This window comes from Callospermophilus lateralis, chromosome 5, assembly GCF_048772815.1.
Source record: "Callospermophilus lateralis isolate mCalLat2 chromosome 5, mCalLat2.hap1, whole genome shotgun sequence".
NCBI classification, from domain to species: Eukaryota; Metazoa; Chordata; class Mammalia; order Rodentia; family Sciuridae; genus Callospermophilus; species Callospermophilus lateralis.
The window spans coordinates 57,320,457-57,608,814 of NC_135309.1; the positions used below are offsets into that span (position 1 = coordinate 57,320,457).

General features: G+C 38.7%; 1 protein-coding gene across 3 annotated transcripts; it reads right to left on the reverse strand.

Moving 5' to 3' along the window:
• Window positions 1-107,036: 107,036 nt before the first annotated feature.
• Window positions 107,037-214,457, reverse strand: Znf608 (zinc finger protein 608). Of its 3 annotated transcripts, none has more exons than XM_076855899.1 (9): window positions 214,394-214,457; window positions 171,358-171,613; window positions 119,699-119,786; window positions 116,759-119,213; window positions 114,486-114,903; window positions 113,747-113,919; window positions 111,331-111,484; window positions 108,616-108,700; window positions 107,037-108,023 (listed from the first exon to the last, which is right to left on the reverse strand). In XM_076855899.1, exons 1-9 carry the CDS (start codon window positions 214,433-214,435, stop codon window positions 108,017-108,019), a joined length of 3,678 nt encoding a protein of 1,225 aa, XP_076712014.1. In that variant the 5' UTR covers window positions 214,436-214,457; the 3' UTR covers window positions 107,037-108,016. The 3 variants fall into 3 exon arrangements, with proteins under 3 accessions (XP_076712014.1, XP_076712013.1, XP_076712012.1); XM_076855898.1 differs by lacking the exon at window positions 214,394-214,457 and adding an exon at window positions 209,944-210,115; XM_076855897.1 differs by lacking the exons at window positions 107,037-108,023; window positions 214,394-214,457 and adding an exon at window positions 209,944-210,957 and having other exon boundaries at window positions 108,612-108,697.
• Window positions 214,458-288,358: the final 73,901 nt, after the last annotated feature.

A 288,358-nucleotide genomic window follows, 5' to 3' on the forward strand; every position in this document is an offset into this window, starting at 1 on the left:
AAGATTCCTTTTAAGTCCCTTGAAATGTGTATGGAATACCCAGGATTGCAAATGAGAAGAAGGGGTAATGTCATGACAATGAAGAAAAGAAGCTGCACTTAGACATTTTGTTCCTGGTCTAGATTCGGGTTATTTGGCTTCTCCTCTGACTTAGCTACTCCTCAAGAATAAAACCATCTCATCACTGTTAGACGCAGAGCTTGCTGGTTATTTGACTTTTATTTTCCCATCCACTTGTTCCCATTTTCCTGCGATAAACAAGATTTAGGTAACAAATGAAAAGCTTTTCCCAAATGGAACTTGAAGGGCTATTTGTTTGCTTGCTTGTTTTAATTCCATCGGCACAGATACAAAGCCCCACATTAATTCTCATGAAAATTCATAACAACTCTGGATATTGTTATCTCTAAAGAAAGAGGCACATATGACCCTGAGTGATTGCATTGGCCTTTCCAATACAGTTGACCCTCTGCTAATCATGCTTGTTAGTCATTAAACCAAAGTTACCACAAAGTAATGTGTTTGTTAATTGGAAATTAGAATCCTAACCTAAAGCTGACTACATCTTTAAAATCAGGAGGATCCGGATATAAATCAAGCCTCCCCTGGAAGCTGCTGTGGGTAACCATGAAATTCAAAATGACATCAACATCCTAGAAAAATCTTTGACCTACTTTTCATTAAGAATGATCAGAAGAGAGCTTACTTCCCATTGGAAAGGGTGAGTCCTCCTGTTCACACAAAGATTGCCAGAATATAGCCACAATTTGGAAATGTGGAAAATCTGTTGCACCTTGTGATAATCTCTTCCTGGAGTTTGGTCCGTCTTAAAAACTTCAAGGAACGTAGGCCAAATCGCTGGTATAGTTGGGTCCTCAAAGTCTGGTTCAGGCACATTTGTGTTGTTTCTCTCGATGTGACTGCTTCATTTAGAAAAAGTACCAAGACACTAACATGAGCTGAGAACAAAGCACATCAGGCCTCAGAAGCTAAATGCCACTGCTACTTTTCCTGCTGGGTCCAGTACACACATTTTCTCTGTTATAAGAATTATAATTCACACTGAATTAAAGCATCACAAGAATAACGGGATGATTCCCTTCTTTACCACCAGAAACCCTCTGAGTTTCCCTTATGCCCCAAATGCCTCCTTCTACAGGAAGTAAAGATGGAGCAGGCTGGCTCTGCCCTAATTGAGCAGAGAAAACATGTGGCTGAGGCCACTGTGGCTTCCTTCTCAAATCCTCTCCTTTGTGTTTTTAGTGTGCATCAGTGTTGCCTTCTCTGTCTTGCCTCTTCCATTCCTGTGGATCTCCTCTCTACTGACCACCTGCTAGGCTTTGTGGCCACCTGCATTATTTTCTTTGACATCTACTAGCTCCTAATACCAAACTGCTAGATTCTTTCCAGAAACCTCTCTTCTGAGCCCTGCTGTCAATTTATGCTCATTTGTTCAGCTGTTTCCAAGCCCTCCAGTTTTACTTTGATGATCAGACTTCTGCCTTCTCTTTCCAACCTGCACCTGAGTGTTCTACCACCATGCCAACCCTCCAACTCTGCCGGACAGCACACCCCAGCCTCGGCCTCTCAACGTGAATTTTTAGAATCCTTGCTGGCCTTCAGTATTTCTCCAAATAACTTCTCTTACAGCTTAATACCTACATTTTCCACTGATTTTAAAATGTAATCATACTTAAAAAGAGCTTACACTACTCTGCACTGAACACCTGGTGATGAATATACGTAAAATCAAATACAGCTTGGAGCTGGATGCTCACCACATCCACACTCGCTGTTAGCTTTTGATAGGTAGGATGCAGCTCTAAGACGGCAGTGCTTGAAGGGTTTAATGATTCAAGGAACTGACATAACTTCAGGTGGCTTTTCCTTGTTTATACTACTACCAGTAAATAAATAAATAAAAATATTCAAAGTCTAGGCTTGAGACTAGAAACAACTGCATCCTCCTTTTATGTCATCTGGCCCATTCAACCACAAGAGCAGCTGGGAAATGTAATGTATCTGGGCAGCCACCACACAGCTCTTACTGTAAAGGAAATATTAATGTGGGGGACAGCTAGCAGTCTTCTCTGCAACTTGCTTATGGGTTGGTACCAAACGTGTCAGGAATTCTAACTTCCCTGTATGCCTTTCGCAGGGTTTCAAGTCAGAATGACCCTCATATGAAATCACCTTATTCTGTGCACAATTGATGAGATTTTAAAATCTTTGTATGTGGCTCCTTTTTTTTTCCATCTTCTCTCACTGCATTGCTAATGGAATTTGAAGAGTCAATATGGCTCCATATTTTCTACTCCATTGAAAGCTGGCTTTTGAAACCAGTGTAACTTCACCGTGACCGACAGGCAGTAAAGATTTTTTTTTTTTAAAGACTTTCATTCTATTTTTACACATTAGAAGGCAACTTACAAAATGGCAACTCGGATTAATTGAAAGGAGTGGTGATTCCATTCAGCATCCAAAGCTCTGCCAAGTCGCAGCAGCATTCTAGATTTCGAAGTTCACCGTCCATACAAGGACATTAGCCTGTTTTATCCTTGAGCCTAAAAATAAAGCTTTTGGAAAGAAAATTTGGGCACTTGAGAGTCCTTTTTTGTCTGTCTCCAACTATCCCCAGTGTTTTATAGCACCTCATGTGCTAACTCAGCCGTACAACTATTGGAACATGCTAAGGATTAAGAAATCAGGTTGGCGGCAATCCGTAGCACCACACAGTACTTACTGCCAGGCAGCTTATATCAAATGTGCCAGTGAAAAAAGAGCCAGCACATCTATCATAACAAACAACTCCTGGAAGAGAGATGGGCGGGCGGGCAGGGCAGAACCTGAGACATTGCCAGTATTTTAAATATCTCTGTATGGCACATGGTGCTCTTGTACCAATACCAAAAGAATAATATTCCTGGTTATGTAGAAGCAGCAGCAGTGTTCAGAATGTATGAAGAAGATGAGTTCTCAAGCAAAGTGGTCTCATCATTCTTCAGTAAAGACCCCAGGCACCTGTTATAGAGGGTCTAATCATTCAGTAGAGAATGCCCACAGCCATCCCTAGAGCATCTCAGTGAAATCTGTTCCTAAATCCCCTAGAAACTCATCCTGAGGTTAGATAGGTACATCTCCCATTTTGAAGATGTATCACATTCTTCCCCCCAGAAAGTTTCAGGAGCAATGCTATAAAGTCAAGAATATTTGATTTGTTGTTCCAAGGATGTGAGAAACTCATCTGTGATCAGAACAACCATACCAAATAAGCTGTTCACTTCAAATAAGCTGGAACTTTCCCATGGCTCTTGAACCAGGCTCTTGAAGCCAAAGTAAAAGATAGAATTAAATTTTCTGCTGGCCCAATGGGATAAGAGTTCAGAGACAGATTTTATAAATTTAGGAAAGCAAGATACCATGATATTTCTTGAATGTTTATGTTTACAAATCAGATTCATGTCTACTGTGAGAGAAACCAAATGGAACATTGCTGATATCTTTATGAGATCCTTTTGCTTTGTGCTTACATAATACTTTTACCTCTTCAAAATGATCAAAGCAATTTATCCATCTGACAATGGGCAAGAAAAGTTGCCTTAATACAATGAGCCAAACAAGGAAAAAACTGTGGCTGGCCAGACAATGTACCATTCTCTAAGGAAAGAAAAGTCAGTCTTTAAAACCCACACTCAAACCAATAGCATCACCAAGAAAATCACTAGTTCCCGATTGAAATGTATGTCTTCTAAGCTATAGAACATCATGCCCAGCTCCACTCTCTCCTCAGTAGTTTTCTATGTCCCCTGAGTAGCCTGGGCACTCCTCAACTTTTCCTGGAGAGGGTCCTACTAGGCTTGACTGTCTGATCCTTGCCATCAAGGCTACCAGAGTCACAACTCTGCTTTTCTAAGTTGGGCTCTGAATACAGCTTGTGATTAGTGTGTTCTCATTTAGAGAAGAATTCTTCTGATGAAACTGGAATGTGAACTATGTTTAAAGACTTTTATCCTTCCCCCACCAGCCAAAAAAAAAAAAAAAAAACCCATTAAAGTTTCTTCCACTCATCTCTGGTGCCCCTTAGCATGATAAATCAAGCCAGTAGACAATCATTTCTGGTCTGCCAAGCAAGTGTGTTCACACTAAATGGTGTCAACACATTCAACTTAACTTGTTTCATTTTTACTTGCCTTTATATTCAGATTTCCATTCTAGTTTCATCCAAATGTCAAACAGTAATAAGGATTTCATCTACAATGAAATATTGTTTATTTGAAATTCTGTAAGATGCTTTGACAGCAGGAGAGTGGAGCTTTTACCAATTTAGTGAGAATCTAATGTGTTATATACATTTATCTCTAGTGTGTACATGAGCTTTGAAAGAAGGAGAATCTCTTCTGCTTGTTGAACAAAGACTAGGGAAAATAAATTTAAATGCTGATTTTTATCATTCTTATTTAATAAGCAAGAATAAGTGATTGGAAATATCTAAGATGATTTCTACATTAAATAGAAGTTAAATGTTCTATCTGTTGTAGCCACACTGAATTCTACTTTCAAATTGTCATTTAACAAGTTTGCTAAAATACAGATTCCTTTAAGTCTGGTGTTTTTTTCAGCCAATGATGTCAGGCGATTCTGCAAGGTCTCTTCCATGCACAAAGTGGAGAAGAGAGTTCTTTAGAAGTTCGGGTCACAGAAGGCTGAGCTTAAACATTGTCTCAAAAAAAAAAAAAGAAAGAAAGAAAGAAAGCAAAGAAAAAAGAAAGAACAGAATGCAAAATGAAAAGTAAGTTAGTAGTTATTTAAACTCTCAAACAACCTGAGACCCTAAACACTGTTCCAGAAAACCACAGCTTCTTCCCAGACACATTGTTCTTCAGTGCCATGGGAGTCTGCCATCCCAGTGTGCAGACTTTCTTGGAGTCCTCTAGGAATTATATGGCTCCAACACTGCTTTCCTGTATGTCCTTTGGCCTGATAAATGCTTCCATCAGACCTCTAATTTCTTAAGCTACAAAACAGCATGACTTATGCTTCACCATCTCCCACCATCACCCCTCCATTCAATTATTTACCATATGCTGTTCTGTTCTTCTGTCTAAAGCCCCTCAAGTTCTTTTACACCCCACCTTTCTCACTCCCAGACCACTGCCCTTCTTGAGGCTTTTGTCATACATTAAATGGGCCATTGGGTCAGCTCCCAATTAGCCTTCCTACTCCTCATCTCCACTCCCTGCCAAACATGCTCCATACACACCATTATGTGATATTTCTCAATCCCATATCCAATTAGGCCTCTGAGTATAACCCTTCCCTGTCTTCTTATTGCCTTCAAGATAAAGTGAACAGTGTTTAACACTACACACAATGTTGTCTGATCCTTGCCTGCCTTTCTCTCTCTCTGATGTCTGTTTCCTATCTCAGCTCCATGATGATACTTCACTTTTCATCTTTGGGCAGCTCACTCCTCATCCATGGGGAAGAACTCTGCTTTGTCCTCTTTTCAGGCTTTTACTTAATCCCAAAGATCCATTTCAAATGCCATTTTCCCTATGAAATCTTTTTATATCCTACCATATACCTCCTTCTGAACTCTTGTCCCAATACAATGGAAATGTTAGTTGATGTGTCTGCCTTCTCAAGACTTCCCGATTCCCTCCAAGCCAGGATCTACAATGTCATCATTACATACTATCTAGTTTCTGTCATAAAATGATACACCAATAAATGGGTATTAATGGCTGATGTGTTAATGGCTTAATTCTCTGTAGACATTTTCACTAGACTTAGAGAAAAGAGTCCAGACTCCCTTACTGTGGGATAACATTCATTCAACTCAACCTTGTAAAGGCTCAGGATGTTCAAGAATAAAGTTGTGAGAATAAATGGTTAGTTAGGATCTTAGTTTTTTGCAGCTTCATAATAAAATTCTACAATTTTATGACCTTCAGGATTGTGATGATGGCCATTTCTGTCTTCAAGGAGAACACTTAATGTTGTAAACACTGGAGCACAATTCTGCTAGTACCACCTGTGACCTCTGTGTTCTTTATGCATCCAATTACCTAAGCCATTCCATGTGAATAAAGATGGAATCAGTCAATGAATGAATGGTTGAATGAATGAATACCATCACTTTGCTTTTTATATCCTCTACTTTGGTTAATAAATTTGAATCTCATCCTTGTGTCCCTGTTTTTAAATGCTTTCTTTTAATTAAAGTAGACCAATTTAATGGGGAAAGTTATTATAAATTATACATGCATATACCTATTCATAAAAACAAAGCAGCACTTATATAGCAAACCTGGAATTAGTCCATATAAGTTTGATTTTGACAATGGGAACGACTATGTTTCAAAAGACTAAAAAAAAAGGCAATGACACCTTAATTTTACAGTTTCCATTTAACCAATATGAGAAAAACATGCCATTGGTATCATGTTCTTGATGCTGAGTCTTGCACAACAGGAGGCACAGGGAAGCTAAAGGAGATCTCAGATGACTCAGATAGTCCATGTCCAGTTGGAGACTAGCATCATAGCAAAGGAACATTTAACATTAATTAGGCAGTTCTGGAGGAAGTAACTTGAAGTATAATGAAATACATACAAGCCTCAAACTTTTTAGTGATAGCTTTAAAATATGCACCCACACATTTCCAACTGGTTGTTTTTACCACAGAGAAAAAGGAGAGCATGACAGTAATGAAGTTGTAGAGGCACTTGATACACTTTTCTCCCAGGCAGACCAATTAGTAACTGTAGCCTTGAAAAGGATCATTTTGTACCTTTCTGTCAAGAGAAATACTGCCAAACTGAGCAAGAGGGGAAAAAAAAGATAGTATTTGATTTGCCTCTGCTGTGACAGTCTTCCTTTTCTCTGAAAAAGATGCTGGCCTTCCTCACTCTATGGCCCTAAAAGCTCAGTTTGATATTCTTCTCTTTAATGCATAATCCTGAGCGTGATGATGTCCAGCATAGTTGCCACTGAAGAAATCCACTGCAGGTCCCACCAGCTAACAGAAATGAATAGATCATTGATGCATCAATCAACACCCTTTTTAGTCCTAAAAGAAATAAATGTCACCTCACACTAGCTTAAGGCTAAAGGTGATCCATTGTTTCAAAGACATCGGGAACCTGCCTGCCCATCTCTCCATCTCTTTTACATCCACTTCAATCTCCAACAGGATCTCTTAAATCATGGCACAGATGCCTGCCTGCAGCTCCAGGTTTATAAACTTTCAGCTAAACAACCTTCCACAACATAGACCTCCTCCATTATGTTAATGCAGACAAAGGTCCCAGGCAGGGCTCTCATTGTCCTTTCCTAGGTCATAAGTTTGTCTCTACCCCTAGAACCCACCTAGGGGTAGAGACACCTCAAGCTGTATTTGTCCACAGCTGACCTTACCATATTTCAACCTGAACCTACAATTTCTCCTGGAATTACCATTTCACAGTTGTCACCATCACCATTACCAAACCTTCTGGTGATCTCGACATACCAACCCCTGGCTTCTTTCTCTCACCATCTCTCATCTTCAATACCACCTATCCCATATCACCATGTCCTGGTACTTCTTTCTCCTAAATATAATGTTCCACAAGAAAGTTCATTCTGCTCTACTCCGTGATCAGAGCTCTCCTCATCTCCCACTTGGAGACCCAGTGACTCCAAGAGATTCTCTGGTCTTGTGTTTGCTTCCCTCCTGAGTAGCTGCTAGGGAGAAATATCACTATCCTTCCTCCAACCTTGCACTGGTTCTCCATCATCTACCCCTCTGGTTGTCTAGGGAAGCCCAAGGTATCTGTTTCCAAGGGCTTCCATAGCAAGTCATCACAAACTTGGTGGCAGAGAACAGAAAGTTATTCTCTCAGAGATTTAGAGGCCAGAGTACCAAGTCAAAGTGTTAGCAGGGTCATCAGGCTGAGGAAGGATTGGTCCCATGCCACTTCTTCCCACTTCACCATGTTTTCTGCCTCCATCTTCATCTTACATTTTCCCCTACGCTTCTCCTCAGGGTCCATAAGTCTCAAATCTCCCTCTCCTTTATCTTATAAGGAACCTAGTCATTGAAATGGGATCTAGTTAATCCCCCTAGTTAATCTAAGACAATCTCATTTTTATATCTTTCACTTAAATACATTTGCAAAGACCTTGTCTCCAAATAGGTCAAATCTACAGGTATCAGGTCATAAGATTTGGCACAAATTTGGGGGGAACACAATTCCACCAAAAATGCCCATTATACGCAATACTGATGACAAGGTAAAACCCAAGGCCTTAAAATCTTGACTCCCTGACCTTCATGGATTTCCATAATTTCCATGACTTAGGCCCCATCCACCCTCAATCCTATGCTCAACTGGCTGCCTCTACTGCCACTGGCTCCCAGTACTGGTCCTTACACCTGGGTGCTTTTCCTCCATGCTGCCATATCACCTGATTATGGCCAGTCCAAGACTAGACACCAAGGCAAAGGTCTCTCACTGGTAGTCACAAGTAAAATGTAACAGCATGGCCTTATTTGGCATTTGGATGTTTAAAGAAAAATTTAACAAGTTGGCAATTTTTTTAAATGAGGATATTCCCATATAAAAAGTCTACTCCTTGGCACCTTGGACCTGCTTTCGGGTGTAGCACCATGAGGCCGGAGCTGAGCAGTGGCATGGCCTCCCACCTCAGTCCTTCACATGGTCTCCATTTCACTCCCAACTCATCCTGGGCCTGTGACACTTCTATTAACACTGGGCCTTCCACGCCTTGAGTTTATTCCCTGATTGGTTCCTACCCTGAGTTATCTTCTGCTTATGGGAAGCTCACTCTTCCTCCCTTTTGTTCTGGTCCTGCCCTATCATCTGCCCTAAGAAGGCCTTAAAGACTCACTTCTTGCATGCACACTATCTCTCTCTCTCTCTCTCTCTCTCTCTCTCTCTCTCTCTCTCTCACACACACACACACACACACACATATACGCGCGCGCGCGCGCGCACACACACACACACACCAGAGGTGGTATTCTCTCTCTCCACTTCTCTTTTGTACAATGCATTATAATTCCTATGAACACACTTAATCCTTCAACCATAACTTAAGCACAACCAAGCTTAAAGCACAGCACTGTGACCCACACCAAATGCCTATTACCCTGCCATCCTTAAACTGCTATCTTTTGCTTATTTTTACATTTCAATGCTATTTTAACTATTCTTTTTGACCTGGTGTTACTAATACTAAAATGGCATAGAGTTCAGGGAAAAAAAAAAAAAGAAAAAAAAACAGTAGGATACGTCCTAATAACAGTGCAAAAAAGCGATTCTTTGTAGACAAAGTTGATTTTTTATTTTTTGGATCCACTGACCTAGGGTGGGTACACATGGCATATCTACAATATTTTATGCCTCTATGACCTAAAATATCAACTTACAGAATTTGGAGAGTTAAAGTGAAGAACTACTGCAAAATAAGGACTGACAACAGCACTTGGAGAAGCCCAACTTTCCCCAGGACGATTCCCAGAGTTTCCTTACCTTGAGAGCACTAAAAGCACACTCTGTGGATGTGTGTGCTCAGGAAAGTGACTTTACTACCTTTGTGGTCCCTTTAGTTCTACCTCACATTATCACAAGACCCAAATAGTTAATACATGTAATGTAGTTAAAGCAAGACTGGCACCAATAAATATTAGGGTTTGGGGTGTTTTTTTTTTTTTCCTCCCCTAGGAAAGGAGACAGAGTCTTAAGGATAAGGCTCTCAAATTCAGGTGTTCCAGGGGCCATGCAAGGAACAGGAGAAAACATTTCATCTTAAGGGGCAGCTGTTATTAAGTTTCAGCTGCAATGAAAGCCCATGTGGCCCAATCTTCTAGTGGTCCAAAATAATCAGAAAATGGAGATTTGTAGGTGAAATGCTTGGTATTCCAGGTTGCCAATTAATTTATCTTGTATTTCATCATAGGGTGCAATCAAAGCACCATATTGGACCATCCATGAGTGTCTTCTGTCCAAAGCTGGAAAAGGACAAGACCTCTTGCTAATGATTTCCCCAGATTAATTCTACCCATCAGCTATTCTAGGACCCTGCCTATTAACTCCCCTATTAACTGCCATTGAACTGACTTAATTCATCTAAAAATTCACCCATTCTTCACTTTCTCCCCAAATTACTGAAAAAGGTAGAAACTAGCAGTCAGCCACCCTAGCAAAATTTAATTCAAAGGGTAAATTGCTGCAATTACTCCTTTGCCTTCCTCACAAACCTGCTTTCTGGAAAAACACTGAACACTCACGCTAAAGGAAGCCCACCCACACTCACGACACTTCCAGATTTGTCCTTTGCTTAGAAACAGACAAGTCAGACCTCACATAGCAACATTAAAATGCCACCATGGGACCATTTGTCTTTCTCAGCTTCCAAGCTTGCCATCTCATAGGCAGGATGTTAGATCTCTAAAAACACTGTCCATTTTTCCAGAAACGAGCCTCGCACATTCACAGAACCACTTACACTTCCTGTTCCAACCAAGGTGGTCCTTGTTGCCAAGCAGACCCAGGGAGTTGTCAGGATAGATTCTCATGCTCCAATTCCACATCAGCAGAGTGCCTTGTGACCGAGAGGGCGTTGTGATTTAACTGCATGAAGGTTCCTCCTTAAAACAATGGTGCCCAGAAAACAACTCTAATCACATTAGTTTATTACTTCACTGTTGTGCTTCTATTTCTTAAATGACTACATTGTGCTTTTTGCACCTATATTGTACTGTATTGTACCCTGAAGGTGTCACTTCAGTTGTATCTTTATTTTCATTTTAGGGCATATGGTTTTCAGTTTTGCAACTGTTGAAACAAGTTGGAGTTGTAATAAAGTAATTTGAGGAAAGGCTAGTCTTTGAAGTTTGTATTTTTAAGGGGTTTGAATTAGGGAATAAAAACATTTGTTTTACTTATTTACTGTGGTTAAAAGGGCCATTACATTTGCTTATAAATCAGTCATAACTTGAGAAAGGATAGTTTTTTTAGAGCCTCAGAAAAATGGTCCACTTGCTACCAACATATTTTCCATTTGGACTCAGTAATAAAATAGTATTCCGTAAATGAAAGACATGGGAATTTGTTTGGATTTCTTTTTTGAACTTTTTATATAAAACATTTCTGTTCCATTAGTATAATCCTATTTGACTTGCTTCTTTTCGTCAAAGAAAAGGAAAAAAACTATTATGAGAGACCAGGAACAAAGGATTTCCCACCCCTGGTCGGGTGTTTGATCCTCACATGGTCATAACAGGCCTCTTGCAGTATCCAATAACTTCCGGCTTCAAAGGAAGGGAAACAGACTTAAAATGAATCTGCCTCCCAATGATGCCCTGAGGTTTGTGGCTGGTGCATTGCTCTCCTGACCCCTGTGTACAATTGCTTGCTGCCCTCTGTGATGGATACAATTACCATTTTACCTACAGAAAAACCCCTACTACTATTTGATGGCCAGTGAATTTGCCTGCTCGTGTCTAATTCAGTCCTGGTGTTGAACTCCACCATCTCCCACTATGCTTGTATTAAGATAATCAAGGAATGTGAGGCACTGAGAACCTTTTGTTCTCTGTAAAAACATCAAAGGGGAAACCAATAGATTTTTAAACAATTTACCATAGCAAGACCTTTTAATGAGTCTTGCTGTTATAGCAGTTACTTGACACAGAAAAAAAAAGTAAATATAAATTTGATACTGTCCTGGATCTTCACCAATAAGAAAAAATATTCATAATTTTAGGAATTTTCTAGTTCAGCAACTCTATCAACTTTCCATTAACCTCAGAAGCCAGGCCGTTACTGCTACCAGATTGGCCTGGAAACTTGCCAGGACCCTTTAGTTCTTTATACCAGACTTCTTTCATTTTTTATTTATCTCTTATATTTTCTCTCTTCCACACCCTGTTCTCTCGTCTGCCTCCTCTGCTTTCTTTTCTTTTGATGTCTTTCTCCATCTACCACAACTCAGGAGTTAAGGTGGGCAGATGTCTCTGCCACCACTTGGCATTAGCAGGGACTCAGAGCTTGACTGGGAAGTCCAAGAGCTGCGATTCCCCCTAAATAGGTAAAGGCATATCCACTCTTAGCCACTGACACTCCTTCTTTTCCACATCATCTTCACTATTTCCTTTCATGAGTTTTGAGTCTCGCTTTCCACCTGTCTCTGCTGCCTTCCTTCCAAATCTTTTGCTCAGCCCACTCTCTCTTCAAAGAATACCTTCCCTGAGTCTCTTAACTCTGCATTTCAAAATACAGCTTAATTTTTTTCATTTTTTCTAAGCATTCTATAATCAAAAGAGCAGGCCATGATCTTTCCTGCCTTGAATTCATGTAGCACTCTCTGTCCAGAGCAAGAATTTATTCATGCAACAGACCTCATTTGAGTGCTTACTATAACCTTTATATAATGCTAAACTCTGCCCTGTAGGATATTTTTTAAATGAATAAAATTTACTCTAGCAAGGAAGAAAAGATGACACATGACACAAATATCTCTATGACAATGCAGAATGTAATGAGTGTCATGAAAGATATATAAACTAATTTTATAATCCAAAGGAAAGAGACAGATGACTTATCTCCAGGGAAAATGCTTCAAGGATTTGTTTGTTGTGCCAGCCTCAAAGGAATGCCAGTCTCCAACCCATTAATACCTGTGGCTATCTTGCCATTTGCCCCTTGCTGACTTGCATTGTTCATTGCATTTGTTGATTATTCTGTCTTGCCACTCTGACTATCTCCTAACTCAAAATGGGCATGAATCTTGTCTTATAATTTTATGCATTTCCTTTGCTGTCTCTTAAATAATAGTTGTGAAGTAAAGACTTAGTTTTTACCTAACAAATTTTTATTTAACCCATACCAGTTTCCAGACTCTATGCTTCAGGCAGAATGTTTATTAAAAAAATGAATAGAATCATAAAAGTCAGTACCTGCCTAAGTGAAGTAAGTGGTCTAGTATTTGAGACATTTCCACAATGTGATGTGAAGCAGGCCCCTCAGACACCTTGAAAGTCAAAAGAATGCCAGTCAACTTCTATAGACAGGGACCTGGCCAGAAGCCTTCCACCATGCAGGGGAAGCATAAGTTGAGTTCCATAGGCAAGTGGTGGTTCACTTGATGGACAGTGAGAAAGGTATTCCTGATGTAAGAAGAAAATGCACAAAGGCTTGAAACCCCCAAAGAAGTAGGAAGCAGAATTTGAAGCTAAAAATGTCCTTTTTTACAACACTGATGTCTAACCCTGATATCTCATGAATGCACACATAATGCAAAGTTAAATTAATGACTATTCATATTTTCATACTAAATATTATACTTCTAACATAGTATTGTGAATTGTAAGATGAAACAAAAAATATGTTTTCAGGTTTTGGTTTTCTCTTACCTTCAGTCTCATAGGATCTCCTGAATTTATTTACACGTTAAATAAACAACTTAATTAGTTACCTATCCTAGGATCACTACATCTCCAGATTGTAGAAGAGGAATTAATTTTAATACTGGTAATTTCTCATCAAATACAATAAAGTACCTTTTTGAAGAACCATTCCAACATGATTCCTTCAAAGCACCTGTGTAAATTATCATTGGAATTTGAAATTATGGGTGGGTCAAGAACACTTCTTGATAAGAGTTCTAAGAAATGGCAACTTCTGTGTGGTTTCTCTGAGATTTACCAGAATTCTCATCAAGAAGCAAGTCCCTGAGACATTTGGTCTGAGAGATTTATTTAAAGTAGTAATGAACAAGTTTCATAATCTCTAAAATAAACAACTTGATTCTGCCCTTCATGCTACCTATTCTCCAATAAAGGAGTTCTCTTCTCTTTTCTTTTCTCTTCCTAAGTTCTCTGCCAGGCTTGGAGCCACATGACATAATAGGCTAACATAGCTCAGACTATGTTAAAAATGCAAAATCTGACTCTTTCTTATGCTACCATGTGTCTTTAAAGGTGATCAGTGTGTCACTAAGACCCACAAATGTCCCCAGTGTTCATTGCTTCTGCTATTATTCCCTGAGCAGCCCTCCACTCCTCCCACTCCACTCCCAGCCCTTTTATGCCTCACACCAACCTGACACTCTTCCTGACAACTAAGTATGGCACAGCTTCCTTCTCCTTCCTCATTCTACCTTCCTCCCCCCACTTTGCTTCCCTGAGTTACTGTCTTACATTGACAATCTTTGTCACCAACTGTACAGAGAAAGAACTAAGTAGGAGTCAACATATTCCAAGGTCTACTAGAAGACAAGATGAGATTAACACTTCTGTCCTTTGAGAGAATAAGGACACTGTCATAGGGAGATAAAAAAAGCAAAGGGAGAACAAGACCAATCTAGGGCTCAATAGGATGCTTTTCTAGAATTCCCAACAAAGTGTTATTAACCCTTCAAAGTCAGAGAACAGCTTAAAATGAGAAAATCTTTGCTTATTCCATCAACAGAAATGAGAAGAGTGGGACCAGATTTACCAATGTTCGGTCAATAGAATGAGTTCTTCACAGATTTGATCTCAAAGATATAGCTATGGTATTAGCGGCTTAGCAGCACTCAGAACTGGATAATGGTGTCTTCAGGGGAGTGACCTGGGCTACCACATTGGAAACAATAGAATGGCCCCTAAGTTGTTTCCACTGGGAATTTTGCAAGTTCCTGAATCACTGAAGCATAAAGGAAGAAACTTCTTTGCTCCCATGATTCACCATATTAATTGGGGAAGAGGTCTCTCTTTAGAGTCTTTTGGCTCCACTGCCTCTGAATCTGAGTGAGAAGCTATATTCAAGAGAATGTCTAAAGTTTTAAGATTGTAACTGACCATGTCCCTCAATGACTCCTGATCTTGTTCCTCACAACACAGTAAATACCATCACCAACATCCCTCTTGCTTAATCCTGTAAATTCAAACCACCCTTAACTCTTTGTCTCCATATATAGTATCTCCTATTCAATCCATCACAAAATTCTATCAAATTTTGCCTCTATAAATATTGCTTCTCTCCTTGTCTGCATCTCAGGCTTAATGTAGGTTAATGTCATGTCTGGTTCCTTCTCCACAAGTTCAAAGAGATAGACTTTGAAACTTTAGGTAGAATCTTGTTACCTGCTCCCTGGTTAAAATCCATTGCCTTCTCAGTGATTCCAATTGGATCTTGTCTAAATCTCAAACTCTAGCAAGCAAGACTCTTCATGGGCCAGATCCTACCAGTCTTTCCAACTTCATCTGTTTATATTTTGTATCTCATCCCTCCCCACCTCAGCTCACCTCTCCCCCTCCACATACACACATACCACACCGACATATGCACACTCTGATTCAGCCATAGTGAAAACCTCAACTTTTTGATAAACCATACTCTCTCCCCTTACCTGGCTATTTCCTGCCCCTAGAATATTCTTCCTTCTTCTTATTTCTCAATATTTACCTTACTAAATCAGTTTCTCTGGGAAGTTTTGTCTGAGCAATCAAGTTTGGTAGCGACTAATACCCAAAGACTCCTCCCTTCAGCAGTTACCCATTGAGTTGTGTGAAGACCCACTTCTAACAGATATGGGACCAGGACAAGATTACACGTGGAACCACGTGGACAAGGGTTTGTTCTCCCCTGTCCTTCCATTTCAGTTTCACCAGGCACTGAGAGGAGCTGCTCAGGTGGACATCACAATCCCATGTGCAAGTCCTGCCATAACCCCCCTTTTTTTTGGAGGGGGGTGAAGAGAGTACTAGGAATTGAACCCACAGGCCCTCTACTACTGAGCTACACTCCCAGCCCTTTTCATTGATTGATTGATTGAATGAGTGATGGGTAGTGTAGATTAAACCCAGGGTGCTTAACCTCTGACCCACATCTCCAGCCCTTTTTATATTTTTATTTTGAGACAGGGTCATACTAAATTACTTAGGGCCTCACTAAGTTGCTGAGGCTGGCCTTGAATTTGCAATCCTCCTGCCTCTTCAGCTGCCTGAGTCTCTGGGATGATAAGTGTGTGCCACCATGCCCAGCCACAACCCCTTTTTTAGCCACTGTCCTCAGTCAATCCATGGGCCTGACAGAGCTGGTAGGAAACCATTGTTGGTTCTAGAAATCTCTTGTCTAGGAAGAAGCCAACTGATGCCTGGGAAACTCATGGAAGAATTGAAATAGGAATTTCTATCCTGAACACCTGGGGAAGAGGTAGGAGCAGTATGTTTTAGATAGGAATTGTCCCATTGCCCTCAGGGCTTCTCGCTCACGGGTAGAGTAGGGCCTCCTATAGCAAAACGTCTCTAGCTGGGGATATAGTTTTCCTGAACCCAGGGAAGGTACTGCCTGCCTGCCTCCCTCTGCATGAAGTTTAGCTCCAAAGCATGTGCCATGTCTAGCCCAATCGTCATGTTACACAGTCCTTGACACAACATGTAGTCACTGTTCAATAAATATTGGCTAAAAAATTAAATATATCACAGAATTTGAGGGAGACAAAGCAGGGATTCTATAAAGACTAGTAAAAATGTGTTCAGTTCTGCAAATATTTATTGATCCCTTATGGGTGAGGCACTGTAGGGGATTCAAAGATGAACAGTTATGGCCCCATAATTATAGTTGCAGACAATTGGCTATGTAAGCTCATGGTGAAGGATAATAGTAGGCTTTCTTTCTTTCTTTTTTCTTCTTTCTTTCTTTTTCTTCCTCCCTCCCTTCCTCCCTTCCTCCTTTCTCCTTCCTTCCTTTTTTTTGGAGAGAAAGAGAGAGAGAGATGAGATTTTTTTTTTTTTTTGTAGATGGACACAATACAATGCCTTTATTTTTATGTGGTGCTGAGAACCAAAGCTGGGTCCTGCCCGTCCTAGGCGAGTGCTCTACCGCTGAGCCACAATTCCAGCCCCTCTTTCTTTCTTTCTGTAGTGCCAGAGATAGAACCTAGGGCCTGGCACATGTTAAGCAAATGCTTTACCACTGAACTACACCCCCAACCCGATATTTGTTTCTTTAAGAAAATATTTAAATAAAGATGCTGATCAATAGAAATTTAATGTATCTTTATGGTTGTTAGAGAAGTTTGGTGAAAATTTAATTGTGATGACTGATTGAACCCCAAATATGCTGCAGTCCGGCTGCAGCAAACTAACGGGGGGGGGGTGACGAGGAACTTGTGTACATTGATACAGCAGGAGTGGGAGCCGTTTATTGTAGGACAGGAGGGGTATATAAACATTCCACACAGCTTATCTTAATTAACATAAACTAGATACAGCAGTCAACCAATAAGGAATCTCCACACTTAATGGCTCACTGGCGTTAGTTCACAAACCACTCCCTCTGGCAAAATGCCAAGCGCCATCTTGACTTGTTTACAGACCCTAACACAAATAAGACTTTCTATACTTTTAGACATTTTCATTTGAATGTCACTTCCTATCTCTTTGAAAGTTTATCCGGTAACTATGAAATGCAAAAAAACAAACAAAACAAAAATCTTTTGTTCCTCATCTTTTTTGTACTTGGATAGAAACCTCCTTAAATACCTCTGCCTTCCTGGGCAATGCAGTATCCCATAAACCATTATTGTGCAAACTGAGTCACTTTGCAGGGAGAAGGTGGCATCTGATTGTGTATTGTGTTCTGACACAATGCTTATTACTATTCTTTGTACAAAACATTTAATTGACTCAAATTGCAGAACAGAAAAGATGTGTATTTGCTGGCGACTATTTACAAAAGCAATACATTTACTACTAGATGATCATAATTGCACTTCTGAAAAACTAGATTTCACCATCACATATTTTTGTTATTTTTAAGAGCCTCTTTGGTAAACATGGCCCCTGGCCTTGAGGTCCTCCCTAGCTAGCTCCATTTGATTACAATTGTTCGTCTTCATTAGGAACTTCACCTATAATTGAGTATATTCAAGAGAAAGCTTGGAGGGTGTTTTAGCACAACATACAGTTGCTTTCATGCTTCAAATCAGAGAGTCTATCCTCTTGATTTTGCTCATTTCTAAGTTGTTTCTTGGATTTGGCTACTTAAATAAATTGTTAGACTTGGATCTCTCCTGAATGAAAACCCAGTATCCAAGGTATTACTTGATTAGTATCTGAAGGCTTTCATGGTCTCCGTTTACCTACCTCGATTTTAGTTTTATGGGTTCTATTTAACAGACTTCAAAGGACTTCCAAGTAACTTAGATGTAGCATAACTTATCATATTATCAGAAATAGATGACCTGCTCCCTGAAGTTTGGAAATGTCTTACTCTGTAGAGACTCAAAGAATGCTTACTGGACTCTCAGGATGCTCAAAATAGACATGCTCAGGCTCCTTCCAAATGGACTCCAGATTTGTTGTCCATGTTTACTAACCAGAATTCCTTTTATTCTTTCTTCATTGTGATGTAGGCTCCCCTTCCACTCTCACTTCCCTGTCTCTTCCTTCATTCAAGTACTTAGGCTCATGGTGCTCACTACCTCAAGGGAAGGTTGTTGCAGCAAAATGCAAAAAATAAAAAGGAGTCTGACTTGGTAGAGTGTCAACATTTTTTTAACCTGAGAATAAGAGTCCAGATTCAGAATACATTAAAAAGGAAGAGGAATAAGAGAGATCATCACTTCCTCCAAATATAAACCAAGGTGACCTTGGGCTTTCCAAAGCTAGGGAATGAGAAAGGTTGAGGGAAAGAAATTAGAAATAAAAGAAGGAGACATGTGAAAACATGCAATGAGTACAGCTTAAAGCAAACTTGAGGCTGTGGTGACATCAAGGTCCCTGGGCTGCCTGACCTCTCCTCCTTCAACATCCTCTGTATCAGTCAGTTTTGCATTACTATAACAAAACACATGACACAGATGATGTATGCATTAAAGAAAGGATTATTGGACTGGGATTGTGGCTCAGTGGTAGAGCGGTCACCTAGCACCAGCGGGACCCACGTTCGATTCTCAGCACCACATAAAAATAAAGGCATTGTGTTGTGTCCATCTACACCTAAAAAATAAAAAAAATAAAAATAAATTTAAAAAAATAAAAAAGAAAGGATTATTTTAGTTCACAGTTCTGGATCTGACTCAAATCCCAGACCCAGTGGCCCCATTAGTTTGGGCCTCTGGTGAGGGCAGTCCATTGTGGCAGGAGTGAGAGTCAGAGCAAGCACATTTCAAGTCAAGAATAGAGAGATAAATTGTCTGAGATCCCATAGTTCTCTTCAAGGATACATCCCAAGGACCTTTTACTAGGCCGCCACCTCTTAAAGGCCCACAGCACATCCCATTATAACTACCCTGGGAACCAAATCTTTACATATGAACCTTTTGGGGGACATTATCAGAATTATATCATCTTCTTCCAGTAGCACCCTGTAGCCCCTGGGAATTGGACACCTTCTGAAGATATCCAAGTCTAACAATTTATTTAAGTAGCCAAATCCAAGAAAACAACTTAGTTCTCACTTCTGAGGTTGCTCTAAATAGCAGTGTAATCTACCTTCCCATCACTCCCTAAAAAGGCAGCACATCCTTGAGGGGGGGTCTGGGGGAGGACATCTCTGGGAGGAAAAAAAGGCCAATATGATACCAGATTTTGTCAGTTGCAGTAATTTAACTCCTGCCTCAATAACCTTGAAAACCCATGAACTTTCAAAGAAGGACAGGAACTTGGTTGTCACACAGGGAGCAGGTAATTTGAAAAGAGAAGTCATGGCATGTGTGCCTGGATACAATGGGGCTCATATTTCCCTCCTAAGATCCTGAGTTACACAATAATAAACCACAGGAAATCCAGGAATATAAGAAATCAACCCAATTCAACCTAGCCAAGATATCACAGAACTCAAAATATCATTCAAGATACAATGCCATCATCAAAAGTGATTATCAAGCCATTTTGTCCCCTTGACAGCTGACTTCTGCAGCTCCCCACACTGGTGCTCCCCAGGAGTGGGCAACTCTCCCCATAACTGGGTCTTTGTTTCATCTTTTCCTGCTGTTGCTAACTAACGCTGAGTGTCTGAAGTTTAAGCCACTCTTGTGACAGAACTGATTGTTCAGCTCATACAGAGTGGCTTGGCTGAGCATTCAACCCACACTCCCTTTAGATCCTAGGTCAGCCTATGAGGTGGCTTCCATTATAGAGTCCAGCAGTTACTAGAAGGTCCAGTGATGCCAAACTGGACAGAAGAGAACTGTGGGTATCTTGGTTATTCTGAACTTTAAAATAAGGGGCAGAAACTAGCAGATGCTTCACAGAAAGGGGAAAGATAACTGTCAGAATAGACTAGTAGGAAAGAATGTGGAGGTTGAAAAACTGCCTTGTTTTCAATTTGGGGGAAACTAACCCCAGAGATGAAGTGATTTAGCTAAGGTCACACAACTCTTTATAAAGCAAGTTAATTAGAACATTGTTCTCCTTGTATTATTATAGAATTTAAAATATGCAAAACAAAAATAAGTTGAGAAGCACACAAAACACTTTCCACATTTGCCACAACTCTAACATCAGCTCTTCCAATGTGTCCAAACATAAAATTGGCAGCATTGATCATATAATACCCACAACACCTGAAAGAGAGATTACTTGGATCTCAAAATACAGCAGAGAACAAAATGAGAAATGACTAACTCTCCCAACCAGAAGGCTTCAAGTCACCTTCAGCTCGGCCAATAGCATCCCTCTTCCACAGGACAGGAAGGATAGTACAGAAGCCACTGCTGGTCAATGAGAAAAAAAAAAAAATCATTAGTGGATGTGCCTGTGTGCTTTTATGGAATATGCAGAATGTTAGAGGTCCTTGGATTTTGCAAATCTCCTCTTGTGCCTTCTAGGCAGTGCTTTTTGTTGTTGTTGATGTTCTTTTTAGATATTCATGACAATAGAGTGTATTTTGACATATTAAAAACACACGTAGTATAACTTATTCTAATTAGGGTCGGTCCCGTTCTTGTGATTGTACGTGATGAGAAGTTTCACTGGTCGTGTATTCATATACGGACAGAGGAAAGGTATGTCCAACTCATTCTCCTGTCTTTCCTATTTCCTTCACCGCTCCCTTCCCTTCATTCTCCTTTGTCTAGTCACTTAACTCCCATTCTTCGTCCCCGACCTTATCATCTGTTAGCATCCACATATCAGAGAGAACATTTGGCCTTTGGTTTTTTTTTTTTTTTTTTGGGGGGGGGGGTTGGCTTATTTCACTTAGCATGATAGTCTCCAGATCCATCCATTTATCAGCATTTATTTTTTATGGCTGAGTAAATACACCATTGTGTATGGGTACCACATTTTCTTTATCCATTCATCTGTTGAAGGGCATTTGGTTGGTTCCATAGCTTAGCTATTGTGAATTTATGTGACTGCATCACTGTAGTATGCTGATTTTAAGTCCTTTGGGTATATACTGAGGAATAGGATAACTGCATCAAATGGTGGTTCCATTCTTAGTTTTCTGAGTAATCTCCATACTTACACAGCGCTACCTTGAGTTTCCTTTTCTGTGTTGGTGAAAGACTGATAATCTCTATAACTAAGGACATGAACCTGAATTATTCAAGATGTTGCACAGGCATTTCTTCCCTAAGTCCTTGTAAATATACCCCAAAGCCTTGCATACTATACAGCTGTATACTAAAAAATAATAGGACTTTCAGAGAAATTAGTGTTAGGGAATTGAGAAAAAAAATAATAGAAATTTGTCACTAAAACCCTAGTAAAAACAACAACTCTCACAAATATATGACCACAATTAACGTTCCATGGGCATTAGCTTCTAGCGCCACAATCAGTCAATCTTTTGCAGTCTTAAACTTGAAGCCCCACTTTCTCTTCAATGATGTAAGTCCTTGAAGGCATGTACTTCTAACAGAGACCATTTTCATCAAAACTGAAATCAGATCCTTTGTTTGAATACAGGATAAAATGTCTTTTAACATCTTTATTTGCAGTCTCAACCTCCCAAAAAAGCTTAACACAAGGAAAACTAGTGGTTTGCAAAGTCACAGAAGCAGCCACTACCAGCTCTAAAGGAAGCCACTTCCACAGGATTTCCAGCCTTTCTCTTGAGGTCTTTATATACGACCAGAGGTTTCTTTTTAAATATGAGGAAACTTATTTCTAACTACTTCAGAACATTCATGTGCCAGGGAAAATTCCATACAAGTCAACCTGACTTCTGCATCATATTGATATTATTCCCCATTTATGAATTGTGTTTTAGTGACTTCACATTAAATAACCCTGCACTGTAACAGAAGAGGCTGTTATTCTTTCATCGCACAACATTGTCATTGCTTCTAGGACATAGAAACCTATTAGTACAGCATCATTTTCACTGACATGTTGAATTTCTGTTATCATTTGAAAATAGGATTATACATTTTAGGTATAACAAACAATAGCTAAAAGTTTATAAGAAAATCAAAGTGAACCCAAACTTTCTATGAGCTGATTTTGGTATTACTGAGCTGACTTATTCAACTGAAGCAAATACCAATAGAACAAGACAGTAGAATGGATTCACCCTTCTGTGCTTTCTATCAGGATATGCAGTAAGTCTCTCAAATAAAAACTAGAGCTGAAATTTTCCAAAGCTAGCAATTAGACACACAGTTAAAATCCATATCTAAAATATATATATATCTATTTAAATATTTTATCTCATTAAAATGATAAAAGAAAAAAAAAACAAGGAGGAGGGAAACAGGGGAGATGGGACCATCTGGGTTCTAAAAGTCACCTGAATACTGATGGTGAAATGAGGATTGAAGTAAGGATAATATTCTCACCATGAATTCAAACTCATTGAGTTCTGTTCCTTGTCCTTGTAAAATCATCTTCTATACCTCCGTGGTACAGAACCTACAGTGGGAATTACTGTTCTAGGGCAACCCATGAGGCACATTTAGGTCAGCCCCAGGTGAGGAACATGCCTGTGGTGCTCTCTCAGCACCAAGGAGAGCTCCAAGTCTATGGCAAGACTAGTGCTTTTCAGTGCTTTTCCTTTGGGGCAACTGGGGGAAATTTGGTCCCTCGAATCCAATCAGCTTTTGGTGTGTGTAAACTCCAGGTGGGTTTCAATTACATACTTCAATAAGCTATGTTTGTTTTTTTTTTTCCTTTTGCAGATTAGACAGGTCCTTCCTCAGTTCATTAGAATCCTGCTCCCAAATTTGTTCTGGAATGGAACTAGGGTACAAACATGTAAAAATTACATTTAGGGGAATGATAGAAGGAATGCTCTAACAGGAATGAGAACAATGGAGATGCCCTAAGTGTGACTCACTGGGTGTGCATGTGTATATGTGTGTGACATCAATCCTCCACTCACAAAAGCCATTTTATGGGGATAAAACTATTGCCCCTTTGTGCAACAATTTTTAAATTGAGATATTAGATATACTAATGGGTTTTTTCCTCAGTTGAAAACCTGAGAATTTGAAATCATGACACAAACACACCCCCATTATCCTCCCATCTTACTTGTATTGCCTCCTATCTCGTTCTCCATGTGGCTTGGTTTTTCCTTCTCCCATCCCAGCCCCAAGAAAAGAGAACTTGAAATAACAAGAGCATAAGAGAAAATGAGCTATGATTTAGGTTGCCCTCCTCGCCACCCCCCCTTTTTTTTTTTCTTCTTTTATTTCAAAAGAATAATCTGGAACAAGGAATGCGTTTGTGAGGTAAAACAGATGATCCTGTAAGAGGACTGCACAATGTGTGAGTGTTATTGATTTTTCTTCCTAAGTCATTTCAGCGATACAATCTTGAGCCGAGTGACCATCGATAGTAAATGATTTCCAGCCAGACTCTCCATCGTCAGACCTGCTTCTCTCAAAGGCTTAGCACTTCTGGTAAAAATACATACAGGGATTTGGAAGCAGTAGCAGTGTGTGATAGAAGATGTAAACTGCAGAGGATTCTTACTTCTTATAATAAGCCCTATAACTGGAATTACAAAGAAGAGCCTGAAAAGGGAGACACAGTTCCTGCTAGTATTCTATGTTTTTATTCGAGGCTTGAGAAATTACATTAAGTAAGTAGATCTATTGCTTTCTAAGCTTTAAAGACTACAGTGCCAATATGAAATCACCTAGGATTCAGATTCCTCATATCAAAGAACACAGAATGAGTCAGATATCTATGGTTTAAGTAGCAGCATTGCCACCCTGAAAGGTCTGTGATGTGATTTTGCTTGGACTGTGAAGTCAGGGGAACATTTTCTCCAATTCCTGTTGACCCTCTCCCTGTGACTCTGGCCTAAACCACATTCAAGGCAAAGTCCTTGAAAAATTCAATGGTGAGGGAAGCCATCCATGAAATACCTGAGGACCTTCTCTCAGCATGGAAGCCAGGGAGAGATAGGCTTGGCATTAGGAACTTTCCATGGCTCTCATAGCAATAGATCACCCAATGCATGACCTTTTCCTCCACTCTATTAGTATGGTTCCTTATAGTAGCTCCGGAGATGGGAATAACCCACTAGGAATTGAACAGCCCATCTTTAACCTTTTCTGGAGAAGAACATTCTATGGAAGGCCTTTGATGTCTCCCAATATAAATAAAGCAAGCGTGGGCACCATTTTTCCATCTCATCAGCTTGCCTGTCCTGCCCCTGCTATAGAAACACTTTCTGTGTTCTGTGGGGTTTTTGCCATTTTATGTCTCTTAGCTTTTATTTCTCAATCAGTCCATTTCACCTAGGGGAGTCCCCGTTTCCACGGCCCACACTGGATATGGGTGGGACAATGGGTCTCTTGATTTCTATAAAATGCCAAGAGTTTTTAACCACAATTTTCAAGCTCTTATTCAAGCTCTTAAGACATCCCAAACTTTCATTCATGTAGAATTCATAATTTCTCAACCATACACCTTTCTCTTTAAGTTTCTGTCCCCCACCCCCCCACACACACCCACACATCCCTGCATTACCTCCATCCTTAGGGTGAAGATGATTCTGATGAGGCTTATATAATTTCTTGGGAAATCAGAGTTCCTGGGAAGTATGGCCAGACCTATCAAATCAAAGGGAACACTCAACTGAGATAAAAATGGGGACCCTGTAAGAATGCAATTTGAGGTTCCAGTGGGCTCTCCCAAGATCTTCCATGGAAGGGGTAGCATTTAAATGCTTTATAAATGTAGCAGAAACTTTGTAGGAGGAGGGAAGAACTCAGCAGGATGTTCTTCCAATGTTTTTCTCCCTGAAAAACCTATAGTGCTACGCCTTGTCTCCTACATAAATAGCATTTCCACGGGTTCATGGGCTCCTACATTTGGCCAGCCAGGTGGCTAGGTTTTATTTTTGTTTGCTGAAAGGCAAGTCTGCCCACCAAGTAGATATGTTATTAGATTTGCCAATTCCAAACAACTCATCAACTGATATCCAGGTGATCAATTTAAATTACCACTAACTTCATTAAAGTTGTGTCTCTAATTATAATGATGCTGACAGACTGAAAATTGTCTTGGCTTTTTCAGTATCTACTATAACTCTAACCCTCCCAGTCCCAATGAGGGAAATCTGTCTCCCAAAAATGGCCTATGGAAAAAAAGACGGGGGCGGAATGTAGAAACAATGAAATAAGGTTAACGTTTTAAACCCAAGGATTGGTTTTGTTTGGAAAATCTGTTTCATTCTTATCTGAACAATGGAAGAACCAAAACAAGGTGGGCCAATTCCTTGTATTCCAAATATAGTTCCAGGATTGAAGGAAGAACTTGCTGGTCATAACAGACAACATGGGGGGTGCTCAGGAATGCAACCAGCAGATCACCTTCTGTTCCCCCATGCAGTAATTGTCAAGTAAGAGCTTGTTTAAGTCTTTTGCCAGCCTCAATTGCAAACTGGCTTCTCACCTTTGAACTATAATCCCCTAGTTTTAATTGTAAACAATAAATTTCCTTTCAAATGCTTTCACTTTTCTTTGCCTCCCACCTCTCAAAATTGAATCTGCCTCAGCTTGACATCTAGTAGAAAATGTAAGAGTGAGAGGAAGAGAAGCTGGTGCAGGCTATGGGAATCAACTTTAAGCTAAACTTCAAGGAATGGGAAATATGGGGTAGGAGGACCTAGAAAAAGGTCTCACCGGACATAGCTAGTTCACCTACCCCTAGTGGCCAGCTTCACACTAACCTAACTCTGTCTCCACCCTCCTCTCCCCTTCCATAAGATCTGGGGGAAGGCAGGATTAGCCATTTAAACAGCAAGATTCCCAGAGATTGTGCCAAACAATTCTTCTTAATTGCCTAAGGGGCCTTAAGAAATAAATGTTTTATCACTGAGGTCCTTCAACTTGTTCTAATGTGAATCAAGAGCAGATCTCTCAATCTGCTGGGTAACATTCCTATTTATTCCTTTGTATATCATTCGGAGTCATTAATCAGTCTAGCAGCCGCTCCTTCTCATAGGAGATGTGGGGAAATGATAATGTTTTATGTGAGTAATTAATCCTGTGGCAGATGTGGAGTTTCCAAGACTACTACCATTAGCACATTGACAGGCTTCTGAACACACACCCCAGCACTGGTTAGTAATGATTTTAATATGCTAATACTATGTTACCCATAAACAAGAAACATTCAGGCCTTAAGTTTTATATAAGCGCTATTATTTGCAAGGGCTTTTCAGAGAAGACTAGTGATGAGGTTTTTATATTCTTAATGTTGCTGTTGAATAAACAGTGTCCGATTAACATACCAGCTGGAAATACACCACCCCTTAGTTCTGTTTCTTCCTGTAATATTCAACATTTGTAAAGTGAATAAAACAACTCAGAGTGAAACGAATGGCCATTTAGAGAGGAGAAAACAAGAGCTCTGTGCTGAATTATTTTTCTAGCAACATGGCTTTTGGCCTTCAAAATCACAAGAATGACAAATAGGGCTACAGAAGAAGATACAGGAAAAAGTACTGACTGTACTTAATAATTTAAAGATTTCCCCCAAAATGCAGAATTGGTGTATGCAGCACACTGGCTTTGCCTGGCAGTTGCTATTGTTACTTCATCACAGACAGGCTCATGTGCTTAAATGAACTGTTTATCCAGAGCTCACCCAGTGTGCAGTCTGAAACTTGCTTTTTTTTATTTCTCCTTAGTTTAGGGTGAGGTGATAATTCCCAGCTAGTCACCAGACCTTCTGTCGAGCTTTCTTCTTGCCACATTTTTCTCCTTAAACACGTTTTAGTATAATAATAAATTGCTGTCCCTGGTAAACGTGCTCCATCATAATTTCGCTCCATGCTGAATTTGTAAAATGGCCACAGTCATTGACAGGCAGTCTGTAAAACCAACAGCAGCAGCAGTGTTGCCACAGGAACTAACTCAAGGTCAAACCCTTAGCTTTAGGAAGCATAAAACACTGCCTCTTGGAAAATATTGTTTCTTATTACTTAGTGTTTAGCTTGGTAACAGAAAAAGACTTCAGCTACAAGAAACAGTTATCGCAACAAAGAGTAGTTTTTAAAAAAAAAATTACAAATATTGTCATAAAACAAATTGGGCAACCCTTTGCCTGTAAATGGAGACAGAATGCCAAAAATAGAAGCATATATTGGGGGAAGGGGGGTGCATCAAGTAACTAAAATGAATGGATTTTTGCAAAGGTAGCAGTCTTTGCACAATACCAGCACTTGCAAACAGGAGTTTTATTAGAAAGCTCTTGGCCAGCCAATGGACCCCACCAATGAGAGGGCTTTGTTTGTTTTGTTCAGGCAATCATGTTATGCTCCATGAAATTTCTTCCCAAAATATCATGCAGGCCCTTTATTTAGACTGATTGCACTACAATGCCTCAGCACTATACAAATAATATAGTCCTAACACCTCTCAGGGAAGCAGGAAATAGTGTCACTTAGAAGAAGGTATTTCTTTCTGCAGTTCCCCTAGAAGGTCCTCCTTCCACTTGCCCTTGTTTCCTTTGTCTTTTGATCCAAGGAAATGGCCCTAACCATTGAAGAGTGTCTATGAGTACCACGTTCTGAGAATGCTCTATCCTGATTTAATCCTGAGAACAAACTTATGAGACCAGAGTAATTCTCCAATACAGATGAGCCACAGTACAGATAATTAACTTATTCCAGGCCCAGAGATTCAAATCCAGTTTTGTCTGGCTCCAAATTCTGCTTTTATTATTTCCTTTTCTCATCTTCCCAGTACCAACCATATTCCCTGGAAATTACTACTGAGACTATAGTATGATAAGATTATCCCTGCTTGGACCAAGCTAAAAATGAGCTAACAGTTTAGAAGTTTATTTTTCATGTTATCAGGAAACATTTTCATCTTTCAGAGTATTTGCTAAAGAAGCCATTTACATTGAAACTTTTACTGGAATCATAAAAATTTCAAAATTATAGCTGACATATGTTTTTGCTTCATTTTTTAAATAATTTTCATGAAGAAAGTCAGATGACAGTTCAATGAGACAATAGTAAGCCTTCCCCATAAATAAATATAAATCTTCTAATCAAATTCTTCAGTTTCAGTCACTTAACTATAAATGTTCCTCAAAGCCTGACCTATTGTTCCATGTTATATACCTAAAAGGAAATAAAGCACACAACTAAAGGTGAATCACAACTACATCTGACTCTATACACAGGTGTGCATGCCTAATAGACTTTTTTCATTTTATCCATCTCATGTGAGTTCTATGGAGTATGTGAGATCTCTAGTCCTTTGCTTTTATTAGTTTATAAAAACAAGCTTCTTCACCTTATAGTGCCATGTACTTTGGAAAATGTATAATTATGACCCCAACATGAAGTTTGAAAATTTTTTCAATCATTCTCTCCATAGCAAACTCACATTTCCTTAATATGTCACTTTAATAATTCAACAAATCATTATTTCACACTTACAATATACTAGGCATTGTGCCAAGAAATAGTGATAAACAAGGTACTTATCCTTGTAGAGTTCATGTTTTTTATCAGCAGGTTTATTTCCTATTAAAGTCAAGATAGTAAATATTTTAGGCTTTGTCAGTCATATAGTCTCCAATGCAACTATATACTCAATTTTAACATTGTAGGTCAAAAGTAGTCATAGAAAATAGATAAATTAATGAGTACAGTTGTATTATAATAGAAGGTTGTTTACAAACATAGGTAGTGAACCAGACTTGATCTATAGGCCATAGTTTACTAACCCTTGTTCTATTAGATGAATAAGGATTAGTAAACTATTAGATTCTATTCTGTTGTTACATTTTTTTTCTTTTTATTATATGTATTTTTCAAATAAACCTATTATATTTAATTAAGCTATTTACACTGATTGATACAATTAGTCACTCATGTAAAGTTTTAAGAAATAATACAAAGAAATTCTGTGTACTTCCTCCGTGATAATATCTACAAAATTTATAGAATTATATCATAAGCAAAATATTGACACAGTCAAGACTAAAATATTGATACAGTCAAGACTAAAATATTTCTATTGCCACAAGAATCCTTCATGATGTATTACATTACCACACCCACTTTCATCCTCCTCCCACCACCTCCTCAGACCCTAGCAATCATTAATCTGCTCTTCATTTTTGTAATTTCTCCTTACCTCTATAACTTTAAAGAGTAAGAACAAAATTTTCTTGCATTATAACTGCCATTAACATAGCCAGAGTTAGTCACATCTTACTCCACAGTTAGACTCCACAGCTAGTAAATATGGTAAAAATTAATTGCCTATAATCAACTTCATCCTTAACACTTCTTAGAAAGTCACCACTTTGTAGATACCCACACCATCTCACTATAAATATAATAGAGCAGCACTTCCTTCTGTGATAAACCAGATGGCTTTGTCTCTGCTTGGTCACTTATAGAAGTCATTTATTCAAATCCATATTAAGTATCTTTGATCACTACAATAATATTAAACTCTTCTAGAGAAGAATCAAGTAAAAACTGAGGCTAAGCTACCAAAAAAAGGAGTTTCAGCTTCCCATTCCAAGAGCTTTATGCTATATGTGATTGTCCATTGAGTGAAATATCCTTTTCTGTGTCCCTCAGTGTCACCATTTTGTTCCTTATTATAGGGTATGTATTGTTTTAGTATTTTTTTTTTTTTTTTTTTGTGGTGCTGGGGATTGAACCCAGGGCCTTGTGCATGCAAGGTAAGCACTCTACCAACTGAGCTATGTCCCCAGCCCCTTGTTTTAGTATTTCTGTTGGTCAGTTTTCCATCACTGCAACAAAATATCTAAGATAAACAACTTAAAGAAGGAAAGATTTATTTTGGCTTATGGTTTCAGTCCATGATCACTTGGCTTCACTGTTTTTGGTGAGGCATGAAGTACAGAAGAAAGGAGGCTTCCCACCGCATGACAGTCAGAAAGCAGAGAGAGAGAGAGAGAGAGAGAGAGAGAGAGAGAGAGAGAGAGAGAGAAAGGAGCTGATGTCCCGATGAACCCTCCAAGGACATTCCCCCAATAACCTAACTTCTTTCCACTAGGCCCCACCTCCCAAAAGTTCCACCACCTCCCAACCGCACCACAAGATAGGGACCAAGCCTCCACACATGACCTTTAGGGAACATTTAGGATCTAAACTATAATAATACTGCACCTTCTGACTTCTCTGATCATCACTAGAGTTTTGACAATACAGTACAGTTCAATGTTTTAGTAGAGCTCATCTAACCCAGTAGAAAGAACAAACTGCTTTCTGCTTCTGTGCTAGCTGCATCTATTGGGTTATATTTTAGCCAGCTGGCTTCTTACAACTGCATCTGTTATTCAAAAAATAAAAACACTCTCTCCTTTAGCAGACATTATATGGCATTGGTATTATAATTTTTGGCATGAAGACACTTATCTAAAATGGATTTTTTTAATATTAAGTAGACAAATAGGTTTGTTTGATATTCTCTCTCTCTCTCTCTCTCTCTCTCTCTCTCTCTCTCTCTGTCTCCCCTTTGTGCAGTACAGAATACAAACATCTATTGAAAAAAATCAATTATTCCCAATACTAAGAGCTTTATTGTCTTCTGACTTTCAAAGACCTTGGCTGATGCAAAATATATCTGTTTTGGTTTTGTTTTTTTTGTTTTGTTTTGTTTTTTTTTTTTTTTTTTTTTTTTTTTGGTTTTTTGGTTTTTGTTTTGTTTAAAAAAAAAAAAAAGAAAGAAAAAAGAAAAGAAAACATTCAAAGGCGGTGCTCTGGTATGCCAAGTTTCACCCAGAGAGATTTTTGCAGTCAAGTTATAGCTCTCTTAAAATATAGGTATAATAGAAAACACCAGCAGACAAAGAGTGGTGACTTTAGAAATTCCTTTTATTAGCAGGAACAGCATTAGCTATTTCTTCCTGGGAAACACCTGAACTACCTCAACGTGTTCCACCTTTTCTCTGCCATGCACCTTCTAAATAATTTCCTAGTACAAGTGGAGAGCAGCATGGGCTGTCTGGAATGTTCCCTCAGATTTCTGCAGTAAGCTGTGCCCTTCACATCAGTCACTCTTAACATGAAAGAGACTTGATTTAACTTCTGCCCAGCTGTATACCCTTGGACTGTTATGAAATGGAAGCTTATATTCAATGCATGAGCTTGATCCTCAGAGTCTCAGCTTTACTCAGGAGGAGGGAAGCCCTCCCTCCTTTCCCCCCTTACCTTCACCATGCATCATGGTTGGCTTCATTTTAGCGAACATATCAGGCTGCCTTCTAGGAGAATTTCTGGTGAACATGTCCTTTTTTCCCACCAGATTCCAAGCTCTCGAAAAAAAAGACCATTTCCCTATAGCATCTGGGACAGAGCTTGGCACCTGGTAAGTGCTCAAAAAATATGTGTGAGAATAAAGACCTAGAGAAAGATGTGTTTATGGCTGTAACAAAAAGGAATCTGAGATATCAGCTTTTGGCAATACATAGGACCAGGGTATCACCAGCACTGATCCTTTGTAAACCATGACGATGACTTTCAAATGCAGTATGAGAAACATGAGAAAGCCAGTCTTAAAAGGGAGAGAAAAATCAGTAGAAAGGGAATACGAAGTTGAAATTAAAGCCATAGGAGTGATCAACAAGAATATAACATCTGGGGTTAACATGGGATGGGGTAAGAGATGGTGTAGCCAAGTGGCACAGTATCAGCATAGCATGTGCATGGCCCAGGGTTCAATCCTAATACTCCCCAAAACACCCTGTGGGAAAATTCTAATACCGGTACAGGGCTTGGGTTGCTAGATCTTCTAACAGTTGCAAGTTGGGGGATGGAATCTAAGAAATGCGCATGGCCATGGATCTTCCAAAGAAACTGAAGAGGTCTCAGGACAGGAGCACTATACTCCCAGTTCGACAGAGAAGAAAATCCACATCCTGGCTGAAAGAAAGGATTACCAGTTAAAATTTGTATCTGTTAATGGGATTACATGATGTTTCAATACATGTATATAATGTATAAAGTTTAAATTAAGTTAAACATATCTATCTTCTCATTTATCATTTTTATGGATAAAAAAAATTTCAAAATCCTTTCTCTTAGATTTTTGAAATTCACAATATGTTATTGTTATCTATTGTCTCTCTACTGTGCAATAGTATACCTGAACTTCTTGCTTCTGTCTAACTACAACTTGGCACCCATTAACTCTTCCCTACACAACCATCCCTCAAAATATTCGGTTTTTAAAAAAACAATCAAGCCATATAAGTCTTTTCAAAATTATCAGGCCCATGATCTCTAGAATCTTTTATTTACTTCTGAGAATGGGTCTTATTATTCTTTTTTTACCCCCAAATGCCTCCAGAAACCCATTGGGTTTTCTAGTTGCATACTCTCCATGTGATCTAATCCGTCTGAGAAGTGCTTTGCCTACAGTGTGCACATGTAAAACATTGTCTTCATCTCCATAAATTTCTGCAATGCACACGTTTGTTTGACAATAAGAATGTCCAGGTAGAGGATTTTGCACAACAGTGGCTTTTTCTGTCAATATTAGAACTTTACCTTAAATATATGGAAATGAAAATAGACTTTGTAAAATGTAGTCTACATTATCATATTCCTTTCAAGACCACATATATTTTAAGCACCAGGCAAAATATGTTCAAATTGATTCATATTACTCAATTGTATAGTAATCATCTGAGCAGTCCGTAAGCACCAAACCTTTTACCTCTTTCTCTTGTCAAAGCATTTTAAATTCCATCTGAAGAGATACAGCCTTTCTTGAAGAGAGTTCTGTTTTCAAGAGTTCCCAGATGCAGTGCAGATGCCCCTCACAAAGCTATCACACCAAGTCAGTAATTTAGCATGATGAACTCCCAACCCAACTCATGTTCATGGTCTGCAGGAATTTGATGTACCAAAGGCCAACGGTGGGGAGAGGGGAGGGAGACAGGTAGGAGCAGGATGACCCTAAATGCAGAAGAAAGGCATACCTTTATCTAGGGGAGAGAATCAAGGAAGACACTGTGGAAGAGGAAGGAGATTGAGAAAAACTATACTTCTTCCATTTCACAATATTCTGGAAGCAATTCCCTTATTTGCTTATAGTGGCAGCAGAACAAGACAGTTTTGTAGCAGGACACACAGAAACATCAAGTCATAGGTCACTAATTCAGCTAGCTTCTGCACCGTGGTTTTGGAGCTCTCATAAAAAGTGTGTTACAGCAGAACAAAAGGCTTATTGTCCTATGTTATTGTTCACAGTGTTTCTAGCATAATAGATGAGATTCTTCTGTGAGCTTGGAGAGGGAGCCATATGGAGGACAAAGATTCCCCACTGATCCTTGAGACATGTCTAGACTCCCTGAAGCAATTTAATGTACATCCTGAGAATCAAGCTGGGAGATGTTTTAATATTTATCTTTCCTAATTATAAAAGTAATACATTTTCATTGTGAAAAATTGAAAACAGCAATAAAATACCATTCTTATTCACTGGATAGGCAACAATCAAAAAACTGAACAATATCAAAAGTTGTTCATGATGCAGAAAAATATGAACCTATATACACTTGCCACAAAGAGTTTATTTTGAAACAACACCTTTGGTAAGACACAGTAAAATCAAAGATATATTTACCTTGGAACAGCATATTCTCCATTAGCTATTTACCCTAGAAGAACTCACACACTTTGACACCACAAAACATGCACAAAGATGTTTACGTAGTACTTTTTGTAATAATATAAGAGTGAAAACAATCCAATTCTCAGCAGGAATAGGCATAAATTGTGGAATAGTACACAGCAGTCAAAATTAATAAATTATATCTGCAGATATCACCATGGATAAACATCAAAAATGCGAAATTAGAAGCCATCATGCTAAGCGAAATAAACAAACTCAGAAGATAAAGGGTGGTATATCCTCTCTCATATGCTGAAGCTAGAGAAAAGAAGGAAAAGAAAGGTGGAGGCAGATCTCATGAAAATCAAAGGTAGATCAATAGAGTAGAAGAAAGAGACTCGGGGTTGGGAGGCAAGGAGTGAGGGGCAAAGGGCTGAAGAGTAATATTGGCCAAATTATATTATTGTATTATACATATGTACAAATCTCTTCATTATGTAAAACTATAATACACCAATTTAAAAATGTGAAAAAGGTCCTGTATTTTTTAAATAAAAAGTTCCCCAAAGATATGTGTAGTATAATACCACTTAGTTATAACATTAACATACAATATAGATTTTGTTTAGGATAAATACATACATGGTAAAAATACAAGATATACACAAGAATTATGCATGGTATATTCAATGAATTAACTTAACCTGCTATCGACAATGTTATGGTTTGGATGTGAGGTGTCCCCCAAAAGCTCACGTGTGAGACAATGCAAGAAGGTTCAGAGAAGAAATGATTGGGTTGTAAGAGTCTTAACACAATCAGTGAATTAATCCCCTGATAGGAATTAACTGAGCGGTAACTGAAGTGGTAGGGTGGGGCTGGAGGGGGTGGGCATTGGGGACCTGGCTTTGGGGTATATATTTTGTAGCTGGCAAGTGGATTCACTCTTCTTGCTTTCTGATTATCATGTGAGCTGCTTCCCTCTGCCACACTCTGCCTCCATGATGTCCTGCCTCATTCTGAGCCCCTAGGAATGGAGCCTGATTGGGTCATTTTTGTCACAGCAGAAAAAAAAAAAAAAAAAACTGATTAAAACTGACAAGAAATCTAAAATGATAGTGGCTTAAATACATTACTTATTTGCTTGTCAAAAGAAGTACAGATAAGTTACACAGTTTTAGTATAGCAACACTATAAGCAATAAAAACAATAAAAACAGGATTCTTCTAGGTATTTTACCACATGGTTGTCAGCACCACATAGTCGTGGCACCCTGATTTTTTTTTTCCTGTCCAAAAATTGGTTTATAACTTTTCATTGCATAAACAACACATGATAAGCCAGGCACAGTGGTGCATGCCTATAATCCCAGCAACTCTAGAGGCTGAGGCAGGAGGATCCTGAGTTCAAAGCCAACCTCAGCAAATTAGCAAGGCCCTAAGCAACTCATCGAGACCCTATCTCAAAATAAAAACATAAAAAGGGATGGGAATGTGGCTCAACGGTGAAGTGTCCCTGGGTTGAATCCTTAGTACCAGAAAAGAAAAAAAAAAAAAAATCTCATGACATAATTCTGTTCATCAAGCCGCTTAAATAATAAGATCAGCAATGTATTCTCCAGCAACATGTGAATGCACAAGTCGTATATTCCCAAAAGCCCACTGGCCAGGTTTGTTTAGAGGGACACAAAACTAACCATAAACTCAATTTGCATGGATAGTGTGTCTGGATAGCACATCAGAAGAAGAAACCAATGGTAGCAACACAGAATCTCCGACACAGAAGACTGAATTTTGTCAAGTCTATATTTTGTAACACTGTAGTAAATTTTCTCAAGTATAATATTTTTAAGATAATTGCATAAATCAATAACAACTAATGTGTTAAACTTTTTTTTCCTTTTTTTTTTTTTTTTCCAGTTACTGGGGATTGGAACCTGGACACTCTATCACTCACTGAGCCACATGCCCAGTCCTATTTATTTATTATTTATTTATTGAGTATCTTGCTTAATTGCTGAGACTGGCCTCAAATTTGACCTCTAGAGTTTCTGGGATTATAGTCATGTGCCGCTGTGCCTGGCTTACTCTTTTCTTTTTCTTCCAGAAAGTAAAAATATTCCCTCAACCAAAATGAAGAAATGATATGCTTCCATTCAGACTATTCAATTTTCATGGGCATCCATGAGTATTCCATGCATCTTGCACAGTTTAGTAATAGATCATTTTTAGGTAATATGATCACAATTTAAAAAAAAAAAGCTTCACGTAAGGGTCATAATCTCTCCCCCCCAAAAAAAATTTGCCATAAAATCTGCAACAATTATGCAGTGAAATACAGTACAGCCCCACCATCCTACACACAGAGCTCCTGCCTGCTGGCCCCTGATAGCTCCTGCCATGAGATTCCCCCTGTAGGTAGCATGAAGGAGAAAAGGAAGGAGAGGGCAGCAATGCTTTCCCCTGCTTTGAGGAATCCTCCATGATGTTATGCATACAACTTCTGCTTTCATACCCCAGGCCAGAATTTAATCACATGGCAATGTGATGTTTATTTCAAGCAAATATATGCTAAACGAAAAATCATGGATTGCTTATGCAATGGAGGGAGCAGGAAGAACTGGGGGTGGGACAAAAGCTTTATTGCCTGTAGTGTTAAATATCAGGGGTTTTTATTGTTGTTGTTTGTTTATTTGTTCTTTTTTTATTTGTTCTAATTAGTTATTCATGACAGTAGAACGCTCTTTGAGACATCATACATAAATGGAGTATAATTTGTCATTCTTCTGGTTGTACAAGATGTAGAATCACACCAGTCATGTAGTCATATATGTACACAGGATAACAATGTCTGATTGATTCTACTCTCCTTTCTACCCCCATACCCCTCTCCTCCCTTCACTCCCCTCTACCTAATCCAAAGTCACTCTCTTCTTCCCTACTCTCCTCCCCCTTATTTGGAGTTAGCATCCACATATCAGAGAAAACATTTGGCCTTTGGTTTTTTGAGATTGGCTTATTTTGTTTTGCTTTGGCACTGGGGATTGAACCCCAGCTTTACCACTGAACTACATTCCCATTCCCAGTCCCCATCCCACGCCACCCCTTTTGTGTGTGTGTGTGTGTGTGTGTGTGTGTGTGTGTGTGAGAGAGAGAGAGAGAGAGAGAGAGAGAGAGACAGAGAGAGAGAGAAAGAGAGAGAGAGAGAGTGTGTGTGTGTGTGTGTGTGTGTGTGTGTGTGTGAGAGAGAGAGAGAGAGAGAGAGAGAGACAGAGAGAAAGAGAGAGAGAGAGAGTGTGTGTGTGTGTGTGTGTGTGTGTGTGTGTGTGTGTGAGCATCTCACTAAATTGCTTGCAGTGCCTCCCTAATTTGCTGAGGCTGGTCTGGAACTTGCAATCCTCCTGACTCAACTTCCCCAGTTGCTGGGATTACAGGCATGTGCCACTGCACTCAGGAATTTCTAGTATGTTTATAAAGAGCAAATTTGTCATTTTGTTAATAACTGTTTAATTTTTGTGATAGGTACATAAATATCAACTCCATGGTTTCCTAAATATTTGAATGTCTTTAAGATTTTCACCATTTAGTTAAAAAAAAAAAAAACATGGAAGGAAGAAGAGCATTTGGATGCAATTAATGCATGCTGTTCTCATGTGTAGAAATATCACACTAAGTCCTTTTAATGTGTGCAATTAATATATATTAATAAAAATGAGGGATACAGGAAAACAGAAGTGAAAAAAGCATTGGCCAAAGTTCCCCTAACACACTACATATATGTGCATATGAAAATGCACATTAGCATTCTTATGAATGAGATTTCAATCTTTCTTCTGCATATGATTTTTTTACAATTGTGTCTTTAATAGTTATATGTAATTATAACTTGTTTTTTAACTTATTGTGTCATATGTACTGCCATAGCTTTTAAAATTCTTTTAAAACATAATATTTCAGGGCTGTCAGATGATCTATCACTGAAGTTGTGTCATAATTTAATTAACCCTCTATTGTTAAACATAACAATTTTAAGAATTTTAAATGAATTTTATATTTATGTATTTATATTGTACCTTTTTTATCTTCTGTTGCTTGGTCTCCAGAGATTATTAATTTCACCACAAATTACTATTGGTGCTAGGGATGTAGCTTAGTGCTAGAGCACATGCCTAGCACATATATGGTCTTGAGTTCCATCCTCAGTCCTACAAAAATTAAAAATAATAATCATTATTGGTCTTCCCATTCATATAATTATAATTCACTACTTGTTCTGCCACATGATTCTCATTTTCTTGTTTCAGGTACTATTTGTCCCAGACTGTCGTGGCACCAAATTTCTGAGTATCAACTAAAATCCCCTGGGAGCAGAAGTTCTTCCTACACATTTTCCTGACTCAGGGAGCTTTCATTGATTTCATGTCAGTCTCACATATCAATAGGAGCCCACAACATCAGAGAGAGGAACATCAAGGGACTCTGGCCCTTGGATGTAGTAAGGTACTGCAGCACTCTGTGTGCCCATCTCTGCAAGGCCTGAGCTTCTATATTGGGGTGACCTACTCCCATGATACCAATGCCTCTTCTGGGGAGTGTGAAAGCAATATCTGGTACACTTGGTGAATGTGGCCAAGGTGTTCATTCTTTTCAAATGCTAAGTTCAGTTGTATGTGTGAGAAGAATTTTCTTTCTCAAGTTCTTACCCATCATGCATTTTTAGTAAACTTCCATTTAGAAAATTTGTGAAAGATGGCTTCCTTAGCTCCTCTCATGGGTCAAATTCTCTCACCATGCATCTAAATATATTAAAATCCTGTCTAGATACTATCACTGTGAACCAGGATTTAGTGACACATTATCAATCTGATTTAAAAGGATATCATTACTACAACTTCTGGTTTTTGTTTCTTGGGGTTTGGGGGTTTTTTAATTTGTTTTGGGGGTTGTTTATTTCTCTGTTTAGTTTTGGGGTTTTTTGTGGGTTTTTTTGGGGGGAGGTACCAGGGATTAAGCCCACGGGCACTTAACCACTGAGCCACATCCCCAACTGTATTTATTTAGAGACAGGATCTCACTAAGTTGCTGAGGGCCTTGCTAAAGTTGCTGAGTCTGGCTGTGAACTCATTATCCTCCTGCATCAGCATCTGGAACCACTGGGATTATAAGCAATAGGCATGCACCACCATACCCTGCTCATTACTACAACTTCTGAAAAAAAAAAAAAAAAAAAAAAAAAAAAACCTTCCAAGTAACTGCAAACTGATTAATTCACTCATTCAATACATATTTATTAAGCACCCCCATGGACTCTATTTTTGGTGCTCCAGAAATGCAAAGGCTAAGGGTGGGTGGTGTCACTAAACACTTAAGGCAATGTAGTGCAGCAATAAGGTAAGTGCAAGGTACTGTGGCAGTTTAGTTTGCACAGGTGTGAATGTTTGTGTAAGACAAAGACCTGCATCTTTCCTCTAATACACATGTAATTAGTCAGGTCCACTAAGCAAGACCCACACTCACAGGTTCGGCCCAGGAGCTAGTACCCTTTTCAGAGCCTTCCTTCTTCTAGATCCTTTCCCAGATATTCATTACTGAGCAGTAATGAATCCTCATTATCAGCTTAGCTCTGCATGGATTCTAACCATATATGCCTTACTTCCTTCTGGGAGGATTCATCTTTGAGGAAAACTGTGAGACATGTGGAAATTTGGATTTCCTCTTTCCTACCACCTTGAAAGCCCCAGTAAAGTGGCTTCTAGAGAGGTTTTACGGTGAGAAGTACATAGAACAAATGGGATAAACTCAGATCATGCTTGAATTATCTTTACCCGGGTTTTCAAAAATGGACATGGTAAATGAGGCTGATGGTTAAGACTCAATAAATATTTGTTGAGTGAAAGAAAGAATAAATCAATTATGGTGCTTCTAGTTTCCCCTAGCAGAGTGCTGAGAACATAACTTTCAATAAATTGATTTCCTTCCATGGTACAAAATTATGAATGTATCAACAGAATTTTTAAAAACTGGTTGTTCTTTTTTTAATGATTGAGCTTGATGAATTTTACTAAGTATATTTACAAACAGGAAATGTTTCCAGCACCTTTTCCAAACTGATAGTTCCAACTCCCAATTTTGAGATAATACATGTAAAATATTATCATAAAGAATCTCTATCCCACTCCAAGGATCCCAGGAAGCTCAAACTGGGCAAGACTCACCCACAACTGGCACCCAGTATATTAGAAGAATGCAAAAAAAGTCCCTGAGCTTGTCATCTGATGATCCTTTGTCTTAGGCACAAGGTGCAGTTCATTACAAGGTACCCAGAAGATAATATTTCTCAAATTGCATCCATATAAAAAAAATAAGATATTTTTCTTTTCCTTTCCTTTTAGGCTGAATTATTAGTCTCCAAAAATTCATATGTTGAGTTCCTAGCCCCAGTATCTCAGAATGTAACTATTTGAAGAGACATTCTTTAAAGAGATAATTACATTAAAATGGGGTCTCTAGGGTAACTTCTAATGCAGTATGACTAATGCCTTTATAATAAAAGAAAATTTGTATACAAACATGTGCACACACATACACAGGGAAACCGTGTAAAAACTAGCAAAGAAGAGAGGCCCCACCAGAAACCAACCCTGCTACCACCTTGATAGCAGACTACCCAGCCTCCAGAACTTGAGACAATAAATATCTATTGTTTATACCACCCAGTCTGTGGTATTTTCGTTATGGCAGCTCTGGCAAACTAATATATCTCCTATGGAAACTCTCCACATCAACTTTATGCAACTGCCTCATTGTTAGTATTATAATGATGAGCTGATAGTGACCTGCTAGCAGGGCTTAAAAAGGGAATGTTAATGCTAGTGACCTGGATATGGATGTATCTGCCCCAATATGCTGAATTATCCCTTCTTTACAGCACATCATTGGACATCAGCTATTTCTCCTACCCTGCCCTTCATCTCTATCATACTGTGTCACCATTTTTTTTTTTGGTAGTAGCATAAATTGTAATCTGTAATGATCTTGCTTATTTCCTGTCTACCCTAATAAGAATGTAAGCCCTGTCTAACTTGTCCATGGCTATATTCCAATGCCTAGCACAATGCTGGGTACAGAGTAATAGGTGTTTGCTGAATCAGTCTATTTTTGTTTTTCTGAGTTCCCTCATTGGAGGAAAGCTCTATTTTTGACACAATAAAAACAAAAATGGGTTACTGTTTCTTGATTTGCAATCTATTAAAGTTTTGGAATACTCAGGAAGAAATCTGGATCTGCTTCTTTAAAAAAAAAAAAAAAAAGGCTGACGTGAAAGCAGCTATCCTGGCTTGGATGTGCACTAGACCGCCTGACAGCAGTACTTCACAGTCTTTTAAATGATGGAGGCTGGGAAGGGAGGTGATCAGGAGAGGAGACTCGTCAAAAGAATGATATAGCATGCAAAGGAGTGTTAAAAATGAAGCACGTGTTATAAATAATAAAACATACCCAACTGTGCATATTAACTTGTAATTCGATCTCTGGCTTCTTCTGACATTGATAAACCACTCAAAGCCTTCCTCTCTTGGTTCTGAGGCCACGAGTGACTAAGCCCTCTCAATGGAATTTCTACTTTATTATCATTATTATATAGAACCAGTTCTACATTTCCTTGCATGTGTGAAAAACAGGCAGTAAAAGCCACAGTGAATGAACTGGACAGCCCCAGATTTTGCTTAAAGCTCCTCTTAGTCTCTTATGAAGAGAGAAAGGTGTGCTTTGTAAAAGCAGCACAAAGAGGCTGTTGGAGCAGGGAAAGTTTCTAGGTTCTACCTTATGCTTACAAATCCAGTCAAATTGAAAGAGAAGTACAAAGCCAGATGTGTACAGCAAGTAGTGGGTGCTATTGTTTCCGCTTTCTCCTAGCAGTATTGATCTAGATAAACTCCAATTCTGAAGGAGAAACCCCATTCTCTAGGTGAGCAGGGGATGACCCGGCCAGGTGTTGGTGATGCTGTTCAGGGGGGTCCAGGCAAGCCCAGGGGGCTGCTCTGAATTCCACTCGACCCCTTTCTAATCTTCTATATAATCTTTCATAAAATGGCCCCAATGGCAGAAGTATCTGACCAAGAGGATTCGTTCAGCTGGGTGCAGTGGCACATGCCTATAATCCCAGTGACTAAGGCAGGAGGCTAAGGCAGGAGGATGGCAAATTCAAAGCCAGCCTCACAACTTAGTGAGACTCTGTCTCAAAATCAATCAATCAATCAATCAATCAATCAAGGACTGGGGTGTGGCTCAATGGTTAAGTAGCCCTAGGTTCCATCCCTGGTGCTGTGGGGGCAGGGGGCAGAATTTAATTCTATTTTGAAAGTTACTCTTGCTGCTCCTTATTCCCTCACTACTCAGGATGTTTCAGCTCCAAGCCCACAGTGAGCACCAGGCCTGAATGTTTAGCTCCAGCATCTCCAGGGACTCGAGGGATGGACATGAGTTCACTCTTCCACCCACTCATCAGATTCCATCATGGCTCCTGGCCTCCTTCCTGCTTGGGTCTGGTGTATTCCCCTTTGTGCAACAGAACATCTGCTGAAGCTTCTGAATATGCTGGTAGGTTCTGCCCCAAGCACTTAGCTCACTGGGGAAAGCAGTCCCAGTGGCCTAAAGATAGCAAGGAATATTATTCCGTGTGTTTCATTTTTTCTCCTCTCTCTCTCCTTACCATTCCTTTTCCTCCACACCAGTCACTTTCCCTGCAGAATGTCTTCCACTGAAATCGAGATGAAAGATAGTTAAGAAGAAGAGGAAGACCAGGAACTAGAGCAGGAAAGGAAGAGAGCAGAGAAAGAAAGAGACTAAGGACACACCCTGCAGCCAAAACCCTAGACAGATCCAAGCATATTCCCTTTGCCAGGGTCAGCTGAGGACTGCTGATCAGCCCGCAGTGGCTCCCGATACACAGAGCTGGCCTTTCAAACATGCCACACAGCCCAGGTGAGCCAGAGCATTTGAAGTGGACATCCTCATGTAATCAAGGTTGATCTGTGTGCTTCATGCAACAGCATCAGGAAAATGGGACTCAGGTTTGTGAGTTTTTTACTTTTCAATGCAGTTAAGAAAAGCATTTAGGACACAAACAAGACAGCCACAGGAATAGCTCATCTCTGTGTGATGAGGTGAGGGATGGAAAGGAAACTTGGACTTTTTTACTTTGTATCTTTTTGTAAAAAGTTATAGAATAACAAGTGGGTTTGACTTCTTTATGTGCTTTTCAAATTTTCCATAAGAAATGACTTGCTTTTAATTAAAAAATAAATAAATAAATAAATAAATAAATATTTTTTTAAAGTTGTTCCCTCCACCCCATTTCCCAATATGATGTCATTTCATCTTCTCCATTGCCCACTGAGGTAAGCTGGGTGGCTATAGCTCAGGATGCAGGGTCACCCCAACTTGGGGCTGATCCCATTTTTCAAATCTACCAAATCTCATTTAGTGATTTTATCTACACCACATACATGATAATAGTACCCACCCTGTCAGATTCTCAGAAGAATTACATTAAATACATCACATAACCCTTGTAACAAATGCTTGGCACACAAGGAACACTCGGTAATTAGAAGTTATCATTATTGTTATTACTATTATCACAATTACTAGTACTATGATTATTATGTGAGAACGTACAAGATAAGTCTAGAGTTGCGCATTTAGCTCCTGCCCAGGCCAAAACCAGAACTAATCTGTTTTGCAGTCACCATATAGCATAACATGACCTGTATCAACCACCATTGAGTTCAAGATTTTTTAAATATATCCATTTGGGCTTGGAACAGTCTACAAAGGGGATGCACACTGATCCAGCCTGACACCAGACAGGAGACCCAGGCACAACATCAAAGTTAGTGTGGGACCAATCGGTGTCCATGGCTTGGGAGCAAATACCATGTTCCTGGCAGTCAGGCATGACTCCTGATCTCTGTATGGTGTTGGACAATTTCAAAATACCTTCTTGTACATGATTCCACACTATCCTCACCACAATGCAATAAATTTTTAAAAAAGACAATATTAGTGCCATTTTTCAACTGATTTTTTCAAGGCCATAAGGCTAGCACAGAAAGACATGGCTTGGACTCCACATCTGGCACCCTTTCTACTACACCTCAAATGTATTTTACATTTCTAATTCCAAAAAGAAGAGTTTTCCATTTCAGCTCCCCACACCCCTGTACCACCAACACATACACTCCCACTGCCCCCTCCAAGACTGGGAAAGTTCAAGTAACAACAAGCAGCAGCGAAATCGCCCGATGCTCCTTGGAGTCCTGACAACGTTGACAAAGTCCTTGGCAGGCCCTTCTGTTTTCGTGATCAATGGTACTGAAGCCAGGAACAAGCCTTTCTGGCTCTGAGCTGATCTCTACCGTGAAAATGCATGCAAGTGTACACATTCGTTGATATTCTGAGCACAGAGGATGAAATAATTCTGCATCGTGTCCATTTTTGTGCTGTTAAGGCATACGGTTGCTTTGCAAGCAAAACAGTAGATCTTTCATTTGTCGGTGACATTCCACAAAGTGCTTATAATTCAGTGTTAGCTTATCAGCCGTCCAATCTCCCACTCTAGGGAATGTGTCAACCATCAAAAGGAGCGGAGGAGGTGTGCTGCATCTTAATGGCTTTCATTTCATCAGACTTACTTTCTTAAGGGCATTTAATCAATGAGGACAAGTAGTAGGCAGATTTTTAAATAAATGTGTCACTTTAGGTTAATCCACAGCACAGTGGAATGTATTTGTTTATGCGACTCCCAAATATGTCTCTCTGTTGCTCAGCAGAATTGATAATCTGTAAATCAAAACATGTTACAAGTAGTTTTAAACTATCCCCCAAGGAATGGCTTTATTTGACCTGCTTGAATGGGAGACATCCAGGAGTTTCAGGGACAAGGGTGTTGAATGTCAAAGCTGCTCAGAATGCTTGAGTGAAATGCCAGTTCCATTTACAACAAAGCTTTCTATTCATTCTTTCTTCCGTTCTTTCATTAAACCAGGTGAATAATGTGCTAAAAAGATGTGTTTGAGATGACAAAGAGGCTTGCAAAAGCTGGCAAGCTGGGAATCAAGGAGGACTGCAGGACTTTACATTTTTTTTTACACTTTGGGCTACTATTAAACGTAGAAGCAAAGAAAAATTAAAAGTAGATTGGTGGATAATGATGGGGTTTGTATCATTTTGCATTGATTATTCCGAGATTCCGGCTTCTGTTTGTTCTCTCTGCTTTTTGCATCTTTAATGTGGCCCAGACAAACAGAAGTGCTGTAATTGTGTAAACTCAGGTCCCATGTCAAATAGAAATTTCTTTTGCCATCCGTTATCAGCTATCTGAACTGTCAAAATATGATTGTCACATCTGCTGGCTGTGTATTGGCCAGGTTGGGATGTGAATGTGGTGTTGTTACTTTAAATTGATTTTCTTAATGCTGGCCATAAGCGTGCCCATGTGCACACTCGCAGGTCTTTTCAGTCCTTTTAACAAAGCTTGAACTGTGTTGACATTTGTCCCTAGGCAGCAGTGTCCATTCAGAGTAGGACCTCTGCTGAGGCTTTTGTTGGAAACACTTAAATAATCTCTTTTTTCTTTATTTCTTTCTTTTTCTTTCTTTTTTTTTTAACAGAGTGTTTACCAAATAAGATTGAGACTGTATGATCCTTTTGACACTGCAGCTAACGAAAGTTATTAATATTCTGTGGGCTGCAGAGCAAGAATCTATTTAATGGTTTCAAGAATCATTCAAATCCCAGGCACAGCCTTCACTGCAGCTTTTTATAGATAGAAAAGGATATCCAGCTCTGTGTGTGTGTGTGTGTGTGTGTGTGTGTGTGTGTGACATTGCAGAGGACGCTGGGGGTAGATAAAAGCTCACTGTATTATGTCTCTTTCTTCATTTCTTCACAGACAGCTAAAGGAGAAGCTGGCTCTCTTGGACTCAGAAAGTCATTAAACTGCCAGTGCTTGTGAATGAACATCAGAAGGAAAGATGATGCTCTCCATTTTTATTTTATTTTGCTGAAAATGGTGACATTTAAATAATGATACATAATCTCTTTTTAGGCTCAGTAAGGACCCTGCAGGTTTTCAGAATGTTGCCTGTGCCTCCTTAGGGTGCCAGGACCTCAGAGTTTCCAAGACATTTAGGGAGAAAACCCGGGCTCTAAGTGCACCTATAAACATACATAATAGCCAATTTACAAGAGAGACGAGTCAGAATGGATATTCATGTGCCAGCTTGTAGTACAATTCAGCTTTCAATTCTGAGACAAATTAAATTCATTCTTGTGCATCCTAGTGGTAATGTACAATTAGCTTTCAGAAACTGTAATATATTTTCCTATCATATAGGAGCCTGTGGAAATTTCAAGGGTAACCTCTCCAGTCCCCTTAACAGTAATCTTAAGTGTATATCTCCAAAGTTACATAAATCAAACCATTTGGTAAACCGTGCTGTAACCTTTTTAAATATATCTCCCTGTTAGTTTAACATCATTATATCCCATTGTGATGAAAATGGACTTTCTGTATCCAGCGATAATGAAAATAGCCACTTTATGCAGTTGCTGCATGCAATTATCCCAGCTTTTCTCAGACTCTAGAGAAATCTAAGCTAATTGCTTTGGGACTTTTCTTACATTTCCATAAATTCTTTGTTAATTTTTCATGAGTAACTGTTATTGCAGTCGCCCTTAAAGTTCCCATTGTATTCAATAATGTAAAGAAGTCATTTTGGAAACAGAAGCAATTTGCTGGTGTCCCTGCCAGAGCTGGACTACTTTTGATCCCTATGTATTCTCAGGTGAGGTGGATTTTCACTCTCTTTTTCTCTCTCTTTTTGATACAAGCTGTTCTTCATCCGAGTTTACTCAAAGCCAATCTAAAAGCAGTCCTGTGTGGTGCACGACCTTGTCATTATAGGACATGAATTGAGTTTGCTTTATCTGACAGTTTGCTCTGGAATTGCTTTTATACCCACTCATCAACCCCAAAGACAAAGAACTGTGTTTTAAGTGATAGAGGAGCAACTGAATGAGCTAGGTTTCCCAGGGAATACTCTGAAATTACCTTAGATGTTACATTTGATTTATTGATTGTTTCAAACCCAGAGCCACAATTTCTGTAGCTTCCAATAAGTGCGACCCAAGAACACCTCAAACACATTGCAGAAATTTTCGGAGATTTTTCAGCCTAATTCTCTTCCTTGAGGCCCCTCCAGTATGAGAGCATGCCCTCTGGATCCACTAAAGGAACACAATCTTTCCTCACTTGTTCTTAGGCAGGGCTGCAGTCCGCATAGACAAACCTAGTGCTTAAGACACTGCAAGTGCACACATGACGAGAGAAAAGTTTAGTTTTGATTAACTTATCCAAATTAGTGATCAGAAAAATCTAGAAAGACACTCTCTTTCACAATACACACAAGGCTCGTGTTGTCCAGTTTTTCTATTCAAGATTTATTTCAAGTCTCATGGGAGACGAGAATCAATTCATCAATCCTTTCCCAAGATTTGTGCAGATTGCTGTATGGATGTGATATACATCGATAAAAAAAAAAAAAAAAAAAAAAAACGGCATGGAGAGAGGGCAAAAAGGAGTCACCTGCATCTTGTCATTACTTTGGGCTTCTACAGTATTTGGTCTTTGTGAGAAGCAGCTAGCTTTGGGGAAGTTACTCTGCCACTTTCAGCCCACCATGAACTCTTGGTTGGCAGCTTTGAATGACTGACTTCTAAGAAGAGCACCTGCATTCCCTGTAGTTTATAATCTCTTCTCCAACATTATGAGAAGGAACTTGGCTATATTTAGAGCAAATCACAGAGTGGCTAGACGACACCATACATTTGGGCACAGGAGTGGTCAGCGTAGCAGTTCTTCCCACATTTGACCTCAGAGCTGACCTTCCATGGTGGGAAGTTAATGAGCTTTCCTTGATGCGGGTTTTTGTGTTATCCACAGGTAGCTTTGGCAGCCTTGGTGGGAAAACTGCCCATTTGCAAACAGGCTCATGTATCAGCAAATGACCAAGGAGACCAAACCCAATGGGAGTTATTCACATTGTCTAAATCCATTCATGCTCTCTTAGGGGAAACAGAATAAACAAACATTTTGGCAAGCAAGAATGAAACCTGCTACTTCCCAAGGTCATAAAAGCAAAGTTCTTGAAGACCAGTATCTTTTAGGAGTTTTCCCAAGGGGTAATTGTTAACTCAGCAGGCAGTTCAGGAAACATGTTTTAAGTTAAAAGGAAACTAAGAGAGTGACAACATTTAAGATAGACAGAACATTTAGTTTAGTATTGAGAAATCCTAAATAGTTCTCAATCTTTGGTGAAGACTAGCCAGTCACTGCTGGTACTGCAGGTGTTCTAGCTTCTCACAGGTGCCCAGGTTCATGGAAGCCTCAATTACACTTTCTCCAAATCACAACCCAGGAGAGAATGGTCTCTCTTATCTTCCAAATGGCATTAAAGCATTCCTTCTTCAGCAGTTTTGCAAACAGTAATATCCTTGGCTATGGAAATGTGTATCAGCTACACTGTATGACAACAACTGTTATGTCATTTAAGGACATTATCAGGAAGGGGCTCTGAAGTCCCTGATATTACCAATTTGTCATTGAAAACTCAAAATTGGATGAGTTTGGAAGTACTCTAACTCAGAAATAAGAAAAGCTGGTTATTGAACAGGATTTTTTCTTAACAATGAAATTTGCATAAAACAGTTCCTTACACGTTTGCAGTCCCTCTTGTTATTCTCCTAACCATGTCCTAATCCCCATTTTATAGGTGAAGAAACTGATGCTCAGGCAGATCAACTCAATTATCCAAGATAACATACTAAACAACAGAGGAAGAATTCTGGCCCTCCTATCACCAACACTGTTTCCTCCACACCACATTCAAGTGTCACCTCTTCTGTGCCCTTTTGACCTTTAGCCTTGACCCATCCTCACAGAATTGTTTACATGGCTCTTGGTCTCCCACAGTATTATGTGTGAACTTCCTCCATGGTAACTATAATCCTTCATTGCAGTTTTTGTTTGTGTGTTGGGTAGACTCTGGGTTCCTGGTGACAAATGTCCTCCCCTATTCAAGTTTGTATTCTCAACACTCCCCAACCTGCAATAGCTATCCTAGGCACATATTGACTGTAAGATGATATTGATGCAAAATAAACATAAAAAGTTATCAAAGTACTCACATAGATACGTGAAAATTAAACCAACAATGAGATCTGACTGTTTAACTACCATGTCAGTGGAAGGCTTTCTATCACAGAGTGTTTTCTAGGATGGGTGCAGGGGACAGGACTCTAATTTGTTCCTTTGCATCAAAATTAGAACAATTTAAAGTAGTTTTTCATCAATACCTACCAAAATTGTTAAATTCCTGCTCTAGACATTTGGCCTTCAAATATACCTGCAAAAGGGTACAAAGGCATGCAGAATATTTGACAAAGTATTATTTATAGTGGGAAACAAAATGAAAATGTCCTCAATGGCTGCTATACTATGGATCTGGAATGTCCTCCAAAACCCAGGTGCTAAAGGCTTGTTTTTCAGCTGGTTGCTATTGGAAGGTGGTGGAAATCTTTAAAAAGTATGGCCTATTGAGAGATTTTATACCCATTTATGATTTCATACCCATTCCTCCACTATGCACTCCTGCCATGATATCCTGCCTTACACAGTCCCAATAACAGTGATCCAAGTGAGACCAAATAAACCTTTATTCCTTATAAGTAAATTGCCTCAGATATTTTGTTCTGGCAACAGAAAGCTGACTAACACAATGTCCTTAAGAGAAAGTGTTGAAATTGTATGATACATTTTACTGTCAAAATATCATCATCTGAATAAGACATTGCTCAAAAAAAAAAAAAAAAAGAGACATGGAAAGATATTTATATTATGTAGAAATATCTAAAAGACAAAAATTAATAGTCATGGCTGCCTCTAGGGAGTGGGGAGGTTATGGGGGACTGAGTAGGAAAACTCTTTCCACTTTATAGTCATTGGTATATTAATGATTTTGTAACAACCATATTAATTAGATCACAACATGCAAACTGATGTGAAATTAATGAATGACATTTTATAAAAGTCTGTATAGTGTCTGTTTCAATGAATGCCTCCTTACCCAATGGCCTATAACTTTTTAAGAGACAATATGATATTCAAACAAACACCAAGAGATTCAGGATCAGAGAAATCAAGAGTGTTTTTCAGATTCACTACCTATATAAACTTATGAAAATTATACCTAACTTATCAGCTCTTTGTTTCATAATGTGTAAAACACAAAATATCACTCACGTCATAGGAGTAGCATGGGGGTCAGTGAATTAATAATCATGAAACAAGTAACTCAGCAACTGGCAATACCAAGAATTAGGGAGGGGTCCCTAATAATTGATTGATGCCTCATTCTCTTTGACTGCCAAAGGCAGTGACTTTATTTATCAGCCTTCTCCCAGAAAGCAAATCTAACTAGTTGATTCTGCTACACTTAGCGAACTACAGAAAAAAAAAATCTGGACATCAATAAAGGAGGACTAAGAAACAGCAGGGGATAAAGAGGGTCTTGGGTTGGCAGTGAACTTCACTTTTACCCCAATGGACAAAGACTCTTGTTCACTTCCTAGCTGAGAAAGTTAAGAGAAGCAAATCATTACAAACTAGGGTGACCAACTCATCCGGGTTTGAGCACTGACAGTCTGGCATCTGGGGATCCCCCTCAATTCCAGACAAAGAGAGACAACTATATAGTGAACTACAGAAAAGATCTGGAAATCAATAACTTCACCCTATAGCTTCCGTGACTGGCCGAATTAGCCCCACCCCCTCCCTGCCCCAAAGGCCAGCTTCACCTGGGCTAATCCTGGCCCTTCCTCCGGAGGAGTTTCCTAGACTGAGAGAGCACCAGGAGAGCCGGAAGGGGCCCAGTTAGACTCTTCCCAGTCGGGCAGCTTTCCCAGCAGGACCCGCACGGCTTTTCTGAAGCCAAGCAGGGTGCCCAGGGCCTCATTTGCATGTGAATGCCCTTTCAGTGAGCTATGATTTGGTGGCTGCTAGGCTCCCAGCTCTGGGAACCGACGGAAAGGTTTGTGTTTGCTTGCGAATGCCTGCCATTCTCTTTGCTTTGCTATCTGTCACCTCGAATGGTGAGGGTTAGACAAACAGTTCCTTGATCTGTTTAAAGGAAAACTACCCCTGCCCAAACAAGGCCGACTCGGATTTTCTCATCCCAGGGATAATGATAAAGAGATTGCACTTTGGCCTGTGAATCCAAATCCAGGGGCCTATTGAGGGATTGAAAGAGAATTCACTTTTCCTTAAAAGTGGTCACCAAATTAAATGGAGAAAAGGCTTTGTTTAGGTTTGGGTTTGTTTTCCAGCTCCTCAGGAGCCTGAGCTTTCCTGTGCTCTGACTGCCCAGGTCAGCATCCAGAAAGCGCCTCCCTCACAGCTGGGCCTCCATACTGCTTTCCTGGCTGAGTGTAGGCCCAGGCATTATGCTGTCTCCAACACCAGTCAACTAGAAAGCAGGCATTCCTGTGTTCCTGTGAGGAGAGGGGAGAGGGAAGGAGAACAAGCCAACTTTTAGGCTATGACAGCGTCCCTCCCTGTAAACAGCTCCAGCTTGCTCTGAGAGCTACTGCACATCTACAACTTCCCTGGTCCTAAACTCCAAGCCCAGGCTGCGAAATGAAATGCCGTGTGCATCCGTGTGTGTGTGTGTGTGTGTGTGTGTGTGTGTGTTCTCAGAGCCACCATTATTTTCTGTGACTAGGAATCTTCAGTGCCGCCACGCAAGAATGGCGCTTTATTTAAAGATACTGCGTTATGTTAAGCAGACAGTCTGTCATTATTTAGCAGCCACACTATACTGTGGATGCAGTCCTGTTGTTTTTATTAAAGGGGTTGTCAGGATCTATAATTCACACATCATTAAGCGCTTCATTAAGAAGACAGCAGCCCTGTGGGCCCTAAACTTGTAGCAGTTTGAAGACAAAGCAAGTAAACACTCTTCCTTATCTGAGCCAAGGAGACACCACCCCTCCCCCTTCATCCGTGGGAGTGTCTCAAAAAAAAAAAAAAGTGCTGTTTTCTAGGAAAAAGCTTTTTCAAACTCTGGAGCATAAATGTGTAAAACATATTCACTTAAAACTGATTTGATTTAAGTTAAAAGCATTACTTTGCAATGAGCTGCGCAATCCCACATCATCCATCAAAACCAAGCCATCACAGGCGGCAATGTGCAGTTCCTTAAGCATTTTCATATGCCCTCGCCTTTTTGTGGAATAAAAAGCAAGACCATGAAATACACAGAAGGGAAAACATCAAAAAATTTGTACATGGTGCATGACATGGTATTCCTCTGACATGGGTTTTACTAAGCATCATTTATATAAACAATGGAACCAAATCCTGTTTTCTTTCATGATGCATGTTTTCTCAGCGGTAGGATGGCAGATCTTGAAATGCAATATGGGGGCTCTAGTTTCCTAGTGAAATCATATGGTTGGTCTGTTTCCTCAAAATAAATGTGCCATATGGAACCAGCCCCAGGCCAACCCTAGATCAATCTGAGAAATAGCTCAGCTTGTGGATTCAGCACTTCGCTGAACCAACCAACACAGCCAATATAGAGGACAGTGTTTTTCAAATGTAGCCCTGATTATTTCTTCAGACCCTTTCTACTGGGATCTATATGTTAGATGGCTCTGAAGTGTTTTTTTTTTTGTTGTTGTTGTTGTTTGTTTGTTTGTTTGTTTGTTTCGAAGACTGGATTCCTGACTAAAATAATGTGGAAATGATTATGATTGGACTATCTTGACTTTTTTTTTTTTTTTTTTTTTTAGCCCAATCAAAACTTCCCTGTTGCTGTAGTTTGAATGTATCCTGCAAAAAAGTTCAGGTGTTAAGCTAGACACAGTGGTGTACATCGGTAATCCCAGCTATGCAGGAGGCTGAGGGAGGAGGATCCTAAGTTTCAGGCCAATCATAACAACTTAGTGAGACCCTGTTTCAAAATAAAATAAAAAGGGCTAGGGATGTACCTCAGTGGTAGAGCACTTGCCTCTCATGTGTGAGGCCCTGGGTTTAATCCCCAGTACAGCAAAAAAAAAAAAAAAAAAGGAGGGGGTGTGGATTATGGGTGGGTTGAAAACTTAATCCACAAATTCATATGTTAATAGTTTGGCCATGGCATCTTTCCAGGTAATTAAGATTAGATGAATTTATGAAGAGGGGACCCCCTAGGATGACATTATTGACTTCATGAGAGAAACAGAGCTAACCCTGCTCTTTCTTGCCATGTGATGTATCTCCACCATGCTATGATGCAGCAAGAATGCCCCCACTAGATGTGCTGCCATTCCCATGCTCTTGGAATTTCCAGCCTCCAGAACTGTGAACATTTAAAAAAAATAAAACAAAACCCTTTGTTCTTTTTAAATTAGCAAACCCTGGTGTTCGATTATAGCAACAAAAAGCTGATCAAGGCACCTGTCCTTATTGCCTTTTTTCTTAGAGCTGTACTATAGATACTTATCTGAGACAAGGAGACACTACTGTTCCCCCTTCACCCATAAGAGTGTCTCAAGAAAGTGCTGTTTTCTAGGAAAAGGCTTTTCAAACTCATTTTTTGAAGCTGTACCGTTACTGGCTAAGTGAACTATACCATAATAGAGTTAATATGTAAGTATACCATTCGCATTTATGCTTCAACATAAAGAAAATTTGCATAGGGATGGAGTACCAAAGAGGCTGCTGAGTGCTTGAAATCATACCACCTCAACAATTGTTGAAACAGTGATTTTCCACGTGTGATGCCCAGAGCAGATCAGCTGCATCATCACCTGAGAATTTGTTAGAAATGCATTTTCTCAGAACCTACCTCAGACCTATTATATCAGAAAGTCTGAGATTATGGCCCAGAGATCTGTGTTTTAATCAGCCCCCCCACCATCATTTTGATGTACATAAAAGTTTGAGACTGGGCTCAATGGTGCACACTGTAATCCCAGCAACTCAGGAGGTGGAGGCAGGAGGATTGCAAGTTCAAGGCCAGCCTCAGCAACTTAGTAAAACCCTGTCTCAAAATAAAATATAGAAAGGACTGAACATATAGCTCAGTGACTTAGTGGTAGAGTGCCACTGGGTTCAATCCTCAGTCCAAAAAAATTAATTAGAGCACCACTGATGAAGGCCAGTATTTTAACTTGCCTGGAAAGCAAATTCTGAGATGGGGATTCTCTTAAGAAAGTGTTCTGTTAAGAATGTGTTCTCGGGCAGGAGTTGTGGCTCAGCGGTGGAGCACTTGTGAGGCCCTGGATTCTATCCTCAGCACCACATATAAATAAATAAATAAAATAAACGTATTGTGTCCAACTACAACTAGAAAATGAATATTAAAAAAAAAAGAAAAAGGGGGAAAAAAAAAGACTGTGTTCTCCATAGAACTCCCTGTAAAGAGGGAGTGGATCAAGATGAAGAAGGGGCAGGAGCCCAACAAACATGTAAAATCTCAATAAAAGTCAAGCTTTGGCCTAATACACAGGAACACAAACCACAGAGCAGAGCTGCCTCCTCTAGAGATGAGAAGCCAACTTTATCAATATAAGCCCTTCTTAGACACAGACTGAGGAAGAGGGATATCTCCCATCAGCCAAGGGCAGCTCTCTGGAGAAGGAAAAGTTCATTGTCATTAGCAGCCAACACAGTCACAGTAGCTTAGGGCTGGGGTGGTGCTTTGATTTGAATGTGTCCCCCAAAAGGTCTGGAACAGAAACTTGATCTCCTGTGCAATTATGTTGGGAGGTGGAGCCTAATGGGAGGTGTTTGGTTCACAAGGGCTCCACCTTATGAATGAGTCCATGCTGATTATAAAAGGGCTTGAGGCTGTGAGTTTGACCTTTTTTCTCCCCCTCACCTCTGTCCCTCTTTCATCCTCTCACCTTCCACTGTGGGATGATACAACAAAAAAAAATCCCTCACTAGATGTTGGCACCTTACTATTGGATTTCCCAAACTCCAGAACTGTGAGAAATAAATTTCTTTTCTCTGTAAAGTACAAAGTCTGTGGTATTCTCTTATAGCAGCATTAAACAAAAGAAGACAGGGGTCTAGGTGAGCACTGCTACCATCAATACATAAGATCAGCTTCAGAAATGTACATGTTCCACTGCCTTTACTCTGAAACACCTGGAGAAGAGCTCACCTTCCTTCCACTCTCAGTACACCTGACGACATCCAGCATGGGAATATGAAGCAGGAGAGAGCTTCAACTCCAGTCTGTCCCTGAATAGTCACCAGAAACTTAATCGACTTCAGTCATCTTTCAGTAATATTCACATTGTAATAGACTTAGTTTTAGGACATGAAGTCACAAGCCTCTAGAGAAAGTCTGAGAAACTCCTTGGACTCGCTGCTTTCATATCACCTGGATTTTGAAAGCCCCATATCTATTTCTCCATTTGTAAATGAAGGCATCTGCCTTTTTTCTGGGGTACTTACCCACTTCTCACTGCATGCTGGCCTTGCTGAAGCTGCAAATCACTGGCTTGCACTACTCATGTCTTGCACTACATGAGGGATTGGGATATGACCCATTCTGGAGTTGACGGATCGCTTTTCTTAAAATTAAAATCCTTCACAGATGTGACTGAGTCTTGAAGAAACCCTTTATCGGTTCTGTCACCCAAGCCCCCAGAAGATGATTGTTAATTCCTGTACAACCTTCCAGCCTCATACTCTGCCAACAAATTTCATTTTGCTTAAGTTAGGTTGTTTCTTGTTGCTTTCAAACAAAGAATGCTGACTGACACAGGTTCACAGATTTCTTGAGTTTATTCACTTTAATTTTTAAAATTCTGTTACAAAATTCTATTCACATTATTATTACTACATAACATAGGATACCAATACCCGGTGATATAAAAGAGCCATTTTAATATTCTCATAAATTCAGTGAGTCAGGACACAGCTAGGCTGGTTTATCTCTGCTCCCAATTGTCTAAGACATCATCTTGGAAGACTCAAGTGCCTGGAGTGAAGGGAGGGACTGGAATCATATGGAGATATTTTCTGTGACATTGGAAGCCAGAATATGGATAATTCAGAGGCTTAGTGTGGCTGATCTTTGGACCATAATACCTCCCTATGGCCTTCCTATGTGACCTATGCTTCTTTATAGAATGGCTATAACTTTTTCAGTTATGGCTCAAGACTCCAAAGCAAGCAATCAGCTAACAAAACAGAAGCTGATTTCCTTTTATAACTTGGCCTCAGAAATCACATGGCTTCATTTTCTATGCATTCTGTTGTGTACAAGTGAGCTGTAAGTCTACCCCAGAATTAAGGTCAGGTGATAGTTTTCACCTCTTGATGGGACAGGGTAAGTAAATTTGTTGACAAGTTTTTAAACAGTCATAATAAAGCACATAGAGCAAGTACTTATTCATTGTAAGTATACAGCTAAATAAAGTTTAAATATGTACCCATTCAAAATATCTATCAAAATGCAGAACTCCAATACCCTTAAAGTTTCCCTCATGTCCCTTCCAGTCAATACCCACAATCCTTTCCAAGAGTGACCATTGTTCTGATTTCTATGGCCATCAATTAGTTTTACCTATTTTTAACACCATTTAAACTGAATCATGTTCTTTCATGTTTCTTTCCCCACTCCCAGCCATGTTTTGAGTTAACATTTTGATTGTGAGATTCATCCACATTGTTGTGTGTGTTAGTAGTTTGTTCTTTGTTATTCCTGTGCAATTTTCCATTATATGACCTGATTCTTTTTATCCATTCTCCTCTTGAGGAAATTGAATTATTTTCAGTTTGGAGAAGTTATAGATAACTTAGAAATCTAAAGAGCCATTTTTAACATTAAAAAAAAAAGTGTTAATGAACCCCTTTGTGTTCTACTACCTATTGATTTAAAAGGTACATAATGCTAATAAAAACCAGTTTTATGACCCCTATCATATTTTTAATTTCTTCTAATAGCATATGCATACTTAATATAGACATATATCTACATTATTCTTCACATGGATAACACTTAAGAATAGCATGGATTCGGCTAGGCACAATGGCACATGCCTGTAATCCCAGAGGCTCAGGAGGCAGAGGCAGGAGGATCGTGAGTTCGAAGCCAGCCTCAGCAATTTATCAAGGTGCTAAGCAATTCAGTGAGAGCTTGACTCTAATAAAATACAAAATAGGGCTAGGGATGTGGCTCAGTGGTCAAGTGCCCCTGAGTTCAATCACCGGTACCCGATCCCTCCCAAAATAAAAGAATATCATGGATTCATGGACAACTTTGCAATAATCTGTGCTTCCCACTCGTACCCTGAGGGTATGTGGCTATAAGAGAAAGAATAGCAGCTATTGGGAATTCACCCTTGAAATCTTTTACATAAAAAAAAATAGATGTTCTTTTTCCATTCCTCTAGAGTCATAAACTATAATAATCATACCATCCGTTTGTTATGCTTCCTTCCAACTCTCTGAATTAAAAGTTTTTATCCTGCTGGTACAGGTAAGCCCAGGGTTGTTTAATACTAAATAGAGTTATATATAGCAAGAGTGGCTACTTCTGTAATTTCAAAAATAGGATCAATTTCATTTTGAATGAAATTTGCATTTAGTGCATTCAAACTAAGGTAACACAAATAAGAGACGAATAAGAATCTATTTGGGAATTATAGTAATTCCTCCTTACCTGCTCTTTTGTTTTCCATGCTATAGGAGTTCTAAATAATGTAGACATATGTCTATATTAAGTATGCATATGCTATTAGAAGAAATAAAAAATGTGATAGGGGTCATAAAACTGGTTTTTATTAGCATTATGTACCTTTTAAATCAATAGCTAGTTTTAAATTACACACCACTTCTAATAGCACAGTGAAATTTCTTACCATTGCTCCATGCTGCCTGGATATGGGTCACCCCTTTGTCCAATGTCTCCACTTTATATGCTATTCACTTGTTAATCACCCAGTGTCCCTCTTGATTATCAGATCACAGTGCTTGTGTTCAAGGAACCTTTATTTTGCTTAATAATGGCCCCAAAGAGAAACCATCAGGTGCTTCATATCATCTCACATCATAACAAAAAGGTGGATGAGTACAGTACAAGAAATTTTGAAAGAGAAACCTGTATTCCCTTTTATTACAGAATAGATTATTATAATTATTCTATTTTATTATTGGTTGTTTTTAATCTCTTACTATGCCTAATTTATAAATTAAACTTTATCAGAGATATGTACATATATAAGAAAACTCACAGCATAAGGGTTCAATACTGTGGGCCAGGACTTGGAATGTATCCCTGATGGGTAAATGGAAACCACTCTATTTTTTTTGAGAATGACCTTCCAGTATTTGGAACTGTTTTTAGAGGCACCCCCACCACATTTTTCTCTGCTCATTATATTGAGGTTGACTCTGACTGAATCACTGAAGTGAGTTTTCTGGGATGTTTATTCCCTCCCTCTGACATTTTCTCACCTTTGTATCTCACTACTTTTCAGGCTCTTTATCTTTGAATTTGGTTGTTTTAGAGACCTTTAACCCCAAGACAAAGAAAGCTGTAGGAACAACCCTTGGTCACATCTCTTCAGCTTTTGCTTTACCACTGTTAGAGTTACTCTAGAAGGGAAAGAATAAGAAAAACTGTAGAGGATGTTTTATGGAACTGCACACAAAGAATGCTAAATAAAATGGATGATGTTATATTGTATACTTTGATATGAACCTAAGAATGCCAGGGAGAACTTAATTGATTGATGATATGCCAAAGATCCATTTGAATTGTGCTAAGCTCATTCATTTTAGTTTTGCTGACAATCTGAACAGCATATTTGTTAGCACAAAGTCAGTCTCTGGGTAAATGTACTGTCAGCAGTGATATTGTACAGTCTTTTGAGGTGAGATGTGAAAACTTCTGTGAACATTTTTTAATGTAAATAAATCTAAATTTAAAAATTTTTAAAGTCTTCTCCCTCATCCCCTATTGACATGTGTGGGCAACTGATAAGCTATCTCTTTCTCTTTAATCATTTTGTGACTAGTTAATGTTAAATGTTACCATAGTCTCCAGGGGAACTACTATGGGGAAATATCTATATTATATACAAGTGTGTATGGAGATATATACACACACACACACACACACACACACACACATATATATATATGAAGTATTATATATATATATATATATATATATATATATATATATATATATATATATATATATAAAGTATAGTGATATAAGGAACACTAATATGGGCAAACTCTTTTGCTGACAATAAAATACAGACAAGTACTTCACTTTGACTCTTACATACGGGTCACAAATCATGATACAGCCTTGGTTTAATTCATCAAAATACGCTTGCTACAAAATTGCAACTAGTGCAAGTATATCATTAGCCTTCATTTACAAACAATGGCTGTGTTTTCTTCTCCCTGAATCACCTCAAGATTCTATTCTATTTTCGTGAATTGGCCCTTAATCTTCCACTGATATGTTTATGTTATGCAAGGTCTGACAAGAAGAGATTACTGAAATCTCCTTATTTTTCTTCTAAAGAGCCTCATGTATGATTACTGCATTTGCTCATCAGAAAATAATGTATGAGATTGTTCTAATATTTCCCATTAAAAGGGATGCATAAAAGGAGATTGGGCTGTTCCCCAACTTCTCAGCTGCGTCCCGACAATCAACATACACATACACACACACAAAATCTTGCCTCTGGCCTCAGTCTTAGCTCAGAAGTATAATTTCTGGGAGAGTTTAAGCCTAATGACATTAGTTATGTTGCCCTTCACCAGGAGGAGTAGCCAGGGAACATGTTTGTTGTGTTTCCTGATATAACATTGATTTGCCCATTTTTATGTGGTAAACCCATGCCTGGACAATTTCTCATACTGTGGAAAATGTGACTTGATATCCCTAAATATCAGCTAGCAGCTCTGGGCTTAATTACTGCAGCTTTGATGCTTGTACCAAATTTATAGTTATGTTGATTTTGAAGTGTTTTCAAGATGCTCAGCAATTGCACAAAGATACTTGATTATAAAAATCAAGGAAGCTATTCCAGCACCATAAATAATAATAAAATGTAGCATTTTTGCTTTGTACCAACAAGGTAGAAACTACCTGAGGCACGTTTGCACATTTCAAAGATTTATAGATCTTAATACTTCAAAGGTTTATTCTTTCAATAGGATGTTTTTAAATACTTAATGTAATAAACTTTACTAGCCTTGGCGGGGGACTGTATGAAACATATTAAGCAGAAAATAGGAATGCCTCTGTGTTTTCCTATGTGTTTTAGTTTTACCCCTTAACTAGAGAGTGCCTTGGCATCTTGGAGATTAAATACATATATATTCAAATATCTATATACACATATATATACATATATGTGTATATGTAATATATACATACATATATACGTGTGTATATAATGCATATATAATGTGTATGTATATATCTATATCTATATATCTATATCTATATCTATATCTATATCTATATATATATATATATATATATGATGCCATACAAACTGTTTATTCCAATATTATATTCAAAACAGGCTCCCTATATGAAGATCTTGATTGGGTGAACATTGGTTCTTACATTTCTGAGACCAGATGGCATATTCAATCTTTCCAGATTCTTTGCTTTCCTTGTTTCCTTGTTATTTTCCTCTTTAAATTCTTGAAAACTCAGCAGATACATCTATGGTAGAATAGGTCCTGGGGAGATTTTCAAAAGACACGTACAAAACAATATTAATGACTTGGGGAAATGACAATTTAATAATGTTGAACAATGATGTCACGATGTAAAATTGTTTCTTTCCTGGATAAGGCTGTCTATTTACAAGACATGCACAGTTTCCCATCCCATTGTTTGAGCCTTCCTCAAAACCCAAAGAAATTGCTCAGGGTTTGTCTTGTTTGGGAATCATCAATAATTGAACTAAGTTTGGAATCTGGCCTAAAAGATGTCAATTATATTCTCTCTTTCACTAGAAATCTTTTTATACTGTCTTTTATATATTTTTTATTGTTAAATTTACATATGGTAAAATTATCCTTTTAAATGCACAATTCTATGAGTTTTGGCAAATGCATAGACCCATGTCACTATTACAATGAAGTTGCAGAACATTTGCATCATCTCCCTAAAAAAATTCCCTTATACTACTCCTCTGTAGACAATGTTTTCACCCCTAACTGCTGGTAACCACTGATCTGTTCTTCACTCCTATAGTTTTTCCTTTTTGAGAATGCCATGTAAATGAAATCATGTAGTATGTCATCTTTGAAACTGGCTTACTTTACTCGTTTTAGCATAGTGTATTTGAGATTAATTCATTTTGTTACATGTGTCAATAGTTAATTCCTTTTTATTACTAAGTAGTATTTCATTGTACTAGATTACCACAATTTGTTTATCCATTCCCAGTTAAGGGACATTTGGGATTTTTCCAGTTTAAGGAAATTATGAACAAAGCTGCTATAAACATTTGCTATAAACAGAGGTTTTATTAGTCATTCCATTGGGAAGAAGTAAAATTTCAGCTTCATATGGGAAGTGTGTATTAAACTTTGTAAGAAATCAACAAACTGCTTTCCAAAGTAGCCATGCCATTTTGTATCCTCACCAGCAATGTATAAAAGTTTTAATTGTCAGGCACCTTTGCCAGTTTTTGGTTTGTTTTTTAAAAGTCATTCTGATAGGAGTGTAATGCTAACTTTTCATGGTTTTTGTTTAATATTTCCCTAATAACTAAAGGTATTAAGTTTCTTTCCATGTGTTTATTTGCCATCCACATATATTATTTGGTATTTTCAAATTTTTGTCCACATTTTAATTAGGTTTTTCAATTATTATAATATAGTCTTTTGAATTTTTTTTTTTTTTCAGTGCTGGGGATTGAACCTAGGGCCTCACACATGCTAGGGAAGTGCTCTATCATAAGCCACATTCTCAGCCCTTAGAGTCTTGAGAATAGTTTTACATATTCTGGACACAAGTTTTTATTGGTATTCATTTTGCAGATATTTTCCCCCAGTGTGTGGCTTGGCATTTCATTCTCTTATGTGTTTTTAGAGGAAAATAATTAATAATTAATATTTCATTTAAATAAGAAGTTCCAATTTATCAGTTGTTTTTAGAGATTGTGCTTCTGGGGTCGTATCTAAGAATGGTTTGCCTAACCCAAGATCTAAAAAATTTTATTCCATGGTTTCTTCTAAAAGTTTATAGTTTTATATTTCATCTTTAGATCTATGATACATTTCTAGTTAATTCATGTAAAAAGTATCTCGAGGGAATTTGAACTAGAAGATCCAGAGGGAAGTTTGTCAACTGATAAAGGACTTCTAAATGTATGGTCTATTTTTAAAAAATATTTTTTTTAGTTGGAGATGGACACAATATCTCTATTTTATTTATTTATTTACTTTTATATGGTGCTAAGGATCGAACCCAGTGCCTCACACATACTCTACCACTGAGCCACAACCACAGCCCTAAATATATAACTTTAATGAAGATTTGGATGTGGTACCATGTTGTACAAGCTTAATAAGTAAAAAGAACCAGAAATGACAAAGACCATGTGACATGAGAAGTGATAAGTGTCAATTTGGGTCTTTAAATTTCTAATTCTACTTCATCTTGGCCTGTCTCTCCTTTTCCTCTTGTTTTTGTATACCCATGAGATTGCCTTTTGGAATCCTTAAATTATCCCTTTCTCTGTTTTCCTGAGTGAGCATTAGTGGATTTCTTACCTTTGGCAACAAAAGAACTTTTGATAGGACCAACTTTATATCCAGTATGATAGTCTTAACTGAAAGTGTGTATTTGTGTGTATGATTTTAAAAGTACAACTCAGGCACATGAAGAAAAGGTGTTTTATTTCTTTTGTCTATGTCCCTCTTCTCTAGCACCCCAATATTGGCTGGGAAAGCATCTACTAAGTGTCCTGCCATAGTTAATTTTAAGTAATTGGATAATATAAACTACATCCTTCTTTAAGTAATATTGAATAAAAATGCTACTCTCTGAGATAACCTCTCTCTTCTTTTCTGCAGAACAGGGAACTGGTTGAAAGGTTTGCTGACCCTGGGGCAGATGAGATGAGTCAGATTCTTCTGGTTTGAGACCTCCCCTGTGTCTGGTAAAATGACCTCACCATCTGGATGCTTCCAGCCCCAATGCCATTTATCTGTAACTGGTGGGTCTGGCCAGCTGGTCTCTCAGCTTAAACGAGCCTAGTTCTAGACCCCTCTTAGGTTTGCCAGGTCCCATCCAGCCCCAGCTTGAGTTGTCAGCTTTACATCTGTTATCACTGAGGCACCCAATCTCCACGCGAGTAACACTATCTGACAGACTCCACCATCACAATAAGCTACTTCCCAGTCCTGCTTTGCTCTGTAGGAACTAAAGGAATTTGAGCCATAATTCCCACATACATAATCCTGAAGGCCATAATTCTAAATGCTGAAATTCTGAAAGATCAAAATCGAAAATTCCAGAAAATTTTGGAAAAAATAATTTTAAAACATTATTTAGAAGATATAACTTGCATTCATTTGTAAGTGTAAATATTCAGATGTGCAAACAATAGTGTGATTTTTAACAGTTGTGAGCAGATGATTCATATTCATAAAGAAATATTTCAAAAGGCAAAAAGTGTGAAAGAATATCACTAAGGTTGGTAATTATGTGCAACCAACTTAATAATTGCAGTTATCTGAAATACCATGACAGGCAACCTAAAGTCTTCCAAGATCAATCAAAAATTACAATGGGTCTCAACTGCATAGGCTAAGAACTTCAAAGAGCTAAGATCTAGAGAAATTTTATCTTTCTTAAATGCAGATATAAAAAGGACATCTCTCCATTTATTTAGGTTTCAATGTTTTTATGTACACACATACAATGCTTACATACAAAGTCAATGTTGTGATAATGCACTTTTTGTTTTTCCTTTGGTGTTGGGTTTTGAACCCAGGGGTTCTTTCCACTAAGGTACATCACCAGCCCTTTTCATTTTTATTTTGAGATAGGGTCTCACTAAGATGAAGAGGCTGTCCTGAGTTGTCTCCTGAGTTGCTGGGATTACAGGCAACCACCACTGTGCCTAGTGATAATGCAAAAATAAATTTACAATAAAATGAATTAGAACTTTCTAAAAATCTTTACACAGTGTACACCTCCAGTATTGGAAATGATATGAAGATGAAATAGCATAGCATGTTGTAGAAAAATAATGCTGAAAACTTAGTGAGGAAAGAAAAATAAAAGAAAATCCAACATGAGAAAATGTATCAGACGGATGGATCACAAGAAACTGAACAGAAGCCATGTCTAAGAGATGGCCAGATTCACAATCATTGAAAAGCTGATTTTTTTTCTTTTTCTTTTAGGGTATTGCTCTCTTCAAAGAATACTTTCACATTCATTTTCAACATGTACTGCTCTTTTTGAAATTCTTGTATGATTCAACATAAGCCAACATAAGCATTCCCTATTAAATCTTCTCATTTTCTGTGCCATGCTTCCATGTTGTTTTGGTTACTGGGAAATTTATCTCATAATCACATATGCACCACAAACTTGACAGAAACTATTAGAGATTGAACAGCAATATCCTTGTGTTAAGTGTCTTCTTATCCTACCATGCACATAATTATTTTTTTAACCAGTCAATAAGTTTGTTGGCTTCTTCAGGCAATGTGGCTTTAATTCATTGAAACCTGCTGTAATTTCATCAGCTGGAGAAATATCAATGCAAATATATGCATATGCCCTTGTGGTTCAGTAGACCAAACCCAGGGCCTCACATATGCTAGGCAAGCACTTTACTACAGAGCTACATCCCCAGCCTGGCACACTTTTAAATACAAGTTTTTGTTGTTGTCATTTCTTTTTTTTTTCTTTTTGATCTTTTTTTAATTATTATTAGTTGTTCAAAACATTACAAAGCTCTTGACATATCAAATTTCATACATTTGATTCAAGCAGATTATGATATGGCTAATTCCTTCCCCAGAATTCGGCTTTCTATGCCTCTTATGTACCCCATTACTCTTTAGGGGAATTGCCATTTTCAGGATTCTGACTTTCAGGATTTCAAAATTTGGATTTTTAATATTTTGGGATTGTGATTTTTCCATTTTTAGGCTTTAGGAACTTTGATATTTCGGGATTATGACAATTGGAATTGTGTCCTTCTGAATTATCATTGTTACCAAAACCAAGGATAGCTCCAAAGAGATGGCCTTCAGAATTTCTTTCAGTACAAGTTTGCTGTAGCACTATGTTTACTTGCTGTGGCTTTACTTCTAATGAAGTATCAGCTTTTGGCAACCTCCCCACTCTTCAATAAGCCTCAGAAGGGGCAGGTAGGCAAGACATCATTTTAATAACTCATCTTGGGGCACACATCTATTGAATTCTCTCTCCCAATCTCTCCTGGTTCCTCCAGACTCTCTGGGCCTGTAAAACAGTTGTCTTCTTCCCATCTGGCCCTCCATTAAGAAATTATCTGTGGTCTGGCTCATTAAGTATGGATTTTCATATGCTAAAGTAAGAAGACAAGGGAATTCAGAAAGTATCTTCTGAAAGCAATGCCTTAGTCTTCAAAACTATTGACTTACTTCAAAATCATATTTTTGAATGTTAAAAATTGATATTACCTGAGTTCCCAAGTGTATATTTTTGACACCTCAGGCAGAGTAAGGCCAAGGTCAAGTGCTTAGAGAAACTAAAGAAACCACATCAAACAATTTTAAACTATTAGCCCTGCCACACCCTGCTCATAGGGCACCCGCAGATAGGCCCACCACACATGTACAACAGAGTCTGAAGCTTGGCCCTTCTTATTCTCAATTTAAATCCCATTTACAGGGGCTGGGGTTGTGGCTCAGAGGTAGAGCACTCGCTTACCATGCATGAGGCACTGGGTTCGATCCTCAGCACCACATAAAAATAAAATAAAGATATTGTGTCCACCTATAACTAAAAAATAAATATTTAAAACAAATAAATAAATAAATCCTATTTATAGACTTCTATCCAAAAATCACAACTTCACTCTGACAAAAGCCTTGAAATGTTACTTTCACTGTGGAAAGTATATTGAAGAGCAGACAATGGGAGAATTAAATTTCATGGTACATAATAAAACAATCTTGATTTTTTCCTTCATCAACCTATCCCATAGGTTGGCATGATCGCTACTTGCCAATCTCTCTCTTCTTCCTCAAGTTGTTGTCAGTGCTATGGTTTTTCTGGGTTCTCTTCTCGCTTTTACTAATCCCCTGCCTGGATTTCAAACGATTTGGAGAGTCACACCATGCCCTTTCTCTTGTGAATCCATATAGTCACCCTTAGCTGCTCCCCATTCTCTTTAATTTGCACATGAAAGAGCCAAGATCAAACAGTCAGAGTCCTTTCTGGACAGTTGAGGAAAGAGAGAAAGTGTGCCTATTACATGTTAAAATCTTTGCTCAGTTATGAGCATATACACACAGAGAGGAATAAACACATACATAGGAAATTTTTTAAAAAGACATTTTGTTTTCATTATGTTATCATTTGTGTCTATCTTTGGATTGTGGGATTATAGTTGATTATTATTTTCTTCCTTATACTTTATGAAATTTTCACAAAATTCAATGATGCACATTTATTCTTTCTGTAATTAAAAAAACAAAAACAAAAATTTCTAAAACTCAGCTGAAGTCTTGCTTCCTCCAAGAAGCCTATCTGCTCTACCAACCTCCTCTACCTCAACCTGTAGAAATTAATTCGTTTGTTAAATATTCAACACATATTTATTGAGTACTAGCTCTGTGGCAGTTTCTGTGATGGGTGTTGTGGATCCATTGCCTAACAAGTCAAATACAAAGGAAGTATTTATATATTTGGTAATGTTTATAGTCCAAGTAACAACTCAACAAAGTAGATCAAGACCAAATGCTAGAGCCTGACTGCAGGACCCTACTTTTCTCTTAGTTGCTAGGTGTATGGGAAATGGCTGGGGCAACTGGAGTGAAAAGGACAAGCAAGGTCATGCACCAACTAGAACAGGAGAATCTCAATAATTTGAGCACTGAAACAGTCATATCTTCCCTATTCCTGGGCCTTGCTCTTACTGTAATCACTGCCCAGGGTGATCATAATGATCAAAGGACAAGTAAAAAAGCTGTAAGAACCCAGAATGTCTGATTTAGATGCCTCTGCTTCTTGTTCCCACAGCTTCATATTGGTAGAATTCTTATTATAACCTCAGGTAACCATCAATTTACTTGCCTGTCTCCTCCCACAGGATTGCAGAATTCTTAAGGGCACTGAAGATGTATTATTTATTTTAGTGCCTGTCTAGTATAGTATAGTGTCTGGCACATTCAAATATTTGTTGAATAAATGAAAAGAAACAGTTCTAACAAGTGAGATCCTCTGAGAAACAACTAAAAGGATTCTGGGAAAACAACATTTGCTAAGATACATATACCATTCGGGCAAACATGGTGGTGCATACCTGTAAACTCAGTTACTTGGGAGAATGAGGCAGGAGGATTCCAAGTTCCAGGACAGTCTCAACAACTTAGTAAGACCCGTAGCAACTTAGCAAAAACCTGTCTCAAAATAAACAGTAAAACGGACTGGGTTCTTTTTCCCTGGGTTCAATCTCCAGCATGCCTGCTTGCCCCCCACCCCCACCCCACCACACACATACACACACACACACACAGACACACACACACACACACACAATCCATTGGGTAGTTATTTGGGAACAAGAAACGGTACTAAGAGTTGATGCATAGAAGATAGCAAGGACAGCCAAGAGAGAATCAGGGAAGACAGCAGGGGAGGCCAATGAGGGGAAACAGAGCCAAAGAATTGCTTAATGTTGGGCAGAGAACCACCATTCCACTTCAAAAGCATCACCAAGATCCAGGAGCAGACACTGATAGAACACAGACAGGCATGCACGCACACACACCCTGTCCCAAAGGACAAGTTAAGGTGAGTTTTAAGTACTCAGTGTAACATTGAAATCTAGAGATGCTAAACAGAATAGGGTGAAAGCAGATTTGGATACAAAAAGCCTAACTGTTTGATTATCCAAATGACCTTTTCACTTAGGGCAGGCTGAAGGGCAAACTGCATCTAGAAGCTGCCTGTTGTACAAAATCCCAGGGCAAGCACAAGAGCTCTCTATTCTGTTCAGTTGCTTTATATCCTGAGTGTTCTGCTTAGTCCCAAACTGCCACTTCTCCAGGGCTCTGAAATGCATGTATATGTGTCCTACTTCCTAAAAGCTAAAAGGGCAGCTCCCTCATCAAAGTGAATGGTAACTGCCAGATTGCATGATGGAAGTCCTTCCTGCTAGGGTGCTGTGTCAAAGAATTTTTTTTAAGAAAGCCCACCTATTCTGGTTTCTGATTTGGCATCTACTTTCCATTCACAAGGCTTACACTGTGGCCAAGCGGATGGCAACTTTCCTGCTGAAACTGAGTCAATGGGCCACTCTTCAGCTGGGAGCCACTTGGCTTCCCTTAAGTCACATGGATTTCATTCAAAGCACTTTAAAGTTCCAAATGAATTGCGACATTTTTCTCATGAAACGTTCGTCTTAAAGGGGAAAACAAGCAAAACACTTGTCATGTCTCCGAATCTAATATTATTGTACTATCAAAAATCATTAAGTCCAATTCATGGAGCACTCCTTCATTTTTTTAATCAATATAATATTAGATTTTTAAAAGGATTCATAGTGAAAAAATAAGAATATGTATGAAAAAAAAAATGACAGAGTATAGGAGAAAAATTCCTCTTGGAATATTCTCTTCACAGCATTCCTAAAGCTCCCTTCTCCTGATTGTCTTCCTTTCTCTCTTTCTGGATTCTTTTTCTGTTCTTTGCCCTCCTTTACTTAACTGTAAACATGCCCTAAGACTTCAGGATCTTCATAACATTATTTGTAAAGTGGACTCCATATCAGTTTTTCTCTGTGTTGCCACGAGAATTAAATATTAAAACGTATGTAGATCTTGCAGGACAGTACAGGTCACAAATAGATGTCAGTGATCTACCTCCCTTTCCTCTTCCTTTTCAGCCCTGCGTATTGATACAGTGAGAGGTCCTTTTCTCCAGAACTCATTCTTACACAGAACAAATACTTCACATTTCTGGTTTGGCTTTTCATACGAGAATATGAGAGTCATAAGTAATTTTAGGTACCTTCAGCTAAAAATGAAAATAGCCCTTCAAACCCACATCTGCACAAAAATCTCCCTCATCCAGACCATCTTACTTTGCATTCTCCTTTGCCCCAGGCCTCAAAATGTGGAGTGTTGTTCAGCTTCTCTCTCTCTCTCTCTCAGCCCTGAGGCTTTCGCGGGTTATACACTAATCTTTTACCTCCTTAGTATGACCTGGGTCTCTTCACCTCCATCGCTTCGTTTTGCTGTTGTGTGCAACCTGTCTCCATTGTACTTGTTTCCTAAATGTGACTAACAAGGCACATCTACCCACCCTTGTCACACTGACCCTAGCTCAATTGCCAGAAATCTCTCCCTCCTGCCCATATTATCAAATTCTTTTCCAGCTTTTACATTCTGTCTCTTAGTCAACTGTATGCAGTCTCCATCTCCCTAAGTACCACCTGAGCTCTATGGACCCAGTCCTTAAACCCACAATAAAACTTTGGCTACGTGTCATCTCTTTGAAATCATCCTCATTCCACTTGCCTGTAATTCAAAACATGCATGTTCTTCCAACACCAGATACATTCTCATGAAGCTTTTCCAAGGTAATCACACCTCAGATTGTTTCCTTTTTCCTGAATGTCTTGTGTTCAATGGCTGTACCGGACACTTTGCACTTGTTCATATGTTATTTTAGAGCTAATCTCAAATATAATCTCTCTATCATACTCTGTGTGTCTTCTGCCCCCAATCCTTGTTATTCTGTTTAATTCTATTTCCCATAATGCCTTCCACAGAGGACACACCTAATAGGCATTCAATAAAAACCATTTGACCTTTTGAATCCACAGCCAGTTCCATGACTGGGTCCACACAATTGTTAAAAAATGTTTCTCAACAGGTGAGACTCATGCTATTGAAGGTGTGTGAAATGAAATATTTCAAAAAACCATAACACTAACTCACATAGTGAGAACATTATCCTATTTTCAATTTTCTCTCAATCTTTCTGAATAAATTAAGATGAAATTTTCAGTTTTAGTACCAGGGTACCCTTACCACCCCTCTAACAATAACATGTCCTTTTCTCTGGGGGGGGAAAAAAAACAGGCCTCAAGTTTAGATTCTTTTTTAGCTTTGCTTTCAGAACTTAGGAGTTAAGATATATATATATATATATATATATATATATATATATATATATATATATATATACACACACACACATTATATATAGATATATATATTATATATCATATCATATGATATCTTGCTTCTCTCTGCAATTCTGCAATACATTTATTTAAACTAAAAACTAAAAAGTCAGTTAATTTAAAAAATAAAAAAGATTTAGTAAATTTCAGAAATGACTCGAGCATGAGAAACACTGTTTAAACACACTCTTGTTAAACATTTTTTTTTTTAACCCTCAATACTAGAGATCACCTTTGACATGGAGCTTTTGCCTGAGATCTATGGATGGATAATGAACAAGTTAGCCGTTCTGGGGGAGGGATGGGGAGCAGAAAGGGGATGTTCTGGACAGTGAGGCTAAAAAAAAAATTAAAAAAACAAAAAAAAAGTTCCTGAGTTTCATGAACACGTAAATCCTCTGTAAGTCACCTACAAAATCAAGGACAGGACCACCCACCCTTGCCTCACTATCTTTCTGGGACCTGTCTCAGATCATTAATTTACCCTGATTTCCCTCAAGTTAACATTCTCAGTTGAGGAAGAGACAGGTCACATGACTGATTCTAGACCCAGCAGCATCCGAAGACCTGAAAGTCACTTTTCCTTAACCTGCCACCACATATTCAAACTCATTATTTCTGTCTTTGAGCTGTGTACCAAATAGAGATCACAGCCTCAATTTGGTGATTTTAAATGTGAGCAAAAACTAATCTAAATTCTTAGTTTTAGTTATTCTTTTGGACAGCCAGCCAGGGAAATTACATTGCCAAGAATGTCTTCAAGAAATAATTATGAAGAAGTTTTTTGTTACCTATTAATATCAATTGCCAGGCACTCTTATCAGCATGAGGAAAAAGTAGTGACTCTGATCTTTCAATTCTTACATTCTAAAAGAGATAAGACAAAACAATAGTTGCTTTCAGGAAGAAGTAGGCTGTTATTTTTGTGGTAAACAAAATAGCATTGGGTAAGTTCTGTTATCATCCGATAAGGTACCAGAAAAGATTGATTGCTGAGGTTAGAATTCCAAGAGACTTATCCTAAATGGAATTGGTCAGAGAGAAAAATAGCAGACATAGACAGGAAGGTTGTTGCAAATATTAGGATTAGATCCACCAGGGAAGGGGTTAGGTCCAAAAAAACTAAATGAAGAACTTTGTGGCAAGAAAGCTAGGAATGAAGCTCTCCAGCTGACTACTGGTCAAAATTGAGCTCAGACATTGCCATAAATGATTGAGACAATTGCACACAAAGTTATAAATACATTTTATTTAATTAATAAATATATACAGAGATATCAAGATTGATACAAGTTTAATTCTTCCAGCCAATCATTTAGACTGTGTGAGTGGAAGACTCTTGTTAGTCTCTGAGAATTGGGGGAGTAGAATCCAATGTAAAACTATCTGGTCTGCCAAAGACCTGGGCATGTACCCACATTGATAAAACAGGGAAAAATGACCTGTCACTAACTACTTTGACTTTTTTGGTGGGGAGAGGGGAGACTGGGGTTTGAACCCAGGGGTGCTTAACTACTAAGCCACATCTGCATCATTGGCCCTTTTTTTACATTTTATTTAGAGACAGGGTCTCACTGAGTTGCTTAGGATCTTGCTAAGTTGCTGAGGCTGGCTTGGAGCTTGTGATCCTCCTTCTCAGCCTTCTGAGCTACTGGGATTATAGGCCTGCACCACTGCTCTCAGGTACTTTGACATTTTGAATTTTATATTTTCAATCAGAACTGTGCATTCATGGATTTTGGAAAATACATTCACCCCAGATTAACTGTGATAAGAGTAAAATTTTAATCCTGTATTTTTAAAGTAAGGCAATGGAATTCTTTGTTACTAATAAAGCTACAGTAAAAAATTTCTAAATATAGTCTAATTACATTCTTAATATCACCCACATTATAAAATAAAGTACATATTAATTATAGTAAATGCAATGAAGAGAGTGAAATGGGCAGGTGCTTATATGACATGACAATTGTATCCCTATGTCCTAAGTTCCATGTTTTTTTAAGCTCTTCCTTAGCAAAATGTCATAGTTACACACGACAGAGGTTCAAGCTCCCAAGATCTCAGAAACCAAATGCGCTTGGTGAGGCTATTCTATAGTCTCATAAAGTTTGTGATGAGATAATTTTATACTAATATTGATGGCAAACTATGCAACCAGGAAACAGATGTAGACATCTATGCCAACCAACAATTATAAAAACCAAAGACTAAGGTTTGTCTTTTTAATGTTTTTGTAGATATATCTAAAGTGATGTCGATGTGTTCAGATTCACAGTTGTTACATTTCACAACTGGAATTTTCCTTGAAGATGCTGCTGTCTGCATTCAAACATCCTGGTTAGTATGTTATGTCCTAGACATATGCTTGTGGAAAGACTTCTTAGCTTTTCTGAGGTTCCATAGCAAACAGCTAAGCTAGCTGTACCCACCTTACAGGGCTCCTTTGAGGATAAGATGGGGCATTGCATGTCAAGTCTGTAACTGCCTGGCACAGAGTGTGGCAGGCTTAGTTAACACAAGCTCTCGTCTGCATCATCAGCAACAGCTTCATTATCCTCAAAGCGATGAGTGAAGACTTGAGCAACATCAGACAGTTAGCAGTGGCAGAGCCGGGGCTTGCATCAAGGTTTCCTGAACTTTCATCCAGTGCTATAGCCACTAAACCACACTTGCCACTGGTGTTTCATGCAGTTTCTAAGAGCACATTTTTAAGAGATTGATTAATGTCGCACAGGCTCCAGCTTCTGCTCAGTTTCATCTCCACTTTGCAGGGAAGCCTTAGGAACTGCGTGTGATGTGAGATGGAATTACATTTGAATGGAGTCTTTAAGCCAGTTGGAGAAATTCCTCTTGTGTTCCATTAGTTTAATTATGACATAGTTAAACAGACTCTGAGAAATTTCAAACCTGGGAACATTTGCCCACAGAGGCACGAAGGCTCTGGCAGTAGCTCTTAATCACATTCCTCAGTCAGGTGTCAAGCAGAACACAGGCACCGGCACACAAGCAAGTTTTGTTTAGAATACCTCAAAAAGCCAGCCAAGTGGCAAATGTGGACATCTGTGCTAGACTGTGGCTGTCCTGTTTTTTCAGTCTAATCTGTCAAGATAACCATTTCCCCATTCTCTTAAACAAACACAGACTTCCTTGTTTAAACACTATAACAGTTCTAACAGAACACACAGCTTTTAATCATTCTGTGTTAAGTACACTGGCAAGAGCCTGAGAAAAGAATCAAAACATCTTAAATGTAAACTGGCTGATTTTGCTTCTTTGCAAATCCCAGGAAGCAGAAGAGAGAAACCTGAAATTACAGATAAAAGGAATAGAGCATGGTAGGAAAAACTGTTGTGAATTTTAAAATTTTAATTGAATTAGAAATGTAATTGTGAACCCAGTTTGGCTCCTAAGAGAAAGAAAAAGAGCAGAGGGGGAGGACAGAGGAAGGAGAAGGAAACCTGATTATGTTTTTTTTTTTCTTCTGCATAAAGCTTTAAATTGAAGTCCACTTGTCCCGATTGTTTTGTATGTATTTATAACAGCAACAGCAGTGCCAGAGCAGCAGGCTGTTCTTAGGAAAGAAAGCTGTTGAAACACAAGCAGCGTTGCTTCACATGAGTTACCTCTCTCTCTTGCAAGTCCTTCAGCATAAAGCTCTGTCACAGAGAGTGAACGCTCTTTTTCATTGATGAGGTGTTCTGGGTCATTTCCTAATATTTGAGATTAGAAATGCGAAGGGTGGGGGGAACCCTTCATGGTGGAACAAGCAGGGATATTGACAGTACTGAAGTTCAGGCAGGCGCACTCTCAGGCTCACTACCTTCGATTCTACTTGAAAATATCCAAATTCACCCTGATATAGGGACTTAAAACTTACAGAAAAACTGATGCTTTCTACTTAGAGAAAAATGATGGCTGAATAATCCAAATGCTACATTGTCCATTCTTGGACATAATTCAAGTACAGACTTTGAGATCTAACAAACTTGGGGTCACATTGGGGACATATAATTTAATCATATCACTTTAGCAAGTCAATAAACCGCTCTGAGCCTTTGTCTCTTTATCTGTGAAATGGGGATTAAAAAATCTCTTTCACAGTTCTAGACAAGATTAAAGAAGATGTTTTTGCAACCATAAGTGCTTTAAAAAATTTGCACTTGTTAATTAGAGTAGCCATTAACACTTCTCATAATTGAATGATGTAAAGTTCTGACTGATCTAAAATTTAGGTTAACAGAGTTTATTTTAACATAGGGATTGCCAACTTCACACCATTAGAAATTATTTTTTATTGTTTTTGTTGTTATTATTTTGGTACTATTATTGTTTGGTACTTTCTCATTAAGCTGCATCCTCAGCCCTTTTTATTTTTTATTTTGAGGCAGGGTCTAAGTTGCTTAGGACTGGGCTAAGTCACTGAGGCTGGCCTCAAACTTGTAATCCTCCTGCCTCGGTTTCCCCAGTCACTGGAATTACAAATGTGCACCACTGCATACAGATGAAAATTAATTTGACACTGAAAGTCTAAGCCTCTTTCGGAAATATAATGCTCTGAGTGTCAGTCACAAGTAAAATTCCTTATGGAAAGATAGCCAAAATTTGTACAATGCTCCCAGTCATCTCAACATAGCCAGCTGGGCCACTGTCGGGCACAGGTGGGTCCCCGTCTGTAAGCTCTGGCATTTGGCGTCCTTGTAAACTGTGCCCCAACCCACAGATGACTGGAGGGCAGTAGTAGCTTGGGACTCGCTGGTCAGTCACATGTTCCCCTTGAATGACAAAGTCAACTGTTGAGAGCAGCAAAGACCAGCAGGGGCTGAATTTCCATACCTGCCAAGTTCTGGAGTCAGGAGCAATGGGGCCTTGTGCTGACGGATCAAGGGCACCAAACCAAACAGAGCTGGATGTTGTGATCATTCTGTTTCATTATGAATACCTACCTTAAATACCCTAATTGAATTAGGCCAAATTCATATAAGTCTTTTACAAACTGAACAAGTCTAACAGTATCATTTTATCTTTAAGTGATTCAAAAGCACTTAAAGGTCTCAAAACACTAGAAGGTCAGAATTATTCACATCAGGATGAACAGAGACATCCAGTTATTTCCTATTGAGACTTCATGATAGCTGCTATCAAACAATGGATGATGACACTAAGGTCTCTTGGTCTCAACCTATATGCTTTAATTAAACAAATATTTATTTAAAAGCTACTAATGTAAGGCACATTGCCAAATATGGTAAACAACTAAAAAAAAAAAAAAGGTTCCTTACCCCAACAAAAATTGCAACTTAATGGAATTTAACAATCTCGTCCTAAGTACAAGATAGACTGTGATAAATGCATAAATGCTTTAGGGGATAATGAAAACTGTTACTGTAATCCAGAGGAAGAAATGATAATCTGGATGGAGAAGCATGCCAGGAATGAGGGAGACTATGGAAGGATGTACTTTGAACACCTTCAGAGGACATTCCAGGAGAAAGGTGAAGCCATGATAGGTAGAAGAGACAGCATGAGCAAGAACAGTGAGCACTATTTAGGGAACAGCAAGTATCATCGACTAGGTCGTATGTAGACAACTTGCAGTGAGACATAAAGACAGAAGGAGGCTGGGAGGCAGGGAATAAAGGACCTGAAATGTCAGAATAAAGAATGTAGAATTTACTTACTAGGTCTAATAACATTTTTGTGCAGGGGATGATATAATCAGCTGAGTTGGAGTCTCACGAATGCTTCCACACTTGAATAACTTTTCTACAAAAATATGACTTTATCAAAACATCTTTATGAATAAAATAACACATAACTATAAAATATGAATAAGCAATAGAAACACAATAATGACAAAGCATGTAAATAATATAACATCTAGGCTTAACGTGTTACCTAGTTCACTTTATCAGAGAAAGATGCCTATTTTCTCCCCTAATAATCACTTGAAGTTGATTCCTGCAACCAATATTCCCTTCTTTACAGAGGTTGAAGCAGACTATGCTATTCATCTGGTTCTTACCTTAGGCTGCAGCATGGAGTAGATATAAAGAGTATGAGCTAGTTTGCACTGAAACTGCAATTTCCATCCATAATTGCTGTCATAAAAATCAGCACAGTCTTTTTGGTGAGCAATTTGGCATGTGTATTAAGAGCTATGTAACGTTCATACCCATCGATCCAATATGCCCACTTCTGGGTCTACCTAGGCCAAGCACATTTTAGAAATTAGGATGAAGTGAAATGAATTCATATAACCCAAATACTCTGTAATAACATATAGTACATAGTAATATGATCACATATTATATAGTAATATAGTAGTAGTATAGTATTAGTTATATGTGTGAAAGAAAACGGATGGAAGCTGAAACTTTATTTAAAAAAGAGGATTTTGGGCTGGGGATGTGGCTCAAGTGGTAGCGCACTTGTCTGGCATGCGTGCGGCCCGGGTTCGATCCTCAGCACCACATACCAACAAAGTGGTTGTGTCTGCCGATAACTAAAAAAATAAATAAATATATTTAAAAAAAAATAAAAAAGAGGATTTCTTTAAAAAGCAACAAACTATCTCATAAAGAGCTATTTTAAATAATAATTATGAAGGCTGAGTAGAAACTGCAGCAATGCGTCTGTGTTAAATATAGACAAACCAACTGTACCACTGATCCCAAACTACATAAATATAAATTCCTATAGAAGAGACTGACAACAGGTGAAAAGCACAATACCAATTGTGATGAGATAATCTTATTACAAGCATGGGGTTTTCTTTATTTTGTCCTCTGAAATGCGATCATTATCAAAGAATAAAGATAAAAGGATTAACAACAGATGTCTGAGAAGAGGCCAGTAGTACCTTTATGGGAGCATGTGAAGAGGGCTGGGGTGTAGCTCAGTGGCAGAGTGCTTGCCTAGCATGTGCAAGGCCCCAAGTTCAATCTCTGGTACCACAGGAGAAAGAGGAGAGAGAGCTAACACAAACGTGTGAAGAAAGAGTCCAGTGGCCCTGAGTGTTTTGTTCCTGACAGATACCATGGAAGCTCAGCATGCTGTGAGGGTTCCCAGGTAACCTTACGCTACCAAAGTCACATAGTATACAGTGAAAAATGAGCATCCCAATAATTTTGTTCTTTTTGATCCTGTATGATGGCACAACCAGAAAGGGATGAATGTAGGGCATTTCATTGAGTTGCTATCCTAGAACACGAATCATCAAACTGCACCCTGTGAACTCTATGCAGATTATGGTCTCTCCCTTTTCTTCATTCTTTCAGGATGAGAAACAGGAAATCAGTCATAGAATATCACAAATAAAATCAGCTACCGGCTGATATCAGGACAATAGATTTAGACACAGAGCTATTTCATTTGACTTTTAAGTGAACCAGTAAAAATTATAAAATGTTTCTGATCCATCAGTCAAGACAAAGATAAAGACCTTCTTAAATGTCTTGTGAGTAGCATATTTAATTGTCGGCTACAGAATAGTCAAATGATTCTCTCCATATTTCTCTTTTTTTTTAAGAGAGAGTGAGAGAGAGAATTTTAATATTTATTTTTTAGTTTTCGGCGGACACAACATCTTTGTTTTGTATGTGGTGCTGAGGATCGAACCCAGGCTGCATGCATGCCAGGCGAGCGTGCTACCGCTTGAGCCACATCCCCAGCCCGATTCTCTCCACATTTCTAAAAATAATCTTATCTGTAGAATTATTTAAAATCCACCATATGTACAATAAGTAAAAGAATAAGAAAGTGAAGTATTGTTATGATTTGCATGTGAGGTGTCCCCCAAAAGCTCACGTGTGAGACAAGGGGAAAGAGGGGAAATGATTGCACTGTGAGAGCTTTTACCCAATCAGTGAATTATCTCCTGGTGGGATTAATTGAGTGATAACTGGAGGCAGGTGGATTGCAGCTAGAGGAGGTGGGTCATTGGGGGCGTGACTTTGGGGTATTTATTTGTATCTGGCAAATGGAGTGTCTCTCTCTCACTGCTTTCTGATCATCATGTGAGTTGCTTTCCTCTGCCATGATGTCCTGCCTCATCTGGAGGAATGGAGCCTGCTGTCTATGAACTGAGACCTCTGAAACCGGGAGCCCCCGAATAAACTTTTCTTCCTCTACAGTCATTCTGGTGTGGTCTTTCAGTCACAGTACTTAAAAAGCTGACTAAAACAAGTATCATCACATAAAATATAGCAAATTATTACTTAGCAAGGATTTAAACATTATTCAATAATTCATGTTCTGCTGGTACTAAGTCTTAAAGCGAAGGTTTGTTTCAAAGGCAATTAGTACTATTAAATGAAAGTTTTGCTTTGGGGACTTTTATTATTTACATGATATTCTTATCATTAATTTAGATTAGACATTTAACTGTGCTGCTACCATGCATATTATATAAGACAGAAACAGATATTCTTCCCTGAACCCATTTCCATGTGCAGCTTCTTCCCACTGAGAATTGCCTACTTAGACCAGGTCTTGTGTGCTGGGGTTATTTTCTGGGTGTGCAAACATCTTTAACCCTGACAATTGTAAGGAAGGTATAGAGAAAGACTGCAGAGTCTCAGCAGTATTTCACATTTCATTCCAAGGAAGAGGCAAAGGTTAAGAATGAGGAAAATCAGGCAGACAACCATGTGTGGCTGAAAGAAAGGTTCCCTCTTCTGCAGAGGCTGATTCTCCTGACACAAACAGAAGAAAGGCCCATGAATGAGACTGGGGTCACTTCCTGCGATCACGTGGTAACGTGGCCCTCTTTCCTATAGGAAAAACAAGTAATCTGTGCTGGAGTTCAGGGCCATGTTGTAAAATGTTTCTGAACTCCTAGTGACAGCGCACTGATAAGGGTCCAAGGGACAGGCCCAAACAGGTTTCTCCAGACCTGGCCCACAAGCCCTCTGAGAATTCCCAGCACCCACTCTGCCAATGAAATTGAAACCTCTGATTATGCAACAGCCAAAGAAAGTCAAAAACATATGCTAGATGAATGGGCTTGATTTGTGAGGGAGAACCCTTTCTTCAGGAATTTCAAGATGGAATCGAGTTGGTTTGGGGCTTAACAAAACTTTTTAAATGTTAAAAGAAAGTGGTTCTGGTTTTTGGCAGACCCCGACTTGCTGAGGACAAGACTCAGTAAAATATTTTGCAGATGAACTCTAAAGTCAGAAAGAGTTTTTTAAATTATATTTTAATCCATGGATTAGTGCGCTTGAATTCTTTTAGGATTCTTTTTCTTAATAAATTATTTTTGCTCGTCAGGAGTGATTCTAGTTAGGGAATATGACATCAATTCCCAGAGAAGGCTTTAAATCATGGTAGGCTGAAAGGCTTGAGATCACAATATTCGATATAAGAACAAAGTTCCAGTGATCAGACACTGATTAACATAATGCAACTATTTTATCAAGAAATCAGCTTCTAAATTACTGAACACTGAACAATAAGTCCTATATTGCTACAGAAATTCTACATTAAAATCAGAAGTGTAAATGTCTTCATTTTGATTTTGGTATTTGATAGTGGTTCCATGTGTAAATGTTTTTTTAAATCTCTGTTAAAAATAAAAATTGAAAAGACCCTGTAGCAGTATTTCACTGGATGCCAGATTGTAGCCATCTCTGCCAAGGCAGAAATTACTGATAGAGTGATAAGGTATTATTCCAACAATACTCCCCACACTCACTTCAAAGTAAGGTTCCCGTGAGGTCAGGTGTCTCTACAGACTGAGTAGTAATTCTTTAAGATTTCAGAAACAAGGATATCTCCCTCCAGGTAATTTGACAATACAGTAGGTGCTCTGTTAACTGATCCTTAAATAGCCAAATGCTTAGATTCATTGATATTTTCTCAGCCCTGATTCTTGGCCATCGAAAATGACTCATCTCATTGCTAACAGGCTCCTCTCTGGACAAAATATGTGAGCAACATCAGTTTTACTATACACTTATCAAGAATAAGTTGCATTGATTCCCAAACCTGTATATTTTTTGTTATTATAATTATGCAATTTATTTAGCATTTAAAATAAACAGATAAAAAAGTGGCAGAAGAAAGAAATTTGTATTTTTTCTGAAAAAAAAAAGGTTAGTTTTCTTTTATGTCAAATTAGGTATGAGAATTGTGAATGATTGATGGATAGCATGCAAGTTTAAGAGGATTTTTTTTTCTCAGATTGCTTCAAAAATTTCTTTAAGTTCCTGCTCCACTTGAAAGAAACTAAAACCAAAGAAACCATGCAGTTGAGATGCTCATGCAAAAAAGATGAGGCAGAAAACCAATCAATGGTCCAGAAGGTGTTCCATTAACGCACATTTATATGCTTTAAGTTAAAAGAAAATGTTTAAGATATGTGTGTGCCTCACTCATGATTCTGTTTGAATTGAATTTCTTTTTGTTAACCCACAAGCAACCAATTCTGAGGATTTGGAATAGGATGATTTCTACTGTATTGTGTAGGTGGCTTGGAGAGAAAGAGATGGGAAACAGATGCAGGACTCAGGAAGCTATCAGTCAGAGCAAGAAAGAATATCCTGAACCACGATAATAATAGGAGAGTAAAAGAAATGTGTAAGAAAAATTGCAGAGTAGAAATAAGGATTTTCTGAACACATGTGAGGAGTTACCCATACTCCAAGGTCTGAGCATGGGTGGGAAGTAGCACCTTGCAAAGAAACATGGAGTCCAGGAGAAGCTGCTGGTTTGATGGAGAAAAAGGGAGTTGGTTTATCAACTCCAAGACTGACAAAGACTCTAGGTAGAGAGGCCCTGATGTTAGGAAATGCTTAGAAATATCAGTCTGAAACATAGAAGAGAGCTCAATAATAGAAAGACAGGTTTATAGATTATAGCAGTTGAAGCCCTGAGGATGGAAGATTTGAAGGAAATCAAGAGGGAGATGGCGGGTTCTAGCTCAGTGGTAGAGTGATTGCCTTGCATGTATGAGGCACTGGGTTTGATTCTCAGCACCACCCAAAAGAAATAAAATAAAGTTATCTTGTGCATGCACAACTAAAAAACATTAAAAGAGAGAGGTGGCATGAGGAAAAATCTGTAGTTGAGGGCAGAACATTTTTAAGCTACATAGGGGAAAAAAAGAGTTCAAAAAATATTGATGAGAATTGCAACAGGATCAGTTCTCAAAGCTAAGGGAGCAGAGAGTTGGGCGAGTAGCACATGGTCAGGAACATATAGGCTACAGGGATATGTCATTTAATCTGTCAGCCACCAGGCTCCAACCAATGAAGATGAGGAAACACATGAGATTTCCAAATTGAGTAAGAAGGAAGAAGCAAGAGCAATAGAATGTTCATAAAATTCAGTGGTGAAGAGAAGGGAGGCAGTATGCCTTTGGGAGTAAAATGATTGAGCAATTGAGATTGTTTAGGATAATGAAGGCCTGAGCTGATCATATTCATGTGAAAAGGGGAGAAAGCATGAAATGTGGAGTTGGAAAAGTCAGTAAAGAGGGTAGAGACTACAAGGAGGTATAAGGCAGGGAAGCAAGAGAGTAAGAGGGGGAAAGTTTGGCAAAAAGAAAATGACCTCTTATGTTATTAGTCAGCTTTCCATAACTGTGACAAAAATACATGAGATAAATTTACTTAAAAAGAACAAAGTTTTATCTTGGATCACAGTTTTTGTAGTTTCATTCTATGGTCACTTGGTGTGTTGCTTTTGGGCCTGTGGAGAGACAGTACATCAGGTCTAGAGGGTATGGTGGAAGAAACTGCTCATCTCATATTCAGAAAGCAGAGAGATAAAAGGTCTCAATATCCCCTTCCTCCAGGTAGGCCTCATTCCTACCACCTTCCAATACTGCCATGTGATGGGGACTAAACCTTTAATGCATGGGCTTTGAGGCAGGGATGCATTTCAGATCCAAATAATAGTGCCTCCTTTCTTAAAGACGGGGAAAGAGAGGAGAACTGCCAGCCTCCATTTTCTTACTAAAGTCTCCTCAGAAAGTGGCCAGATCAATGTTTAGCGAATAAAAGTGTCAAAAGTCAACTGTTAAATATGATTCCTAAGGATAAGTTGGGGATCGAACCAATAACAGCATGACAGGTAAGAGGCACACTTACCAAATGGACAGCTGATTGGCACACTCAATGAAATAAGCACTCAATGCCACTTAGAAAAACACAACAGAAATATGCATCATTGAAAAAACTTTTTAGCCTGAGTAAATGTTATATAAATCATAGTCACTGGTTTGACTATTCAAAAGAGTGAATTCAAGATTTCTGGTTTTCTCTTCAGGCTCTCCAGAATCTGAAGCCCCCCTCCCCTTCCTGAGGACAAACACAATGGAGAGCCGCACAGGTAATAATACAGTCACTTAGAGAAGCCCCTTTACTGAATTATTTGTCCTTCTGTTTCTCACACTATTGGCTTGAGCTCTTCTGCACACAAATTTTCTATAGTTATGGAATTTTTTTTTTGTTTCTGTTTTTTGTTTGTTTGTTTGTTTGTTTTGATACTGGGGATTGAACCCAGGAGAACTTTACCACTGAGTTACTTCAAACTTGTAACCCTCTTGGCTCAGCCTCTGGAGTTGTAGGAATGCGTGCAGTGGGTCTGATACTAGGTTGGTGTTTCCTAAGGAAGCCTCACCTAGCTACTTGTATTTGTTGTTTGAAAAGCAAAGCTTTGTCTTGATAGGGATGACGGTTTCCATCTCCTCCTGCCATAGTGGGTCACCTGGTGGACCCTCCTTACCTGTTCTCAGCTACTTAGAAAGGAGCCAGATTCAATTATGAAGAAGCTAGGTTCATTTTTTTTCTTCGTGGAAAACTCTAAGTAGCTGAGTCATTTAGAAGTACATGTGATAAGACAGCCTTGACCAGGTTAGTTCAACCTTACACTAAAGCATTTCAAGTGCATTGAGTAATCATGAATGTTGGAAGAGACATTCTGTACTTACAGTGCACATGAATGCTTGTCCACTCTGGTCCTACAACAGGTGGAAGAAAAACATGTTGTGGATTGGTGGGGGAGGGCTCCCAATGCCTCATGCTCCCATGAGGTTGCCTAGGTCCCAAATAGCCCAATTTCCTTCCTGTCCATGAAGCCACAGTGGTTTTATGAGTCACCTTTAAGATGAGAATAACCCCAAGAGAGGAGATTAGTGTTAACACCTTATAAATTGGTGTATCAAATTAGCCTGTTAGCTGAGGATATTTAGATCCAGAAGGACTTAAGGACAGAAAGGCAAAGGCAGTAAATAGTCCATATTCTAGATAGATCTAGGAGGACAGCAAGCCTGGGCAGCAAGCAACTCTAGATGACAGATCCTAAAGCAGTCATCCTGGTTCACTGGAGCAGGTATAAAGGCAGTTACACTGGCCAGCTACTTGGGAAGCAGAGGCAATAGAATCCCAAGTTCAAAGCCAGCCTATAGTAAGTCCTTATCTGAAAATATAATAAAAAGGGCTGGGGATGTACCTCAATGGTAGAGCACTTGCCAAACATATATGAGGTCCTGGGTTCAATTCCCAATGTTACAGAGAGGAGGCTGGGAGAGGGAAAGAGAGAGGAGGGGGAGGGATTACACATACCAAATAGGGAATGCTTCGTTTCTGACCAAAGTACCCAGGGGCTTGCAGGCTGGGACCATTCCAGAAGAATATAATGTCACCTGGCTTGGAGCCTATGATGAGGCTGCTCCACAGAGAAAATTCTGGTCTAATGGCCCCTACAGGGATCTGTTTTCTTCTTTAGTAGGATCCCAGTTGTTAAGCAGAGGAGAGTAGAATGCTAGGTGGACAATTAGACCAGATGATACTTAAGGCCTCCTGTAACATTGAGATTCTGTGATGATATAAAATATTGCTGAAAGACTGCAGCCTATGCTTAGGACTTCAAAGGCTTTAGTTAGGTAAGACGCTCCTACAATAAAGATATGGATGTTTTAGACTATGAAACTATCCCGGCTCAATTTTCTACTTATTTCTTGACTATGAGTACAGAGAAATCACAAGTTTGTAAATGTATTTCATTTAGCAGCTAAGGGATCTCAGTACCCTCATGTACCTTTTGATGTTATTTTGAGAAAGGAGAAGAAATGAAAATATAATAATATTTCCTGAGCAACTATTGAATTTTAAGTTTACTACCTTATTTAAAATTTACTAATTCTCTTTCAGAACCATTTTGTTTTGTTATCCACATTTTATAGATGAGAGAATGGAGTTATTTGAGGTTAAATAACTTGTCCAGGGACCTAGAATCAGAAGGCACAGATTCAGGATATATATATATATACACACACACATACATACATATATAATCTCATGCTGTCCCACACTTTGAGTTATAAAATGGGCACTTTTCAATGGATCCCATCCCATCACTCCATGTTCAATAGAGAAAGTCATCTAAGTTTTTAAAGACATTCCTGATCCAAAAATAAGCCCTGGTCTATTCATAGGAGGAATTTCAACTGATAGAAATATGGTAAATCATTAAAGAACTTTAAGTGCTAGATATTAACATACAGCTCTATTCATCTTATAAATTAAAGCAAAGATTCAAAAGCAAAAACGCAGTGAGGTTCTATAGAAAATAATATGGTACTCTAAAATATTTTCAGTATGACTAATGTTGTATATCCAAATAGGATGCTGAAAAAATGATGATTCTGGTTGAAAATTCCTGTTCATGTCAATGTTGCAAATCCTTATTTACTTCAGTGTTTAATTTAAATGTTTACTAAAGTAATAAATAGATTCCCTTGAAATATAGTGACAGACTTGCTAGCAATTATATGCTCATATTTTTTTTAAATCTTATTCTCTGATACAGAGCACTCTAAAAAGTAGGTCATGTCTTTCCTTAAATTAGAGTGAAAGTGAAAAAAGTAGATTGTATCCCACATAATTTGAAATAATTTTTAAGTTATATTTACACATGTATATATATACATGCAGACTCACACACACATACACACATACACACACACACACCAAAAAAAAAAAAAAAAAAAAAAAAACATAGTTGACTATTTTCTCCAGGAGGTTTGAGTCCTACAAGCATGCTTCTCCAAAATGTCTGATTCTCCCTTTATGAAGTACAAATGGAGATTAATCATTGATTATTTAAGGTTTTAACTGTTCTTCTGTAAGAAATGCTAAGAATAAGAAGACTTTGGTCTTACTTTAGTTCTTAGATTGGGTCCTGCTCTGAAATCCCTTGTGCTATACCTATGACCTTCAGACTAGATTATCTAATGTGGTCCAGCTCTGTCCAACTTTCTATTAATAAGCTTGATGTGCCGAGATTTTAGATTAAAAAGTGATAAAGCACAGAACTCATCTACTTGACATGGACTTTGTAAATAACTGGAACAAAAGAGAAGAAGAACTTCATCTTTTTTCTTATTTTAGGGTGCCAAGGATTAAACCCAGGCCTCATGCATCCTAGACAAGGGTTCCATCACTATGTTACATCCCCAGCCCTGAGGGGTGCTTCATTTCAAGAACTGTTGAACCTTCATAGGCATTAACCAAACTTTTCTACAAGTATAGTTTCCAGATGACTCCCAGAATTTGGAAAACCATGCCAAATACTTAGAAATTTTGAGGACACTTCAAAGGAACTGCTGCTGTCCTGTAATAATTTTTGACTTAGTGTCTTGGAAATTTTTCTCCATGCATATATATCTGATTTTATAATAGACATCAATAGGGAAATGGGATTTGCTTTGCAGAAATTCGCTTTATAGTTATATAGCATGCACCTATTTCATAAAGTGAGAGATGAATTTATTTATGTTCATATCTATCATTTCTGTATCTGCCTACCTCTCTAGGCATTCCTTCATGCAGATCTGACAGGAGAAAATTGACTCAGAAGAGAACATGGTTAATTCAACAAATATGTTGGACCTTGTTTGGGAAAGCTCAACATCACATTAATAATCATCTTTGAACCCTTTTAAGTAGAATGCATTGTGTAATCATCTCCCCATGCCAACTCTTTCTACCTAAAAAGTTAAACAGCTAATGAATAAACTAATCTTATTGTGTAATTTTGACCCTTATTTTACAGATTACTCGAAAAAGGTTTAGCAACAACATTATTTGATTTTCCAAAAATTATGAAATTACTGAGAGTAGGAATAATCTTAAAGATCTTTCATGCCTTTTAGCCCCCAAAGCCACTTTTTTTAATCCATTCAACTACATTGTCCTGCTTGTCCCGTCTAACAAATAGTGCCCTTTTCCTCCTTTTTCTTATGTATAATTTTCTATTTCTTTTTTTGTTATTGGGTTTATTTTCTCACTTCTTGAACCACCTGAACAAAAGACTCATGAACTCCAAATTCTTAGCGTTTCTAGCTTCCTTTTCTTTAATTGCCTTTAAATTCTCTGATTAGAAATAAAATGCTGACCAAGCTTGATGTCAGGTCAGAGCAGTTTCTAAGTCAAATTACAAAATGGAAATTCCGTGTGTCAGGGAGGGGAAGGAAGACAGAAGAGTCCAGACACGGAGGTGGGGTCTCTGAGTAGGACTCACAACATCTCCTACGAGACAGGAAGGAGTGCTGAAGCAGCAGAGTCGTTCATTGGAGCTTCAGATTATTCACTTTCCTAACTAATCGATAATTGTTATAATTAAAATTGATAGCTGCAAATAACATGACAGAGGGCTGCTGCCAGAATACTGATTGTGTCTTTGGCTTGGAAAGATAGGCAGCAGCGTGGAACACTGATTTTCCAATTTGCTTTTAGCTGTGTGCAAATTGCTTTAGCTGTATCCAGCTGATTTAGACCTTGCCTGGAGGTGCACTAGATTAATTGGGAGCCACACATTCATTGCTTACAGAATGGACTTTGTAATTGGTGAAATTTGTTAGTGCCAGTTATAAAATAACTATATAGTTCTGCTTTTAGCTGTCCTTTCATTACTCTTTCTGTAAGAGGGGAGGGGAGACAATTAGAACTCATGTGATGATTAAGATGGGCACTTTTACATAAGGACTCAAAGAAACCTGCCGTTGGTCCATGTTTTATACAAGCATACACTAGTATGAACATGGTATTGATTTTTTCAAAAACTGAAAAAGTACTGGAGTGCACACATCTTTGTTGTGACTGAACGTTAGATAAGAGAATCTACTTTGTTAGAATTATGAGCGGATTTTTCTAAATGATTCTTGGTACTCTGTCTTAATTTCCCTGGGTTATATAGAGCAAGTGCTCTTTCTTACTTACTGCAAATGAAAGAAATAAGAAAAACCCTCAGGCCACAGTTGGGTGCCCTCCAGTTTATCTTGCTTCTCTCCTTTCTTCTTTGGGTTACAGGGTAACATGGGGCTGTCCAAACTGGCTACTTAAAATATCAGATGAAGCTCAATTAATATTTGCAAGTCATTTTTGGCAGGAAGGCACTTTTTTCAGGAACAAAAACTGGTAGGTCAAGAACAAAACATAAGCTATAATCCCAGCTTAATAAACAGAGGTATCTGTTTTCTTAACTCTCTTCAAAAATACTTATGTGAACAGATTTAAAAATGCAAAATGATAAATTACATGACTTAAACCACTCTTGCACATCAAGTCACACAGAGGATACTCCCACACTTTCAAAAACCATATGTAACACAGATATCCACCAGGAGCCTCGTGTGGTGATGTACACTTGTAATCCCAGCAACTCTGGAGGCTGAGACAGGAGGATTGCAAGTTCAAAGCCAGCCTTGGGGCTGGGCATGTAGCTCAGAGGTAGAGTGTTTGCATGGTACATGTGAGCCCATAAGTTCAATTCCCAGCACTGCACAAATAAATAAGAGAGAAAGAGATTGATTTACCAGGACTCTGTGACTCAAGGGACAAAATCCCAACTCAAATTAACTTAAACAAACAAGGTCTGGGGAGGGGCTGCTTACAGTTCAGATGACTGAAAAAGTACAGTAGGCTGCCGTGGACACGACTAAATTTAGGGATTCAAAAGATATCGTGTCAGTCTCCCTCTGTTTCTTGGCTCAATTTTATTTCCAATTAGCTTCACTTCCAGAAAACCCCTCATCTTATTTGGAGGTCCCTGTGAGAACCATATTTATATCATATCTGTTCAACAACTTCACTGAAAAAAAGGTGCTTTTTTCCCCAATAAGTCCAGCCCATTCTTAAAACTAAACATCTCAGGCCTTTGTTGAGTCACTTGTCCACTCTTGAAGTAGCCACTGAGGCCAAGAGGGTAGACCAGAAGGGTCGACCATGCTTCATGTTTATTAACCACACCTGAGTCAGGTGCTACTCCCAGAGCAGAGGTGGAGCACCTGCCTGTACCATCTGCTCTAAGCATGAAGGCAGGAGCACTGAGGTAGTCACCAAAGTCACGAAAGGCAGAGTCACAAATGACTACCACACTAAAAACAGAGTTATAGTAAATTATTAGTATCTTTAGTAACACTTCTTAAACTTTTTCATTCATGGATGTCTTTGGATCCAATTAAAACAAAATATTTTTCCTCCAGAAAAATTTCGATGTGACCACCTTGTACAAAACATCACGTGCTGTTTCCCCAGGATTCCTGCATCCCTAGAGCCTGACCAATAATACAGAAAGTAGAAAAGCTTCCCCAAAAGATACTCTTAGAAGTAACTTTAAGTGGAATAATGTTAGGTTTTCTTTTCTTTCCACCTTCTTTTCCTTTTGAAGTAATTCTGATTACAGAGAATTCCTTTTATATTTGTTATCCTTATTGTGGATGAATAAACTCTGAAAATCAAAACTGTGCCAAATGACTGTTTTGTCTAAATAATAGACTGTCAAAACCAGCCTCTCAATCAGATGACTAACACAGAGGCCGAAAGAGTAATGTATGAGGTGTGGCTGCTTTGAGTCTCATTTAGGGGATCAGCATGAAGATACAGTCTACCAAAAGTAAATTTTCTTTGATCTTCTTACTTCACATAGGACTGTATTGCTAAGGAGAAAAATTTATGCATAAGAAGACAAACTCCTTTATGGTTATGATTGGGAGAAATGGAGAAATTGTTTAAACACTAAAGTGACTGACTGCTCAAAACAAAATATTTCAGAAATGTTCATGTGAATATTTAGATTAAAGTCATTCTCACAGTTTAAAATGTTAACTGCACAAGAGTGAAAAATAATTTTACAAAAAGAAAGAAAATAATATTGCTTCAGAACTACCTACTCCCTTCACAAAAAGGGAATCTTGTTCCCTGTTTGTAAGAAAGGATTCTACAGTCTGCTAGGAATGAAGAAGAAGGAGATTGGAATGGAGCTTACAGGTAGGGCCCTTTACTAGCATGCATGAGACCCTGGGTTCAATCCCCAATACAGCCAAAACCAAAATAAAGAAAGTTATATATGGAGAAACATCAGGAGTTTCATTTCTTGCTTTCAGATTTTGGTAAAGAGATGGGTTTAAATGAAAGCAGAGAATAAAGAAATGAAAATCAAGAAGTTTGGAGGAATTGCTATATTTTAAGAACAATAATTCTTGTAACAATTTATTATTTAAAGTTCTGAGGCTAAATTGTAAAGTATAGAACAGAAAGATGAGATAGGGGATTGGAAGCAGAAAGATGAGAAAGTATTAATAAAAGGTAAGATTAAAAAGATGAATTTTAAAATAAATAATATTAATTTCATAAATCTACATGGAGAAATATTTTGTTGTGGTTTTTATCTTTTTAATAAAAATGATAATTATTGAGGGATGGGAGGAGGAATAGGGGAGATTTGAATTTCCTTTATTCTTATTTATTTATATATGACTAGTACAATGAAAAATTTTTGTAAAATAGAAATGAAAATACTGAAAGTATCAGCAGTTTGCTTCAGAATTTCTCTTCTCTTCCCAGAAACTGTACTGATCAATTTTGGCTATGAAAGAAATTTTTTTTTCATAAGAGCTGGATACCCATAACACCATACGAACTTACTGTTCTTAATGCTCCTCCCTCAAGCAGAGTCCCAGAAGAAGATACTCAGAATCAGGGAGCAGCCTGGGAAGGGTTGAAGGGACCCAAGCTGACAGCGGATCCCCAAAAGCACAACCAAAAGCATACACTTAGAATGAAGGGAACACCCTCGGAAGTGAAGCACTAAGCAGAAGGTTGTCCTAAAGAGGGAACAGGGGTGAGATCAAGCTACTAGTTTCCAGGGAACAACAGGAAGTGTGATCATACTGCACAGAGAGGCTGTAGGGAAGCAAGATACCCTAAGGTAGCAAGGGAAAGAACCTTGAGTCACAAAATCTGGGATGTCATCTTGCCCTACTTCCCACTCCTAACGAAAACATCCCGTAAATAAGTAGTCCAGGAAAATCTGACCCAATCAATCATGCAGAACATAATTAGCACATTAAAAAAAAAAAAAAAAACAAACTTAAAGCAGCAGAACTTAGCAATAGATTTGAAAACACACACTCACACTCATGTACACATACTCATATGAAAAATATTGCCATGGAATGAAATGAAATTAATAATCACAGAATTTACTGTGGTATCTAAAAAATAGTAAGACAAATTTCTCTATAAAGAAGAGTATAAAGTAAAAAAAAAAAAAAAAAAACAGAAAAACACAAAGACCAAATACCTGAGGGATTTTTTTTTTTTTTTTTTTTTTTTTTTTTTGCTGGCAAAACTTAGGCAATGAATACAAGAAAAAAAATTTAACAAAAGTGTTATTTTCTAATGGAAGGAACAAAGGGCAAAATAGAAACTTCAGAAAACTTGAAAAGGAATGCTGAAGTCAGAAAGGAAATAAACTAACACTATGAGATAGAAATAAGAAAAAATTAACATTTTACAGAAAACCATAGTTATTTGAAAGATAAAAATGTATCTAATAGATACAGAATTTAAAGGATATACAGCATACACATAGTTGGAACCTCCAAACAGATTACAATAAAATTGAGCAAGTATTTTTAAATGATCAAGGATAAGATTTTTTGAAATAAATGAAGACTTGTATCTACACACTCAAAACGCTTGCCAAGTGTCAGGAAAAATTAAACTAGAACCACCAACACTGAGACATCATCTAATAAAGCAATGAAAATTTTAAGATAAAGAAATAATATTCCAGATAACTCAGCAAAAAGAGCAAGTCATTTTTACAATGAGATTTGTTTTAAGTATGAAAAAAACTTTTTATAACTTGTCTTAAAACGACTTTAAAAACATGAGAGGAGAAAGTAGAAGGCAGAAAATAAATAAGACAAAAGAATGTTATCTAATATTGTATGCCCTGGAAAAAAAGGAACAAAGAAAAAAAAGGAAGTGAAGTATTGAATTGCCTGGCGGTATAGAGTTCAGTGGTAGACACTTGCTTAGCATGCACAAAGCCATGGGTTCAATTCCCAGTACCACAAATAAATAAATAGAAAGTTAATATTGACCAAGCAAGTGGTGGAAGTCAAAATGTGATTGGCACTACAAAGCTGACAATAAAACAATGTGAGTAAATTTGGAGGAAGGGAAGTATACAGGAAGAAAGAGAACATAAACTAATTTTATCACTGATAATAGTAAGGAACAAAGAGAATTGGGATTTGGGTTTTTTTCATATTTTTTATGGGTACATAATAATTATAAATGATGGTGGGATTTGTTGTTACATATTCATTCATGCATATGATATAACAATATAAGTTAGCCAATATCACCAGCACCTCCCCTTTCTTCCCTCTCTCTCCCTGATTTCTTTCCTCTACTCTACTGATCCTCTTCAGTTTTTGAGAAATGGTATTATTATATAAAGGTAGCCTTTATATAAAGTAACCTTTGTAATGTTATGCAATAATAACACGTTATCCAATAATAGCCAAGAATAAACTTTAATACATTTTAGAGCAGTGAATATCACTATAAAAGGTTCTATAATTAATAAATATTCTCCTTCATTTAACACATGTATAACTAATTAAAGATGAACTGTATGATGTAATTATGTCTTTAACTAACTCAAAAGAGTTTTTTTAAATGTTTGTATAAAAATACAAACTATTTATACAAAAATTTAAACTTCCCCAAATATTTGAAGGATTACAATATTAAAATGAGCAAAAGAAAATAAGACAAAATAATATGATGAAACAGAAATAAACTATCTTTCAGAGCCATAAATAAAAATGGACCAAACTTTATTAACAGAAATAGATTTTTCAGATTGAATTTCTAAGAAACTAATCTCTATACTGCATAAAGAAGACTCATCCATAGCACACAATTCAGAAAGATTAAAATGAAAAGGATGGGCAAAGATATTCCAGGCCAATGAAAAATATTAAAAATGCAGTCTTGCCTCTATTGGCATAGAAATATATATGAGCATATGAAATAGCAATTTATTGCAATTGTTTTGCTCCAAGAGCTGTCCTAAGTATGCTTACATGCCCTGTTTCCATCTGTTACTGAAGTCCTGAGAGGCTAAGAAAGAAAGAAAAAAAGCTTTTCTGTCACTTTGGAAGATACCTAATCTTATCTCCTCCTTACCAAATTCACTTCTTGCTAAAGACCTAAGCCACTCTATGTCCCCTGCTTCAGGTCTCTGAACTACCCTTTATAAATGGTAGCAATAATGCCAATAAGTCCACTAATCACTCCTAGCGGCCCATTACAACTGGACATATTTAAATGATGAGACTGTCCCCATTATTTTATTATGAAATAACACATATATGAAAAGAACTTTGTATAGACTTCTTCACAATTCATATATTCCATTTTTAACTGTGAGATATAAGAAACATGTGAGGGTACTAAACTCATTATTAACGAAGTTCTCCAAATGGAGTTTCCTTCTCCATTTGAGCATTTTCCTTAAGTTTGTAAGACAATACACATAATGTTATGCAATAATAACACATTATCCAATAATAGCCAAGAATTAATTTTGTTTAATACATTTTAGAGCAGTGAATATCACTATAAAAGATTCTATAATTAATAAATATTCTCCTCCATTTAACACATGTATAACTAATTAAAGATGAATTACGTAGAGATAGTGATAGCAAGAGAAAGAGAAGATAGAGACACATCCTGCCACATATTATTGGTGAGAGAAATGACAGTTTATTTTTAAAGTGATTCTTGTCCATTGTTTTAAAAGACCAAATAGTTCATTATGATATTAATTAACGATAAAATTCCCTTTTTTCTCTGAGCCACTTCTTCCCACTTTCCATTCATTATTCATTATTATTAATGAATGCTCACAGTTTGAGATGTTCACTTTCTAGATTTTTCTGCTCAAATACAAATATATTGCACAAACCCATATTCATATACATATACAAACATATGATACAGACATAAGTAAATATATATTCATTTATTAACAGAAATGAGATTACACTCAGTACTCTACATAGACCTTACCCAGCAAATTCACATTAACTATATGTTGTGGCCACAGTATTGTGAATACATAAGACTTATTTCATCCTTTTCAAGGCAGCCTGTGGTGGCTGTGCTGTTACTAGACCACAGTGATGAATGCTGAAGTAGTTTTCAGTTGTTTAAAATGACGCTATGAACATTTTTTTAACAGTGTCTTCATGCAGTTGAATGAGAATGGCTGTCGGCTATTCCCCAAAAGGAAATTACTATGTGCGTCTATGTTTCTGACAAACGGTGTGAAATTTATCTCTAACTTATTTCTCTCTTAACATGTAAGAATTTTGAAACACATCCTCACGAGCATTTAACCTTTGTCATACTGACATATGAAAAATAATCTGTTGTCCTTTTAACTTAACATTGGACCATCTTTTTCTATTTCTGTCAGTCATTACAATTCTTTTTAGCTAACTTGTTGTTTATACCCTTTGCATCCTTTCTGTGAGGCTTCTGGCTCAGTGCTTTCTAAAAATAATTTTAGCAAAAACCTTGGCCTTTTGCCTGAGGTAAATTTTGCAAGTATTTTCTCTCTTTTTTTTTTTTTTTGCTAATTTACTATTTGACTTCATTTATGATGTTACTTCCAAAATGCAAGTTAAAATTTTTTTTATGTCATCAAATCAACCATCTTTCCTATAAGCCATAAGCCTTCTGAATTTTATGCTATGCACAGAAATACCATGCAAACTCCAAGAGCATAAATAAACTTATTCATGTTTTCTTCTAGTACTTTGATAGTTTTACTAATGGTTTGATTCATCTGAAATTTATTTTGCTGTAAAGAATTATATAGGATTCCAGACTAGTTTATTTCCATTTGGTGACCCAAAGTGTCAAGGTATATTTAAGGCAACAGCATACCACACTTTCTGGTTTAGCAATGTTTTATTGCAAAGAAAGATAAAATTGCCCTTATGTTTAAATTTACTTCTCAGAAATATTAAGAGTATGCTCTAGTTATTTTGTAAGTTTTATGATACTTTTATTAAAAAACAAAATATAATTTTGAATTCTATGTTATAGGAACATAAAGAAAGAATAATCTCCTTAATTCTTTTTAGCAAGACAGACTCCAAGAAAAAGTAAAAATAATTATATTCCACAAGAACATTTTTAAATTACTTTTTTTCAGATGAGTTTAAATTGGCTTTTAGGGCTCTCTACCAGTTAACATTGGGGTTTGAGCCCACAGACCATCCACTACTAAGTTATATCCCTAGCCATTTTTATTTTGAGGCAAGGTCTCACTAAACTGCCCAGGCAGGCCTCAAATTTAAAAATCCTCTTGCCTCAGCCTCCAGAGTCTCTATTAATACACGGGTGTGCCACCACACCTGGCTACACTGCAATACTTTTTTTTTTTTAATCAGAGTAGAGAATACGTCAGTATTCTGTTCACGCTAATTTCAATCATGAAAATGGTGCAATTAAAGTATATAATATAATGCCATTCAAAAATCTATCCAACTGGGCAAAGTGAAATACATAAGGAAAAGAACATCTTAGGGGGTTGAGTCAAGCTCATTGCAAAATCCGATTAGTCAAAAGCCATATTGCAAACTTTCCCATTATGATTCCTTCTAGAGTTGGCTGCATCTGTTCTCCGGGGTGACCCTTGTCCACTCTGTCCAGCCTCTCCCTTGACATCGTGGGGTGGCTTTCTTATCCCACCTTTTTTGGTCCTCTTGTCAGCATGATAAAACTGAAATGGCTGATAGTCAAAGAAGTGAAATTAATATTCATTACCCTCACCCTCCCTCCAACCCTCATTCTCAGCACTTTTACATGACACCATCCTACAAAGAAGCCGCTGTCACCAGCTTCTATAATTTTTCCTACCTCCTGCCTAAAATCTTTCTTGCAAGTGATACAGGCTCATCTAAGCAGGCAGCTCTTTCATGCCTTTCCAAGTAAAAATAAAGTTTTTACAAGAGCTTACAACATCCTAATTAGCAGCCACTTTCCCCACCCAAACATGAGCAAAACAGTCCTTGGACATCAGGCAATGAGCACTTCCTGAACTGAGAATACTCAATTCTGCTATAGAAGACAACAAAGCAAATGAGACTGATGTAAATTAGAACATGTGTTAGCACCGATAATTAAATTATTTACCTGGGAGATATGTCAGACAGATAAAAGTAGAGCATATATGCATGAACCTAGATAGAAAGGAATGAAAGTACCAAGTAAACGTTAAATATTCATGATATACTAAATATACACGAAACACACAAAGCACTGAATATTCATTCTATCCAAAATATACGTGAGGACACAAAGCACTCACTATCCATAAGGTCTTACTTTAACCATGCTTTGGTGACAGCTATGCACAGTACCACCTGCCCCCTCCACTGGAGCTGTAAATAAAACCTCAAATTGTTCATCAGGCTAACACTAAAGCTCTTGGCCAGGCTCTCCAACAGAGCAAGCATGTGCTGACTCCAGGCATGTTCCATCTTCCTCACACTCCATGTTGGCCCTTGTAACCACACCATTAGTAGGAGTGGCTGATGCGGCATAGACAGAAGCATGATACATCAACACTGTGTACCGTAGAATTCTGGGGTATCGCCTTCTATTTGCTTGTACCCCAGCCTAAATGTGTTTTTCCACTCACTTCTTGCACTTTCTTTTCACTCCACACTTTCACTTAAATTGCTTCAATTAACTGTGTGACCTGTTCATCTTAAATCTGTGAGCTTGCTGCAGCATGCCTATTAGCCTACCTGGTCCTATAGTTGGATGCTACCCCTGCATCAAGGTTGTAACAATGTAGAATCTCCTCTACCATCCTGCCTCTCACAGTCCAATTTTGCTTGCTTTTGCTTAGACTCAAAACACAGTCTTTCCTCAGGCCCTCTGCACTTCTCCTCCTGACTGAAACACTCTTTTCAGTCATATGCATAGCTTGCTCCCTCATTTTCTTCAGCTATCTCTTTCCTGGGCCTCCCAGATAAAGTTAGTTATACATCATTTTCCAACAATAATTCTTCAATATCCCACCACCAATGGTTTTCCTATAATTCAGTTCTGACCCTCTATCTGGAGTTAATGCAAACCCCCCAGGGAAAGGGTTCAGTCCCATAAGACTGCCTCCCACTTCAGGTGCCAGCCACAAGGGGGTTCCCAGACTACTTCCATGTCCACTAAGCCAACTACAGATATGGGGTCTCTTAAGGCCCTTTTCCCCTCCTCCCTACCCCCTGGTTTGATAATTTACTAGAATTACTCACAGAACTAAGGAAAGAGTTATTCTTAAAATTACAGTTTTATTATAAAGGATACAACCCAGGAACAGTCAACTAGAAGAGATGTCTAAGATATATGGGCATGTGGAGAGGGCTTCCAGGCCCTCTCCAGGAAGGCCACCTTCCAAGACATGCATGTGTTCACCAACCTGGAAGGCCCCTGATTTGTTACTAAAATTTTTTCTTTTCTTTTTTTTTTTTTTTATTAAAATGTTATTGCCTTGGCGTGACTGATTAAAGCTCTGCCCACTGGTGTCTGAACTCAATCTTCAGTCCTTCTCTTCTTCAAAAGTTCCATCCTTCTAGTAATGTGATTGGTTCATCTGATGATCAGAACCCAGACTGAAGCTATCTGGGGCCTGCCAAGAGTCACCTCATTAGCATATGGTCTAAGGGGTTCCTCGTGAATGACAAAACCTTATACAGCCATGGGGAGGAGGCAGATTCTCAAAGAAGGCATTGGGTCAATGATATCCTTATTGAATCCTGAGATGTCTATCATACTCATTTTCTCTATCATATGACAACATTTATTGATGCGTCCGTTCTAGGTGCACTCTGTTCTGGGACTGGAGATAAGAACAGTAAAGAGATTACATTCCTACCCTTATCAAGTTCTCATGGGAGGAGAAAACCATAAACAAACAAACATTTAACAAGTCATAAAGATGAGCAATGTATAAAAATTAAAGTAGGGCAAAGAAGATAGGTGGTCCCTAAGGCAAGAGGGACATTTCTATTTTTGTGCAGTAATAAAAACAAATATTTAATCTTTGTGTCCACCCCACCTCTGTTCTTGGCACAGAATTTGCTGTCATTGAAATTTCCTAAGTCCTAAGAGGGTTGATAGTCCTTGGTTTTATATAACTCTGCCCTACCTCACCCAAGTCTGGCCCAGTCACATTTGGTTATTACAAGGGACATAAATTCATTGTACTTGGCACAGGAATTTGGAATATGGACCAAAAGGCTGAGCCAGTTAAATAATAGTGGAAAGTGGCCACAGTGGGCTCTACAGCAATCCCAAGTCACATTAGATTATAAGAACAGAAAAGCCACCAGGAGGTAAAAATGGTCTGTCAACAGAAGAAGACCAAGGAGAGTAAGAAATCAGGTGATACTCCAGAGGGACATAGGTTTTCTAGACACTATCCCTGCAACCTGCCAATTCCTTCGACAGATCCTTCTAACCTCTCAGTGAGTCGTTCATATAACTAAGCTGGTTTGTATAACTAAGCTGGTTTGAATGGGCTTCTGCTTCTGGCCATAAATATTGCTTGGACAGTGGGCTAATATGTAGGGCTGATCAAAAAAAGCCCAAACTAGAAACCAGTCTATTAGCCTGATCCCACTCTCCCCCCTCACCTCTACCTCCTTAGCCAAGCAAGTTCATTCTATCCTGCTGGATCCTCTTGCTCACTGGACCCAGGCAAGGCCCCTTCCAGCCTCTCCGCAGGGACTTTGTACTTTAACTAAGAGATGCTAGACAGTACCAGCCAGTCAGGGGAGGATATATGCTTGGAGAATGAGTCAGTGTGCAGAGAGAGAAAGAAAGAGGCAAAGAAGGAGAGTATATGGACACAACAGGATGTGACATGAGAAAGAGAGGGAGAAAAAGGAGGGAGGCTGTTCAAGGTGCCAGAAGAGCTCATAAGTCCCTGTACCAGCCCCTCCTGGAGTTTGGGTACTCCTCCTATCCTTGTTACCATAAGGCTCTCTCTGTTTTTGTGTTAAATCCATTTCACTTAAGTTTGTTTGAATGGGTTTCTATTATTGACAACTGAAAAGGCCTTGGCTCAAGCATGGTGGCACTGGTAAGCAGAAGTGAGTGGGTGAGCCCTGCCGAGCATTCGGAAAGAGCTGCAGAGCCCATGTGGCTGCTTACATTACGTGGGACAAGATTAGAGATACTTGACCTTCCAAGAGAATATGATATTAATATTCAGCACCAGTCCATTAATTTCCACCACTGGATGATGCAAAGAATCCCTTCAGCTAACCTGGAAATGTGGTTTGGTCACCTACATACCCTCAGCATATCTTACCTATAAGAACGTCCACCATTCCCACAGGTTGCCAGAATCTGCATCACCACAATACAAAGACTCTTAAGCTAAAAATCATCTACAACCTGATTACCAAGAAGCACTGGGGAATTCCAGCTGTGTGGCTTTCTTTTGGATCTGATTCTTCAGCCTACTCAGATGGGGATTAGGACTCCAGGTGAGGGTGGGGAATAAGTCACCACATCTTCCTACCTGTGGCACATCTGTAGTTCCTAGTGGCCAGTTAATGCCAAGCTCACTGTGCTGCTAGGTCAGAGGCCCCCTGAGCTGTCTACCAGGGTACCCCCGCCTCATGACTCACCCTGCTTCAGCCCTCAGCTTGGAAGCAGCCTGACTGGGGGATATAGTCTGGACATCACACTATTTTCAGAAAAAAAAAAATCCATCTTTTATTAAACATGTTTTAATATCTTGCCACAGAGGGGCTGGTAGGGGATTGGGGGCAGCAGACATACAGGCACCTGGGAACTTCTACAGCAGAGTCTTAAAGTAAACTCTTGTCTTCACATCAGATCTTCTCAGCCAACAGCAGGTCTGCAGAGTTCTGCCTTGCCTAGCTCTACAGAAACATTTGGCTTCTCAGAGAGGGGAGGGCTGCCCAACTATAAGAACTAAGAGGACAGTATCTGGGCTCTTTGTTTCAAGCAAACACCTGGATCTTAGTAGATACTCAAGAAATATTTTCTGGATGGATACTGTCTCATGTCCTGGTTACTCACTTTCCAAATTCCTTCTTTTGCAGGAATTAATCTCACTCCAAGGGGTTCCAAGACTAATATGCTAGATGGGCACTAGCTCACTGCTTGCCCAGGCAGGGATCTCTGCATGATACCATCTGATTTTCCTTTTTCCACATGTGAGCATGTTAGTCCTGTGCACATAGGAATCCAGCAAAGTGGAGGAGAGGCAAGAAATTAGGGGCACTCTTTATCTTCTTCTCTACTAGACAAGTTCTGCTCTCAGAATGGAGAGAAGACAAAGGCATAGAGGGGTATTTCCCCATGCAAGTGTGAGTACCGAGGGGTTCCCCAGCTACTCTTCTTCCAGCAGTAGCAGGACTGTTTCCTGAGACCTGGACAAGGTCTTTCTCAACCTAAAGCCTTCAATAACTCTAGATCAATGACTCTAACTCTAAGCCTAAGCCTTGTTTCTCTTTCTCCTCATGGAATCTTCTTTGTTTCTGGTGTGAAGAGACTCTCCCTGTGCCAGTGGTCTATTTTGTTTATCTTTCCATTTTTGGTATACCAGGACCCAATGCTTACCTGCCCTAATATTTCAGTCCACCCCACCCTTCCTAATCTTATCTCTGTTCTTCTTTGGTCCTCATTTCCTCTTTTCTCTCAGCCCTCAGCTTGGAGACAGCCTGATTTGGAGGCAACCCTGCTGCCTCCTTCTACTAGGGAGATGGTAGATCCCTCATTTTTCTTATAGGATCTAAGTTCTGAGGAATCTCTGCGGGGGGGGGGGGCGAAGGAGTATGTATATGTATGCATGCTGGCATGACAGCAGGGAGTACCTTTCTTCCCATCAGTAGTCTTACTCAACTACATATGTAAGAGATGAAAAGAAATGTGGTGGGTTTCTGAATCATTCCTCCATATTCCTTTGGCTGCCTGGGGGAGCCTCATGCCATGAGTGCCTCATTATCCTAATTCTGCCCAATCATCAGATTCTCTAAGAGAGAATCAGTTATAATTGAGGGGCTGAGTTTCGCTTGAGTGTAAACAACTGCCACTTCTCACGCACACCCATCCCACACCCAGACTTATATCCCAAGAGGATCAGGGAGGACTACAGGAGAATCCTTCACCCCACAGGAAAGGTTTATGAGTTGGATATTGAGACACTCATCTCAACTTTTGCTCTCACAGAACCCTAGGTCTGAGCCACATTCAGCACTTCCCATGTGTGACTCAGGGACAAAGTTTCATCCTTCTTAGTCTGAGAAAGTCATGAAAATCTCACTGGTGATAGTTTAGGAGTGTGTGGCCAGGATGGGACCAAGGAGGTGACCAAGAAAGATTTCTCCCCTCCTGAGACAGACACACAGGAAGACACTGTCCTCTCCTTCGAATAGGTCTTCTAGAGCTCCTGTGACCATGAACATGTGGATAAAGGCAAGGAGAAACAAGTGGAGTATTTCGATAAGCTGAGTCATCACATCAGCACACAGGATAAAGCCTGAGCTCAACTTGCTCCTGCCTTAGTGTTGAGAGAATACACTTCCTTGAAGGCAGTTTGAATCACGGTTTCTTCTTTGTGCAGCTGAAAACATCCAGCTGTACAGCCACCTTGCTAGACATGTTCCAGAGCACTGTCTCTCATCAAGCCCAACCCTTGCTTTCTGAGCTCCTAGTTATTAGATCCGTGCAGTATTCAAGAAAGCAAGGGCCACCATAACAATGGGTTCCATTGTTCCAGCAATCTCTGCCAACAATGCACCGAGGACCCGCTGGGCTCTCGGAATCCTGGGCCTGAATGTGGAGTATAGCCAGGATGGGCGACAGGCACTGACACAGAGGGGTATTTCCCCATGCAAGGCTGTCCGGAGTTTTGTCTAACAGAAGACTAGAGACGCAGACTGTATTTTCTGCATTTGAGCCTTTGAAAGTAATAAATACTTTAACAAAGAAAAGCTGGTTAAAGCCTAAGGGAGTTCATGATCCTATTCCAACAGCAGCCTAAGGGAAAGCCTAAGGGAGTTCATGATCCCTTTCGGCAGAAGCATAGTATAGTAGTCATGAATCCCACCTCTGTGACACAGCAGTGTGAACTTGGACAAAGGACTTGGCCTGGTGCTGTGGTTTGAATGTGTCCCCTCAAGTTCAGGTGTTGAAAAATTAACCCTCAGGGCAACAGTGTTGAGAGGTGAGGCCCCTAAGAGGTGATGGCCATGGGACTTCTGCCCTCAAGCATGGTTTTGTGCTGTCTTGAGATATCCCCTTCTCCTCTCCTTCTCTCTCCCAGGTGAGGCTTTCTACTACTAAGCAGCAAGAAGCCTCTTGCCAGATATAGTCTCTAAATTTCAAACTCCCCAGATTCCAAAACCAGAAACCAAATAAACTTCTATTGTTTGGAAATTACCAACCTGTGATATTCCCTCGAAGTGGACAAAATAGATAAAGTCACTCCTTGCTTCAGAGAAGTAGTAAATGGGGTTATGAGAATTAAATGAATTGGTATATGTAAAGTGCTTAGAACAATGTCTAAGCCTAGTTAATAGTGCATAGTTAATACCATATATTATTAGTATAATGATCATAACTATGCCAGTTACCTTATTTTAATAAATGTATAATTATTATTTTATTATTATAACTATTGTTATTATGTCCTAGACAAAAAGAAAATTATGTAGGATGTTATTGAACAATGGCTGCTGAAAGATGCTCACATGCTAATCCCCAGAATCTATCAATGTTAGGTTACATGGGAAAAGGAACTTAAGATTGCTTATCAATTAACCTTGATATGGGAAGAGTATACAGGATTATCTGGATGGACCCCAAGTAGTCCAGGATCCTTTTAAGAGGGATTCAAGTGAATTGAATAAGATGTGAGGACTGTGTAAAATGAAAACACCTCTGCAGTCATTGGAGGTCAATACCTGATGATGTTGATTTCTAAACTTTTCTGACTAAAGCAATAACGATTGCTTTCAAATGCCTAAGGTAAAAACTGCTGGCTTGAAAATGAGGAGGGTTGGATGCCCCTGAAAGCTATAGTATCATGATTTCCTTCTTTAAGTGCTAAGTTTCTTGCAGAGGTGGTGAACAGCTGCATTTTACATGAGGCTGCCTACAAAGCCAGGTCTCACCCATGCTCACCTGGATAGCAGGTGCTGTAGTCAGCATATCTACTACGGACCAGGTGAAAACTTTGGTCTCATCTCACTACTTGCCATTCCATGTGGAAAGGTGCATGACAATAAATGAATATATGTCAGGACAATATGGTCAGGCCATAAACCTGGTCCCTGAATCTGCATAGGCCTCTGGACATTGTCAATGCCTTGTGCTCACAATGGTCCTGGAGAACTTAATTTTCTCTGCATCTGAGATTTTGGCTTCTTTCATTTTATTTTTAAATGTCTAAGTGAAATTCTTTACTGAAATCGTCTGAGAATCTCTCAAAATTTATTCCTGTATATGAAATAAATGACGCTCCCTGTGGGAAGGAAATCCAAGTTTAATCCCAGCAGCTCACTTAAGAATCACTTTTCCAACTTCTTAGTCTTCATTTCAGGGGGTGAAAAATATGTTTTTTCGGGGGCAAATACAAAATCGCATTGTAAATTTGTGTGCTATGAACTGAATTCAGCCCTCAAATACTTTTTTTTAAAAATTGAGTTAATTTCAAACTATTAATTATGTTAAAATCTGAATCATTCATTTATTCTAATTCTCTTTGAAAAGCTGGCAATCTGGACCAACTTCATCCATGTTGGTTAAATGAGCATCCAGATTATATTTTCATGTGGTTACCATGAGCCAGCGATGGCTTTTTTTTACCTCCTGAAGCAACAAAGAACAAGAGGACTCAGGAGTCTTCCTGTGGGGTGGTAGGCAGGAGTTCTAGAATTCCCATGACCAGATGGTTTTCATAGTTTGATAGAGAAGTGGCTACTGGCTTCTCTGGGGTGCATGCCATGGGTACTATCTGGTATAAAACAACATCAGTAGTGCTGAGGCTGATAGCCATTTCCCACCTAGTACTGGTGATGGAACCCCGGGCCTCACACTTGCTAGGCAAGCACTCTACCACTGAGCTACATCCCCAGCCCCCATTCCCTGCTTGAAAGAGTGATTTTGTTAATAAAAGCAAAGAAGAATTCATGGTTGAGGCTGTGCTAATAGTCAGACTGCGTCTTTGCTTCCTGTCCTAAAGTTAACTGAAAGTAAGCAGCATTTATGACTCTGACTACTGCGGGAAGCAGGGAATGGATGACTGTAGTTAGTGACAAAAACAATCATAAATGGCTTTGCCTGTCTTGTCTCTTTTCTGAGTCAGAGGGAATGAAATGACCAGTAATTATCATTTAAACTGCTGTTTTATCCTGTATCAATCAGAGCTATTCATTCTGGTTACTCAGGGACTCTGGGGCTGAAACCACACTAAATCAGGGTCACAGTCAGAGCCAATGCATAAGGCCAGCCTTTTTACTCTGTTAAGTGTTAATGACCTGGGCTGAACATCAATGGCAAGTTTCCATGAAAAAGCCATCTGAGACTCTAATCTAGGAATAAATGGTTCTATATGGAGCCTATTACCTTGTTTTTAATATTCTGTATTCAATGGGACCACAGCTGTAAACAACTCTTCACTCTCATTTCTCCAGGAAGTTAATTTGCACTGTGTCAGCACTGCAGGCTTTTTGCATATGTTCAGGACAAGCTGATATGAGCAGGCCTGGAATGAATAATGTTTAGTAAAATCAATAAACCCTATTATTAGTCACTAAGGGGACTGATTTTATGTCTATAAAAGTAAAACAATTAGAAGCGTATTAATGGCAGATTCATCATAGTAATATAATGGAGCCAAGTACGCTTGTCTTTTGGGAATCTTTAATTTACCATTTGGTACTGACTCTATACTCAGCCAGAGAAATGGCACACATAATATAAACAAGCTCTGGCCTTTGGCAATTCATGTTGTCATCAGCAAAGATAACACTGTAACAGTGCAGAGAAGAAACAAAACTTCATTTAGTGATTAATGTAAACCAGTCATGAATAATGTTCCAGTAAAAGCCTAGGGGGAAAACTATTCAAATCACATTGTGCTTTTTGGTCATGTATCTCTCTGCATTTATCAGCATCCCCGTTTATTACAGTAGCAGAGTTAAGCATGGTCTAATGCACCTATTTATAATCCTATCTATTTAACCACCTAACTAGAAGTGATTAAAAGCCTGGTATGTAATAAAAATACACATTCAGTCATTCTGCAGCTGAAAAGTATGATTGGCTTCTGTGCATATGCATGTATGAAAACAGGGAAATCATCAGGAATCCACAGTTCACCCAGTTACAAACAGGAACATGATGATTCATTGGGGAAGATGTAGTTGACCTTAGTTCTGCTCCTGTGTTTCTGCAGTTAAGGGATTGGTCAGAGACTGAAGGAGCCTAAAGACTACAGACAGAGCCACACATTATAAATAGTATTCTAAACAGAGGAAACATACTTGTTAAGCTGTATAAAACAAATTTTAAAAAGTCCTGAAGAATATATCAAGATGTGGTTTAAGAACTGAAAAAAAAAAAAAAAAATGGGGGGGTTGGACTGTGGCTCAGTGGTAGAGTAGTCACCTAGCACATGTGAGGCACTTGGTTAAATCCTCAGCACCACATTTAAAAAATGAAATAAAGATATCGTGTCCACCTACAACTAAAAAAATACATATTTTTTTAAAAAAATTGATAGTTAAAAAAAGATGAAAAATATGTGAAGTGCTCTTAGTGTATGAGTAAATAGCATAAACAATGTTTTTATAAATGATGATATAAAGGAAACTCAAAAACAAAATAAACTGAAAATTAGAAAAAAAAATATTTTCCTACTAAAATCTATGAGGAACATAGAGTAGATTTGTAAAGTTAGAAGAAGCAAATGCCAATACTTTAAGGTAGCTTTTCAAAAGCAGAGGAAACATCCCTTTTCAATTGCAAATATCAATTCATTTGTGAAGCAAAGACCTTTAAAGAATAACTAACCAAATTATAGGACAACACATTCTGTCAACTTAAAGAACTTTTTAGTAAACCAAGCAGTAGAACTGTCATTAACAATTATAGTAGCCATAAACACTTAGAGCTTACAGCTGGAATGAACCAATGAAATCAAGTGTCCAAACCCACAGAGCACACTCCCATTGAAGGACTGACTTTTGCACTTGGTTTTCCATCTTGCTGCACTGCTTTTCCTCTAGTAGTGTGCATGGACCCCCTTAGTCATCCTTTTAGTGAAGTCTTCTCAGGCTCTCTATTCATCCAGACTCCCACATCTACTCACCACCCCCCACCCACCATTCTCACTTGTTATTCACAGCATTTATCCACTGCCTAACTTTGCATAGTGTGTATGTACGTATGTATAAAATATATATATATATTTTATTATATGTTTACCCTACTCATTAGAAAATGCAAGCTCCATGAGGACAGGAATTTTTGTTGCTTTGTTCATTGCAACATATCCCATCACCCTGTGCAGTGCCTAGAATAGAACAGGTATGCAATAGCTATTTGTTGTGTGGAAAGAAAGGTGGGAGGGAAGGACCGAGAAAGGAAAGCAAAGAAGAAAAAGGGAGGAAACCATTAAAAATTGGTATAAAACATTCTAGTAAATCAATTTAGGCACAGCTTTTTTACATGTTTTATCTACTATCCACATGTCATAAAATTTACATCTTTGGAATAATATTCCCTGCTAAAGAAACCTGAACCTACAGGTTTGTAGTGATACATCCCAAATTTGGAGTAAATACCCCATAAGTTTGTATATATTCACTGAATGAAATACAGTTTGTTTACTATGCCTGTGTATCGCATAAGAAAATTTTTCTTTGCTTTGTGTCTCATATACTCATAGTATTAGGAAAGCTTTCTTCAAAAGACAGCCATCACTAATAGCCAGCAAGAAATAACACGAGACAGACAAGAAGACGTTATAAAAAAAAAAACAAAACCTTTTTAATTCTGATTGCCAAATTATTTAAGGCAGGTATAAAAAAGGAAAGCATTCAATATACATTTTACATAAAATAAACTAGATTACAGCATAAAACAAGTAACCAGGCAATGGCGTTAAAGTCTCTCTTCTAAAACTGGATAATTGTAAACATTAAAAAAAAAAAAGAAAAAAGAAAAAAAAAGAAAAAAGAGGAAGAAGAAGAAGAAAAAAAGGACTGCAGGACTATTCAAGTAATAGAACAATCACAGATGTCTCTGGTATGCAGGCTATTGGGTTATTTGCCATTCAAGATTATCAAAAAATGACACCTCATTATTCACAGATGCTCATTATTTCCCCGTTTTAATCTTTACATTATATACAACACAGTTTTTGTGGTACTGGCAACCCCATGCCTTCCAAAACTTTTTTTTTCTTTTTTTTTTTTCCACAATACACAAGTACAAACAGTGACTACAGGAACATTTTACACTGATGCGTCTTTAACAGGAGCCACCAATTAGACATCTAAATTGTACCAAAGTGTCATCATCACAGTTTGCCTTTCTGAGGGGCTTACAGGAAATATATGAAGGATATGCAAGGTTCAGGCACACTGATACATAACATTATTTATTTACAATTTCAAAGGAAAGGAAAAGAAAGTAAGCAGCCTTTCGTGGCTAACACTTTTCAACGTGACAAATACATTTTTTTATTTCCTTTACTGAGTGGTTTGCGACTTGGCAGCAGACCCTGTGTGTGCGAGCCTGGTTACTGATACAAAAAGTAAAGAATATATATATATATATATATGTATATATATATATATGTATATGTATATATACAGATATGTATACGTATATATATATAAAACAGAAGTTTAATTACAGCAACATTTGTTACTCTGTGATAAAATCTGTAATTTACAAAAATGAAATGACTGGTTTTTGCCTGCCATTAAGGCATTTCAAATTAACACCATGGAACTGATGTCTGTATAAAGCGCTTCCCCATGTGATCCAGTCACATGACACCGTACACTTCCAATCCTGTTATTCTCTGCAAAAGAAAAGCATATATTAGCATAGAGTTCAACCAACATTTGACACTTAAAACCTAAAAATATTGAAACTTAGAGTCTATTCCATTTATGGGATTCAATTCCAGAAAAAAGCAAATAAAAAGCAAGCTATTCAGTACATTTTGTGAAAAAAATGTTCATTTTATATTAATCATGAAATTCCCTTAAACTATTTTCCTTCTTAAAATAATTTGAGGGGTGATTAAAAAATCACAGAAGAAACATTTAGCATTAGGATAATATAGTTTTCTCTTTGCAATTTTATTTTTAAATATGAGAAAACAACTGTCATTTTAACAAAGTTGTGAGGATAAACTAAGAAAATTTCAACTGCCTAAGAACCAATCAACTCTTTACCAATCCACCTTAGGTTTATAAAATGAAGTTCCTGGAGCCTAAGTTGTACCAGGAATCTACTAGCTGAATATTACATTTATTACAAGGATAAAAAAACAAAAACCAAAAAACAGGGAGCTGTTTTTCATCTGAAAAGCCTGGACTTGCTTCCTCAAAAACATTAAGATGTCTCTCTGTCCTAGAAAAATAACTGCAAACATAAAGGATATTTACCTTCTTTGTGCAGGAAACATTCCTGATGCAGATGCCTGGGCAGCCACCTGCTGAGAGGCAACGAGGGCAGCAGAGGTCAAGCCTGCTGGACGAAAAAATGTGGGGTCTCCGTGACATTTAGAAAGATAAGAGTAGATACAGGCCCAGTGGCAAAGGCTGCAGACCCACTAGCAGCAATTTGTCCTTTCCTAAACACACACATGAAATGTTTCATGCAGCAAGGACAGAGTACAAGCCACTTGGTCTAACCCAAATCTATCCCTTTATTGAATCCTCTGTGGTTTCCTTACTAGCTATTGGAGGATAGAGCATTCCATCTCCTCAGCTCTGCATGGCGCTAAATGGTTTGCATGGGTCCTGGAATAGGAAGCTCAGGAGAAATAATAGGGACCAAGTAACAACAGGAATCAAAAGTCACGTTGAACTATAGAAAAGTCATGATACTTGCTTCCTTAGAATATGATACTTTATAATAACTTTGATCACTTTTACATTCTTCCCAGTGATTTGCCATAATCCATCATACAAAGTACATGATTCAGTAAATCAAATTTAGAAGTTCTTAGTCTTAATCCATAAGACAAAGGTAGCAGAGAAGGTAACAGCTCCAAAAGGCATTAAGTAGCCTAATCCAGGTTCTTCTAAATTCTACAGAAAACAGTCCTGGGCAAAACCAGAGTAAACAAAGTAAACCTAGGGAAGATTACTCTCTCCTTTTGTGTACTTTGTTTGGACATGTTTTCCTTGCCCAAAGATAATTTAGGACATTACAATAACAGTGACAATAATAACATAGAGAAAGTGACAGCATATTCACTCATATAGATGTGATGTGTTAGAAACAAAATCCCTTTCTCTTCCAAGTTCTTATCACACTCAATACAAGATGTTTAGGAAACCGAGATGTTCTCATTTAACACCACTGCTTGACACCAAGCAACAAGAGCTGAATAAATAAGAGTGGTCCCTTTACATTTATAAACATATTATTTTACATGCATATAGCAGGTAACACGCAACTTGGTCGTTGTTAATGACTGAATTCTATCCTCCTAAAATTCCTATGTTGAAGCCTGAACCCACAATTTGCCTGTGTTTGGAAACAGGGCCTAGTTGGAGGTGAAAAAAGTAAAATAAAGTCCTAAGGGTCTCATCCTAACATGGCATTAGTGTCCTCATAAGAATAGACACCTGAATGTTTGCCTCTGGCCAGTGGAGTGGCCATGTGGTATAAGCCAGTAAGAGAGTCTCACCAAAAACCCAACGAGATCTCCAATGCCTAGCCCCAGACCTATGAGAAAATAAATGTCTGCTCTTTAAGTCCATGCAATCTATGGTATGTCATAAATGACAATCTGAGCTGACAAGACAGCCAGACCCTAGGTGGCTGGATTTGTTGGTAAAGACTGTGAACAACCTCCTCTGAGAGACAAAAATGGTAAAACAGACTGAATACGAAGGGCCCTCTGAACTGAGATCCACGTCCTACAGCTAAGAATGGAGGCTGAAGGGCTCTCCCTGTGGCCTAGTGTACCAAGGAGGCTGAAAGTGAAGACTGCCCGCTCCCCAGGCCTGTACTGCACAGGCTAACTAAATCTATGTCTGCTTCCTTCCTTTTGTCCCATTTTGCTGCCTCAAAGCCTTCCCTAGTGTTCAGAGATTCTGAAGATGGAGCTTTCTGAAACAATACGTTTTTTTTTTTTCTTCAAAGCTGGCTTTGAAGAAAACCTCTTTTTCCTACCAATTTGACTCTAAACATTTCTGGAGCAATGAGTGCTGCAGCCTAGCCTCTTCCTCCAGGGCAGTACTGGTGCCCACTGATAACAATGGAAGAAATAATAACATGCTCAACAAATACCCCCTGGACTGATGGTTCCACTGTGTCAATTCTGTGGCTCTTTGCTATGCTATGTGAATGAGTAACTAATCCACAGTGGATTCCACATTCATGTATATCGTTAAAGCATCAATTAAAAATAAATGAGTGAAAGAAAAACCAGTAGGGTAGAGGAAGAGGAAAAGGGGGAGGGAGGAGGAGAGGGAAAGGGAGAGGGATCACCAGGGATTGAAATGGAGTAAATTAAATTCTATGCATGTATGATTTTGTCAAAATGAACCCAATTATTATGTATAACTATAATGCACTAATAAAACATAAAACAAAACAAAACAAAAACCTTTTTCTCAACCCTCATCTTTGGTCAGAGTCATAGCGTGAAGGACTGTGAAGAGCCCTTAAGTTCCATTATAAAATGTTAAACTTAGTCACCTCACTCCCATTACTTGCATGGGAAAAGAGCAAGTTAAAGGGCCTACAGATATCAGGACAAAAAAACTTCACCAAAGCCTCTCACTATCCCTCATTTTCTTTCCAATTTCCCTGAAGTCGGTATCTGATCTTCTGATTGTTATATTCAGTGCCCCAGACACTGGCCGCCACCCTCAGCCTGGGAGATAACAGTAAGCCTCCGATAACATCAACCAGTGACAATTATTAACTGGTAGCCATTTCATGTCTCAATAGAATACAAAGATGTGGGAACAGCCTTAGCTGTGTCCATAGGAAATGCTAGGAAGTAAGTGTTAAGAATCCTCCCCAGAGCTAACATTAATTCAAAGTTCAATGTTTTTATTTTAAAAGTGAGACAGGTAGCTTCTAGCAACTGTTTTCCAAAGCACACTGAAAAAAGTCACAGTAATGATCGAGCTGCTGACCTTGGAAAGGATCATATTGACCAGGGATTAGCGGATAACCCATGCCAACGTGGGTGTGGTGATGCGTGTGTAGGTGCCGCTGACCAAAGGGCGAGTGTCGGTCCCGTTCCCTTTCTGCCTCTCGTTCCCGCTCAGCTGTGGCCTTTTCCACAGGCTGAAATAGAACAGAGAAATTTCCCCACTTCATGTTTCAAAATATAACAAGAAGGCATACCATACCACCTGCGCTCCTTCAGCAATATTGTGTTAGTGATTAAAAAGTAGATATATAGATACTGAAAATTCTATATTAATCAAAGATAATTTCAAAAGACATACATTAGTTTCCACTGCCATTGAGACAACAATAAAGAATTGCTCCACCCATGGTAAGCTAAGTAGCATCAATGTTTTCTTCAAATGACTGAAACAAGAGGCTTTCTTTTTATAGTCACTGATAATTTCAGTCACCCACTCTACCTGTCTTCCCACAATAATTTTTATAAACAGATCAAGGAAAATAAGTAGTTTTGGAGATCTATTTCAGGTCATATTTTCTAGTTATATTTTTGTATACTTCATAGGGAGAATCTATCTCATAGTTTAAAACAACTGTATCCATTTGGTTCCACTGAACATACACATCCAGATATCGTATGTCAATATACAGTAAAATACAGTCGGCTCTCCATAATCATGGGTTCCATCCAGCAATTCAATCAAATTTCAATCAAACAATTTTTTAAATTCACTGTATTAAATATACACAGACTTGCCTTTATTCCCTAAACAGCCTAATAAGTATTTACATAGCATTTATACTGTATTAGATATTAGATATTATAGGCAATCTGGAGATGACTTAAAAGCACACAAGAGGATGCGCCAATGTCTACAAACACTATGCCATTTATATAAAGAACCTCATTCAGCATCTAGGGATTTTGTTACCCCTGTGGGTCTGCAACCACTCTCCAAAGACTCTAAGGGACTGCCGTCTAGGAATCCATCATCCTGTTCCCACATTCTGAAATCTCCCTCTCAATTTCTGAACACTCATAAAGAAACTCCAGTTCTCCCAAATAAAAGTTTGTTTCCTACACATTTCTATTCTAGAACCTAAGCACCCTTTCACTAAAGTTCTCTTTCTCACTTGGAAAAAAAATCTAGAAGGAAGATTTACCAAAAAAGGATTCATAATTCACCTTTTTAATTTCTCCATACAGTGTCTGACAGACTTGCAGATACTAGACTTTAAACTTCTTTTTTCCCACCCAAGAACTATCATTTCCTTTCTGAGTCTCTTTTTCAACAGTCTCCAGGACTAGAAGTTGCCTTTTTTAGGTGAGAGTCTCTTTCACAAAGACATTTATTTGTATTACTTCAGGGAGTTATAGGAATGTGACAATTAATCAAGGTCAAAAAAAAAAAAAAAACAAAAACCAGCAGATGCAGCCCTCACTCATTAGCCAAGGGACTCACACTTGCATATGAGCTTCACACTATGCGAGACTCAAATATGTGTTTGAATAAAAGTAACAGTTATTACGCGTCATGGACCATCAGTATTGCTCAGAATGAGGCTCCGACCATGAACGCTGACCATGTGGATGCCAAAGATCCACAGAAGGAGTCAGAAGCTCAAATCTCTACAGAAATAATTAGGCTAAAACCAAATTTGATTGATAAAGAATTGGTAGATTTCATTTACATACATTGAGGGGGAGCAGAGCATACAGTCTCCATGGGGCTACTTCTCCCATGTGATTTTGGACCAGATTTTCCATAGTCTTAAGAGGGCATGTGAAAAATGTATGCGAAAACTCTGATTTTTGAAAGTTGTGCCCAAAGAAAACATTTTTCAAAAGTTCAGTTTGGCTGGGCATGGTAAACCACACCTATAATCTCAGCTGCATGGGAAGCTGAGGCAAGAAGATCACAAGTTTGAGGCCAGCCTTGACAATGTAGCAAGACCCTATCTCAAAATAAAAACATAAAAAGGGCTGGGATAATGTAAGTGTCCCTGGTTCAATCCCAGGTACCAAAACAAACAAACCCTTCAATTTGCCCAATGGGTCAAAGGCCTGTGGTTAGAAGTACTTAGTTACAAAGCTATTCTGAAATAGCATCCTCCGTTATTTTTTTTTTAATATTTTATCAGTAATACTTTGCACCAATGCCCAGGTCCTATGAATTTAAAAGTATACCTAACAAAAAGCTCACTACCACCATACCTGCTTCAACGACACCTGTCCCTTATGTATGAAAACATCTGACTTTTGAACACTCTATTCTTTATGTACCAAGGATAAAAAGCAGCATCCTGAAATCACAGCTAGATTCCAAAACCGTTTCTACTTCAAGACTGTTCTCTAGCTTGTTCCCCCTTTCTACCCCAAAACACAGTCCTTATAAATGGCAACAAAAGCAGACTTACGGCAGGAGACTTGCTGCGGTATTGGTTGGCATGCTGCTGGAGCAAGTCCAGTGCTTTAGATTCAGTGGTTGTTTTCGTGTTGATGCTGGGGCTGGTATTGACTTTCTCTGCCTCTTCTCTCCCTGACATCTTCCCATAAACAGGATAATGAAATCCTGGAGAGAGATAGGCCCCTGCAGATAAACGACAAATGCCACATGAAGTTACAAGCTAGTCTCTGAAGAAAAAAAAAATGTCATTTGTGTTATATGAATTTGGGAAAAGAGTCAGAGATCTTAAAATAAGGGGTTACATTAAGAATGGACTACATCATTGTTAAACTGTATCGAGGTTCTCTGATTTTTCTTCTGCAGTTAATTCATCCTGATGAACAGAGGTTATAAACAAAATTGAGCTTACAGCCACTTCATGCATTTATGTGTCTGCTTAAGTGAAAGGAATAGTAACTATAATGATTATGACAGTAAGTGCTTAGAATATTTTCATAGGCAATAAAGTATCTGTCAGCCTAACAGCAGACCATCAGAGACTATGGAAGCTATAGCGGAAGACTCTTGACATTTCATTTTTTTTAATAAAATCTTATATTTAAATCAGGGGCTTTAAGCAATTAAAAAAAAAAACAAGCAAAACAAATGTCACTCTTGAAGCTTCTAATTTATCTTGAGTTTTTAATAGCTCATGTTTGAAAAGAGCCTCTTCCCTCCAACATACTTAGAACCCAAAACATGTCACGTACCAGGGTAACTGTGCATTAGGACAGGAGAAACAGCCCGGTATGCAGGGTGGCTGGGGTCATACATCTGTGGGTAAGGATAAGCATGCAAGTACTGTATGTACGACTGATGCTGACTCATGGGTGAGGACACAGCCACTCTCGTCCCCCGAGAGTCCTTCCAATTCACAGGTGTTTTTCGATCATCATTTTTCAACTTATTCTCTTCCATTGATTGAGAGTCAGGACGCTTGGCCTCTTTGGGCTCCTCTTTAATGCTTGTTAATGATACAGGAAGGCTGGGCACACCACTCTCTTTGTTAGGAGTTTTCCTAGGACTATCCTCTTTTAATTTCTTCTCTCTCTCAAGTTCTTCTGACTTTTGTTGATCCAGATATTTGGGTTGGTATACATAATGATGCCATGTCCTTGAATCTGGATCCTAATTTAAAAAAAAAAAAAAAAAAAAGTTTTGTTCACTTTTTAAGAAAACCCATTAATCACTATGGCAGCACTATTACTGTTACCTCCCACACTGAGTTAACATTTATGTATGTACCAGACAATGTGTTACTCTCCTCCTTCTGTCATAACTTAGTAATATCTGGGGTTATTCATGATCCTTTATGGATAAAATAAAACCAAAGCTTTTAAAGTTCAGGTAATACCAAGGTTACACGGCTGCCCAGTTGTGGCTTCAAACTCAGGTCTGTTGGAATTTGAGGGTGGGCCTTTAAAATGTAATTTCTCAACATTAAATAATACCCTCAGATATATTTAACCCAATCTTCATTTTCCTTTTTAATATCTCACAAGGTAAAAATGATTTTAAAAATTCAAGCTAATAATAGTAGATTTAAGTAATCACTATAGATATTAATATCATTTAGGAGGAAGAGAATTCTTGGTTTCCTTATATCCTTTCTTCACCTACCACAGCTGAGGCTTCATATACTGGAACTTCTCATTATGTGCTAATGTCTTAATCAAAACAAAATTTCAAAGTCACAGCACACATTATGGCTTCTCTATTATAAAATAAAGCCGTCTATAAGACCCCTAAATTGTACTATTCTAATGCAGCCTGTGAAGCAACAGCCTGATTTTTAGGCCTCTGGAAGAGGGAAAACTAAAAATCCTAATGATTTGTGATCCCCATCCCATTCATGATATAAACCCATTGGGTATTCAGATCCTGGGTGAACAATCCAAGTTAAGACCACCTCCCAACTCTGCAGAAATGGGCATGGGGAAAGGTTTCTCATTCTGATTCACCAGGGACTGTCTAAGCATAGGCACTGGGGGATTGGTGCTAGGAAATACCAGAATTAATGCTCCCAGGGCTGCAGGGAGTCAGGATATCTGAACCATGACAGAAAGTGCTAGCACACGTATGGTTTCATGGTGACCAGTTTTCAGTTGTTCTCAGGCTGGCTGGCTGTTCTTTGGGATGACTGCTGAGACCCATCACCCAAACCTCCTCACCTTCTTCACAAACCTCAGCATTGAGCTCTGCTTTGGGCACTTAACACAGAATGTAAAACAGAAATCCAGGCATCTCAGGCCCTAGGTGAAATACATCTGAGTCCTCAACTGTATTAAAAAAGATGAATGGGAAACGGCACTTAGGTGCCCGATGAGTTTTGTTTTTTGTTTTGGGAGGTACTGGGGATTTAACCAAGGGCAATTTACCACTGAGCTACATACCCAGCCTTTTTTTATTGTGTATTTTGAGACAAGGTCTCAGTAAGTTGCTTAGGGCTTTGCTAAATTGCTGAGTCTGGTCTTAAACTTGCAATCCTCCTGTCTCAGCCTCCCCAGACACTGGAATTACAGGCATGTACCACCACAACTGGCTGTGCCCAGTTTTAATATTCTGAGAAAATGCTACAGAAAACTGGAAATATATAAGAACAAGTACTTCAGTACTCAGACTCAAAATCTCAAGAGTCTGTAGGGAATTCGGCAGCCCTGCAATGGAATGCCCTCCCTCACCTTGGACTCAGCAAGAAATTAAGGGACCTCATCAAAATCACAGAATTAAATAATGGCATGGATCACAAGTCTGTAAAGCGCATGTGTAGAGTTCATTTTACTACACAACATGACAATAAAACAGTGAGCAGTGTACATTTTAGAGCTACACAACAAGTCCTGAGGATTTTTTTAAAGATATTTTTCAAGAGAAGAGGAAAAATCCCTGATTTGGTTTCTCTCCAAGTCTAAACCATTCAATCCCAGACATGTAATGTGTCTCAGACTGCTCTCTCTGTTGGGGCCACACTCCACAATCTTACTTGTTTAAATCTCGAGGTTGGGTCTACACCTGTCTGCTTCATAGAGTCCATGACAGACTTCATTTCTACAGCCTCCTTAATAAGCTGGTGGTTTTCCATCTGCTTAGCTTTGAAGCTGTCGGCCTGTAGCTGCTGCTGGTGATTGGAGAGAAGCTGCGATTTACCTGTCTCCTCAGTTTTATTAGGCACTGATGGCCCTAATTTAGAATGGTTTTTGTTAGGCTCTGGAGTAGAGGGAGCTTTTGAGATTGTGGCTGATGGCAAGTTTTTCTGCTTATTGTCCTCCTTGCCCAGCTCCTTCAACGGGAGCTCCGTTTTCCTTTCACAGTCTCCTCTCCCAGTCTGGACCATTTTCTGCTCTGCCAGCCTCTGGTCCTCATAGTACTTCTCATATTGCTGTCTATAGGCAGGGCTGGTGGCCATCAGAGACTTCTGGTCCATATAGAGTCCATAAGCATACTGGCCATAATAAAGTGACTGAGCCAGGGCCGGGTGTCTTTGTGTGATCACTGACTGGTGCTGAGGCTGTAGGGATGCAGAATTATGGTCCACTTTCTTAGCATCTAACTGCTCTGCCTTGTCTTTCTTCTCTGCATCTTCCTCAGACTCCTTCTTGATCTTCATTCCCTGTGTGTTCCCACTGTTCCCAGTTGCAGGGGCGCCAACCTGTCCTGGGTGCATATAACTTGGAGAATAATAAGGATCGTAGCCATGGTAATAGGGAGAATGGGACTCTTTCAGTTGAGACGATTGTGCTGTAGCTGAAGAATGCCCTTTTACAACACCATCCTTACTAGAAATGATATCTGATGGGGAACTGGCCTTTGACCTCATGCCCTCTGACCTGCTGTCCGATCCACCATCATCGGCAGCATCGGATATGTCTGAGTAGGCGGGGCTGCTGGTCTTTGCTGCTGAGCTCTCGGCCCCATTCTGGGTCAATACATGCAGTGGTGCCATTGGCGCCTGTCCATTCACCAGAGCGCTGCACTCCATCCTCGAGGCACTCCCTATGGAAGGGCTGGGAGCGTTGTCTGTGAACGTGTAGACCTTATCAGCCTCGGCTTTGATACTGGCCATGCGGCTCTCCTGAGATTCTGACAATCCATTAGCCAGCCCTTCATTCTTATTGAGATGGTCCTTTAAAAAATGCCCAGACAAATCTTTGCCAGCCCCCTTGGAGTCCTCCAGTTTCCCCAGCTTAGCATCCATTTTGGGGCTTCCTGACTCTTTTCCTTCTTTGTCCTTTAGCTTTCGCTTCTCCTTTTTCTTTTTGTCTTTGAGTGACACCAGAGCTGGGTTCACGGTGATGGGCTCTCCCATAATGGTGGGCTTTGGTTGGATGGGTTTTAATGGAGGACTCTTTGGTGTGGCCTGGACGACAGTTGTTGTGAGGGAGGGCAGTCCAGGTATTGTCCCCGCGGTGGTAGTCGTAAAGGCTGCAGTAGGTATCGCAATTAGTTGTGGGGGTGTGGGGGCTGGGGCAGGGGCGATGGGCCGGGCACTTTTCAGCTTAGAGAGGTTTTTGTCCATTTTGCAGTTGTTAGCTTTTCTGCCCTTTTCTTTATCGCCCAAACTTTTCTTGTCAATCAGTCCTTCTGCTTCCAGTTTGGGCATCTCTGCAGCCAAACTGCCATCTACCACTGAGCAACCCTCTGATGTGGCCGTCATGTTGGAAATTACTGGAAGGTTGTTCAGTTCATTGTTGAGGCCCTTCTTTTTGCCTGAATTCTTTCCTGCTTTTGAACCGATAACAGAACCTGGGCCGTTGCTCATCAACTCTCTCTTTCCCTTGGGGGTTCCAGGGGGGTTTCCAGCACCAGGAGAGGTGGGGGCCTTCACCTGGTCATAAGCTGACACACTTGTGCTTGGCTCGCTGCATTCGATGGCCACGTTACTCAAGGCTTCCTCACAGTCTGAGATCTTGTCCTCACTGTCAGGCTCGAACTCCAGCTTGTTCTCTGGGTCTAAGTGTGCATGAGCCTGGTGGTACCTCAGGCCATTGATGTGCTTGTACTTTTTGTTGCAGTTTGGGTGGGGGCAATCGATTAACACTGGAGAGGAGCAGCCTTGGTCCAAAAAAGTAGTCTCTGGTTTCCCTTGAGGGGTGGTGGGGGTGCTTCTAGAATTTGTGCGGACCCGCTTCCCAGGCTTATTGTCCTCAGAGCTGGAGTTCAGGTCCAGCTCCATTGGAGGCTTGTTTTTCCTTTTGTTGGTAGAAGAAGGACTGGCTTTGATTTCCTCGGCTGCACAATTTGGGGGTGTCCTTCGTCCGCTGGCGTTGAGGCTGCCCCGCCTCCCTTTCCCATTGGCCCCTCCTCTGTTCTTGCTCTGCAGCCCTCTGGACTCTGTGAAGCTGGTCTCGGAGCCAGGGGCCGCAGCGGCAGACCTTGCTCTCTTCCCTCTGCCCCGGCCCCCTCTCATCTCCAGATCACTTGTCGGTGACTCACAAAACCTAGGGAAGCAAGTAACAGTTGTCAAAATGAGTACCCCCAAAAGAACAGCAGAATCACAAGATACAATGTGGCAAAGAGGTGTCAACACCTCCACAGCTTGTGGGCCACCCCAGGTAAGACTCCTCATTCTTCCAATGATAATTTCAGCACCCCCAAAAGAACAGGCTACCAATCAATGGCTTATACTCCCTGTTCAGAAAATGAAAGAGAAACAGCTCAGGTAGCTAGCTTCTAATCCAGTTCAAATTCCCATTCTGAGAAAAGAAGACAAAGCAGAGAGGGAGGGGGCAAGGAGTAGAGATCTCCTGAGAGAAAAGCTAGCCGTCTGCATTTTACTACGGTTCAGTCTTGAATTGCTCATTTCTCTTGTGCCTGTTTTCAATTATAGGCAGACTTTTAAAATTTATTAATCTCTTTCTATAGTTTCCTTGCAAAGAGGAGAGGAAAGGAGAAAAAGAAGAGAAACAAAAGGCCCTGTGCATACCTGGGAGGGGCCCAGTCGTGCTTGGTACAGTCCAGTAGGGTCCCCACGTAAGTTTTGTTCCTCCACGTGACATTGACCACTAGGACACCTGCGGGGGGTGGGGTGGGGTAAAGGATGAAAAGGGACCACATTTAACACTGATTATTTTATTTCCACTTCATTTATTGTTATTATTTTTATCAGCAAAGTTCTATTTCCATTTGCTTTCAAAAGCTGTGGTTTGCATTCTTCCTCTTTCTGGTTTCAGTGACCTCAAGTTAAAACCCACAGGAAATTGTGTGTGTGTGTGTGTGTGTGTGTGTGTGTGTGTGTGAATTTGTGCGCGTGCGTGCATGTGGTACAAAAGGGTGAGACTGTGTGTGAGAGTGTAATCAAGATACTGCTGACAGAAGGAAATGGTTTTTGCCATGTCCTGCTGTAAAACAGCAACACTCACCTCTTAATTTTTCTATTATTACACATAATTGCTTTCGTTTGGCAAGCAGCCAACATAAACTAAGCGCCAGTTACCAGTGCTTAAACCAGAAGGTGACTGAAAGAAATAGGTTTTGTTTCCAATTCAACAATGTAAAATGATGGTGATTTTTATTAACAAAAAATTATGCATGTGCATAAAAATAGGTACAGAGGGGAAAGTGGGGGCTCAGAGTCCAGAAAGCAGACAATCAGCCATGTTTCCTCCTCCTTAATCCTCCCCTCTTTGAGTTTGTGAGACAATAATCAGCCTTGGTATGGTATCTGTTTCACTCTTTGGTCTTGTTTCATATTAAGGACTCCTAAAATAGCCCTCTTAAGAAAATAAATGTGCACAATAGATTTGCTCTTGGGGTTATCTTTAGAATCAACTTTGGTAAGCATTTGCCACAGAGGATTAGAAAAGAAATCTCAAAACCAACACACTTGTTTCCTGCAAGCCATTCTGCTTTTCCCCACTGCTTTGCAGACAGACAATTTAATTTAGCACTGCATCTGTGAATTACTAAACTTAAGTGCACTTAGTATACCAAATGTCACAGGAAACAAAATATAACATCCTCCTGTTTCCCTGGAGGGCAGGTGCCACTTTTTAAAAATCTCTCAGTTAAAGCATGTTTTTGGAGGACTTAGTTTTTGAGACATAAAAAAAATACTAGGGTAAATAAATGAAGAATTTAAGCGAACCTTTGTTTTCTTTCGGCATCAACCTCCCATTCTTTCTTGGAAACACCAGAGGACATCCCTCAAAGTCTGTTTCTAGCTGGTTTGTTCACTTGAGCTACCCCTGACAGTTTGAATTTTACAGAAAACCTGAACTAAGATCCTTTAGGGTAACAGAAACCTCACAAGGTAAGACTCATTTCCTTGGGAACCTTTAAACAGCGGGTAAATATTTGAATAGTTGGGACTCAAGTAACAGAGAAGGAAGATTTTCTTTCAAAAGTCTCAAAAAAGAGATTTAAAAATTGTTTCCCATATGGTTTAAGTTGCTAGTGCATATATGACAGCTGAATTTACTCACTGTAAATTCAGTCTATTGTAGCAATAGTCTAGCAGGGGAAGAAAAGCTAGGATGAAGCAAAGCAAGCATTTCCTCAACTCATGGCTGATTCCTTTGTAATTCCCTCAGGAAATTTTTTGAACCACTGAATATAAAAATTTGTATTGCGATGATAATCATTGGTAATTAGGCATTTGGTCAGAATTTGCACAAGACAGAACAATTGGAGGAAAGGATTCTTTATGAGCACATCCCTTCAGGAAAGGGGAGGAGGTGGGAGAGGAGGCGAGGGGAAGACTGAGCTGGTTTTCTCATCATCTGCTCTCTGGGGCACTGTGTGTGGTGTCAAAGACCTTTGCAGCTGCTTAAAATTCTTTAGCATGTCAGCTATATTTACAGTGCAGGAATATATCTGTATTGCCAGAAGGTTACTGCATTTTAGCTTTAGATGCAATAGGCTGAATCACTGCGTTCCAGAGTCCCTGATGTAGCACAAATGTATAATTAAAACTGCTTGAAAGGAAACATGAAAGAAACAACAAACCCTCCATTCTTGCAGTAATAAAATTAAAAACAGGAAAAGTCTGCACAGACACTTAACATTTGTCTGCAGTGAAAGGCTTTTGTTATTGCTTTTCCCCTAAGGGTTTCGCGTTTCCAGCAAAAGCTGGCCGCGGATTGGCCGGCGCCCGCTGTGAACGCTCGCGTCTGATTGGCTGGGCCGAGGGCGGCCGGCGAAGCACTCGAGGCAGCGGCCTGAGAGAAAGGAGCCGCGCGGGTGGGAGGATGCTGCCCCAGGGCCGGTCGGCGTGCGGAGCGAGGGCCAGTGCGCCCGGCGACCGGAGGGCTGTCCGCGATGCCCGGCCCCCTCCGTCCGCGCGGGCTTGTCTACGCTAACCAGGACCGTCCGTTGGAAGAAGGCTGCGATCCGCGCCGAGGTGCCGCGTTTCCGCTCCATCACGTACGCCCCGCGGCTCAGCACAACATGCCAACCCAACTCAGATCCGAATTCGCGGTCCCAAAACCGGATCAGGGGGAAAGTGGGGCCAGAGACGAGTAGGGAACCCAAAGCAATTAATCAGTCTCGGGGCTCCAGGTTGAAACTGTCACAAAGGCTGAACTGCAGTTGCAGTACCCACACAAACTATTCCCAGCTGCTACTCTAAAAGCCACACAAGCAGACTTCTTATCTAAGTACCAGGTGATGTTATTTGTTGGTGGTGGTGGTGTTCAGCAGGTAAAGGAAAAACCCATTTTCAACTTAAATAAGTCACCCTTATTTTCCAGAAGCACATACACAATGCTTAAAACAAATCCTTCACTCCCAGGGAGATTTTGAAAGGTTTCCATCAAGCACTGCTAATTAGATACATGGGCTTGTGTCTATCTTTACATGTACAAGCCATTCACAATGCCACAGAATTTAAATCTGCCTAGAATCCACGTACGAATATATACATGCAAATGAAAACAAAACTGCCCCTCCGTGTTGGAATGAAGGCTTAAGGAATGTTCCTCATATAAACTACTGTACTACAATATAAACAGTGCACTGCTTCTTTGTAAGAAGGTCTATGTTTAGACAACTTCCCATTATGAAGGGCCAAGAATAAAAGTGGTGTTTTAGCTCTAAAACATGTAAACAGTTTATGATTTTTGCTGAAATCTCAAATCTGGAATATTACAAAATATAAAAAATACAAAACAGACTATACATACTAAAGACATAAATGTTCCAAATGAAAATTACTCCTTTAAAAGTATAAAACCAACTTTTAGAAATATGGGCATAAAGATGTGTAAATTGGAAATAAATTTACATTTATTCCCCAAAGATTTGCTATTTTCTTTCAAACATTAGCCTATGAGCTAGGTGCTAGTGATGCTCTATACAAGGTCCTTTACATCTTTATATTCTCAGAAATCTCAAAGGTTTATTATCTTCCCCTATCTACCACAGACTAGGCATGGTCTTTCTCAAAGAGTTAATGATTGCCTTGTAACATTTTTTTTTATATTTGAAAAATACCCAAACTTTATTACTAGCAGAGTAAAAAGACAGCAGAAACATACAAAGGATGTTTGAGAGAATGCTCACCACACCTTTTCTTCTCTGTAGTGTTGATACTTTGGTTCAGATACTGAAGCAGAATCTGAGATGCTGCTCCCCAAAGCATATTACCTACAAGGCACCTAATATGAACATGGTATTTATTATATAGCACAAGTCCCTTATCTCTACAAGCCAAAACAGCCCTGAGACCTCATAAGGATTCCAATGTTCTATTTCCTCAGTCAAGAGATCTCAGGAAGATAGGCCCATCAAGTGTTTATTCTGTTTATAGGCTACACATTAGGTGCTACTGAATTGACACAGTTTGGCTGGAAATCTTTTAAACTCCATGAAGAGTTAGAAATCTTAGAACCAACATAGGCTGGTTCTGTATTACCCACATTTAGAGTAGGCCCTTTTTATGGCCTCACATTAGACAGGGCCCTGGGTGTGGTATTATTGGGTGCCCACCTTGCCCTCAGTCCCTGCTCAGAAGGTAGCCTTAAGTGACCAGCCTCTCAGATCTGGCCTTCTGCTTCAGATGCCCACTGGACTAGAACAGTCCAAGGCATCTAAAGCAGAGGCAGTCAAACAGATTTATGCTGAGAAGCTGAATTAGGAATACGGAAGTTCTGGAGAGTTGGTACTGTGAGAAGGCCTAAAGGTTGTAAAGTGACTAAAAGGCTAAAAGGACCATCTGCGCCAAAGCTGCAAGGATGCAATAGCTATGAGGCAAGGAAACAAACTGCTGGTGAATGCCCTCAACACTTTTGTATGTCCCTCTTCCTCTGGCCTCATCACTGATGAGGATTTTACTAGCAGTCACCCAGGACCACCTACTTAATTTCCAGCCATTTTATTAAAAAGTTGTTCCTTGGGCTGGGAATGTGGCTCAAGTGGTGTTCCTTGTCTTAACCTAAAATCTGTCTTTGAATACCTTGATCTTGGCTGTGCCTTCTGATACCCTGCAGAAGCAGTCCATCCCTCCACAACCTGCCAGCGTTTCATCCAAGCAAGGACAAAACCATGCTGGTATTCTCTCCCTTCCAGTTCACCTCTCTTTTTGTCCCTCCAGCCTAGACAAATTTCTTCAACCATTCTGCACCTCACACTTTTAACTCCCCTAAAAAATATCTTAAAATAAGGGGTCTTAGTCATAATCCTCAAGGAAAGTTAAATTTCTGAATAAATTAGGATCAAACAGTGACAAATTTAGTATTATCTCTTATGTTAATCCTTTCCTTCTTCATACACATAAAATGCCATCACCCCCAAATAATCATTCTCTCCTGGGTTCTCAGCTGGACTCTATACACAGCTTTCCCTGATGGAAAGAATGCATATTTCCCTCCCCCTTTTCTGAGTCCACAGCTGGACCTGGCCTCCCTACCAGTGGCCATATAACTGCATTCTATCAAAAAAAAAAAAAAAAATGACTAAAGGGGTGTGGGTCACATCCAGGCCAGGCCCATAAGAGCCTCCCATGCATATTCTTCTGGTCTCCTCCCCTTTCAGGTAAAGATAGAAATGACTATAGTAACCCTGAAGGTCACAAGTTGAAACTGGCATATTATTCTACATCTGGGTTCCTGAATGAAGAGAACTCACAAGGAATACTCAGTTTATTAGATGAACAAGTAAATTCCCAGCCTGTATGAACATGGTTAGACTTTGTGTCCACCCTGATACATGTCCCTTTAACATTTCACTCCACTCACTACACAGTGAGCTTATCTCATCCAGCTAGGTGACACTCCTTAAGATCAGGGACAGTGCTTGCACCCACAGCCCCACAGAAGCATAGTGCCTGGCTTATAGTGAGAGCTCACAGAATACTTAGGAAATAATTGGAATAGAGGCTGAGTTCTGAAAGGCTTCTTTTCCCACTATTACCATACTTTTTCAATAAGCAAATCTCTCACTAGCTTATAGATGACATTCTCTGTGGAGAGATTTTATTCCAAAGATGTTATAAATGTGGCTTATGAATTATTATTTCTGGTATTTGTGAAGCTGTTTCCTGTAGAAATGGGCAAATGCCCGATTTCCCAGTGGATCGGCATAAAATGTTTATATTACAGTTTAAAGACTGCCTCAGAGTCTTTAAAATGCCTCATCCTTGGGACAGATGTCTTTGCCAATCATTGCAAATGCTGAATTTGGAATCAGACAGAAGTGTTTTCAAACTCTTATTCTGACTACCACATCTGGATGGACTTGATGTGCACTCAGGCAGAAAACAGAAACCTCATTCTAATAATACCAAATTGTAACTCATTTATGCCCTAATCCTTCTTTTCAAAGTTTACACATTTCTTTCCTTTTACATATTCTTTCTAGTGAAACATTGGTGATGATAAAAGTGCCACAATATGCTTGTTTCATGAGCACAGGATAAAGTACCTATATTTCAGATATCATGTTATCCCACATTCTCACACAATGTGACTCTTGCACAAAGTCTGATTTATCGCCGTTCCCTTGTTCAGAACTCATTCCCCTAATATTTTGTTGGTTTTGTTCTGCTATATTCAGTACCAGTTTCTTTTTTAGGCTGAAACTGACAAAGAGTCCCCTTTATTCATTGCTCCAGCTGCAGAGCTCTTCATCTTCAGATAAAGCCTTTTTCAGAGGCTTGAGTTGAGTTTCTAAATGTTTGGGAAATTTTTAAATTTTTTAACTAAGGTAACCCACAAAGTACCTGTCAGCCCCAAAGCAGAGGGACTTTCCTGTTCCCTACACCAAGTATATATGGAGCACTAGGACAAGAAAAGTTAAGTGTTGTCACATGACCATAAAAACAGTATTTTTTTTTAAAGAGCCCTACTGCTGGGCTGAATGTTTGAAGAGTCATTTTAACCACATCCTGTAATCAAACCATCTGGAACACAGTGCTGCGATTAGTCACCCTGAACACTGGGCTTTATCTGAACAAATAGTGTATGGCAATGGAGCTTGGGAGATAGGGCAGCACTAACAAAAGGAAGTGTAATGAAACACTTCATGCCCTAGTGTGCCGCCACCCCAGTCATAAACCCCAGAGACACACTGCTCTAGTGTTAATGTACTACTTTATGGAAAGCACAGTGAGCTTAAAGATTAAAGGACTGAAGGGCTAAAAATTGCTGGTTTGGGTTGATCTTCTCTGTCGGCGGCTGGAATATGTTGGCATCGCTCTATCTACATTAATTATAACCTCTCAGATGACAGTTCAGCATTCCGATTAGGGTTTGGTGCTATTTTCAGGACATTGGGAACAAGGTTCACATTTATGGGAGGATAGTGAAGATTCTTGGCCAGAGGTTAATCTGAACACTGAGACTTTCTTCTAGGTTCATCTAAATACCAGCCATAAATAACAAGGAAAAAAAATAAATGAACGTTAACCAGTACCAAAAAAGCAATGGCAAAATGCTATTCTAATCTGCATTCTAAAACAGTTTTCTTTCTTACTAAACTGTGTTTATTTCTTTCAAAATACATTTGAGCCATCAGTATACAATCTATGGAGATCTTTTTAAAAACATATCTGAAAGGATTTTCCCTCTAAATACACTGAATAAGCCCTTAAAAGAAAAAAAAAAAAAAACGGCTAAAGAAACCTTGTTTTCCCCATGGGCCTTATGGTTTAATACACAAAAGAACACAGAGCCACTTCCATCACTGTCACCTCCCCCGAAGCCTTTGTTCTGAGGCCTGATGAGCTGTATTGATTTGGGAAAATCATTGAGCTCCTTGGAAAACTAGACTCTCGCTTATTCACTGCCATCTATTTCTTTCCCATGAAGACAGGTGGTCAATATCCAGTTGACTGGTCAGCTAAAAGAAGCTCTTGCTCCTTTTCTTTCTCTTGCTTCCCTAGTAACGTTATCCTTTCCCACTTCTGGAAAATACAATGGCCTGTTAAGAAGTCTAGTGGCAAGAAGAGGGAGCAGAAATAAGGCTTTTGTCAGGCACCACCAGGGACACTAAAATGCTGCCCCATACATTTGCATAGGAGCCTGCACTGCACAAGAGGGTAAAGATCTTTACAGGAAGTTTAAGCATTAATGAAAACTGTTATCGCCTAAACAACTTTTAAGAAATAGGGGATCAAAACAGGTCATTAGAGATCAACTAATGTTCACTGCAAAAAGAGTTATTTTCCTTCTTTTCAATGATCAAAACCTATGTTCTAGCCTGCAAGTTTTGTGCTCACAAAACATCCAATGTCATTACAGACACAGTAGGTAACAAAGAGCATCATGGGAGAAAAAAAATCACATAAATTTCTGGATAGGAATTTTAGACATGATCAAATAAGAAAACTTTTGCTTTTAAATTAGGCAGACATATATATCATAAAGAGACCTTGATGACTTGAGGGGATATATATATAGATAGATAGATAGATAGATAGATAGATACACACACACACACACACACACACACACACACGTGTATGTGTGTGTGTGTATCACCATTCACATCACAAATATATATATAAAAATATATACCCCTTATTGCTTGGGCAATTCCCCTACTGGTTTCTGCTAAGGTGTCCAGAGACCCTACTTGGAGACAGAAAGGAAGGAGAACAGATCTGGGGCAATAGTGTTGGGAGGGCAAAGGGAGACAAGTCCCTTGATCTTGCTTCAATAAGGACAGCAAGCCAGAGGTTTAATTGGACAGCATAAAAAGATACCCCCTCCTGGGCACAATGACAAAGGCTTATAATCTACTTAGGAGGCTGAGGCAGGAGGATTGCAAGTTTGAGGCCAGCCTCAGCAACTTAGCCAGTTACTGTCTCAAAACAAAAATTCAAAAGGCGGGGGTAACAGTTCAATGGGAAAGTGGCCCTGGGTTCGATCCTTAGTACCACACACATACACACACCAAAAAAAAAAAAAAAAAAGGAAAGAAAGAAAAAAAGAAGTCACCTCTCTGTACCTTCAGAATTGGTTTTTAGGGGCCATGTTCCATCAGGGCTCTGTCAATAGAGCAGGATAGAAAGAATAAAGAGGGACAAAGAAAAATGTGCCCCTCCCCCCCAAAAAAAACAGTTTTCTGAACCAGACATTTGGAGCAATTTAAATGCATAAACTGAACAGGTACATGTAACGTATACAGTGTGTCTGTATGCATTTGTACAAAGAGGTTTCATTTCTTGCCTTTGAGTGAACTTTCCAGTAACTGCTTCCTTTGAGGCTTGGGGCTTGGAGATAAGCAACAGCAGTACTCTTGATTTCCGATGCCAAGTTCTAAACTTGAATTTTCGAGGCGCCCGCTGGTTTATCTGAACTCTGACAAGTTAAGATGATGACTTCTAATACTGGCAGGTTCCTCAGACCCTCTCCTTTTTATGAAGCACAATGTCCTCATTGGAGGATACTGGATTTCTTTTTCCCTTCCTGCTCCCTTTCATCATGAGAAGATAGGAGTTCAAAGCCCACTGTTAATGGATACAGCCCATTCCCCAGGTCTGTCTCATAGCTTTTATTATTAGCTAATTAGGAGATATTTTTCCTTCCTTTAAATAAAAGCATTCAGAAGTTTAGGAAAGGCATTTTATAAATATTTGTTGAACTGTTGGCTTGCCATGAGCCACAATAATGAACAAGAATGTCATTTTAGGACACAGCTATGTACAAGTGGCCCAGGCACACAGCAAGTGGCCAGGGTCTCCCACAGTGAGGGGGGAAATAGCCTCTAACTGCCTCCTCCCCCCATATATCAGATTCGCATGTCTCCTAAGATAAGCAACTAAAAGGATGTGGTCTTTCAAACCACCACTCTCATCATCTCCTGCTCTTCGTGTTAATTACAGGACCTTTCCAGCTAACAACTCCTAGACCCAAGCCCTCCACACTGCCATTACCTCAGCTGGAAAAACAGGTCAAGAGAACAGCAGAGCTAGACAAAACTTGGCAAAGCCTCCTCCTTCCCCCACCCCACCACTCCCTCCCTTGGAGGGAGAGACCTCTGGGGGGTGGTGGGGGTGAAATACAGTGCATCTGAAGTCCTGTCCAGCTCTCTGCCACTTCCCCAAATCTGGCTCAGGCAACCTTCTGTCTCTTGCTCCAGGTTCCTCGCCCCCAGCCAGGAGCAGGGGAGGGAGGAGCTGGGGGAGACAAAGTAATTATGGAGATGAATGAAACTGAAAGATGAAGGGGAAATAAAATAAATAAATGGCAGAAAAGTAGGCAAGGAAAAGGGAGGGGAGAGATATGGGTCCTCCCAACATCTCTAATCACCTCAAAATCCTCCCCGTCTCCAGTGCCAGTTAGAACAGTGACAGTCTAGGCCATGGGTGATTAGCAGTTTCGGGTTTAAATGCTATTGAATTGCTTGTCAAAATATGTGCAGTACAACTATAGGTTGCAGGACTGTGTTTTAAAGTAATTTTTTTTTTTTTACCATCCCCAGTCCTTGAGCCATAAGGAGACAGTGGGAACCAATTGACAATTATGCTCCACATCAAAAAGCTGCTACTGATCCGTGTATCTCGCTGGGATTGAAGAGCCAGGCTTCCTATAAATTATGATGCTTTATTTAAAGTCAGAGCGCTTATTTGCTTTTGTGCCAGCTCTGGGTCCTTTTCATCTCTAGCTCACCGGGCCCAGGAGAGCACACATTCCTACAGCTCTGCTGGCCACCAGCTGTGTCCTCTATAAATCATAAAACCTCCGAAGGAGGCATTCTTTACACAGGCCAACAACATTTACTGGAGATGATCGCTCTGCTATTATTCCACTCGCTGAAATTTAAAATAGCAATTTACAACAGCAGCTGAAACAGGGAACTGCCTCTCTTAACTCAGTGTGTGTGTGTGTGTGTGTGTGTGTGTGTGTGTGTGTGTGTGTGTTATGGGAGGGATCTGCAGGTATATAGCACACAAAGGGGTAGATTTTGTTTGTCACCCAAAAGCCATCATTTTGGCCAATCTAGAAAGAAAAGAAGGAATGGGAACATTACAAAACTATACTCTGTGCCCTCCCAACTGAGCAAAGAAGGGTGAATGAGGCTTCTGGTGTAAGTACTGGGCATGTTCTCACTGGGAGTGGTTTACCCTACAGGCACCCTGGAGAGCAGTTCATACACCCTGGTAACATACAGCATGGCTCAGGTTCAGAATAGAGGAAAGCTGAAGGGACCAACTCTAATCAAGTTTAATTGGCAGTCAATTCTGAAGACCAGGAAGGAAGATAATGGTGATTGAATGGAGCACCCAAAGCTCCCACAGACAGACACTTCTGGTTCAGCTCTGCAGCTGCTTCATCTTGAGCTGACTAAACCTCCCAGAGCTTCAGTTTTCTCATCTAAACAACAGGGACAATGTGATTATTAAATATGGTGTGGCTTAGGTGAAGCACTGGGCACAGACATGGGCATAAAGCAGTGACTCAAACAAATGTACTTTCATTCCCCCATCTTTTAAACCTTTCTGTAACTTAAACCCAACTCAGAAATGCAACCAGCAAGTTTCCCTGCATTCCTCCCAGGCAAGGTCCCTTACATACAGGCATCTGCAATAAGTAGCCTATATCCACTCTTTTCTGTGCTGGGGGATTGAACCCAGGGCTTCCGACACAAGAAGCAAGCACTCTACCACGGTGCCCCAGCCCCAGCCCAATTAGCCTGTAGTCTTGGCCCAAGGCTGACTGCAGATGCAGCACATCTATCCTTCAGAATATTAAGGGCACCAAGTTCCAACCTTAAGGACATTTTTTCTTGTTTCTGTATCCACTGCTAATTTCAACCCATATGATGTTATATTTCCTGACACACACATTCATTATTTGAATGAAGCGTTTCCTCATCTGACCACTCGACAGTAAAGTGAGCTGAGAAATGCAGTTCAGTTCTCAATCACTGAGGAGGCCTCCTCTCTGGACTTTAAATATTTAAGGTAAGGAAACCTCATTGCAAGGTTTTGGGAACCAGCTAATTGAACTCCTGGTGTTTGCCTAGATCACAAAGTCAAAATTAAAGCTCCCCAAGTTGGGACCACAGAAATGAGACACAGCAGCAAGGCTCTGGGGGTGCAGCTAGATGGGGGTTAAATGTGAGCTTATAGGTCCAATTCCCATCTGAACAGACCAGTTCTCTTGACAATGGTCAGAGGCTGCTTCCCACCCTCCCCCATCCCACATTCCAAAGTTCTTATCTTTCAGGGAAGAGAAAAGGCCCAACAGAGTTACAAGTATTTCAATAACGTGCTTAGAGACCAGCTCTTTTCTGTAAACAAGCCTAATGAAGTGTGACTAATAGTGCTCTCCTTGAGCAGAGGGACGGTAAAAGGGCCTTTGTTAGCACTTACTAGAGCAAAGTCGTCATTTTGCTGGAGCAGAACAAAACTTAGCTGGTTATTGATCGACCAGCCCTGCTGGGTGTCACTGCTTCACTGTCTACTTCTATACAGTGTGTGTGTAAATACACGTGTTTATACAGACATGGGGATGATGTTCCGCACACACATCCAGGCCTCTGAGCTAACTTGTGGTTCTGTTTCTCTGCAAACCAGATGAAGTATTCAAGGCATCCAGCTTAAGTCTAATTCCTCTCTGACATTTCTATCTCTTTCCAGTCCTTGAGACTACCTAAGCCAGTAACTGAAGCTCCCCATGGTCACTTGGTAATTGTTTCCAAAGTCACTCAGATTTCACCTGACCTGGTTATTACAGTCTAGAGGTGATTTCCTTTTTTTTTTTTTTTTTTTGAAATGCAAAGTTGTTGCTTCCTTCCCCCATTTCACCAGCAGTTCTGAAAGCCTGAAATTGTGGCTCCAAATATTAACTGCTAAATAAATTATTCCCTTCTTCAATTAAAGTTTGTTTTCAGTGTCATCAACACACACACAACAATCATGTTAGCAGGAAGATGTGAAGTTGGCTCGGACTTGTTTCTTGGACACAGGGAGAAATTCAAGTCAAAACGTGCTTTCCTTGCGAATCTAAGCACAAATTTCCGTATAAATTATTGACTGCACTTTGGCCTCGTCTGAAACATTAGCCCCACAGGCTGATAAGTTCTGACCCCAGGTGGCACATCAGCTCTCTCAGAAGAGGCAGAAACATTAGTGCTTTGCACTGGGGACTAAGGCGTGCGAGCCAATCAATCAAGCTCTCTGACAGCTTTTACAGCCTCTGCACATTAGACCCAAGTCAACCTCTAAGACTTCTATTGTTCGCATTATTCTCTTCTTCTCTGGTCTGATGAAGTTAGGGTTAAGTCCAAGGCTTCAGCAAGAGAGAAAGGCTATTGTTAGTAACTCAGTCTTTATTGACTCTGACCTGCAGGGCAGCCAACTTCAAGTCTTTTCCAGAAAGTAATGCACTGTTAATTGCTGCTCATCATCAGGGTGTGTTTTATACACCTCTTTTCACTGGAGGAAGACCTGACTAAATATTTCAACATCTTTCCAGGTTGCCTTGTACTTCACAAGAGTTAAAATACACACACACACCCCAAAAATCTGATTTGCATCCACTGCCTCTGAATTGCTAAATCTAACATCAATGCAACAGTCGAATGTTTGGCTGGACAAGCTAACTCCTGGGAGTTGGCACATGAAACAATAAATGCATAGATATTTTTTTTTCATGGCAAATAGCTGTGGGGATTAGTACATGGGGCAGGAAAATGCCTGATAGAGGAATGAGGTGTAAACATATTATTTCCTTCTGATGACCTTTGCTTAAAGAAACCAAGATCTTTTTCAGTTGAAACTGGTAGCTGTCTTTGTCAGCAGCCAGCAACAGACTGGTTGGCTTCAGGGTGAGATGTGCAAGGTCCCACTAAGGCTGGCTTTGAAGAACTCAGCACTTGAAAGGGGTGGCAGAATTAACTAGGCCAAAGACTGTCTGGTTTTCTCTGAAAGCAAAACCAGGCAAACCATTCTGTCTTCTTACCCAGCCAGGCCTCTCTGGGGAGAGTGCAGGAAAAGGCGGGTGGCCAGGTGGAGGGTAGCAACAACAGGCCCAGCCCAGGTCTGTTGCCAGCTGCACCAAGGCTCAGCCACACATGCCACACAGGAGCACCAAAAGACAAAACAAAACAAAATAAAACAACAAAAACAAAAACAAAAATCCCATCTTGCTGTTGAAACTGGTGAACAAAAAACTGGAATTTGAGGAGAAATCACACGTTGACATTTTGGAAATCAAATTTCTTGAATACAGAATAAAAGCACAAAACCCAAAAAGGTTGGTATTTTTACTCAACTTTTTTTTTCATATTTAAAAAAATATATACATCAATTTATTATTTTAGGTGATATAAAATACTTACACTGAAAAACAATTTATTTTCTAAAATGTCAAGGAAACATCTGATGTACATCCAACATGGATGGTAGGTTCAGGAGTGGAAAAAATTGTCATTTCAAATGCATTCCCACCAAGTATGTGGCGATCTTACCCTTCCTTCTTTGATTACAAAGATATAACATTTACTATATTGCTCTGTGGTCATCCTTTTGTTAAAAATATGTTCTAGCTTTCCTAGGTTTTCTTTTCCCCTCAACAATCACATTTAAACAAATTATTATGGTAATGAGGAGTTGACCTGAAGGAAAACTATGAATTTCTACATGTATTCATTCTCCAAGAATAAGTACTGCTGTCTTTTCTAATCTAGAGCTTGTATAACCTATTCAGCCAAATTTAAGCAATGTACCCGTCCCAGATTTGTACACCCATTCCAATGTAATCTAATGCCGCATCCTCAGAATCTAATCCCCAAGAAGGATTCATGTGCTGCTCTCGTGAAAATTTGTCCCTCTTGATTTTCAAATCAGTAAAGTTCTGGTTCAAATCCAGGTAAGAGAAAGATGAAGCCAAAGCTGGTTCCCCTGAGGAATTATTTTAGAATAAAGTTTGAAGTCTTTCCATTTGATTCACACTCACTAGGCCACTATCTCTTCTCTCTCCTTCAAGAAAAGGAAACAACAAAAAATAGTAGCTGCCTATTGTGAGAATGGTATTTAATCACATGTGTTTTGTTTGAGTTTACTGCTTTGCCTTCTGAGAAAAATAGATATTTAAACACAAGTTCAATGATGATGAAATTGACTTTTACTTTTACAAAAAGTGAAGCAATGTCATGTGTAGCAAAAAATACTTAAAATTTTTGTTTCATTTTTTAATTTCTAGATAGCAACAGAAGAATTCTGTAATGTGATTTACATCACAACAGAATTTTTCTTGAAAAAAGACCTTTTAAAAATTCCAAGAAGCTCAAAGTACTACGAAATAATCAAAAGACTGCACATCATAGGTAAAACACGCCAGTTGTCACAGATACCTAAGTATAATTATACTAGCAAGAGAGATATAGTATCAGCAAAGAAAAGATGCCTTAAGAATTCTTCATGTTTTCCAAATTGATAGACATGCATGAGCTCTAATAATCATCTAATCATCTAATAATAATGTTTAGAAATGGCTTCATACAGATTTAAATGTACACCACCATTGATATTCACTTCCATTCAGCCATTATAAAAGGTATTCACTGGTGTGGCACTGAAAGGAACATCTAGAATGTCACCCAGGTAAGTGGCCACTGGTTCCTTTCATTGCTTTGTCCAGGATAGCAAGTTGAGTTTGAAGGTCTTCAGAGTAGATATCTTTTTCATAATGGATTCTGCAGCTCCAAATTGTTTCTATTGACTGAATTCCTGGTGAGATTGTTGACTAGAACATAGATTTACAGCCTCTATTAGAGATACCACCACATTTTCAACAGATATTATAAGATCCTGAGAATTTTCAGAGATGGAGTCCACTAAGGACAAGGCAAAGGGCACTGTGTTACCAGAAACTAAGGCAAGCATTACACCACTGCCCATGGATGGGCATATATGCAAGTTCTCATTCACCTGCCAGTCTTCAGCATTTGTTATTACTCAACTTTTGACTGATAAATTTTCAGCAACAAAAACTTTCAATATTTAGCTAAGGAATTATGCTACTTTGTGTAGTAAATCACAGTGTATGAATGAACATAAATGAATTAGTGTACACTTTTCCAAGCAAGTAAGTAGAGAGGCATTTTCTGTTGCTCTTTTAAATTCTACCCCATCTGAGTGCTTCATGATGTACTAACTCCAAAGTATGTGAAAGTAATACTAAATTTGATAAGCCTTGTAACTGGTTAAGAGAGCAGTGCTTTTTATCCTAATAATCTCTTGGTGCAGTGGTTTCAATTTTCTGGTGCCACTGAGTCCAAATCAACTTTAATATTAGAATGAGATCAAGAAAACTAAATTTTGCCATTAATCTTTCCCTTTAAGTCAGTTGTATGTCCACAGCTTAAATTTCTTTTAAAAAATCTTTAATTTTAAACCACCAAGAATGCATGCTCCTGGGCGATTAAACTCACAAATACAATGGGCTAACAAGGCTGAAAAATATTTTGTGACATTTCCAAAACAAAATGGAATGTGTAGCCTGTTCTTAAAAGTAGCTGCCATATAAAGGCAGACTGTACTATATATCTTGGTGTCCAGGGGGTTACAGGATTGATGCCTTCCTCCCCCACGGACATCAAAATTTGCAGGTGCTCAAGCTCTTATAGGAAGGGACACAGTATTTGTATAAAACCTATATATATCCTCTCATTTCTTATAATATCTAATAAAACGTAAATGCTATATAAACAATTATATTGTTTAGGGAATAATGGTGAGAAAAAAAGGTTTATACATATTCAACCAGACTGTGATTGGTTGAATCTGAGGATCTGGAACCTGCATTTATGGGCTGATTATAAATTATAAGTCCTGAGTTAATAAAGACAGTAGCTCCAAGGGGAATGCTACAGCTTGAGTGTGTCTTCTCTAAAATTTAGGTGCTGTCAATGTGATAATATTAAGAGGTGGGAAAGTTAGGCACTGATTCAAGCTGAGTGGGTCATAAGGGTGGCTATCTTGAGATGTGATTAGTTGCCCTGATAAAAGGGCTTGCAGAAAGTTCAATCCCCTTTTTGTTCTTCCTTGTTCCAATATGTGAAGACATGGCAAGAAGGGTGGCCTAGATGCCACAGTCCTGACTTTTCAGCATCCAGTACTATGAGAAAATAAACTTCTGTTCATTATAAATTACCTAATTTTAGGTATTCTGTTTCAGCAGCAGAAAACAAGAGCAAAATAGGTATTAGTATTACTAAAATGTTTAAGCGTATGCACAACCGCAAGATTCACTTTACTCAATCCTGATGGGGTTGAATTTGGGGTCTCCCCTGAAGCTTCAGGAAGCCAATTCAAAAACTAATAAAATAGCATCATTTTATATACCAGGTAGTTTATATTTGTGATTCAGTCCCCAGGGGGTAAATGTGGAAAATAAACACAAGGAACAGTGATGGAGAGGTTTAGCTATGTGTAGGATACAAGATAAGTGTTTTTACACAGATTATCTCATTTATTCTTCAGAGACTATGTGATGGGTTCTTAAATTATCACTATTCTGGTGAGCAAAAATTAACTCTTAGAATATTTAATGGACTTGCTCCAGGATAGAAAATCAGTGGTTGAATATAGGCAGTTTGACTTCTGTTACTGGGCTTCCACATGCATTATGCAAATTTACATAAATGTAAGCTTATAATTAACACAAGTTCATGAAGGAACTACACATGCCCAGACGGGGACCTACAGGGGCAAGAAAGGCCATCTCCAGGATGACCCCCAGTGTAAGATGCGCAGCAGATGTGCACATCTTCTCCCAACTCCAGGTTAGGTGGCATCACATTTGAAGCTTAAAATTGACCTTGGTGGAGACAAACATATAGAAAACAGCAAATGCTGTGGGGTTTTCCCTCCGCAGCTCCTGTCCAGAGCCAGTTATTATAGACTTACTGGCACACAGATGGTCATGACAAAAACTCATTGAACTGCTACTCTTCTCTTACATAATAATATACCTTGTCATAGAAAATCAGGTCCTGGGCAAAGCATAGAACCTTGAAACCCTTCTATATTCATGTTTAACTGTTTAGAAGGCATCGCTAAGAGAAAACTAAGGATGATTCTAGAACTCACTGTGGAGTCAAATTCTTATGATTTTAGTTGTGGTTTCAAAGGCTCCCCAATCCCAGGCTTTCCCTTCTGCTTAAGCACTCACATCTCATTAGTGGTCAAGCTGTGCCTACTTTGACTTCCTCCTAACTCCTGACTCCACCCACTCCTTATCCACACCACCATCCAAAATCAGGCTTTGGTTAAGTCTCTACAGATTACCACTTAGCTCTCTGCTTCCTTACACTTCAAGATGACTTTAAATACCCTGGGACACAGTAAGTTATTTCACACTCCCCTGCTTTGCTTTTATCTTTTGTTTGGAGAATGATGGCCTGACTTGCTTGGCTTAATCTTTTGAGTTCAAGTTCAGGTGCACTAAACTTCCCGGGAGCCCTTCCCAAAAGCCCTGACACTGCCTGACTGACTGCCGTAGCAGGTATCTCTGCAGATGCACTTACCATGAGATTCCAGAACTGCCAGCTTCTCCTAGTTGGCTAAGTACCATGTGTTTTTAAATCTCTGCTAGAGTGTAAGCACTCAATACGTTTTTGGTTTTGGTACTGAGAATTTAACCCAGGGGCACTCAACCACTGAGCCACATCCCTAGCCTTATTTTGTAATTTATTTAGAGACAGGGTATTACTGAGTTGTTCAGCACTTCGCCATTGCTGAGGCTGGGTTTGAACCCATGATCCTCCTGTCTCAGCCTCCCGAGCCGCTGGGATAATAGGCCTGCACCACCAAGCCCAGCTCAACACGTTTTTAAAGGAAAATGAAATATTAAAATGAATAAAAATATAGAGGATCTCCTGTATTATAATCACATACACACATCAAAATATAAAAGTGAAAATTGTAAAGCTGAAAACTGTCAGCTGATTGTGGTATCTTCTAAGTGAAAGAGCCCCTTTCAGTTAATTTTTTCCAATTTTAAAATAATCTGATAACAATACAGATATAAACAATTTGGCTTTACGTATCTTCTTTTTTTAAATAGAATTTTTTTGCGGAATAAATAATCTTTCAAGTTAACAAAACTAGGAACCTTCTTCTGGGATTTCAAAAGCCATCCACTTTTATTGAACTATTACAAAAGCAATTGATGAGGTACATTTGTCGCTCACCTGATGCAGGAGCTCTAAACACAGACCATAACCCACCCAGCCACGGCAGATCCAGACTGTTGGCCTCTTTCACTACTCCTTGCAATTTAATGAACAGTCATATCCAACAAATCTCCTCCCAATAGCCTGCCAGTGGTTATTCTCCCAGACTCTGGGCCCCAAAGAGAGATTTGTCATTGCTTAAATAAATTTTACAGATGTAATAGATAAAGGCAATAAAGAAAACAGAGCTTTTATAAAACAAAGTTGACAGAGCAGAAAGCTCTCTCTCCATAATGACATGTACATTTGTGCATACCAGGCTGCTTGTGTGTACCAAAGGGAAATAGACAATGAAGGCCAGGGAGCATGAAATGACAGCCTTCTTTGCCTTTCAGGGAACGTAAATTTTATTTGCTGAGTGTAAATCTCAAAACCGGGGGTTTCAATCTGCATGTGTGATCACCAAAAATTGATTTCAAGGAGACAGAAAATTATTTAACATATTGCCTGGCAATATAAATCCTGCGTCATGCATTCACGACTGTCCATGGTGGAAAACTCAGGTGATACTTTCACGGCAACGTGACGTTATTGGCACAGATAGTTTCATCTGTCTTTTAGTTAGCATACTACTACTAGAAGTGGGTACATGTACCACTTGTCCTCAACAAGTGGCTCATGATCGCCAATAGGCACTTTCTTGGTGTCAGTTCAAATGCAGAACCACTACTTTCATTCCCAGTATACTTTTGGAGATCTCTTGTTCTCCAAATAATGCAAATGCAGTAGTTTCTTTTTAAAACTCAGTCATTATGTTATTAGGAATCACATACCTGGCTCTTAATACAAGGGAAGGACATGGAGAGAGAATAACTTCACAATTCTTGCCTCCGTAACATATAATAAATACATGTTTTTTCCAGAAGATTGGTAATGCACTTACAGCTAGTCTCTTCACAACTCAAATGATCAAAATACAAATTAGGCTAGCTATGTGTGTGTGTGTGTGTGTGTGTGTGTGTGTTTAATCTGTTTAACAAAATGTGGCCTTTAATACTTAATCCCAGTTAATTAGTCTCATTTTATGTTGAGGCATATTTTAAAATAGAAACTTGGTAAATATGTAGAAATTCTAGTATGCAAGCATGTTCTAAAAAATAGAACATAATAGTATTCTACAAAATACTAAAAAAAAAAAAAAAAATATTGAAAATTGTCATTCTACAGCAACATGGCCATAACAGCAGCAATGTAAATGCTAGTGATCAACATGAGTCAAATATGGTCTGTATAGATGCAAATTGTGTTCTTTGGTGCAGGAGATTACAGAGATATAAGTTTTCATTTACTTAATGTAAACTAGCGATTCAATTCAATGTAAAAATTAACTGCCTGATCTCTGAGTATAAGAGGTGTTGGGATCAACCCTTCAAGATAACTTCTATTTAGACTCTATTCACCACTCCTGTCGTTACATAAAAGAAATAAAAGAAAGAAATTTATTGCTATGGGTTTGGAAGTTGGGGCAGCAGGAGGGATGGGAGGATCCATAAATATTTTTTACAAAGTAATTGCACATAAAGCACTATTTCTAGCTACACGTTTTCTTGTAGCTTAGATTCCATGTGACCCCAGAGGAAAGCTGCATCTGACAATCAGCAAAACCAGGTTCCTGGGAACAGTGCTCCCTCTCTGCAGTTCCGGCACTACACCTGGCCCTGATCACAGCTTGCCCCTCCCCTCACAGTCACCTTTGTTGGAAGGACCTACATGGCAGCATTAATGCCACTGTTAATCACTGTAATAAGACCTACAAAAATGAGGGTCTTCTAGGTTGAAATCCTAAATTACAGAGAAAGTGCTGGCAGACTAATGAAAAGCACCTTCGCTCTGCTGAGAATGAATATTACAACACTGGGAAACACTCTTGTTTGTGACATTTATCAGGGCCTCCAGTGCAGACTGTGGGTGAGGCACTAGCCTAATATCTTATACACATATGAACTCACTTAATCCTAAAACCCAGTGAGGGTGTACCATATTATCTCCACTTCACAAATGAGGCACAAAGAAGGCAGTAATAACTACCCAACGTCACTTAGGCAGTAAACTGAAGAACTGGAAAATGGAACCCCATGAAGTCTGGCTGTAGTTGGGGTGACAACTGCCCAGTCTTCCCACGTAGAAAATGTTGGTTGAAAGACAGTAACCATAACACTCCTGGCCCGCCACTCAAAGGTTTGGCCCCTTGCCCTCTTTTGTTAGGGAGCTATGCATGCACAAAGGTAATCAAGTCTAACTATGAGCTTCATCAGATCATGTCTAGAATTCTCACAAAATAACACCACCCCTCTACAACCTATTTTCAAAAACAAATCTCCAAATCTTGGAGATTGCTTATTCCAAACTTGCTCTCTTTATCAAGAATTTGGAAACTTGTCAAAGACCAGAGAGATTAAATGGTTGGTGCTAGGTTCCAAGACTAAAAACCAGCACCAAGATCACAACTGGGTCTCCGGCTGTCTTCGGCACGGTCCTTTGCCCCAACCAGGGCACTCCATTGCTTCTCCAGTGAGCATGAGTTTTTTTTTAAAGCCCGTACACAGCCAGGAATCATTCAGGAACAATGAAACTGACGCACAGCCGAGTGATTAATATTGCTCTGGAGAATAAGGGGGTCAAGGAAAGACTTCCTTGAGGTCTGGACAAAGAAAACCAAAGCCCTGTGGTAGCTGATACAGGAAACAAGGACTCCTCTTTTCATTTATCAATCCTAAACTCATTGGCCCAAGTAGCCACGGAAGTTGAATGTCTTGAATTTATGACATAAAATTACTAAGAATAATGAGCTAGAAGAATTTTTTTTTTTTTTTTGGAAAGGACATGCACTAAAATCCAACCCATTCAATGCACAAAGGAAACTGATAAAGTCAAATGAAGGGATACCAAGGGACAGGACCTCCAGGGACATGACCAAAGACCTCTTGAAAGAACACCTTGATAAGACATGAGGGGCAAGTAGGTGATGGAGGAGCTTGGTGACTCATCACTCCACCCTTCAGAAATCCCACCCCAAAATAAAAGTTTATCTAGGTGGGCCTATAATCCCAGGAGCTCCAGAGGCTGAGGCAGGAGAATCACAAGTTCAAAGTCAGCCCCAGCAACTTGGCAAGACCCTGACCCAATTTAGGGAGGCACTGTCTCAAAATAAAAAACATAAAAAAGGCCTGGAGATGTAGCTCAGTGATTAAGCACCTCTGGGTTCAATCCCAGATAATAAAACAAAAGGGTGGGAGGTGGATTTAATCTAAATTTACACTGCAGTCTCTTGCTCTACTTGTTTTATTGTATCACTCAATACACTCAAGGCTCAGAAAGTAGCCACTAGTGGCTGGAAGTTGGGGGCTGCATCTTCAGGTGTCTACTGAGTGCATTTTCAAAAAAAAAAAAAGCAGGGCGTGAGAGGGGTTTTAGGACAGCACTGAGCCAGCTTACCTGCAGCTGCCTGCTCTGATGGAGATGCCACAGTGCCCAAGCGTCAGACAATGCCCACCAAAGGGAGTGCTGCAGTAAGTGAACTCTGTAGGTTGTGAGGCTCCAGCACCTTCTAAATGCTTACAGTCAGGAGTTCCTTTCTGATGAAGGAAAAGGGTAAGTTTCCAAGCCTGGGTCCCTGGATGGACTACAGGGAGCCCCACCACCACCCGTGCGCCCCTGGCATACACCCCTACAGATGATATATTTGGGTTTCAAATCCTGACCTGTTTTCCCCTGAGTGCTTATTAAAAATACTAATTCCTGCCAGACACAGTGATACACTCCTATAATTCCAGAGGCCCAGAAGACTGAGGCAGGAGGATCGTGAGTTCAAAACCAGCCTCAGCAAAGGTGAGGGGCTGATCAACTCAGTGAGACCCTGTCTCTAAATAACATACAAAATAGGGCTGGGGATGTGGCTCAGTGGTTGAGTGTCCCTGAGTTCAATCCCCAGTAACCCTCCCCCACCCCCAAAAAATAAAAAACTAATTCCTAGCTCTGTGCCAAGGGCTAAGGTGGTTCTTATCAGAGATACTAGGGTAACAGACTTTAAAGGAAAATGTACCTCCTATAAAATAAAATATACATAAACCGAGTTTAGTTTTTCCAGGAAAGAAATGTGCACTCGTGATTTTGATGAATTACTTTCCAACATTCTGGGGGCAGGGGCTGCAGGTGGGGGTAGGATGTATTTTGCTATTCCTTTGGTTTAAAAAAAAAAAAAAAAAAAAAAAAAAAGTCATGAAGGAGCCTGGAATGAGGCTGAGAACTTTTTATCTCCCTGAGCCCTTTGACAGGAGTATTAATACAACAGCTTTACTTGGTTTAAAGAAAGAATTATTTCACCATCCAGACTAATCTCTTCTGGCAAGAGGCAGAATTCTGCTGTGGCCACTCACAGTGTATGATGGAGCCCAGCAATCCTTTCTTCATGGAAGGGAATTTGGGACTTTTCAAAATATTAATATAATCTCACTTATTAAGATAAAACGATGTGCTAAAACACTGGAAATTCTCACACTTGAGCAGCTAGCTATCTATTCTTTTTCTTTCCTTTTTAACGGAAAGGATCTATCAAGTGTCTATTCTCAGAGCCTAAAATATTGACATCTTGATGTTATGCAGTTGTGTGCTCTGTTACCAGAAGTCAAATGAACAGGCAGGTCACAGTGCAAGATAAAATAAACTGTGGCTCACAGACAAAACTAATGTCAAGTTCAGCTTGTCCACGGTGCTAGGCGTGGGATCTGCTGGGATGCCTGCATGAAGGTGCTATGCCTGGCAGTCACTGTTGACTCCACCCAGGTGCCCTTCCTGAGAATCCCCTCACCAGCACCCTTTTCATGAAGTTTATCAAAGGCCTTTTCTTTTCTTTTAAAAAGATAGAAGAGAAAGATCGGGAGAGAGGGACCGAAGAGAAAGCGAACAAGCTTGAAGCGAACAAGCTTGCCTTTTCTACCCTGCTCCACCACAAAAACCTCTTGTGAGGTCTTCAAAAATAACAATTCAGCAAAAAGTGACAGCAGAGCGACCACTGAGTCAGCCCTTATAAGGCCTTTTCAAAAAGCTGCTTTCAGTGAATCAATTTTCAATGTTGTTTCAGTTATTCTTAGATAGAAAACTTTCTGCCCCCTCCCCCTTTCTCCTTTGGAAATTTGGTAACCATAGTTTCTGTATCCTGCTGAGACTTGATATGTAGAGCTGTATTCTACCTGCTATTAAGCTGCTGATAGCAGTGTTTCTGTTGCAATTTATGAACAATGTCAGTTGAAGGCAGAGAGTATTGTACACACTATATTTTCCCAGCTGGAGATCTCCGTGAATGGAAAGCAAAAACATGAATACACATGCACTGTGGGCTTGAGGGAATAAAAAGGGAGAAAAAAAAAGTCAGCAGGCTAAAATCAGGTGGGTGGTCTTGATTATAAACCAAGTAGATAATAAAATATTCAAAAGAGGCTCTAACTAAGTGGTCAGGGAATGGAGATACAAAAAAAAATAATAAAATAAAATAAAATAAAGAAAAGCCCAGAAAGATCTTTTTCTGTTTGCGTGTGTCTCCAGGCTAATTCCTAGATGGGTAATGTGCCAAGACTCACCTTGCCACCTGGGGTTTTAAATAACTTGCCATATCCAAAAGGTCATTTGAAACCACAAAAACAAATCCCGTTCCACATTAAGTTTCTAATAACTCCTACCGCACATAGTGAGAACAACAGAGTCCATTCCCAACCTTCTCTTTTAAATGCTTCCACCCACACACTACCTCAAAAGCCAAATTTATCTTAACCAAAAATATCTTATAAGGATACAGAAATTGAGTTTCTTTTTGTGGTTAAGAGATAAGTTCATCACACTTCCTGGACTTCTCTATCAAAGAAATGCACAGAAAGGCTTATGGTTCTTATACAAAACCCAAAATGAATGTAAAAATGAAGGAATAACAGAGGAAGAATAAAATAGTCAATCAAGATACTAATCTGGAATGTGCTGGGGAGGTAGCTGAGGGGTAGAGTGCTTGCCCTAACCTGTACAAAGCCCTGGGTTCAGTCCCCCCACACTATACAACGCCAAAGAGATTAACCAGCAAAATTATGAAAATGCCAAAACACTCATTCTGTCCCTAAAAACTCTACTGAGAAATGCAATATAAAATATTCATCAGTTAAACATAGTTGATTTAACTCTTTCTTGGTTAAATAAAGTGTAGAATTAGTTTGTCTATGACAGTTGTTCCCATTCTGTTGTATATAATTATGAAGAAAAAAATTTAAATATCTATGCCATAGACAGATACCTAACAGTGTGATTCAGATGATCTAGATTCCAGGTCACATTTTTAAAAATGTGATCCTAATGCAATGCCAGAGTTGAAAACCCACTGACTGGCCTAGGTTCTTCTTCCATGAAAAAGATGCATTTCTAAATGCCCTCAACTCCATAGTGGGCTATGATGACTGGGAAAACTATCTCTGCACAGTGAGAAATACATGTAACACCAATAAATGACTACAAAAAGCAAAAGGATCACTCAGTCACTGGGGCAATATTCAAACTGTTTCCCAAGTAACACGGGAGCAGATCTTCAATCTAGGTGTTCAACCGTTTTCCTCATCCAAATTTCGGTGTTTTTGATTCAGATACTCATCTCATAATACCCACAATATAAAATAAAAATACTGAAGCCTATTAAATTTACCAAGCCCAGAGCTAAACCAGGGGGAAAGCAATTACCATTTAAATAGCAGCATGAAGTTCTTTGAAGGAAAGGCCTTTTGATGTTAGGTCTCCAATGCTAAAAGGCAAAAATCTCAGATCTTAACATTGTTCAGAGGAAACCTAGAGAAAATAAATATGTTTCCTAAAAGTTCTTTCATCAGAAAGAAGTCTGAACCCAAGTCATTTATCATAGGCTTGTAGTCACTACGTGCTGACAATAGTTAAGGTCCTAGTAAATTAAGGTGACTCTGAGGAAAAAAAAAAAAAAAAATAGGAAGAAGGGGGAAATGCAATAGCTTAGCCACTCTCAAACTACAAACAACAACAAAACAAGATTAACCTCAGCTGGTGACTGTAATCACAGGTGCTTTGGGAGACTGAGGCAGGAGGAGCTGCCAAGTTTGAGGTCAGCCTGGATAATTTTGTACAACCCAGCCTCAAAATTAAAAATAAAAAGGGCCAGGGATGTAGCCTGACGGTAGCACACCTCTGAGTTCAGTCCCTGGTACTTACAAAAACGAACAAACAAACAAGAGCAAAAAACATAACCTGAGAGATTGGACAAACAATTAATAAATTTCAGGAGCCTCCAATATCCAGTGGCAAGGACCTTACTGTGAGATATCTACAAGTCCCAACACACCTTGTCCCTCACCATCAATATGGGCATAGCTCATGCAGCCTTTCAAACAGATTCAGCACAAAGCTGGGAAGGCTTTGTACTCTTCAACTCAGTCTCTTAACTCACACAGGGGAACTTTCCTCTACAAATGATTGTAAATCTCTCAGAAATGATTAGAAACACCAGACAACACGATGCCTAAGATGGAGATATAGATGTATCTCCCGCTCTCAATAGTTACACAATTAATGAACCAGTTAGTAGATTAAATGGGTTGCCCATTATGCAGACCCTGTGAAAAATATTCATCCCTCCACCTCAAGCGATCATCTTATGCTTTTGATTTCTTTCCTGGTAATTTACACAATGCAAAACACATAACAGAATTCAGTAATTCTAGAGTGCTCTTCGCTTTTCACCTTTGCTTTTGTTTCTCTCTTTCCTTTGTAATACATGGTATAGTTGAGTGTGTCCATAAGAGGACAGTGAAAATGAGTTAGAGTGGAACTCAAACCAGACAACTCCAACTTCAAAAAAGACTTGATAGAAAGAAAGAAGGGGTGGGAGAGGGAGAACCCTCAAGTATAATGAGGCTTTTCATCAGTTTTGGCTTTTAATTACCTGTGATATCCTTACATTTTATAAACAGTTGAGAATCTGCCATATTTCTATGATCAAATGCTTATCTCTAAATAGGCTGTTTATTTCAAGGATTTACACAGCATGCAGTTTATGATCATATAACTATAGAAAGAAAGCAATTATGATTGTTCCCTGAAATGGCATAATTGACACCTTTTGCTACTTTTATTCACTTTCCCTAAGTAAAAAAAGTATTTTAATTATTCAAAAGACAACATGAGCCTGCAAAGCAGGATTCTGTGCTCAAAAGTAAAACAGGTAAATTATGAGAAACTATGCTCTTAACCATAGTGCAGTAAAAAGTAGAATATTTACTGGGTAATATCCCCCAAATTTGCATTAAAAAAAACCCTGTGCATCCTGGAGACCTGGAGTTCCCTGGCCATTCCTCTGTAGATGTGGAGCAATCTCCAGCAATCTGCACTTCTGAAAGCATTACAGGTGAATCTGCAAGTCAGATTAGGAAGGGTTAACCAATCTGTGTCTGGCACTGGGTTCAAGGAACCCACCACTGAGTATGTGAGTACAAAGGTTCAGAAACTGCTCTGCACATTAGTATCACCTGGGTGATGCCTGCCTCACTTTAAAACCTGTGGCAGTGAGACCCACACATCAGTACATTTTAACATCCTAGATGAGTTCAGTAGACAGCCAGATTTATGAACTAATGCCCTAATATACTTTGGTAGTTATTTGTTCTGACTGCTCATCAGAATAACATTTAAGAAATTATGTGCTAATATTAATAATTTTTTCAAAAATGCCTGGACTCCTCTGTCTTAAACTAGCTAAATAAGAATATTTGGACCTGAAAACTGAGCCATGGCTTCCACCACTACCCCCTCTTGTTCCTAAAATGATTTTAATGTGGTCTGGATTGAGAAGAAATGAGTATTGTAGATTCTAAGGTTAATAAATAGTATTTAAACAATAAGCTTTCATCCAAACACCCTTTTTCTGCAAAGTGTATAATTACGTTTGCCAAATAAAATAACAAATTAAAAAGCAAAACAACCTCTCCTTTGAAGGAGGCTTCAAGTCTTCTGGTCAGATAAATAATATACTTAGATGAAATAACAAAAGAATATTATGAAATACTTTCTCAGTATGGATAATATTTATAAAACTGTGAAAACCTTAAGTGTTGAGAAGAAAACTGAAAGTGTTCTTAGTTTTCAGCTCACATTAACTAGATGTACAAAGCATCCCAAAGTGTGCACATTCTCTGGGAAAATTAACGAAGCTGACCTGGAGTCAAGGGTTTGAGAGAAATAAAAGTCCTCCAGAGCTGTCCAAGCTGACCACTGCTTTCATCTTTGAAGACTGTCATTTTCCTAGACAATCAAAGTTTCAATCCAAGTTCCCTTCAACAGCTTTTAGGGCCCATAACACCAGTAGCAGTTTATACACCAATAACACAAGAAATAATAAAAACTTTTCCATTTTTTAAAGTCATTTGTTTTAGCTACTTACGTTTTGTATTTGTCACATTATTAGTTGCATATTACCAATGAGAAAAATAGGCCCCTGGAATTGAATGATTTGCTTAGAAGTGCCTCATGTTGATCAGAATTCACTCAGTGAGACTACAGCCATCATATATCTAGAAATATCCTTTATCCATTTGTTCCTAAACCCATTTTTATGTTCTACTTCTGTGGGCTGTGTGTGTGTGGGGGGGGAGTTAGGCTATATAGTGGTAAACAAGATAGACTCCATGCTCACGTGACACAAAACAACAATAATTCTAAGAACAGCCATAATTTTAGGTACTAAGTTTCTGAAGAAAATAAAGCAAAATACAGGTTTAGGAAGTGACAACGGAGAGGCTAGTTTGGGAATGGGAGTGGAGGGATCCCTTTATGGGGAGATAATACCCCAGGTAAGAGTTAAAAGACACAAGATGGTGTCATGCAAAGGCCGTCCAGCAGCAGGAAGCTGGGGCTGCAGAAGGAGAAGTGTACCCTCCTTCCCTTTATTGAACTTGGCTCACCTTGGAAGACATATTTGAAAAGTGGCATATATTTATTAAGAGCCCAGTGTGTCCTCAACAAAGTCAAAGAGATGCCGTCAAAGGCCTTTAGTGAATTCACTGTACAGAAGTAACCAAAACCCCAGAGACAAGAGGCAAGTGCAAAAAGTAAATGCTCCATGAACCCAAGAAAGAGAGGTGAAAGCAGCACATGGAAATGAGGTGGGCATTTCTCCTTGCAGGTTTCCTTTTGTTTGTCTTTTTGATCTTAAAATTCCACTTGGCTCCTCAAGCTGTGGTTTTAACAAATATTAATGAAATGCATTTGCAGCAACAATTCCCTTTATCTGGACCTCTGTAAAGAGCAGAAAAACAAAGCTACTGTTCTTTATACTGCTGTGTAAATGCGGGCCTTTCTTTGAAGTGTGTAATAAACGGTCGTTTTATAATCTATAGTATCTGAAATATTTAGCAAAACAAACCTTACGGAAAAAAATAAATGCCAGCACACTGTTTAAAGTAGATTGGTTTGTTTAAAAACTGGCTTGGAAACCAGGAGACAACACTGAAATAGCAAAGAACTGGCCACAAACCAAAAGTCCATGGGCATGAGATTGAACAAATAATAATGGTGTATTCAATCTGATATAGCAGTGGCAATGAACTTCAGTTTAATGCAGAGTAGAAAAAGCAAGTTGAGAAAAGATACCGTGCATGATTCTGTTCATGAAAAGTTCAAAAAATGAGTAACTAAGCAATGTATCAATGTATTATTTAGGAATTCAGAGGTTTGTGATAAAACGTGAGAATTAACAATACAAAATTAATGCTAGCAGTCACGTAGGGAGAACAAGAAGCAGGATACAAATGAGAAAGGGTCACAGAGGGGATTCAAAGGTCCTGAAAATGAAATTTTCTGTTTTAATCTAAGCAGTGGAAAATATGTGTGTGTGTGTGTGTGTGTGTGTACTCATGTTGTTCTTTACACCTTGTATATGTTTTAAAACATATTTTGTATATATTCAATAATTAATAAAGTATCTCTTTCAACTGATTTAGGAAGAACTCAAGATCATCTTCACTTCAATGCCACCTCTGCTTCGTTCATATTTGCATATAAATTCCTTTGTTTTTTACACTTAACATCTTTTCTTGCACTTATTCAATATTTTGGTGGACATAGACTGCAGAAAAGGGAATGTAATCCCAACCTTTGGAAGGGAAAACATGTTAAAATGCAAAGTAAATTGTGAATGGAAACAGTGTTCCAGGAGACACAACATGTACACCCCTCTTTGACAGGACCTGGAACCCACAGTATCCTGAGCTAGTTGACACATGACACAGCACAGGGTCTGTAAGGAGCACTGCACATTTGCTTACAAGCGTGTATTTTACAGGAAACCAAGGATTAATTTTCCCAAGGCTCATAGGCAAGTACTTCCAAAAAAGGGAAAAATAAAACTATTATATATCCGTGCAAATCAAAATTCATAGAACAGTGGCAGGCAGCCAACCCAACTATTTCAGGTCTGCTGTCCCATCTGCTTGGCCTGTTAACTGTCGGAAAATACAAGCAAATCGCTCCTTCTGCAACTAATTCTCAATAGGGCTCCTAAAAACCAGACTCCATGATGCAACTTTAATAAGACAGAACAGCTTATTATGATCAATAAAGTAAAGCCTTCCAGCAGTTGCAGAGCCAAAAGCTGGCTCAAATGCCTCTTGGGTGGACATGGAGTCTAAATGCCATCCTTGCCCAGCACTGTGGAAGGCCCCAGGCCAGGAAATACCCAGATACCAGGAAGCAGCTCTCTGGCCTGATTCCTCTCTGCAGATGAACCCAAAGGCGTTCTCTTCCTTCTATATTTTATTAGCCCCAATATGTGGTAATTAATTTACTGCAGGCCCTTAATTCATAAATGCATCAAATAAAGCCTTACATGGCTTTTGGCAGTCACCCTTCACCAAATTGTAGTGACTAGAAGTTTGTTCAAATGCTGCCCATAAGTCAACCCCTTCAGCTTGTAAAGTTCAATTAGAGAGTTCTTAGCTTATTGTGGGACTTAAACCTTCAAAGAAGGCATTATTCATGCATTTTCCATTGCCAAAAAAAGAAAGCTGGCAATGAAGCAATTCCTAGAATGTGGATCCAGGCATTACCAAGAAATTTCAAAACTCCAACTCTCAATACCTAAAGGCCTCCACTTTGGGGGAAAAAAAATCCCAGTGAACTGGAATAGACTAAAATTAATCTAATTAACTGCGGAAATCTACATAATAATAAAAGTCTGTCCAAGAGTGCACAAACATAACAGCCTACTAGATTTTTGTTGTTGTTGTTGTTTCTCTATATTCCTCTTCTAAGTGCCACTGATAGGTTCCTGAACGTCTAAAACAGACTTGGGACTTAACTGGAGGTCAGGAAAGGACAGTTTGAAATGACCATCAACTCCACAATGAGCTTGCCATCTTAGTTCTCACGAGCATATCGTCTGACTAGCATTTTCTGAGCCTGCATGTTAGCTGATGTGTATGTTGTCTTTGTTTGCTGTCTACTTCTGGCAGGGCATATGACAGTTCTGCCCAGGGCTAGAGGGCCAAGAACTTTCCCTCTGATGCTTTACTTCCTGGCAGGTCTGTGGCTGCCCTCAGGTATGAAAGAGATGGGTGTATTTTCCCAAGAGTACACCATTAAGTCAGAGAAGTTCTGGGCAACAAATCTCCACGTCTGTCTGCGAAAGAGGAATTTGGTCTTGCCAATTCGGTAAACATCCCAGCCTTCCTATTGCTGTTCAGCAGACTTAGATGAGGGAGCAAGAAAACAATTCCACTGTGAGCTACTGCCAAGGAGGCCAAGTTTCTCAATCTCCTTGAAGCTAAAAACAAATTAGCAGCTTTGCCTGCATCGAGCCACCCATCTGAAAGGAGGCTTCTTTTCACTCCAGCGTTATGAACTGTTCTCCTCGAAGATAACACTTTTAAGGATATAAAAACATTTCTTCTAAATGATTCCACTGACACAACAGCACCAACCATGCACATGCACCACATGCACAGCACCCATTCCTGGCTTGAGGAACATGGGGGAGCCGAATGGAGGAGAGAGGAGTGTTTTAATCATGGCTTTCTAGGTTGATGCACAGTCATGGGTTGACTTGACCTCCTTTCTCTTCATTCATCCTTTCAGGTGACAATATTTATTGGTGGCTGCCCATGTGCTCTGTACCAGAGATACATTTATGAACCAGGCAGAAATCTCTGGCTCAGAAGAGGACATCCATGTGAAATTTACAATCATCTTTCAGGGTCTTCATATTCCAGGAAGGGAGGCAGGTACCTTTTATTAGGTTGAAGCAGGGGGCTAAAAAGATAGCACCTTTCTTGACTGAGAACAAGAGCTTAAAAACATATAAGTAAATATGTGCATCCAGAATTGAGTGAACCTCACCCCAACAGGGTTCCTTGGTGCTAATGAGGAGTCTTCCCTGCAACTGTCCCTCGTGGAAAAGAAACATGCTAATGAGACATGTTGTCTCAACTTAAGAGGTGCAGGTATTGAAGAGTTGGCCAATGAAGAAGTGGGGAGTTCTGAAGCAAATCAAAGAGTTTGTGAAAAAATCAGCTGGGTGACTGCTCTTGTTGCTAAGTAAAGATTAAAAGAAGAGAGCTCAAGCCCAAGGCAATGAGCCATAAGGAGGTAGATAAGACTGGGGTTAGAGGAGTCTGACCATTCCAAATGCTACTAAATCTGTTTTATTTAGAAAACCAAGAGCCAAACAAACAACAACAACAACAAAAGGCAGTTTGATGACATAAGACATTCCATTCCCATGCCCGTTTTAAGTTTCCAAACTTTGTCTGAAAAACCAAGCATTATATCACAGTTGGGGTGTAGAGGTAAGGGGGTGGCAAGTACACAAACTGATCTCTCTAAAGAAGAAAAGTAATGATTATGACAGTACATTCCACATTGAAATGATCTCAATTTGAGGCTACTGGTCACTACCAAGAAATCTCAACAAAGAAATTTTTTGCTAATAATTTTCTCATCCATAAAATGGGGATAATATTACAGTCAGTAAAATAAAAAACTGGGATATTAAGTCAAAATTTATATAATGGAGAATAAAGTCTTTGCCCTGTTTTCTTAAAATTGGTATCAAAAAAGATAGTAGTTGGGAATCAGAGGAAACTCTTCTGAGGAAATGGATAAAAGACCAAGGTAGGTGGAAATCCAGAGATGTGAGACTCTCTAGAGAAATGATGCATCCAGATACTCCTATATCAACAAGTTCCTTCCAACATGTGACTCTTCGAACCAGCTTTTTAGCACACCAGTATTAGAAGCAGACAACTAAGGATCATCAGGTATTCAAGGTAAGTCACCAACATTAAACACAGAGGCCAAACCAAGCACACTAACCAATAAGAGAAACTTAAAGGAATTAGAAATAATGTTGATAGGAAAAAAAAGAAGGTGATTAATATCCTCAGAGAAAAGAGAAGAGACTGCATTCATGAAACTAGAATAGGAAGTTTTTGTTTGTTTGTTTTGGTACTAGACAGTGAACCCAGGGGCATTTCTCCACTGAGCCACATCTCCACCCCTTTTACATTTATTTTTTGACAGTGGTTCTTATTACACTGTTTAGGGCCTTGCTAAGTTGCTGAGGCTGGCCTTGAACTTGTGATCCTCCTGCCTCAGCCTCCTTAGTTGCTGGGATTATGGGAGAAAGCCACAGCACTCAGCTAGAATAGGAAGCTTTTGAAGGGAACAGTTAACAAAAATTCTTTCAAAAGCCTTTAGAAATTAAATGAATATGCACAGGTTGGTCAATGAAAAGACAATAAAAGGACTGAAATTTTTTTCCTGAAACCAGAAATATATAAATATCTATAAAACCAGAGTTTTGAAACCAGAAAGAAAATACTAGAAAAGATTGGTACAAAAAGTTCTTTTATTTGCTTGTTCGTTTATTTATTTATTTACTTGATACTAGGGAATGAACATAGGGACACTCTTACCACTGAGATACACTGCCAGCCATTTTTATTTTTTATTTTGAGATCAGGTCTCACTAAGTTGCCCAGGCTGGACTCAAACTTGAGATCCTCCTGCCTCATCCTCAGGAGTAGCTATGATTACAAGTCAGTCACCATGCCCAACAGTACGGGAAGTTCTAAATCAAGACAGAATTCTAAAACCATAGAGCATGGATGTAAATTATGTTCTCTCCAAAGAAATATATCTATACAATTTTGAATATAGGACCTCAGTTTCCAATGAGAGGATCAAGCTCAGCACCAACAGGTTTTTAAAACACTCTGGTCAAAGATGTCACTGAGATATGTCAGAATGTTGGAGTGGAGGAAAAGATGAATACAAGAGTTCAAATGCCCAGCTAAATACTGAGGAGCTCAAAGCAATGGGGTACACCACTTTCAAAGGGCTGAGGAAAAATTATTTTCAACCAATTCATCATCCAACCACATTCCCAGTCAAGTGTGAAGTAGAAGGGAATGTATTTAGGCATTCAAGATTTCAAAATTTTTATTTCTTATGAGCCCTTTCTTAGAAATCTATTGGTGTCTCACCAAAATGAAGGGACAGACCAAGAGAGAAGAATGCACAAATCCAGGAAACAGTGAGGCAACAGCAGCTTCAGCATATGGGAAAGATCTCAGATTTTTATAGCTATGAATAATGCTTTAAAAAATCAGTCCAGGGCTGGGGATGTGGCTCAAGTGGTAGCACGCTCACCTGGCATGCGTGCGGCCCGGGTTCGATTCTCAGCACCACATACAAACAAAGATGTTGTGTCCGCCGATAACTAAAAAATAAATATTAAAAAATTCTCTCTCTCTCTCTCTCTCTCTCTCTCTCTCTCTCTCTCTCTCTCTCTCTCTCTTTCTCTCACTCTCTCTTTAAAAAAAAAAAAAAAAGTTTAAAAAATCAGTCCAGAATGAAGCAGGTCAGAAGACTATGGGAGAAACTGCTCCAACAGATAAAATGTACAGAATACTTGATGTTTTTCAACACACTGAGAAACAATTTATAATTCCAGCATGATAGTTCATGGTGAATTAGTGATTTGGTACTGAGAACACTAAGCAATCAAAATATAAGTCAAGTTTACTCCAGAGAGAAAGCGGGATGAAAAAAGAAAGTTATCATAGTACAGGGTTGTGCTGTGAATAATATATTCATAGTCAGAGCAATGTAAATACTGAACATTTGACCTAATGGACAAATGGCTATGGTAGCTGCCTCTAAGATGAACCCAAAGTCCCTCCTTCTGACTTCCTTCAAATGAGTACAGCTAATAGGCTGTCATTTCTAACATTAAGCTATACAGATGTGATGGATTCCATTTGGGGTTCTTGCTCTCCCTCTCTGGTCTTGCTGGAAAAGAAAGCTACCATGTTATGAGCAGTTCTATGAAGAGGCCCACTGGGCCTAGACAGGAGTTAAGGCCCTTAGCCTAGCAGCTGTGAGGAATTAAAGCCCACCAACAGCCATTAAGTGAGCTTAGAAGTGGGTCCCTCAGCTTCAGCCCTGACAGCAGCACCTGCCCACAGCTTGACTGGATCCTCACAGGACAGCTTAAGCCAGAAGCACCCAGCCAAGTCACTCCCAGATTCCTGAACCACTGAAATTGTCACAAAATATATGTTTGTTATTTTAAGACATGACATTTTGGAATAATTTGTTATACAGCAATAGAAAGCTCATAATTCATAACTACGTTGGGAGTACAGGTGGTGATAAAATATATTTGTGTTTAAGGAGGCAAGAGAGCTAAGTCATTATCTTCCAAAATAGGAGGTTCTAGAAAACATCTGAAACTGAAATAAATAACCAAGAAATAGTCATATAAACATGTGTCTTAAAATACAGAGGGAAAAAAATGCTAGCTAAAGAATTCATTTAGTTACCTCTGGGGAGTAAAAACTGGGTGAGGGAAAGGTGGAATATGAAACCATTATTTTTTGTTATAGATCTTGTAGAACTCTGTGGCCTTTTAAACTACATACATGTGTAACTTGAATAAAAGTTAAAAAGAGAATTAAACTGCATTTCTGTGTTAACTCTCCCATATCCAATAACATCTCTATTTCACAGTGGTCTTTAGGGCATTTTAAGGAGTCTATACCAGTAGCACAAGGAGTACTGAACCAGGGGTTCCAGGACCTGCCAATGGAACCCACAGGAATCTTATCTGCTAGTGCCTCCTTGGAGAATTCAGAGCATAAAAGAAGCATCAGCCTGCTCATATCAGATCCCACACTGAGGGCTAACAGTTCAATAAATGATTTGGGTAAACAGAAGTTAGAAATCTATCTGGTCCCGGAGACTCAAATTGGGCTTGCTTATTCAACAGGACTTGGCAGTAACCCAGAGGGTTATTATGAATAATGCCAACTTGGCCGACTATTTGCTAAGAATTTTGTTTCGGAAGCCTTAAAGTCTGAAATGATTCTGGCACAAGGAACACCTTATGATCTTTATATTCCTTCGCTACCTAAACGTCAGGTATTTTCAAAAGAGCATGTACTCCAACCCCTCCCAAATTTTGCACATGTGGAAAGTTGAGGCTCAAGGCCAAGGAAGCACAGCTGGGGTGTAAAAGATGAAATTAAGCCTGGTTCTAGAGACACCTACTCAGTGCTGTCTTCCAGGGTTCATCTTTTCCCTTTTACCTTTATCAAGCTCCCTCACAAGTCCCCGGGTATTTCTGACCTCCCTCGAACTATTCAGGTTATATAAAATGCATCAGTTTTCAGGGTGAGTAGGGATCATGTCAGCAAAAGCAGAAGCAGCTACAGGAAGACTGGATGAACTGCACTGGTCCTTCCTTACACATACACATATTAACACAAACAGGGATGGTGATGGGAAGTGAGAGGTCCCAACAGACTGATATTTAAAGGCCACGTGGTTTTGTTTTTCCTTTTAGCTGGTTTCCCTTTCTTTTAAAACCAATATACTCAAGTCCCCTCACAATTATAACAATTGCATCACTTCGTTTTCATTTGGGTTTCCTCATGGGTTAGCTGCAGGGCTTTTCTCAAGAACAGTTTGTCCAGTAATAGTCATGACTGCAATACCAAGAACTCTTGAGGATTCTGCAGCAATACATTGTTTAAAATTCTACTAAAGGGAAAGATATTAGAATACCATATCCCCCACAAAAATAAAAGAAGAATTTTTAATTAAAATATTACAAGTACTTCTTGACCTAAGAAATTGTGCCCTTCCTCTGTATGAAATATAAAATGAACCTTTGGCTGAGTTATTGTAAAGGAAAAAAGACACATAACTTTCTCACATGCCTTGACAGTCAGGTACTGTCACTCTTGATACTGAATATGCAAGTCAAAGTCTCATGTCCCTCAACAGAATATCTGCATCTCCCCTGAGCAAAGTATAGTGCAAAACCTGACTCTACTGATTAAGACCAGACAGATGAGCTAAATCTGGAGGAAAAATAACCAACTTCTCAATAAACCAGAAACTGGACATCTGAGGATCTAGCTTAGCTGCCAGGCCTGATTCTCCAGAGGAAGAGCCTGTGGTCCAGCCCACCTGATCCTGGAACTCGGAAGTAGGCATATGGGAGCAAGATGATGACATCCCTCCCGTACACCACCCTTAAACTGTGGAACCAAGGGGCTTTGGATTCTCTTTTGGACCCTGTCTTGATTGCTACACAAGTCAGAAATTCCTCATTTCTTTTTTCCTCACTATGAGAAAATAAAGACAGTGATGCTAAATCACAGCTCAAATATTTAACATTTACTTTCAACACATGACGTGCTTTATTGAAATTCCATACTTGGAAATGTGCTACTTGCAGGAAACTGCAAGCTCAGAGGGACTAGTGCAGCTGATGATATTTATTCTAAGAAGACATTTGATTCAAGAGACAGAGATAAAGTGAGATCTCCTAGAAGGTGCACACTTCAGGGATCCTCTGGTGACTGACTAGGGATTTTAAGGTAATGCTCTCCTCCTGAGTCACTAAAGATTAATGTGCAGTCAATATAATTTTAAGTAGCTCACTGCATTCTGCTTTTTTTTTTTTTTTAACATTGACCCTTTGTCCCCTGAATCCCACTAGGTATTTGTCCAACTATCAACTCAGAAATTAACTTAAAAAAAAAATTCCTGGTAAATGTGCTTTCAGTCACCTGCCAGGCAGGGGTCTATGGAAGAGAAGTTCAACAAAGCTCTTGTGGTTTGCAATGAAGCTTGTCCCAATTCCCAGCCTGTGGCTTCTTCCCTTGTCTGTCCTTGAGAATTGAAAGATTTCTTGCACCCGAAGCACATCTTACATGCAACTACTCGGTCGCAGGTACGGAGTGTATCAAGCCAATTTGCCCAATCCAATTCCAGTGATGGTTCTGCTGTGCTTTCAGTATCCACCCCATGTTTGTTTGGACAAAAATAATTTCACATGTGTGCCTGAGAGGCACTGAGAAGAAGCAGCCAACTGTGTGCACTTCTTGGGACTGACTGGCTTTTCCTACTGTGAAGTGACTAGACCTTCTCAGAATGCTGAGGGATGCAGTGGAAAGCAGCCTTTGGTCTCTTTGAATAAGCTGCCCTGTGCTGCTACTCAAGCGAAGGAAGACACATTAAATGTCCTCAGTCAGATCTTTCGACTTGAGTTACTTCAAAAGTTGTCTGTCAACGTGGATATCAAGAAGACATCTACATGACAGCATACAAACCGTGCACATGTACACATGGGTCCCAGAAGAGCTGGCAGGATCCAAGCTGCCCACTGGGCCAGGAGAACATGTGGCGCTGCCTCTCTGAGGCACGGGATGTGGTTGGCTATTTTTTTTTGTTGTTGTTGTTATGAAATACATAGCTGAAAACTACATTTAGGGGATTTCAGTAAAAAAATATTTGGCGAATATTAAACTTACAAAACATTTCACTCTATTTCACTGTGAACTGGATTTCCACATTTCAGTCAAACTGACAGGCAGATGTTTGTTTGCTTTTAGTATATTTTGAAATAACTAGTTATATTCATCTACACATACACATAGAGGCTCAAAACCAGGAAAGGCCAATCACTTTAGATTGGAACTAGAAATTTAGATAAAATGCACTCCCCCAAGTCACTTCATTTAGACTGTACCACAGTTTTTCCATAGAATAGTAGGATTAATTATGGGAGACTTCCACATAAATGAGAAAAATGCTAATTAGATGGTGTTTAAGAGCAATATGGAAGATTCCCCAGATGAAAGTGTTTTAATAATAAGACACGGGACTGGTGTGTCATGTGTCATGTCAAGGAAGCAGCCACATTTCTAGCAGGGATTGAAATACTATATAGTGCCTCTATTACACATTGAATCAGAAGGCTTACTTACAAAATAAATATATATGGGTGTATGGGTGTGCCATAGAATTGCTCGATTTTCTATTCAGTTATAAGAAATTATAAATAAGCAAAAAGGATTTTGCCTACCTCATAGCACTTTTTGTCTGCCCCTCCTCTTGGGTCTCCTGACTAGGTTATGTCAGAGCCTGATAAATGCTCTGCAATTGTGCCCAGAAGCCCAATTTTCCCAACTTTCCCTGCTAAGAACAGGTTTTTGAAACCTATGATAAGCATTTTTCCATATTATTTCCCTTTTGCCAGGGAAGTATCAGCCAAACTTATTTGAGAATAGAAAGGTTGTTTGGGAAGGGCAGATGGGAATGCTTTGGTAGATATTTATGTGAAAAAAAAAAAAAAAAAAAAAAAAACTACCTGAATAGTTCTTCCTCCTGCTGAGGGAAGAGAGATTAGGAGTGGAAATAAAAGATGGAAGTAGGTAGAGCTTGGGTATGCCAGGGGAAAATATGTATATGGTTTGACTACATCAACTGACAAATTATGTATTATCAACAAGTTATGGGACACAAAAGGTTTTCCAAAAAAAAAAAAAAAATCTGATCCTTCATCCTCCCTTATTCTGAAGGAACAGAACCCCAAAGACAAATGTTTTCAGAGGCAGAAACACAAGTGGCTCAGAAAAGATGAGTGACAAACTCATCTTTTTTTTTTTTCTCCCCCAGATGTTTGAATTTCTCATATTTAGAAGTATCTTTTAATTTCCTTCATGGGAGGAGAGTCTGTAAAATGTCATTGTAGATACAAGGAGAAGTGAAATCCAAACCTATCATCCAAGGCTCCCCATTGAGACAGAGCCCCAGCATGTCTTCTTTTGGAGAACCCCCTGCACCTTGCTTTCTGTTTCTAAACCATTGTGATGTGTGCTATAAGAGGGACCTCTCACCCTCATTCTGTTAAGTGTAGGAATATGGATATGAACAAGTTATGCATATGACTTTAAAACTCATCTCCTTTTTCATTGAAATGTCAGTGGGTCCAAAGATGGGCAGGGTAAGGCAGGCACTCTGATCCAGTGTAAACTGAAGCAGTTAGGTAAAATGTGTTCCAGCACATGAAAAATGTTTCTTTCCACTCACTCAGCAATTCAGTTTCTTGTAAACTGATACCAGCATAATAATTCCAAGTTCAAAAACAAAACAAAAAAAAAGCACTCCACACACAAAGATATACTAAGCAATACTACTCATATTTATCTAGTGAGTTGAAATCAATGTGTCTACATCCATTGTTAGAGAAATTTAAATTAAGCTTTGGTGTGTCCCTTCTATGGACTATTTCACAGCAAAGAAAAATGCTTCTCAGAAAGTGTTTTATTAGAGAAGTGGTGATGAGCACTGTAATCCCAGCCACTTAGAAGGCTGAGGCAGGAGGATCACAAATTAGAACGCAGCCAGGACAACTTAGCGAGATTCTGTCTCAAAAATAAAAATAAGAAAAGAACTTTCAACGTAGTTCAGTGATAGAGCACTTATCTAGCATGTGTGAGGTCCTGGGTTGGATCTTCAGCATCAGGGAAAAAAAATAGGGCAACTACTTAGGACTAATAAGTTATTATAGCAAGACGCAGGATATAAGGTTAATACACAAAAGTCAATCACTTTCCTATATACAAGTAATGAACACATGGAATTAAACATATACACACACATACACACAATATATTTTACATTAACACCCCCAAAACTGAAATACTTAGGAATAAATGTAGCAAAATATACATAAGATCTATAAAAGGAAAACTACAAAACTCTGATGGAAAAAAAAAAAACATCAAAGAACTAAATAAGCTCAGAGATATTCCATGTTCATGGAAAGACTCAATATCGGCAGGATGTCAGTTTTTCTCAACTTGACCTATAGATTCAATGTAATCTTAATCAAAATCCCTGTCAGTCATTTAATAGATATTGGCAAATTGATTCTAAAGTCTATTTAGATAGGTAAAAAGGAGCCAAAACAGCCAACAAAATATTGAAGAACAGAGTCAGAGAACTAATGCTAACTGACTTTAAGACTTACTTTAAAGCTACAGTAATCAAGACAGAGTGTAACTAGAAGAAGAGACCAATAGATGAAGGGATATTAGAGCCCAGAAACAGACCCATGAAAATAGACTCAACTGATCTTCAACAAAGGAACAAAGGCAAGAGAATGGAAAAAAAGACAATCTTTTTAACCAATAATCTGAAAAAAACTGGTTATGTGTTAAAAGAAAAAGAAAAAAAAATCTAAGCATAAACCTTATATCTTTCAAAAAATACACTCAAAATGGATCACAGACCTAAATTTAAAATGCAAAACTAGAGTATAACACAAAAGCAAATCTAGATGAACTTAGATTTGAGAAAGACTCTTTAGATACAACAGCAGTACAATCCATAAGAGAATTAACATGCTGCACACACTTCATTAAAATTGAATTTTTCTGCTTTGCATAAAAACAGTCAAGAGAATAAAAAGAAAATCCAAGAAATGGGAGAAAATATTTGCAGCACTCATCTGATAAAGAACTGCTATCCAAAAGATCTCTCTTAAAACTCAACAAGAAAATAAACCCTATTGAAAAAAAAAAAAAAAACAGGCCAAAGATTTTACCACTTCACCCAAAAAAGCATACAGGTGACAAATAAACATATGAAAACAGAGACTCCATGTTCTATGCCATTAGGAAAATTCACATTAAAACAAGAAGACATCACCACGCACCTATTAGAACGATGAAGGACCCCTGGTAAAGCCCAGAGCTGAAGAGGAAGTGCAGCAAGAGCAGCTCTCATTCATCACTGGTGGGAAGGCAAAGTGGTGCAGCCCCTTGGAAGACAGTGCCACAGCTTCTCACCAAACTGAACTCTCACCATGGCACCCAGCAATAGCACTCCTCCCCCATATTGACACTCTGTCTGCACAAAAACCTGCATGTGGATGTTTGTATCAGCTTTATTCATAACTGCTGAACTTGGGAGCTACCATGATGTCCTTCAATAGGCAAATGGATAAACTGTGTTCTATCCAGACAGGAGAATATTAGTGCTTCTAAGAAACAAACTACCATCGATGAAAAGACACCAAGAAACTTTAATGCATTTAATGATGTGAAAAAATTCAATAAGACAAGGTTACCCACAGTATGATTCCAATTCTATGGCATTCTAAAAAGGGCAAAACTATTGAACAGAAAAAGGTATCAATGGTTGCCAGAGGTCAAAGGCAGGGAAGGATGAACAGGCAGAGCACAGAGGATATTTAGGGAAGTGAAAATATCTCTGCATGATACTATATAGAATATACCTGTTATCGTATTCTTGTCCAAACCCAGAGATTACACAACACTGAGAGTGAACCCTAATATAAACTAAAGACTTTGGATGAAAATGCTGTGTCAATATAGGTTCATCAAATATAACACATGAACAACTCTGGCTGGGAAAGTAGATGATGGAGGAGGCTATGCATGTGTGGACGCAAGGATTATACAGGCAATTTCTATACCTTCCTTTCAATTTTGCTATGAATCTAAAACATAAAGTCTTTTTAAAAAGGAATGCATCTAATGAATGAGCACAACTATTTTTTAGATTCAAGCAACAAAAGTAGAACTAGTCAAATGGGACTACACAAAACTAAAAAAGCTTTTGCAGAGCACAGGAAACATCAACAAAGTGAAAAGGCAACTTTCAGAATGGAAAAAAATATATTTGCAAGCCTCATATCTGAAAAGAGGTTAATATCCAAAATGTACAAGTAACTCCTTCAAATCTATAGTGGGCCACAGGCTTGAGTAGACATTTCTCCAAAGAAGACATACAAATGACCAAGTATGTGAAAAGATGTTCAACATCACTAACCATCAGGGAAATGCAAATCAAAAGTACAATGGAATGAGTCTTTAGAATATGATGCTAAAGCAGTCAGCTATGCAAGATGACTATGTTCTAGTGACCTGTTGTACAATACTGTATCTATAGTTAGCAATCTTTATTCTAAAGAAAGTGAACTAAGTGGTACTTGAATAGTGAGATTATACATTTTTTTCTTCTACATTTTTATTTTTCTTTCCAAATGTCCTAAAATGGTCATATATTCCTTTTATAATCAGAAAATAGAAACCATATTGAGGATATGCATGACTTAACAGAAAAGGCATGCCAAATATTTGTTTCTCTCCTTTTGTTCTGATTAGCCTAATAGCAACAAGGTTGGGAGCTAAAATACAATAAAATGTAATCCAATTTTATAATGGATTAAAAAAAAAAAAAAACATCAGTGACAAACTAGGTTTCTGGAACTGTTTTTGACTGTCTAGACCAAACTTAATTTAAAAGAAATATACTCCTGACTAGAAAGTTATATTACTCAAATTTAAACAGGTATCAAGAGTATACCACTTTGTTCCATGAATTTATTCAACAGCCAACAAATAAGTACTATGCACTGACTCTGTGCCAGGCACCAGGGATCCAACAGTGAGCAAGACAGATGGGATTTGTGCACTTAAGCAGCTTGCAGCAAAGTGGGGCTGAAAGGGATGGTTGTACACACCAACCCAGCTGAAGCTCATTCTAGAACAACTGCCAAAATCAGATGCTAAAACTATAAAGAAATTTTTATCATTCCATGTTTAAAATAAAAAAAAAAAAATCTAGCTATTACATCACATTTTACTTCTTCTTTCCATACAGCACTTTGAGAAATACACAGGTACTTCTGAGTGGTAGTAGGGAGAAATCCAGAACCCAGGAATAGTGTGAAGAGAGCAAGGGCTTCGAAAGTCCAGCTGCAGTGAGTTCAAATACAGATTCGGCATACTGCCTGTCAAGGTGAATCTCCTTCTATGACTTCACTATTAAAATATGGATAAAGAGGGTTGTTGAGGGGCTGGGGATGTGGCTCAAGTGGTAGCGCGCTCGCCTGGCATGCGTGCGGCCCGGGTTCGATCCTCAGCACCACATACCAACAAAGATGTTGTGTACGCCAAAAACTGAAAAATTAATATTGAAATTCTCTCTCTCTCTCTCTCTCTCTCTCTCAAAATATTTAAAAAAAAAAAAAAGAGGGTTGTTGAGAGCCACAGCCGAAGTGGCCCCAGGAAACTTTCAGACTGCCAGCTGATGATTGGCTCACGGCGGCCCCAGCAACATCTAGCTGATTGGCTCCTCTGCGGTGATGCTCATTGGACTGTTTCCCTGCCCTTTCAGGCCACGGAGCTACTCATTGGGGGACTTTTTTGGCTCCGCCCATGCGAACCAGCCAATCGGCCTCAAGAGCAGAAGGATTGTGGGAGGTAGAGAGGCTGGTGGTTGTGAGAGAGGCTTGTGGGAAGCCGGTGGTGGCAGTTGGGCTCTGAGGGTTTTTCCTGAGGAGCTGTTTTGTTTATCCTGTGTGGTTCTAAAAATAAAGTTCGTTTCTTTTGACAAGTGGCTCCTGAATTGTGCCCAGCCAGACTGCGGCAGAAGGTGAGCTTACTTTGGATTTTATTCTGAGGCATAAAGGAAACCATCTGGTAAGTGTGCCCAGCACAATGCCTGGCACAGATTTAGTGTTCAAACAAATCAATCCTTTGTCTTATCCATAAAATATTACTGTTTAAGCATAAAAGCAAGGAATCAAGGACAAAGATGTAAAATTCAATGAATGGGAGGAGTGCAGTAACTGGCAGGGTACAGGGTTTCTTTGGAGGTGATGAAAACGTTTTGAAATTAATTGTAAATGATGGTTGTTTAACTCTGAATATTCTAAAAACCAATGAATTGTACACTTTAAATGGGTAGATTGTATGTTATGTAAATTATATCTCAATAAAGCTGCTATAAACATTGTGTAAAAAAATCAATGAAATACTCAGATCAATATGCTTAGATGGGCCAACAGCTAATCTTTGCAACTAATGAGACCATTTCCATTTTGCAATCAGAAATATATCTTCAGTTCAAAGTCCCTGTAATGTCAAGACTCTTTCGAGATTTCTGTACCATTCCTTTTTTGCAGGGAAAAAATTAAAAAGCAGATAGGCAATATCACACACTCTCTCTCTCTCTCTCTCTCTCTCTCTCACACTCACACACACACACACACACACACCCTACAAGACAACCTTAATCTTCTTCTACACCCATGTCCTAAGAAAAGCTTACTTTTTAATGTTTTACATTCTGTGTTCACACACAGTAATAAGTTTAATGCTGGGCATTGTGGTACATGCCAGCTATTTGAGAGACTGAGGCAGGAAGATCACAAGTTCAATGTGGTGAGACACTGTCTCAAAACAAATATTTTTAAAAAGGGCTGGGCATATAGTTCAGTGATGCAGCACCTGCCTAGTATGCATAAAGCTCTGGGTTCAATCCACAGTACCACAGGGGTGAAAAAAGTTAGCTATAATATCAACCAACAGAAAGGGCTAATGACATGCCTTTATATGGAGAGTTTGAAAGTTATTGCTGCATCACTTAACACCCAATGTCACCATACCAACATACACACCCCAAATGAACCAGAAACTAAATGTTTGGCCTAAAGTCAGTAAGCTGAATCCTACTTTAGAGCAGCACATTTTTCACACTGGCAAGAGGTAAAGTGACCATGTGTGTTGTTGCTGTGCAGGGAAACACATTCACTCGTGCTACCCAAACTTTGGCCACATCACCTCATTGGGAAAGCACAAAACAAATAGGGTCAGGAGTAAAGCTGAACAAACCAGGAAAACGGCCCAAAGCCCACGAAACCTCTACCATCCTTTTCCTCTCCTTCATTCAATAGGTCTTTACGGTCTACTGAATGCCCACGTGAAGACCCACTCTCCATTTATACTCTCAAAAGCTGGAAACATTTTCATTAATCTTAAAAAAGAAAATACTTCAGTGCATTTTGTTGTTGTGTATTATGTACCCTTAAAGGTTGTATTTTTATTTAAAAAGTGTTTGCTGGCACTGGTGTGCGCCTATAGTCTCAGCTACTTGGGTGGCTGAGGCAAGAGGAACACTTGAGCCCAGGAGTTTGAGGTCAGACTGGGCAGCATGGCAGAAACCCTGTCTTAAGGAAAAAGAGGCAAGGAAGGAAGGAAAGAAATCCACCACTGTGGTCCAGCAAACACGCAGATCTGATTTTCAACGTGGTGTGCCTTTTCCATTGGCAAAGTGGGCAGTAAATGTGCAATTTGGAAGGACATGGCCACCTTTGGGCTGCGCTGCCACCAGTGATATCTCAATCCACTCTCTTATGGACAAACCCCACTGCAAGGTGGCCGGGGAAGGTAAGAGAGAAGTTGATGGCCCATATAATGGGCAGGACTAACTAGTAGTTTTTTCAATCCCTCAAAACCTCTGTGGCATTCTGGTAAGAATCCAGGCTGGACCCCTTTTCCTGTTATCACAGTGATAAAACTATGCTCATCTTAAACAAACTCACCTGTTGAGTGGGGGCTGATTTACCCCCAATTAGCACTTACAGAGAGCACCAACCATTGGCCATCTCAAAGCTCCCCATAGCGTGTGATTATGATCATCACTAATGTGAGGTGTAATGAAATACACAAGTTAACAGTGTTCAACTTACTCCCTTTGTGAGTCAAAGTTGAATTTATAAAATCACAGAGATATAAATAATACCTCGCTCTGAACAATTATTGTACAAACTCCATGCTTAGTTGCTGAAAACACAAAGTCAGCCTGGATTAATGTTTAATCTCTACTCAAGGTAATCAGAATTTTAAAAGAAATGTTTTATTTGAAATAATAAGATTGTAAGTAAATACTGCAGAACAGGAATGACAATACCATATGTTAAATCCATCCTCAATTACATAGTATCATTTGCTTTTTAATAAATTAGTTTAAAAACCCCCTTATACTACACAGTTATGACTTTGGAGATAGAAAAGAAGCAGAAGACTTTTAAGGACATCTCTAGTGGTTCAAAAAGAACCATTTATTTCTCCAGTTAATTACCTTTAAAACATTAATTCCCCAAATCACTTTTCTTTTCTTGAAAGCTGAACACATAGAACACCACGTGAGGAACGTCCTATGAGGTGGCAAACCTTCCTCCTCTCACACCTGGTGCCAAGTCTTCCCATTAAAATCACATTCCCTACCCTAAGTTGCCATCTGAATTTCCATCATCCCCTCTGAAAACTCCCCCTGATTCTCTGAGTTCAATTCTTTCTTTGTTATCTTAACCACTTCCCTTACTAGTATGGGTTTCTAAACTATTTCAAAAATCATGCCGCAGAGACCACACAGAAATGAAACTATTGTGTCTGGCTCACTGGAGAAATCAACAGTAAGGACCATCCCCACCACATTAATAAATTAGAAAGATTGGTATCAATTAGTGATTCAAGATGCCCCTCAAATCCTCTGTGGCATTCACATTTAGGTTCAAGGCTAGACCCTCTTCCACAATGGTCATTAGATAACCAGGCTCATCTGCCACACTTTAGCATCTTGACTGGCACTACCTACTCTGTGGTAAATAAGCAGGTGACCTGACCATTTTATACTTTGGAACGTGAAGCAATAATACATGTGATTTCCTTAACGGGAAACAAATGGTCAAGGAACTTGCAGACAGCTCAGCTTTCCACCTTGACCTGAGACTGTAGTTCTCAACTGTGTCTCAACATTAGAGTGACCTGGGACGGTTCTGATAAAACACCATTGCCAGGTCACCAAACCCACTAGTGAAATGCTGTGGTGGCACCTGGACGTCTGCATGTTTTTAAAGCTCCTCAGGTGATTCAAAGGCACAGTAGTGAGAACCACTGTCCCATAACCTATAGATGTCTGAAGGGTCATCATTAGAAAATGCCAGGTTTCTTTCCCTCACTTCCTTTTCTTCAGTAGCTTTGCCTAATCATTAAGAGACTAGAGGGGATGGGAATGATACTGTCAGAGCAGGGGTAAAAAGACCATCATTAACAATGAACTATAGACTTAGTTGAACCAAGAATATTCTTGGATATGCCCCCCCAAGAAATATGAGTCAATAAAATACAAAAAGACAACACATTCACAAGAGCTAAAAAGCCAAGTTCAACACATATGCATTTATACACACTGCACTATATACCATGCTTTTTTCTTTCTCAAAAAAAAAAATCAAACAAATAATTATACATAGTCATGTGTGTCCCAAATGTCAGGAATGAAATGCTGAGGAAATTCTTTCCAACATCTGTGGGTAATTTTGTACAATACATCATTGCTCCTATGCGTTCACCTTAAAGAAAGATCAGAGTAGAAAAACCAAACATCTAAATGTAGTAATAGTTTTGCTCTCCTATTAAGCATGGTCTGAAACTCACTAATTTTTTCCAGAGGGAACTTCACTAGTAATTCTTTATTTCAGAACACAATTTAGTTCTTACGGACAAGCAGGACTTCATGTACTGGCAATAACAAGGGGGGAGGGGGGGCGTTCAAAGATTGTGAGTAAAAGAACCATCCTCTAGTGAGGAATTCCAAGCACAAGGAACAATTAAGTGTTAAATAGGGATTTCACATTCCAGGCTCATTATTCCCCACCACAGCCAAGAAAACCACGAGAATATTCAACATTCCCCAAAGACTTTCAATATGAACTCTTAAAATTCTAGGACCTTAAAATACATACACATATACAACTTTCACGCACATGAATGCACATAACAAATTAGGTTTGTGCAAAAAACACTACCAGTTATATATGCCCTCAATGTAAAAACACCAGGGAAGGATTTTACCCAGCTCAATCTACAGAACATTAGTCAAAGCACCTGACAGTTTTACAAGAGCTCCACTCGAAGCTTTTTGTTTAGTGAAACTTCATACTACCAAACTATTGTATCTTACTTCTCAATCCCTTTTCCCCAAAAACGTCTTTAAGCTCTGCCAAATAACTGGCTCCAAATGTATTTGTTCTATGTCTGTTTTTCCCAAAAGGGAAAATTTAATGTTCAAGTGGGCTTCATTTTTAAGTTGGTACAAGGCTTTAAATACACTGTACTGAGAAAAGAATGCAAATGGAATGCTCTAGAAAATGGTTGCACATTAAACACACATCTTATATCCCAGGCAGTCACCAAGATGAGCTCTTAAATTCTATGGAGGTCATAAGTTTAGTTTTATTCAGCAAAAATTTCTCTGTTAACATCTCCAGCTCCTTATTATCATCATGGAAAACATCCACACATCCCCAAATCCTGGAAAATGTGGGTCAGTAAAGAGAAATTGAGAGCTGCCCAAGGTTCTGCTACGTACGGTGCCTGAAAGCCCTCTGAGGCTGGGTCCACCATATGAATGAACAAAAGACATCCACAGAGACAGACAGAAGACAGCATATAAAAGCAGGTACATCAGAATCAGCAGACTGACTTTTCAGAGGACAGTATGGAATGGTGAGGCTTTACATATATCATTATCAAATAATAGTAATCATACCTCGGCTCTTCAAACATATGACTAGAGTATCAGAATTATGCTTCAACTCACGCACTGCTACAGTTTTAAAGACAGATTGTATTTTTCTAAATAATCCTATCTTTTATTAGAGGTTAAGGTTAAAAGTTGAAACTAAACAGACTTCTAAGCAAACTAAAAAACAACCCAAGCTGTCCCAAAAAGTTTGTGGCTAATTTTACAACATCACCCAGTGAGGTCACACTGCAGGAACTCAGTCCTAGCCCACAGTTAAATAAATAAAATCATGACAAGCACTGAACTGATGAGCCTAAGTCACTGCTAAGAAATGAGGAGACAGCACTTCACTCCAGTGAGCAATTATCCAGGTACAAGAAAAGCTGACTTCAAGTGTACGGAAGTTAACTCCTGACTCCTTCCAAATCTTTTTTGAGTCCCTGAAAAAGCTGCACCTAATTAACTATGATCTTACTAATGTCCCAACTCCTTTTCTATACTTTTCACACTGAAGAATTCTTCTGAAACCCTTTCCCACCACTTCTGCTGCAGGGAAAAATCCAAGGGAAAGCAAAACTGTGCACAACCCAAGGGAAGGTGACCAGACAGAAGCTTGCCCTGGCACTGGGGGGGAGGGGTGCCTAAATAGACAAACAAGCTAAGAACAATTTAATTCTGGCTCCTCTTACCATCAATTCCTCCCAATGTGGTTTCACAGTATTGTTTTAAATTGGTTCCCAGAATGTCTAAAAAACCCCAATTAAAAATATAATGAGGGAGAAGATGAAAAACCCCAAAATTTCTAAAGCCAAAAGTAAATTTTAACCATCACTTCCATGTAAGCAAACAAGAAAGCACACCATAGCTACTATTTTCATTTCCTTTTCTTGTGTAATTAAGTCTTTTTCTCTCTTTCTGGCACTGTCCACACAATTTTTTTTATCTAATTATGAAACATATCATACAATAGTAATGTAATAAGTAGAATTCAAAGCCTTATCGAAAAATTTTTGTTTTTTCTATCTTGAAACAGCTTGAGCTACTTCAGCAATTACTTCCCCCACCTACTCCCCACTCCCACCCACTCAGTCTCTTTCACATATATTCTATCTTCTCCCTTTGAATATTGGCCCTCAAATTTTTTGCCTTGATTTGGGGGAACCTAATGAATGATTTTAAGTCTCAGATACTCCTTGTTACTCTCATCTCGATCTTTACTCTTACAAATGACAGTGATTCGCAACTGCCAACCCCTTTAAACTTGACCAGTTTATCTTAAATGGGGAAAAAAAGTGCCCCCGGTTCTTCATTTTCCTTTGTTCCCTTTGGTGTACTCTGGGATGTACTTCTTCCTTAAACTCCTCTACCTATTCTGAAGGAATCAGGGTGGCTTCTCAATCCTTGGCAATTGGTTTTTAGTATTTGTTGGCACAAATACTAAAATGACACAAGCCATCTGAAACATCCTGTACCTGATGACCATGTGCTATGAGACGTGGCCAACTCTAATGTGGATCCACTACCAGTGTGGCACATGCTCTGATTTATACTTCCAATAGCAATGACAGATCAATCCATTTCTCTTGTACCTTGTTTCCCTCATGACTAATGGACTGCACTTGCCAAATGGCTTACTGAGTTAAGGGGCAGGAAAGGTCTCATGTCTCTGGCCACAGAAGAAATGACTGGCTCAACTAGGGTGTAAACCTTTGACCTTGGCTCCATTAGCTCTGAGCACCAACCAGCCACAACCACATCATGACAATGGTCCTCACTAGGTACAAGAACCTTTGCTCCATCCAGAAGGTAAACATAAGCCTCCATATCACAAAAGCAATCACATCAAGACAGACAGATTGTCTGACACACCAAGACTAAAATGAACATGACATCTATCGCCCTTCCTAATTTCCACAATACCTTTTAGGGGAATACCTTTTAGGGTTACCCCGACCCTGCTTCTTACAGTTCTTCCCTATTAGCACTTAAAGTGGAGAATCACTTTTAGGGGCACCAACTCATCCTGAAGGTAAAAGCATCCATGAACAAGAAGACAAACACAGTTCTTAGGTCAACAAAATTTCAGAGAGCCTTAAAAGCCTCTTTTCTCTCCTCTCTCAATACCACAAAACAAATTCCCCTCACAGATGGACAGAAACACAACAACACAGGGTAGAGGGCATAGGGAAATAAAGAAAAATAAATTGTATTTACCTTCTTCTGTTTCATGCCACACGATCCCTTCCAAATTCACACTGGTCCCAGGTTCACAGGGCCCCAGACACTCTGGCTCTGTCACTACTCCAACTTCACACGTATTGACACCCACGGAACGAGTCCGAACCAAAAGCTGTTCAACTGGTGCTGCAATATTGGATGAGGATGGGGGAAAGTAGGAGGGTAGAATCTGAGGCGTGAGACTGCTGGAAATCGGTGGCGGTGGTGCTGGCACTGTGAACAGGGGGTCAACCTGAAAGACAGACAGGCTTACTGCAGAGGCGCTGCATTCCCGAGTTCTTTTTAATGCAATCTGTTTACATCGCTTCTAGAATACATCATCATTCCAAATTCCATTTGCAATTATAATCTGCTTTGAGTGTTTTAATGATGCCAAAATATGAAGTAGAATAGAAATGATTATTGTATTTTTTCATGCCAAACAAGGTAAATGTAAGAGCACTAGCTTCCTGAATTACAGCCAGGCCTTCGATGTTCTAAATTCACCAATGAAAAACCTGTTTAGTCTCAGTAGATGTGAATGAAAAATGTGTTGCAAAATTAAGACTATTTCCTACTTGTACTGAAATCTTATTTTCAAAATTATATGCTTTTCCAAATGATAAACTCCAATAAATACCAATAAACAATAAGGCCTACATTATTGGACATTTAAGTACAGGAGATGGACCAAAATTGTTTTCAAAGTACTTTATAAACCATAATGAATTAAATCACCACTAAAATATATTAACTTACTCTGCTGAATATATAAAATATATAAACTTGATTACACACACTGAAACACATAAACTGGATATTATTAGCATGTATTAAACATCAACTCCTAATTAAGTGTTCTATTGCAAAGTTGAGCAGAATTCATAAAAGAGAAGAAATAAATGTGTGTGCTCAACTTCAACAGAACATTAGTTCTTCCAGTGCACAAATCCTTTAGTGATTCCACCTGTCAAGATCCCTGATGAATTTAACCAAAGCCCAGCAGCCCTCTTTCTCGATACAGGAAATAGAAATGACAGTCAAGTACAAGATCTTCTGGTGCAAAGATATCTCTTTTGCACCCCCATCCCCAGGAGGTCAGCAAAGGAGTAAGTCTAGAAGTCTGGCATGATGAATCAAAGCCTATGCATATACTAAACAGGCAGATCATCAACCAACCTATTCCTTCTTTTGACCCATTTACAAACTTGGAGCTATTTCAGAATAGCTTTGACCCTGGTGACAGGTTACTGGTTGTGGGAAAAGCTACACAAAACACACCTGTACTAGGACTCCAGATTAATCCTATGTCCTGATGCTGCCCATAGATACGACCTGCATATAAAGGATGACACCTTGCATGCATTATCAGTTGGGCTAACAAATCATGCATGTTTAAAAGGACACATAGAAGGTTGTTCTGGTAAAAATGCTATCTTATCTGTTGTTCAGATATATCCCTAGTTACCCTCTGTAGTAACTTGGCTACAGATGTAATATCACAGTCTTTGTTGCTTAAAAAAAGCAATAAAGCAAAACAAAAAGAATATATTCCAAGAGAGTCAGATAAGGAAGTGTGCTCCTAAGTTAAACAGCTGAAGCAGTCAGCTGTGTGGGCTCCTTGTTCAAATGCCTGTAGGAACTACTTCTGCAGTTTGCATTTCACTAAAATGATAAACTGACGTTCACTTGCCTGAGTGATCCAAGCCGAAATAGAACAGCCCTTCACCCATCTGCATGTTAAAGAAACTTAATTTCCTGCTCTCAAAGCTGTCATAAAACTTCTTTTGCTACATGCATTTTATTGTTCTATATTCTTAATCACAGAGTCCAAGAAAGAAAAGCATTTTGCAGTCTCAAACCCCAGATATGATGATTTATGATTTGGGGCAAATGCAGCTTAATGTGGATCAAAGTTCGCACTGATAGTTCCTATTTTTAAATGGGACTGACAAATGAAGAGAGAGGTTCTGAGGCAGGAAACATAAGCAAAGGGGAAAAAAACACATCCAATGTTACCTTGTAGTCTTTATTACAACTAAAAAAAAAAAGTGTGGAATTAGAATCATTTTTCAGAATTTAAAAAAAGTAAGAAAATTATAATCAGTTCTACTGGCTCCCAAAAACGTCATAATTTGTACAGTTCATTGTAAACTGGCTATAATTTGACACTATGCATATAAACTCTAAGGACAAAATGGAACAATATTCTGAAAGTGTTCTTTACATGGCCTGATTCGGAGCCTCCATTAATACCAAGATAACAAATAGAACTAGAGATGAATATGCAAGAAAATGGAATAAAATTAAAAAGAGGTCTTAAGACAGCATCGGCTCCTTGATTTTGGAGATGAAAACACAATGGGGCAATGCATGCTACAGAAGTTAAGAGGGCAGGACAAGTTGACTCTAGGATTTTGGCCTCCACTCTGATACTAATTAGCTTGTGACCTTGGAGAGTCCCTTAACACCTCTGAGGCCCATTTTCCTCAACCAGAAAATGTATTCCTCAACCTTCTGAAGTTGGTAATAAATCCTATCACAACAGTTTCTAGACTAAATCCCTATGTTTATTTGGATATGAATACACCTCCATACTATTCATGATATTTATATAATTTCAAAGATCTAATTTTCTCCTTTAAAATTTTCCTCTTCCTCTTCTTTGACTTCATGCATGCTAAGAACAAGCTCTACCCCAACCCAAAGATCAGATTTCTGAAGAATCTGGTTGGCTTGAGGGTAGAGCCATGGTATCCTATATGCCTACAAATAAAATAACTGCTTACTATCACTATGCAATCCAAATGTTGGTGATATTATAGATGGAAAATTGGAACCCCGTCCAACATGTTTCAAAATGACAATACTAAGGTTCAGAGATGCTGAACTATAAATATGAATATCCTACATGATAATATTCTAAAACTCTCAAACCTGATAGGTAATAATCTTATAGGTTCAAATATTTTATTTATCCAAGTGAATTTCTCTTAGTTTCTCTCCTGTACTGGCTTTCCTTATGGTAGCTCAAATATACCACTGAGCAAAGGCATTGGATGGGCACCTCTGGTACCTCCTGAGAAGAGGAAATGTAACCCCACCTTCTCCCCGCAGCAAGCCCCTTCTCTTCTTCCTAGGGAGGGAGTGGAGTACAAAGACCACCCATGTGGTCTATGGCAGGCCCCTCTTCTCTAGAGGTCACCAATGGAAAAGAGGTTTGGAGGTGGAGAATTAGAGCTACTACTGGAGTGTTTTATTTGGCAAGTATGCTTTAAAGGTTTGTTTTGTGCATTTGGGTACTGGGGATCAAACCCAGGGACATTTATCAATGAGCTACAATTCCCAACCCTTATAGCTCCCAGGCCTATTTATCTTTTATTTTGAGACAGGGTCTTTTTAGGTTGCTAAGGCTGGACTCAGACTTGTGATCCTTCTGCCTTAGCCTTCCAAATCGCTGGAATAACAGGCATGCTCCATCGTGCCTAGCCAGGTTTGCTACTTTTAAAAATGCTCCAATTTTTTTGCCAGTATTTGAAACATTAGAGAGGGGTCTGAATTTTCATTATATCTTAAAATTAAATTGGATAATGTGCTTTGCTGGGCCATTCCCCGTGGCATCAGTACCAGGGCTGAACTTCAGCCTTCCCATGGACTTGCTCAGCACAGGCAGCTTGAGTTTGTGCTTCCAGCCTTTCCCTGAGACAGTCACAGAATGTTCCACCAAGAAGATCACCAAGACCAATCTACCCAGCGAGAAAACTGCAGTCCCTATTGTGTAAGGGCAATCAGCCACACTAGTGACAGCTGGAATGTGCACAGAAGAATAGCATACTATGAGCAGAAAATTTACAACAGTTCAGTATACACTGGGAGACAAAGAGGCATGAGAGGAAAATAATTCAAAGAATGTGGCCAATTCTTTCTTCCAGGTAATGCCCCCAGTGGAAGATGCTCCCACAAAAAGGTTTCAGTTCTCAGATATTTCTCAAGGTGTCACCCACCAACCTGCATCTACTATATGTGGTATTATATGTAAAGCAGAATTTTAAAGGATGCTCCATAGTTATTTTTGTCTTTTACGAAAGAGCAACCTGACTGCACCCTGACTTTTCAGGTCACTGGTCCATGAACTGAACCACAATCTCTTCAAACAATGAAGATCGTTAAGGCAGAGGGTAGCAACAATTTCCACAGGACACCACCCTGACAGAAGGCAGCCTGGTAGGTGGAAACTTGGGATTCAAATCCTGGCCCTATCTATGCTTGCTATGTGGGACCCTGAGTAAGTTACTAGACTTGGTGTCTGCATCTAAGAAATGGGAATGATAATAACAGTTACCCTCACTGGGTTGCAGCAAAGACTTAATGAGATAATTCATGCAAAGTGAATGCTCAGCGCAGTGCATAGCTCAGTAAACACTGGCTTAAAAAAAAAAAAAAAAAAAAGTCCCTGGTCTGATATTACAGTTCCATAACCCTGCACACAACCTTACAAAGCTCTTTTTATATCCTACTATATTTAACATAAATCTATAATCCCCTCCAAATGCATGGTTAAGTGCGGTTAAAGTGTGTTAAAAGTACAAGAAAAAGGGGCTTAACCCAGAGAAGCTCAGCCTGGGGAAATATTGCTTCTTTCATACACTGGCATCTGGCAGCAGTTGACTGGCTTAATCCACCCCCATTTTATAGTTTTACAGCAATGATGCGATTGCCACAGAGGTACCGAAGAGTTCTAAACTACTACAAAAATCTCCTTCTACTAATCTGTAACTGCACCTCTTTTCAAGCACTGCCAACCCCAAAATTTATTCCTGCTTACCTAAACTCAATCACATATCCACCCAATAGACAATTATGGCACACGTGCTGTGTGCCAAGCACCACAGAACTTGCTAGAATGAGCTGGCCAAACCAACCAGGTCTCTACCTTCATGACTAACTGCTGAGTGAGCAAGACTGTCACACTAACCAAATCATCACATAAATAGATGAAAATTATAGCTGTATTGTAGAATCACATCCACGGGACTGTCCTTGGTCGCCTGAGTGCAAAAAGCAGGGCACTGGTAAAAGACAGTGGACATGAGTCTTGAGTTGAAATCCCACCCTAACTATTAGCTGTGTCACCTCAGCAAGCCACCTGATCTCTCAGAGCCTCTGTCTTCATTGACAAAAATGGAGAGAGCATCTACCTATGTGACTACAATGTGAGATCCCACAAATAACCTTAGCTCAGTGCCTGGTACAGTGCAGCATTCAATAAACAGGATCTACTGTATTGTAAATGTTATTATCATTATTACAAATATATTTGAAACCTGAACTGAAAAAAAAAAAATCAAACAGATCAGTGGTATGGTTCAAAAGAGGAGGTTATGGGGCTGGGGTGTGGCTCAGTGGCAGAGCGCTTTGCCTAGCATATGTGAGGCACAGGGTTCAATACTCAGCACCACATATAAATAAATAAAATAAAGGTATTATGTGCATCTACAACCAAAAATATTTTTTAAAAAATCTGGTAGAACAAAGTACAATTAAAAACGAGAAAGGAGGTTATGAATATCTTCCTGGAGGAGAAATCCTAATATAGTTCTAATCAGATATTCCTCATTTAAAAGTCAGTGCAGCATTATTGATCAAATAATAATAATAACTACAATAAGAGATCAGAATAAAGAACTGGCCAGTTTTAGCTACGTTTTTTTTTGTCTGACCTCTTTTCTGTCATCTTGATGGGACACTGATGTAACCCATTAGAGCCCAAAAGAGGAAAGCAGGAAAGCAGTCATCTCCAGTAGAAAAGGAAAAAAAAAAAAAAAAAGACCCATAAGTCTAACAGCTGGTGGTGGCAGCCTGTCAAACTGAGGAAAGTTAATGTCAAGAACAGACGCGCGGCAGTCTCTCACTGTTATTTTTGCATGATTATTCCCAGGTGTTGGAGCACGCTGAGCAGTAGCCTGGCTATTTATCACGCCAGAGAGTCTAAGAGCATGGGAGGGGGGAGCAGGGAGGACAGAGGGAGGTGGGGAAGAAAAGGTTATTTACACAGATAGCGGCACTTAGTGTGTGCAATCAGAGGGCTGGGGGGTGGGGGCGGAAATCTGCAGAGGTCCCGGCAATATTTTCTCTGTTCACCTTATTTCAAGGGCTTCCTGAGTGCTGATGAACAAGTATGGCTCCAAAGCTGGAGTGCTGGTGGTGGCAGGTTTTCATCACTCGAGCATTTGACAGTGTCAGCCAGAGATGGTTTTCAGTACCAGCAAACTGACAGCAAATGAGGAGGGGTCTCCAGGGCAGGGCTAGGGAGTGTTCCAGTGGGCATTCCTGCTCCACCTGGATGCAACAACGGACATTCAGGTGGCTCTATGGCATGAGACACAGAGTGCTCCTAGGCAGAGGGAGAAGATGGAGTCCAGCATTGCAGACAGGCAAGCCTCCTAAATGCAGAGTGATTCCCTGCCTTGGCCAGGTCAGGGCCGAACCCTGCAGGAGGGAGCTGGCCCCGGGTTTCTGCCATCTGTTGCCACAAATCTCCAAACCCATCCTACTATTAACCCCTCAATCCTGGTATTCCCAGATTGTCAACAACCAGAGGGGGAAAGGTGTTTTATTTTGCTCACAGTTAATATTTTTACATTCTATGTGCATGTTGAGTTATGATTACTTAACGTTCATATTTTCTCCATATCCTGGTATTTGGCTATTTTATGAGTTGCCCACAGTCATCTCTTAATTTAAAAAGCATTAGAGACTGCACTACAGTAGAAGTCACTACTCTTGAGAGGTAACCAGTGCCAGAGTTGTATTTGGCATCCGCCTGACATCACTGCTTCATCAACAAAGCAGGGGAGGCTTAAAAAACTCTTTGCAAGTTAATCAAACCTGAATTTCCACCCGATAGACAAACCTGAAACCGCTATATCTGTGGTCATTCCTAATCCTGCCTTTCCTAAACATGATACAGACTTTTCAGAACCATGATCAGGGCAATTTATGCTTCATAGTCTGTTGCACAAACAACATGGTGAAATTCTCACTAAGGGTCTAAGGCACCAGAACTCCATCTCCTTTAACTCCCCATCATACCAATTTTACAGAGGCAGAAACTAAAGATCTAACAGTATGTGCCACTTATCTGAGGAACTGAAACTTAAGGCTAAACCTTCCTGGTTTCAAAGTCCACAGCCTTTCTTGTAAAAATAGTAGTAACAACACTGGCAGTAGCTACTATTTTACAAATATAACATAGAAGGATTATGCTAGGTGTGGTGGTGCACACCTGTAATCCAGCAACTCCAGAGGCTGAGGCAGGAGGATCTCAAGTTCACAGCTAGTCTCACCAATTTAGCCAGACCCTCAGCAACGTAGCAAGGCCTCGTCCCACAATTAAAAAAAAAAAGGAGAGAGAGAGAGACTGGGAATGTCGTTCAGTGGTAAAATCACCCTGGATTCAATTCTAGTACCAAAACAAACAAAACAAAACAAAACAAAAACCATCAAGGGATTTTTTTAACTGTTTTAACACTTAGAATTGTAAGCAGGATTATACTCTGCATTGTGCCATTCTATCTTCACAAGATGGTGAAGAAAAGTATCTTACAGATGAAGTAAAGGACACTTGGGAAAAGTTAAGTAACTAGAAAGATGACTGAGGATGCGTTGGCTGAGTCAGATTTTGGGTCTGCACAGTCTAATATCAAAAGTAAACTCTACTGAATGTAAAATATAACATGATGTGGAAATGAAACCTTCTCCAAAGGTAATTTCCTACCCTCTTCCGTACGCTGGAAGCCATACTCCTGAATCCATGTTCTTTGCCCCCAGTTTGAAACAGTTCATCTCAAGGCTTCCCAGCAAATACTGCATTCCCTTTGGAAACCTCCTTCTAAAGCCCCACTAAAACCAAAGCTCAGGTTTGGTTTTGTTGTTGCTATTGTTTTAAACTCGTCCAATTCTAAAAGCTACAACTACATATATTACGTGGGAATTACATCACTATTTTCATTTTTGCACTACTTGCTGTGAAAACCAACTTTGCCCTAAATAGCAAGTCACCACAGTCTTAATGAATAAAGTGTGGTTCAGTCTTAGCAACCGACCTGCTGGGATGGGCCAGGGCACAGCCAGGGTTGTGGCCTCACAGGGTCAAGATGGATGCTTCCATTTCTAGCCAGAACCTAAATTCAACAATCCAGCTCCTCATGGTGCTGTGGTGGGGAGGGTGTCACCAACTATTGGTGGTAACCCCAGAGATGTCTCTGTGTACAAGTCACAAAGCAGAGACTCACATGGCCAGCCACATGTGTCAAATATGCTCTGAACAACAGTGACTATTTTTAACTTCATCCTCTAGCCTTGACAGTTTTCAAAGTACAACAGAAGGTACTGAGCACCTAAGACCAAGCATAATTAAATGACTCCATTCAATGCCTTGGTTTTTTGTTGTTGTTGTTGTTGTTTTGAAGCCAAACTAAACCTCCCCTTAAAGACCCATAATGAGTTGAGTTCGCTGCAAAGTGACAATGGTAGAGGTGGAGCAGATGCAGGGCCAGGGACCTTGAAGACTTTTCCACCAGGGCACATCAGTTGTCACATACTTAGCCTCATTTGTGTTCTCTGAAAGAATCCCATCCCATTGCTGAGCCACAGATACTTAATCTGTCTGAAAGTGCCGCTGACATCTTTCACTGCTCAGAGAGCTGGGTGTGCTTTAAATAGTAGCAGTAAATGATCAGTGTTTTCATATCTTGTTCAAAAGCATTCTCTGATTTCCTCTCATCCTGTTTCCAAAGACACTTAAAACATGAAAATAAGCTACAAAGAAACGGGACCATCATAAAGGTGCGAGAAAAGCCTGTGTTCTTGGATTAATCCTTTTCATATAAGTCCCTTTGTACAAAGCTGAATTCCTGAAAAGTTTCATACAAATTCCATGTCTATCAATTAGATCTCATTCCTGGGCCCTTAAGAGAAAGAGAGCTCTATGGTAAACTCTGGGTATTGCTTAAGGGGCATGCACCTACATTAGTCCATCAATTTCCAATTCTGTGGACAATGCATGTTCCTTAGTAGACACTGGCCATTGATAAATGTAGTGCCTGTCTTTGCAGGGTTCCTAACTTCTCCTTGAAGTCACTTTGAAATTGGGGAAAGTCCGAAGGTACCTGACCCTCACCTTCCTGGATACAAACAAGATTTAAAGAGAGGAAGAAGGCAGGGACCAGGAAGGAAAGAGATCTGTTGAGGGATAATCCCCTTCTTCCTATTCCCCTCAATTAACAGCAATTCTTTACATTATATTAAGAAATCTCACTTGAAATTACAGCTAAATTTTTAGACATTTGAATGATAAACCCGACACATGCTGCCATGACAAATTAAATGACGAGGGTGTGTCTGAGTCACACAGTGTGGGAACTAAGGCAGTGTTTTGGAAAGAGTCAAAACCTGCTTTTCTAAAGTATCATGAATCAGCTACAGAAGGGACAATTTTGACTCCCTGACCAGGATACTATCTTGGTACTACATTCCTCCCTGCAAAATAGCAGCATTGCTCACAAAAATTCAACACTGTCTGAAAGGCTCAGTATGTACATCTTGTCCTTCTTCCCTCCCTCCCTCCCAAATGCCCATTTGAAATACTGATCCATTCCATTAAATTAAGGAATGTTTTGAAGCCTTAGTTATTGAGTACAACTTGGCAAAGCTCTCCAACATTTATCACAGGGATAAAATTGTTAAAGGGAGAGAGAAAATCAAGAGCTCCTACGTATCTATTTTCAAACGTATCTATACACATCTACAAATATGGTTTTTCCATACTCACATAATACTTATTCATATACCTATTCTCAAGTATACTTTATTTTTTAATTTGGTTTTTAAAATCTTTTTTAAAAATTGTTCTTTTTAGACATACACGACAGTATCAAGTATTCTATATTTTAATATTATATACATACATATTTTTTTCAGTTGTCAGTGAACCTTTATTTATATGTGGTGCTGAGATTCAATCCCAGTGCCTTACACATGCTAGGCAAGTGCTCTACCACTGCACCACAACCCCAGCCCATCAAGTGCACTTTAAAAGACACATTCGTTATTACTACCATGTCTAAATAGAAAAGCAATGGAGGGTTTCCTCAAGTGATTTTGTGAACCGAAGTAACTAAAGTCTTAAGAGAAGCGACCTCCCAGGATAAGGAGCAAAAACAAGAAGATCTGGGCTATCCCAGTGAGATCTGTCATTCCCTTTACCAAGTTCTATACCACAACTCAAACTTTTAAAAGTTTCTTCTGGGGGCTGAGTATATATAGCTCCAGTGCAGTATTTGCCTAGTATGCACAAAGCCCTGGATCCAATCCCCAGCACTGGGGGGGGAAGCTCTTCTCATAGAGCCCTACATGAAAGAATGCTGCACATAGGCCAGGGCTATTTTCCCTCCCAAGAACAGACCAGATTTTAAAAGCCAATAGGCCACTTCTCTGGAAAGAACCTCTTTTCTTGTGTATCCTCTCATATGCAAAAATGGAGGAGAAGTGGATCACTTTCCATTTACAGCCCTCTGCATTAGCTGAGTGTTAACATGCATGAACAGGTACCACTTGTATCGTTTTTTAAAAATCACTTTAATAAAAGATGTTAAGCCATTCCATTTTAGAATAAACATACATAAACGCCAATGCTGAGGTAGAGGGCTCATGATGGAGGACTACTATTTCAATAAGTGAGTCCCAGGTGGCTTAAGGACCTAGTTGGTGTGGTGGGGAACCATGCATGGATCCCACACCCTCTTTATAAGGGCTGCTGTGTCTGCCTCGTTGTTGGGGAAGTCATTCTCTCATTCAAAAAAAATCTGAAGGTGCCACTATGTGCCAAGCATTGTTCTAGGTGCGCTTTGGAAGTCTGAGGCTGGCAGGGAAAACAAATGGTAGCTGTAGAAAACAAAGTGTGATCAGGGCTGAGATGGTCAGGTAAGCCCAGGGCAACATGGAAGCACCAGGAGGTGGCCATGGAGTGTGCTGAGATGGATCAGAAGGACGTGTGGAATATGGCCTGTTGAAGGTGTGGGGTGTGCTAGCAGAGCTGAACCACTCTGGATGTCACATTTAGTGAAGGGGCTGGTAGCTTAGGAAGCCAGGAAGAACAGGAAGAGCTGAGGCTGAAAATCAGCTCACAAATAGCCCAGGTCAGGTTGTGAATCTGAGCCTTCACTGTGAAGTTAGAAGACAGCACTGAGGATTCTAAACAGGGGCAAGGAAAGATGAGATTGCCCATCTGATAAAAAACACTTCAAAATCTGCTGGAAAACCAACAAAAGAAGGCATAACTAGAGGGAGAAAGGCAATTAGAAAGCCATGACAGAACTCCAAGGAAGAGAAAACAGCTATGATGGGGACAGGGAGAGGGTGGGACCCAAGAAGGTGGGCAGAGGATAAACCCAGGTGTACGTTCAGATAGAAGGGAGCTTCGGCAATGTCTACCAAGCATATGACAGGACGTACCTGGAACTCAAGGGAATGATCTAGACTAGAGAGGAGTCACTGGCACAAATAAAGTAATAGAGCCAGCAGAGTGAATGAGATGGCTCAGAAAAAGCAAGAGGAATGGTGAGGAAAGGGGTGGAGCCCTGGACACCCCACCAGTGGTAGAGAAGAAAGGTAGGGAAAGGAACAGAATGGCTGTGAGGTCTCAGTAATCAGAGAGAGTAGAGAGCAGCTCTAAGATGGGAAAGGGCTGCGATAGTGTGCAACACCAAGGAGAAGCCAAGAGGTCACAGCCCTCCCCTCTCCCCTCCACTACCACAAGAGAAAGACTGCTGTTTTCTTAAAGCCTGTCAATTTTTGACACTTCCCTTAATTTCACTCTAACAGGCACTGGCAGCTTCCCGGTGGTCACTGCACACACCTGAACTGTCCGTCTCAAGGCAGGAAAAGAAATATGACTCAACACCAGGACACGAGTCACCTTTTCCCAAGAGATGACTCACGACGTTTTTTCAAAACCAGACCCTAACTCCTAAATGCCATGTCCCTCAATCCTTTGTGTGTCACAGGCAGTTTAAAAGGCAAAGAGGCCTTCATTTCAGGGGGCTGTGTCACAAAACCAATGGGCATCCTGAGTAAGCTTTTTCAATTACCCCTACCTGATCCTGTCCCTCCCAGTGATACCCAAGGCACCAACCTTAATAACACATCCTTACAGAGCTTAAGTTGTCACAAGGCTAAACCAACATGTTACTATCGTCTCTGAAAACCACAGGATGGTTTTCAACAGAAATGGAAAGTAAAAAACCTCTAAATATTTAGGGATGGAACTGTAATAGAATATTTATAGCTACTTAGACTCACGTATATAATGAGGTTTTATTGGGGGGGGGGGTGAATTTGTTTTCTCTTCCAAAAGCTAGCATCTATGAAGAATCCTTACCTACAAATGAGATCAGTATCATCCAGTGTCAATATCTATCTATAAAATGGCATTAAGAATGCTTGCCTCAGCAATTTTATAGGAGTACCTCAAGAATTGAATGAAATGAACTCTATGAAAATGGCCTCAAACAAATGCACAGATGTAAACAGAAATAAATGTTAATATCCACTTATACTAATTATACTACTATCCATTTATAATTACTAATCCACTTCATAGAGCTACAAAAGATTAAAGGCTAGTGCAGGGGGTAGACAGGATTACATTCTCCTTGCATTCATTTTTTTCAGAATACTTATTTTTACATGTCTTTTACTTCAAAACAAATTTTGGAGGAATTTAGGAAATTATTATGACTAAATGAGGGGGCAGGGAGGCTGGAATATAATTCAGTTATAGAGTACTTGCCTAGCATGTGTAAGACTTGGGTTCAATTCTCAACATGGGGGAAAAAAATAACAAAACTATTTGAGAGGAAAACAATCTCTTATCTAGCAAATAGTTTTTTGTCACACAGAACCATAAGAGATTAGCTTTCAAATGAACATGCAGCCACAATTTTTATAGTGCATACTACAAAGTATCCAAGATTTCTTAACCAATGAATAAGGTATTTTATATAATGGGATCCCCCAAACAGCAGATGATGGGGATATTTTCTATATACTAATGTCAAACTATGAGCACCCTGTAGGAAGAGAGCTTCTATTATATCTTCCTTTAACATTACAATTATTTCCAGTTAGTTAATAAACACCTGCAAACAGTTTCAGCATTAGACTAAGCTAAATTTAAATTAAGTTGATTTGAATCATGATTTAAACCATCAGTCAAGAAGAACTAATACCTTTTAAAATTAAAAATTGCATGCTTACTTTTGCCATAATGGTAATATACTTCATAAAACTCATAGATATGTGTATATACAATACTTTAAAAATTACTTAAAGATGATATAAAAATCTTTTAAAACATTCTCATAATTTTTAATATTACCATCCAGCCCTTACATACGCATGCATACTTTACATAATGAAAACCATACTCCATACCTCTTACTGCATTTTTTCTTATTTACACCTACATTAGAAACTCTAATATAGTTGCTTTATGTATCAAAACTAAATGAAGCATCTATTTAAATAACTGAAGGACTGTGTTCTCTAAGTTAATCATGGGTATTTTTCCAGTATATTAAAATCTAATAACCATAACCAAAACAACTTATAAATTGCTTTTGTTTAATAAAAAAAAGTATTAGATTCAACCATAAATCATTGTAAAATAAGCAGGTTAGTTAAGTACCTTTGTTAGTCAATGTTCACACATCAATAAACATTTATTCCTTGACATCAGTGTTTATTTTAACTACAGCCGTAAAATTTACTAAGGAAAAGGAGTGTTCATATCAAAGCCACTCTTAGTTGAAGAATAAATGACGCCTAGAATTAAGGAGATTAAAACTCTGCAGCACTCTGAGATCTTGCATGGCTTTTTGGTTTTGCTCTGGATGGGGTGGGTAAAATTTGTAAGTGCACTCTCCCCCATTCCTATATTCAAGAACTCCACTAACTTAACAATTTATTAACAGAACCCCAGCCCAATCTTTTGCCACAGAAACCAACTACTCTGAAAAAAAATTGTGAATTTTGAGAAAATATTTAACCTCTGATATACCTTAAAAACCATACAGACTTCTATAAAGTGATATAATTTTAAACCTCATGAAAAAATTAGCTTATTAAAAATTTATGACAATTCTGATTTCATTGAAATCTAAAAACATCTGATCTAAGAAAGTAGGGAAAGATTAGCTGTCATTAACAAAAAAAAAATTTGCCTCTATATACATGTACAATTATAGGGTAACAAACAAAATAACCTTAAAAATTTAGTCTTTTTTTTTTTTTTTTGTATAGACAGTGAAAGTTAGCTCTAGGCCAGTCCTCTGTGACCTTTAGGTAAAGACCCATGACTTAGCATCAAGTTCCCAAAGCCCACCATGTATATGCGACATGCAACCTGGCTTCCTGTCTTCAGTAAGCAAAGTTTGGGGCAAATGGGGAACTCTGGGTGTGTCTGTGGTCAGCCAAGCACAAAGCAGTGGAGAAGGAACACAGATACTATTTCTGCGGCTGTTACCTCTTCTTGTTGTAGAACCTTCTTGTTTTCTCTTGCCCTTCTATAAAAGGAAGTCATACCTTGCATGGGCTCAGCACACACTATGACTGAATAGTCAGCACAATCTCACAGTTCTAGATGGCCCTCCCCAGCCATGTCACAATCTGAGTATAGGCCCACATTCTGAGAACTTTCTCCCCGAGACTTCTGCTCTCCTTCTTTCAGAGTGGCATGACCTCAAGTACTATCACACCACTCCTTACCTTGCAGTAAGTCGCAAAGGCGAAAATACAACCTGCCATCCCAACCTGTTCACCCTCCCACTGAGAACAGGTAATCTTCCTCTGCTTATCATTCCCCAAGTGCCTTGTTAGGAGAACAAAACAAATTCTCTTTCACATGCATTAGAGAGTCTAATATTTTGTCAAACAGAAATAAAAAATAAACCTAATCTAAGCTGTCATAGAATCATGAAATGCCTCTGGCAGTTCTATCAAAGTATGTAGACATGTACGGACTCTTTGAAGAAATGAAACTGCAGTTTATCAAGTGTGATTTATAAGCAACACTGATTTAGCTGGTAGATAACACTGCTGTCTAATCATTAGTAGTCAGACAACAGCCATGTGAACACATCAATTATGGGCCACTGCCAAAAGCCCTTGAGATCTTGGAGATTAACAGCCAATCCTCTGTTTTACAAGCTCACATCAAAAAGAATATTAATAAGAGGAGGGGCAATGTGAAAGCTTGTCAGAGTAATTCAACCACTAAAACAAGGCTTTTTCTCTCTCTTCTCTGTTGAATTGGCCCAAGGAAGAAGCTGGCATCAGCTACAAAGTACAACACTGCCAATTCCTTGGAAAATGTTTTTCACTAACATATGGGAACTTGTAAGGGTCTGCAAAACTGCTATTTGGTGAATAAAGACAGGCAAGCCTTTACCATATCCATTTTTTAACACCAGAATCACACAAATGGAGTCATTATTGAATTACTTTTAAATTAGCATGCACAGTAGAAATAACCACTAGCTTTTTCTCTACTCTCAAAATCAGAAATTTTGTAAAATCTCATCTGTATTCTACTTCTAATACTTCTGCTATCCACCAAATTTAATTAAGAGAAATCATACTAACCCTCACATTAATGAGCTTCTTCAAGCTAACATGGTTCTTTCCATTGTAGAACAAAAATCAAAATGCGTGTTCTCTAAGTACTTAGATTTCTTCTTTACAGCTATCTCAGGAAGACAGATATAAATCCCACTGATATTTCTGCAATTAGAATTAAACCGGTTCTTACAATCCATAGAGAGAGAGTATTTGCAAAACTAGAGGCCACAGGCACAGCATTCATTTTGGTTATATCAGTATTTAACAAACACACCAGTGAGGATTGCTGTATTTTTGTAAATGATTAGATTAAAGCAAACAGCTGGCAACTCAACATTTAGTGGGGTTCTAGCAGGTTCCCTAATACATGAACATAAGCCACTACAAAATGTGTGGCCTGGGTTTCCCTTGCACTTATTTACTTTGTTTGCATTTATATTTGTAAAACACTCTATATTTACAAAGAGTTTTCCCATTATTTCATTTGTTGTTCATCATTTCAAAATCAACATGGGGTCGTGGGGAAAACATTAGGGGAGGAAAAAGAAGCATGGGGTTCCTGTTGCTTCTCAGTAGTCAGGCTGTTTGGCCCCTAAGCAAGTCACTTAATTCAAGGGCTTGTTGACAAGCAATTGTTAAATCAAAGATTTTATACCTGGGCTTCAAAGACTTTGTGGAGTCTGAGAAACCCTGTAATTATAGAAGCAAAGGTTTGTGTGTTTGTGCACCTTTTCTTTCTTCTACTACTACTATTATTATTATTATTTAAATTCCTGGAGAAAGGGTCCACAGATGCTCAGTAAAATTCTAACCTACAAGGAGAGGTAAGAACGGACCAGGTATAAATTCAAGGGCAAGAGCTGTTCCTCTTTTTCACTGTAGTGCATACTCAGACTAGAAGGCAATAGCATTCATTCTAAACCTCAGTTTCTCTGACCGTAAACTAGAGCAATAATATGTTTTCTTATGACCTTTGAAGGCTGTCATAAAAACCAATAGGATATCCCTTTGAAAGTACTTACACATAATTTAGGGTGCTATTAAATTTAAACAACATTCCTTGGGCAGCTAAATGCTAAGCATTGTACCAAGATTAAAAATTATCGATTGTTTCTTTTTGATATTGGAAAGGAAATAGCCTTCTAAGTAAATAATTTATATGGGGAGCTTCTCAAAGAGGAAACTATTCCCAGCTTTGCTGATGTTGTATTTGCTCACTCCAAAAGACGTTAGATTTCTCATTAATTTTCATAATCCATCACCTTTTATAATATATCTTTTTATGGAATTTCTTTCTCCAACACTCCAGCAAAAACTCACAGAGCTAAAAAAAAAAAGACTTTCAACTTGGTAGAGGCTCTATAAGAACCACAATCATGCCATGGCTAACACAGCAGCACACAACTCATTCAGATAAAGCAGACTTTCACAATAAACATGAATAGTTTTGATCTACTGAATGCAGACTGGCAAGAATATTTGGGGGAAGGGGGAGAGAATATGCTTTAATAATATGCTGAGTTAATGGACAATTTCAAGGTAAAAATCAAACCATTGTTCTTTTTAACAACAGTTACAGCTAATAATGACATATGATTGTAATCAATGATTACACATTAAAGTCCTCAGAATGGGCTGTGCTTCAAGTTCTTATATAAACTTCTGCTGAGAGAAAGGGACCAAATTCATGACTGAGTCCCAAAGATCTGACCCCCTTCCAAACTCCTAGGCTGGTTTAAAAAAAAAAAAAAAAAAATTTGTTTGCAAATTAGATTGATGATTTGGTGTAAGTTTTCCAATAAATACTTTTTCTTCTTCATGAATAATGACTTTTTTTTTTTCTTTTTTAAGAGTAGCCCTCCACTTTAGTCCTGAGGGTTTTGTGGGCAACAAAGAAACCATCAGACAAAAATCTGCCAACAAACAGGATGCCATTGTAATCTGTTATTCTGACACCACATAACCCTTATGGGTAAATCATCTTCATCTTTATTCTTTAAAATTCAACAGACATGTTCTACCAGACCCAGAGAAAGCAGGCACAACATAACTGATTATCCAGATGACAGATATAATGCCACATAAATGCAAGATAGAGGAAAATCCAAATAATTCCCAGCAGTATCTGTGCCTGTGATCTCTACCTGAAAGAAAGACAAAAGATGGGGACCCAGTGGAGCCAGCCTTAAGGCCCTCCTCTACTCTATGACCCTACTAAAAGAGCATCCAGTTCAACAAATATTGACTGAAATAAAAATAAGATGGCATCCATGTCCTCAGGGTCTCTGGCTAGCAGGGAAACATATATTAGATATTACAGAACAAAATGGGAGGAAGTGTAGATAAAAGACATCTGTCTCCAGTGCAATAAGTAGGAAAGGGGTAAATTAGAACTCTTTTGGAACCAGAAGGCAACAGTCCAAGAAGAAAACAAAGCCCAGAAAACAGTGGCATTTGTCCAGGGTCATAAAAGAAGTCAAAGCCCAGCTGACCAGGAGAGACGACCTCCATAGATCAGACCAGCAGCAGTAATACTTAAAACTGCATGCTTTATACATGCCCAAAACATTTCCTCCTGCCTCCACAGCAATTATCTACATGCTACTAAACCAAAATGGCTAACTAAGCAAAGCCATGGTTCATCTTTACTACTTAAGCAATTTGTTTGTGAGGGATATTTCTGCCCTAGGATTCTAGGAAACACCAGTAAGTGTATTTACTGGGTGTAAATATTCCTAGGGCTGGAGCTGCAAATCATTAGTTGATTCTGGCCCTACCTCCCATTTGACCAAGTACAGTAATTAACCACCTGTAAAACACCTTAATGAAGTCATATTTAAAGCAATACAGTGGTGATTTTTCTATACAGAACCACCTTTAAAAAACATTCTAATAGCCATTACTAACATCTGTCCAGAGAGAGAGAGAAGGGTCTTCAGCGTTGTCTAAATGCACCCAAAGAAGCTGAATAAGGGTGGGGACCAGGGACTAGGTATTTGGGGACATGAAAAAAACTTAAGCACTCTCCAAATGATTCAGATACACAACTCTGATCAAGAACTATCTACATTAAGGTTTCAAGAATTTTTTAGTATTGGATCAAAAATTATATAGAAACATGACCCTCAAAATCAATAAGGTAAATATCTTATCTCCCAGTTAAAGACCTTAAAGATAGTTCAAGTACCATAAAATTAGCAGAAGAAAAAGAGTTTAATAATAGTCTTAGAGTAAGAAAGGTCTTCCTAAACCAATATAAAACCCAGAAGCCATACAAATATATAAATTGTAAAACTGACTACACAATTTAAGATATTACGCAGGGCACTAGCATAAATATAATCAAAAGACAAATGAAGAGATGGGAGAAATATTTGCAAAGCACATGAAAATTTTGCAAGCAAAAGAATAGTGCATTTAATTAATATACACTAAAATACTTTTATGTCAACAAGAAATGGCCACTAGCACATTAGAAAAGTAGTCAAAGGTTATAAATACCAACATGTAGGAAAATAAAGAGATATAATGGCTTGTACATATGAAAAAATACAAATTTAAATAATCTGTATTAATACACTAACATTGAAGCCAGAAAATTATAATTCACAGCATTAAATTATAGAAGTACAGGCACATAAGTTCCAGTGTTAATAGATATTCAACCTGATGCAATCAAGTTGGAGAACAACTGCATTTTGAAATACATGTGTGCAAAGATGTTCACTAGAAAATTTTTTGCAGCTGAAAAATACTGGAAACAAAGGCTTTCAGACTAGTTTAATTATGGAATCAAAGGTAGAAAAGGAACACGTGCTATCCAAAGACACATGGTTAACTGCAAAGGGCAAGGTGCAGATCAGTTCCTTTGCTTTTTATTTTATTTTTTTATTTTTCTTTTTTTGCAGTACCCAGGTTTGAACCCACTGGGGATTGAGCCCACAAAGCTAAACTCCAGCCCTTTTTATTTTATTTTATTTTGAGGGTCTCACTAAGCTGCTGAGGCTGGCCTTGAACTTGCAATCCTCTTGCCTTAGTCTCCTGAGTTACTAGCATTACAGGCGTGCACAACCGTGTAAATCAGTTTCTTTGATGTGCTCTAACTTGTGTACTGAGAGGAGAAATATAAATATATGCTTGTCCAGATGGAAACTATTTTGAGAAGAACACACAAAATTGCTGTAAGTAACTGGTTCGAATAGTCTAGGAAGGGGGAAGTAAAAACTACTTTCCATTATACAATATTTTAGGACAACTTAAAATCCTATAGATTTATTGATTGCTTTTTTAATATAAAAATTATTTTAATAAATGTAATAGTTTCTCAGGGCTCTAAATCAGTCTCCAAATGAGGAGGTATGTCAAACCCCCAGCAAGTATGCAAGTAATCTACTGAGGTGCAATGCAAAAAATATTGACCTTTCTATTTACATTACTACCCCATCATTTTGATGTTAGCATATTTGGTAGAAATCAACTATATTAATATAATAACACATGTAAGTATGGGAGTGATGGGGACACTCGAACACATGTCCCTGGGAAAAGTAATCTCTTTTAATTAATGTTTTCTGAAAAAAATGTAACATTTTGTTCACTCTTAAAAAATTTTTTTAAAAAGCCTCAATGTTGGGGCTGGGGCTGTGGCTCAGTGGCAGAGCACTTGCCTGCACCTGTGAGGCACTGGGTTTGAACCTCAGCACTACATAAAAATAAAAAAATAAAATAAAGGTATTGTGTATATCTACAACTAAAATATATATATATATATATACACTTTTTATTTTGTAAACACCTCCATATTTACAATTTTGCAACGTGAAATCACTTGATAAAATTCACACAAGACAACCCATCCATGTTTCTTAGCCACTTAGAAATGAAAATGAAATCAAAAGACTTAAGGACTGGAGCCAGAGTGAAGCTTAGGGCAGGTTCCCACACAGGACCATCACAGCCTGTCCCTCCCACCTTGAGTCTTACTTGATTGAGCCTGGCCTCTAGTTTCTTCTCCAACTTCATCTCCTTGCACTTGCCTCTGCAGCTCCTGCCACCCTGGAGCAGGAATCTCCTCAAACACTCCCCCATCTCAGGGCTTGCACACAGGCTGCTCCCCAGGTCTAAAAAGTTCCCACCACAAGAGGCCAAATGGCTCCTCCTCACTGTTCTCAGGTCCCTACTCAAACATAAACAAACATAAATTCTCCTTTCCCACCATCTCGCTCTCCCACCTTCCCAGACTCAATTCTCCCTTAAAGCAGGTGACACTAACCAAAATACATTTATTTATCAAGAATAAACTAGAATATAAGCTTCAGGAGAACAGATACTTTGGTTTGTTCACTACTGGACCTCCAGGACCCAGATTGTGCTTCACATAGAATAGGCATTCAAACACTACTTGCTGAGTGAAGGAAATGATAGAGGAATGAATGAATGGAAAAACAAATTAAGACTTTCACCAGCACTTTCTAATATCTACTGTCCAAACAAAATGGTCAAAGCTCTCTAAACTGTTGGGGGAAGGAGGGAAGGAATGAATGAAGAAGTGAATATCTAACTGCTGTCTGCATCTCCAGTTAAAAAACAAACAAACAAAAAAAACTTAACATATTTAAATTTGTATTTTTTCATATGTACTAAGCCATTATATCATTACCTCATTTACAAATGATAAAAACCTGGTATTTTTGTTTTGTTTTTAACCATAAGTAAGACCTATCTCCACCCACCCCCACACCCCTCCCCCACAGCCTCACGCATTTATGCAGATCCTTCCTGATACAATGGAGTACTATTCCAGGGACCCCAGAGGCCCACAGCTGCACCCAAGTACCAGACCTCCCCCACACCAATACCCCTCCCCTCTCTCTAGTTTGATCAGTTTTTCTCCACCACCAGCCCATTAGCAAACAGGCTATTAATAGTTCCCCACTCTAAAAAAATGATAAACTAGTCCATATATATATATATATTTTTTTTTTTTTTTCTCAACTCATAAAAAAATCCAGTCCTCCAGTCAGATTTTTAATTCCCTTATCCTTACCCCTCAACCCAGGACCATCTGCGTTAAGGTCACCATCAGTCAGTTCTGAGTTTCATCTTAACCTGACTTCTTGGCAGGATTTGCCAGGGCTGATCAGAGTCTCCTTGCAGGAATTTCCTCATTTGCTCTCCAGAAACACCGGATTGACTGGGTTTTCTTCTGCCTCACTGAAGTGGTGCCAACTCCTCCTAATATCCATGGCTCAGCTCTGGACCCCAGTTTTTTCCAACTATCCTCATTCTCTAGGTGACCCTGCTTCAGCCCAATAATTTTAAAGTCAAGCAAAATATGCCCATCCCTCCTTATCTGTGCCTCCTGCCTAGCCATCCAACTAAACAAACATCACTTGGCAACCAGCAACCAGCAGCTGTATCAAAACTGAATTGTAACTTTTTTTTTGGGGGGGGGGGGTACTCAGGATTGAACCCAGGGGTGCTGTACCACTGAACTACAATCCAAGCCATTTTTATTTTATTTTAAGACTTCTCTCAAAGTTGATCAGGCTGGCCTCAAACTTGGGATCTTCCTATCTCAGTTCCTGAATAGCTGAGATTACTTGTAGGAATCACTGCACCAGACTAATCATAATTCATGATTCCACTTGTCCCCAAATCCAGGTGTTATCCTTAATCATCAATCTTCATTCTTTCATGACTGCATATCTAAGCCCTACCGAATCATGACTACCAAAGTCTCTTGTCTCTCCTCCAGCCTACTGAAGAAGTTTTATAACTGATTTCCCTGTTCCTCTTCTTGTCTCTCTATCGTCAACTCTATAAAAAACAGACCAAATCCTGTTATTCCCTTGCTCAAAATTCTGAAATTTTTCTCATATTCAGACTAAAATTCAAACTCCTCACCATGATCTACAAGGTCCTGCATGATCAGGTCTGTGCCCAACTCCCAACCCAATCTGGACAAAGTCTGTGCAAAACACATTCCATGTGTGTTATCAGAGTGGCTTTAACACCATGTGCAGTCAGCCAAGAAAAAGCCTAGGAAGCATGTCCAGAAAAAAGTGCAAACGTCCAATCAATCGGGATTCCAGGCTTTGGTTCCCCTCTCCATTCAGCGTCAGTTGCTGCTGAATCTGCTGACACGGCTCTTTCTGCTGAGTCTGCTCTTTCTCTCCCATCTCAAGCTTATACTTGATATGGCTCTCTACCCTGTAATAGAGCTTCAAAATCAGCTCCATCAGACCCTGTGCTTCAACCTCATCCCTCATGTGCAGTTCCCAGCACCAGAAGGCTTAAAGAAACATTAACAACAGAAGAAGTTTTACAACAAGTAGGCAAATTTTCATTTTTCTGGCCAACTTCCTTGCCCACTGTATCCTAAAATGTTCCAGGATTTCCAACGGCAAAACACACAACTGTGTGCTCTGGCAACCCAAAAGGCTCTCCTTTCCCCAAATCAAGACGTCAGAGGCAATAAAAAGTACCACCACTTGGTACAAATGGTGGTGAGCTTATCACACCCATTATCTTTCTGATTTGTGTCCTTGGGATCCCAGTGGCCTTTATCTAAGCCTCTTCTTCATAACTGTCAGTTCATTAATTTGCATAACTGTGCATTAGTTCTATTCTTCACATGAATTTCTTAAATTTGTTAAAAATTGGTAGAAATTTCTAGAAAACACAACTTATAGATGGGAATACATATAAAACTCTAATAACAGATATGAAAAGTAAAAAGATATATAACATCTATGCTGAAGTGTAATTTGCAGCACAATTTCATATAAGTACCAAGCCTCAGACTCTCATTTGTTTATTAGGTCCCTAATTGAATCTTAACTCCCTATTTTAGTTATAAAAACAACCTCCCCCCCAAAAAAAAAAAATCAAGGGAAAGGGAAAGTATGTCAGATCCTGCTTCAGCTTCATCATTCGCATCCTTAAAATCAACTGTAAGTATCTTTAAAAAACCCTGAGAAGGATTTCAGGAAAATAGAGGGGAGACCAAGAGTGATGAAAGGCGATGAAGAAGAGCCTGAGAAAAGGATGATCTCACTGACCTATACTGTACTCCTCCCAGGAAGCCCCTTCTCTTAGCCCATTTACATAGGTTTTTTTCATGACCTGAAAAATCACCATTCAACACCCCTGGCCTTCTGCTTATCTACCTTGCTGTGCAAGATAACCTCAAGTTCATTGCTTGGGCCATTTTAAAATGCTAAGGACTCTATAATCAAATATTAAAGCAACTGGTACATACTAAATATAACACATAAATTTAGCTCCTTCTCTATATCAGAGTGGATTTAACAGCATGTGCAATCAGCCAAGACAAAGCCTAGAAAGCATGTCCAGAAAAAAGCGTAAACGTCCAATCAATCAGGATTCCAGGCTTTGGTTAGCCCATCTCACCTTCTATCCTGCTACTTTCTAAACCCATGGCCCATTACTCTTCTTCCTCTCTTTACAGTTTCAGGTAACACAAATAAAGTTCACTATAGAATCCTATTAGCCTATCAACTTCAAAGCCAATTTATGGGCTCAAGATTAAGATCAGCAATGTCCAACTACAAAAGGGTGGCACAATTTCCATCCCTAAAGTTCTGCTCTTCACAGGGAACAACCAGGAGAAGAATGAGATCTTGAGCAGCTTTTAAATTATCAACTCAGATTATTGTTTCCATTCTGGCACAGCCATCAAATTCAAGAAGTGCAAAGAAGAAATGGGTGCTGAAAGGAAAGGTCGCTGTGGTACATAAGCTCTATCTACCTCCCCTTTCTACAAGCTCACCACCTCTTTGGCCTCACAGCTGCAGTCTGGGAAGAGCAAGCTGGTCCAGGCCTCAGAGAGCCCCACAAAGAGGCAAGAGCAGCCAGTAAATTCCTGGGATAGAGCAAGGATTTGCCCTAATGTTTGGTGCAATCAATACCAAGTCCCTTTACCAAGAAGCGCCACCAACCAGAAAGTGATACCAAGGAAACTTGTTTTGAGTCCAGAAAGGCCAAATGTGAACTAGGAAGTACTTAAGAATAAAGCATGATAAATGTTAAACATTCCAATCACACCTAGATTCTATTTATTCATGTTGTTGTAACCAATTCTTTAAGCTTTTCCTTGACTGTATATACATATATGTGTGTGTGTTTAAGTATATATGACTATGTTTATAAATATGAAATATACATATATGCTATATTTAGTGATTGATAGTTACTTTTAATTCTTTTGTGTTGTTTACTTGTTTCCTGCACTCCCCCAAAGGGTACTTTGAAATCTTTCCAGTTTTTACAATTAAATCTAACCATCTGGACAAAAATCTTCACATTCACTAAATTAGTCACAGATTTTGTGGGTAAGCTGAGAAACTAAATGCTATGCTCAGCGCTAGGATTTAAACCACATCTACCACAGCAAAACACTCTCTTTCCAATAATCTCTCCAATTATGCACGCACGTTGAGGCTCAGATAACACGGAGGCAACCATACCTCACTGCACACAATTATTTGTACAGTTAGTGTTATTCTTCAGGTCCCAAAGTGAGTTGCAACAATTCCAAAATGAAATTCTTCAAAAACTTTTCACAATTTATCTTCCAGACAAAAGATAAAACAGCATCTATTTTTTCACCACCATTTAATATCCTCCTGCTACTAGTATGTGCTGGCAAGCTGCTCACTAAATTCAAAAGCAATTTGCAAAGTTCTCTATTTATGTATTGAACACTGGTGAAAACACGATTTGAATATGCTGGGCATTTTCTACATTTTGCAAGAACAAGAGTCTTCGGAGTTTACTACAGTTGTCAGAAAAGGAAAATTCAACATGTTTAAGGTTTAATATACTCAGAGAACTGATATCCAATCACCAGTACATAACTGTGGTATTACAGAACTTCCATCAATCTAAGACTGGACAGGATTATCTGCTGGAAGTAACCTTGCAGCTGTACAAGCTCCAGATAAATGGAAAACACTGGTTCATACAAGGAAATATGTATATGAATTTATAGCAGGCTTATAGATTCACACACTGGTCTTTCAAAGGAGACTTTAAGCCTTTAACATGAGCTAAAACAGAAAGCACTAGACTTTGGTGTAAGCAGGTTTATAAAAATCTTTTTTTGGAGCATCTTAAGTTAGCGTTTTTCCTTTCATATTTTATATGAGCAACATAAAGAACTCACTTACATAATATACAGAAGAACAGGTTAAATAGAAGAGCCAAGGGAAGCTTCTGTTCAGATTAAGTCCTGAGGGACAGGAAGCTCAGCACCTCCTCCCTATTCTTACACTACAAAAGAACACAAACTTACCCAACTAGATGGCATTTTAAAAATCCTTAGAAGTATTCATATTGGAGAGGAACTGACAATTTGGTAAAAAGATTTCTTTCCAGAAGAATTAAAACCATAGACAAATCTCAAGCTTGCAAGCCCAAGGCTGTCGTAAATATTAACTGGACATGTTTTTCATTTTTGCATTTATGTTTTGCTGCCTAAGTAAACATAGACTGAGCACATATTAACAAACAACCACCAGAGAAATCAAATTTAGGTGAGCATTTGTAGAGTTTTACCACTTAGGTAAAAAAATAAAATAAAATAAAAATCAGGATTTTTAAAAAACTGTGTTTCACAAATTTAGTCTACTTGGTGACTATGACAATGCTAAGTCTCAGGCAATTTAAAAATCAGGAGTTTAAAAATTATGTTGGACGTTCAAGTGTCTTTCCTAATAAAGAGAAGATAATAGAAAAGAAATGAACAAAAAACACCTTTAAAAGTCACTAGTAGTTTAACAAGACCGAAACCACCTAGTCTTCATTTTCATACCCTCTTAAAAGCAATCTGTGAAGTGAAGCTTTCAGCCATCATTTGGAGTCAAAAATCATGCCATTTCAGAAGAATCATGATATCAAAACAATCATGGGCAAATTTCAAGGAGAAAAACAAAACAAGATCCCTCTGAGCCAGCTAAGATTTTAAAAGCTCAGCTGATCAAATTCACATCAGGTAATGAACAAATTACTTTAATGGTGCAGAAGGGATGTGCCTGTTCATGGCCAAACAGAACACAAAAGAAACAATACTTACACTCTGAGTTAACAGAAAGGGTGGCGGACTAATACACCAGACAGCAGTTTGAGAAACAGGGTTTCACTCCCAATATTAATGTAAAAATAAAAATACAGATCTTGAAAGTGCTTAGGATGACACTCCTAGAAAATAACTCTTTACTAGAGATTTCTAGAAGCCTATTTATTCACAAGATTAAAAGGATGAACTACAACTACTTATTGGACAAACACTATGATTTCTGGCCTTTTACTGTTTAAAATCCATAAGGGGGGAGGTAAAAAATGCCGAAATTCAGGGTGCCAGGCAACAGCTCTTCCTCCCCTTCTCCCTACCCCCCCCCAAATTGCTATACCACTTCACTGTCATTGCTGAAGAATCCCTTTCTATTCAGAAACGTGGCCCCTAACTAATGAAATAGGGGGATTTCTGCAAAAGGTTCCTACTATTCATGAGAATGTATTGTCCAGGGCCATGGCAACAAAGGCCTCCAGCAACCACCCACTTTCCCACACACCTTTCTTCCACTCTTTACTCCACTCACCACCACCATCCCCCTCCACCAACAGGAAGGTTGGGGTTCAGCAACAATCTTCTATAGGAAGCTTAAGGCTTCAGCTTCTTGAGCAGCAGCAAAGACATAACAACCTGCCTAACGGTTCTTCCCCTCATTCTTTACAGCTCAAAAAGTGCACTTGGCCAGGCAGTTCTCACCATTAAACAATTCATTCTTCTTTTGCCTCCTTTGTGTGTGGGGTGGGGGTGGGGGGCAAAAACAGCTGAGCGTGATCACAAAACACAACTCCGGGCATTCAATTTCTATACCTTACAGCCTCATTTTTTTTCATCTCCTAGTCCATAGGATTTAGTGACCGGAGTAAGTCTTAATCTGTAAACAAATGGTTTGCTCTACAATTAAACCATTCATTTGTCTTTTTATTCCCCCCTTCCCTTAACTGCTTGGCGGCTGCCCAACCCAGAGACTTCTAGGTTTCTTCCATTATTTAGCTCTCCCAATGGTTAAAAGGCAATAAGCTCATTTGGAGTTGATAAAACTATGCACCATCAACAAAAGCATGTAATGCTTCCAAGATGTACAGTGGCTTCTAAACGCACAATGAGGATCTGTGTGCAGTCTCCCCCCAAACAAAAATGCCAGGCCCCAATTAAGCACCCTGGGGGCCTTCAAAGCAGTTATGCTAAGTTGCAAATACAGAAAGATCCACTTGAACTCCAACTGTCTTGTGTGCTTTCCCTCCCAAGGTAGGGAAAAAGCCCGGGCAGACTGACCTCATTAAAGGGTAATTAGTGAACCCCGGGACTTGAGGGGCTACCACAATCATGCCCATTGTAAGCATTTCACTATGAGGCCACTATTTTCTTTCTTTTTTCTTTTTCTTTTTTTTTTTAACCCAGGAGGTCTTCGCAATCTGAAAGGCCTACATTTTAAATTTTTAAGGATTTTAATCTTTTTTTTTTTTTTTTCCCTACGACCAGTCATCCAGTAAGAAGAAAGCAAGCAATACAAAGAGCACTCCTTCTTCTTTTGTGGAATTCTGGTGTAGCTAACAATTAGGTTTTAACATAAAATCATTTATATTCTATATATATAGAATAATCTAAAACGAGTTTTGTTTAAATGTAGTGAAAATAAATGCTCCACTTCTTGATTACAGAGATTGAAAATAGCACATAAAAAGGGATAGTAAAAATCAATCAGTGCAGGGGTTTTACAGTTATTTATGACAATAATGTTGAAAAAAACAATGGATGCATCATTTACATGTGAAGGTGTTACTTAGAAACTAATACTGAGTGATGTGATCAACATAACCACTTTACCATCAATAAAATCCTTCACACCTCTTTAAAGCCCATTATTACTGTTGATATCAATCTGCCAAGATGTTTGAAGACTGAATTTCACCATAAAATGCACCAGTAAATTTTACTGTTTACATTCTTTAACTTAAAAGTACCACCTTTCTGCAAACACTAAGCCAGAGATCTACTGTCCAAGTAGTAAAATTCTCCAGTACAGTACTGGAGACAGTAGTTTTCAAGGCAAATAAGGTAAACAGTAGTCTTAAGGTGACTTTCTCAAAAAGCAAAATTTAAACAACTCTAACATTTACATATAATCAGGTGGATCAGATATCTTTGTAAAAAAAACAAAAATCACTAAAGAGGAGGAAATAGAGCTGGAGTAATGAGAGTTGAAGCAATGATCTCCCTGAAAGTTAAGACCACCCCAAAACCCAGAGCCCTATTCACTCTCCTCACAGTAGATTATTTAAGGGAAGGAGAGACTTAAATCACAGATCTACACCCATCCCAACTCTTGCAACTCAAGCATTCAAACAGTTTTGAGAGTGTGTTCCAAAGACCTATATACATATTTAGGGCACCCGTCACCGCCCACAGTGACATGGCTAATGCTGCCCTTATATTTGTCAGGCAAATTAATCACCCAATTCATGTATTTGGATTTACAGCTTTTGAACATCAAATGAAAGAATTTAAAAGTGTAGAACAAAAGTCCCTGTGTTTTAGCCAAATAAACTTTAGCTATATTTAGAAGTAAATTTGTGCGTATTTGTGTTCTAGTAAAACGCTTTACAGGGACCCCTCCTTAGCCAAACATCCTTGTTTTGTTTATTTTAGAAATACTACAAAATTTATTTGCAAAACTTAAACATATGCAATATATTTGGGGAAATCTTGAAAAGATGGCAAAAACTCATTAAAGAAAGGCTGGTGGGGGCAAGGGACCCCAACCATAGTTGTTCTGTTTTGTTTGAATAAACCCAAGTATATGAGACTTTGGGGGGCAGGGAAGAATGCAAATCCTGGAAGTCATTCCAAACAGTTGGAAACTCTTCCTCTTAAAGTAAATTCAAGGGCTCAAAAAATAAATATTCAAGAGCATTAATTTGTTTCTAGATGTGTGCGTGCAAGTAAAACAGCAGTCATAATGTGGAAATTTCAGTCACATTTTGCAACTAATTGGAAGCAGATTAGAATTCCGCCTCAGGGGAACGTTGTCAAACTAGAAGCTGGAGCAAATGAAGAAAGAGGTGAAGGCGTCGTGAAGAGCTGACAGATTTACAGCGCTCAGGGCCATAAACGGGTCCCGGGCGGGAAGGAGGGCGCGTCCCCGCGGCCCCGCCGGGAGCGCGCAGCCCAGGCCCGAGACGCCAGCGGCCACGCCCCCAGGGACAAGGGCCCTCCATCTGTTCCCTAAGCGAAAACAATAAACGCACCTTCAGAAGAAGCCCCTGCTACTGATGAGATATCAAACCTGCAGACTGATAAACTGGAGGATGCAAAAGTCACAGGGAGAGAAAGCTGCTTTATTTTTAGGGTGGGGGAGGGGAGAGAAAAAGAAAGCAGATTGTGGGGGATATTACAGCAATGGAGTAATGGAAACAGCTGCTGGCTTTCTACTTCAGTGTCTGGCATCTGCTGCGGCATCATGGGAAAGGCTGGTGAAGGATTTGGGCAAGGAATGCAAATGGAGACAATTGCCCAAATGGAGTTGGATGTGGAAAAGCTGGGATCGCTCTGTTTTAAAATCATGTTGCTCCCTTTGGGGATCAGAAGCAAATACTATTACCTAACTCAAATTCCACCTTCAGAACAGCTTAAAGATCTGGGAAAATGAATCTCTTTCAATCCCTTATTCAAGATGTCAAAAAAAAAAAAAAAAGAAGAAGAAGACGACAGTATAAAGTCTAGTTGTAGGAGCAGGCTCCATTTGTCAAAGGGTTTGGCTCATCTTCCATCTATCTTCACCGAAGTTAAAAATGAACTTTTTCTGTGTATTCCACTTATTAAGAAAATAATTATTTTTTTTAAAGACACTGCTTACTTTTGAACTGGCTCTGGGGACAGTTTCTATTTGTTGTGCCTATTTTCTCCTTTGTTGCAAAGGATTCAGTTCTGATTCATTTCCATCACAAAAGAATCAACGAAGAACTGAAGTGCAGGAGCACTAAGCACTACTGGGACAGTTATAAGCCTATAATAAAGCGCAGATTTGATAGTATTATCCATGTACTGTGGTGAACCACACACAAATAAACAGTTCTCTATGAAGATTGAAAACCCGAGGTTTCAGTCCTTCCAATTCAAACATTATTGTTGTTTTTAACATGAGCCATCCATAAAATCAGCCAAGGATGTGACAGGAAATCCAAAAGTAATCTGGTCTGGCTATGCACATTCGGGGGGTGGGGGGGTGGAGATGTTTTCCAACTCACTCTCATGATATTTTAAGTGAAGAATGGGTTAAACTAAAATATAGGCACAGAAATAAATGGTACTTTTACGCCAACTAAATCCAAACGTGTGTCGAGTGTACTAACCAAAAGTAAAGCCCTCCAACATGGGGAAAGCTTGCTACCCTAACTAGGAACAATTCAGACGTGACCTTTGAACCTTCAGTGACTAATGCAAAGGACAGAAAGGTACTGAAAGCAGCCAGAGGGCCAGATGTGCTTTCCTAAGAAATCAAACCAGGAGTTTTCTTTAATCAAAAGGACGAACAGTGACTTCCAGGAGTTTATGAAAGTGTGACCAACTGGAACTTTGTCGTCTGTTGCTAATTGAAGCATATAAAAGAGTCCATTTCTTAAAACATACTACAAACACTTTTTTTTTTTTTTTTTAATTCACTGCCACATGACAAAAACCAGAATCAAGCTGACTGGTAGAAGATCAGTGCAACCAAAGACCAAGCTATTATTTCAAACTGTCAGGGGAAAGCAGTAAAATTGCTACCAGGTCTCCTTAAGTTACCCTTCAATAAAAAGAAGCCATCAGGGAAATAAGAGGAAAAGAAAACACATCAAAACCTTAAAAGTCCCTTTAAGTAAAATTATACGTCTGTGGCACCATGCCATCTGCTCTCTGGTTAACATAATAAGCCAATTCCACAACCTAAATATCTGCTTTCTAAAATCATTATGTACAACACAAAATATAATCAATGTATTTTTATTTACGCTAAAACTGTAAAAGCTGCATTCATATGGCATTATTGGAATATGCCTAAATGTCCCTGTAGGCACATTTTTCTTAAGGTGCTAGCTGACAATGAGGTTTCCCAGGAGGCAGAAACCTCAGTGGTTGAGCTGGATTCATCACAATGAATAATAATCAAACTGAGGGTGGAGGCGGGGTTGCTTTGAAAGATCAGCAATAGCATAGTATTTGTTCACCATTTCAAACCCACTTGTTCTAAGTTCTCTATTACAACTATAATATATACTTTTAAATTTTCATTTAGCTGCACTGGGATAAGAAAAGAAAACCTTCTAAATATCAGATGAGATTTCCATGGTTCAAAGTCCACAGACCTATCAAAATATAAGTATTTGTATTTGCTTTGTGATCATTTCAGGTCTTCAGATAAAAATCCACAATCTCTTCTACTATAGTCCCAAAGGTGTTTCCAAACAAAATTTAGCAAATATGCAGCATTTGGTTTTAAGAACTAAGAGTCTGACCATCTTGAATATCCCCTCCCCTCAAAACAATCCAAACGCCAGGTCAATAAACTGTGAATAGTTCAACAACCTTTCATTTAAAGTGCAATGGTTTTGTTCATGTTGCCAAAACCAGTTTCAATTAAAGACTTGTAACAGAAAGCAAGAAGCCACTAGTGAAACTTTGGCTGTAAGGGAGAACTGGACATGTAACAGAGTGGAACATAAAATCAATGATGATCTTTTTTTAAAGAATAAAGTCCATACCACCTAATATTCTCAATCCAATCTACATATGCAACTACATTTATATACACCTATGAAATATCAGTTTCAGGGCACCAATATGATTCCTGTACTAATCTGTAAGGACATCTAAGTCATTACTGAGGCAAGGATTTTCACCTTTTCTTCTATCATCTTAGGTAGGTACTATTATCATTTGTTGAGAACAATCTTAAGGAAGAAGGATTATTTCCTCTGTGATGTTGCTATAAAGGATAAACCAGTATATCTTTAGTTCTGGCTTCCCTTCCACATTATACAACAATGCTATACAAGTAAGGAATAAACTGTTTAGTATTCAAGCGAATCCCTTGATGTTCAGATCGCTGGCAAGTTCAGAGTGCTGGCAATCAAAACTATGTTGTGCTACAGTAATTACTATGAAAAACTTCCAGTGCTTAATATTAAAGAATAGAATAACACAATCCTTCCACCTCTTCTACACCTCTAGAGTGTGTTCAACATGGCAATTATCTTCGTTCAAGAAGTGGAGTTTAAACTGCATTGAAACTCAATTATAAGCATGACTTTTTTAAAACACACACTTCAAAAGGCAGGTTTCATCACATTTTCAAATCACTGAGCAAAATCTCTTTCCCAGCTTTGAAAAAAAAAAAAATTCATCCCCCTCCCACGAGACATCTTCAAGTATAAAAATGACTTTTCTTAAGCTTTGGAGCCACTTTTCCCCCTTATTAAACTAAAGGGATGGCACAGCAGTTTTGAGAGACAAAGAGTGGGCCCATCTGATAAAAAGAGTTCAACCTGCAGCTCTTCTAACATGACCAGGCAGCCTACAACTGCTACCATGCTAAAAAAACAGATCACACACTTGTTAACAAAAACACATTACTTTGCTACTTTTAAGAATGCAAAGGAACTAGGAGTAGTAGATTTATGATTTAAGTGCTTGTGGCTAAAATAGCTTTCCAATTATCAAGGGCCTCTTAGGAAGAGCAAGAATGCATTATGTGTTAATGACCACAACCAGGGGTCCCTTCTCTACTCTTTTGTCAGAACGGAGCAGATCCTCCCCGCAGCTTCACCATTAACATGTCTGTTTCCTGTCAGCCCACTCAGAGATAATGTCATTTATCTCAGGGAGGCACAAGCCCAGTCATTAGCTTCAATAAAAGACCTCAAACAAAGGCCGGATAATGTTTTATCCAGGGCTCTTACTAAACCCAGAACCAAGAATCTTAGTGCCTAAAAGTCACGAATTAGAAAGTTATCCTTAAAAAAGTATTCTGCTCATTATCGACAATGCTAGACTACATCTGAACAAGAGCATGGTCTATATATAGTAAACACCAATCCGAAGCACTATCACACACAATTAGATTAACCATAAATGTTGACCAAGGTTAGCCTGTGAGCGCACCCCCCACCTCCAGGAGGAAAATTGACAGAATAATTCAGGTACTAACTAAATAGTCAGATCTTTGAAGAACTGACCCCCACCCCCATTGTGAGTGCCTGCAGGAACCAAATAACCATTATAAAGTGGTCAATGGCCGAGCTTCTGGAAATCTTTTAAATAAAAGTGGAACTGGTTAAAATAAATGTAGGAACATGTGTTTTCACAGTGTTGCTCATATTACTGCAATTTCAAGTTTTCTATGAAGTACCAGGTGAACTTTTTTAAATTAAAAAAACACACACAGAGACACCATCAAAATCGAAGCAAATCTCAGCCATCCAATCCCTGTTTTTCATGCTGAAAACGAAGAACAGATGGTACTTTCCATGTTGTTTGAATCTGGTTATTGAACACCTCTGTGGTTAGGGAGATTTCTGCTTAGCACTTTCGGCATACATTTCATTTACTAACTATAAAATGCTGCTTAGGAAAAATAAGTCTTTATAACACTCTAATTAAAACCATCTTGCAGCCAAGCAATTTCACTTGAAGAGCATTCTTAACCTCATGACATTTGGACAATCAATCCCCCCACACACACTTTTTGTTTTAAAGACTATTTGTAAAGTTATTAAAAGTTGCTAACTATTATCTTCTTTAGCTCAATCTTAAACAGTTGTGCATATTTCTCAATCTCTCCAGCAAACATTAAACTCAGAATTCAGGGATGAACCTGATCACAAAAGTGCTCCAAGCTACACTCATGGGTTCTCACAGAAATGCTCCTTGGGGAAAGGGTAGCCCATCTGCACCCACCTCAAAAAGCCCTGTCACCTTCCAGGGAAGCCTATAGAAAAGTAAGGAGCTGGATTAATGCTGACTGGGAGCCACCCTTAGTTACCAACATTTCTAACAGCTAAATCCCTAATGTAGCTTTCAAAACAGTTTGCTGTCCAACAACAATGGACTTTGTTCTTTAATTATAGCAAGTAACCTTCCTGCCCTTTATTTCACCATAGATAATCTGCACTCTCTAAGCAGAATTCATAAGGGGCACTATATCTGGGGGAAAAAAAAATCATCCACAAAACTCATTAATCAAAATATGTTCTTAAATTGCTCACACTCACTTAGAAAATGTGCCAGAATTCCCTAGTGAGGTGTAAAAAGGCTCTGCAAGAGAATAAAATAAAATGAATGATATCTTTTATAGGCAGGTCCATTTATAGATATCACCTTTAGGATGACAAGGACCATCTTAATGAAAGCAATATGATATTACAGAAATAATTCTCTTTGGGGAATATATATTGAATAGGACCCTAAGACACAACTATGTGACCTCTGTGTTTTTCATTTCCATTTAAGTATCAGCTGCTTTGAAGAATCTTCAAATTATCTAGCGATCAAATAAACCCACTTACAATACTCCATAGAACTGTTTATTTAGCCCAGAGGAATGCCTCCCTCTCTGATAAGTCAAAACTATAAGACCCTTAAGGAGGGCACATAAAGAAGGGCTTCAACACAAGACTATTATGCATCAAAAGAAAGGAGGGGGGAGGTGGAGAGGCAGGTTTTAACATCCAAAAGCCAACCCATCAAATCTACTTATTCAGACATGTCACTGGTGGCTTAACCACAAAATGGGCTATAGAAATATAGCTCCAACATCTTAGAATTATGGCATGTTTTGATTTTGTTCACGTATTAAGGGAGTGGCGACTTTTACAACATGCTTGTGGTTTCCACATAAAGGAGTAGAACACTCACTGATTTAATTAGGTTTCATAAGGTCCAATTTATCATGTTTTACATGACTTTGTATAGTGAAGAAACAGAATAAACACACCAAAAAATAGACATTTAAGCATGCTGTGAAAATTAACCAGTGACAGCAAGTCACTGTGAACCTTCCAAGGCGGGGTGGGCAAATGCACACACACCTACACTCCCCTTTGGTTTTCACATGTAGCCCCTCGTGAGACACATCTGATTGCTGAAAATTAATCATCTTCACTTTTAAGGATCTGGCTCTTCACAAACTCAGATAATCAAGCAAGGCTGAAATTCAAACACTGTATTTTTTTTAAAAAAATACCCTTCCTCAACGGCTGCGGATAATGGTTCAGTAAAGAAGAGCGCTTGCCTGGCATGCAGGAGGCCCGGGGTTCAATCCCCAGCACCACCTAAAATAAAATAAAACCTTCCTCAAAGATGCCTCAGAGTTGAAACATTTGTCAGGTGAAGCTTGTCCTACTCAATCTTTATTTCCTAAATAGGTATCTTCATATCATTAGGAAGTATTTTCTAAATTGAAGCCTAATTTGCCATAACCACTAGTTAGTGAAATTAGAGTTACTTCTCTGGGTGGCATTCATGCCAGGGAGTGCCATCTTTGTGTGCCAAGGATGAAAGCATTCTTAAGTCCTTCTGGGGTGGAGTGGGATGGGGTGGGAAGGAAAGGCTTAAGGAATGAATTCTGAGATCCTGAGGGAACACCCAGCTTGCCGAGAATGGCCAACACTGCAAGATCCAAGCACTTCCAAATCGTCCCAAGAGGACCTTTGTGCCAACTTCAGTGGCTAAGGTTGGCAGTGCAGCTTCCTTCCCTCTTAGGGCCAGGAGTGAATCTAAGCACCATGTGCTCTCTCCCCTTCCCCATTCCAGCCCCACCATGACTTGTTTGCTCTTCATTTACGTAATTCATATGATCACATTTATACTGCTCTGACTGAAGATGGGTTGCGTGTATATGAATAATTTAATTCTTCCATTCTTCATCCAGTTTCCTCTGTGACTGGAAAGTGAAAAGAACACAAAAACTGGAGAACCGACACCAAGCTCTAATCTCAGTTGCCATGACAGCAGCCTTTGAGATCCTGAAATGTTCCGATTGCCAGCTAAACAAAATTGTTGAATGTGAACATTTGGCTGGAAGATTAAAAGGCTAAGGGGAATGCAAAAGGGCAGTACCTCCCACATTCCAGGCAGCCAGTGAATCCAATCAAATGCCTCTGACTCCTTAACCACAGCCATTGTGAGCACTGGATTAGGGCAATTCATCTAGATAGTTAAAGCAGATTAGAACTGCAATTTGAAGACTATTGGCAACAAAAGTAAATGCCCTACTGTACTAAGTAATAAGAACATTTCAAAACGCCTTTTAATAGAAATTATGTGAAACTGCACACATTTAAACATAAGAACCAAAACCTGGGATTTTTAAAAGCTGATTTAAATTCATCAATGTAGAATGCTATCTAACCAAAAGGATATGAATTTTAAAAAGCGTTCAGTGGTCCTTTCCAAGTTTGGCATTTTTAGCTACACTTAATATACCTCTGTCAACTTCTAAAATCAAAACTTTATTCCTAAAGTCCTTTTTGAATCTTGAATGCACAAAAACAAAAATAAACAGGTTTAAATAGAGAACCATGAATAACTGTACACAGAAACAGCTACCCAAAGATATATACCACCACTTAAAATTCTGATCAGCAAAGAGCAAAAATCAAATCATTTAATAAGCATATTTCCAAACAACCACACCATGAGCCACATGATAGAAATGCTGCTTCTGCAAGGCACAACCTGTAGAATTAATCTAAAGGTTAATTTTACAGAAAGATCACTTACACCCCAATTAGCTCCTAACCTGCCTGGTGGACACAGCAGACATTACTCAATGCACAACAATCACATCCCAGACCAGCAAGACACAGGCCTCCATTCCTAAGCAGCAAAACATTGGGGGCAGTTTTCCCAAGGCAGTGTTAAACTGCAGAATTTAAGACAATAACAAAGATGGGAGAAAGGACCCAAATGGTCTAAATCAGCATTGTTCAAGTGCAACACACAATCTAGTATTCAGCCTCATTCCTGTGGTCTACCCCTTTGGCTATGTCTTCACAGTTCAGGAACATTAGTCCACCAAGTCTATTTTACTCTTCTTACAGCTTTACAGCTCCCCTGTGAAGCTGGCACCCAAGTGATAACACAAATCTCTAGCTAAAAACTTGGTGAGGGAACAAGGAAGGGTTATCGTCCTAGCAGCCACCAAAAATCATCTCAGTTTTGCTGCACATTTATGAAACCAAAGACCCAACACCCCAAGCCTGGAGTTTAATTCAGAACCAATAACAGGAAACCATCCAAGGATATCCTTTGACTGAACTATTTTGGAGAAAGTAACAATGAATGGGCTGAGGCCGGGGTGTTAAATGGAATCCTGAACATTGCTCTTCACAGAGGAAACTTGAACCCTGCACCTAAGGACACATTACCAGCAATAATAGGGGCATGTAAACTAAACAGAACACTGTTCTCCTTTGGGGAGAAACCAGGACAAGAGGCAAGTGGGCGCGTAAGCAGGTTTTCAAATAAAAGCACACCACAACTTGCTGACTGGCCAGGAGCCCACGTGCAGGGCAGAAGGTACTTAGAACACTCAGACCCTCCCACCTGGGGGCCCAAAGCAGAAGCAGCAAAAGCAACAGCAGCACGAGTCAAACACAGCACCCGTGAAAGCGCCCCCATATCAAATTTTAATGTCAAGGACGTATCTCAGAGAAATCTCACAAAGAACGAAAGCACGAAGAAGTGTAAGGCACACAGAGGCACACCCCCACACACCCACACAAATGCACATAGAAGAGAGTGGGACATCTAGGAAGGCGACTTTATCCTACCTTCTCAGTTTTCAGTTTCTTGATTCGCCTGTGGCTCTCCTCCTCCTCCTCTTCCTTCTTTACCAACATAGAGTTTCCCATGAGCCCTGAATCCGGAGCACTTTTGCTAACTTCCCCTGCAGCCGCGACGCTGCCACTCCCAGTGCCCCCGCAGTGGAAGGGGCTCGCGCCACCTCCATTGCTCTTGGCCCCAAAGCCATAGAGGTGCCCCCCGGTAGGGGCCTGGCCGCCACTGCCATTCTGGTGGCCCTGCAGGAGGTCGTGCTTGTCCTTCCTGGATTTCCCCGCATCCTTATCCCGCTTGGCGCCTCGGCTGCTCTGGCTTTTACCTGGCTTCTCCTCTTTGCTTTTCCCACAGGAGCCTGCCCCCGCGGTGGCAGCGGAGGTGCTGGTGCTGGTACTATTGCTGTTTGGGTTGCCGCCGCCGCCGCCGCCGCCGCTGCTCACACTTTGACCCAGCGCTGAATTCATGCCAGTTGCCTCTCCAGGGCGCCCTTGGACTTCCTGCCTCTTGCCAGTGCTGCTGATCTCGGGAATCCCATACAAGGCAGCAGAAGGCAGAGATTTATTAGCATCCTTAGAAGTTTTACTCCTTTTCACTTTTGATTTGCTGGTCTCTTTGTGTGAATTCCCCTGGGGAGCAGAGGGCTGAACAGAAGCAAATTTTAGGCCATCAGCTAAGGCTGCTGTAGCACTGGCCCCACTGGAGGCCGGACCTCCACAATCCTTAGAGCTGCTGCTGCTAGTGGTGTTGGTGGAATTATTCATCTCAAATTTCTGTCTGTCCTTCTCCAAATCAGCGTCCAAATCAATTATTAAATTTCCAACCCCGATTTCCCAATCATCGCCACTGTCATAAGTATCAACTGTATTTGGATCCACACCTTTTCCTGCAGTAGAAATGTTCACTGACATCCTGAAGATGAGCTCTCTAGAATAAAAATCCGATGAACTTTCCTTTGGAGATGAGGGGACATTCGTTTAGCTCCGCTGGGCTTTCTCTTAAAGAAAAAAAAAAAATCTTCCAATCTTCCTCTTCTTTATCCTGCCCCACGAATGTGTCCAGGGATTTTACACCCTTCAGTCCAGGTCCACCTTTTCCTGTGAAGGGGGGAAAAGTCGAATATTTCTTGTCTGGGTGTTACCAGAATAAGAAAAGATTAATACTGGGGAGTCAGTAAGGGGTACAGGGAAGGATAGAGAGTAAGGTGTCTCATGTATTGTCTCCACAGTCCAATATCAGGTTTAAAGGAAAATAATCAGACCCCCAAAACAAACTCATGACAGTAAGCATCTTACTAAAATCCCTTTATCAACAACACAAAGATAATCACTTTTTAAAAAAGCATTAAAATATCTTAAGGATCTGATTCAAGTGCAGAAAGGTTTTTGTGGGTTTCTTTTAAGTTTAGAATTTTGTCTAGCACATGTGATATCTCAGCCCCTGAAATACAGCTTGAACACTCAGACAAGAAGAACACAGTATTAAACAGCCCTAAACGTGTCCTAGCTCTTGCAATTTAAAAGACCAGACCCTGGAAGTTTTCTGAAGACTAGTTTTCAGAATGATGTTGCTAATTTTTCCTTATTTCTAATTTTAGCACTTCTTTTTACAAATTGTCTGGGCAATCTGGTATTTGTTCCCAGTAAGGAACAGAAAAAACAACCAATAATCCCCCCCCACACATGCATACCTCTCTCCTATCCTCACTTCCCCAATAGCTTATACATTTTTTTTAAATACACACATGTCTTCAAGAGCATTTCTCTATATAAAAGACAGTGTTATATAAAAGGTTAAATATTTGCCCTGAGAAAAAAAATCCATCTAAACAATTCTACTATATCCCTAGGTCACAGAATTGCTCAGCCTGTTAAATATGGTGCTACTGACTGTACAGGGAAACTGATTAAGACATACACTTTAAGTGATCTGCGCCAAGGTGGCCTCAATGACCGCAAATGAGTGTGTGTTTGACAAAGAGCAGTTAAAACGGTTTTTAAAGGGATCAGCCCCTTTTTAACAGTTGATTGTCAAGGAAAAAAATAAATAAATATACATACACACACAGAGAGAGAGAGAAAGAGAGACAGACAGAGAGATTGCTTACCTTTAATCCTTTATCATTTTTAATTAGGCCAGCAAATCAAAATGCATTTCCCACTCCACTCGGCAAACAAGCCTGTGCCTCATTTTACTTAAACACCAAATGATCAAGAAGGAAGAAACCAAATAACACATCTCAGCCAGAATAATCACTCGATAACATTATTCCACCTCCCCACCCCCCTCTTTTGGCAAACGGATCAGGAGTCCTTTTCTCCTTAAAAAAATGTGTCACTGTACAGCTGGAAGATAATGTTTCACATTCACAACAGAAGCACCAAAGGTTTTTTTCCCTCTTAACAAGCATCGAGAATAATAGGGTTTAAAAGAGAGAAGAGAGAGAGAAAGAGCTTAGAGAAAAAAGTTTTCCCAACTTCTCATTCCGCCTTCAGTTCCAGACTTCAGAGTCACCGTGATCAGTAAGTAATGATCCCATGTAGCAAACCTACAGGCGTCCGCTAGTAACAAGACAGAATGTGCTAACATCGGGATAAATTAGTGAAAGGGAAGAAAGAATAAGAAGAAAGGACTGAAAATCTGGGCTGGATTCCGCCTGTTAGTCGGGAAGTGGCATTTTTCCGCCCGTCCTGACAGATTTGATTTCTCCAACTAACTTAAGAGACAAGGAGGGGGAAGAAGAATGGAGGGAGGAGGAGGAGGAGAAGGAGGAAGAAAGGGTGGGATGAGAAGCTGAGCCAGAGGAGAAGAAGAAAGGTGTGGAGGAGGAGGGAGCAGACGATTCAGTGAGCTGATAAACCAGTTATAACAGCATTCGCTCGGGGCGGGGGTCAGCCGAGTGGGGGAAATAACGGCGTTTAAAATGGGCTCAGACTTCGAAACCTAAAGGATGTTTTCCTGTTTTATGTTGTTTTAAGAAAAAGGAACCCAGTTCCTTAGTATAGCCCTGGTGGGGGGGAGGGCGAGGGGGGAGTTAAAATCCTCTGTCGCTCAAGTCCATCAGTCATGTGGTAATTCGATAATTAGAGTTAAAAAAAAAATAAGACGACCTTTTTCGAGACAGTTTTTCCCCTTACACACGCAGCAAACGGTGCGTCTCCCTTCTATTTATTTTTTTCTCTCCTCCTCCACCTCTCGCCCACCCCCTCCTGTGTTTAGTCAGATGGCCTCGGAGCTTGGCTTAGTATTTTTAATTAGCTGGCGTTTGGAAGCTAAAAGCAGTAATGAATTGTTGATGGATTGGAAGTGGAGAGTCGCTTTGCTGGAAATGTCGGGGCCGGGAGAGGGGGATGGGCGAGTTAGCAACAACCAACCATCTAAAAGGAGCGATTTTGTTACAGTGCAAGCCTTTCACATCACGTGAGGATCAAGGGCTCAATTGGTTGTCGTGAGAACAAAAATGGTGACAAGCGTATCAAGAAAATACTGATCTGGTCTTTAAAAAAAAAGCTGAAGGTCTCTCGCCTCCCCCTGCACACACTCCCCCCACCGTCGCCCCCGCCCCCACCCGCAGTGGGCGAAGCTACAAGTTATGAATGTGAAACATTTCTCAGATCTAGGATCTCGGAAGTTCGGAAGGAGTGAAATGTAATGAGCACAAGAGCAAAGCAGATGTTTTAAAGAAACACCTTATAAACCTTTCCTCAACTTATCTCCAATTTGTCGGCTTTCCCAAGAGGCCAGAGACGCGGACGCCTGGGGGAGGGGGAGAGCACCTCCGAACTATTAGGATTTTAGGGACCCCTTCATGTATTACACAAAGGAAAAAAAAAACATTTTTCTAGCTTTCAAACTGGGTCCTTAAATAAACACACCATTGTTACTATTTGTGGGTTTGTTTGGGTTGGGTGGGGCTTTTTTTTTTCCTTCTTTTTCTCTTAATGATGTCTTTGCTGGTTGCTGGAAAATGGTAGTTATAACCATTATATGTAATGGATGAATGTCCCCTTAATATTAAATTATTGGGCACTAGAATGTGACAGGAGACAAAAATCGGCTTGTTCTGCCCTTGCCCCCATTTTAATGGCTCTGTTTGGGAGGGGATCTGCCCAGCTAGGAAAGGAGAGGAAGAAGGTAAGGTGCGCTAGAGAATTGACACTACGGACCAGGATATGTAACTGTGTCACTTTTATTCTCCTTTGGGTTAGAGCCCAAAAGGTAATTTACTCTAAGTTACCCCGAGTGCCCAGTCAAGCTTAATTTGTGTGAAGAAGTTACAAATGCTTTACCCTCCACTGAATAAAATTCACCCTTCTTGGGTTGTTCTAAATGCAAAAGCCAAATCCTGTAACTAGTTCCTCATTTCAATGCATAAAACTCGCACATTCCCCTGCATGAAGTCCCCGCTAAGTGCTATATAGAGACACACCACGCAACCGTACTTACGGTCTGTATGGGATCGAGTTGACCTTTTCCTTCTAACTGCATTGAATGTGTTTGGTTGCAGCCGCTTTATTTTGGAAATTATAATCTCTTCAACAAATTTTTTATTAAAGAAGATGGACCATCAAATATCACAGACCGTCCTGTGTATTTTTTATAAAAACAAAAAATAAAATTAGAACAAAAAACAAAAATCCCCCTGGTGCACACACACAGCTTGTTCTGCAACAACTGAAATCAGGACCGAAACACAACACACACACAGGGGGAGTGGAGCAAAAGGAGCTCTCAGCCTCTATACCTGAAAGGGACTTTTCTTTGTTCCCAATGCCCTTTCGCATCGGGCCAATCAGAGAGCAGCTTTTATGAAACTGGGCTCTCTCATTGGCTAGCTGCTTTCTCTTGGCTACTGTAGGGGGTTGAGATATACACACGTATAAAACACACACTGAGCCCGGGTGGGGGTGCGGTGGGGGGTAGTTGTGGAGACAAAGCGTTTTATTTTCCAACCAGATTGGGGTTGAGAAACCTCCCGCAGTAAGAAGGGGGGAAAAAATGGAGCACCCGTTTCAATTACTACATCATTCACATAAAACACTTATTTATTAAAACAAATCTCAAACAGGCTGCGAAAAGAGGATGTCGGTAAATACAAGTTTGATTGTGTTATCTTGGGGAAAATAATGTATGTGATCGCTCGGTGGCAGAGGGAAGCCAAATGAGCCACTAGCGCGTAGCGAGGAGAACAGGGAGGCTGGCTGTGTGGAAATGACTTCGAGCGTTTTGCTGGCTTCCCTTCCTTGTTCCAAGGACTCGGCAGCCGAACTCCCAAGAATGATTTTCTGTATTGCAGCTTCAGGCTCTCAGCCCTCCCCCACCACTTTGCCCTTCTTGCAATTTTTTTTTTCCCTGTGTTTTTTGCTCGCTGATTAAATAAGAAAAATCGATCTGGGGGTAAAGGCGGCGGTGGGGAAACAAGTAACCCTTTTGTTTCCAGTCTTCGGGTTTACAACCACTGAAGTGTGAACGCTGGCAACCATTTAGCCAACACTACAGGAACGGTTCTTCCCTTAAATTAGTAACAAACCTTTCCACCTGGTCATATGAGGCTCCAAAAAATAAAAAATACAATAAGGCCACCGCCAACCATATTAACACCTCGGGCCAGTCTCATATTTAAAAAAAAAAAATCGATTTGTGGGAGATAAAATACACTAGGAAGAAAATAGTCCCAGTCCACATTGTTAAACCATTGGGATTGTTGTAATTCCTCTTTCCCCAAATCTTTAACCCTAACTTGGGAGAGTGGGGTATCTTAATTCTCTGAATGCTACATCTGCAATCCACAACCCCCATAATCTAGTTTTTATTGTAGGACATATGCAATCAGGTTAATAAGATTCATGACATAGTTAAGAGGTTAATATGCAATAACATGTTGTTAATATATCTTTAAATGAATGTGTTTATCTATTAAGTCTTCAGAGTATGTTTTATTCATAATTTTCCATGGTTGCTTTCCATTATTTTTAGGAGCTATAAGTATGGAAATTTTAAAGCCAAAGGTCGCTCTGAATTTAATGGAAAGCATCATGATCCCAAGTTTTAAGGATCCAGTAATAGTGGGATTGTAATTTCCACCTGACAATTGCAATTTAAGAATGTGTCTTAACAAAGTCAAATGGACACATAAAGTGAATTAGTGCTAGCAGAAGATAGCATATGATGTAAATATTCAGTGATGACTTTGTGGATCAATACAAATATTTATGTCACATGTTTTAAGTACTGGCTATTGACTCATGTTTGGGCTTTTAATATATTTAGTCCATTACAAAAAAAAAAATGCCAATTTGTTGTTTCACTATGCTAGAGGAACTAGATTTGATATTGCAAATAGTAATAGACAGCAGTTTCCACCTTTATTGGGGTGTATAAACCAGAGGAATGCAATCTATAATAGTCCTTAGATCTCCCTAAGTGCATTTGCATTCAAATCGAAGCTGTACATAAACAAACAAAATGGGACAAATAAAATATCTCATATCCACTTACCTTCCATTTTAGTTTTGATATTTGTTTTATAGTTTTGAATGTACAGATTTTACATTTGCATATGGGCCTGTTGATAATAACACAGCACCTTAATTTTTCAGCTTTCAGAGGAGTGGTTCCTCAAAGCATCAGATCACTCTTGGGTACTTCCTAGGTCTATGGGGTGTCCTCTCCATTTCAGCCTTTGGAAGCCTATGGTTACACCCATGTGTTACGTCAGTTTGGAAAAAATTAACGGTTAGCTCTTAATAACAACAGGACTTCAAAGGACATTTTAAAAAATGAGACCTAATGACAATGGAGAAGTATAGGGCTCCTCCAATTTATCTCCTTAAGTAAAAGCAAAGCACAAGTCTACAGCATAGATTTATTGTAATCAAAACCAAAATCTAAGAATACACACACTTTCTAAACTAGCTCTAACTTCACACCTCACCCTACCCCTTAACCCTTTTTATTAAACATCACTGGCCAAAGACGAAGGTTTATGTCCAAATGCACCACATGTTAAACTCAATTATTTGATAAATTAAAGCATTTTCTTCCATACTAGCATCTCCATACTCCCCTTACACCCTATCCCCATCTCCTGGTTTCCAAGTTCTTCCAGGCAACTTTTGAATAAAACAATGTCAGGGCTAGGGTTGTGGCTCAGTGGTAGAATGCTTGCCTAGCATGTGTGAGGCACTGGGTTTGAGTCTCAGCATCACATATAAATAAATAAATAAAATAAAGGTCTATCAACAACTAAAAATATATTAAACAAAACAAAACAGTGTTGTGATACTGGCTTTACATGTGGTGTTTGTTTGACAAAGGGGCCAATCAAGAGATTCCTCCTGCCTCAGCCTGCACCACTGCACCTAGCATAATTTTACATTATAGTGTGTGTCAACTCAGAGATTTGGAAGGGGGAAGGAGATGTTTGAAAAAGAGGAAAGGACTGGGAATTGACATTTGGAGAAAGCATAAGAATACTGTCAAAGGGGCAGTTGAAGGGTGTCATCCCACCTCCAGAGATCGCCATTACCTCTCCCTGGGACTTTGCCTAGGATATACTGTGTTCTTTACAAGGTAATCAAAAGGTTTTGGCAAAAGCTAAGGAAGTCAAGGGCTTCAAGCAATAAGATGGAAAAACACGATGGTCTTTGTCTCTGTTTCCTCTGATTTGGGGTACATTAATAAGGATCAGAAACAATTTCTTAAATTTTTCTTTGTTTTGTTGTTGTACTTGATATTGAACCCAGCTTGTTCCACTGAGCTACACCCCCCGGCCCTTTTTATTTTTTAAGACAGGACCTGGCTAAGTTGCTGAGGCTGACTTCAAACATGTGATCCTCCTGCCTCAGCTTTCCCAGTCACTGGGATTTCAGGCATGCATCACTGTGACCAGTGAGTTTTTGCATATTTGGAAGCAAGTCTATTCCTTGACCTAGTTTTTTAAATCTGTGCCAATATCAACACTTGAAATCTACTCAAGACCAAGGGAAAAAAATATAAAAATAAAAATAAGTTCTATGCATAAATGGACTTAATTTATAGAAAAAGGAACTTAATTTAAACATATATAAATGTACTGGCTACAGGCTAACTCAGGAAAAATGTAGAGAAAGATCCTTATCTATTTGAGACTATTATGCAATGGTCTGCCTGAAGGCAGTGGGCAGGTGACCTACTCTGTTTTCTAGGGAAGGTAGAGTTGGTGATTTATTAAACATTCACACAAACATTACCAGGTCTTTACCCTTTTTCCCTATAATTAATAGGTAATATATAATAGATATAGATAAAGGTATAAATAGTATTTTTTCATGTATTTCATATATATATCAGGCAAGCACTCTATCTCTGAGCTACATCCACACTTCCATATAGATTATATATATGGGGAAAGGGGAGGATTGAACCCAGGGGCACTTAACCATGGAGTCACATCCTCAGCCCTTTTTATTTAATTTTTATTTTGAGATAGGGTCTCACTAAGTTGTTGAGGCTTGCCTCAAACTTGTGATCCTCTTGCCTCAGACTCCTGGAGTCGCTGAAATTACAGGCATGTGCCACCATGCCCAGCTCCTAGGTAATATCTTAACTTTCTACTTGCTAAAGAGCTACTAGAAAAGCTTTCTCTGCCCTTTTACACCTGCATACTAAAACCAATTCAAGTTTCTGAGGAGAACTTTTAACAATATCCTTCTCTGGTTAACTCTCATCAAAGAGATGAGCAGTGTTCTTGGTCAAATATTTGATATTTTACATTATTCGGAAATATCACTGGACCAAGATACAACAGCAAAAAGCTGGTGTACAGGTGAGAGAGAGAACCGTGTATACTGAAACATTTCGGGTCCTTTGTGTGGTTTAGAGATGGGGGGTGAGGTGAATGGGAAAGAAAGACACCAGTGGTGTATCCTGCTGTGAAAGTCTTGGATATTTCTGAAAAAAACATGTTGTGACTATAGATACTTACAAACATTGCATAACATGGCTATATTAAACTTTTCAGGTCATTTTTGTGCTCTACTAACTCATCTTCAATTTAAATTCCTTTGAGTATGATAAAGGGACTTTGTATCTAAAAGAGAGAATAATGACTACATTGACAAATCTTAATAATACAGTTTAGTTCAAAAGAGTTAGGATGACATCAAGCAAATATTGCACAAATTGATTTAAGAGTACATAAATACAGGACTGGGGATATAGCTCAGTGGCCGAGCATTTGCCTAGTATGAACAAGGCCCACATTTCATTCTCAGTATAAGAAAGGAAGGAGAAAGAAAGAAAGAAAGTTGAAGAAGGTGGTGCTTTTCCCTATAGATTCATATAATTCCTCATTCCTTCTCCCAATCCTACACCTTATAATAATCAAAAAGGAAAAGCAGATTGTACCCCTTTCATGCCTTTCAGTTCCAAAGAACCTAGCAAACCACTGCAAAACAGCACATTCTTTTAAAGGAAAACATTTGTATACTGCTTGCATTGAGAGAATTGTAATGTAGGTCAGTGTTAAGTGACTGAAATCATACCCATGCTTGGCCCAGACTCTTGCGGTGTAGTGTGTGCTACTCTATCTGAACTGGTGCCCTAGCAAGGTCTGTGGATCCGTTAGCAAAGTAAGGCAATTTACATTGCATGTAATGAAACCATTTCTGGAAAAGGATTTTTCCTTTATGCTGGTAGAGACTGGATACATAAAGAAGATCAAAACACAAACTACATTAAAAAAAAAAACTACTTATTGGAGATTGCTGTTGCTGGTTTTATTACAATATGTATTTTACAGATTTAGGTAATAGCCCTGATTTTTCAAATCGACCTCTGTTTAGACACGTTTCACTTTGGGCTGTTTCTTGTCTGCAAAATTACAGTCATTTGCACGTTATTACAGTGAGTAGGAGACAGATTGTATTTAGCATTGGGTGGGGGAAGGGTTATTATGGGAAGTGATCTGCTACGGTCAGCACATAATTTCAGCCTGAAGAAAATTGCTTCTGAATGGCTGGTCTGTTAGCTAGCCAAGGAATGGTCACTGGGAGAGACTGCAAAATACTTCTGCTTAATCTGCATTATAGAGTTATTCTCATTTCCAGAAAGATGGCCTGTGGAAACAATGTTTGTAAAACTAAATTTAAAAACTTGTAGGTGAAATGTTGTCACTGCTCTATTTGAATTGAAAACAACTACAAAAAAAAAAATGCCATCCTACCAAACAGGGAAGGTCAAAAAGCAGCAGGACACAGCCATTATGTTGCACTTCATCTTTCTTCCTTGCCTCCCTTTCTCTGTCTGCTTCCACTTCTGTCATTAAAAAAAAAAAAAAAAAAAAAAAAAATTTACATATGTAAATTTATGAGAGCAATAGCAAATGCATTGATAAATGTATCTTTAACTGTCATACACATGTGATTTCAGAGGGAAAATACCTAAAATAGCTTCTTTGTGGAATTCTCTGAATTGTGAAAGTATTTAATATATTTTTGGCTCTAGAATTTAAGGATTTTTACACTTTATGAAGTATACTCTGTGAACATTTCATGAAGCTGACTGAAGATTAATAAAGCATTGATGCTTATCAGAAACAGTAAATCCTGCCTAATTTATAACCCTTATGCATCTCCTAGGAAGTCTTAACATTCGTGGTTAGAAGAAACAAGAAGACTAAAGTTTATTTTAAAGAAGAATAAAAGAGTCCCATTATACTCAGCTCCTTTGGCTGTTGAATATAACTTTTGTTGTGAACAACTGTGCCTCTTTTGTTTTCAAAACAAGCTTCCCTAAAGGATGAATCACTACAATCATTTGGAGAATATGCAATAAACAACAGAAAGCCAGAAAGTTGTTTGGCTTTTTTCTCAGCAGAGCATTTTCTCCCCATCCTCTCCCAATTCCACAGAGCCTCCAGGGCACCAGCCAATTATAATTATGGAAATGTGGTTCTCAGCTTCCTGATTGGTTGACTCCTGGGCCAGGATGTTGAAGTTCCTTCAGCTCAGCATACACTGTGCATGTTGGCCTGCTCTAGGGACCCCCTTCTTCCAAAAATATTTTGATTTCTCTTTTCACTTTCTTTTTTTTTTTTAATATTTATTTATTTATTTTTTAGGTGTAGATGGACACAACACAATGCCTTGATTTTTATGTGGTGCTGAGGATCGAACCCGGGTCTCACCGTGCGAGGCAAGCGCTCTACCACTGAGCCACAATCCCAGCCCCTCTCTTTTCACTTTCTTATTTCTCTTCCGTTATTTCCTTCTGTTTTCTTCCTCCTGCTCTTTCTCTTCTTCATCATAGTCTTCGGGTTCTTAAAATCAGCCAGGGAAGCACTTTGTATATATTTTTAACACATAATGATCATATTGGAGATCTGCTAAGAGAGTTGAAGGTTCAGGGACATTTCGTCTAACCATATTTTAATGTTTTCTATATATATGGGATTTCATGGTTTGTGGATTTTTAGAGGAATCTCACGAAGTTAAATAACACATTGTTTGAATATGTGTTCCATCCCCACCCCCGAGTAGTGGATATTGAATACAGGGGCACTCCACCACTGAACTACATCCCTAACCCTTTTTATTTATTTTGAGGTAGGGTGATGCTAAGCTTCCCAGGCTGGCCTTGCTTGGATTTGTGATCCTAGTACTTCAACCTCCATAGTCACTGCAATCAGAGGTGTGGACCACTGTGCTGGTCATATGCTTTATATTTTATAATTCTAAACATCATCTGCCCTAACAAGAATTTTCTGCTTTGTTATCTTTTTTAATTAAAGCATTAAATTAAAAACTTTTGAGCTTAATACTGAATACTAGATTTGTCAAACCATTTTTAAGGGCAAAAAAGATGATGTACTTTTTTTTTTATAATTAAAACAATGATTTTTACCAATAATTTTTAAAATGTTCTAAAAATTTAGCTATTCCCAAAGACCCACAAGTGTCTTAAGAGTACACTTTTTTTTTTCAAGTTTAAAATAGGTTTATAATTTGCCAGATATGGTGGCCCATGTCTCTAATCTCAGCTACTCTGGAGACTAAGGCAGGAGGATTGCAAATTTGAGGCCAGCCTTAGCAATGTACCAAAAATATATCTCAAAGAAAAATTTAAAAAAAATAATTAAATGATCTGGGGATGTAGCTCAGTGGTAAAGTACCCCTAGGTTCAAACTCCAGATATATATAAATTAACTAATTAATTTGTAATTCCAGTGAATAAGAATAGGAAATATATGTGTGACTTACCATGTTCTAGAAACTCTTCTTAATTATTCATATATATTAACTTATTTATTCATCACAGAAGCCCTGTGAGTTTATATACTTAGCTACTACACTAGAGTACTACCAAAATTGTGTCTCCAAACAATGCTACCCTTTTTCTTGAGCATAGGAACATCTGCAGGTAATTGATGGATTATTTTCCTAAAAAATGAATATAACAGCTTTTCTAGCAAAGAAAACAATGTGGTAACTTTTTCCACTAAAGATAAATGCTATGCCAAGAAGAAAGCATGGGACTTTTGATCAGATAAACAAATTATGTGACACAGTATATTACCTCTGGTCTTAAGACTTGGGGTTATACAGATATATACATATAAATATATGTATATATATATCTCAAAAAAATCTCAGTTTATTGTCATCATTTAATTGAACATATGTATATCATTGATGTATATATATTTGAGATGCAAATATCTCTCTCTCTCTCTCTCTCTCTCTCTCTCTCTCTCTCTCTCTATATATATATATATATATATATATATATATATATATATATATACAATTAACAACTTCTTGTTAATTGAAATCCCTCCCTTCTTTTTTTGCAGTGCTGGGGATTGACCCCAGGACATCACACATGCTAGGCAAACACTCTACCATTGAGCTATACCTAGCCTAATTTTTAAACAGTTTAAAAATATCACCATAATGGGTGGCAGAGTGAGATTAAATATGACATAAGACTCTCAATTATTGGGACTAGTGGGTGTGCACTGGGATCATACTATTCTTTGTTATGTTTTTATTAGTACATTGTAGTTTTATGTAATTGTAGGTTCATTTTGACATGTTCATGAAGACATATAACATAATTTGCTCTATTTCAATCCCCAGTACTACTCTTTCTCTCCTCTCTCCCCAGAGATCATATTATTATTTATGTAACTCACACACACATGCACACCACATATGCGCACACACACACTTTGGAAAACTTCTACATTAAAAACTAAAAGGAAAAGAAAACTCTCTGGTTTGAGAGAAGGAAAAAACTATTCAGAAACACAATTTAATCTTTGGTTTTGGAACATTTTTTGGCATTAATCCAATAGAACAAAATTATCTCAAATGATGTTGTTATACGTACAAAGAAGCAGCAGATTACACCTGCATCCTACCCTTTGTTTACATAGGTTTTATTTGTCTAAGCCAAATGTATTGGCAAGGCCACATATGGTGAAAATCTGTAACGCTCTATTTACACTTCCAACATACACCTAGGAGACTCACTTGAACACTTTATAACATCCTTGCATAAACTATATTTCAATCAAGAAGTAAAAAAAAATCAATCTCATAAGAAAATAGATTCAATAAAAATTAAAGAATAAAGATTTAACATTCATTTTAAGTATAATATACTTTGGAATAAATAAATCAAAAGATCTGGTAATTTGGATTTCTTTGGTGCATGTTTTCTGTCTTATTCCAAGAAATAGAATTGGAGAGATGAAACAGACACAGTTCTCACACAGAATTAAATTCTTTAAATAAAATAGCAATATAGTGAAAGACACTTAAGTAATATAAGCACCATTGAACATAATTATACCAAAGAAAGAGAAAATACATTTAATCTTTTCACAAAAGGACTAAGACATTGGCATTGAAAAGAGCATTGAAGAAGATAAAATCATGGTAACCGTTACTATTAACAAATAGGACATAATTTTGTAAAATAATGAGATTATAACACAAGGAGTCACTGATAAAACTGTTATAACGGAAAATGGATAAATCATTAAATATAATGAGATTTAACTATCACTGTGAGAGAAATGATATGCAATTAGAGAAATGAATGGAATATAAAAAGAAAGTAAGGTTCCATGGTTCCACATTAGCAAAACTCCAGTGATAAAGAGGAAAGTATGAGTCTGCTAATAAATTAGACACAATTTTCATTAATTACAGTAACAATACTCCTCCTAAATCCAAACTTATATCCTATCAACCTTTCATTTTATTTAACAAACACCTGTCTATCACTAACTCTGTGCAAGGCACTATGCTAGATGTTTTACAAATATTAACTCTTTTCTCATGACTAAATTTGAGATATTCATTCATTTAGTAATTCAACAAACCCTGTTGTTCTATATAAGCTTCACAGAGGATTGGAAAAGGAGTAAGACCTTGTCTCCACCCTTGAGATGATTCGAGTTTCTCAGGTAAGACAAGACACTTGTCAAACTCTGAAAAGAAACTGATATATGACAATAAATCCAAAAAAGCATTATTCCCCGAGAGAGGAGAAGCCAACTTTATGTAAGGAGTTGGTATAGGCTCTACAGCAGTAGATAAAATGAGCACCACATTACAATGGAGGTGGAGGAAAGGTATTGCCCAACAGAGGAGACACCATGAACATAGATGTAGAGGCAAAATTGGTTTTGGGGACAGCAATATTAACCTAGCTTGGCCGATCTTAGGTGTCTTGAAGGGAAAGGATGATAATCAGTTTCTAGGTTGAAATCATATTGTAGATATGGCCATGGTGAACCAGTGCAGAGGTGTTCTGTTGAGAGAACAATGAAAGCTGACATCAGGCCCAACTCACCTGTGTTGCATGCCCTGGGTTTGCTGTGTCAGCCAAAGCAGAGTGTGCTCTCTGCCCAGCAGAAACACATACCTACCTGCCTTTATCCCTTCAGAGAGAAGCTTGAGTGTATCATAGGGCAATGGCCTACACTGAGTAGAAAACTGTGAAAAGCTCTTGAATCTATAATATTTTACAGCATTTTATTGACATATATAAAGAAAAGGCAATCTGAAAGGCCCAGGAGGTCGAAAATGAAACATATTATCCATGCCTGGCCAAATTCTTAGAAATTATAATACTTAAAAAAAATGTTTGTTAAATCAGGCATGGCAGCATATACCTATAATCCCAGTAACTGGGGAGGCTGAGGCAAGAGGAGTGCAAGTTTGAGGCCAGTCTCAGCAATTTAGCAAGACCCTGTATCAAAATTTAATTTTTTGTTTTTTAAGGGCTAGGAATATGGCTTCGTGGTTAAGCACCCCTGGGCTCAATCCCTAGTACCAAAAAAAAAAAAAAAAAAAGTTTGTTAAATTAAGGAACTTATATTGAATGTCCATATGCATGGATAGTTCAGAGAATAGATTCCTCAAATGCACAGATAATAGTAAGGAATAGTGAACAGCTCCGGGTGTATTGCAATGTATTCAAGCCAACAAGTATGTGTACTGAGGTAACTCTGAATTTAGAAACTCTCAACTTAGAAGGTGCAAATTCTACGAGAATATTGTACAACCAAATTAAATAAACTAACCAGAGCAAGAAAAGACATTTATGAGTAAAAACCTGTTGAGAGAGAGGTCTTCATGAATGAAAACATGTTGAATGAAGCAAATGTTAATGTCAACACATAGAACACAGGGTCAAAAATGAGATCCCTGGGGAACACCAACATCTAAGTATGGGCCAGAAAATATAAGGGCTTGAGTGAGTGAAAGGGGAGACAAAACCAAACCAAACCCAAAGTGGGGGCGGAAGACAAGAAAAAAGAAAAAACAAGGAAAGGAATTCCCTCTTAGGAGAGTGACCAACAATTCCACATGCATCAGGGAAATGAGCAGGTGGGAGGTACTGGGTTTGATCCTCAGCACCACATAAAAATAAATAAGTAAAACAAAGGTTTGTGTCCATCTGCAACTAAAAAATATTTTTAAAAATTGTGGGTTAGGGGCTGGGGTTTTGTCTCTGGTAGAGCACTCGCTTAGCTCATTGGAGGCACTGGGTTCCATCCTCAGCACATTAAAAATAAATAAATAAATAAATAAAATAAAAGCATTGTGTTCAATTACAATTAATATATATATATATATATATATATATATATATATATATATATATACATATTTAATTGGAGTTATAAATCTTTTGTGTTTCTTAGGTAGACTGTCCATGTTTTTTTTATTGTTGTTGTTTTTAGCCTGTCTTATTTTGCTAGAGCTGAAATAACAAATCACCACAGCTTAGGGGGCTTAAACAATGGAAATTTATTTTATTTCTGTAGATCAAAAGTCCCAATTAGGGTGTGGTGGAATTGGATTCTTATGAGGCCTCTCCTGGGTTTGTGAATGGTTTCCTTCTTGCTATGTCTTCACTCAGCTCCTGAGCATCCACATTTGGGAGCTCTTCTTGTATCTTCAAATTTCCTCTTGTTGTGAGGACAACAGTCAGACTGGATTAGGGTTCCTTATATGAACCCTCATTTAACCTTACTCACCTCTTTAATGACTCCATCACCATATACAGTCACTTTCTGAGGTAATACGTGTCAGGGATTCAGCATGAGTTAGGGGAAACACAGTGTAACCCATTACATTATCCTTTTACCTGGCATTCTAGGGATATTGGGCTCCATTTCCCTGTTCATCCATTGGATCAAGCATATCCATTAAGCCATTTCTCTTACCTATTCAAGATTTTTATTTCAATAATCACAATTTTTATTTCTAAAAACTTCTATTGCTTATTTTTCATAGCCTATTCTTTTGTGTATGTAAGATCTTCTCAAATCTTTTATGATATTACTTTTTATCCCTTTATACACATGAGTCTTCTCTCATGGCTTCGTTCTACCTCCTGAATTTTGAGTCTATGTTTCAAGATGTCACTCTTTTTCCTGTTGTGACATCTCACCTTAGAAAGGTCACGCACACTGCTGTTTTATTCTCTGACTATAGGAGCTCCTCTGAGCATTCGTAAATACCTGGGTGTTGCCTCCAGGGATCACCTTATAAAAGCTCCCACACCTTATTCAAGGTTTTACCCTAGGTTGTTTCCAAAAAAACTTATTATTTGATTCAATACACCAAGAGTTATTAAAGTATTATATGAATCAGGAGTATCAAATAATGTCTTGGGTCATAATAGAAAATATTTTTAGGCCATTTTTAAATACAGAAAATGGAGAATGTTCCAGGAAAAGTCATTTAGTTGTCTCTCTTAGGCTTAGTATTAAAATTATTAGACTAAATAAATTTAAAAACTAAGGAACAGTTGCCATGGCTGAGCATGTAAGCAAACATCACATCAAATATTTGTTTTACATGGGTCATTTGAAGTTCTATCAACTCTAAACTCATTGCCTTAAACTGTTGAAAATCCAAAAATAGTTGTGCTCTTCTTTCTGTATTGTTTTTCCATTCATCCCTTCTTAGTTTGCCACTGAAATATTTTGTTTTAATATTTATTTAGCACTGTGCAGTGTACTAAATCTTTAGCTAGAGTGTTTTTTGTTTTTGTTATTGTGGTCTGGGGATTGAATCGGGAGTCTAGTGCACTGAGCTAATCAGCCAGCCCTTTAAAAAACAACAACAACAACAACAACAACAAAAACCTTTAAGACAGGCTCTTATTAAGTTGTTGAGGTTGGCCTCAAATTTGCGATTTTCCTGCCTCAGCCTCCCAAGTGGCTAGGATTATAGGTGTGCACCTCCATTTTAAATTACATAGATTTTGTTCAAATTCTAGTTGTTTTTTGATAGCCATATGGTCATGTGCAATAATATAATTTCTGTGAGCTTCAGTTTCCTCAGAAACCTACTCTAGTGTTCAATCATTTAATAAGCATTTATTGAATTCATACAATGTATCGGGCACTGAGTAAAAAGATGTTTGCAGGATCAAATGACGTCATGCATTTAACATACTACCTGACATGGAATAGACATCAAATGCTAATTATTCCTGACACCAAGCTCAAATTTGAACAAAAGCCTCCCTATTGGTCATTCATAGTAACTCTGTACTATCTTCTGAAAACCAAGGTCATGTGATCATGCCTTTAATTTTCCATTCCCTTTACTAGTTTCTAAAATCCAAATCATACAATCTTTTAAGTTTAAAAAAAACCCCTAAATCCGCCATAGTTTCTATACTAAGAAATACTAGCCCCCTAAAATGTCTGACTTCTCTTATTTTAAATTATTTATCTGCACTGCATACAATATGATCAAGTTTACATAGGTTGTCATACATTTTTTTTTTTTTCTCAAACTGTATTCACTAGCTTGGGCTACCATAACAACATGAGGTGGTTTATGCAACAGAAATTTATTTTTTCACAGCTCGGTAGGGTGGTAGGGCCCCACCCTTAAAACATCCTTCAACCCTGTCTACTTCCTTAGAGGCCTCATCATTAAATATAGCTACACTGAGGACTTTAACATATGAATTGTGAGGCCAGGGGACAAATATTCAGTGCATGAGTACCTTCTCATATGTACTTATCTTTCGAGTCCTCCTGTGGATGGATGGTACTTTCTACTTCATCTATAATTTTTTTCACAGGATTCACTAGACATGCAGTAGATTATCTGAGCAATAGCCAAATGAAAGCTTGCATTACAACATGTGCAAATCAAAAGAAATGGAAAGACAACTATGATAATACTTGGATTCACTAGAATGAAAGAAGTCTGTGGTGTAGGATTGAAGAAAGGACAAATGCTTAAAACTTCAAGTATATATATATACATATTTTTCTGTATTGGGGATTGAACCCAAGGGCACTTTACCACAGAGCTACACCTCCAGCCCTTTTATTGGTTTGTTTGTTTACTTATTTATACAAGTAAACTGCTGAAGCTGAACTCAAGCTTCCCATCTTCCTGCCTCATCGTCCCCAGTCACTGGGATTACAAACATGTGCTACCACACCTGGCTAAGACTTCTAGGCTTTTGATGTTGAAAGAGATTAACACCAATGTCCATGATGTAACTGTGATGAAACTGGGAAGGTTTGTGCAAGTCAGCAAGAGTAAACAACTGACCTAATGGTTCATTCAGGACTGTAAATAGAAAGAACTTCACAGTTCCAATGGTGACCATTCATTGCCATAAACAGCAATGCTATCCACTCTTTGCTGGAATCCTGGGATTTGTTTTTATTTTCAGCTGATTATTAGATGCTTTGTTTCCACACCAGAGGATATTCGGAGGGAGCAATAGAATGCTAAAGCCAAGCATAGCCAAGAATTTTATCTCTAGCAGTAAATCACATCTATAACTGTAAACTGCAGATACCTACCTGTACACACACACACAATTTTCTATTTTTACATAATAAATTATTTGATGTTCTGCCTGAAGAAAGCAGTGTGGTTAATGAGTAGCATTTGGTGATGGGCACTTGGAGGGGTGAGCACACTCTGAGAATGAAAGCAGGCACCATGGAAATAACCCTGGATTCAGAGTTAGAATCTTGAGTGCCTGTCCTAGTTGTCACTAATCAATTGTGGTGCCTAGGGCAAGCCACTTCAGTTTTCTGCTATGCCCTAGATTTCCTTGTATAAATTGGGACAATAAGACTTGCCCTACTTACCTCATTAGTTTGTTGTGAGGGTCAGAGGAGTTAACTTGTGTGCATGTGCTTTTAAGGCATAAAACTGTCGAGGCAGAAAGGACTGATACCTTTGTTTCCCATCATGAGGGTCACAGATTATACCTTTATAATAAAATACAGGTTAACAGGAAAGAAGCACAACAAATTTATTCAATCATAGTTTTAAGTGACTTGGAAACCTTCAGGATGAGGACTCAGGGGAAAATGTACATATTCAGTTTAGATTTGATGAAGCAGCAACAGTGGTGTAGAAATGAAATTGGACAAAAAAGATGTGGTCTGATAGTAAGAGACTGAGTGGAGAAACCCAGCAAGGCCCATAAGGTCAGATTCTTGGTCTCTTCGTTGTAGGATTTCTTCCTCTGTGTACCGGGCACGATTCTTTTCTGGAATGAGGTCTTATCACTGTTTATCAAACAAGGAAAGTCAGAGAATTTTTTTTTATGGCTAGCCTCATACCCAAAGGTAGGAGAAAGTTAGAATTTTATTTCTCACTTTTATGGTTGGCTTTGGGGAAAACGGGTTCTAGTTTCTATCATCTGCTTCTGGAGAAAATGCAGGGTAAGAGACCTGAGGCAGGAGAACAGAGGAAAAATTTGCTTCTGAAACCTTCATTTGGGAATATTTTTTTCCTGAGCTCCTACAGAGCCATCCACCACTGCAACACATCCTTATTTTATATGTTGTCCAGTGAAATACAAAAGAGACATGTAGTCAAAATGATATTCCTGGGGCTGTGGTTGTGGCTCAGTGGTAGAGCACTTACCTAAACACATGTGAGGCACTGGTTTCAATCTTCAGCACCGCATAAATAAATAAAATAAAGGCATGCTTTCCATCTACAACTAAAAAAAATTTTTAAAAAGTGAATTTTTAAAAAAGCTCTGCCACTTTAAAAAACAGATATTTCTCGTTGACTGCTGTGGATTATACAAACAGGCATAATAAATTTGCTAATATGATAAACTGAAATTATATTTCTGGTATGGATTGATATGAGCTTAAGAGTATGTTAGAAACTGTATACTAGAAACTGACAGCAGTAAAAGATGTCAAGAAAGACACAATAGATAGCACACATGCAATCTAGATCATTTAGTCTAACATTTGATAAAGTAGTAATGCGGTAGAATACTTTGCCATAGTAGGAATTGTTTGAAAATTTAACCTGAAGAGTTATTAGAAGAAAATGTATATATCATCAGAATCAAACATTTTCAACTGGACACAAATTAGAGATTATTATTTATCTTTCCCTTGTTTTATTTTTATTATTTTTTTTTCTTTTTTCTGTATCATGAATCAAAACTAGGGCCTCGGGTATGTTAGGCAAGCACATAATTACTGAGCTATACCCTAAGCCCTTACTTTAGAGAACACTGTAATCCATCTCCTTAAATTTAGTAAATGAAAATGTAAAACTCAGTTTGCATGTGTTTTGTCCAAGGTCACACATCTAAGATAGTAGCAAGATTATGCTAATATGTTGACTATCAGGTTTACATTTGGAACCATTTTTCAAGTTCAAAGTGCAAGACTGAGAGTCAAGGTGGTAGCCAGACCTAGAATCTTGACTTCCAGAGATAGACAAGATGAACAGTGCTACCATGGCTGGATTATGAGATGAAATGAAATTTATTGGCAGCCATAAGCACAAACACATTTGTTGGATGATTCATTCCAATAAAAAGCATGAATGGGTCAAAAGAATTCTAAAAGATAACCATCCAGGCTGTCTGACATGAGTTCTTAAATTGGAAACAATGTAGACACAAGGAGTGAATTCCAGAAGACCAGCTAGCCAAAATAGGCTTGGAGCCCGACATGGTGCCATATACCTATAATCCCAGTAGTTAGGGAGGCTAAGGCAGGAGAATCACAAGTTCAAAGCCAGCCTCAGCAAAAGCCAGGCACTAAGCAACTCAGTGAGACCCTTTCTCTAAATAAAATCCAAAATAGGGCTGCAGATATGATTCAGTGGTCAAATGCCTCTGAGTTCAATCCCCAGTACATCCTCCCCCCCCCCCAAAAAAAAGGCTTGGAAGCTGGGTGTGGTGACAGGTAGCTGTAATACTAGAGACTAGGGATACTGAGGCAGGAGGATTGCAAGTGTAAGGCCAGTCTTTGCAGTTTAGCAAGGTCCTAAACAACTTAATGAGACCTTGTCTCAAAATTAAAAAAAATATAAAGGGCTGGGTATGTGGCTCAGTGGTTAAGTGATCCTCTGTTCAATTCCAGTACAAAAAAAAAAAAAAAAAGAAGACTTAGAACAACAGAAACAAGAGAACAATGATACTGTTTCTAATAATAGCTATTTTTTTTTTATTGAGTGCTATGTGATAGGCATGGTGCTAAGTGCTTTACATTCTCATTTTACAATCTCAAAAAGAAAAATAAATGAAATAGGAATGATTATCCCATTTGGGTGGAGAAGGAAATGGAGATCTTATGAGAGAGTTGGAGTTTGACCAGAAGAAATCCAAGATTCCACCAGTGTGGTCTAAGACCTGCTTGTAGGGAGAGGGAGTAAGAAGGCATGTGTGAAATTTAGCAACATAGTCTGAGAGCCATAGGCTTGATAGACTTACAATGTAGGGCTTGACACAAACTATCAGTAGATTTGTACTAAACTTTGTTTCAGAATTGCAATTTAGATTATAGTTAACCTCTTGCTTTGATTCTGCATCATTTATATGCATCTGATCTTTCATTGTAGTATAGATATGAATAGGGTGGCAATGGTGAGTTATTGGACACTTGGCTTGTAATAAATTCTAGTGGATTGATGTTTCTCCCAATCAATAATCAAAATTACCAGATCATTTATGCAGTAGTTACATTTATTTACAGTATCAGAAATCTATCAAATGTTGACACATCTATATAGAATACTAATATTAATTAATAAATCAATTCCCTCAACAAATTATTTATTGAGTATCAGGTTCAATATTTATTGTGCTCCAGGTTCTATTCTAGGCACCAAAGACACCAAAGTTACTTCTGTCTTGGGATGTATATTCTAGTGAAGTTGAGCTATCATAAGTAAACCAGTAATAAAATATGAATAACAGATAATAAAATATAATAATTTCTGGTAATAAAAAATGCTATGTAGAAATTGGGAAAGAATAAGAAGGAACATTCTGGGATCTGGAGAAATTTTAACTCTGTCAATGCTCCCTGCCCCTTTGTTAAACAAACAAACAAAACAATGAGTGTCCTCCTTTTATAACTGTAGAATATTTCTCTTGGTTGGGTTTAAAACAGACATTAAAAACCTGCTTTCAGGGCTGGGGTTGTGGCTCAGTGGTAGAGCGCTCGCCTAGCATGCATGAGGCACTGGGTTTGATCCTCAGCACCACATAAAAATAAAAAATAAAGATATTGTGTCTACCTAAAACTAAAAAATAAATATTAAAAAAACATGCTTTCATTAAAAGGAATACTTGCTTTCTTCTACTATCCATTCATTATTCAATTGTGTATTATTTAGTTTCCATTTGTTATAGTAGCTTCTATTTTTATTTTATCATTGATTTCGAATTTCATTCCATTATGATCTTTTAATTATTTCCTGTCTTCTACTACTTTTGGTGTTGATTTGTTATTCTTTTTCTAGGGCTTTGAGATGCAGCATAAGTCATTTATGTGCTGACTTTTTATTCTTTTAATGAATGCACTCAGTGCAAAAACTTTCCTCTTAGTGCCTTTATAGTGTCCCAGAGATTTTGATATGTTGTATCAGTGTTCTCATTTATCTCTAAGAATTTTTTTTATTTCATTCTACAACATGTACACTTAGAAACATGAGAATTTATATCCCATTTATGTATGATATATCAAAATGCATAAATGCATTCTACTGTCATGTATAACTAATTAAAACAAATAAAAAAATAAAGGAATACTTGCTAAGAATTGTCTATTTGAAACAGAACCAGCCTCAGAAAACCCACATTTTGGTTCAGGGTAACTAAGGGAGTGTAGAAGTAGAATTCATCAGGCATTTTCTACTGTATCATTGGCCTTTTCTTCACGGTCTTTCAGGATACCTCAAATCACTGGGATCCCAACCAGTTGTTGAAGATCAATTAAATAACTGTCTATTGTGGTCTGGTTAGTCCACCAATAAAATGCACCGGAAATAAGTTTTCCTTGTTTGATCATATCCATCCATTAAAATTAGGCTAACAATTAGATAATACAAAGTGGCATCCTGAAGTTATTATCAAGAAACTCCCAGAACTGGTTGGATTGTTTTCATAATGTTTCCATTTCATTTTTATAAGCAAAGAGGCTCCATTTGGGAAATAATGCCTGTTATGCTTTATCATGTAAATGCAAACCGTTGCTGAAGTTCAGACACATAACTGTGTGGAAGTGTGGAGACCTTATTTTTGCAAACTGACAGCTCCCATTGTGTCTGTATGGTTAATGTGGAAGTGATGAGTGCACACCATATGAATTTATTTGAGATAAACTATGATAAAAGTTTGGCTCAAAATATTGCTTTTGTGAAAAAAAATCTTTTAAAATCTACAGTTTAGGGGAAAACAATAAGGAGTAGGAAGAGATATTGTGAGGTAGGTATGGGAGGGGGAAATGTAAAAAGAAATAAGAAAGTCAGGAATGAAAAAGAAGAAATTTTGGACAGGCGAAGTTGATTATTCTGACCTTGGGCCTTAATGGTTATACACATGTATCTCTCTTATAATGAGAAAGCCTTCTTGTCAGATTTACGTAGAAATCTGGATAGATACCACATTGTTCTATGGAAGCAGCTTCTCTTACAACAACAGAACCAGCAAGGATAGTCTACTTTGAAAATCTCACTTGGTTTGGGCCTGAAGCCCTAGGCTTCAGTTAGGAGAGCTGTCCCCTGTGTTCTTCCTTAGAATTAGCACAAGGAGTGTATTTTCTTTCAGTTGATCCAAAGTCCCTATGGGATACAGGCACCATCAAATGTAGATTGACATCTATTTGTACCGCAACTAGAAAAGGCAGTTTCATTCTGAATTATTTAACACGGCAACATTTTGCACATATAAATCATGTCCAGCTTTATTAGATTAGGCCAATTGAAGAAATATATACACCTGCCTGTCATGTAAAGCCCTTCATCTTGGGGAGTAGACTCCCCAGGGGGACATCCCAGGAAGTAAATTGAATACTGAGTGGTTTACCCAGTGATAGGCCTGAGTTGGAAATTGAAATTCTTGCATGGACATCAAATTTCACATCAAAAATGAGGACCTAGTTCATCTCTCTTGGTTACCAGGGTACTAATCACTCCAGAAATTTAGATTTACATGACTATGGCCCTTCTGTGCCCTTTATGTTGGAGCTGGGCCCTGTCAATGTGGTAATGTTCCTAAGGCCCTTTGAGGTCTTTAGATGAAAGACATTCTACAAACACAAACTATCGCTTGCATAAATCAACCAAGTAGCTTGATATTTTTTTTTCCTGCATCTTCGAGTTTGCCAGAACAGATAGGAGATAGCAAATGGTATACAGTGAGATGAAAGCATAGAGATTAATAGGCGACTGCTTTTTAATCAGATAAGGCATGACGATGCACAGTTGATAGGCCTGATTTCTATTACAAGAAAAAAAAAAAAATACACCCAGGGTTGTTCTCATTGTGCTCACAAAATCTCAGAGGAAAATCTCTTTCATAAAAACAGGCTGCATCTCAAATAACCACCATGTTAAAGCCCTTCCTAATTTAGGTTCAGGAAAAAAAAAAAATCACTTAGTGCCACATATGGGGACAGCATTGAGAAAATGGGATTGTGTTTCTTCTCCCCTCCTTGTTCCTCCCTCCTCATCCTCCCCTTTTTAAAAACCTTGTTAAAGGGAGAAACTATGCATCTGAAAGGAAAAACACGATGAGGAGACCCAGTGCCATTACTTTGGAGAGCTGAGAGGTGGAGAATGAAAGCCATTGGTCTCAGTTTTACTGCCACAATGGCCTTTTATGAGAGGGATTAGATACGCCAAGAACTGGTGCAGCATTCGCTGTGCCCCGGACCACAATCTGGAAAAAAGATGATAAAAATCAGTTTGTTGTAAGGTTAAATCACCAAAGACTTCCTAGATTGGCTTTTCAGATTGTTTTTCCTTTGGAAAGAAGATGGAAAAAAAAAAAAAAAAAGAGAGAGAGAGAGAAAGAAATATGGGCTAAAAGCTGATTTTTTTTCTTTCCCTCTTTTCCCCCAGTGCAAGCTGTAGCATTCAGAAAACATGTTGAGCCAGTCGAGGCATTAAAAAGATCAGTCTTTGGCTGGTGAATGAAAAGCTGTTGTGCGTGTGACTCACATACTAAATGGGAACCTGCCTTCAAAGCCCATTTTACTGCCTAATTATATATACACAAAATGTAGCTGTCTGTTTCAATCAAATCATAGGAAAAGGAATAAAACTCCTCTAAAGATGCAATTTTCATGGTTTGTCATAACCTTAGAAACACTGCTAATGCAAAAGGAGGAAGTACAGCTGCACGGTCCAGATAAGGTTCCAGTAATTGTTTTTCTTTTAATTATTACTTTATAAAGACATTATACCTCCTACTCCGAAGAAGGAAAATTAGTGTCCTCTGTCTCCCCTATTTTTTCCCCTCCCTTCCCATTTTCACACCAAGCTTGTTGATATGCATTTCAGCAGTAGCTTGAAGCCAGTGTAGCTATGGAAATAATATTTAAGTAACCACCATAACTACAGGCTTTCAGGAGTTTTTGGGGGAGGAAACCTTTTCTAAATTTATGTTCTAAATTGAGTGGAGCTTTCCAAAGCACAAAATAGAGTGCCAGGGAGGGAGATAAAGTGCTTAGACCTAAACAACTGTTTGTACTTAGCTTTCATGAAAATCGTTTCTATTCATGATAGCTAATATACTTATTTTTAAAAATTATTAATTGCATGAACATTTTCATTCTTGTCATCCTCACTGAAGAATGATGTAATAAAATACACAAAAAGCTTTCTCCCCTAACATTTTATATGTACAGATCTTTTTTTACAATAACCCGAAACTGGAAAGTTTAATAAGCCATTACTAATTTACATATTTTCATAGATTCAAATCATTAAAATGCAATGATATTTTAATGGCTTAATATATATCTAATTGCAGATTAAAACTTTCTAATGCTGGAGATGGCATTGAACATACTACCAGGGGACTCCAAGTGCTTAATTCAGAAAGATTTGGCAGCTACTCACACTTCTGAGCGAAACAGAGTTCATCACTGGATGAGTAAATTGATTATTTTGTAATGTGCATATTTTTTAAAAGTCCTAGTTTTAGCCACTCCTCCTATCCTTCCCCTGAATCTCTTCCTGCCTAGCCATTTTAAGTTCAGGACCTGCTGCATGAATCTACAGAGTAAACAACTTAATTAAGGATTCTATGATGATTAAGCAGATTTGATCATAAAGCTACTCTCAGTGACTCTGAGAAATCCTGGGGCATGAAAGACATGCTAGAAAATCAAAAACAGGCAAGAATTTAATGAGCGTGTGCTCTAGAAATGACTGTCTGCATCCGAATTCCAAAATGGAGTTTGTGACCTGTTAAAAGGGAATGGACACATTCAGAGTAACACCGTTCACAGTGGCTGAAAGGTGGAAGCCGCTCACGTGTTTATCAACAGAGGAATGGTTAAACAGATCACAGGATATATGCATGGCAAGATATTATTCAGCTGCACAGGGAACAAAGTACTGATCATGCTGTAGAGAAGATGAACCGCAAAAACATTGTGTTAACATTATGAAAGAAACCCGGCATTAAAGGTCCTATGTTATATTATTTCATTAACGTGAAATATTTAGAATAGGTAAATCCATGGTCATAGAAAGCGGAGTGATAGTCTTCAGGGACTGGGGAAGGAAAGAATGGGATCTAATTTCTTAATAGGCATGGGTTTTTATTTTGGAGTGATGAGAATATTTTTAAACTAGAAGGGGTAGTTGAACAACATTGTGAACATGCTAGATGCCCACTGAATTCTTCACTTTAAAGTTGTTAATTGTACGTTATGCATATTTCATAAAACTTGATCTCATCACTCACTCACTTGCATTTGTGACTACAGAGAGCATCTATTTGCCACGAAACATTTCAAGCACTGCGGTAGGCACTGGGTATGTAATGCTGAATCAGTTCAACAAGCCTCACGGAGTTTGTAGTCCAGCCAGTGAACAAAGCAAAAGAGCAAAACAAACAAACTTGATAATTACAAACAATTACCTTTAATGACTCAGTTGTTGGTTTGGGGTGCTTTAGTTGGAGAGGTCAATGAAGGCCTTACTAAGGAGGTGACAGATATTTAAGTTCAGACATGAAAAAATAAGAAGCTATACATAGGGAATTACTGGAGGAGAAACAAACAAACAAACAAACAAACAAAAAACCCCCAAATACAAAGTCATGAGTTTATGGTAGAATAGAAAAAGAAAGTTGTCTAATATGGTAAATAAAATAAATTGAGATAAATATATATGGAGGAATCAGGAAAGTAAGCAGGAGCCAAGTCACATAGGACTCTGTAGGCCATGTTCAGGAACTTGGATCTTATTATAATTGTGGTGGGAAGATACTACAGAGTTTTTAGCAGATAAGTGATGTGCACTTTTCAAAAGATCATTGTTGCTTATGGAGAATCAATTGGAAGGCGGCATTGTAGAAACAAAGAGACCATTTATCAGGCTGCTATGGAAGTTCAGATGCAAAATGCTGATGGTGGGATTAGGACCTTGGCATGAACATGGGGAGAAATAGACAGATTCAAGATCTGTTCTGCATGACCATCAGAATCTGTTGATGGATTAAATGGGTAGAAGGTAGATGAAAGGGAAGCACCAGGGACTACACCTGTAGTTTCTGCTAGGCCCACTGGGCAGATACTGGTGTCACTTCTAGAGATGAGGCTTGCATTAATTTTCTCTTGCTGTTGTAAAAACTTACCACATGTTAAGCTGCTTAAAACAACACAAATCTATTTACTTCTATATGTCAGAAGTCTGACATGAATCCCACTGGGCTAAAATCCAAGTGCTGGAAATACCATGTTCCTTTCTGGAGGCTCCAGGGGAGAACCTATTTCCTTGCTAATTCTAGATTCTAAGGACCAACTAGCGTTTTTTTTTTTTTTTTTTTTGATTTTTTAGTCGTCAATGGATCATCTATTTATTTCTTCATTTATATGTGGTGCTGAGGAAAACAAAGAAATCTTTCCCATGAAGAAGATATGATAATGGAAAGAATCTCAGAGATATTAGATGCCAAAGCCTCCTTTGATTACATTGAAGATGAGGAAAGGGGGCTGAGTTAAAAAACGCTAGTTAGGGGCTGGTGTTGTAGCTCAGTGGTAGAATGCTTGCCTGGCATGTGTGTGGCCCTGCATTTGAGCCACAGGATTAAAAAAAAAATACAGAAATTAAGATTTAAATATGAGTGCTTGAAAAACATCCAAGTGGACTGTCATGTTGACAGTTGAATCTACTTGCATCTGTCTTAAGTTTACAAGATAGGTTAATAGGTACAAATGTTGAGAATCATGGTATTTTAAAGAATGGTAATAGATAAATTGCAATAAGAGTAAAAAGAGAAAAAAAATCCATGACTAAACCCTACTGCCCTCCAGCATTTAGAAATTGGTCGAGTACGTGGAACTAGCAAGAGAGGAGGTGAAGTATAAAAGCATGACATCTTGAAAACTATTAGAAGAAAAGCATTTTAAGAAAGAATTTTTTAGCACGATAAGAATAGGTCAGAGAAGTGACCTTTAAATCTGGCAACAAGAAAAGCATTCGTGGACTTACTAAAAGATGCTTCAGTGGTGTCAGGGTGAACATGACAAAGTGGAAGGTTAGGGAATATTCTAAGGAAATTTGGCTATGAAAGGGGGAAAGAGAAAACTGAGCCACATTTGTGGAGGTATTTATAAAATCAGAGGAAAGTTTTGGTGTTTTTTGTTTGCTTTACTTTTTTAAAGTTGGGATATGCTAGGTTGGTGGTTTTCAAAGTGTGGTCCCCAGACCAGCATAATTAGCATCAGTTAATCATTTGTTAGGAATGCAAAGTGTTGGTTTCTACACCAGCTGTGTTGGAAATTCTAGGAAAGAGATGCAGCAATCTGGATTTTATTGAGGCCTTTGGGTAATTCTGAAACCAAATCAAGTTTGAGACCAATACTGCAATAGTGAGGGCTACAACCAAGTGAAGAACAGAGACTGATGTTCCAGAAGACAGGAGATGCCTGGAGTCTGCAAGGAGATACTAGAGGAAATCTTAGTAAAGAGTAGAACATTGGTTGAATTAAGGAAGTTTTCTTCTAGTAAAAAGAGGTAAAGGTGCAAATCAGTCAACAGGAAGATGAAAGCAAGCCACAACAAGCTCATTCCTTTTTCACCCAGTGCTGAAGATTGGTTCCACGGCCTAGTGCATGCTCAGCATGGGTTCTGCCACTGAACTACACTTCAACCCTCATTTTAAAAGATAGGATTGCTTCAACGCAGAGAAAAAGGTCTGCTATAAATATTTGATACTTTAATTTCAAGAAGACTTAAGACAAATGGTCAAGGACAGGCTCAGAAAGAGTAGAGAGATGAAGAAAACTGGAGAATAGGGGAGTGAAGTAGGAGTGTCGCAGGCTAAACCCACAGATTTCTAGCAGTATAGCAATGGCAGATCTCTTTTCGGACATTTTATCATCTACTTTGCAGAAGACAGGGAAAACATGCCTGTCAAATTTGAATTTGGCACAAAACTGGGAAGGCAAGTTAATGTGGTTTGTGACATAATGTGGATTCAGAAAAGTCCTGACAAATTAGAATCCTGGGCCGAAAACTAAAGAGAAAACTGAATAAGACAAAGCCTGTATAATTCATGATATTCAAAAATATTTTTTTTGTGTGTGATTTTAAAACATAGAGCTTTATAGTTATCCTTAGTAGTTGGGTTTATCCTGACAAACTCATACATGCAAAAATTATTTTTAGTAACAATTTGGAATGTGAATAAAATTGAGATTTGGATTAGGAGCATTTTGTAGAAGAAATTTCTAGTTTTAGTTGCCTACAAATTCCATACAAACCAAAAGTCCCTTCTTAGCCTGCATCAGTAAATGTGAATTAATCAGATCGAGAGATGCTTCTGTACTTCTCTAATTATTGAATGTACTAGAAGAATTGTTTACAGTATCAGAGGATGTTGAAGACTAGGCAATATTGTGCATTGAGAAATGGTTGAGTGATAAGAAAGCTGAAAACTATAAAATAGGAGGACTCTAATGTGACCTGCACCACATTCAAACACACAAATGTTTCTTGAGCCAGATGGATCTTTATATGTGGGCAGAGTAGAAAACCAAAATCCTTGTTCTGTTTCATGGTACTTAAAATTGAGTTTTGGAACTAGATAATAAATAAGTGAAGAAATAAATGAAACAGATACTTCTAAACATCCATAATTTCTATGAAGAAAATAAGACAAGATAATGGGAGAGGAACAGAGAGAGGTTGCACAGTTGATATTCGACAGAGAGGTCAGAGAACATCTTTCCAAGGATGGAGCATTGAAGTTAAAAATGGAATGGCTAGAAGTGAACTGTTTATAATCTGGAGTAAAAGCATTCTGTGTAGAAGGTACAGCATATGCAAAATCAATGAGGTAAGAATGAACTTAGTGCCTTGGGGAAAGAGGAATAGGACCAAAGTAATTAGAGTAGAGAGGGGAACAAAGTTGTCAGAGATTTGGGCAGGAATGAGGTCATTTAGTCTCCTTTAAGATAAAAGTTGAGTTTAGAGTTCAGTCTAAGAGAAAAGAAAACTCATAGGAAAGTACTAAGAAGATGCATTATTCAGCTTTTTATTACTGTGGATATTGGACACAAACATCTTGGAAGAAAAAAGGTTTATTTAGGCTCATGGTTTTAGAGGTTCCAGTGCTTGGTTGGCCAGCTCCATTGCTTTGGGTCTGAAGTGAGGTAGAACAACATGGTGGCTGGAAAACATGGCCGAGGGAGCTGCTTGGCTCATGGAAGCCCAGGAAGCAGACATAGAGAAAGAAAGGAGGGGACTAGGGAGAAGACAAGTGCTTCTAGGACACACCAAAGTGACCTCCTTCCCCCAGCTAGATCTCACCTCTCAGTAGCCTATTCATGTATCAGTAGATTAATCCACGGATGAGGTCAAACCCTCATGATCCGGTCATGTCCCCAAAGTCCCACCTCTAAGCCTTGTTGTATTGGGGACCAAGCTTTCAACACATGAGCTTTTGGGGGATGTTCCAGATCCAAACCATAACAAGGAATGGATAGGATCTGAGTTATGCTTTAAAAATATCTGTCGGGCTTTTATCTAGAGAATGAATAATTCAGGAGGTGGAGGAGAAGATGGTATAAGGAGACAAGGGAGGAGGTCAAGGGAGGGTTAATGGTGGCCTGGATTTTGATGGTATTGATAAGGACCTATAAAAACTGTAATGTTCCAGAATGTGTGCTGGCAGTTTTCAGCTCTTGCCAACAGAACCTGAAAATCCAATAATAACTATAATCACTGAAAAAGGCATTGAAAAAAAGCAAAGCAAAGGAAAAAACTTCAGGTGAAAAAGCACACGGCAGGCAGATTGCATATATGTCTTCTTTCATAACAAAAAAATGTTAAATCTGGGTGGGAAAAGTGATCAACCCACACATATTAAAAATGAACAGATCTGAAAAAAGATTCTGTACAATAAAATGTTACTACCCTATTAAGACATTAATTCAATACTGAATGTGAAACTTGAGACTTGCGGCACCCAGGTCTAAAATCCTTTCAAATAGAAACTTCACATTTTGAATTCTTCTTCACAGAGGACCTACTTTGGGGTCTCGGGATCTCCTAGGTATCCTATACCATGCCCAATCTCCCCACCAAACAAGCACCTCTTATTCTGGCTTCTTTTTATGCTTATGAGACCACTACCCTCTCAGGCAACAGAGAGTTCCTCTGATTGTTCCCTTTCTCTAACCCAACACTGATTGCTTCAGTAATCACTGCTTTTGTTCTAAGTCTTGCTGCCAATGATTTTTTCCCCATTATCCCTTTCCATTTTCTTCCTTAGAATTGTCTGTGTTACCCGTGATCTACCTGATTTCCAGCCTCCAATCTTTTCTTTTATATATAATTGTTAAATTGTTATTGTTTTTTATATATAATTGTTAAATTGTTAAATAAATTCAGACCATATCGTTCAACATGAATGCACATGAGTATCATTAAGTCCCCTTTGCTGCTTAAGATAAGTATGGATGTCTCAACTGAGCATTCAGGACCTTCCATCTTGAGGTGTAAATCCACTATATCCTATACTCTTTCCCTTCCTGTGTCCTAGGGATCTAGCCAACAAAGGGGGAAATTAGTTTAGTGCTCACCATAATGTTATATTTCATATATTGTTTTTTCCGTTTCATAGAGAAAGAAGTTTTTAAGATGACAGCAATAATTCCTTGCATTCCTACACTTGCTCTTTTACAATGTGACTTTGCCTTTCCTCCCATCAACAGGTACAGTTGTTTTTCTTTACCCTTTTAGACTGGCTTTGCCCCAATGAGACGTTAGCAAATGTGATACAAATACAGATTTAAAAAGTATTTCTCTTTTGCTTTTGATTGCAACTCTGAGAGCCTTGTGTGAATAAGCCTAAGTTAGCTTGTTGGATATGAAGAGAACTGAGGTGCCCAGACAATGTGAGAGAGCCCACTTTAGATCAGGCAGGTCCAGTCTACTCATGAAAAGACCGTATTCTCATGTCTGATCTTGGGAGGTCATGGAGTCTAGTCCAAATTTTTGAACCATATAATCATAAGTAAATCATAGTAAATATAAAGGCCATTATTATTTTTTAGTTGGCTATATTTTTTATTAGAAATTTTTAAATTTGTTCTAATTAGTTACGCATGACAGCAGAATACATTTTGATTCATTGTACACAAATAAAGGACAACTTTTCATTTCTCTGGTTGTACACAATGTAGAGTCACACCATATGTACAGTCATACATGTACCTAGGGCAATGATGTCCATCTCATTCCACCATCTTTCCTGCCTCCATATCCCTTACCCATTTCTCCCTCCCCTTTCCCCAAAGTTCTTCCATTCTACCCCTCCCCCTTTATGTATCAGTATCCACTTATCAGAGAGAACCTTCAGCCTTTGAGTTTTTGGGATTGGCTTCGTTCACTTAGCATGGCAACTGCCATAATTTTATTCTCTTTTGATCCTGAGTAATAGTTCATTTTGTGTATACACCACAGTTTCTTTATCCATTCATCTATTGAAGGGCATCTAGGTTGGTTCCACAATTTAGCTATTGTGAATTGAGCTGCTATGAACATTAATGTGGCTGTGTCACTATAAGATGCTGATTTTAAGTCCTTTGGGTATAGATCATGGAGAGGGATAGCTGGGTCAAAAGGTGGTTCCATTCCAAGTTTTCTAAGGAATTTCCATACTGTTGATGGGAGGAAGGGCATGTTGCACCAATTTGTAGTGCCACCAGTAATGTATGAGTGTATAAAGACCATTATTTTAAATCTACTAAATTTGTGACCACTTTGTTACACAACCATGAGTGAATCGTTGCTAGAGGAGGGTTTAGAGAGTTACTTGCAATCTCACAGGAAGGAAATTGTTGATTTTAAGTGCAACATGGGTCTGCGGACTGCACCATTCATGGTTTTGCCAGAATATACACTATCTCTGACATATCCCCAGAAAGTAATCCACAGTGTTTAAATATATGTGAGTGTCACATTCATGATTATACATTTAACAGAGATCCAAACAATTTTCAGAACTGGATATGTGGCAATGCTGTTTTCTTGTTAAATAGAGCAATGTCAAAGGTCAGGGGGATGGGGGTGGGGAATGGGAAGTTATAGTGTATTGTTTAATGGGTATACAGTTTCAGTTTGGTATGATGAAAAATTTCCGGAGGTAGACAGATGGTGGCACAACATCGTGATTGCATTTAATGCCCTAAATGGTACCCTTAAAATGGTTAATATATTAAATTTTATTATGTATGCTTTATCAAAATAAAAAAATTAAAGCATATCTTTATTAAGCATCCATAAATGCTGAGCTCTTTCCTATATGCTCCTGAGGACATGAAAGACAAAAAGCCTTCAAATCTAGGAATATAGTGTCAAGTCAGCATCAAATGTCAAATACTTTATTTTAGTATCTATTTTCTTTGTCCTCATCTCCATATCAGGTTGAATGAGAGTTGATGGATTAGAAAGCCGTTGGTTCCACCTCAGTGCTTAGGTCAGCTTTCAAAGAAGACAGGCTTACATATTCTCTCTTTGATTCAACTAGGTTCCACTTTACTCCAAACTGAAATATATATCTAGAGGGACATGAACCAGTAGATACCCAAACAGGCACATACATAAGGTAGATATTAATAGTTGGTGAATGTGGCAGGATTCTTCTGTTTCAAGAAATCCCATGCAATCTGGATTATGCAAAAAGGAGAACTCCTGGGTTTATGCAAACGAGATAGTTCTGAGTTTGGAAGAGGCTCTATTCCTTGGTCTCATGATGTCCTCAGGTGTTTCATCCTCCTTTCTGCCTGCCACATTTTTTGCCTTCCTTCTCAGGCTCCACTCCAGCTGCATAGTTTTAGATGGCAACAAGACCTCTGAAGCAATTCTTAACCTCACATTCTCACACTGCATTATCCAGATCTTCTTTGACAGCCCTTAGAAGAGATGGAATTCCCCCTACCCCAAAAGTGTGAGCAAACATTTCTTCAGATCTCATTGGCTCTGATTGGGTGACATGCCCATTTCTGAGATTTCACAGTGGCCAGGAAGATGCATAAGCCAATTGGATTGGGGTTGCTCAGGGTCTGTGAATGGCTCCCCATGGAGTTATGCAGAACACAGATAATACAGCCAATCATAATAGCAACCTGAGGATGTACTTTATCCCTTACCCAAAGCAAAAAGACTTCAAGTATAAAGACTGTCTCTATCCTGTATCTACCTACTCATGGAGTCTGGCACATCACAGTTACTCAGTAAGTACTTATTGAATGAATGAATTATTTATTGTATAAGCATACAGAAAACTTGCTGGAATGCGTACATCTCTTATGTGAGCTTCACAGTACTGATTTTCTAAAAGTTTCTTGCTAGTGGATGACAACCAATTCTTAAATTTTCAATATTAATGAAGGTGAGGCCAAACACAGATAAATACAAATTTAGTCTTCTGCTCTGTTAGAAGGTGACATATTTGTACCTCCCACTTATTACATGTAGATGTGTAGAAAAATTATTTATTAATTATAATGCTCTGGGAACAGAAAACTGTTTCCTGGAACTCCTCTCCACACTTAACAAGTGAGAGACAACTACTGATTCTGAAGGTTCTTCTGTGAGTTGTAGTTAAACTGTAAACACCAACTTTGTGTGTATTTTTATGATTTAATATTGCCTTTTTATGAGAGCATAAAATCTATTTTTAAAAATAAATAAATCTTTAATGAAAGTGTATGATGGTTGACATAGGAAGTGTGTGAATTTGTCATATATAATATAAATACATATTTAAATATGCATATTATGAACATTTAAAGCTGCAGTGGCTCAAAATAATGTTAAGCCTTTTATGTGAAACATTACTTGGTAAATATGAGCCTACTATCATCTTAAATACGGGCTGCCTTATACATATAGAAGCCACCAGTGTAAGCATGTTTTTAATCTAAGATTTTTTCTTGAGTTTTATTTTTTAGAAATTACTGTCCTATATACCTATTTTACTTTTTATATAGAGAAAAACATAAAAACCCCTTGTCTCCAATTTTTTTGTCTTAATGTAAGAACTATCACATAAATGGAAAATAGTTTCTTTTTCACAAATTCTTCCCTAGACTTTTTCCTTCTTTTTCTACTTTCTTGTCTTTGTCATTCTCATATTTCCCAATCAAATGTAGGTCAATGTATCCAGCCCTCCTGTCACTCATCAGTGCCCAATGTCCTAATAGAAATCAACATTTAAATATTACCATGACCACACATGCTATGGTCAATGGCATATCATTTGCAGATTCAACCCAACAAAATCCCTTGGCATCCTTTTGGATTGGTTTTTTATCCATCAACTACCCTCTAACTCCTTTCAGGAACTCAGGTAACATCCAATCTCTTCAGGTTCCACAATATTTCTATTTTTTTGATCAAGTTTAAGTGGTTATCACAACTTTTTGAAATGATTGTATTTTCCCCCATTTTAGAGACAGTGAGTCTAGTTTGTTACCAACTTATTTGTCATCCAATTGGCCCTTGCCCCAAATTATAATCAGTTTTTAATTCAATCTGGTTATTCTAATTTTCCCACTTAAAATTCTTCACAGACTTCTCACTGCTTTTTAAATAAAGTACACATTTAGAGACTTTTGCAATCTGGCTTTTACTTGTTGAATAATCTCATCTTTGGACACTCCCTTCAAGTCTCCCACAGGAGCTTTCTGCTCCAGCCTCTTTTATGTGAAAGGTCTGTGAACACTCACAGGGCCATTGTGTTGTTTCCCATGCCTGGGTTGTTTTTCTCATCTTTCTCCCCCTCTAAAGTTAACATCAGTGAGGTATTTTCTGACTTCCCATCACAATCAGTTATTCTCTCTTCTGTACTCCCACCAAACCCTCTTTCTATTGTGCACACCTGGCACTGTCTTTCTGGGTGATTCAGGCACTTGTTAGAGGAAGCAGGAGAAGGAGGGCTGTGTCTCATTCATCTTTGCAAGGGCAGTACCTGGTGTTGGCTGCAGATTCAAAAATGTTTGGTAAATGAATCTTCATTTGGAATGCTCAGAAAGAGCTTAAATTTAACCTATAAACTTCCATAAATAGCCAAAAGGAGGCCTATAGATTCAGAGCAATTATGTAACCACAGGTAGTAAAAGCAAGTAGGTGGTGTCCAAGACAAATGGCAGCAAGCTAAATCCATTTTGCTACAGTCCCTTCTCTGTCTTTTAAGAAATGTCTAATTTGAGATCCTTTTCACGTGCTCCCCTTCCAAGGTTTAATGTACGTGATTAATCTTGACTTGCCTTAATACTGCTAGGAATGTGGCAATGACCTCAGCCGAACACTGGCAAAGTGATTAATGTTACATGAACTGGATGAGGATTTTTTTCTTTTCTTTCTTTCTTTCTTTCTTTTTATTTTTTTTAAACTCTAGATCCTGAATAAACACATTCATGCAAGATTCAGTTGCAGACCTTTGCTCAGTGGAAAATGTACCCTGATTTCAAAGAGTAATGTTTCAGATGCAATAAACAATGTTAAAGGAAACACGGCCCTTGTTAAAGAAAATGCTGTTTCAGGCTAAAGTCCCGGTGATCATAAAAGATATATGATGCAATAAACAAAATGAACCATAGGCAGACAGGTCCATTTGATGACTAACCACTGATTGAATTTTCCAACACTCCTGGACTTTCTGAGAGATAAACTATTCACAAAAGGTCTATGTTAAATATAAGACTGTCATTCTTTTTTATGTTTCTTGTGAGGTCCAAGAACAGTTGAGATTTTCTTCCTTTTTTTCTTGTCTTTCTTTTTTTTTTCCTTATCAGTTGTTTGTGTTTTTGAATTTTTTATGATGTGGGAAGACTGGCAAACAGTTGCTATGATTGTCAAATGCCTTAAATCAAGAAGAGAAAATGCAATAAAACACAGTTGCCATGGTAACACATTGTAACCTAGTACCTCTGGATTATGAGCCAGCTCACATCTATGATCATTACTTGTTGACAGGCATAAATTGAGCCTAAAAGCATTAATTTTGGAGATAAAACTGGAATGTGGAGCTAAGTTACAATAATGTTTTAATATTTCCAAGGTAGCAGCAGCAAATCAACACCAGTTGTGTTACTGTTTAAAAAATGTTAATAAACTAAGCATAAACACTTTTAAAAATTTACAAGCTTTCCTCTAAAGATGGTGTAACAAATGTATATATACTCTTGAAGTGCAAGTGGTAACTGACATGTTTTTTATGGGGTTAAAAAAGTCCAATGTCAGCAATTCTATGGAATGATAGCCAGACATTTTAATGAAGGAATGATTGTAATACGGAAATAATTCTTAAAAATCTTAGTAGCAGATAAGCTCCTGAACTCTCTTAGGATATAAATATACAATATTTCTTAGTAGACATAATTTCCTTTTTTTTTAAAGAATAGATTAAAATAAAACGTGACTCTTCACATACTTTCTTGCACATTCACTCCTGTGTTTTTAGCAGAAGCACTCATGCTACCATCAGACATTTAAAGGTTAAAAAAAAAAGTGAGATTTCATCATGTGTGTGGCTGCCTCCAGCTGGCTTCAGCAGTCACCTGTTAACCAAAACAATCAACAATTAAAAGACTGTTTTTGAGGCTGTTTGTGACACTACTAAATACACCTGTATTACAACCCAGATAATCTGATACATGATTTAATAGGATGTTGTAGAATTGGTTCATATTCTTCACTTTCAGACCTTATTGGAGTCCGTTTCATTTCTCTGATGACTTACTTCTGAGGTCAATCTCCCTGCTAAGGCTTTTGCAGTGAGAGTGGGAGAAATAAGGAGAGGTAGTTTGCTCTTCCTCACAGCATGGCTTCCACTGTCCTTAGTGTCATGGGAGCAGAGGCAAGAAACCTCCAGTGTCCTGTGTCTCAGTTTCTGAATCCACAGACTCTGACTTACAATATAAGGTAGCTGTAGATACTTATTTAGATGGACACACACATGGGGTGCACTATAAGCCCCCCAGGAAGTTTAGTCCCTGCCATCATCACGATCCTCGTTGTGTCTTCTTCAGGGTCTACCATTGTGCTTCCAATCTCCATTCCAATTTAAAAGGTTGTTAAATTGAATAAACCTATTTGTTAGCTGGATATTAAGAGAGTGTTTATTGGAATTAATTTTTGCTAGAATACATCACATTTTCAGGAAATGTGACTTGATTGTTTATTCCCCTGTACTGCACCTCTCAGAGATTCATAAAACACATGTTAAGAGAACTCCTGGAGTCGTGTAATAATCCTATCTCCTAGCCTTGCTAATTTGTAGAATTAAACCCTTAAGAATACTGCACTACTGTGAACCAATCTGACACAGACTTGTTTTAACCTATTGACCTGAGAAGGGCATGAACTTCGGAATCCTCCATACTTTCAAGCAGCGATTCAGATATTTGCTAGATACTTTTATGTTCTTAATTATTGTTTTCAGCTTAGCTTTTTAAGAATATAACCATTTTAGAATGAAAGCATTTTCTTCCATTCTAATTGCTATAGACCATGGCTTATGTCAATATGGCATTTAGTTTGCCTAAAAAAAGTTAAGACTTTGACCTGTGCTTATATAGCTTTCAATATTCATTACTATTCGGTATTCGTTTTGTTTATCTTTAGTTGTTTTCCTTTCTCCTTCCCCAGGGTACACTTTCAAATGAAGCCATTATCTTCATCTTACTCTCTATTTTTAAAATCTCAGCCAGAGAAATAATTTTCTCTGTCCTACAGACAGAGAAAATAAAGGCTATCAGCTCTCTTTTAACAGTACCCTAACATACGAGAACATGCTGGGGCATCATGCCAGGTAGATGCCAAACTACCAACAAAATTAGTCCTCTAGTTAAAGGGTATTTCCTAGCTTAGAGAAAAGGATTTCCCTAGTTCAGACAAATAAGTGTCCTTTCCTCTTTTTAAGATTAACTCTTTCACCTATATGCACAGAATCAGTCCTTACTGTGTCCTCTCAGTCCCACGTCTGTGGTGGCCTCCTCTTTCTCAATTTTTCAGGACCCCTCTCTCTCCCTTTCTATCTTTCCCATTATAGCCTTTATCCTCCAGACCTAGTCTTTGTCCAGAGTTTCAATCTCAATAAAAGCACCATCATTCCATTCAGTAATTTAAGAATGGTCTTTGATACATTTTTTTTTTGATCCTGCTTTCCTGCTCATATATCTTTGTGAGTTTTTGCTCCATTCACTTCTCTCCATCTTCTTTGCCCTGCACCCCTATGCCCACCCCCTTAGTCCAGGCTCACTGGGATGGGCTTTTGTGGTGGAAAAATGGCCAGTATCCATGGAGGCATGATGCTGCTTTTGTTCCTCTTAATTTAGAATATGTTCTGATGGTTTGGTGGAAACAAATTTAAGAATGTGTGTGTGTGTGTGTGTGTGTGTGTGTGTGTGTGTGTTCCCTCATACTTACCTTCTCTGTTTCAGGATTATTAATATACTCTCACCTTTGGAGGAACCGCTCTCTCAGAATGTCCCCATTGTTGGGACTACATTTCCCTTTTAACAACTACTTGGAGCTCACCAATGTTCCAACAACAAACATAGAAACCAACCCACCATTTTCTTTTTGAGACTATAAGTATCTCATAGCTCTCTGTGGGAAGAGACCCAGGTGTCTTCTCTCAGCCTGAGAGATTTCATCCCCACCCCCCACTTCACCCCCTGGGCTGGTCATTGGTGTTTCGGGATGCCCCAGAGCAGAGTGTCCTCAGTTATCTGCATCGCTGCTCACTCAGGAGTTCACAGCTCTTTATCCCTGGGAAGTGTTTGACCCCAAGGGCAACAGGCTGCTGGTGAAGGGATACTAACTTTCCCTTGTCAGGTCAGTCAATTGAGAGCTTCATGGTTCCAAGCCACCTTTAAAACATTTCCCAGGTAAGTCAAAGCAAATTCGCTTTTCCTCATTCCTATCCCTGTATCCTTTTCTTTGCATGAGAATGTTTGTGCTTGATGCCTAGATTACCTAAGCCATGGAATTCTGATCAGGCCCACATTTCCCCTGTATGCCCATGGTTTCCCTGTTCCAGAGACTTTGAAAACCTGCAGTGAAAGGAAAGGAGGTCCAAGTCTAGGTCTAGTTTGCCTGTCAGAGATCTCTCTTAAGGCTCAGAAGATGACAATATGCCTCGTTAGACTTCAAAGGTAAGGTGCCACTAGAGCAGCTGGTGCAGAGAGGGACTTTATCTGAAGCTCCCTTATCCACCTCAGAGTCTGCACCCTCCAGCAGACACTCTTGTTGTGACTCCATAAGAAAGAGACAAGAGTTGTCACCACACCCAGAATTGTGCTCCAGGCTATTGACTCTTCCTCCAGCCCATTCATCTGCCTTGAACATCATTTACTCTTCCTTTAAAATTGCCTGTCCCCCTTTCCCTCCCCTTTATATAGTGGGTAAAAAAGCTTCTAAATCTCATTGGGATGCCACTTTCATTCTATGCATGTTCTTTGTGTGGTTTTTCTCCTGTTCATCTGCCTATTGTCTGTTTATTTCAGCAGACTCAACTACCCAAGACTTGAGTTTAGGACAATGCCCCAGTTCTGTTTCCCAGCTCCAGCACCCACTATGGGCTTTTGGTCTTTGATCTGTGCTAGAGAAAGTTAAATTGCTGTGCACTGAGGGCTCTGGGTGAATTCCAGCCTTACCTAAATACAGTACAAGATAGGAAGTCCCCGCTAGTCCTTCACTTTAGTCTGTGTTTCTATCTATGTTCTTATCATGCTGCTACTAATAACACTGATTAACCTGATAACTAATTCAAACATTTCTTTGAATCACAGCTTTCTAACTTTCTCAAGTTATTTATTTATTTATTTTAGTATGGGATTGAGCCCGTTGTGCTTACCACTGAGCAATACTCCAAACTCCTTTTAAAATTTTGCTTTTTTGAATAAGGTTTGGCTAGCTTGCCCAAGCTAACCTCAAACTTGTGATCCTCTTGCCTCAGCTTCCCAAGTGGATGGAATTATAGGCCTGCACAACTGAGCCTGGCTCTAACTTTCTATTCAGAATTATTTTAAGGGACAAGACTTCTGTGTTGTTTATTATTTCTACAGTACCTGGACAATAGCCGATGCCTATAGGGTGACAGTTCAATGAAACAACCCTCACTCTATTAACTGACAAGTGCTTACAAATAGGTAGAACAGAACAGCCAGTTGGCATGATGACAACACATTTGTTCTTTGAAAAAAAGTATCTGTAGAACTCAATTTGCAATATCTTAATCTAACTTGGAAAAATGCCCCACATCACTATGAAAAAACAATTGAGATATTTAAAATTCAGATTCAAAACAGTGGATGTGTAACCGATGTGATTCTGCAATCTGTATACGGGGTAAAAATGGGAGTTCATAACCCACTTGAATCAAATGTGTGAAATATGATATGTCAAGAACTATATAATGTTTTGAACAACCAACAATAAAAATTAAAAAAAAAATAAAATAAAATTCAGATTCATCCAGATTAGATGAGAAAAGGAAGAAGTAGTTTACTTTCTTGCCCCTGTGCTGCCTCCTTGCACCATTAATAATTCTAGTCTCTCTGACATGCAGGGACCTATGACCTCACTAGCCATGTATGCACTGGTGGAAAACTCTCCAAATGCAAATGAAATTGAAGCAGCTCCCTCCCCCATTCTGAATCAATTCTACCTCTTCAACTTGTTCCAACTTTGTCAAGACACCTCCTATTTCATGAGTCTAACATTATAAATAGGAGAAATATACATGACGGTAATTACAGTGCTATATTTAGCACTCTGTTCTTTGTCCATTCCTGCTAACTTGTCTTTATTTAAAATATTGAATGAGATTTTGAAAACTTGGAAGGTGTGTGTATAATGCACTGTACAACATGACATTTGGAAGGAGTGCACTTCTGGTACATTTTGTAAACATCATAGTTTTGGGGGAAGATCAGAAGAGAACTAATACCTCTAAAGTTCCTTTGTAAATAATGTGTTGCAGGGAAGGAAAAATAGGTTTTTCTCACATATTCTTAGGTTCCTGGTTGAAGCCTCTATAACAAAAGAAAAAATTTTAAAACAGGGAAGCAAACACATTCATTTAATGTAAGTTTTACATCAGATGGGAGCCTTCAGAGGGGAAATGAAGAGCCAAAGAAACAGGAAAACCCGAGTACTTTTAATACTAGGTATTATGGTTTGGATATGAGATGTCCCCTCAAAAGCTCCTGTTGATGCAGGAACATTCAGAGGTGAAATGATTAGATTATGAGAGCTGTAGCCTTATCAGTATATCCTGATTTGAATGAATTGACTGGGGTGGTAACTGTGGACAGGTGGTGCAAGGCTGGAGGAGGTGGGGCAGGCCCTGGAAGGGTTCATCTTCCCGGAGGCCCCTTCCTCCTCCCTGTGTCCTGGACCTCACCTTGAGCACAGAAGAGCTTTTGTCTGCTGGGCTCTTCCTCTAGAATGTGCTGCCTCATCTTGGGCCCAGAGCAGGGGAGTTGGCCATCTATGGACTGAGACCTCTAAAATCTCCATCCCCAAATAAACTTTCCCTCATCTAAGTTGTGCTTGTCAGGTATTTTGGTTAAAGGGACAAGAAGCTGACTAACACATGAGGTTTGGTGAAGTGGGTAATTGTGAAGTATAACTGGAGGACAGGAGGGTATGATCTGATGTTAGTAAACTGAGGAACTCAGTAATACTTGTTTGTTCAAATTCTCTTTGATGCCCTGGTGTCTTCAGAGATAAGCATTGACCTTCCCTCTGGGAACAGGGAGGGCACCTTTCACATGCTCTCTTGTGACCTGCTTTAGAGGAAGGTCAGAAAATCCTTTCTAGATTTTATGTTCTGCTTCAGGGGAGAAAGGCAGGGGTAAGGTCAGAGAGACCATTCTGCTTCTGCTGTTTTCTCAAATTCCTGTGTCTTAAAATATTCAGTATGCCAAGATGCCATATTTAGGGATAGAGGATCCTGAACCCCATCAGTGTACAATCATAGGGAAGCTTCTGTAACTTTCACTGGTTTTCTCTTCTCTTTTTCCTACAAGCAAATGATTATTTTCATTATTTTTTTTTAGAGAGAGCAAGGCTACCAGAAGCTTTTTATAAAAATCTGACATTGATTTATTTTTTTTATCCCTTAGGCTAAAACAATGAAAAGAAAGCAACTATTCTGTTGGACCAAACAATTTGTTTGAAATCTTGATTTCACACAGGCTCAAGTAGCATTCTTTCGTTTGTTTCATGGTGTTAGTTGGTTTAACCTTTTTTGACTTGTCCAAACACAGTGAATTCACTGCCCACAGGGAGTTTGCTGGCCATCTGCACTATGTCATGCAGAAAAAGCATGGTGTCCACAGTTCCCAGGAGATTTAGTCAAGATAGCTTTGCCTCCCATCACTGAGGTGATATGTTTGAGAGTGAGAATTACCTCTGTAGGGAAAAAGAAATACCTTTTTTTCTTATCTATCACTGAGTTCATAGCTGAGACCCATATAACAAAGCATAAATTAACAAGCATGCAAATTTATTTATATAAGTTTTATATGACACATGCACCTTCAAAAGGAAATGAAGACCAAAGAAACAAGTAAACTTGTGGATTTTTTTTTTTTTTTTTTTTTTTTGGCAGTATTGGGTATTAAACCCAGGGTCTTGTACATGCTAGACAAGCACCCTAACCTTGAGCTACCTTCTCAGCCCTAAACTTGTATATTTTTATGCTTCAGCTTGATGAAAAGTATACAGTGGTGGAGAAATATGATTTGGGGACAAAAGGGTATCATCTAATGGTATTAGATTGGGAGGGACTTAGCAAGGCATTTATTCGAATTCTTATTGGTGTCCCTGTGCATTCAGAGATAAGGATGTTCCTTTCCTCTAGGTACAGAGAGGGCACTTCTCACCTGCGGGTCTTAATACCTGCTTCAGAGGAAGGTCAGAAAATCCTCTTTAAGTTTTTATGACCCGCTTCAGGGGAGAAAGGCTGGGGAAGGTCAGAGATACCTTCCTACTTCTGCTATTTCTTCAAACTTCTTCAGCATAAAACACGCTGAATGCCAAGATACCATGTTTTCGGATAGCATGTTCTGAACCCCATCAAAGCTGTTTCTATGGCAGAAAAAAAAAAAAAAAAAAACAAGCAAGCAAACAAACAAAAAAAAATCTATGCTTCTAGGGCAGACCATGATTTGTCTGGTACAGAACATCCTTTTCTGTTATGTGATTCTAGCCTTTCATTATCTTTGAGCTCTTCTGCAACACTGTCTTGTACGTTGTAAGACATGCAAATTCTGCCCTGTCTGGTAGAAATTCAGTTGACTTCCCTCCTCCACCCCTGAACAAACCAGTCTTGTTATATTTGCATACTCATTTCAATATTTCTGATCTTTAAATCTATTTCTCCAGGTTCTCTTGAACTGGTTATCACACCTGCTGGGTTCCCTCTTTGATTAATGACTAGAAACATATCTTTCACATGTGTTTATTTGTACCTCTGTGTGAGGGCCATAATTTTACCCTTCTTTTGAAAACCATTTTTTGGACATTATTTCCCTAGCCTTTGCTCATCATTTCCCTTACCTCTGATGACTCTTTATATATTTTAGATACCACATTAGTACCCAATTTGGTGAGGGTGTTTTTATAGGTATGGTGGGTCATGACTTTGAGGCTGAGGTATCCCAGAAAATCTGGCACATGTGCTTGAACAATTTTTTATACAACTATAAATATGGAAAATGCCTTAAGTTCGTCTCCTCTCCTCCATTAGAGGAACTTGGCCAACCAAAGATCAGAAAAATTGAGACTTTTTTCAAGATTACAGAGATTTTCAGGAGGACCAGAATTGAGTATTGCAATTGAACATGGTTTGTCCCTACCAAAATTCACACTAAAATCTGATTGCCAATGTAACGATACTGAGAAGTGATGGGGTTTTTAAAGAGGTATTAAGTCATGGCAGTGAAGTCCTCCTGGGTGGATTAATACTTTTCTTATGGGAATGGGTTCTCTATTGTAGGAGAAACTTTTTCCTCTTCTCCATGTGTGCCTGCTTACCCGTTTGCCACAAGACCCTCACCAGAAGCCAAGCAGATGTGGCCACACCTTCTTGGACTTTTTAGCCTCTAGAACCATGAGCGAAGTAAAACCTCTTTTCTTTATAAATTACCCAGTCTTTACTATTATGTTGTAGCTACAGAAAATGGATTAAGACAGATATGAATGCAAGTCCAATTCTAGACTTCAAAATCTAGATGACTATAGTAAATTTATTCTTCTGAAAGTAGGAGTAACAATACAAACCTGAAAATTTTGCCACAAAATTTTGAGTATAAAGAACCCAATACCATGCCTCCCTCATAGCAGGCCTCCACTACTCTCCCATTGGATGAAAGGGGATGACCAAGAAAATGGAAATATTTCTGTGTCTGATCAGTCAGCCATTTGTCTCATTAATCCTTAAGCACATTTCACATGTCACATGTGTTTCCCCCAATGCTTAAGCACATAATAAATGCTTGATAAAATTTTGTTGCATAGAACCGATGGAAGTACGATTAGCAGTTATACACAGAAAATACTGCTGATTTTAAACAAAGCCTCTTTTTAACTTGAAGCTGGAGGCAGAGACCGTGTTGTTTTCATCATGAGTTGCACCCTAATCCTTATATCAACCGTAAATTCTAAAAAATCATCCAACTGGGTGTGGAATGAATAACTTAGAATCTTGAACAATGGTTATAACTAAGTATCCCGACCTACTTTCTGCTAGAAAAAAATCACTCTACATTCCTATTTACACAGGAAATTGTCTCAAACCCTTTGAATGAGTGGCTGCCTGTTCCAGTAAATCAGGGGCCATGCTTACACGGGTTACTGCTTCCTTCCTCTGCAAATGTTCCCAGGTGGATCTTCAGTTCAGGCGGACGAGAGGCTGGGCAGTATTAGCAAAGGCACTTTATGGCATAGATGCCTGAGAGCTCTTTCGACTGTGTGCTAACAATATTTTGATATACTCTGTTTCTTCCCCCTAGCTGTTTCCTTCGCTGCCTGAGCTGTTTGGTCATGTCTCAACTGCTGCTGATGAAGCCTTTTCTGGCAGGTTGCCCGGGGAGCAGCTCTCCTGTAGATTCTGCCTCTCTCCAGGAGTTGCCTGCCTTCAGTATAATGGGCAACACTGAAAGCAGCAAGGCGTTCGGTCGACAAGGTCAGAGTGCCTTTCATTCCTGCAATAATCAACCAGTGTAGCTCTTCCTCAGACCTGGGGAGAGAGAAGATAGAGGTCAAAAGAGCAATTACATTTCACATCGACTCCAGAAAAGGCTTGGATCACAAGAGTGAAAAGAAAAAACGGATTCTAGCCTCATTCTTATCCATTCGCTTTCTGGTCATCTTTGTTATTAACACTGCCCTGAAACCATAACAAGTTTTAGCTTGATGACGTGAAAAACGCATTTTCCGCCTGCAGATGAGATCTTTCTTCTTAGACATTTAGCACTGTCAGCATATTGCAAAAGAATGCAAATGAGCTGCAGGATCTATAACCAGAGACAGTAAGCAAAGGCCATTAATTATGTTTTTAAAAAATGTTAACCCTAGCAGACTGTATAACAAGCAATTGTGCTAATTTCAATCTGTAATCAGTCCCTACATTAGCATAACTTTATTTATTTAGCATTAAGGCAACAATTTAGAGAATATAATTTAGTTGGAAACGTCAGTAATTTTGCAGTGGCAGATTGCTGTTACAGAGCTACCTCTATTTGACCTTACAGCTGCCAGGACTAATTACTTTAATTGCATTAATTGCACTGACCATTCTGGTGTTTAATGTAGTTGCTGCTACTCTTTCACCATTGAGCAAATCAGCCTGGCTGAATTCTTAGCAAAATGGGCCAATGCTCCTTTCTAAATCTCTTCTGATTCTTTTCTGCATTGGGAGTCCAGAAATTCAGGGACTATCAGCCTTCTCATTGAGACCATGAATTTTAAGGAAAGCCCTGGAAAAGGGGAAAAAAATCTGTTCTTCCAAACTGATTTTTATTGCTGACTCCATTTAAGTACAATTAGTACTTTAGTTCAATTTAGTGCATTAGTTCACCAATGACAAAGAAGTGTTTGAGAAATGGTTGTGGCAGTTTTGACAGTAAATTAAAATTCCCCCTTTGCACATTTTGGAATTCAGGCCTATTAAAAATTCCACATTCTTTTTTCCTCCTTACAGAAGGAGCGCAGAGCTTTCCTGAGGATTGGACTCAACACAAATTGAAATACACAGCCATCTCCTAACTGAAGACCTATGGTCCTATGAATCTATAAAATAGATATTTCCTCCTGACAGGGAAAGTTCCACAGGACATTTAATAAATAATTTGCTACTAGGAACACATCTATTAGTTGAAATGAAGTACACTTGGAATGCCCATTCTTACATGTGAAATTATAGACTCTGCAAGTCAGAAAGAACAGATCCATCCCATCCATCTGCTTACTCAAAGCAGGAACAAACTCCTTATTTCTTTCCAATGATCATCTAACCTCCAAGCAAACACATCAAGCACTTTTTAAATGTATCTAAGATTACTTCATTCAATAACTTGAGTTGCTAAAACATAGTTTGACATAACAATGCATACCTGTTTCACTACAACTTCTATTCACTGGATAATAATAACAGCTAACATGTATTGAGTGAAGCTATGTTCCAGGTGCTGTTTTAGGCACTTGACACGTATTGACTCAGATAATCCTCCGAACAGTTCTATGTAATATGCATCCATTTTGATGGATATTATTATACATAGGAGGTAGTTTCATTCATGGTAGAAGCAGGATTCTAGCCCTGGCATGGGGGCCTGAGGCCTCTGAGCTTGTCCTCGAAGCTAGGTTGCCTTCAATTGGGATGGATTCTTCCTCTAAGTCTACATAGAACCTATCAAACAGATCTTTGGTTATGCCAGTAACTCCTAGCTGGCTGTCTCTGATTTCTCATATTCTAGAATTTCAGTTTGGCAACATTTCTCTTTAAAATGAAACACCTAGATCTGAGAAAAAGTTTAATGCTCAAAAATGTGCACCATTACATCAGGTCACGTTCTACTCATCTGAAGTTCTCAGCCCATGTGTCACTTGCTTGGGAATACCCTTGCTCACCCCAGCTCAACCTCAGGAAGCCTTGTTACACACTCCTAATACTACCATCCTTTCTTTACTAGCTTTAACACCCCATAATTAAATAATTATAACCCAGATACCTTGCCCAGTAAAGAGGAAGGCAACCCAGATAACTTGCCTATTAAAATAGGGGAAGAAGGGGCAGGCAGTACCATCCATTTTCAGTAGTTTAACTATTAACTAGTTAATCCCACATGAAACAAAGAAATTCACTAACTCCTTCCATCCTTCAGGTTTGAGCTCTGTATTGTAACTATAGTTAAGCAACCTTCCCATCTGTGGGTATATGTTTCAAGATCCTCAGTGGATATCTAAAACTTTGGATAGGACCAGACCCTACATATACCATGTTTTTCTCTGACACATACATACTTATGCTAAAGTTTAATTTATCAGTGAGGTATTGTAACAGAAAACCAACAATAACAAATAAAATAGAACAACTATAACAACCTTGTATAATAAATATTATTTGAAACTTATGAACTGTTTTATTCCTAGAATTTTTATTTAATATTTTTAGACCACAGTTAAGCATAGGTGAATAAAGTGAAACCATGAATAAGGGAGGACTACAGTACATGGTATGTGTAGAAGAGGGTGCAGAAATGGCTCATATTAAAAAAAAAAAATCTCTAGATCTTCTATGGAGCCCTCGTTCTAGACTTTCTGACAGGTAGGAAACACTTTGGACCTCTTCTTTAGCCTTTCCTCCATCACCTCTTTATATTGTGGTTCTGGTAGATCTGAACTCTATGTCTTAAACATACACCAACCTTCTGTCTCCATGACTAAGATTCTATGGTTGTTCTTCCTCACATTCTCCACTTCCTGCATCCTGTTTGTTTTCTGCTCTCACCAAAGATGTGTAGAATGCCTTCATTCTCTATACTTACCTCAAATGAACATCCAGAATTTTTCTAGAGTTTTGCCCTGGGTGGTTCTGCCTATTCTGTCTTCTCAGCCCCTCTCTACCTCCTCTGCTCTGTCCTCTCTCTGTCTCTTTCAGTCCTTGGTTGTAACTGCCTAGTTTCTGGCTTTGAGTCACCTTTACATGGCGGCCTTCCCCTTCAGAACATCCCTCAGGGGCTCCCTGCCTGGCAGATAACACGTCTGCCTGTAGTAGTTAGGCACATCTTCCAGGCATCTTTACAGCTTTAATTTGAATGTCATTCTTCTGGTGGAGAAGACAGATGCAAAGCAGGAGTCAACTAATTCTACTTTCTCTGTGTTAATCCCACACAAAACACAGAAACTCACCAATTTCTTTGATCCCTCAGGATGGAAGATAATATAGTAGCATACTGATTTCTTTAGTTTTTCTTCCATGTCTGGCCAATTTTTATCATATAGTTAGAATTTTATTTTCTCCTGCTTTTTTTTTTTGTGTGTGTGTGTGTGCTGAGGATTTAACCTAAAGGTGCTTTACCATTGAACTATATCCACAACACTTTTTATTTTTTTAAATATATTTTTTTTAGTTGTAGATGAGCACAATACTGTATTTTATTTATTTTTAATGTGGTGCTGAGGATTGAATACAGCACCTCACAAGTGCTAGGTAAGCACTCTACCACTAAACTATAGTCCCAGCCCCCACAACCCATTTTATTTAAAAAACAAACAAACAAAAAGTTGGCTTTGAGCCTCGCTAAATTGCTGAGGCTGTCCTTAAATTTTCAATCCTTCTGCCTCAGTCTCCCAAGGTGCTGGGATTACAGGTATGTGCCACTTCATCTGGGTATTTTCTTCCCCTTCTGGATCCATTTCTATCCTTTTAGAAAACCCTCTGGTCCTGAGACCAAGCATAATTTCTTTGAACTTTTGAATCTACTTTTCCGTAATCTAGGATGCATGCCAGATACAACTCAGCATCCCTGTCTTGCTCATTTAAATTTTATGGTGCTCTCTTCTTCTCCCAAGGTTCTCAGCACCTCTTCTCTTTCTTGAAGATTAGAAACAAGTTTAGAGTAACTGTGTTGTTTAAAGTTGAGGCTGTCATTCTACATCTCTTTATTTACTCCAGGATCTCTGTTCTTAGAGGTAAGAGGTGTCGAAAATCTTACCCTGCTCAGTGATAGTGGGTGGTTACACCAAGCTTTGGCTCCTATGCAAAGTGCTAACAAAGAATGCCACAGGAACAGAGTGGTGTTAGTCTCAGGAGAGGCACCTAGTCTCCTGATACTGGAGCGAAGGCTACCAGGTCAATCCCTAACCAAAGTGATTAACAGCTATCAACTTTCTGTGATCTCCTTTGCCCAGAGATCCTCCTCTAATGATGTATAGTAGGAGAGGGGGGCCAGGGTACCAACAAAGGAGAATTGGAAAAGAAGGAAAAGCAGGGTGGGAAGATGGGTACTAATATGTATCAAGACACTCTCGTGTGCCAGGCACTGTGCTAGACATTTATGTGCACCTACCATTTAATCCTCCCAGTATTTTTGCAACACATGGGAAGCTGAATATTCTAAAAGTTGGCTTCTCAAAGTCATATAGCAAGGGATTAAAGCTATATTTGGGGATGAGAATTAAGATTTAAAACAAAACAAAAAAGTATAATACCATAAAATTATAATGCAATGTAGTACAGGTATCTCACTTATGTGCATTACAAAAGTAATGACCTTGTAAATGATCTATGCATGCAAACCAATGCCTATCATAACAATGACAAAGAATAGTTATTTTGCTATACATTAGTAGTATTTTTGATGTACAAATCACTAGAATTTGTACATTTGAAACATGTATGCTTTCTTTGAATATTTTTGTGAGGCAGAGTTGGTTTTTTTTTTTTTTTTTTTTTTTTTTTTTGGTTTGGTTATAGTTTTGAATTCTGTTGCTGAAATTTCTGAGCAAAATGAAGAGAAAAAAGAACACCATCACCTAATTTGTGATCCTTGAAGGAACTAGTCTTCTTGGTACATTACTGTCAGCTAAACAAATAAATGTTCTTTGAAAAGTCTGCTTCTAGATGCTAATGGAAATATTGATTTCCCCCCCTCTGTCTTTTTCTTTGCTTTGCTTTTCTTTTACATAATGCCTGTTTACCATGCTTCCTCCTCATCTCCATTCAGAGTTCTGCTCTCCTAAGTGTTAGTGTCAGAGGCGAGTGCCGAAGCCAAGGTGACTAAGTGGGTGTCAAGGCAGTTGTGAAGCAGAGGAAAGACTTAACTAATGGCATAGGTCTTCTAAGTCAATGGACCCTGTCTCTCCTAATTTCATTATCAATTCACCACAGGAACCTGACATAGTCCATATGTTAAGTCAAATTCAAAAGCTCAAAAACAAAAAGGAAAAAAAAAAATCCAATTTCGGAGTCAGGTAAAAACATCGTAAGTCAGAGAAAATCTTTATTATTGATTTATAGCTGCACATTCTTGTCCAAAGGCTTCCTCTTTAAATTAAGAACACTAATGATTTCCCATTCTAGAATTAATAATCCAAAAGCTGCACATACAAAAAAAAAAAAAAAAAAAAAAAGGTACTTATTGCTGTACTTCAACCAGGAAGTGCCAGTGAGCAGATGCCTGTTTCCTTCTGCAGCTGTGGTTGTGGCGCCCTGGTGTTCTTGAGAATGGCTCACTTCCTCAGGAGGCGTTCTCCTGTGTGCCAAGAAGCCATAAATTTCAGATAGAATATCCTGTTTGTTGAGGCTTCCATAACATGTGATCCCGTCCCTCTCTGATGAACAGATGGGTTTGGGACAGAAGTTCTTGCTAAGTAGTTTAAAGACTTCATTGTGCTGTGGAATGAGGCACCACACACCTCATCCAGACAAGCCAGGGCAATCTGGGACCTGAGCAAGGCGCTGATCAGTTCCAGAGGAATCTAGAGCTGGCCAGGATGGCCAGGGTGACTTTAGATAAAGAATTGAAACCAGGAAAAAGGAAACACTTATTTGTGTGGGGAACAGAAAATAGATAATAAGAGAAATTGATAGAGATACCATCATTTTGCTACTATTTTTATTGACTCTGTGCTATTGTACGTATTTTTGCAAGCCACTCTAAAGCATTTTAAAAATAATCTAGGAGAATAAATGAATAAAGTTTCTATCACTTGGCAGTACTGAAGCTTCAACATAGGGCTTTGTACATACCAAGCAAGCGCTCTGCCATTGAGTTACATCTCAACCCATTTATCTTGTTTTTTATTTTGAGAAAGCATCTTAATAAGTGGCCCAGGTTGGTTTTAAACTGTGATCCATCTGCCTCATCCTCCTGAGTAACTGGCATTACAGTAAATGAAGTCTCTTTAAAACATTTGAAGTTACTTTATTAGAAAAAAAAAAAAAAAAAAAACAGAGTGATTCAGAAATCTCCCCAAAGTTCTGTTAGAGGAAAAAAAAAAAAAAGATAAAAATGAGTTTATATTACCAGTTAATTATGTATCTATTTTTAGTAAGTTGATTGTATCAAAATATTAGAGTCCATTACAGCAACTTCAAAATATGTCTTTGGGGTAAGCCTACCATTTTAATTGGTGTGTACATTAAAGAAATTAAAATCTTAAAATATATGGTCCCACAGCCTTCTTTTCATCTGTCTATTCTGACTCTTTGTATGGTTAATTAGTTATTCCAATGTCTCTTCCCCACAAGATGTAGTAATTGATGGGATCACAAGACTTTAGCCCCATCAGAATTCCTATAACAGAAACTGTATACAATAAGCACAATTTGGGCATCAATATTGAATTATACAATGTAGTTATTTTTTGCAGGACAGTTAGTTATATGGATTAAATCAGATAACATAAAAATCCAACATGCTTCTGGATCATAATAGGAACTCAAAAATATATTATCTCTTCTGACCTCTTTTTTCAACTAAAGCAAACATATTCTTTAATTTTTAAGGCAGTGTAAAGTATTAAATATCAACTTTCACCTAATAAAATGTATGTCCTATATATCCTGGGTTTGCTGTTAAGAATGATCTTGTTTGGGCCAGACATTGGTGCATGCTTGTAATACCAGCTAATCCAGAAGCTGAGGCAGGAGGATTGTAAATTCAAAGCCAGCATTGGAAACATAGTGAGACCCTGTTTCAATGAATGAATGAATAAATAAATAAATATAAAAAGGGCCAGAGTGAAGCTCAGTGGTAGACTACCACTGGGTTTAATCCCTAGTACTACACATACACACACACACACACACACACACACACACACACACAAACACATATCATATTTGGTATATTTAGAAATTTAAGGCTCATGTGGATTATGAGAACAAAGAAACACACAAAATACTGGAAAAGAGAACATTTGACTTTTCTTGCCGAAATGATGTGGGGAGAAGGTTGGACTCTCTTCTGCTACCTTGTTAGTATCTAGACATAAGTAGGAGCCCTGAAATTCAGTTTAGTACTGACAATATGCACCTGGGAGATAGTGTGAGGTCCCACAGGTTGAGGGCTCAGTCCTTTAGATTGCCCTCCCCCACCTTTAGATGCCAGTCACAAGAGCAAGGTTGTTTTAACTTGGCCTACTGGCCTATTGGCCATAAACAGGCATTTCCACAAACTCCCTCCACGTATTTGATTAATTTTCCCGAGTTGCTCATGGAGCTTGGAAATAGATTCACTGGTTATTGTAAAGAATAGAAAGGATGCATATGAAGAGACACATAGGGTGAGGAGTGGAGAAGGGCAGTGAGATTGCAGGCCATGTGCTCAGTTCCTGAGAGGGTCTCCAAACCCTGTGCTTTTGGGTTTCATAGGCACAATCAAAGCATGGATAAATGTGTTGATGAATAATCAAACAGTAAGGACCAAACCTAATGCTAATAGACTGATGGGGCAACCCAAGTCCTGGCTGTTCAGATGATTCTTGGCCCTCCGTGCAACATCCTTTCTTCCAGGACATGACACAGGACACCTTTTGAAGTAGGGGTCTTATCAACACAAAATTTATGGCCAGCTTTAAGACACAAACGTGGGAGAGGATTAAAGTTTCCATGATCTACCTTTGGGAAAGAAATTCTAGTTTCTATATCTTGCCCTGGGGCAAGAATAAAAGGCATAAACAGTGGTCAAAAAGCAAAATATATATATCATGGCAGCACAGACCTTAAGGACATGCCATGATTTTGGGTTTATGGGGAGAACAATTTGCCATGTGTGGCATTCACAGAGATTTATCAGACAATTTATATACACATTAAAAATATCCTACATGAAGTACAAATAAAAGAGTAACTGCTGTGCCCACAAGTGCTCTGGTCTATTCTTGTGAAAATGACCATTATGCTGTACTGAATTTCATTTGCAGTCAATTTCCTTCAGACCACTATCAACCATGCTGTTCTCTGAAAGCAATGCCTACCGTTTTAATGATCTCTAAACGTGTCTTTCTTCATCAACCTTCCAATCTCTTTAAATGGCTAGTGAGAGGCCTGAAAACATCCTGTTAGCGATTTCTGGTTCTTGGAGTTGAAATTCAAGGAGGAGCAAGTCTTCTGATCACTCAGAAGAGACTTTAGAAAGTGCTCCTACAATGGCATCTTAGACGACACCCCCCTGCTCTGGTCTCTGTGCCAGTGGACGGTTGACAAACTGCATAGCGGACTCCAGATACACATGGTCCCACTGTGTCCCCTCTCCCCCTTCAAAAGGAAGCATAACAGCTTTCTATGGGGTTCTCCTTTCTTCTGTCAAGAAAACACTCTGGTGAGGACCAGAGTTGTTGTTGAATGGTATAGCCATTGCTTAGCATGTGTGAGGCCCTGGGTTCAACCCCTGGCACCAAAAGCTGATAAAAACAAAGATCAACCAAACAAAAACACTATGATCATCTACATTTCATTAAATGGGGCACATTCAAGACCGTGGTCTATGTAGAGGACAGAAAAAAGAAGTCCATGCTTCTGAGTCAGGCGTTAGCACTGATCCTGTCACTGGCCTCAGGGATTCTCATTCAAGAGGCAACATGCTCAATCAGGACACCAGACATCGCTTCTAAACACTTTTCCTCTAAAGTGTCCAATCTGGTTTGATATTTACCCATATAGATTAATAGTTCACAGCCCTGGTTGTATCTCAGAAATGGTGGTGGCCTAAAAACAAACACCCAATGATTAAAAAACAAGGCAAAACAAAATTTAAAACATAAAAAGAAGTATGTAGTGAAGGAGGCTCTCTTATCTACTTTCATTTTTCTAGTTTCCAACTTCTTCTCACTTAGGACTGAAAGGTAGATATATGTCCAAATCTCACCTTATTCTACTAGGTGATTATCTTCTGGCATGCTTACTTTTAGTGAGCTCCCTAAGTGATCCTATTGCTGGTAGGATCTGCAGACCTTGGTGATGTGCTGAAATTCCCAGGGCTTCTGCTGTAGTGGGTACATACATGATGCATGGGCTGGAATGAACACTGAGCATGGCAGACTTCAGGGTGAGAAATCCCTGCTGCATGCATTGTTAGTGTGGAAGGTTTTGTGTTGCAAATGGTCTTTCACTTAAGCATGGTTTGACTTACTGACTTACCTTTACCTTGGTTGAACTTCATACAGCAAAAAGTGGAGGTACAGGCAGGAGGATGGTGAATTCAAAGCCAGCCTCAGCATTGTAGTGAAGTACTAAGAAACTCAGTGAGACTCTGTCTCTAAATAAAATACTAAATAGGGCTGGGATGTGGCTCAGTGGTTGAGTGCCCCTGAGTTCAATCCCCAATACCAAACAAAAAAGGTGACATGCATTCAATGGACCATATTTCTAGATTGTGTGTGTGTGTGTGCTGAGAATTGAACATAGGGTCTGGTATCCTAGGCAAGTGGTCTATCACTGAACTTCACCCCCAGCCCCATAATTCCACTTTTTAAAAAAATTGATTAAAAAAAAACGACAGTGGAATGCATTACAATTCTTACTACACATATATACCACATTTTTTTATATCTTTGTATATAAAGTATGTTGACACCCAATTCATGTCTTCATACATGTACTTTGGATAATGATGTCTACCACATTCCACCATCCTTGCTAATCCCCTGCCCCCTCCCTTTCCCTCCCACCCCTCATCCCTATCTAGAATTCATCTACATTTTGCATTTGATCTTTCCCTGGGCTAGCAATATTCAATGCTATACTCTTGTGATGCTGGCAATAGCAGCTAGTCTCAATTCCCAGTCAGCCATTCAGTCAGTATTGAGGATAAATGACCAATACTGCCCTTCACAGTGTACTATAGTCAATAAATTACATGAGATAATCAATACTTTATTTATTTATTTATTTTGGTACAAGGGATTGAACCTAGGGATGCTTAACCACTGAGACAAACCTCCAGCCCTTTTAAAATTTTTATTTTGAAACAGGGTCTTGCTAAATTGCTGAGGCTGGCTTTAAACTTATGATACTTCTGCCTCAGCCTCCCAAGCCACTGGGATTACAGGCGTGCATCACCACACCTGACCAAGACTTTATTTTAAAATAGTCATTGTGTTAGGTGGTTTTGCTCAACTGTAGGGTAATAAAAGTGTTCTGAGCACATTTAAGGTAGGTTAGTCTAAGTTATAATGTTCAGTAGGTTAGATAGGAGTATTAAATATGTTTTCAACATATGATATTTTCAACTCATGATAGGTTTGTTGGGTCATAACTCCATTGTTAAATCAAGGAACATATTTAAGAAGCAGTGTATAATTAAAACAAACAACATAAAAACAACAAAATAACTTATGACCGGGACTTAAGAAAGAAGTCCAGATACTTCAAAATATGATTTTATCTCCACATTTGACAAGGTGGAGATTCAATTAAATTAAGTTTGTAAAGTTCACCTCTCTAATATTCTGTAGTATAAAAGGGCTGATAAACTGGGCATGGTGGTGCATATCTGTAATTCCAACTACTCAGGAGATAGAGGCAGGAGAGTCATAAGTTTGAGGCCAGTCTAGACAACATAGCAAGACCCAGTCTCTAAATAAAGAAATAGGTTGATAACTTACTTATTCTGGATCCATTCATATTTTCTTCTCCCTAATAAAATGTGATTTTGTTCAGATACCTAAGTCCCTGGGAGCCCAAATGCCCCAGGGAAGCTGATTCCCATACAGCAAATGGGAGAGCAGAATGGATGAGGGATAAGTCATTCTCCCTTTAGAAGTGGATATGTGACCCAATTGTAGTTAATATTAGGTGCCGACAGATTTGCTGGAGGTTTTTAACTACGAGAATCCAGTTTCTTCCTCCCACCAAATGTGAACAAGAAAGCATGCATAGCTCTTACAGCGATTGTAGCCATCCTGTAATTAACATGAAATGAACCTTCCGACTGAGCTGACACTGAAGGCAGAATGGAAAAACTGAAAGAACCTGGACCTGTGTCAATGTATTGAACCCCAGCATTCAACAATGCTGAAGCCCTCACTATAGCTGGACTTCCTGATATATGAGCCAATAAATCTATTGTTTAAGCAATTCTGAGCTGAGTTTTCTGTTATGCAAAGCTGAAATCAACCTAAATAATCTATACTCTGTTAAGTCTAAGTCCTTCATTCAACATCTCACTTCATTTCCTGTGTTCAGGTATCTGTCATTAGTTTCTTGGCCATTTACCTCGTCTTTTTGCTATTTAGATTTTCAGCTTTATGGCCCTCAGCTAACTTAACGACTATTAATTTGCCATTTTTATTATTTCTTCTCTATCTACTCTTGGCCCATCCACAAAATTGACATTTAGAAGCATGTGTACATAATGTACGTATTCTAGCTGTCTTTTATAGTTTGGGGGTGCTTTACCCAGAGATAAGTGGAGAGGAAGCGTACATACAGATATTTGCTCATTTTAGTTTGGAAGAGACATTTTTGATGTCCCTTTCTAGTTTTTACTAAGTAGAGGACCATTTGCATCACGATGCTAATAGAATAAGTAGTAGATTGTTTCATATAGAATATAAAAGTTCTTCTTTATCTTAGGAAGTTGAATTTACAGGCACTCAGGAAGGAAGGCAGGAAGGAAGGAAGGAAGGAAGGATGGAAGGAAGGAAGGAAGGAAGGAAGGAAGGAAGGAAGGAAGGAAGGAAGGAAGGAAAAAAGGAATCCATTTTTTCCTAGTCTGATGTTCCAAAGTGCTTTCACATATAATTTAAGTTAAATCTTAAAACAAGCCTGCAAGGTAGGTTATTTTTTTTTTCCACATTACCTTTGGGGCAACTGAAGCTTAAAAAAATTAAATTTCTCAAGGTCAGTCAAGTATATGTTAAACCCAGATCTACACGAATGATTGTATAGCTCCAAATCCACATATCCTCTACAACTTAAACATTGTTAACCCTTCATGGGTCTCCCTGGCTCATTTTTTTTTTTTTTGACATCTGCAATCCCCTTAGATGGGCTTTCTGCTGATCAAGTGGTCAGCATCACCTAGCAGCCTCGGGCTTCCATCTCTGGGTAGCTCCTGTGCTTTTTCTCAGGGCCAGTGATAATGCCTGATTCTCCTCTCCCAAGTGACTGTAGTAAACACAAGGTCACCAAATAAGTGGCTGGTTCTTATCACACATTTACCCTGACTCTACTTCCCTACTGCACTTGGGTGGTCTTGTGGTCACCACAAGTGAAATGATGGCCCTTGTTATAACCACTAACCTGATATTGTGGATCATTGCAACTTACTGAATTATTCACAATTACCAACTCCCCTATGTCTATGCTGCACTTTTCTGTTTTCTCTCAATTAACCTGTCCCAGCTTTTAGTGGAAATGGACACAGTGTCCAGGAACACATATTTACAATGTTCTCTGAAGTGTCAGGCTTAGGGCATGATGACTCACCCTGAGCAGAGTGGGCATAATTATTCCCAAGCATGATGCCAGAGAACTGTAATAACATGGAGAGGGAGTGGATGGGAAGAAATGTTGACAGAAAGGAAAGAAAGAAGGGAGAGAGGGAGGGAGGGAGGCCTGGACTGGTTGAACTGATGGAACTGTTGACAATTGTATCCACATAGAGATTGTTTTGGATTAGTGATGTCAACATAAATCTGAAAGTATATTTAGAGGACAACAGCTTAACAAGATCTAGAAGTCTATCTGAAGGTATGGTCAGAATTCTTTGGAGTGTGATGTGCAGCTGGTCATTCTCATTATCAAAATAACTGTACCCAGGTTGTCTTGTTTCTCTCCCTGTTTTTACAGTCCCTAACAGTCTGAGGGAAAAGGGGAAAGAAAAGCATAAGTTTCCACATTTCTTGGATGTCTCTCGTATGCCAGTAATTTTCATGTTTATGATTTCATTTGTTCTTCACAAAAACTCTTCAATGAAGGTCAGTGGAAATTATTCCCTGCTTTACATAGTTACAACAATGGAGGCTCAGAGAGACTGGGTACAGATCCTTACTACCATTACAGAGGGACTAAGTAGAGACTTGAACCTGGTCTTGGACCAAGCCCTTCACATATATTATCTTTAATCTAACAGAACTTTCATGAATTAGATACTAATTCCTCATAGATCTGGAGGCCAGAGTCTAAACTGGGCTCTGGGTGTCATCAGCGCCTGGTTCCCTTTAAAGGCTCTAGAGAAGATATCTAGCCTGCATATTTCTGCTTAGGAGATTCCTAGTATTCCTTGGCTTGTGGAAAAATAACTCTGAACTCAGCCTTAGCCTTCACATGACCTTTTTCCTGGTGTCTCTGTATGTCCATTTTTGTCTCTCTAAGGACACGTTTGTAATCCATTATATTATCTTGATCAGTTCCTTAATTATAACTGCATAGATCCTTTTTCCAAATTAGGTCACATTCTGAGGTTCAGGATAGAAGTGAATTTTTGGATGCACTGCTCAGTCAGGAGGTCAAGAAACAGCATGCTAAAGACCATGTAAGTATGTAGGTTAAAGGTGTATTTACAACCCATATTTATTTGAAACGGAGTCCTGTTTACAATTTCAGGGGCAGTCCTTGGGATTCAGAGTTTATTGGTGGACTTTGCATGGAACTCCAGAACTTGTATGAGCAGATGGAAGAAAGAGCTAGGGAAACAGTTTATTTCATTTAACATGGATCCATTCGGAGCTACCATCTAACGAGTACTGTAGTTGAAGAAATTATAAAAGCCACATGAACGCTTTCAGTGGAAAAAACTAAAACAGAAGAAACATTCCTTAGGGGATTCTGTTGGGAAATGGTTTAATATATATGGGGCAATGACAAGATACTGTGATGACAGCTTAATGTCGAGGCAGTAAAGTGAGAGGTTTTGAGAATTCACAGGCTTAGAAAATAAATATAAATTTATCATTTTAAATGAATACATTCTTGGATATTCTTAAGCATTTAAACAGGTATCAAGAAAGATTAGAAATTTACTTTAGTGGCAATGCTTTTTTTTTTTTTAGTTGAGACTTGTTTGCAGAACTGGTATAATTTTTGTTTATGGATTTGTAAGCATTATATATAGATGATATAGAAATCAGGTAAATTTCTAGCTATTCTGATGGACATTTTCTTTTTTTTTCTAAGCAATCCCTAAATCAGAAGAAGAAAAGCCATGATTCAAATATTAGAAGAAGGGATCAAAGAAAGGTCAGAGACTGGGGAAGGGAGAGGGTCATCCAACCAATCTAGCTAATGAAAAGCATAGACCAGAAATCTGATAACATGGAAATCAGATTTACAATGGTGAATTAAGTCTAAAATTCAAAAGCAGTCTGTAAAATTCCTTTGTGAAACGTATTTTCTTTCTTTCTTTCTTTTTTTTTTAAATTCCTTATAAACTTCCTTCTGTTGACAAGCTGAAGCTTTTTCACTACAGAATGGTAATGTGCTCTGTTTGGGGCATCCATTGCTGAGCAAGTCATTTGATCTGACAAAATGAACTGGTAATGTTGCTCAGTTCTTATGCTCTGGGAGTCTTCAAGGTGCTCCAAAGAGGGGGAAATAATCTTCCTTGTCTTATATTTGTAAGCAATCAAATTCTGATGAGAAAATCTTGGATCATATTTGTGGAGTTATAAAACTATATCAAAAATTCCTCCCAAGCTTCTTTAAGAAAATAAAAATAGTCTACCATTTGATCCACCAATTCCACTCTTGGATATAATTCAAAGGAATGGAAAACAATATATTGAAGAAATACCTGCACTCCATGCTCATTACAACACTACTTACAATGGCCAAGATGTGGAATCCAGCCTGTTGTCAGTCAGTGAATGAGGGGGAAAGAAAATGTGATCTATGAACATGATGGAATACTATTCAGCCATAAGAGGATGAAATCCTGTCATTTGTGACAGCATGGATGGAACTGGAGATCATCATGTTAACTGAAGTAAGCCAGACACAGAAAGACAAGTATTGCATGATCTCACCCATACCTGATCAAAAAATTGATCTCATAGAAGTAGCAAGGACAGCCATAGCTATTCTGCTCTATCTATTTCAGAATAACAGGGTAAATTTGAAATGTATCATTAAAACTGGTGCTAGATAATGAAAATGATGGCTATATTAATTAGCTGCATATAAGCAAGCCACAGTGTACACACATATCAAATATCACATTGCATTTCATAAATGTGTACAATTGCTTTGTTCATCAAAAATAATATTAATAATAATTTCTTTTTTCAAAGCAAAAGTCCTCCAGATACCTCAAAAAGTTCTCTCTTTGATTAAGAAGCACATGTCTACTTGTGAGATTATGGTGGAAAATGTGGTTTTCCTTAAGATTGTTTGCCAATGGAAAGAGTTGAGTATGTATTAAAAGTTTGATTTTATCCAATATCATCATGTTTGAGAGTTTATTTTGTCCCTTTCACATTTATACTTCAGCTCTGATTGCAACTTACTGGAGAATTTCTAGTATCTTGAAAAGTCATTAGTGTTTTGAGAGTGATGCTGAATTATTTCTCTTGCAGCAGATTTAGTAAGTGAAAAATAAAAAGATTCTTCTCACTTTCAGTCATAATCCAGGCAGAATGTTTAACAGAAAGATAAACAAAATGTCAGGAACGCTTACCAAAGAACACTACAACAGAGGGATAAGGGGTGTCAGGCAAGAGATCCAGCAGGTATTGTCATACCAATGGCAACCACCTCTGGAGTGGCTGATGCAGTGACACTGAGTTTTCTTTCCTTGACACATAGTAGCTTGATAAGACAGAAGTGAAAAGATAGTTTCTTTCCTTTTCTTTCTGCCACACAGGGTAAGTCATAAGTCCTTCTCAGGCAGAGTGTGGTGATATAGGCCTATAATTCCAGCTACTGAGGAGGCTGAAGCAGGAAGATCATAAGTTTAAGGCCAGCCTTGGCACTTAGTGAGGCCCTGTCTCAAAACTTAGAAAATAAATAAAACGGGCTGAGTGCATAGCTCAGAGGTAGAGTGCTTGCCTAACACTTTCAAGGTTCTGGGCTTCATCCCCAGTACTACAAAAATAAATGAAGTTCTTTTTGGTATCACAGAGTCATCTGTTTCTAGCGAGGTTATAAGTGGAAGAGGGAGAACACAGTTTAGCTTCCCGAACCACCTTATGCCCTAGGAAGCTTCATCAAAATCTAACAAGAGTCTGTATAAATGCTCCAGATCTGTCTGTTCTAAGCATCCACAGATGTTTTCTCTTGGCACAGATAATAAAGGTTTAGGATTAAATGCAATTTAATAATTGATACCATTCAAACTCTCCCTCCCTTTCTCTAGAAGCTGGCACTGTGGTGTCACCACTGACGTGCTGACATCCTGGAGCACCCTGTGTGCTGATTTCCATGCTATTGTAACACTGCATTCTACATAAAAGCTCTTTAATTTCCCAAGATGTAGAAATGGTTGTTTTCATAAGCTGGACCATATGTTGGCATTTGTTCATATTCCTGCAGTTAGTTACATTTATATATAAGATTTGGCAATTAATTTCTTTCAAAGAAATTAAGAATGTGAATTCTTGACCATTCTCCAGAATAATGTTAATTGTGAAATCCCTATGCCTTTATCATATGTGTAATATCACACTGATGCAGAATTATGTAAAATAAAACCTATTTCAGAGCCTAGAATTATCTTCCTAATCTTTTAAACCACACTACACATCTATAAAAGATTAATATTTGAGGAATCTGAGAGGCATTCAGATAGTCTTTATGTTGTTTTCTTAACTTCCCTCTAAGTTTTAAGTTGTCAACATAAAACATTTTTTTAAAGTTGCACTACGTATCTGAACTAGCAGAATAAATCCTTTTAAAATAGCTAAGGGATGGGGGTGGGGCTCAGGGGTAGAGCATGTGCTTAGGCACGTGCAAGGCCCTGGGTTCCATCCCTAGCACTGCAAAAATAAATAAAAAATGAAAAGAAAATGGATCTCTTATTTTATCTACAAAAGCATTAGACAGAGTAAATTTAAATTTATCTTTCTGTAAACAGAAAACAGATTAAAGGTTCTCCCCCTACTACCTATAGTAGCATAAAGTAACAGATAGGTTTGTTGTGTAGCTAACAAGGTCACAGGCTGTTCAGCTGCCAGAGCAAACTCGATTAAGACCGTGATAATCTTTTGAAAGATTGTAATTTATCTCCATTTGAAGGGCATTATCTTAGTTCTTCAGCTATCACAGGGAGCAAGGTTAACAAATATTCAGTGATGAATTTTTGAAAGCTGCAGTCAGATCTTGTTCTCTTAAGCCCTTCTGAAGGGCTGTCAAAAGGCAAGGAAATAAAAATTGTCCAATTTATACACAGAGTTACATAATAGCTGTTATCTGAGAAAGTGGTTTATAATTCATACAGTCACTACCTTTACTTAGGCAATTTCTGGTTTGCTGTGGATTGAAGACAATCTGTTCCCACTGCTCACGTGGGAGGGATTACCACAGAAGACTCTTGTTTACTTGAAATAAGAAGCAATGAGACACAAGATCCACGCACAGGGGATCTGTGTTTTCATGATAGTCTGATATTTTGGCTAAAGGTTGACATTACTCTCTTCTTATCAAACTCATTTTAAATGTGGAGTTTGATGCCTACCAACATTCTTGAATACTTCAAATGGGTTTTGAAACTAATTTTCAAGGAAGAAGGTAGAGAAGGAACTAAAATGATTGAGAATTTTCTGGGTACTAAGGACTCTGTTTGGTAAGCAGATTATTCTCGTTGATTTCTCCCAAGAACCCCTGGGATACATGCATGATCTACATCTCAGAGAGGAGCACATCTAAGCATGGAAAGATGAAGCATGCAACTCTAATTAACACAGTGAATTCATTGGGAATTGAATTAGAGAAATAGTCACCTGAAGGTTATATCTTTTCACTGCTATGCATATTTGCAACTGTTTATCAAATACTGTTGCTCGAGTTTTTCATGACTATTTGTTCAATTGATTGATTTCCCTTCTCTCCCCTTGCTGAGACCAATTTCTTTGAGGGGGTATATGGTCATGTGATAAATATCCAGCAGGCCTACAAAACCTCAGTCCCATGCTGTAAATGTGACCTTACTCATTTTCCTGGAGGGTGAAATGGGAAATCAGGAAGAACTGATAAAACATTGCCAGCGTCCTGTACATTTAAAATGTACAGATCCATTAGCTTCCATATACTACTTTAGGCAATTGAACTTCTTGCCAGTTTCATACTTGAGGATGATAGGGATACCTTGAGGATAATGCAAGAGAAATTCAATTTGACTTTTTGTAAAAAAAAAAAAAAAATGTTGCATTCATAGTTTTTACTTTTTTACTTTTTTTTGTATGGTGCTTGGGATCAGCTACACACCACCCTGATAATTTTTTTTTGACAATTTTATTAGCTATCTGCAAAACCTATCACATAATTATGCCAACTCCTCTTAGCATAGGAGACTGGACCACCTGAATTTTTTGATAGGCCTAGTGAAATTTAAAAACTGAATTACTATGAAAGGTATATAAATATTAAATTATATTTAGAAACTTCCATTGAACAAATTTAATGCTTTTATCTGCAAAATTCTATGTTTTAGAAATTTTAACATATCTGTGCTACTTTTAAAATTATAAGATTCAAAACAGTTTCATTTATAATGTAGTACAGGTTGTATGTCCGTAGAATGGTGTAAACTTGAAGTAGTGTAACAGTAGTGATCGATGCATTTGTGAGACTTCATCAAATTTTCATATAAAAGGGTGACTTTTATATAAATTATATCTCAATAAACCTTAAACAAAAAGTTGACCCCCAGGAAAACAAAATAAAAGGTTGCAATCTTGGTCAGTGTGTTCGTGTGACTTTAAAACCATATTGGAGGCTATTAGTAGAAACAGACATGTTAGTCTTTTTAAGAATATTAAGTCCATGTCAGGTCTCATTGTCTCCTGGGACTGCAATAGGGGAAGAAGTGTACCAGCTTAATCAGTATAGCATCCCAGTGCCCTGCAGGTTATCAGGCATTGAGTTGGGGTTCATTTGTACTTGCTGATGGAATATAAGCAGAGCCCCATTAATCTACTAGGCATAGCCCCAAGTGGCCATGTCAATGCTGTCATTATGGAGTCAAAATCATCTGCAATTCTCACTGCTTTGGCCCTAAAGATCTTTATGGATATTGATGGTATTGTCAGGTATTGATAAGTTCCAAGAGGTGGTCTACCATGCTGGACTTTTTTTAGATCCTCTTTCAGCAGTCACAGAATACTCTAGAAGCCCAACTTCTTGGTGGTAGAGATTAGGGACATATCCTTCAGTAAACATTAGAATATTTCTACCTTGAAGCTATCCTGGAAAAAGTGAGGAGCAAAGTCGGTCCACTTGGAAAAGCATGGTTCAGTTGTCCCTTTTGCTTAGAGATGGATAATCGCTTTAGGGATTTGTTTTTGTTTTATGCGAATAAACAATTTTAGAGTTAATTATCTTGAAAAATAAAGCTCAGACTAAGCAACAATTAAAAAGCATACTGCCATTGTTTAACACAGCAGTGCAGTCCTGCCTCGATATCCATGGATGTAGTTCCAGAACTTTCCTCCCCGCACCCAAGGATACAGAATCCTGTATCCTCAAGTCCCTTATATTAAGTGGCATAATATTTGCATAACCTGCACATATTCTGTCATCTCCAGATTACTTATAAGATCTAATGCAACGTTAATGCTGTGTAGATAGTTGCTGTACTGTATTGTTTAGGAATAATGAGAAGAGAAAAAGTCTGTCATGTTTAGTACAAATGCAATTTTATGAAAATATTTTTGATCTTCAGTGGATTTAATCCAGAGATGTGAAACTTGTGGATACCGAAGCCTCCTTTGGACTAGAAAAATTTAGAGTATCTCTTTCCTAATTATTCCTATTATTAATTGTGAATTTATTTATGATATGAAATTCACTTGAGGAATTAGTTGTAGGGAACAGAGTATCACAAACATAATGTATATCATCAGTTATTCATATTTTAGCAAGTAAATTTGACAGTGTTGTAATTATATTCTTTCAGAATACTTATAAATAGGTTAAGTCCTACATGATATTTCTCTAGGAAATTGGCTGAAGTCATTTTCATCAGCTAAAATAAAGATGAACAAGTATATGGACTACTTTTATCTATGAAACTTAGCTAACTTTAGACATATATTTATAATTGCTAATGCCCACCAAATTTCTAACATATTCCAATCTGACTTTGATAATTTTGTTACTTATCACTGGAAGATGTGCCCTACTCTTTTTGTATAACAGAGGGATATCTGTTCTGAGTATTTTTCTTTTGCTCTTTTTTTAATTCACAAAAAAATGGCATGAACCAGCTTATTCCCTTGTAATTTCTCCATTGGGAGAAATCTCTATAGCCACCTAGCTAGGGGCATTTCAACCATGTAATGAATTGTTCCTAGGAACTAGATGCTTCGTTTCTGGGATTGTTGTGAGCTGGTAGTTAAATAATGTTTCACTCTTGAAAATTACATTGTATATATTTTTAATTAAGTAAGTAAATTTTAATAAAACAAAGATCATACATCAAAACTTACTACTTTCTAATTATTTCCTATTATCTGTACTCTTGAGGCTATTTACATCTATTGTGTTGTAGAAATACTAATGTTGCTAATAATATAAATGGTGTGCCATCATCTCTTCCCAACTCTGGGTTCGGTGACAATCCTTGGTCACTTGGAATTGACCATGATGGGACATCAGCAACACTACAGCTCAGGAATGCTTGCCCTCCCATCCTCCCAGTTACACTCCTCCCCTGCCCCCCAAGGATGGTAAGAATTCCATGCACATATCTTTCTATTTCAAGCTAATTAGACATTGAAAATATTTAAATTATCTATCCAATCCTTCATTCATTCAATAAACATTTACTTAGTGTTATATACAAAGTCTGTGCTTAGCATTGCTGTAATGGAGGTAAATAGACACTACACAACTTAGAAGAGAAATGTTGAGTAATAGAAAGAACACAAGCTTTGAAGCCATCAGAACCCTACTAGGTAGACTGACAGAATCCTTACATCCTGGGAAGCTTCTCTGCCAAGGGTCATGCTAAAACTATGTGATTTAATGATTTTGAAAACTCACTAATTATTATGATTTATGTGCTTCAGTTTTCCTAATGTGCAATGGGGCAAAAAAGCCAATGTTTCTGAGCCAATTAGGATGTGGGACAAAAAAATGTTATTATTCACAATAAATACATTATAAAATGCAGAATAAAATAGGTAAGGAACACTATTGTAAGAGCAATACTCCTACAAAAGATGTCAATGCAAGTTCTAATGAGAAGTTTTAGGATAGTTTGATGGAGGAGGCAGTCTTGGATTTTGACCTAGTAGAATACAAGCCAAGCTTCTAGGGAAATTAAGTTACCATTTTCCCCTTCTCTGACTGGCTCATAGCTGGCTTTATTTGAGTGCCTATAGCCAGGCAAAATGAAGCAGGCAAAGTATGTAAATTCTGTTTTCTAAAAACCTTCAATAAAATGTTGTGTTCAGATTGTACTCTGGTGGGATAAAATTCAGTGGGAAAAAGGAAACCAAGTTAAAATATGTACACTATGTTATTGATCTTATAATAATATTGTTAGGCCAGAAAAAAAATGTTCATTTGTCTTAGAGATATTGAAAGGGGGAAGTGACATCACATTTTGTTCTAGAAGGAGGGAAAAAATCTATACGGAATGATGAAAATACTAATGGTAATCACCAATGAAGCTATGAATGAAAGGTCAGAAAAGCATTGCTGTGCCTGGAAAAGCAAAGGTGTAATTTTGAATAAATAAAAAAGTCAGACACATGCAAACATTGATCTCCCTCTTGAGCAAGTGGTTTCAAAAAGCTTATGTTGTTCACTTTCCCCATACTTTAGGGGAATTGCTTTTCTTATTCTGTGTTTGAATAATATAATATTCTGATGATGAACACTAAAAGATCACTACTTCTTTGGGGAAAATTTTGAGAAAACTGAATGAATACTTGTTGAAAAAAATTTGGTGACGAGGTAGCAGATATGGTGTCTTGGTCAGCCTCTGGCCATCTTCAACTCCTGATATTTACACCCTTGTGAGCTTTTTGGAGTGGCTAATTGAAAAGTGGTGGCATGTGAACTGAGGTCATGAAGGTTGGATTGTCAAATCAGATATGGTATGCCCAGTTACTTTGAATTTTAGATGACCAAACAAAACACTTTTGCATACGTGTGTCCCAATTTACATGTGCCTTTATTGTACTAGGCATTTATTGATTGCTTATCCTGAAATTCAGATTGAAGTGGGCATCTTATGTTTTTGGTTGCTAAATCTGGTTAGCTTGCAAAGGGCATTTTGCCTTCTATCTTCTTGCTCACTATGTTTTAAGAACATTCAAGCAGAATTGGGGGTAGGCCTGTGAGAAGAACTAAGGCCTCCTACTACCACCTAGTACCACCTTGCTACCCATGGAAGAGAGCCATCTTGGAATCATTTTTATGGTTCAGATACCTGTTTACACTAAAAAGAAAAAAATGTTGTCTTATACTTCTCATTTATTAAATTATGTTCTTAGTTTCTTCTCTCCCGTAGTTTCCACTACAACAGTTTCCCCATTGTGTCCAAGTGCCTAATACAACACAGTGCTAGGCACTTGACTGGTTTCATTTTGTGAAATCATGTGCTCTGATCCTTAATCTCTTTATCTGCAACATGGGATAAAAACTATCTTGTAGGGCTGGTGTGAAGATTATATGAGTTGATAGAGAAATATGCTGGGTACATAGAAAGAGCTCAATACACATGGGAAGAAACTTCCTGTCTCAATGATTAGTTTGCATTAGAATCACCTGGATGGATGGTTAAAACCCTGATTACTAGGCTCCACCACCCCTGAGTTTCTGATTAAATAGATCTGGATGTGGCCAAGTGATGCTGATGCAGCTAATTTTGGGACTAAGCCTCTGCCTTAGCTTAATGCTTTCAATGACTGTGGCCCTGCTGGGAGAGTGCCTTCTCATTTCTGTTTATAAATGATTCGTGTTGGCTGGGCACAGATCTTCGCCCAGGCAGAGCTGTCAAGAGTGTGAAGTCTGATTTCTCTTAGCTCAAGCAGGCACAGAAGTTTCTGATTTATTTCTGGCTATAATCAATATCTCTAGGCAAAGGGATGCTCTTAGCCAGCAGGAAGTCTAGAAGAGTAGAAAGACAGCAGCTTCAGTTCTAAATTCAGAGATGATCTCTATTCAAGTACAGACACTCTCCAGTGACATTGGGGGATTGGTTCCAGGAGCCTCCCCCGTACCCAAATCTGCTGATGCTCCAGTCCCTTATAGAAAATGGCATAGTATTTGCATGTAATCTATGCACATTCTCCTGTATACTTGAAATCAACTTGAGATTACTTATAATACCGAATACAATGTCAAGGCAATGTAAATAGTTGTCATCCTGTATTGTTTAGGGAACAAGAACAAGAAAAAGAAGTCTGGACATATTCACTACAAATGCAATTTTTTTCTGAATATTTTCCATATGTGGTGGGCTGAAACTGTGGTTGTAAAATTATGGATATGAAGGATCAACCATAGGCCCATTTTTACTGCCTTCTGGGCCCTGATTTCTACTTTCTTGAAAATTTCTTGCTGAGTACATACATTCAGCTGAAGTCCTAATTCATTCCAATGTACAGGAATTTCTTAGGAAAGAGTGAATAATCCTATGCATATCCAATGCAAACATTTTTGGTTTTCCTAATTGGCATAGGTTTAAAGAATTAAATAAAATAATCCTGAAAGTGTTCTCTGTCATTAAACCTTCCTTTGTAAATCACAAACTCATCCCCAAAGCAATGTTGGAGAGGAAAAACTTCACTTTTCTAAGATCCCTCAATTAACTGATAACAAAGACAGATTAACAAGGAAAAAAAAAAGGTATACCAATTTTATTTTATATACATGGAGGCTTCATGGAAAAGAAGTGAAACCCCAAAGAGGTGTTTAGATGTGTGCTCAAGGTGGGGAGTTATATACAGCTTTAACAAAGGCTGATAAATTGTGGAGAAGTGACAAGACAAAGGAAAGAGTGGTCTGGGCTTCCAGGGGTAGTAAATTTTGTAGAAAGGTGTCTAGGAAATATACAGTAAATAAGGGCTGTTTGGTAAAGTTTGTCATGCAGACTCAAGTTGTCTCTTGTGCTAAGAATGGTCTCCATAATTGTTCTTTCCCTGGTAGGGAGAAGGGGGCATCTTTACAAAGGGGAATTTATGCCCTTATTTAAGGGAGAAAGGGGGAATCCAGAATGCCATTTCTGGATTACCTTTATCTAAAAAGAATCCTTCTGCTTAAGTGGCATTTTGGAGGAGCACATTCTGATCACCTTCAGCAATGTTTTTTTAAACTTCATTGTCTATACTGTCACCTGAGGGGGGATGTTATAATGCAGACTGATTCAGCAGGTCTGCATGGGAGGCCTGACATTCTGCATTTCTAGGGAACATGTGGTACCACATCTGGGAAGCTTTTAAGCCTCATCTCAAAGCAACTGAACAGAAATCTGACTGCAGATGCCAGGAACCACGTATTAGATCCTGGAACACAGGAGGCTTAAAATCCACTGGTCTAGGTGCAGACCCTTGATGTCAGTGTTTAGATTTGCTAGTGTCACTTCTACCATCCACATGGCCTAGACTTGACCACCTCTTTTATTCTTATCGGATCCAGGACAAATGGGATTTTTGCCTGCTGAAGCCCTGCAGGAACCCATTTTGAATTCAAGCAAACACTAATCTCAAGGGAGTCAAGCACTACAGACTCTTCTGAAAAGAAAATGGTGTGTTTATTGCTTATGGCCTTAAACAAAATATAGAACAAACCTTTTGAAATCAGAATACACTGAAAATCCCTACCCACACAATCCCTGCGCTTTGGCCCTGGGAATTCTGAGTGGGGATAGCTTTGGCCAGTCTGTGTTTTAGTTTGTCGCTAATTCAGCTCTATCTCCTTGTTGCAAAAGTCCCTCAGAGAGTGTTCATTCTAGGCTAAAACTTCAGGCCTTAGAGGCTTGAAACTAACATTTGGGAAAGAACCACCATCATATATGGGAAATTTAACATGTATAAAATCTCATATTGTTATCACCCACATTGGGGGTGGGTAGTCTCTAATTCACAATTATTTATGAGGAAGGAACTGTTTGGTCATAAGATCACCCTGAAAAGGAGACTTCTTGAAACCTCACTTTTCTCTAGTATCTTCATCCACTTTTCAAGGTTAGATTGAGACTTATTTTTTTGGCATCAAAAATACTTAACCTTTTCATTTGGGCAATTGTTAAACAGAGCTGACAGAATTATTCCATTTCAGCTGCTGTTATCAGTTCCTTAGCTAAATATTTGCACGGTGTAGAGAGTTTGTTGTTCTTGTTGATGATGACAATGTGTGTTTCTTTTTTAATACACTGATGGCAAGGCTCAAACCCAGAAATGAAATCAGAATCTCTACAGATGGGGTATAGGCTATCTCTTCTCCTTATTCCCTCTCCTCCTTTCTTTTCCTCTTCTTTTTGAATGTAAATCTTCTGAGAAGGTTTTGGTGACTCTAAAGGGCACTCAAACATATTCCAGTAAAAGGTGGAAATTTCAAATAGGCGAGCAGAATGCAAGTAAAAAATCAACTTCAGTACTGTATTTCTAATAGAAAACGGATCTGTACAAATGGAGATTATTTGCCTTTGAAAGTGAATTTTAAAATGTTTTGTTTATATTTGATTTCATTTAAGAAATCATATTATAAGCTGGATGCAGTGCTGTACACCTGTAATCCTCCTCATTCAGGAGGTTGAAACAAAAGCATAGCAAGTTCAAGGCCAGCCTGGGCAGCTTATTGAGACCCTGTCTCAAAAATAAAATTAAAAAGCGTTGGGGATGGCTCAATGGTAGAGTCCCCCTGGATTCAATCCCTAGTACTGCAATAATATAAAAAAAGTTTAAAAAATTATAAATTATAAGCAAGAAAAAGAGAATAAAATATCTTGGAAACACCACCAAAAATATGACCACAGCTTACCTTTAGAATTGTTTTCTAGGTTTTATTCTTTATCTGTTTAAGCCTGTATTAATAGCTATATGCTATCTATATTTACATTGTGTCTATATATATTTCTGTTACAGATACATATGAATATGAAGAAAGATTTTTTCCCAAAAATGATATATAGAAAAGTTTAACTTAAATCCATGGTGAATGGCTATCTTCCACTTATTAATGTGTTAAAGCCTTTTCAGTTTCATTAATATGATCAACATCTGAAAATTTTCATGTCTGGCAATTTACACATCTGTTTGTCATTCATTCAAGTAGCATTTATGGAGGGATTTTCCTGTGCCAAGGATTTTGCACATAGTGATTATTTAATAGTGGCCTTTTAATTTAAGTTATAATGGGATTTGCTAAATACTTTTTATGAGGCTTAGCTTTGACATTTTCTCTCTTGGCCTTAAAAATGTAACTCTAATTTTAAATGTAACAAATAATGTACATTTTGTTTTATTTCCATCATTTCTTCAAGGAATGAGGGTTAAAAATTAAAATCTTTGTTCTTAGAAATTACTTACTGCTTGAAGAAAAACAATTAGCATCTTACACATGGAAAAACAAAAGCCCATCTGATGAAAGTAAAGAGAAATTTAAATTATGATTTACTGCTTATGAAAATGACTTTGTTTATGGAACAAAGTTTGGCAATCTCTCTCAATGAATATAGTAATTTAAGCAAATTTTTCATTAAGAACAGATCATAGTAAGAATTTTCTATTGTGACATTGTAAGATTTTAATGGCCATTTGTTTTAAAGCAAGTGTCTGAAAGAATTGGTCAAATGCCAGAAGCTCATTGTGATGACAAATTGCTCACAATGAATTGCTTCAAAAGAAAACACTACTTTTTGGTTTTGAAATAATTTTTGTAAGTACTAGACATATTCCAGTATCTGTAAATCATATTCTCTAACTATGAACTCAAATGTCCCAGTTTCATCTTAGCTTGTGCCTTTTGGGTCTTTGTAAACCTTCCTATGTTCTTTGTGGCAGCACAGAGCTGAGCAATGTTATCATTGTTACTGAAACATCTCTCCCTCACGCATCCTTCCTAAGCAAACATGCAACACTTTGCTGATTGGTTTATGTTTTGTAGTTCTTCAAACTGATACCAAAAACATGAGGTTTTTCTTTCCTTGATTCTTCCTTTAAAAGATGTAGAATTGCTCAAGCTGTGTGTGTGGTGGTGCACCCTGTAATCCCAGTGGCTCAGGAGGTTGAGGCAGGAGTATCACAAGTTCAAAGTCAGCCTTGGCAATTTAGCAAGGCCCCAAAATAAAAAATAAAAAAATAATAAGGGCTAGGGATGTGGCTCCGTGGTTAAATATCCCTGGGTTCAATCCCTGGTACAAAAGAAAGAAAAAACAAACAAACAAAAAAAGATGTGGAATTGTCCAAACATTTCTTCTAGTTCATCTTCATAGTTTTAACATGATTCTTTTTTTTTTAATATTTATTTTTTTAGCTTTAGGTGGACACAATATCTTTATTTTATTTTTATGTGGCGCTGAAGATCAAACCCAGTGCTTCATGCATGCTAGGTGAGCACTCTACCACTAAGCCACAACCCCACAACATGATTATTTATTTATTTACTTATTTTTAAAATACATGACAATTATGAAATGCATTACACTCATTATGACCCATATATAGCACAATTTTTTGTAACTCTCTATATAAAGTATGTTCACACCAAATTATGCCATTATACTTGTACTCTTTTTTTTTGATATTACAATTCTTAATACACATATATACCACAATTTTTCATATCTCTGTTTATATATAAGGTATGTTGATACCAAATTCAAATCTTCATACATGTATTTTGTATAATGATAACCATCACATTCCACCATCCTTGCTAATCTCCTTCCCCCTCCTTTTCCCTCCCACCCCTCTTCCCTATGTAGAAATAATCTTCCTCCCATGCTCTCCCTCCCTACTCCATTTTGAGTCACCCCTCCTTACATGATTCTTAAAATGAATTAAAAAAACTTTTTCCTCAAACAAGATCTACATTGATTTACAAAGGTAAATGCTATTAAAATTATAATTGTCTGTATTCCAAGTAAAGATATTTATAATAAGAATCACATAAAATCAATGAGAATACAAATTAATATTGTTCATTTTCACAGATGAATAAGATGGCTGCCAGTTTTCAAATAGCAAGGCACATGTCTTCATTTGATTAAATAGTTGTAGAGTTATATTAATGGATTTAGAGAGAAAGAGAGAACTAAGAACAGGGTGATCATTTCTTTTTGAGACCATAAATCTGCTTCTGTTTTGGTTGCTTACTTATTTTAGACCTATAAACATTTACTTCTCTAGGGATAGACCCATGTTATGCAGGTTTTTATGCCTCTTTAGGAAAAAAGTTTAAAAAATGTTTTACTTTTGCAAAATTTAGATGACCACCTGAACTCAAAATTAGGGCTCTTCTATGGGCCATAGAAGGAGCTTACTCCATGATGTCAATGATGAGCCTGAACATTAATTGTTATTACCTTTATGGTAAATTGAACTCTATACTTACATGCATAGCAAAACTTGGACATGAGTCTATAGTAACCTACCTATCAGAATGTAGTGTGATTGAATTGTACACAACTTACGAAAATTAGTTTTTTAAAAGATATTTTTAGTTGTAGATAGACACAATAAATTTATTCATTTTTTTAATGTGGTGCTGAGGATCAAACCCAGTGCCTCACATGTGATAGGCAAGTGCTCTACCACTGAGTCACAAACCCAACCCTGAAAATTAGTTTTATTATTTAGTTCTGTTATGTAGAAAGAGCACTAGAAGAAGATGGTATATGCATATTGATGTATCATTAAAAGATATCCATCATTTTTTTGTATCGGGGATTTAACCCAGGGGCCCTCTACCACTGACCTGCATATCCAAACATTTTTATTTTTATTTAGAGACAACGTCTCACTAAGTGGCCATGGCTGGCCTCAAACTTGTGATCTTCCTGCCTCAGCCTCCCTCCTGAGTAGCTGGGATTATAGGATTGGACCACCACACCTGGGTGATAAAGAATCTTTGCTTAGCATGGCACAGTGACTTGTGGAGTCACCACATGTCTAATTCAATTCTATCTGAAGGACTGCTGATACAATCTGTAAGCTACTGGGAGATCAACCATTATCATGGCTATTAAAAACAATAAAAACCAAATAAATTTAAAAGTGCCTAATTTTGATTTTGTTACATAAACAAGGATGAAGATCTCCAAATGTATTGGTTGTATCACACTGCAAACTAGTCCCTTTGATCACATTAATGGGCGAATAAGTAATAATATGAAGTTGTTTATACCATGGATAAAGCAATAGCTGAGAAAAACCAATGCTGCTACAATCAGGATGGAAGAAGTCTCAAAATCCTGTGGGGCCTGGAGAAGATTTTGTGAAAATGGTGGAATTAAATTTTATAGCAAGGACAGGTTTATATTTTTAAGTAGCAGAAATCATATCAATAAGAGTATCCATTCTGGGAATTTTACCACAGTAGTGGGTTCTTTTGAAGGAGGGATTCATGGATATCTATTTGAAATAGAAAGACCTTGAAAATCAAACTGAAAGTTTGGGTTTTAATATCAATGTTTCTCCAAGTTGTGGTCTCTAGACCAGCTGCTTCAATCTCACCTGGGAACTTGTTAGATATGTAAATTACCTGGCCTTGCCCCAGTCCTGTGATCTGAGACTCTGGGCTGGGCCTGGCAATCTGTTTTAATAAGGCCTCCAGGTGATTTTGATGCTCATTGGAGAAACCAAGGCTCTCAATTATAGTAAGTCACAGAAGATTTCCGAAAGGAATGCAAAGTGATGTTTCCGGAAGATTAAGGTGGCAACTGTAGGTTAGATAGATTGCAGAGACAAGAGAATGGAGACAGGAAAGTCTATTTTTTTTTAACATAATATCTTAATTGGCATAATATATATAAATTATAATATCTGCTGCTGAATTCTAAAGCTGTTCTTTGTCAGGGTTTTGCCATTCTTATTTTATGCTACAACATATTAAACTGTGACAATATACCTAAGTGAGCCTGGTTTAAATTATTTAACAATCAAGTTAATGCTTGTATTTTATTATAGTGAAAGCAAATTTAATGACTCTTTCACTAGTAACCAGTAGGAGGAAACTCCATCTTTTGCACAAAATACAATAAAAATTCAGCAGCCTCATAAATATACATCAGATAGATAGGACTATTTTTATGGAAGGAATTTGGGT

Coding starts and splice junctions, on each gene's coding strand:
- Znf608 (XM_076855897.1), bottom strand. CDS start 210,858: ATGTCAGTGAACATTTCTACTGCAGGAAAAGGTGTGGATCCAAATACA. Junction 113,920..114,485: donor CCTAATGCACAGTTACCCTG/GTACGTGACATG, acceptor GTTTATCTGCAG/GGGCCTATCTCTCTCCAGGA. Junction 111,485..113,746: donor ACCGCAGCAAGTCTCCTGCC/GTAAGTCTGCTT, acceptor GTTCTATTTCAG/CCTGTGGAAAAGGCCACAGC.